The sequence below is a fragment of the Tiliqua scincoides genome, chromosome 1 (assembly GCF_035046505.1).
Source record: "Tiliqua scincoides isolate rTilSci1 chromosome 1, rTilSci1.hap2, whole genome shotgun sequence".
Lineage (NCBI taxonomy): Eukaryota > Metazoa > Chordata > Lepidosauria > Squamata > Scincidae > Tiliqua > Tiliqua scincoides.
In genome coordinates this window covers 17,278,087-17,566,444 of record NC_089821.1, presented here as the reverse complement: position 1 = coordinate 17,566,444, position 288,358 = coordinate 17,278,087, and the positions used below count along the sequence as shown (strand labels likewise).

The window sequence follows — 288,358 nt, the reverse complement described above, 5'->3', positions numbered from 1 at the left end:
ATGGCTGGGTTGTGATCCTGCCACAAATGCACACATTTAAGTCTATGTTTAAGGGGTTATAGCTCCTGTATTCCAACGGCTGGGGGAAAGTATGGTAAAAATTTCAGTTTCATAATATCAAAAGAGTTTTATACCTCTTCATGTCCCCTGGTCATAAGAACCTTGCTGGAGCAGGCTAACTTCCAGGATCTCACAGATGCCTCAGGGAGCATTCAAGACAACAAGATGCCTGTTGCCACTCCTTTGCATCTGGCATTCAGAGATAGGAAATCTGGAGGATGCATAGAGTTATCATGACTTGTAACATATGATGGACTTTTCCTCCTTAAATCTGAATAAACCCCTTTTAGGAGCATCTAGGCCAGGTGCTGTCACAATATCCTGTGGCAAGGAGTGTTCCTACAAATTAGTTACACTCTGGGTAAAGAAATTTCTTTTCCACTGTTCTGATTCTCCCACCAGTCAATCATAGTGAATGTCCTCTGGTTCTGGTATAATGCAAGAGAGGAAAAGAACCTCCTATCTATCTCATGCATCCATTCCATATATCCCTCCCCATATTTGGTGCAGGGAGGGGCGGAGGAGTAGAAGAGATCTCCTTCTGCACTGTTCGCTAGTACAATTTGCCACTTTCAACAATGTTATGCTAACACATTGTAGATTGTGACATGCAGACTGATGTTCTTATGAGGCAACTGATCTTGTCTAATATTTTCAGACATTAAGCAAGTATTGGTCAGCTTTGGGGAACCCGTACATGACTAAACTTTTTGCCCGATTAGCACTCAGGTTTCATGTTCATGTCTGCCAATTTAAGGTACCAGGTGTACCAAGTTTGGCTGTCCTTAATGATACTTATCAAACATGAAGGCTTTGTTGTTCTGGGCACATTACAGAGACAGTCCATGACTCAAACAGATGACTGACAGCCCAATCCTACGCATTTCTGCTCTGAAACAAGTTCTACCAACAGCACAATACTCCTATGTACTGACAATGTATAAGATGGCAGCCTTAGTGTTCATATTTTTCTAGTTTGGGGGTTTTAAAAAATGAAACAGATAAATCCATGTTCTATTTAAATCAATGGGTTATGTCATAATTCACCAAATATGACAAGGTTCTGCAGTTTGTTTTCATGTTAAATCCCTTTTCAAACATTCAACAAGCCTGTGCTTCTGTACAGAGAGAAAAATCTCTTCCCACTCAGATTTAGTGTGCATTACTAAAGGTCACAGTTCTGAGCACTTATCAAGAAGTAAGATGTACTGAACACTAAGAACTACTTCCAACTAAATAGACCCAAATAGCAGTGTGTTCTTTTAAACTGCTTTAAAAGTTACTGTAATCTAGGGCTGGAGCATATGATATGCTGCCCCTAAATTGTGAGAGTATGAGATCTGCTACTACCATAGATCCAGAGAGAAAAATAGGGTGGCCGTTGTCTTTTAATTTTCTGGCCTACTAACAGAGTAGGGGTGTCAAACATCAGCCCACCTCCTCCAACCTCATCTAGCCTGTCTGCATAATTGGGCTTGAGAATTGACAGCTAAGTGATTGCAGAGCATGCAGTTGTAATAGGAGCTGAAAGAAAGAAGTTGTGCCAATTTATCCCTTTTGTCCTCTAATCTCTCTCATGTTGACTGGAGCCAGGCAAGATGTGCAGATCACTGATTGGAAGTGATGCTTCTAAGGAAGACTTGCCAGGGTGTGGTGACTGAGGGAGGCAGCATTATAGGGCGAATGTTGGTAGAGGGAGGATATGGGTGGCGTAGTTCATTATAATTAAGTCAGACTGGCCATTGCCCTTTTTAAGAGGACAATGGTGATGTACTGCTAAGGTTGTTAACTACTATGCACAGTACGGAAAAAATTAGAGAGAACACTACTTTGCAAAGGCAGTGCTGCTGAAAGGGTGTTCTACATGATAAATTAGGCACTCCCATATTATGAAAACAGGACCAAGATTTGCATCTTGATAATATTTTCTGTCATTCGGAGCTAATGAGGTGACAGCCAAGTGCTTATTTCTGGTCATCACCTGCTCAATGACATCACTTCCTACTCAATGACATCACTTCCAGCCCTCAGCAGGCACCACAGATGCTGTCTTTGGCCTGCAGTATGAAACTAGTTTGGCACCTCTGCACTAGAGTCTAATCTAGAGATGTGAAGGCCCAGAAAAAAACTGGAAAAATTCAGAAAAAACTTTCCCCGTTTTTTCTCCTGAAGCCTTGTTGTTTTCCAAAAAATTGAAAAAAAGAAAGAAAAAATGGTTATGGAATGTTTTATTTTAACATGATGAATAAAATATTTTAAGAGAAGGTGTTCAAATATTTTCCAAATCATTTCTAAAAAATATGTATGGTATCAGATTGTTCTAATTTCTGTGCACTGAGGACAAGCAAGTCCTAGCTTACAAACTGAACTCTCCAATGCAAGAACAAGATACATTTCTTCCTTTAGGAGGTGCTTCTATTGTCACAAGAAAAAGGTGTCAATTTTGTTTTTACATGTGGGTGGGTATGTTTGGTTCTGTTCTGTCCTCTTCACTAGGCCTCAAAGCATTGGAAGAAAATACAGAGCAACAAAAAGGACCTGAAAGTATATACTTAATTTACAAAGGTAAGAGTTTACATTTATCTGAATCCAGAAAACTGAATCATTTACCTACATTAGTTTATCTTTATAACCTTTGTGTAAATAATAATTTAATGACTACTAATCTGGTTCTTTACTTCCCCTACCCACAACCATAGATTAGTGTCTTCTTTGTAGAATCCTTGCAAAGAAAACACAAAGCAATCAGTGGGAGATCTGACAATTTCACTTCTGCATGTGAAAGAATCTGGTCTGTGTTTGAAAACACACTAAATCAAGAAATAAACTGACATGTGAAAGGGTAGAGAAGCTTGTTTTATTCAGGGCAAACCTTCAGTTTTTAGAAGTCCATAATAACTGTGATAATGACAGACACAACAGAGTAGCTGCAGAAGCAGAGACTGAAACTGATAATTATAGCTCAGAAAATGATTCTGATTAAATTTCACGCCCATTCACTGAAACTTAGTCCTACACCCTTTGACTTCCCACCCTTCAATTCTTTTTATGAGAATGGGTTTTTTATTTTTATTTAATACTGTGGAGAGGAAATATGAATAATTGTTACTTCTGGATTTTTAAAAATTGTTTTGTGGAGGATTTTTTGTCTGTTCCACATAAACTAGTAAACAGTTCAGGAGACTGTTGCTCCATTTGTTAGAATTACAAAAAAAATTATAAAAAAGTAAATTCTGTTTGTAATAATTGTTTGGATACACTATATTTTTAATATGCTAGTTGTGATAATTTTATGCCAATTCAAATTGTCCACAGTCATAATTTATGTTCCTAAAATAACAAAATGACTTTCAATCTGGAAAAGAAAAAAGTGCTAATGTAGCATTTTTTTAATTTTTCCAAAAATTTCCATTTTCCTAAAATAATTGCTTTTTCCGAGCTTCAAAATTTCCAGAAATTTTACATCTCTAATTCAGTGTATTTGGGGTAAGGAAGGAACTTACCCACAACTGGTGATCTTGGGAGTTTTCACCTTTCCTTGCAATGTATGGTCTGGTTTTTACTTACATACTGTAAGCAACTGTATTAAACATTAAGCTTATTCCTTGCTCTACAGTGCATTTTTGCTTATCCAGTCTCTCTGCCTGTGGTATTATACTTTAGATGAGATTTTAGCTTCAATGTCTGATGTTTCTATACCAGAATGATTGTGGTGAAGATGAATGGACTGAATATTTGGATCTTTTCCACATCCACAATTCAGAAGTTCATGAACAAGTTTTGTGGAGTCTCATTTCTAGTCATTAAGACGAACTGCTGCTCAGTACCAAATATGTCCTTCTGTTGAGACTGGCAGATACAGATACACATTTAATGCTGCAAGCACAGTGTAGCTATTCATTTGTAGTCTAAATGTGAGCTCTTTCCAAGCATACTATTGTACTATGTATTTTCATCTGATAATGTAACCAAGTGAAGTCAGAACCGCTTTTCTTGTTGCTATGAGATATGTAAAAGGCCAAAAGACTTACTTGACAACCTAGAATTTTGGTGGTGAAGCGAAGTGGTTAAGAGATAAAATGGGAAGTCCTTGGTATGAATCATCTTTCTGCCATGACCTCATTTTGTGACTTTAGGCAAGTTATTCCCCCTCTGTTGCCCCCCCATCTGCAATATGGAGATAATATTGAACTACCCAATAGGGTTGTTTTAACAATTACAAGATAGTGTGAATGTGTGTGAGAGACAGATGATTGCAAATTTATTTATTATTTGATTTGTACCTCACCTTTTTCCCTGAAGGGCACCCAAAGCAACTAGCCTTGGGCAGTTAAGAAAAATATTGGTTTCTAAGTAGGTTCAGATGAATGGGTTTTGAATTCACTACCAGGGTATGATAGTCATAACAGGTGAAGGGAGGAAAACATTTTCCCCTCATATGAGATTTGACAGTGAATAGTTACAGGACGCATGAAGTGGAGGAGCTGCCTTCTACTGCAGCAATATCCTGTATAAGCTGGAGGGCTAGGAATAGCAGACTACCATCTCCCATATGAACCTACCTGCTAGTTGAAACTCTGCATTCAAAGGTTGGGCAAGATTCAACTGAGACAGGGTCCTTTCTGTGGTGAGACCACAATTATGGAAGCCCCTCCCAAACACATTTACTAGTTCCATCTTAGTGCCAGTTACTTAGTTACTGGCACTAAGTTCCATCTATTATGTTCCTCCAGGTATTTGATGAAACATAATGCAGAACTGTTCTTACAGAATTGTTCTAGCTGTTTATGAGTTTCATTTTATCTTAGTTTGGTTTTTTGTTCTTGGTCTTTTATTCTTGTATGTACATTTGTATGAGAGATGCCTTGAAGGCACAAGTCATCCAATGGCAAGGGAAAAAAATCATAAAATAAATGAACACTAGCAACAGCAGAACTCTTCCCTTATTGAACTATAATCAGCAGTCTTAGGCACTAAGTACACCATTTGTTTGCTATGACTTATTTTTTTAATCAAGAACATCAAACTGTGCACCCTTTCTATTACAGCCCAATTGGTGCCAAGCTGATACTCTGGGATGATTTTTGAAGGGCAACTTGGGAAACACTCATTCGCCAGTGCTATACCAGGGATGTAACTCCTTATAACGCAAACACAATGAGGCATTAAACTTACTTTTCCAAAGAAGCCTTTGAAGAACTTCCTTTCCTGGAGGAACAGGGGGGACAAGTCGAACGCTATTACTGTAGGTAGCTAAAATGTCCCAAGGTTTCAAACCAACATATACACACAAGAAATGGGGATTGAAAGGAAGGTAAGGAAATGTTTAGAGTTGTCCACAGAGGATGTGAAAGGCAGCTGTGGAAAATCCCATGAAAATGCAAATAAAAGGCATTACATGGGCTTTTATTAGAAGGACAGGCTATAGTTCTGAAATTGGTGGAAAGAGGAAAAGAATAATCAGGCCCAATTTCATGCAAAAATGTTTGCTTCATTTTGTTTCTCCTCTCAGCTTTTAGTAGAGTTACAAAAACTTGGCAGCAGGCAAGGAGACTTTTCCAAACTGGGTGATAAGGGCTTGATATTTACACATTAGGCCCATCTCAAGACATTCCACAAATTGGAGATGTAACGAACATACTCAAACATAAAGCAAATAATTTAGGAATGTATTTTATTCAGTTCTCAAAAACATTTAAGCAAAAGGGTGGTTAAGCTAATATACACACTTCAAGATCACTGATCTTGCAAGTCTATTTTTTAAAGGCAGTTTAGTAGAAAATTTTAGATAATCTTTCCATCAATGTTTCATTTGTTTTAGAACTTAGATTCTTTCACTAAGACAGTGCATGTTAGATTGTGTGAAAGTTCACAAGATATGCTTTCTTAAATTGCCTTTATGCTCCACAAAAACCAATTCAGTAACTGACAAGGAAACAGTCTGCAGCAATTTAAAATTCTCACTATTATCTTGTATAAAGTGTGCAAAGGAAGTCCATATCCATAGTCAAATCTGTACAATGAATACATAGTATATTTGACATGCACAGGTCAACAGGAACTGGGATCATGTTTGTTTCAATGGATATTAAAATGTGGCAGGTTAAAATATTTCATGTAATTTGTTTTTCATTTCAGGAGAAACAGAAATGATTATCCTGACAATCTTCACAAAATACAGGGGCAAAAAACCACTTAAAATTGTTCCTATGATGGCTATCACCATGCAACAAGGCAATCATATGCACTGGCTCACCACATGGAGCGAACCATTTTATTCACATTGTAACAAGACTCTCAAGAACACTATCTTTGAATATTTAGAAGTCACCCATCCATGTGATTTGCTGCACATCAAGAGCATTACTGTATGTTGGCAACCACAGGAGCTTTCACGAACATGGCCTTACATCTGTCACATATCTATGGATTTCTCAATTTAGAATCAACAGTTGGTTTTTACTGTCATTATGCCCCTTTTCTCTGTCGTCTCTCAATTATGTGCAGCATGTAGCATATGTGGTGAAATATCTAAGAAATAAGAATCTGACCAGATATTACACTTAAATATTTAAATCTCCCCTCCAAAGATAGCTTATTCCAGCATCATAATATGGTGGCACTGTACAGCTTGGTAAAAATGATATAAGAATGCATATTTTAGATTGGCAATTTGAAAACAGAATTCTATAATAAATTTGAGAAAGCAAAGCAGCAAATGTGTTTCTAAGATCTGACTATATCTACAGAATATAAACTGGGACAATTAATATTTGCCAAAGACCTAATTAATCACAAGGCTGTTTATGAAGAAAATACTAGCTGCTGCCACTGCCAAGTTAAGCAATAAAATTATGATAATCAGCTTTTAGAAGATTTGCCAAAGCTCAGGAGGTACATAAGAAGCCACCTTGTTTAGGAGACTGTCATTAGTTTTACTTTCAGAAGCTGGTGTTATGTGGGAAAATTTAGATGTTCCAGAAAAAGCATTAATGGTAGAGAGCATGCAAAATGGATTTTAGAGTAGCTATGGGAGTTAATTTTGAGAAACATTAAGTTATTTTAACACAATTAAGTTACGTTTCTTTTACCTGCTAAAACAAGAACACATATTAACAAATGTATCATATTTGCAAATAAAAAATATGACACGTTAAGACACTAACACTGAAGACAATTTAAACCAAATTAGAAAGGAAAGAGACAATACAACAGACAGACAGCTTCCAACATAATTTACCAACTGGCCAGTATGAGACTACCAAGAGGAGAATTGCATTTTAAAAACCTAAAAACTTATGAAATAATGCACCAAAATAGGCATTGCCAACTCCATGAAATTTTAATTCATTTTAAATTTTGGAGGTGATGGCACTTGATCAGAACCCTACAGCATGATCAGGTTTCTCACTGACCAGATGTTGTATGCCTGAGTATTCCAGACACATAAGGGAGTTTCTTCAAACATATTCTGAGCTCAAAACTGGGAACATCTTCCAAAAGGATCTGAACTTGAAAGTTTGATTTTAGTGCCCTGCAACTTTTAACCTGCAGGCAAGCTGTTTAGTTTTATACTTGGCAATGCTGTTACAGTGCCATAGCTGTTTGCTTTCTGTCAGTTAGAAATTCAGAATCTTCTCTTCAATTAGCAGCCTCTCTCCTGCAATTTAAGTTCCTTATTCAGTCTGGGTATGGCTCAAGATATGCCATGATCCTCTAAAGTTAAGTCAATGTTGTTCTTTACACTTGTGACTCTGGCATGCTCTTCATTCCCAAAGATAGTAACATGTACCACAAAAGCTATTATCTGCCCAAGTTTAAGTATTTAAGCACAACACAAGAATTAATGCTGGATGAGTGCCATTTCCAAGCAGGCATGTTTTCTCCCCTTCAGCTGATCAGTATCTTGCAGCTATTCTAAAATGCCAGTTCATGCTATTCAAAGCATCATTAGAAGTAAGACTAACAACAGTTGCTAAATTCAGGCAGTAGGTGGCAACAAATGGGTATATAAACAGTTTCCACCCACTCCTCCTTCAAGGAGCTTAAAAATACATTTGCCTTGATATGGACCTAAATATGGAGTGCCCCCCAAAGGGAAAAAATGCTGATTGTTCTAATTTTTGCAGAATATTTTTGGTGTAATTATTCAAATCTGAAATATGCAGCAGGGTCAAAGATGACACTTAGTAGAAAATGGCACTAGTGAAGAGCTTCTATGGTAGTACAGAAAACACAAGGTTCAGCCATTTAACAGTTTACTATACACAAGATGGTCTGTTTTGACAACTAAATAGATACATTTAAACTCAGCTACTTCTAAGTGACATGGCTTGTTTTGAGAAAATACGTTCTGAGAAAACCCTATCGTACTGTATTGGAGGAGACATAGCTGACCCTACAAAGCTGTTCCTGAGTATTATATTAGGCTAAGAAAGAAAGAAAGACTTTTACAGATTGAGGCAAAACAGCAAACCAATGAATGAACTCCACTGTTAGATGTTTGTGACATCTGAATTCCCTTAGATGAGTGCTCACATTCCAGTCCAAGTGAAGCATAACGCATCAATAAAAATTCCTGAAGAAACTGCCTTGTGTGTCAATATCAATAAGCCTTAGACAGATGACCTGAGGAAAGTCTACATTGTAAAACAGTAGTACAGCTGGAGGTTGTACCAGAGTTTTGTTTGGACTTTAGAGAAAGATTTCAAGTATTTTAGCCATGTTCAGCAGAAAAGGTATCTGAAAACTATCTTGTGCTAAAAGGGACAGAAAAGGGTTTGCAGCTTGGTAATTTCCACACAACCAACATTTAACAAGCTGGGCCAGGTTTGTTTAAAGTGAAACTGTTTTATATTTCTATTGGAAATAGCACCCGTCCATTTTATATTTATGTCATGGATGTAACAAGGGAGTTGAAAAAGTGAAAAGATCTATTCTTATCTCGATTCCAGAAAAATGAAACAGAACGTAGTCTGCTTTATCTCAAACACAGTACATTTATGGGCTTCAGAACAGCAAGCAGCAAACACAGCTTGATGGCCCCATCTTTATACTTTAGTCTAGATGCACAAAACCAAATTTGCAAAGTTATTGGCAAAAGTAATGAAGTACACCAATAATTTGAGGGGGTTCTTGCCATCAAATGCTCCAATTTCCAAGACGACATTGGTGGAGAACAGCTTTTATCTCTTGTAAAACAGTCAAGACAAATCAATAAATTGGAAATGACTTTAATCAGAGCACTAGCTTTTATTCAGAAAATAAAGAGAAGCCCATCTCTAATCCTGTTGTGTGAGAGGAAAGGTTTAAGTTAGAAATCCTTGTGTACATGAAAGGACTGAAAGAAAAGTCTGTAGTCTTTAATAATTTTATGTCACTTGGCTTAAGAGCATTTTGTATTTGCCACTACTGGCACTGAAAAACTCCACCAGAATTACTAGAAATTATAAAAAGCATCTCAGAAGTTAGCTGGTCTATATGGCACACACTTTTTCCCCACTTCAAAAATGAGGAATCTGGTTCTTAAGAATTTTCACGAGTTAATCCCTTTCTTCTTCCCATCCCCATTCAGTAGAGCAGAGCAGAAATCAAGAGCAAAAACTGAAGCACAAGATATTGTCATCTGCAAAGCCAGTATCTGCTAGCAATTAGAAAGCCTCATTGGATCAATACAGAGTGCACAGTCCTAAGTCTATGTTTCATTATGGAAGGATGACAACCCCAAAGGGTAACCTGCTTAAGAAAAAGGCAAGTAATTTGTTTAAGGAGGGATACGTAGCATACTTCAGAGAAAAAAATTCTTATTTGGGCAAAAGTAATAAGCAATTTCAGTACTGTTAAAGCACTTTTTGAAGTTACAGCAGTGTTACCACCAACAGGAGCCACAGCTTCAATTCCTTATCCAACCTACTGTGGCATGCCTCAATAACTATAAACAATGCTTTTCCCCCATAAACACCGTGCTCCATTACAAAATCCCAAACACAAAGCCTGAAACCAGAAATATCTTGATATAACAGTATTTTGAAGAGTATACATACAGCCTTCAGTCTCTTCACAGCATCTTCACATATATGCATTCCTCTTGATTCATCCACTTCTACATGTCCCAGATACTGAGGATGAGTGAAGAAAAAATAAATCAGATTAAGATAAGTGGATGCCACTAACTCTTCTGAACATAGATAATTTTTTCACTGTACATAGCACCTATAAACAGAAGTGACTAACCTATTTGTTCATTGCTTTGGGCTTGAAATAATGATACACTAACCTTCACTAATTTCAAATGATGGTGAAAGGTACCTCTGCATACATTATTCCTGTTGAACAAAAACTGAATGCTCCAGCAGAGGAGGCGTGGGGAGGTAGACATAGCAAGAGACAAAACTCCAATACAAGGGAAGATCACAGAGCACTTTAGGTGCACTTCATATTCATTGTTCAAAAAAAAATTCACTAGAGTTTATCTAACATATCAGTTCTTACTCAACTGCAACCAAGTACGAGTTGCAAACGAGTAACTCCATGTTTGGAATTAAGTTAAACACAACTCACCTTATATTATAAAGGAGAACCAAAATCCAAAGAAGGGGAAAAAAGCACAGGTGGCCTGCAACCATAGCCACTCTGACAGAAAAGCTGCTTTGCAGTTTAAAAAGTTATATCCATTTGGCAACAAGAAGTGATGTAAAGAAATCAAAGGAGACCTTCAGCTGGATGAGCATTTTCTTCTGCACATTCAGATTTCCATTTGTTGAAGACCAACTTGTGTGAATTGAGAACTTCTAGCTGAAGTGTCAGAGTCTCACCCATTTTTATTATTTAGCTAGCATTATCAATAAACTGACAAACAAGAGAACAATCCATGTCCCGAAAGGCTAACAGTCTAAAAATTAAGATGACACCAAGGATGAGGGGGTACGGGGAAGAGTAGAGGCAGGGAAACAGGACAAGAATATGCAATTGTTTCATGCACGTGTACCTAGAGGCTTATCTGCAAGGTAACTATAGGAACTTCATTGTGCCATAGGCTTCATGGGAAAGGTGAGTTTTCAAGAGGGGTATTAAGAAAGCATCATGGCAGGCTCTGGGAGAGAGTTTCACATCATTATACCCAACTACTACATAAAATCTATGTTCAGTACCCATGACAGTACCCTGCCATTCATTAGGTCTCCTAAGAAAATGCAAAAGATTCCTATAATGCAACACAGAACAACGAACCCCCAAAGGATGAAGTTCTGCCTTTTTTATTGCCTAGACCAGTGGTTCTAAAACTTTTAGCACTAGGACCCACTTTTTAGAATGACAATCTGCCCAGGACCCACCAGAAGCTTTGCAATTTCATGGCCGGAAGTGATATAATCAAATAGTTGGCAACCTTCAGTCTCAAAAGACTATGGTATCGCGCTCTGAAAGGTGGTTCTGGAACAGCGTCTAGTGTGGCTGAAAAGGCCGATTCCGGAGTGACAATCCCTTCCACACTGGGAGCAAGTGCAGTCTGTCCCTGGCCTGTCTCCCTGGCTAAGGGCCTTCCTTCTTTGCCTCAGACTGTTGGCCAAGTGTCTCTTCAAACTGGGAAAGGCCATGCTGCACAGCCTGCCTCCAAGCGGGCCGCTCAGAGGCCAGGGTTTCCCACTTGTTGAGGTCTATCCCTAAGGCCTTCAGATCCCTCTTGCAGATGTCCTTGTATCGCAGCTGTGGTCTACCTGTAGGGCGCTTTCCTTGCACGAGTTCTCCATAGAGGAGATCCTTTGGGATCCGGCCATCATCCATTCTCACGACATGACCGAGCCAACGCAGGCGTCTCTGTTTCAGTAGTGCATACATGCTAGGGATTCCAGCACGTTCCAGGACTGTGTTGTTTGGAACTTTGTCCTGCCAGGTGATGCCGAGAATACGTCGGAGGCAGCGCATGTGGAAAGCATTCAGTTACCTCTCCTGTTGTGAGTGAAGAGTCCATGGTCCTAGGGATTCCAGCACGTTCCAGGACTGTGTTGTTTGGAACTTTGTCCTGCCAGGTGATGCCGAGAATACGTCGGAGGCAGCGCATGTGGAAAGCATTCAGTTTCCTCTCCTGTTGTGAGTGAAGAGTCCATGACTCGCTGCAGTACAGAAGTGTACTCAGGACGAAAGCTCTGTAGACCTGGATCTTGGTATGTTCCGTCAGCTTCTTGTTGGACCAGACTCTCTTTGTGAGTCTGGAAAACGTGGTAGCTGCTTTACCGATGCGTTTGTTTAGCTCGGTATCGAGAGAAAGAGTGTCGGAGATCGTTGAGCCAAGGTACACAAAGTCATGGACAACCTCCAGTTCATGCGCAGAGATTGTAATGCAGGGAGGTGAGTCCACATCCTGAACCATGACCTGTGTTTTCTTCAGGCTGATTGTCAGTCCAAAATCTTGGCAGGCCTTGCTAAAACGATCCATGAGCTGCTGGAGATCTTTGGCAGAGTGGGTAGTGATAGCTGCATCGTCGGCAAAGAGGAAGTCACGCAGACATTTCAGCTGGACTTTGAACTTTGCTCTCAGTCTGGAGAGGTTGAAGAGCTTTCCATCTGATCTGGTCCGGAGATAGATGCCTTCTGTTGTAGTTCCAAAGGCCTGCTTCAGCAGGACAGCGAAGAAGATCCCAAACAAGGTTGGTGCAAGAACACAGCCCTGCTTCACGCCGCTTCGGATGTCAAAGGGGTCTGATGTGGAGCCATCGAGGACAACAGTGCCCTTCATGTCCTTGTGGAAGGATCTGATGATGCTGAGGAGCCTGGGTGGACATCCAATCTTGGGGAGAATCTTGAAGAGGCCATCCCTGCTGACCAGGTCGAAAGCCTTCGTGAGATCTATGAAGGCTATAAAGAGTGGCTGTCGTTCCCTGCATTTCTCCTGCAGTTGTCTAAGGGAGAATACCGTATCAGTGGTGGACCTGTTGGCTCGGAATCCACACTGTGATTCTGGATAAACTCTCTCTGCAAGTACCTGGAGCCTCTTTAGTGCAACTCGGGCAAACAACTTTCCTACAACGCTAAGGAGAGAGATGCCACGGTAGTTGTTGCAGTCACCCCTGTCGCCTTTGTTCTTGTACAGCGTGATGATGTTTGCATCCCTCATGTCTTGAGGTACTCCACCTTCTCTCCAGCAGAGACAAAGGATTTCATGCAGCTCAGTGATGATGATCTCTTTGCAGCACTTTAGGACTTCAGCAGGGATGCTGTCTTTTCCAGGTGCCTTGCCTTGCAATTTCATGGCCAGAAGTGATATAATCAAGCAAATTAAAATTATAAAGTAAAACGAGTAAATAAGGGGAAGTCAGTCCTGTTCCACCAAGCGAATTTTCTCTGTAGCCTGCCCGCGATAACCCTCCCCCCACAAAAAATTAAGATTTTCAGCTCTGCCTAGTGTCCAGTTCAATTTAAGTTCTTATAAACCATATCACTATTAGGACCCATCTAGCTTTACAAGTCTAAAAAGAAGAAGTCACCTTACCAGCTCAAGCCTCTGTTTTATTCTTTTTTATTGGGGGGCTGCCTTCTGGAGCATTTGTTGAGTTCCACTTTCATCAGATCGGGACCATTCTGGTGGCCTTGCATTCCTCTGTGCCTGACCTGACCACAAGCCAAGGCATTTGCATACTTGCAAGTGAACACGAATGTGTAGCTTAGTTTCGCTTTCCATAGGGTTCAATACATTTGTCAGCTTGGAAGGAAGGAACTGCTTCTCAGGTGTTTTTTGGGGACTCTGTTCACTGAATTGGGACCATTCTGATGTTGGATTCTTCTCAGAAGGCCCTTTCCAATGGACTAAGGCAAGTTTGCCTACTCACAAGTAAATGCTTGATATGGCTCAGCTTCACTTTCCATAGGGCTCCATGCATTTGCTTTCACAGCGATCAGCTAAAGCTTTGTGATCCATCAACAATCAGGTTTTGATCCACAATTTGAGAAAGCCTGCCCTAAACTTCAAACACTAGCCTTCCAAAACTGTCTTCAGAGACATGGTTGAAGTATATTATTCAACAAGCCATTTTGCAATTTTCCATTAATTGCAATGAAGGCTATCACAATGAAGAATCTTCTCTGCAAGAGTCAAATTCTATTGTTAAATGCAATACTGTTTCTTCTTTAAGCCAATATAATGCCAGCTATTGACAAGCCAATTACCCAACAAGACTCTAAAACCAGTTCCTCCTCCTTCACAGGCTATTGTAGATGAGACAATATCCCATTGCACAGCAATATGATTACTGTGGAATTAAAGCAACACTGACTAGTCTTGTGCTTGTTCTGAAAATTGCAATTCACTGAGCTTATGATAGTTCAAACACTACAAAATAATTATAAATCCCACAAAAAACTAGCATGACACGATTACATAGGTTGATATCTACTTAGCTTGGCAATTTTCCCTTAGAAACAGTCAAGGAGAAAAGCTAAATGGATCATACTTGCTTCACAACCTATTTTGTCTCTTACTATGGTTGAAATCTCAGGTTCTAACCTCTATAGGTTAGACAGCTCAGATAATGCTAGGCATAGGTTTAGGCAGCATGTATGTTTGAACTAGCACTTTTGCACCAATTAATGGTGCAAAATATATGCATGATATGCACCATGATAAAAGTAATGGTTACACAAAGAGAATACAATTCACAAACTCAGTAGACATTAATCAGACTTGAACCACTAGACCACTGCCAATTGTGCACCAACTGGTTCACACACTGAGGAAATATTTTTTTTGGGGGGGACGACTTTGGATTTAAGACAAAGTATTGACAACACTATGCTATTTTGGCTGAATTCACCAGTGAAAATCCAAGAGACTAGAATAACCACAATATACTGTCAGGGTTAGAAAACAACCTGGGGAAATTTGGCCTGGATAAGGTAGGGCCTAAGCTGTATAAAATGCTGAGGCACCAAGAATCAGGTGAAAAGAGAGCTCACTAATTGTAACAGGTGTTGAGATAGCACCAGGAGGAGGAGATACCACTCTTCCTAATTCACGCACAGTTCTTTAAAAGGACTGCAAGAGCCCTCATGTGTGGGAAGGCAGGGGAGGCTGGAGGTCATGTATGTAGCACGTTGTGCTGTCTCTATGTTTCTTTGCTATGCTGCTGTTATTTTCCTTTACCTTGTAAATACAGACTGAAATAATGAAGGATTTATGTCTGAAGTGCTGTTTATCGTGTGGGCTGAGTCTCTGAGGCTGCATTCCGCAGGCAGCAACAGATAAGAAGCTGCTCCTTCCTCGACATATACTCAACAACTTTCTGCAGTACTGATGCCTCAAGTCTCAGGGTTGTTTCAGATTTTCTTCCTACAAGGAATAACCTTGATTTAGAAAAGAGCAAACTGCTCCAACATTTGTTGGAATTTGGATGTAATGCTGCCTATAGGGCTCAGTCACCCAAGACCATATACCTATCCTACATTCTTGCAGGAGATGTGGTGCTTAATATTATCTCCTTCCTCTCTTCCTTCTCACATTTTTTTCCTCTCCAGACACTGAAGGGGAAGAATGTGCTCCGCCAGGGCACCATGCCTGCCAGGCTATCCTCACCAGACATCCACACAAAGGGAACAGCAGCGGGGTTTTCCGCTCCAAAGTAGTACGGCCTCCAAAAACAGAGAATGCATGTATACAGCTATGAACTGTGAGTAAAGTATTTCTTATGAAGCCTTAAACCAGGCTTCTGCTCCTGCATATGCTTTACTGATCACAACTAACATGGGATATCCTTACCATAAGGGGTGCTTTTGCTTATTATTCTGCTATCCTCCCTTCCTTCCAACAAGGTTTAGGCTAAGGTCCTTGGCATTTGCACTGCAAAATAACATCAAACATAGCCAATTACTACAGCTCCATGACCACACTTTACAGAGAACAGTTTTCAGACATCACAGGATTTTTTTTTACTGCTCATTCAAAAAGATCCTTTAGTGAGCTATAGCATTCATAATGATTTGAGACTCTTCGTGTGTATAGCTGCTCCAAAAATGGAGTTGTTAGTCATTACAAAAGTCAGTGTAATTTGTCTGCCTGCCACATTCCATGAACTCTGGATATAATACAATAGTTTGAGACACCCAACAACTAAAATCAGAATGTAAGCTTTCATCCTTCCACTTACCCTCATCAAGTAAAAGTTAGCTTAAATCTATTTATCTGCCTCATACAAACGGGGTGCAAACAAATACACTAAATCCCCATGATACAAACTAGTTCCATTCCATAAGTTTGTCCAGGAGTAGGAACGTATGTACTGCATTTATTCGTGGATAATTTGAGGGCAAGTTTTAAGCCAAAAATCATGGAATTTGATGAGACCACTAGATAAGTCAAAGGTAAAACTTAGGGGTTTATGAAAGTCTTTGATTAGGTATGGTAAATGATTTAACTCAAGGTCAGATTCTAATAAACTAATTACTGGTAATTGTTCTGAAGCAGCTATTCTCCAAAGAGGAAGGTGAAGGAGGTTATGGGAGTCATAGGTTTTGTGTACAGTACACTACAGTCATGCCCCTGTATCTGTGGGGGTTCTATTCCAGAATACATTAATTCACAGACACCAGAAGAATTTTTTTCTTTCTTCTGAGCCCCATGTGTCTGCCTGCAGCCTCTGTGGGATGCAGAATGGCTGTTGAGGTAAAAAAAAAAATCACTTCCGGGTTTTTTTTTTGTAAAACCAGAATTGACATTTTTATGCCTTTAAAAGGTATACAAATGTCACCTCCGATATTTTGTAAAACGATGACATTTTTTAGCCATAACAGTCATACTGAGGCCAGCAGACATTCATGGATGGCCTCTGCGGGGCTCAGAAGACTCTCTGGAAGGTGTGACGGGACCATATCCACCGTTAAGTTAAACTGTGGTTACGGTGGCTCCCCTGTACTTCCATCACAGCAGCCCTCTCAAAGACTATATCTCCCATTAGCTCCTTCACCTTTCTTCCTTTTTAGATACTAGCTCTGTGAATCTACAACTGTGGTGCTTCAGAAAAAGGTAAAATAGCTCCTTTTCCCCCACGTGTCCGGCTACTCAGCCTAATCTCCCATCCCCAATCACAAGGCAGCTATTCTTAGAAGCTAAAGAGGCCTTACAGAATGACCTTATAAGCTGACCTAGATTTTAGGGTCAATTTTAAGGCATAATTTTTGACTTATACCTGAGTATATACAGTAGTTACAAGCAACGCTGTTATAAACAAATGGTCAGAAACTTTAGTAAACCAGCTGAAAGTGAAGAATGATTATGGGGGAACTTATCCAAAAAGTTAGCTTTTGCATCCCTTCTGAATACAGGAGTTTGAAAATTGTGCTGTTCTACTCAGAAGTAAGCCTATTGTTTTCAGTAAGACTTTGGGCCCAAACCTGTCCAACTTTCCAGTGCTGATGCAACTGTGCTAATGGGGCATGTGCTGCATTCTGTGGTAAGGAGCCAGTCATGGAGACCTCCTCAAGGTAAGAGAATACTGGTTTCCTTGGAGCTGAATTGCAGCTGCACAAGCACTGGAATGTTGGATAGGATTGGGCCCTTCAGCTGAAATCCTATCTTACTCACCAGAAAAACTCCTCTACTTATGGAAGTTATAATTTTGTTTGTATCTAACCCCGGTAAGCTTGGCTCATATTAAAACTGTACTAATCAATGCTGGAGGTGTCCAAATGTTAGTGAACATTATGCATATCAAATAATTTTGGCCTAAACATATGTCTTACCATACATACAACAAGATATGCAATTTTGTATGATATGTTGGCAACCTTCAGTCTCAAAAGACTATGGTATCGCGCTCTGAATGGTGGTTCTCAAACAGCGTCTAGTGTGGCTGAAAAGGCCAATTCGGGAGTGACAATCCCTTCCACACTGGGAGCAAGTGCGGTCTGTCCCTGGTCTGTCTCCCTGGCTATGGGCCTTCCTTCTTTGCCTCTTAGCCTCAGTCTGTTGGCCAAGTGTCTCTTCAAACCAGGAAAGGCCGTGCTGCACAGCCTGCCTCCAAGCGGGCCGCTCAGAGGCCAGGGTTTCCCACTTGTTGAGGTCCACTCCTAAGGCCTTCAGATCCCTCTTGCAGATGTCCTTGTATCGCAGCTGTGGTCTACCTGTAGGGCGCTTTCCTTGCACGAGTTCACCATAGAGATCCTTTGGGATCCGGCCATCATCCATTCTCACAACATGACCGAGCCAACGCAGGCATCTCTGTTTCAGCAGTGCATACATGCTAGGGATTTCAGCACGTTCCAGGACTGCGTTGTTTGGAACTTTGTCCTGCCACATGATGCCGAGAATGCGTCGGAGGCAGCACATGTGGAAAGCGTTCAGTTTCCTCTCCATTTGTGAGCGAAGAGTCCATGACTCGCTGCAGTACAGAAGTGTACTCAGGGATCAAGGGGACTCAACATCAACAGAAGTGTACTCAGGGCTCAAGGGTACTCAACATCAAGGGGATGTATGACGGTATCAAGCAGGTCCTAGGTCCAACGCAGAAGAAAATTGCCCCTCTGAAGTCTGCCACAGGTGAGGTCATCCAGGATCGGGCGCAGCAGATGGAACACTGGGTGCAGCACTACTCTGAGCTATATTCCAGAGAAAATGTAGTCACTGAAGAAGCGCTGAACAACATTGAGTGCCTGCCTGTGCTGGAGGAGCCTAACAGTGAACCAACCCTAGAAGAACTTCACATGGCCCTGGACTCCCTTGCCTTTGGCAAGGCACCTGGAAAAGACAGCATCCCTGCTGAAGTCCTAAAGTGCTGCAAAGAGATCATTGTCACTGAGCTGCATGAAATCCTCTGTCTCTGCTGGAGAGAAGGTGGAGTACCTCAAGACATGAGGGATGCAAACATCATCACGCTGTACAAGAACAAAGGCGACGGGTGACTGCAACAACTACCGTGGCATCTCTCTCCTTAGCATTGTAGGAAAGTTGTTTGCCCAAGTTGCACTAAAGAGGCTCCAGGTACTTGCAGAGAACATTTATCCAGAATCACAGTGTGGATTCCGAGCCAACAGGTCCACCACTGATACGGTATTCTCCCTTAGACAACTGCAGGAGAAATGCAGGGAACAACGACAGCCACTCTTTATAGCCTTCATAGATCTCACAAAGGCTTTCAACCTGGTCAGCAGGGACGGCCTCTTCAAGATTCTCCCCAAGATTGGATGTCCACCCAGGCTCCTCAGCATCATCAGATCCTTCCACAAGGACATGAAGGGCACTGTTGTCTTCGATGGCTCCACATCACACCCCTTTGACATCCGAAGCGGCGTGAAGCAGGGCTGTGTTCTTGCACCAACCTTGTTTGGGATCTTCTTCGCTGTCCTGCTGAAGCATGCCTTTGGAACTGCAACAGAAGGCATCTATCTCTGGACCAGATCAGATGGAAAGCTCTTCAACCTCTCCACATTGAGAGCAAAGTCCAAAGTTCAGCTGAAATGTCTGCGTGACTTCACTACCCACTCTGCCAAAGATCTCCAGCAGCTCATGGATCGTTTTAGCAAGGCCTGCCAAGATTTTGGGCTGACAATCAGCCTGAAGAAAACACAGGTCATGGTTCAGGATGTGGACTCATTGCATTACAATCTCTGCGCATGAACTGGAGGTTGTCCATGACTTTGTGTACCTTGGCTCAACGATCTCCGACACTCTTTCTCTCGATACCGAGCTAAACAAGCGCATCGGTAAAGCAGCTACCACGTTTTCTAGACTCACAAAGAGAGACTGGTCCAACAAGAAGCTGACGGAACATACCAAGATCCAGGTCTACAATTTTGTATAATCCAAAGAATAAATTATTTGGGCTTGTTGAGGACTTGGTACTCACAGCTGATAGAGTCAGTCTCTTATTTATTGGTTTTTACTATAATGTATATTTCCATTTGCTGGAGAACATGTCAGACATCTACTTTATTGGACTGGTATAAGCAAATTTGGGACAGGACTGTTAGCAAAGCATATTATGGGCAAGTGAAAGACGTTATGGACACAGACTAATGTTTAAGAACAGAATTTTGTTTGTTAACCAATCCAATAATAATAATAATAATATTATATGGATCAAATAATATTGATCCATATAACTTGTTTATGTATTTGTGCTATAGTATTTCATGAATAGGAAGTATAGGAATAGTATATGAATAGTATGAATAGGAAGTATTATAAATTGGTATTTACAAACTTGATACCAATGCATTTTTTCCCTCTTTACTTTCTTTGCAATGTGTGTTAGTTCAAATAAAAAATACAAATATTTAAATGGTCTTATCACCTCCCTCCCAAGCAGCACAGCACATGAGTTGTATGTTAATAAGAACATTCTAGTGAATGAAGTTTAACCACAAGAAGTAATTTGGGTAGGGTGGGATGGGGTGTGTTTTACAACTAGTGTGAATTATGATTACTCCAATGAAACGGGACACAAAACGCACTGTTACCATATAGAGTTAATCCACAGAACTCAGCAGAACTGGGTGAAAGCAGACCATCTCCTACGTTTATGCTGAAACAATCTATGCGACACAACTAGATTTAGATGGTTTACAGAAAGAATCTGAATAGCTTTTTTAGTGCTCTACACAGAAAATGTGTACTGTTAACACACAAGTAAATATAGTTGTTTTAGCCATCTTCCTACAGCCATGAGAATAACAAATATTTGGCACAAAACAAGAATTGTCTAGATAAGCTTCACTTTTTAAAGGCTGAATAGAAAAAGAAGCTACCTGCAAACAGAATAAAAGGCAACTGTTGAAACACTGATCACAGAATCCAACCAGTGATATGGAATTTTCCTATTTAAAGTAAATAATGAGAATTCAGGACACAACGCTTGAGAACACCTGATGATTTACAGCAACAGAAAGCTATTTTGTTAAACTGAGATAACACAGGATTTGGTTTGTTTAGCTTAGAATGAAGGCACCTAGAAAGGGTTATGACAGCACACTACAAGTATCAGAAAAGTTAAAAATGACAGTGGAATGGTTAACTTTCTCCTCCTCCTCCACCCTAAGTCAAAAGCCCTTTCCAGCTCTGCTACTGAGGTACTCAAACTCTTTCCAGAAACAGCACAAGGCAACCTTCCTGCTGTGAAGCTATGCCCACCTTGTTTACAAGATTTGTCTTTTTTTTTTTTTAAGAAAGGGACATGAGTATTTCATCACTGGAAAAAGGGAGACTAGGTAAACAGGTTTTGCCTACCTTGACACATTCACTCCTCATTACATACACTCTCCACCATTAGCCATTTATACACTTGTTGCACTACATCTGCAAGTCTGGGACTTGCTAGCACTGCACTAAGACTGGGAGAAGATATACCCAGCAGTCCTGGAAAAACAATCTACAGTACATGATTTAAGACAAGCAACTGAATAAAATATAAGCTATTAGCAATTAAGAGTGCCAACTATGGCTATTATGAGTAAGTTATAATTTGCTACTCATAATCTGCATGAGAGAAATAAGGCTATATCTGTTTGAAAGAAGAAAAATTAAGTTCAAAAAATAGGTTGCTTAACCTGACTGAGACTTAATATGGTAGCTGTACCTAGCCAGCTAAGGGGACATTTTAGAGCTCTGGCCAGAAAACTTTTGCTCATATCAGCTATCCTTAAGGAATTCAGTGGACATACCTTAATGGGTGGGGCTTCTTACTCAACTCCTTCACAACCATTGCAAAGGGTATCAGCAAAAAAACTTATGAGGAAATGAGGATTGTGCAACTACGCAGATAACCAAAGAACACTAGATACAGTAAGCAATCTGCTTTTCGTCTACACATTCCCTTTTGAATTAAGAAACAGTGGGCCCTCAGTATCCCTGAGGCGATCGTTCCTAGACCCCTTGCAGATACTGAATTCCACAGATAATTAAATCAAGGGAGGGGCATGCCAACAACTGGAGGTGCCTCTCCAAAGCATCCAGGAGATCAGAATGCCTCATGGATGCTTTGGAGAAACACTTCCAGTTAGTGGTATCTCTCCCCTCCCCTGGTTTTATTGTCTTTAAAATGACTAACAGAAGTTACAGTAAAGAACTTCAGATTATTCCTCAAGATCATGCTGAGAAGTCGCACCATACTGAAAAAATTCAATGGCTACCACCAACCAAGGCAGTGGTGGCAAAGTATTCCTTTGTCATCATTGATGGTACAGAGTGGACTCGAAAAAAGTTCTAGTCCAATTTGGCTGGACTTAGCTTGAGTTTTTCCTGCAGTTACACACCTGTGGTTGTCTTTGCTGTCTCAATGCCATGAGCAACCTGGTATAACAGGCTATACAAACTCAATTCAGCATGACAGAGTGCTTCCAAGTGATAATGTTGACCATTCATTTCTGCAGAGACTAGAAGTCTAAGGGACAGAAGTGGAAGTCCTGTCAATAAATTCCAACAGTTATCAGTAACTTCTAGTTTTCCCCGCCAAGTGGTAAGGTCTTTTGTTAACAGGTCTACTACAGGTTTGAATTCTTGGGTTAACATTGCCCCAATAGCTGGGTATTGGGCTAGCAGTCTGTGCCATCTCTTGGTTGCTTAATGCTTCAAATCTAGAATTGCATGTTGTGGTTGACAGAATCAAATAGTGTAGTCAGTTAGCTGCAGTCACTGTGCCTAATCAAGCCTGGGATGCTGGTTTTCCCCCACAGGTGCCCATCTTGAAACAGGCTGCACCAAACATGATGCTTTGATAGGCCTTGCCCACTCACTAGTGGTCACTTTGAGAAGATGCCCAGGACCCTCAACCTTCATCACTTCAAGTGGTGCCCAGAAAGTACAAACTACAAGCAATTACCAAAACATTCCTAAAATATCTTTCCATTATAAAATTAACACCCAAAACACTTTATCAAAAAATCACTGCAAAGTAATTTTAAAAAGATTGTGAGCAATTTGGGGACAGAGAACCATCTATTGATTTATTTTACTATGTAAACAGCTTTGGGAACTACTCCTGTTGAAAAGTGGTACATAAATAATATAATAAAAATAGAACAGAAATGAGAATAATCCAGCAGCAAATGTGTACAGAATAGATCTCCCCAAGTGGCAACTTAAAACCTTCCCTAGATAAAAATGTCTCACAGTGAAAAGTAAAATGAGCAAAATGGGGGAGCAAAATCAGCCTCTGGGAAGAGAACCACTTTTATAGCAGACGAAATTATCCACCACATTTTCCTGAAAACACAAATCAAGAAAAAAGGAGCAAATCAAAATCAGTTTATCTTTCTTTGAATGTTACATCATTTAATGGCCCTCCTACCTCTGGCGAACTTACTGATTTTGATAGGTTTGAAGCAGGTTTTATTAGTTCCCCTATTTTTAACATTATACTTACAAGCTTGCGCAGGCAGCCTTATTATAGATTTGTGCAAGTTTCTAGTTTCGTCATTTGAGAACTTCCACTACCAGACAACTGTGTATTATTTATGGTTTCCTGAATCTCAATTAAGCCCCGGTGTGTGCATATTTACAAAAGATGTCAGTGTTCCACTGGTGAAAGCCACCAGAAAGACCACTGATACTGTTACAATATAAAACACCACTGTCGCACTAAGTCAGAAGTGCAGTGTTTACTAGTCCTAAACAATGTCATACCTGAACCAACGGTGCTGTAAAAAAACCACCAAGCAACACACTGAAACCAAGCAAGCATTTAAAATAGTATTGAATTTCAGTTCAGTAAACTAGTAGTGAGGATAAGGAAGAAAATCACATCTCTACAAGGGAAGACACCAATAATGGTGGTCTGGAAGACTGACGACAACAGTCTTTGCTATAGAAAAGGGGTTTCCCAAGTACCTATAACATGATGAATAAGCTAACCAGCAGTCAGACAGCCTAAAAAAGAGCATCCCAGTCAGATTCACAGAATTTGCTTGTATAGCACCACTATAGTTAGGGTAGCACATATTCTACACATCTATGCAAGTGCTGCCAAAATTGGTGAAGGCCCTGTCTGCTTTCTGAACTGATTACCTATTGTGTTGAGTTTTCTTTTTACTATTTTACATCATACATCATACCACTTTAGTACAATATGTTGGTTGCTGCTGTGAGTGCCTTCCTAGGAGGAGGAAAAAGGCAGGGTATATTTCAAATAAAATCCCAAAACAACAACTGCACAGTTAAGGAACAGTCTGTGATTGTGTCTTTACTATCGTGTTTTCCAAAATGTCCCAATGTATGCCGATAAAGATTATTGATTTGGATTGGATATCCCATCCTATTAGACTATTTTCTCATGGATAATTGTCCTCTCAGTCAATTAAAATCAGCTTTCCTGAAACTCAAGTTATATATCGAGTTACTCTTAGTTTTCTTTTACCTTGATAAATCAAAAATTCCAAGATAAAAAAATTCCTTTCACCAAAATCGCAGCCACTTTCATTTAACTGATAAACTCATCCTTGTAAGTAAAGTCCAGGATGGTTGACCCCCCTTGCTCCTTCCTCTACTTTCTCAAAATAAATAAGTTGTCAGCAATTCAAGAACTTACTGGATCTCCTACTCTTAGGGCCAATCCTATATAACTTTCAAGCATTGATGCAGCCGAAATGCAGCTCCAGGGTAAGGGAGCAAATTTTCTCTTACTCTTGAGGCAGCCTACCTTTCAGCCACTCCCCAAGACAAGATGCAGCACAGGCACTGTTTTCATGGCTCTAATAGCACTGGAAAGTTGGACAGGATTGGGCACTTTGCCAAGTTAGACTGCCAGCAAACGTCAGAATAGTTGAAATTCCCTAGTGTCATTATGACTTGTCTCTCAGAAAGCTTAGTCACCCACTCTCCTAAGGAGTAACCTTCCGTTCTGTTTCCCTTCCTGGAAAGTTTCTTCCATCTTGCTGGGGAACTCTTCATCTTCTTAAATGAATCATAATGTTAAAAAGGTATGCATCAAGCCCAATGATCATCTTCTTCAACAAAGAAACTATCTTGCACTTGCAACAGATATAATTCATATCCTCTTGAATAGGGAAAAAATATGAGACACACCCTATAGGTCACTTTTACACTTCTGTATGGCCATGTTGCTTGAAGCTACAGACACACCAGCAGCAATTTCTGGACTCCCCCAAATACTTCCTACGCAACTCCCACATCAAACTCAATTATTCCTTTTAACTCTTCTTGTTTGTGAGCTCATTCATCTGCTCACAGTTGTACAGGCATCTCGTAAGAGCAATGGCCCAGAATGAACTCAAGTGAACCCCTCCAAGCTAAGAGAAGTGGCTCCTCCCACAAGCTGATCAGTTATTCATCAAGGACTCCAGCTATTCATCAAGAACTCACTTCCAACAACAGGATCCAGACACTCTGCACCATGTGAGCAGCACCAAGCTGCATTCTGAGTTCACATGCATGCAACCTATGCACATGTAAGCCACCTTCAGCACTAGAGCTATCAACTCTGATAGAAGCTGTTCCTGGAGATATTCTCCCAGAATCCAACATGCTAATGTCCCAAAGTCAAGAAGGTTCTGTTAAATTCCATAATTATTTTTAACAGTCACCTGGAGACTTATTCCTGGAGATTCCAGCCCAATTTTGGTGGGTTGGCAATATTACTTCTTCCTACCAATGCTCCCCAAAAGTCATGGTTTAGAATCAAGAGGAACTGAGTAGCAGCACACGACACAGATCAGACAGTTGAAGGGTTAGTGAGTATGCCCAAAAGTTGCAAAGGGAACTGTTCTGCTAGCACCCAATAGGCTTGGACAACCATTTAAATAGTTACTGTTATTCATTGGTCAAGTGATTCAAGACAGAAAGCAACATGAAAAAATTCAGTTATCCACTAAAGAGACTAACAATAAGCAACCTTAATGCTGTCCCATTTTTGCCTTAGCAATTTTCTGTAACTTTGCACAAAACCTATCCATTTCCGATGAGCATGGAAGAGTTACAGAACTTTTAAATCTGAGTAATGGCACAATTATTTGCGCACACCTTTGCAGAAGCAATGCTTATTCCCCTTCAGCAAGGTTCATTCTTTGACTGGCTGTCCTGTCATATGCCCATTTCCAAAAACTGCATCCTTCTGGATGCTATAGAACAGGGGGTCTCCAAACGTTTTGGTCACAGGGCCACATGAAGTATCTGGCGCAGTGCTGAGGGCCAGAAAAAAATTTAAATATAACATTTAATTAGTTAATTAGTTAATTAATTAATTAATTAAAAATTTAAATATAACATTTTATAATATAATTAAAAAATTTAAATATAACATTTAATTAATTAATTAATTAATTAATTAATTAATGAAAGAAAGAAAGAAAGAAAGAAAGAAAGAAAGAAAGAAAGAAAGAAAGAAAGATGGAACTTAGATGAATGAATAAATGAATGAGTGGGCTTATTCACTTAGCCTCTCCGGCCCTCAGAACACCCTCCAGATGCAATCAGAGCACAGCTCTGGTCATGTTCAGTTGAAAGGACCAGAGGCTTTCAGGGGACAGGAGGCTGGCCGAGGGCCGGAAAGAGGCTTGCTGCGGGCCACATCTGGCCCCCAGGCTGGGGATTGGAGACCCCTGCTCTAGAGATTTGTACACCTTCAACCCTTACGGACAGTGTGATCTGAACCAGATGCTGTCCAGCTTCTGTCAGCTTCCCCAGAGAATTAAAAGATTCTCTGCAAGCTTTTTGACCTTAAGGGCAAGCAGTCTATTTGATTCCAGTGGAGAACATCCCTTTTGTACAGGTTCAGTTTGTCCTAAAATGTTCTTCAATACCTAAGCAATCCAAATTCTTCTGCCTGAGACCACATCTCGTTCAAACATTGAGACCAACAGGTCTGCCTATATAGCTGGCTGTGTGCATGTAAGCGTACAACAGGTAATTTCAAAAAATGTTACTTTAAAGATTAGCCTTCAGTAGTCTACCTAGCAGTCTAAATTTGGCTTCCAGGACAGCTCAACAACAGCTTTCCCAACATTACTGGTGTCAACATGAGCTATAACCACTGCCTAATCCCTAGTATAGTTTACCAGTTCATCTAGGTGTGACATCCACAATCTTCGCAGCAGGTAGGCACCATGTGGTTTAGAGGTCCATCACAAATTCATCTGCCTAGATTCATAAGTAAATTATCCACTACTAAGAGCCTCCTATTTCCAGGGAACAAGTTTTGGCATGAGAGGATATAGGTTCATCATTGAAGGAATGGGTTCCAAAGGGTCATTTCCCTCTTATAATGGCACTCTCTTTCCCCAAGACAGTCGTCATGACGAAGCAGAACTATCAGTCTGGGAGGAGGACACTTCTATCCCTTTTTGAAAGCATTAAGCATGTGCCTCTCCCATTTCCTCAGTTTGACCATGTCAGCTACTTTGACTTCAAGGAGTCAACTTGTTTTATTCATGTGCAAATTCAGGCAGATTTAAACTGTCAAATAAAACTCATAAGTTTAATCAACTAAGATTATATTGACATACCCTTCCCTAGTAATAATTAAATGCCCAAGTACTCCAAGAAACCGGCTGCAAATGAGTATTTTAAACATGACTACACCAAATAAACAATTTTTGTAAATAACTATTTTTAGCATGACCCCAGCTAAAATTCACTGCAGAATTTCATTGGAAATTCACTGTAGATTCTGAAGTGGAAGATGTGCTTACCTTAACCGGGAAGCTGCACTTGCCAGTCCGAACACCTTCTTCATCTGTCTGCCACTGATGTGGCCTACTGGCTTCGGGGACATAGACATCTTTCTTTCTCCTGAAGCTCTGCCGTAATTTATTCATTGCTCAGCTCTCACACCCTGTAAGGAAAACAAATTCTGTTTAAATTTCATTTAACATACTGAAGAACCTGGACAAAATAATGAACCAAGCAACCACAGTCCTTCAATGTAGCAAAAGCCACTTGAATATGGTGGACCCCCCCCTTTCCATAGGTTCACCACCTGTGGATTTGACTTAGTGCAGGTGCTGACCCACAAGCGAGGTCAAGGGCTTCACACAACCTCCCAGATGTGACCAAGGTGTTCTGAGGTGTGGGAAGACCACTCATGACCTCCCTGGGCCTCAGAAAGCCTCCAGGAGGAGTCAGAAAGTGCCTTTCTGGCACCTGCCAGATGCAACCAGAAGGCCAGTACTTTCCATAGACCCCAGTATCTACAGAAGTCAGTAACCATGGGGATCCTGGAACAGAGACCACGATATCTGAAAGTGTATTCCAATTGTTGCACTAGTGCAGCAAGGGCTCTTGTACGTGGTTCCATTTCATGGAGCTTTGCAATGTGGATCTCTCTCATAGAAGTTAGCCCCCTGAACATGGCTGCAGGCCTTCAAACGTTATGGGAACACCACGGGATGAACCCATAAAGGAATACTGCCACACTCCTTTCAATAAGTGTAGTGTGAAGAAAGTGAATAACAGATGAGTGTATCTAAAGCTAGTTTACTAGCTATATACAGGCTCCTCTATTTTTCACTTTCTTCATGCATTGAGGAAAGGAAATTAACGTGAGGGGACAAAAAGAGGGAGAGGGGCTCTAGCCTGACATCTTGCTTCGTGTGTAAAGGGCGTGTTTTTTGAATGGAGGAATATTCAATCATGTGAACCACTGCAGTAAAAAGTGGTACAGTACACGCAAGCTGTCTACTATGTACGGGGGGGGGGGGGGAAGTACCCATATTGTTCCATTCTTCCTGTTCCCCAGCAGGGCTGCTGTGCCTTCTTGGGTACAATTTCAATTATAAAAAAGATAAAAATTATAAGTAGAGATGGGATTTTTTGGTGATAATGAAAATAAAATATCACGTAATGGAGGAAAAATCCATTATGGGGTACAAGCCATGATGTGTATGCGCAACCTCCTGATTTTAGAAATGGGTTATGTCAGAATGCCAGATGCAAGGGAGGGCACCAGGATGCAGGTCTCTTGTTATCTGGTGTGCTCCTTGGGGCATTTGGTGGGCCGCTGTGAGATACATGAAGCTGGACTAGATGGGCCTATGGCCTGATCCAGTGGGGCTGTTCTTATGTTCTTATGTACTGCTTTCTGCACTTCCCAATTCTGTAAACATACAAAAACCAAAATATACAAAATCTGCAAAAAAATAAAACTATTCTCCAACAAAGCAAGATGGAAGGCTGTGACTAAAGAACTGGATTACATGGAATGTACACTCTCCCAATATCTTATAGACTAACATACTGAAACATTTTGACACCTGAATTCCAAGTATCACTTTTTGAGACCCTTCCCCGTGCCACATTCCTCAAGACCCCACTCCAACTTCTGCTCAGCTGTCACTTACTTTGCAATTGCTGGACTTGCAATTTAAAAGTTTAAAAGCATAATTTTTCTACAGTATACTAGAAGCAGTTCAAAATATCTCTCAGCTATTGAAAGATGGAAGGCTGCTCACAGTGTGGTGCCTGACTGTTCATAGCCAAGCATTTACACTAGACGTAATCCAATACCTGTGCCAATGGTTATCCATCTGATACCCAAGATTTAATTCAGAATTTAAAACTTCCCATTTGGGAAACCTCCACAGCTCAGTCAATACAGTACTGTCTTGGCATGCAGAAAGGCACAAATTCAGTCTCTGACAATCCCAGGTACGGCTGTATCTGAACACACCTGGAAAGCGGTTGCTAGTCAAAACCAGAAGGAACAATGGTCTGATTCAGTAGAAAGCAGCTTTCTATGATTTATAAGCCTATCACATTGAATTATTATAGTAATTAAATTAATATTCTGTGTCAGCTCTTGCATTTTATTTTTATTGCTGTAAATTTTAAAATGCATTTGGATATGTTTGCTATACTAAACTATTGTAAGCTGCCTTTGTGGTCCCTTTGATTATTAGTTAATAAGTTCTGCAAACATTGCTTTACAAACTCAACCTGTGAACTCATCTACATATATCTTTTGACTAGCTACACAGAAAAGGTAAATTAAATAAAAGCATAACTGTCTTTCTGGTTTAAGAGCCTAAGATTCTTCTTCAAGGGACTCCAATTCAGGAGTCCACATATATGCAAATTCTTCTGCATGAGAAGTCAAGTTCCAATGATGAATTGCAAACTGATTTTAAAATGACAAATTTTTAAACCCACAGTTGTGATGAAAATAGGCAGTAGTAGCTGCTCAATTGTACCTGAGCAGCCAAATATGTCCTATCACATGTGCATTTTCCCACAGGAGATGAAATAAAATTAGGCTTCTAAACTGTGTCAAATACCACTTCTACTCTGGACACAAAATAGAACAGATATGGAGAAAAGTAGGGAAAGGAAACATGATCTTGGCTTCTTTGATATTACAGCACATTCTTCCATGCAACCACACACGGAGCATGCACTCTGCAATTCTTCTATAAAAAAAGATGAAAGCCTTACTGAAGTTTTCCAAAAGCAATCTGAGAAGGTTTTAAAGAATAAAGATCACAATTATTCTTTCCAATTACATTAGATGTTCAACTGCCTTGGCAGTCATCCATGTACAGCAAGTGTTGGATATCCAATGACTAAGCAGCTTAGACATTCAGAGTGCAGCTTTTGTGAAAGTGAACACAGACCAGGATTAAGCTACATTAAAAGGAGGATGTTTGCTCTACAATTGCTCTAGTTTCTCGTCTTCTGTCTGGCAGTTCCCACTGACAAAGTCTAGGATATGGTACTTCATGTCATAAAACCCTAATGCAGATGTCTTTTCCAGTTACAAATATGATAACTGAGCAAACAGCTCCCCTTTTAACATACTATGGAGCATTACTGAACCAAAAGGAGGAATAGTCATAAACTGGATTATCTGCAAAGTATGTACATTTTATGCCATCAGTTTGCTAGAGACTTGAGCAGTTAATTCATTCAGATTTATATGCTGAGGATTATTCAATTTAAATATCTACAAGATGTGGCACAAAACTCTCCAGCCATCTCCAATCATGTTATTAGCAATTAAACTAAACCATCTTTCCTGCAAACACAATGGCTCATTACCTTTGAATCACCTAAGACAAAAACAGACAATAGTCTTCTTTTATTACAATCTAAGAGCCAAGATGTCTTTTCAATTATCAAAGCCCCTATAGCAGTGTTTCTCAACGTTTGTCCTCCATTTGTACCACTTCACATGATCCAGCTATTCAAAGCACCACCAGAAGTAACTGGCAATGACATAATGGAGTGGACATCATTGCTGGTTACTCCTGGATTGGAAGGCCTCTTTTCAACTAACAAATAAGTACATAATAAAATAATCCAGATTTTAAAATCCTTGAAGTAGTACAAATACTGCAGGAACAGTGTTTTAATAACTTTCAGTCTGGTGCATCCTCTTCCACTCCAGATCCTTATAAAAAACATATGAGTACAGTAGGCCCTCAGCATCTGTAGGCATTCCGTTCCCTGACACCCCCTCCCCCGAACGTCAAATTTGTAGATGGTCAAGTTTGCTTTAAAAACATTCAAGTAAAAAAACTGCATTCCCCACAGAGCAGTCTCTGGCACTCCTCTAAGCCACTTCCAGGTTGTGGCACCCTCCCTTGGCACTAGCCCAGCCAATAATGAATCATGGAAGCATTTCCAAAAACTTCCACTGGGAACACTAGGGGCAAGGGGAGGCCACAGGTCTCAGCATCACCCGGAAATCAACCCCGGGAGCAGCAGAATCTCCCCCGAGACCTGGGGATCTGCAGATGAGGGACCACTGTACTACCCTCACCTCCACAAAGAATATTGCTTAAACAGTATTAGCTTGCTCCCCCATTTTGCCCTATATTTGATCCATCCAAGAATATTTGGGAACAGGGAAGACAGTTACACCCTTTAAAATACTGAATTTATACTATTTATTTATGGCACAGTCTCAACATAAGGCATGACATTTGTGAATAGATAACAAGATTTAACAAGTTTCCAAATACATCTACAACTTACTAATCTCTTTCCAGAATGAAATAATAGGGACTCAACACAGTGCATAGGACTAATTTTAAGTATGCAGCTGGTGAAGTATGAACAAATCCCAAGAGCCAGGTCACCATGATGCCTAGAAATGTCATCAAGGCAGATGATACTTTGCCTAGTGTTTTTAACAATAATTCACTTCTTTTTAGACCCTAAACAATAGAGGCACACAGGCGGGCATTTCAGCCAATTGGACTGAATTGGTTGAGCGCCACAGCAGCCACTGCCATGTGGCCCTCCCACCTGGCTCTGGGTCCGAATGGCCCAAAAGAGGTTCCCCAGAAACAGTTGGCAATGCTGTCATCATGTCACGAGTGCCATACTTTGTGTGGAGTGCCATCAGCCACACACGTCGCTGCATTCGACCTAGTGACTGGGGCGAGGCCCTGCAGAAATGTTTCGTGTTGGGCCCCACAGCTCCTTAGGCCGGCCTGGTTACATACTTTGTTCTCCCCAGCTCATTCACCTTCATATTATACTATCACAATAAATTTTAACTACACTTTTCATGCCTGTTATTTTGAAAATCCTGGTTTAGCAGTGATTGAGTAACTCAACTACTAGTCACTGGGAGCATATCTGACTGCTGAATTCTTTCTTTAGTGACATTTGTGATCACATATATCATGGTGTGGTGGGCATTTGTTTGGGCATGACACAAAGCAACAAGTACAGCACCTGACCCATGTGTTGATTTACAGTGCAAGGAAAAATGAGTGCACAAGAGAGGTACACAAGAGAAAGAAGCAGAGATAGGTGTGTACATGTTTCACATCAGAATCTTACATATGACAAAGTTCTTTCCTACGTTTGTTTATGTAAAACCTAATTTATAACATTAACTGGTGGCAGGTGAAGTTTTTTGCCAATAAAACATAAAACCTTCAAAGTTGAAAAATTCACCCGACTTTTAAATTTTGGATTGGTTCCTATATCAAAGCAAATTTTGTTAAGTCCTGGGTTAAACAGCACTGCTCAGCATATGATCTCTATCAAGACTGAAGCAGTACTGGGAATTTTCAGTATGTATTAGTTATACTATCTGTACAATGTAAATGACTTCTAAGACTTCTACAAAAGACTATTAGAGGACTTCTAGAGAGGCTGTCTTTTCTGTTGACAAAATTTCTCATTGTGTTACTCTTCATACAAGACTTTTTTGCAAAGACTTCTGATTTATAAAAGTAAGCCATATAACTCTGTGATCCAACTCAGCCTATATTCCTTTTTAGCAGTCCCAAATTCTTATTAGAAATAGATGGGGAAGAGCCAGAAGTCTTCAGTCAATGAGTCATTATATAAAATCAACAACCAAGCTGCTATATGTTTTTTAAACTGCTCCAAAGTACATCTTAAAAAGAATACATAGAAATCATCTCTTCACTGATGGTAAGGGATTTAATTGTAGCTCTCCTTCAAAAAAAACTTTATAGCATCAGTGAAATGGTTCCAGAGTAACTGCTGTGAAGCTGGTTGCAATAGACAAGTCTTTCCTTTAGAAGAGGTTTGTTTTTTGTCAATTTATACTGTGTAGTTTTTTGGAGTCACCTTAACCTGAGGTGCTGTAAAATCTAGCAATAGCAGCAGCATACCACATAAAGCTATACAACCAAAGAGAAACCTCTGTGTTAAAGGTCAAAAGGAACATAAATTCAGTTTCAATTAAAGCAACTGCAGTTGGCTCTTTTAAAATCTCATGTTTACCTTCTACCAATACCATAAGTTACCCTCTGATATCCCAGCAATGTCAAGTATTCAAAAGTAGTTAGTCAATATCCTTTGCTAGACTGGCAGTATCCAAGGTGGTTTGCCAAAGCAGGCATTTCCACCCACTTGTGGATTCCCAGGATATAACACATTATTGGATGATAAAGTTAATCACACAGGATATTACTTTGATATCAAACTTTTAGTGATCAGTTAACATTTGAAAAGTTGTCTGAACCCTAGACCCAAGAACCTAACCCCACTTATGAGAAGAGATTGACTAGAACATTACTGGAATCAGTAATCAGGAAAATCAGGAAAATCAGACCATAGCTCTGGTTTTACAGCATTAAGAAACACAACACTGAAAAATAGTACATGATTTAATTATATACTGTATAATTATATACTAACCTATTCAATATACGCTCTCAGACAGCACAATACTACAAATATTTTATTGTGCAATGGCTACAACCTCATTACAAAAGTACTTGTTATGAAGACAGGATATCAATGGCACAGATGTTTGGATCCATTCACTACAGGAAACAGTTTTAAAATAAGCAGGAAGTCTCTCAGAAAGCCTGCAATTTTAGTAGAGGATATTTAACAAATCAAGGTATAAGTAATTCATCTGTTGACATTGGATAAATTAAAGGTGAGCAAACTGAAACAAATTTATCAAACACCACCTTATGAAAGCTGCCAGCACACTGCTTGTTGTGTTGATCACAGAGACCACACTGCCTCAACTGAAAGCTATTAATGTGGTTGCTAAATGGTTCACACTAAAGCCTTCAGAGAAGAAAGACGAAATGGCCTTTTTTCCACTGGTTTCCAATAAATCAGTAGCAGATGCCATATCATTACTTGTTATCTGAGAAGAATGGATACACCATCAGAATACCTGCATTACGAACACCATTCTGTAAGTACAAGTTTGAGTGTCATTTTATCACTATGATGATGGCAAACACACACACTGCCATGGGAAGCGATGGCATAGGCTTCCTCATAAGGAAGCTGCTTGAACAATTCACTATGCCGTATATCCAAACCTAGTCATGATAGGGCAAAACTGGTGCTGTCACAGGGTTGGGCAAGTGACCTTTTCCTTTAAGAGAGATTTCAAGCAGGTTGCTAGGTAGAAGACATGAGGTTATCCAGGCATGATTTGGAGCAGGGGTGTCCAAACATTTTGGCAGGAGGGCCACATCATCTCTCTGACACTGTGTTGGGGGCCAAGGAAAAAAAGAATTAATTTACATTTAAAATTTGAATAAATTTACATAAATGAATTTATTAGAGATGGAACTTATATGAATGAATGAAGGTCTTGCAGTAGCTCAAGGCCTATAAAAGGCCTTGCACAAAGCAAGGCCAGCCTTTCTTTCTCTGCCACTGCTGAATCACAGATGTGAAACAGTAAGTAATGGAGGGAACCCTCGTCCCGCAGCTCAGGTGAGAGGTCGAACAGTTGTCATGCTGAGAGCAGTTGCATCAGGCCAGCATGGGCTCCAGCAAGTTTCTGGAGGGCCAGAGGCTCATTGGAGACTGGGGGCTGCCCAGGGGCCTGATTGGGAGCCCCTGAGGGCTGCAAGTGGCCCCTGGGCTGGGGTTTGGGTACACCTGATTTGGAGTATAAAACCTGAGCATAGCTTTACAGAGAAGAGAGAAAACATAGTTTAGCACTCCTGATGCTGGAGCATGTTAGAAGGCAACTGATGGTCTATTACAGTTTTTCTCAAACTGTGGGTTGGGGCCCACTAGGTGGGTCGCAAGTCAATTTCAGGTGGGTCCCCATTCATTTCAATATTTTATTTTTAATATATTAGACTTGATACTACCATGGTATGTGACTGCATTTGGGGAACTGCTATAGACCTGTACTTTTAACAAGGTACTCTGCATATTCTTTTAACAATGATAGTAAAAGGAACTTACTCCTGGGTACGATTGCAGCCTAGGATAGTTAAAAAAATTTCTGCTTGATGATGTCACTTCTGGTCATGACATCACTTCCGGTGGTTCCTGACAGATTCTCATTCTAAAAAAGTGAGTCCCGGTGCTAAATATGTGAGAACCACTGGTCTACTATGTTGCTGACTGTCCTGCAATGTTGGTAACTCAGTAACCTTACTATCCTGTAGATATGCTAGCTAACTTTTCCTGTTTTGTATGCTACTGTAAATGCATGATACTAATGTTTACGGAGCAACAAGGGCTGCCTTAAGAACTAACCTTTCCTTGTAATAAAGGTCTCTATTTTGAAGCTTAAGTGCAATCCATTTTATTGACCAAGGGAATGTATTTCAAAAGAATCTGGGCGCTTATGGTATTATAAGTGGATCACATTATCCTCAAAGGTTAGGTGGATTAGGCTGGTAAAAGAGGGTGCAGGTTGCATCCTGCCAGGGTTTGGAAGTTTGCCTAATCATTCCCTGACTCTCTGGGTGATAAATGTGACAGGTACCATTTTTCCAATCAGTGCCCCAAATATACCAAGGAGTAAGTTTAACTTTTAAGACAGCAAAATGTGTTGACCTATGTTATGGATCCCTGCTCTACAGAATGATATGCTTTTAAGATATACATCAGACTAAACCAAAGCAGCTTGTATAAATTATACTGAAATGACTACCAGAACATCAGTACCATTACTGCATTATGCACTGCAACAAAAGCTACAGAACATGGGTTTCAACAAGCTTCTCACTTTGGATTATAGTAAATTCATAAATTTTATATCACATTCTCTTAAATATTCCAACACATACTTCAGAGTAGCACATCCTCCTCAAAAGAAACAGCAGGTCTGTTATCTGCTATAAGGTAACAGACCATCATGGAACATACCAAATGGCTACCAGCAAGGTCAAAGTTCTTGCCTACATGAACAAGGAATTAGAAAGCTGTTACACTCCTTCTGGGGTAATTTTTCCCCCAGGAAACTTTGCACTGCTCTAACCGTTACATTTTAGTGAACATCCCTTCTATTACATAATTTCTCTCAGGATAAAAGTAAAAGCTCTGTTTCTGACAAGCTATATTACAGAGAATCCTCCCATGTAACTGCCCTACAATTGTGAAGCAAGATGCAGCTATAACTTCTTCACCCCCACCTTCTGCTGAAGCATAATGAAAGTCCTACTCTCTTCAGAAGACCATGGTAGACAACTAAAAATGGGAAGGAGCAGAACAGGGCAAACTACAGCTACAGAGCTGTTAGAGACAGGAGTTCTCCAAGTTGTGAGCAGGAAGTAATGTTTTACTGACATTCTCCCCGCAATTCAAACTGATTCACTGCTTGAATGTGTAAACAAAAACAGTTTAAATGAATTAGGGAGTTATTCCAGGGCAACAGATGGTTTGTCACAAGTTCCAGATTTTACAAACAAAAAAGCATTAATGAAATTACTTTTCTTGTATTCAAATCATCAGTGTAAACCTAGTCTGATTTCCTTTCCAACTCAAGTTGAGCAACTTAAAACAAATGTGTAGCAACATCATCTCTACATCAAGTTGATTTTCTAAAATACTAAATTTTATGCCAAGCTTATTGGAAGAGCAGCATGTTTATCTCCAATTGACCAGATTCTACTTACATACATTTCTTTAAGTTCTAGAGGCTTAAATAAAATGCCAGATTCAAATTAAGTTTTGATTTTTAAATAAAAGTTGCATTAGTGTCAGTAACATAAGACTGCATATTTTAGAACCACACCCTGAATTTTACACATGCCAAAAACGAACAGCTGCTTATTGTCAAGAACTTAAAAGGAACAGGTATGGAAACTCAATAGTATTTTACCGCTATTTGGAAGAGGCAGTCATTCCTCCTTAGGTTATTAACCTACCATGGATCTGCTGTTAGGAACTCTCAGAAACACTTAATAGAACGATGGCATGCAAGTAAAGCTAATAACCAGGACCCAAATCAAATGTAAGGTTTGGATAGGGGCTTGCCCATCTGCTCACCCACAGGTATTTATATACCATATCTGTTTTTTTAGACAGCATTCAAGATGATTCACATGGCCAGGCTAGTCTAAACCACCATTTTTCAATTGGGTTTTCACAATATGATCTCTGATTATTCAAGATCCTTCAGTCACCAGATGTTGCCTTCACAATGTGGTTCTCTTTTCAGGCTGTGTGCCATTGAGGTTCAGCTGGAATAGTAAACCATAAGCCTGGACACGTCCTCAAGGTTGTTTCTGTTCTTGCTGGCTGGCCATCGCATACTCACTGCAGTAATCAGCTCTTTCTCAACTCTGTCCTGCCCAGGGTGACCAGATGTCCTCTTTTTCCAGAATATGTCTTCTTTTTTAGTCTTTTGTCCTGGAAAAAAACCTAAATGTTCTCCTGTTCCCCGTGAGCAGGCCCCTGCAGGCAGCACATAGCTTTCTTGTAATTAATAAATTATATGTAATATAGTTTTAAATTTGATAAGTAATACAGTGCTTAAATTAACCACATGAAATCAATACACAAGTGTTTTTAGCTTTTATTTTATCATGTCCTACATTTTGGGGTGCCTTGTCCTCTTTTGCAGTTATGACATCTGGTCACCTTGGTCCTGCCACAGCAGGTACAGTAGCTTGTCACAGCCTGGCATTCCATCTCCCATCCAGAAACATGAACATGAATTATCCTACTTAGCCATTCAGGCAGCACTGGCAGCTCAACCATTAGACTATACCTCCAGACCACACCTCTTCTCTCTAAGGAGTCAGGTGCCACAAACCCCCATTCACTTTGTCAGGCACCACATTTTCTATTTGCTCTGTCCCAACACTACTCATGCAAGCTGTTCCCATCAGCTGTCACAGATATATGAAACAATTAGGTTGAAACATTTTCTTAGAATCCCATATTCCCTATAGAACCAAGACAGCCATTACAAAAAGTACCTTGTTGTCATGGCCTTGCTCCCTAGATTAAAGAGTTTCTAGAGCAAATGAGCAATATTAGACAGCATTTAATACATATTAGATAGCACTTAAGCACAAAGTTTCTTCCATACTACTCATACCCCAACTGGCTCATTTGAGTGATGTGTTTTTCTGGTCACCACCCTCCTATCAAGGTGAAATCTCTTCACCTCCCAAGAAGTATTTTCCAAAAAGACTTTGGGCACAATCCTAACCAATTTTCCAGCATTGGCATAGCTGTGCCAGTGGGGCATGTGCTGCATCCTGCAGTTGGGGGGCAATCACAGAGGCCTCCTCAAGGTACAGCAATGTTTATTCCCTTACCTCAAAGTTGCATTGCCCTTATGTCGGAGCTGGAAAGTGGGTTAGGATTGCATCCTTAAACAGATTATGCCAAGTAACTATGTAAGAGAAGCCTAAGGAGGACTCTGCATACTCCAAGATTTTGCACAAGCACAGAAATGCTTAAGTATTTGGAAAGACCTACCCCACCCCAAAATTATTTCTACAAAGTATTTTGAAAAAAGAATATCTGCCATAGCAACAGAGACTGGGTTTTGCTTTATGATTTATTTGTTTAAGGATTTATAGCCTTTTCTATATTCCAAATTCCCAAGCCAGAAATGTATGAGTTGCTTACAAAACTAAAGGTTTAAGGACCTCTATCCCAGCCCTAGCCAAACCATGTGAGTACATATGCTGCTATCATGGCAAGCATAGATTAAGAATAAAGATCTAAAGTTGAAAGCAGCTGGTGCAACAACTAAATAGCAGCATTATTTAAGGAAATTCAGTAAGCCCTCATTAGAGCCTAGTTTACCTAGGAGACAACAACACTGCCTTAGGTAATTGGGTGTGAATCATGGGCTTATTAATTATTTCTGGTCTCCATGGTTACTTTAAACTTTAAAATTGCAATTTCACACACAAATTAAATCTATATTGAGACTTTATACTACATAATAATCCTTTAAACAATATGACTTTGCTATGATACTCTGAACAACATTTTTAAAATGTATCATTGTCACCATACAAGTCTCAAGATTTCACAAATGAATAAAGTTTGAACTAGAAGCAAGAACAGGAATACTCAAAGAGATTAAGAGAAAAGCAAGAGAAAAGACAATGTATTAAGAGAAATTAATGAGAATGTATTAATGAGAAATTAAACGGAAGCAATAAGGTTCCATTTTACAGCACTGCAAAGTTGTGTTCAGTTCTCACAAAATGTTTCTTCTTTATATGTTCATAGTACAAAGGCCAATAATGTTTGACTTGGAAAAAACTGGACCAATTGGTAGTGAAATGTTACCTACCTTGTGCATACATGTTTTAACCTGTTGCAGGTAGCCTGGCAGGTAAATACACAGTTCTTTTGTGGGCTGGTAAAAATTAGCAGCCTACTCGTTCATATGCAACTTATAAACCCAGTGCAACTTGAAAAGTGAATCTGGCAAGTTTCATGCCTGGAAGGATTGCTGAGTGCCTCAGGTGGCTAAATGCAAGACTACTTTAGAATATCCTAAAATGCATATGTATTTATCCCTCAGATATAGCTGCCAAGACTAAGTCTCCCCTTAAACCTGAACACAGGGGATACAGGAACAGTGGAACCTCTCCTCTGAACCTCAAGCCATTCACATATAAATTGAGAGTCTGCAAATAAGAGCCCTGACTTTGAAAGCTATAAATCTTAGAAGCAATCCAGCTACAGAATATATCCATGCCTCAAATAACAGTTCAAGCACAACTAGCTTCATGTTAATCAGCTACTGGGATTCTGGATCTGAACTAGGAGCACATTCCTGTAGGCCTGAGATATTCAATCTGCGCTTAGGGGCTCCCTAGGGAGGCGTGGTTACCCCCAGGGGCGTTGTGAGGCATCTTGGGGAGATTTCCATAGCTGCTCAACTGCACATGCTGCCTCCCTACTTGCTGCTTTTCTGCAGCTGTGAATGAGGTGGGTGGGGCAGTGTGAGGTGAGGAGGGTGTGAAGAGGTGGTGTGAAACATGGTGGGGGGAGGTGGTTGAACCTCCCCGCCAAACCAAGAGAAGGCTGGCTGGGCAGCTGTGGAGGTGCTGCATCTCATCAGCACAGGGCACACTCCTGGCAGGCTTCAAACTGGGAGAAAAGCCTGACCTAGAGAGAGCTCCACCAGTAAGTACAGGCAGTGTAGCACTTTCCTCCGCTTGGGAAGGAGGGAGCCCAGCCTGCTCTTAGTGGGGGGGGGTGTCCAAATGCCACAGCCTGCATTCCTCCATCTTGCATGGGGGGAATAGGTGTGGCAGTTGCATGTTGGGGTGTATGTGTGAAAGCATGCCCCCATCTACTTTGGGGGTGAGTTGTAATCTTGCTCTGGGGGCTGCAATCCTATCCACCTTTCCTGGGAGTAAGCCCCACTGATGCAAATGGGACTTACTTCTGAGTAGACCTACATAGGCTTGGGGTCTGTGTCAGCTTAACCAAGGATCTTCACCTCTCTTTTTCCTCCCCCTTCAAAAAAGAAAAAAAGCTGCTCTTGATCAGTCAAGCTTTGTCTCCAAAAATTAATTTAAAAATACCCATTCCTTTTCAGCCATCCCCCTTTTTCCTCCTGCCTCTTTTGGGGGGCGGGGTACTTCCCACTTTGGCTATTATAAGACAAAAGGTACAATCCTAGTTAGGTCTACTCAGAAGTAAGTCCTATTGTGTTCAATGGGACTTACTTCCAGGAACATGAGGTTAGAATTGCAGCCAAACAGTCTCTGGGTCTCAGTTTCACATCAGTTTGCAATTACCGTATTTTTCGCTCCATAAGACTCACTTTTCCCCCCCAAAAAAGTGGGGTGGGGGAGTGTGTGCGTCTTATGGAGCAAATACTGCAAAAAAAGAGTGCACGTTATGTTATGCTTCATGCCAGTTTATGCTCACATTCACCCTAAGAAGGGGGAGGATCTTCATGCCAGTTTATGATCACATTCACCCTAAGAAGGGGGAGGATCCATGCCAGTTTATGATCACATTCACCCTAAGAAGGGGGGGATCTTCATGCCAGTTTATGCTCACATTCACCCTAAGAAGGGGAGGGGATCTTCATGCCAGGATGGATGGATGAAAATGGAATGAGAATATGGGTTGAAAAGGTGTGGTCCAAACGTCCTGGAGGACTTCTGAAAAAATGGGTGAAAACATCATGGGACTCAGTAAAGGAGGAGATCCTTGTACAGTCATTCAAAAAATGTGGCATTAGCAATGCCTTCGATGGAAGTGAAGATGGTATCTTATATGAAGACAGTGAAGAAAGTGATGTGATTGTGAGCAAATGAGCTTCATAAATTCTGACTCTAGCGATGATGAGTTCTTGGGGTTTCCAGAAAACTAGAGTACTCAAACCTTTAAGTCTCTCCATTTGTTAATGACAGTGACAATGGTTCTTAATGCCACTGTTGACTGCTGTTCTCTTTACATGGTTCAAATGTTATTCTGTTATAGTTTATTAAATAGTTTATTATATATTTTATAAATATTTGGTTCAGAATATTTTTTTCCTGTTTTCCTCCTCTAAAAAATAGGTGCGTCTTATGGTCAGGTACGTCTTATGGAGCAAAAAATACGGTAGATACATACAAAACAAAGTCTTCCCCTCCCCCAGCAAATTTCATCACTTCTGCCTCCCCTTACAAGAAAGAAAAACGTACCTTTCCAAAAACCTCCAGGTGTGCTGCTAACAAACTCAGGGCACAATCCTAACCAGGTCTACTCAGAAGTAAGTCCTATTGTGTTCAATGGTTTACTCTCAGATAAGTGTGGTTAGGATTGCAGCCACAGAGTGCTGGCAGCTCTGCTGAAAATTTGACCTCTTGTTTTTTTGTTTCTCATGTAAATTATAACACCTTCATCCCCATTTTGGGGGTAACTGAAGTGAGGTGATGTAATGGGGAGCCATGGCCAATGACCACTAGGATCAGGGGAGCCGCGGGCTGGAAAAGTTCGAGAACCACTGCTGTAGGCCTAGAAAAGTGGAGGTCAGCACTCTATTCTTATACTTATTTCGGTCAGCACAAATGGAACTAATTCCCACAAGGGTATCTACTTATTATAGAAAAGTGTTCCAGGCAATACATTGGCATCAGCAATTGGTTAATGGCATGCCAAGAAGCTTTATGCTAAAAGCAAAAAGCATTTCAAACATTAGGGTATTAGGAAACTATTCAATCATTTCCTCTTAGGAACAAGGTTAAAACCAATACGTTTATCCAATAGTTGTTCAGCCCAGGTCAGCAGTCAAAGAATAATCCTGTATGTCATCAGGATGAAGGCAGTGTCTACCTGATATGCATCACCAATTCATAGATAAAGAAGTGAAGAAGTAGCCTCGAGTCAATGGTTCTGTGGCTTATATGCAATACAAAATATGGCACTCAGGAGGCAGAATTGCCAATGTTTATAAAGATGTTATCACTCTTCCTACTATAGATAAACACTGCAGAGCTCAACCAATGTGTATATGTAGCATTGTCTACTTGCTGAACACCACACTTCCTGCCAGGCTGACCTGGAGAGTTTTGGAACTGGTACAGAAAAAAATCACCTAGACTGATAGTTTTGGTGCACCTCAACATTCCTACCAGTTACCTCCTTGGTGAAATGAACTCTACGTGGGACTGTTTGAGAAAAGCACTCAACTGGGGCAAAATACAGTAGCCAAATTGTGATATTAGCTGGGACTGTTTGGTGGAATCACTCCAATTCTTTATGAACTGCACTGGTTACCATTTGTTTTTGGGCTCAATAAAAGGTGCTAACTACAATATTTAAACCTGTTTTCCAGTGGCTCCCAAACTGGTGGGTCATGACACCACCAGCCAGAGAAGCACTTATTACTGCCCCTTTAAGGGATGGGAGGGGGGAGGCAGCAACACAATCCCCAGGATCACACTGCTGCTGGGGAAAAAAGGGTGCTTTTTTTAACTTGCCTCCAACCAGCACTGGAATCCTGGGAGGTCCGGAGAGCCCTTTACAGGGCTCCCCAAGTCTCTATAATTGTGAAAAAAAGAAAAAACTGGCATTTCCAGGTTGTTGCGATACCAGAAGTGCCTGCTTTTCTTTTTTTCCACCATTACAGAGGCTTGGGGAGCCCTGCAGACCCCCGCGGACTTCCCAGAACTCCAGCACTAGCTGGAGGTAAGTAAGAAGAACTCTCCTGTCTCCAGCAGCAACATGATCCTGGGGGTCGCATTGCTGCAATCCCCTCATCCCAGCAAATACAGGATTCCCTCCTCCCAAGGAGGACTTTGGGAACCACCACCCTAAACAGTACAAAAACTCAATACATTAAGGCAGTCCCATACTTACTGTGGTCACGCTGCCCTTTCACACAGCCTCTTCCCAGCTCCCCTGGATGCCACCATCTTCGTTTGTGTAAGATGATGGTGCCCAGGAGAGCCAGGACAATGGGTGTTCTAATATTTGCTCAGACCATCTTATTTAAATTATGTATTTGTTCACAATCTTGCAGCTGGACCAAATGTACAAAATAACTGCATTTTATTAAAATCAGTTCATCTGATCTACCAGATGTACCAAAGTTACATTACCAGTAGCATGACTAATAGCAGTAGCTACGCTGCCTCAAAGGCCAAGACCTCCAGCAAGTAAGGCAGCAACTTTCTCACCTCCAGAGCAGTAAGGGGCATGCAGCAGTGATAGCAAGGAGCAAGTGATAGCAAGGGAAAGATGCAAATGCATAACTCTTAACTAGCTGGGCCAGTCCCAGCTGGATAAATAATCACCTAGGCAAGCTTAGACAATCTTTGTGGGAAATGATTATCATATAAACCCCTGCAAACTAGGTAAGAGGCACTTTTTCAAGTGGGTGCTCCTCTTTTATTTAGCAGGGAGAGACAGTAACTGGCCCACCTCACCCCAGCACTGTCTTTTCTAGTGAGTGTCTGCTGGAGTTCTGCATCTTTTTAGGTTGTGAGCCCTTTTGAGACAGGGAGCCATTAGTTATTTGATTTTCTCTGTAAACCGCTTTGTGAACTTTTTGCTGAAAAGCAGTATATAAATACTGTTAATAATAATAATAATAACATTTTAATCACGCACTGTTTAAGTTTGTAGGCCTTGGAAAGTGGGAAGCTGTATGTACTACTTGCAAGATTTTGACTCATACAAACTCTCTTTTAAAGCAAAGATATATTTCCAATAATCTATACCCCGACAATAGTTACCATTCAGATGGTCCCAATTTTCTTTGTTTCAATAGAATACCTTCACAAGCAGAAATTCTAGAATAGATTTTCCTTACTCAAGTACAGAGAAGAGAAACTATCCAATGTGGAAGATGAGGAATAGTTAGAGACATTCATATATAGTTTGATTCTCTGCGAGCAGACACAGGCAACAATGTTTGGAAATCACTGCTCTAGATAAACATATTAAATAAATTGCATGGTGACATTTCCTGTCCACTAAATGAGCAATTACCTTCAGAAGACCAACTCTCCTGCCAGTTACCACAGAACCATTACATGTAAAATTTGCTTCACAGACTGCAGACTTTAAAGGAGAAAAATGTTTTTCCCAAAAATGATTTGCAAAGCAACATGGAAATACTTTCAGTTGGTATATAAGACCGAGTGAGTATATCCACCTTTGCTGTAACAAGACTCAGCAAGTCTCTATCACCTTCCTCTTTCTAGGTTTTAACAAAATTAGTAGGGTGAAGCTCCTCACAAGCAATAAACACTAGGGTAGACTATTTTGTACCTTATTTGCACCACTACAGAGCTGAATTTTGGACTGACTTTTGGACTGACGATTTTGATTTTGGACTGACGATTTCGGACTGACGATCAGCCTGAAGAAAACTGATGGTTCAGGATGTGGTTCAGGTCATGGTTCAGGATGTGGACTCACCTCCCTGCATTACAATCTCTGCGCATGAACTGGAGGTTGTCCATGACTTTGTGTACCTTGGCTCAACGATCTCCGACACTCTTTCTCTCGATACCGAACTAAACAAACGCATCGGTAAAGCAGCTACCACGTTTTCCAGACTCACAAAGAGAGTCTGGTCCAACAAGAAGCTGACGGAACATACCAAGATCCAGGTCTACAGAGCTTGCGTCCTGAGTACACTTCTGTACTGCAGCGAGTCATGGACTCTTCGCTCACAACAGGAGAGGAAACTGAACACTTTCCACATGCGCTGCCTCCGACGCATTCTCGGCATCACCTGGCAGGACAAAGTTCCAAACAACACAGTCCTGGAACGTGCTGGAATCCCTAGCATGTATGCACTGCTGAAACAGACGCCTGCGTTGGCTCGGTCATGTCGTGAGAATGGATGATGGCTGGATCCCAAAGGATCTCCTCTATGGAGAACTCGTGCAAGGAAAGCGCCCTAAAGGTAGACCACAGCTACGATACAAGGACATCTGCAAAAGGGATCTGAAGGCCTTAGGAGTGGACCTCAACAAGTGGGAAACCCTGGCCTCTGAGCGGCCCGCTTGGAGGCAGGCTGTGCAGCATGGCCTTTCCCAGTTTGAAGAGACACTTGGCCAACAGTCTGAGGCTAAGAGGCAAAGAAGGAAGGCCCATAGCCAGGGAGACAGACCAGGGACAGACTGCACTTGCTCCCGGTGTGGAAGGGATTGTCACTCCCGAATTGGCCTTTTCAGCCACACTAGACGATAACAACACCACAACAACTTTATTTCTACCCCGCCTTTCTCCCCGAAGGGACTCAAGGCGGCTTACAACATATTAAAAACAATTTAAAAACAAATAAAAACATATTAACACATACTAAAAACAGCAGTCAGAGTAAAAAAAAATAGGTAAAAAGAGCATAAAGCAGCAGCAAGTCATAAAAGAATCAGGCCTTTAAAAAATATTAAAAGATGTTAAAAAGATGTTAAAAGGCCAAGAACTCAGAAGGCCTGTTTAAACAGAAGGGTCTTCAGGCCTTGCCGAAAGGTCTCAAGAGAGGGAGCCATTCTTAAGTCAAGGGGAAGGGAGTTCCATAGCGTTCCAAAACCACCTTTCAGAGCGCGATACCATAGTCTCTTGAGACTGAAGGTTGCCAACAAGTTACAGAGCTGAATCAGAAACCCTAGACAGGCCAGGAAGCATCCATAGGGCAGTACCCCTCTGGCATCACAGCCTAGTTAGTATCCTGGTAACTATAGGCTGTCCCTTCCTCAATCAGCAGCAGAGCAGAATTGGAGCAAGTCAGCCAAAGCCAAGAGAAAGAAGAGTCTGACGAGCAGCCATTGCCAAGGTCACAAACACTCCAAATTTGAAGCACCTACACACAGTAGAGAAGCATGGCAGTAATCTGAATTCCTGTCTTTCCTGCTGGTACCTTTCTGCCCCAAGACAGGAAGAGATACACCTCCTTCACACTATACTGGGATCAATCAATCAAGCAGCATGACTCAATTAGCGATTTTCAGAAATGGTTTTTAAATACTCCATTTCAAGGCTATAAGTTACTTTACAGCCTGATATAAGCTTACCCCTTTTGAAAATTCAATATTTGCATTAACTTACAGCTCCTTTGAGCTGTAACAAGCTCAAGTCTTTGAGAAGACTGGCCAGAACAAGTTTCAGTTCATCCTTCCAGGAGACAACTATAGCTCAGTTAGATTGTGTCAGAGGATTGCTGCTTCCATTTGGTAACTCCCCTCATCACTTTTCCTACAGAATATTCTTCCATTGCTCCATCCTTCTACAATCACCCACATACCCTCTATTTGCTGGGCTTCCATGCCAAGCAAAACCTAACCGCTATCAAGAAGCTAGAAGCTGCAGCTGCCGCCAAGAATAAAGGATAGGCTCCTCACCCTTAACACCATCTTATCATAAGATCATAAGAACAGCCCCACTGGATCAGGCCATAGGCCCATCTAGTCCAGCTTCCTGTATCTCACAGTGGCCCACCAAATGCCCCAGGGAGCACACCAGATAACAAGAGACCTCATCCTGGTGCCCTCCCTTGCATCTGGCATTCTGACATAACCCATTTCTAAAATCAGGAGGTTGCGCATACTCTTCATGGCTTGTACCCTATAATGGATTTTTCCTCCAGAAACTTGTCCAATCCCCTTTTAAAGGCGTCTAGGCTAGACGCCAGCACCACCTCCTGTGGCAAGGAGTTCCACAGACCGACCACACGCTGAGTAAAGAAATATTTTCTTTTGTCTGTCCTAACCCGTCCAACACTCAATTTTAGTGGATGTCCCCTGGTTCTGGTATTATGTGAGAGTGTAAAGAGCATCTCCCTATCCACTCTGTCCATCCCCTGCATAATTTTGTATGTCTCAATCATGTCCCCCCCAGGCGTCTCTTTTCTAGGCTGAAGAGGCCCAAACGCCGTAGCCTTTCCTCATAAGGAAGGTGCCCCAGCCCCGTAATCATCTTAGTCGCTCTCTTTTGCACCTTTTCCATTTCCGCTATGTCTTTTTTGAGATGCGGCGACCAGAACTGGACACAATACTCCAGGTGTGGCCTTACTATAGATTTGTACAACGGCATTACAATACTAGCCGTTTTGTTCTCAATACCCTTCCTAATGATCCCAAGCATAGAATTGGCCTTCTTCACTGCCGCCGCACATTGGGTCGACACTTTCATCGATCTGTCCACCACCACCCCAAGATCTCTCTCCTGATCTGTCACAGACAGCTCAGAACCCATCAGCCTATATCTAAAGTTTTGATTTTTTGCCCCAATGTGCATGACTTTACACTTACTGACATTGAAGCGCATCTGCCATTTTGCTGCCCATTCTGCCAGTCTGGAGAGATCCTTCTGGAGCTCCTCACAATCACTTCTAGTCTTCACCACTCTGAAAAGTTTGGTGTCATCTGCAAACTTAGCCACTTCACTGCTCAACCCTGTCTCCAGTATCCTGTATCCCTGTATCCAATCTGTAGCCTTCAATTCAACAGATGAAGGAAGTCTGTTCCACAGGACTTCAAACATAGGGAGACAAACACACTCTCCCCATAATATGAAACATAATACATAATACAGGTATTTATATACCGCCTTTCTTGGTCATCAGATTTCTCCTCAGACTTTAATTCAAGGTGGTTTACATAGGCAGGCTATACTAAATCCCAATAGGAATTTTTACAATTGAAGAAGGTTCTATCTTTCAAGAACCACAACATTTCAGATGGATCTTCTATGATCTGGTATCACATTCTGGCCTCCATTTTCCTCCCACACAGGCTGATAGCGGCCAAAGAGCAGGTGGAATAACTCGGCATAACTGGCTAGGCTTGTCAGCTGCTTCAAGGTCTCACTGTTCACGGTGCCGGTGGCCTCAAACTGGCGACCTTCGGATGTTATCTTCAGGGTATAAACATGATATAATCCCTGTTAACTCTGTTGGACCTCTCAGTAGTTTTCAATATTATTGATCACAGAATCTTTATCAATCATCTGGCAAGAACAGGGGTGTGTACAACTGATTTGCAATGGCTCCAATCCTACTTGGAGGCAGGGCCTCAGAACAATTTTATGAGGGGTACAAAGTTTCTTTGGGGCCCTTTCCGGGGGGGGGGGGCGGGGAGGTGTGGCAAAATGAGGGCAAAACAAACAGGAGGAAAGTGGCAACAGTCGGAATAGTCTTTGGAGTCCAGGTCTACCCATCTTCCCAATGCACAGCTCAGGTCTACCTGCCTGGCGCTGGTAGCTACAGAAAACCAAACACTCCTAAGTCTCTCTAAAATCTTTCAGATATAGAAAATCATTGCAAGAGATTAGCATCGTTGTATTTAGGCTCACACTAGAATTGAAAGTGTCCTGTGTATACCAGAACAGACTCCTGCAACAGTTGCAGTCCCACAGCTGTGTCCCTGAGTTCCTCTATGCTCCTTCATGGTTAGCAGATCCACAAGCCAAAGAACTACTATAGCAGGTCAGTTTCCTCCCAGATGTGACATGGTTAAGGAATGTATGTATTCCTGGTGTGTATGGCTTGTGGCAGTAGTTGCTGTCATGCCCTCAGCATCCCTCATGGACAGTAAATCTGGGTGAGACTGGAAAATGTAAGATCCCAGGAAATTTTTGGGCCCCCTTCTTTGGCTCCTGGGCCCCCTTTCTGACCCTGGGCCCAGGTACAAATTACCCCCTTTACCCCCCCCCCAGGCCCTGTTTGGAGGATGTCCCAAATGTGGTGCTGGGGAGTGGATGGTCAATAATTTGATCCCTTGGCTATTTACATAGTTTCTATCTTATACACATGTTTAACATCTACATGAAATCACTGAGAAGTTGTCCACGGTTGAAGTCCCGTGTCAACAATATGCTGGTAACACCCTACTCCATCTTTCTGCCATCCAATTGTGGGGGATGATGGTGTTGAATTCTGAACAGATTTCTGGGTTAAATGATTATTTGGATATTTACAATTTTATACCGCCCTTCCTCCAAGGAGCTCAGGGCAATGTACACAGCTGCTCCCTTCCTTCTGTCCTCACAACAACCCTGTGAGGTAGGTGAGGCTAAGAGAAAGTGACTGGCCCAAGGTCACCCAGGAAGCTTCATGGCTGAGATGGGATTCGAACCTGGATCTTCCAGGTCTAAGTTCACCTCCCAAACCACTATACCACCCTGGCTATCAAGCTGAAGTTTAATCCAGACAAGACAGAGATGCTGCTGATCAGCAGGAAAGCAAAGTCAGGAGAAAAACCTATACTGAAGGAGATTGTGCTCACCAATTATACAGCTTGAGTGTTTATCAAGGCTTTGCATTTCACTAGCCAAGTGTCAGCTATGGCCACTAATGTCTTTGCATGCTTTAACTGGCGTGCCATCTGTTCCCTTTCCAGGAAAACACAGATCTGGCTACTGTCAGACATTCCTTGGTCACAGCTAAGTTAGACTACAGCAATACAACATAACCAAGGTTGCTTATATAGTGTTTGTGAATGTCAGCAATACAAAATGTAACAGCAACGGTTCTGGTTGGGGCTCATACTTTGGAGACTGCAACTCTAATTTTGTTCAGTCTTCATTGGCTTTTAATTTATTTCCGGAAACTATTCAAGTTGCTAGTTACTATCAATTCCAAATGGTCTGAAATTTGATATCTGAAGGTTTTCCCTACATTAACCCATGTATTACAGTCATTACAGGAGGCCCTGTTCCATGTTTCACCACCAAGAATCCCTATCTCTGATACTTAAATAGAGCACCTTGTATTTTTACCATTTTGGGGTTGATTTGATGTTTTCTTTCACTTCCTTCTCTGTAAATCTATGATTTTTGGCTGCTGCCTTTTTAACAGTAATACAACTGGTGGTTGTGTTTTAACTGATGCTTAAAACAATACTTTAATAAATGCAAGTCTCCCACTTTCATTCCAAGTTAGTAACCCAGTCAGACACCCAGCATCTCGAGATTGATGGAGATTTAAGTTTATAACTGCCCAGACTACAAATTCAAGTGTCATATGGTCATAAACACAAATCATTCATGCACTCTATTACAAGTACAATTTTCAAGTTTTCCTTAAAGTTTATTTCCAAACCTAAAATTTCACAGAATTGTACTGGCACTTGCAAATACGTACTGTGTCAACAGTTAAATGGAACAGTTTTCTGCTTCAGAAGGCATTTTGTCATTTGTCAAGCTACTATAATGCCTAAATACAGTACTCCCTTCGTCTGGATACCCTTTTTTCCTATCCTTTAGATTATATCCTATTTTATCAGGACACTTCTCCATTGTGATCAATACTGTAACTGACACAAGACACTTATCAGGAGTATGCTTATTTTGTAAAAGCTGCATAGCTATGACTGAACGCTAGATCCAGTGGAGTCCTCTAAAAGCTACATTGATTACTTTCAATAGTGACATATAACAGCTGTTTTTAGTACATTTGTGTCAAAGACATTAGTTTTTCTTACTTCAAGAACAATCCTACTTGCACATCTTCGTGCAGTTTTGACAGCTATTTAGATGTTAACTATTTTAATTAATTTGCAAAGAGACCTTGAAATGCAATTAAAAATTTAACTGAAGAATGACTCATTCACAAAATGAAAGCTACAGGCTGAATAAAAATAGGATTAGCACCTCAAATGTGAGAGTTTGCACTTAGAAAAATATTTCCCTCAAACTAAAATCATTTTCAAGTTGCAGCATGACTCAATTAGCAATTTTCAGAAATGGTTTTTAAATACTCCATTTCAAGGCTATAAGTCACTTTACAGCCTGATATAAGCTTACCCCTTTTGAAAATTCAATATTTGCATTAACTTACTGCTCCTTTGCACATAATTTTCTGTTCACATGGAGAGGCACTTTGTAGGACAGGCATGTTTTACAATTCAAAAAATCAAGATCACTTTCATGTTAGGAAGTTGCACAAGTGATTTTGACAAAACCAAAGACCCTTTCAGATAGCAGTAAGTCTTCTCACTTCCCAAACCAAAGAAAGTTACATGTAACAAAATGAGATGTAGGTCTTATGCATAAAGAAGCCCTTCTCACCACATGTAAATAGACAATTGCCCAGTTCAAGCACTGTATTCTATAGAGTGAGGTGACACAAACCCTAGACCTGTGCTCTATTCAATTATGAGAAAGTATGGTCCATAGAGGGCCTAAGAGTCATTTCATGTGTTAGTGCAAGGGAATTAATGTATGAAAATCCTGTATTATAGATGAAATACTCATTTAGTATTAGTGGTGTGTATCAGGAAGTTGAATAGGGAGCAGTGGTGAGGCAAACGGGATGCAGGGGGAGGGGCACTAGAGGGGTTTGTGTGTATCAGGAAGTTGAACAGGGAGCAGTGGTGAGGCAAACGGGATGCAAGGGGGAGGGGCACGAGAGGGGTTTGTGTGTATCAGGAAGTTGAAAAGGGAGCAGTGGTGAGGCAGACGGGATGCAGGGGGAGGGGCACGAGAGGGGTTTGTGTGTATCAGGAAGTTGAATAGGGAGCAGTGGTGAGGGGCATGAGAGGGGTTTGTGGCTATCAGGAAGTTGAATAGGGAGACATCTAAGAGAAGGAAAACTCTGATTCCAAACCTCCACTGCCTTGTGGCTACATCCAGTTGTGGAAAAGGCTTCAGGAGTCAACCTCGAGGCAAAATCAGGAGCCGGAGTCCCTCAGGCAGTTCGTGGCTGCACACAGTCACGTTCTGGCAACTCCTGCGACGCCGCTGGAACCAACCGTATTGGTTTCTGCCTTTCCATTGGATCATTCCAGCGACGTGGAGAGGGGGGATTTGCTGCATGGGTAACAGCCTATCCTCCATACCTTCTTTACCCAGGCTTCGCGCACTGGAGAGGACACTCCAACTTCGCCATACGGCGTCGGCACAACACGGGAAGCAGCAGTTACCGGTTATAAGTCTTTGCTCAATTGGCGTAAGGTCGAGTACCTCAAGACATGAGGGATGCAAACATCATCACGCTGTACAAGAACAAAGGCGACAGGGGTGACTGCAACAATTACCGTGGCATCTCTCTCCTTAGCGTTGTAGGAAAGTTGTTTGCCCGAGTTGCACTAAAGAGGCTCCAGGTACTTGCAGAGAGAGTTTATCCAGAATCACAGTGTGGATTCCGAGCCAACAGGTCCACCACTGATACGGTATTCTCCCTTAGACAACTGCAGGAGAAATGCAGGGAACAACGACAGCCACTCTTTATAGCCTTCATAGATCTCACGAAGGCTTTCGACCTGGTCAGCAGGGATGGCCTCTTCAAGATTCTCCCCAAGATTGGATGTCCACCCAGGCTCCTCAGCATCATCAGATCCTTCCACAAGGACATGAAGGGCACTGTTGTCTTCGATGGCTCCACATCAGACCCCTTTGACATCCGAAGCGGCGTGAAGCAGGGCTGTGTTCTTGCACCAACCTTGTTTGGGATCTTCTTCGCTGTCCTGCTGAAGCAGGCCTTTGGAACTACAACAGAAGGCATCTATCTCCGGACCAGATCAGATGGAAAGCTCTTCAACCTCTCCAGACTGAGAGCAAAGTCCAAAGTCCAGCTGAAATGTCTGCGTGACTTCCTCTTTGCCGACGATGCAGCTATCACTACCCACTCTGCCAAAGATCTCCAGCAGCTCATGGATCGTTTTAGCAAGGCCTGCCAAGATTTTGGACTGACAATCAGCCTGAAGAAAACACAGGTCATGGTTCAGGATGTGGACTCACCTCCCTGCATTACAATCTCTGCGCATGAACTGGAGGTTGTCCATGACTTTGTGTACCTTGGCTCAACGATCTCCGACACTCTTTCTCTCGATACCGAGTTAAACAAACGCATCGGTAAAGCAGCTACCACGTTTTCCAGACTCACAAAGAGAGTCTGGTCCAACAAGAAGCTGATGGAACATACCAAGATCAAGGTCTACAGAGCTTGCGTCCTGAGTACACTTCTGTACTGCAGCGAGTCATGGACTCTTCACTCACAACAGGAGAGGAAACTGAATGCTTTCCACATGCGCTGCCTCCAACGTATTCTCGGCATCACCTGGCAGGACAAAGTTCCAAACAACACAGTCCTGGAACGTGCTGGAATCCCTAGCATGTATGCACTGCTGAAACAGAGACGCCTGCGTTGGCTCGGTCATGTCGTGAGAATGGATGATGGCCGGATCCCAAAGGATCTCCTCTATGGAGAACTCGTGCAAGGAAAGCGCGCTACAGTTAGACCACAGCTGCGATACAAGGACATCTGCAAGAGGGATCTGAAGGCCTTAGGAGTGGACCTCAACAAGTAGGAAACCCTGGCCTCTGAGCGGCCCGCTTGGAGGCAGGCTGTGCAACATGGCCTTTCCCAGTTTGAAGAGACACTTGGCCAACAGTCTGAGGCTAAGAGGCAAAGAAGGAAGGCCCTTAGCCAGGGAGACAGGCCAGGGACAGACTGCACTTGCTCCCAGTGTGGAAGGGATTGTCACTCCGGAATCGGCCTTTTCAGCCACACTAGACGCTGTTTAGGAATGGGTTAAGTCAGAATGCCAGATGTAGGGGAGAGCACCAGGATGAGGTCTCTTGTTATCTGGTGTGCTCCCTGGGGCATTTGGTGGGCCGCTGTGAGATATAGGAAGCTGGACTAGATGGGCCTATGGCCTGATCCAGTGGGGCTGTTCTTATGTTCCAGAACCACCTTTCAGAGCGCGATACCATAGTCTTTTGAGACTGAAGGTTGCCAACTATTTGATTATATCACTTCCGGCCATGAAATTGCAAAGCTTCTGGTGGGTCCTGGGCAGATTGTCATTCTAAAAAGTGGGTCCTAGTGCTAAAAGTTTTAGAACCACTGGTCTAGGGCAATAAAAAAGGCAGAACTTCATCCTTTGGGGGTTCGTTGTTCTGTGTTGCATTATAGGAATCTTTTGCATTTTCTTAGGAGACCTAATGAATGGCAGGGTACTGTCATGGGTACTGAACATAGATTTTATGTAGTAGTTGGGTATAATGATGTGAAACTCTCTCCCAGAGCCTGCCATGATGCTTTCTTAATACCCCTCTTGAAAACTCACCTTTCCCATGAAGCCTATGGCACAATGAAGTTCCTATAGTTACCTTGCAGATAAGCCTCTAGGTACACGTGCATGAAACAATTGCATATTCTTGTCCTGTTTCCCTGCCTCTACTCTTCCCCGTACCCCCTCATCCTTGGTGTCATCTTAATTTTTAGACTGTTAGCCTTTCGGGACATGGATTGTTCTCTTGTTTGTCAGTTTATTGATAATGCTAGCTAAATAATAAAAATGGGTGAGACTCTGACACTTCAGCAAGAAGTTCTCAATTCACACAAGTTGGTCTTCAACAAATGGAAATCTGAATGTGCAGAAGAAAATGCTCATCCAGCTGAAGGTCTCCTTTGATTTCTTTACATCACTTCTTGTTGCCAAATGGATATAACTTTTTAAACTGCAAAGCAGCTTTTCTGTCAGAGTGGCTATGGTTGCAGGCCACCTGTGCTTTTTTCCCCTTCTTTGGATTTTGGTTCTCCTTTATAATATAAGGTGAGTTGTGTTTAACTTAATTCCAAACATGGAGTTACTCGTTTGCAACTCGTACTTGGTTGCAGTTGAGTAAGAACTGATATGTTAGATAAACTCTAGTGAATTTTTTTTTGAACAATGAATATGAAGTGCACCTAAAGTGCTCTGTGATCTTCCCTTGTATTGGAGTTTTGTCTCTTGCTATGTCTACCTCCCCACGCCTCCTCTGCTGGAGCATTCAGTTTTTGTTCAACAGGAATAATGTATGCAGAGGTACCTTTCACCATCATTTGAAATTAGTGAAGGTTAGTGTATCATTATTTCAAGCCCAAAGCAATGAACAAATAGGTTAGTCACTTCTGTTTATAGGTGCTATGTACAGTGAAAAAATTATCTATGTTCAGAAGAGTTAGTGGCATCCACTTATCTTAATCTGATTTATTTTTTCTTCACTCATCCTCAGTATCTGGGACATGTAGAAGTGGATGAATCAAGAGGAATGCATATATGTGAAGATGCTGTGAAGAGACTGAAGGCTGTATGTATACTCTTCAAAATACTGTTATATCAAGATATTTCTGGTTTCAGGCTTTGTGTTTGGGATTTTGTAATGGAGCACGGTGTTTATGGGGGAAAAGCATTGTTTATAGTTATTGAGGCATGCCACAGTAGGTTGGATAAGGAATTGAAGCTGTGGCTCCTGTTGGTGGTAACACTGCTGTAACTTCAAAAAGTGCTTTAACAGTACTGAAATTGCTTATTACTTTTGCCCAAATAAGAATTTTTTTCTCTGAAGTATGCTACGTATCCCTCCTTAAACAAATTACTTGCCTTTTTCTTAAGCAGGTTACCCTTTGGGGTTGTCATCCTTCCATAATGAAACATAGACTTAGGACTGTGCACTCTGTATTGATCCAATGAGGCTTCAAAATACTGTTATATCAAGATATTTCTGGTTTCAGGCTTTGTGTTTGGGATTTTGTAATGGAGCACGGTGTTTATGGGGGAAAAAGCATTGTTTATAGTTATTGAGGCATGCCACAGTGAACATAATAGAAGAACTACTCTGTTGGTTCAGTCCAAAGGCCTATCTAGTCCAGCTTCCTGCATCTCACTGCAGCCCACCAAGTGCTTCAGGGAGCACACAAGACAACAAGACACAACCCGTGTCCCGGTACTGTTACCAAAAAGGGCTGTTATGTTTTAAGGGGAATTATTATATTACCCTTTTGGAAACCTCAGGATCGCAGGCTAGAAAACAAAACAGCGTAATGCAGAGATAATTCCTTGTAGCTTAAAGAGGAGACTGGGAGAAAGATAACTTTCAATTGAACAGGAGAAATAGGTAGGATAGAAGGGAAAAGATTCCAGACGCAAGATATAGTTACCTGTCCTGGGAAGCAGTTGGGGGAGGGGGGGTGGAAGAGTCCTATGGAGGACCTGTGCCTTGGGGGGCAGCCAGAGAGAGAGCCCATGTGGCCGGAGCTTTCTCTTAAAAAGGGTTGTTACTGACCTGGATGCTGACCTAAAATGACCCGGATGTGGTCTCCTGGATGCACATGCTCACTATACACAGTGGGACAGGTGGAGCATGCAAGAAAAGGATGGCTGAGTATCAGCCATGATTGGCCTCCTGGGGGAGGAAGGCAGTTTGCATAAGGTGCTTAAGAGTGATAAAGCTACAACAATAGAACAATAGACTTCTTCCTCTGGAGGTGCATGCTTGTTTTGCATAACAGTGATTGGATCAGGAGGCATCCCTGCATTGCTAGAGGTTGTGCAAACTTGTGACTTCTACTAGGGCCTTGGAAAAGTGTACTGGGGGAAGGGTGTCCTGTATTCTGAGGTTCGACCTGCATGAGTTTTAGTCCATAATACATACAAAATCACAACTTGGAAGAGAAAAGGAGATTTTCACATAACAGTACACTCCCCTGCATCTGGCATTCTGAGGTAACCTACTTCTAAAAATCAGGAGGTTGCACACACCTATCATGACTTGTAATCCATGGTGGACATTTCCTCCAGGAATTTGTCCAATCATTCTTAAAGGCATCTAGGCAAGATGCCATCACCACATCCTGTGGCAAGGAGTTCCACAGACTAACTACGCAATAGGTAAGAAATATTTTCTTTGTCCTAACTCTCCCAACACTCCATTTGAGTGGATGTTCCCTGTATCTGGTGTTGCGTGAGGGAAAAGAGCATCCACTCTATCCATCCCCTGCATAATTTTGTATGTCTCAATCATGCTCCCCTCAGGTGCCTCTTTTCTAGACCGAATGGCCCCAGATACTGTAGCCTTTCCTCATAAGGGAAATGCCCCAGCCCAGTGATCACTTTGGTCACTCTTCTGCGCTTTTTCCATTTCTACTATATCCTTTTTGAGATGTGGTGTACAGTTTTGGACGCAATACTCCAAGTGTGGACTTACCATTGATTTGTACAACGGCATTATAATACTAGCCATCTTATTCATAATACTTTTTCTAATGATCCCCCAGCATGGAATTAGCCTTCTTCACCGCTGTCACCCATTGGATCAATACTTTCATTGAGTAGTCCACTGATGAAAGTATCAACCCAATGTGCGACAGTGGTGAAGAAGACCAATTCCATGCTGGGGATCAATTTTGGTGGTTCCTGAACTTTTTCATGTTGAGACCCACTTTTTAAAACGACATGATCAGGACCCACCTAGCTTTATGAGACTTAAAAGTTTCACTTTATCAACTGTTTAAGCCCTTTTTATTATAGTGGGGGGATGCACATTCTGGAGCATTTATTGAGCTCCACATACATCAGATTGGGACAGTTATGTGGTGTGGTGTTCCCTTTCACCTGGTTTTTTATAATAGCTGAAGAACACTTGCCGATGCAAAAGTAAACTTTCTATAGGGCTTAAAACATTTTCAGCTACCAGCTTGTCAGTTTCATGACCCATCAAAAATCATGTTCATAACTCACTGGTGGGTTCCAGTCTACAGTTTGGGAACCAAAAGCAATGGATTTGCCACAGTCCCAGAAGTTCAACACATTTGATTGGAGAATGAAAACAGCAGGCAAAAATCCTCCTTTTCCATTCACTAAAGACTGCAACACAAGCAAGAAGAAACTTCAACTTTCTTCCAAACCCTCTGTGCTTCTCAGAGGTTTCAGGGAGAGAAGAGGAATATCATCTTGCTTACGTGAAGATTTGATCTATAGCGATAACTTCTCTTCTTGCTTCTCTAAACCTCTGCAATTGTCAAAAAGCTTGGGAGATGGGGAAGAATTTCTTCTCACATGGCAATTTAAAGAGGCTTGCCATTTCATACGTAATTTGCCACACCACAATACAAAACAGAAAACTCCAAATTGCTGCACATGCCACAGATCCGGAAGGAATGGGGTGCCACAGTGGGAACAAATAAGGCCTGAATAGTAAGCCACGTTGGTATCTGTGGGCCCTGGATGAGTTGGATATATTAGGCACATGCAATCCACAGGCGTTTAGTTTTTCATGGAGCTGCGGCTATACAATTAAACACCGCACATGAAGCACAGAAAGAAGTTTAATTCAAATATCCACCTAGGACTAATTCCAACATGCACAGCATATTTTTGCCAGTCAGCCATGTTATGTTACAGAGCTGCTTTGCCAGTCAGCCTGTAACAGAGCTGCTTCATAATTGAAAGGCAGAAAAATATTTAGCCTGCCCCAACATCTGAAATGGAGTTACATATCTAATCCTGAATATGCATGCAAGAATCATAAACCAATTGCTGTCTCCCAAGAGGTCCATCACATTTAGAGATACATTATGACTATTTAATTTTACACCATGGGTTCCCAATCTGTGATCCGGGAACCACAGGTGGTTCACAGGACCCTGCCATGAGGTATCCTGAAGAAAGGGGTCAAAAAACCTCTCAATGCATCCCAGGAGGGGGAAAAACTTTGCAGCCCTGGCCACCTATCACAGCCTTCTTGCGGCACCTCCTTCCTCCTCACTGCTCTGCATCAGCTCCCAGAGATGTTCAGAACAGGGTCTGTTCCAGGCAACAGGTGCTGCATTTGAGGAGAAGAAAGAAAACAGGCTACTTGGCTGGAGGAGATGTGCCTCCTGTCCTGCCTGGGAGTTGTAGGATCCAGACTTGGATCTTTTGAAAGGAGTCCTTCCTCGAAGCTGGCAGGCACTCTGAGGGTTAAAAAAAGAAACTCCAGATTCTTAGAGGGGTGAATGGGGGAGGATGGAAAGGGGTGAGTGGGAGAGCCGCTTCTCAGTGGCGTTCCTGGGGGGTCCCTGCGCCCGAGGCAACCCTGTTTTCCGCCCTTCACCCCCCATTTTTGCCCCCCACACCCTCTTCTCCTCCTCCCCTGCCACAGAGCCAAAGTAACTGCAGTGACATCGTCACCACAATTACTTCCACGCAGCTACCTCCTCCATTCCCCCTTTGAAAACAAGGGGGGAACGAAAAAGGCAATCGAAGCCTCCACAGAGCCTTCCGCGGTCTGCATGGCAGCAGTCTGGGGTTGCCTCCAGCGGCCCCAAACCGCTCCAGTGGAGACCTCTGCGCCGCTTAGAAGCAACGTGGAAAGCTCTATGGAGGCCTGGGAAGCGGCACCCATCTCCTCCGAAATCAGAAGGGGCGGGCAGTGTTCCTTCTCTGCCTCTGAGGGATGCTGTCAGAAGTGGAGGAGGGGCACCCCGGCAGAGCGTTCCACGTCGCTTGTAAGCGGCATGGAGGACTCCTCTGGAGCAGTCTGGGGCTGCTGGAAGCAGCGCCCCAGACAGGCGGATTTCCAGCAGCCACAGACTGCTGCAAAGGAGATCTTCACACCGCTTACAAGCAGCATGGAAGGCTCCACTGAAGCCCAGGAAGCAGCATGCATCTCCTCCAAAATCAGAGGCGGCGCACGCTGCTTCGCCTTCGCCTCTGAGGGACACCCTCAGAGGCAGAGCAGGAACGCCCAGGAGCACTCCTGGGAGGCAGCAGGAAGCTGCCTCTCAGGTGCTGCCGACTGGCCTGCCCCCCCTCCCCTCCTCCTTTATAGAATAGGAGATGGGTGCCCTAGAGTGTCAGTGCCTCTCTATGATGCCCGGCTCCTATTGTCCTATAAAGGAGGGGGAGGGGCGGTTCAGTTGGTGCTGAGGCGCTGCTCCTCCAGTGGGGGGGGTGAGGCTCGGGGCAGCGCCCCTGGAAGGTCAGCACTTGGGGCATTTGCCCCGTTTGTACACCTCTAGGTCTGCCAGTGCCACTTCTTGCTCCACCCGCTCCTTTGTCTCTGGCACCCACTTATGTTGGGTCTCCAGCCTCTCTGTTGAGTGCAAAGCCTATTGGGGGCGGGTGAAGGTGCAGAGGGTAGAAAAGAATTCATAGGTGTGGGAAAGGAGCTCCCAGGTGGTGAGGGAAGACCAGGCTCACAGCCCAGCCAGTGAAGTGGGCAGAGAAGGTGAACTGTGACTGTCCCTCCCCCTTTCCATACTAAACCAGTGTGGCTGCTGCTTGTCTCCTGGAAAGACTATTAAAGGGCCAGTAGCCAAGGCAGTAGCCACAGAAGGCAAGCAAAGCAACTTCCTACTTGCTCAACCAGAGAGAACTGAAGCTGTGCAGACTGATCAGCCCCAGCAACATCCAAATTCCTCCCCATACCCCTCCTGGCAGCCAATAGGCTGTTTTGTTGCTGCTGCCACCATCACTTCTGCTCTTAAGAACGTAAGAGCCCCACTGGATCAGGCCAAAGGTCCATCTAGTCCAACATCCTGTATCTCACAGTGGCCCAACAGATGCCTCAGGGAGCACTCAAGACAACACTCCCTTGCACATGGCATTCTGAGGTAACCTGCTTTTAAAATCAGGAGGTTGATCATACCCATCACAGCTTGTAACCAATGATGGACTTTTCCTCCAGAAATTTGTTCAACCCCCTTTTAAAGGTATTTGGCCAGAAGCCATCACCACATCCTGTGGCAATGGGTTCCACAGACTAATGGCAGAGGGGAGAGAGGGCAGCTTGGAATGGGTTGGACACTAGTGACGACGTGTGCATAACTTTGAGCAGCAGTATAAACCCAAGAATTTCACAGCTAGTGAAGCAAATGCAAGCACAACCATCACATTAATTCTAAATAATCTTCTCCATGCGTTATGAATTTAATTGAAATTTTGTGTGCGGGAGTAGTGGGTTGCATGTGTTCTTCAACATCTACAAGTTTTGCTTTAGTGGTCCCTGAGCTCCTAAAGGTTGGGAACCACTGATTTACAACAAGTCCCCAACATACATACAGATTCCATTCTGGAGGTCTGAATGTACATAGCATGGAATAGCCAGCTCCTGCTGGTCCAGCTATTGCACCCACACAAAAGCACCATGACTGATGAACCAAGCCTGTGCAAAAGCACTGACACAATCACTCATAATTTAGATGTCTGTTAACTTGGGGAACCAGTATATTACATTGTTCCACTTCAAACACAACAAGTCATGTTTGTGCTCATTAAGATCTCACCAACACAAACACAGATGGAGTCAAATTGAAATAAAACACACACAAACCTAGCAACATTTGTTTACTAACAAATGGCATTTCTCCACTCCATCCTGTATATTCAATACTGCTGCATCAGCACATGAGTGGAGACCAATTTTAATTCAATGTTCATCACAATTCACTGTGTAATCAAGACCCTCAACATTGTAAGCAAAGTATTACTATAAACTGGTTGCAGCAAACTAGTTTTGAGAATCACAGAACTAGTTTAAAGCAAAATGTATATGGGAATTTGTATGAAGAAAACAAAACTAGGAATCACGTTTAAACAGACAATTCAACGATTACAAAAGAACCTGCAGTCTGCTGGCAAGTGATACTAATAGTGTTAATGAAATTGCTTAGAACAGTCATTCAAGCAATGTTATCTAGAAGACTAGAATTAACTTGCATCCCAACTTACCAGGAAGTCTTTCTAAAATGTTCAAGAGGCTCTCTCACATAAGCTGTTGATTTTAATAACAGTGAAACATTTTAAAATGCTTTTTAAAAAAAACTACTGATGCTTATCAGTTCAAGAGTACAGTAACTTGATTCTCTACTTTCAGCACTTTTGAAGTGCAGGATCACTACAGGAACTGAAATGAAATTAACCAGCCTCAGTAGTGCAGATTTTCTGGTACTGGACTCTGGTATGAGAAAACTGACAATAAAAATAACTTGTCATTTGTTTTGCAGTCTTTGGTATTTTTTTAAGCTTTGAATTGCTGATTGTATAAGTGGTTTTAGTTATGTAAGCTACCCTGAGATTTTTTTCCCCTCTTTTGGAACAGGAATAGAATAAAAATAAATGGGGAAAAAAGCACAATGCTGTTATAATCCCCCAAATCTGAGCGCATAAAAGCATTTTGGTGGATCCAGTAGCAGTTTCTCTCTTGTAGTGACTGGTAAATATATTTTGCTAGTTTAAGTGTTAACCCTGAGTACTGGTGGGTCTGAAGTCCAAAGTTGTAAGAGTTGGCAATATATTACTTAAGATCATTTTTGGTCTTGGAGACCACTGGTCACAATAAACCCCTCAATCTATTCCTTGTAAGTCAGCTAACAGACACAATAATTGGTTAAAATATCATAGCTAGCCTGAAAGGTCTGAGTATCGCAGAACTGTTATTAGAAACAAGATATCTCCAAAAAGGCAAGAAGTTTCCAGAACTGATCAGTCAAAAAGAATCAGCCTGGTCACTGACTTCTCCCTTTTTGGCTAACAATAACATCACTGTGTGTCTGTGTAAAGAACCCTGCATTTATTTAATGTAATCCCTATGACAATTTAGTAAGTATTAATTATGAGGACAACAAATCTATGGATTTGAATAAGTTCAGCATCTTGATGCCATTATATTTTTATATACCAAACTGATCTAAAGACAAACAGCCTTCGAACATCTTACTCCTGTTTAGGTGACAGGCATAGCCATAAGAAAAAACCCTTAAATTATTCATTCTAATATTTATATCACACATTTCTCACAAGTGATTCAAGGTAGTCAAAAACGAAACAATGCCATTTCAATACAACTATAAACTAGGTTTGAGAGGTTTAAGGCACTATAACTATATAATGCTGTAATTGTAAAAACGGAACCACTGTAACATTACTATTTCCTATAACACTTGGGTATCATTGAATAGTCACATGAACTGAAGCTTCCCTGTGGCTTGTCTTGTTACCCAAGCAACAAGGGAATTGATCCCACTGTGCCAAACTAATATAGGAAATGACCCTTTGGAAAATAGTTTTCATAAATATAAACATCTTTTCAAGATAGTTACAGGTTAAAACTTAACACAACGATTAATAAACAGCAGAATAAATGGACAAACCTACAGCAAGCCTGATAGTTAATGAGCTCTGCCATGCCATGTTTGAGATTCTGGGCAGCTTTATACTTCCTTCACTATACTTTCTTAATACAAATGTATCACATGGTAAACAAGTTAAACATATGCCTGGCAACATGTAGGAATACTTGGCAGGTATGTTCCAGGAAGCCATGACTGACCACTGGTTCAAACACCCAACAGCGCTCTTTCCCCCTCACTCCATTTTCAGGTTGTAACAGAGTGAAGAAGCTTACATTTAATTTATAGGTCTTTCAAATCGTCACCCAGGACAGAAAACATAAGAAATGTGGCACATCAAGAGCAAACTGAATACAATGCTTGAAGTTTTTTTGCACAAGAATCACTGAAATAGATTAAGTTTACAGAAGAAATTTACAGGTGGGGCCTCTGTATCCACAGATTCTGTATCCGCAGATCTGGTTCAACACAGGTCCCTGGGACCCACGTTGAGCCAGACTTGGCCCAACCCAAGCCCTCCTGAAGTGACTACAGTTTCAAAATGGCCCCAGGGTGCAAGAAAAACCACTTCTGGTTTCCCAACTTGTGGAAACCAAAGTGATGTTTTTTGCCCTTTTTAAGGCACTCTGAGGCCAGAATGCAAAGGTCAGGCAAAGGGGAATGTGAGGCCACCAGAATGGTCCCAATCTGATGCATTTAACGCAGTCCCAAAAAACACCTGAGAAGGAAGTCCCCCCCCCCAAGCTGAAGAGTGTATTGAATTTTATGGAAAGATAAACTAAGCATTTATTCGTGAGTAGGTGTTTACTCGCAAGTAAGCAAATGTGCCTTGGCTCTGGTCAGGTCAGGCAAAGGGGAATGTGAGGCCACCAGAATGGTCCCAATCTGATGGAACTGGAACTCAACAAATGCTCTAGAAGGCAGCTTCCCCCCCCCCCCAAAAAAAGGATAAAAACAGAGGCTTTAGCTGGTAAGGTTGAACTTTTTTCTTTTCAGAAATTCAGAGTAGTGACTTGTGGCTAATAGTACATTCCATGGGACAGTATACTTGAAACATGTTGCACTGTAATCCACCATGTCCCAAAGTAATGTATGATGGTATTCCGTACAGCTTATTCAAATCCTTGAAAGATTTACTTACCATTTCTTCAGTGAGAGATGCTGGGATAAGAGTGCAATATACCCAAAATGAGGCAGACTTGCAGCTGGAAACTGACAGTGGATCCTGTTCAGACTTGCAGAACCAGCTAGATCCTGACAGTTTTATGGTTTAAACATAAGAACTTAAATTGAACTGGGCACTGGTAGAACTGAAAATCTGTTTTTTTGGGGGGGGGTGGGAGGGGGTATTGCAGGCAGGCTACAGAGAAAATTCACATGGTGGAACAGGGCTAACTTCCCCTTTTTATTTGTTTTACTTTAATTATTTATAATTTTAATTTGCTTAATCCTTCTCAGCCTGCCCTTCCAACAGCAAGTAGGCAAAGTCATGCAAGTAAACACGCAACAGGGCTAGGTTTCACTTTCCATAGGGCTTCATGCATTTGTTTTCTGGTTTTTTGGCGATAACTTTTGATAGAAAGGAGATAATTTTAAAAAAAAAGCTAGAGTGAAGTAACAGTATTTATATACCTCTTTTCAACTAAAAGTTCACAAAGCGGTTTACAGAGAAAAATCAAATAACTAATGGCTCCCTGTCCCAAAAGGGCTCACAATCTAAAAGATGCAAAAAGAACACCAGCAGACAGCCACTAGAAAAGACAGTGCTGGGGTGAGGCAGGCCAATTACTCTCCCCCTGCTAAAAAGAGGAGCACCCACTTGAAAAAGTGCCTCTTACCCAATTAGCAGGGGTTTTTCATTGCATTCTACTGTAAATTCCGCATCCAACAGTATGTGGCATGATGGTGTTATTTCTAAAAACTGCAATTTTACCACGTGACATCCCCCCGTGTGCATCACCCCCAGTGCAGCCCACACCCCCTACACCCTCCTAGTAACGCAACTGCCTGTAACCTAGAAGACCTTGTACCCCTTATTGTCAATACACTGAGATTTGCCACAATTATTCAATACTGAAGAGCATGTCGCTGGACACTGCTTTCAAGCTGTCCTGAGGTGCATAAAAGAGTCTAATAGTGAATAAAGGATGCTTAACTTGAACTTGGAAAACAGTTCCCAAACTGACTCACTCTGAATTCTGGCTCCAATTATGCTTGCACTTCGACAAAGAAAAGGAAAAGTCCTGTGTGGTTCTAATTGCAACCACACTATGCAGGGTGAAGCAGAGTGCGATTTCCTTTGTTAATAAAATTATGTTCCTGACTCAAGCATTGCCAAAACTACAGGATGTCATGTGATGCAACAGCAAGACATGCCCATGTTGCAAGTAAATGGGGACTCTATAGGTTGATGTTGCTTCAAGTATGTTGCTAGAACTTATTACTTTGGGACATGGTGGATTACAGTGCAACATGTTTCAAGTATACTGTCCCATGAAGTGTACTATTAGCCACAAGCCACTACTCAGATTTTCATAGCAGCCTAGCAAATGCTAAAGGAATGGCAAAATCCCACAAGTTAAAGATTGTTGAGAAGCTATAGAAATCAAGTAGGAAAAACAAATGCAAACTGATGTAGTTGTTCTAGTGGTAACATGAACAGTATTTAAAATAAACAAATTTCACAGTCTTAAGCTCATTTGCATAGTTCTAATTAAGTACACAATCTTGATAACTACATGAAGTATTAATTTGCTCTATTAGCTTAAGTCATGGTATATTACATGCAAAAGTACAGTACTAGTTTACACATTCCCAATGTCTGCACAAAATCAAATCAAGTGCCAAATTTGGAAATGAAGTATTCTGAGCAACAAGCACGTTTTCCCATTGGGGGTGATCTCATCAGCCCAGTTCAGATGCAGTAGAAATTCAATGTTTGTGTAACCAAAACCAGGTCTCAGAGAGGTATAAGCAAGTGTGTAAGATAGGATACACATACACAAGAAGAAAAAACTTTACTTTAAGTTCTAACTAAACCACAGTTGCTTGCTGACCCAGGAAACTATTTAACTCAACAGTTTGAGAACAAACAAGAATCTGAAATCATAAACCTGTCCATTTTACCAGCGAACACAGAAGGGGGTTCCAACTGCTTCCCCCCCCCCCAGTTTCTGAGGCTTGGGGAGCTCTGCAAAGGCTTCTGCAGGCTCCCACCCCCACCCCACCCAGATGTTGGAGCTGCTTGTAGGAGGCAAGGAAGTCCCCCTTCTGTTTCCAGTAGCAGCACGAACCTGGGGATTGCATCGGCTGCCTTAGCCCCACACCTGCTTAAGTGGTTCCCTTGCAGGAATTTGGGAACCACTGATTTAGACAATCAGTTTGGTGAATTGTGGAGAAACAGATGCACAATAAGCTGAGACATCATTAAGGATACAGACCTAAGAGGTCTGAAAAGCATGTAAGTAGCAGGCCAATAGTACCACAGAGAAGTACCAACTCTTGTTGGCATCCTTCAGTCTCGGAAGACTATGGTATCGCGCTCTGAATAGTGGTTCTGGAGCAGAGTGTCCTCTCCAGTGCGCAAAGCCTGCGTAAAATAGATATGGAGGACAGACCCCATATCTGATATGGAGGACAGCAAATCCCCCCTTTCCACGTCCAATGGAAAGGCAGAGGCCAATACGGTTGGTTCCAGCGGCGTCGCAGGAGTTGCCAGAAAGTGACAGTGTTCAGCCATGAACTGCCTCAAGGTCTCCTGCTCCGGATTTTGCCTCGAGGTTGACTCCTGAAGCCTTTTCCATAACTGGATGTAGCCACGAGGCAGTGGAGGTTTGGGATCAAAGTTTTCCTTCGCTCAGATGAGCTGCCTTCTAGAAGTACCAACTAAGCTACAGCATAACACACTTCATAAACGTGGGTGCCAAAACATAAGTCCAACAGAAGGGAGCATAGTTTGAACTTTATGTTGGCTCCTACAAATAAATCTCTGTAAGTTAAACACTTTTTCCTCTGTAAATCACAACACATGTGTTACTGTCTAGTCCAGTGGTTCTAAAACTTTTAGCACCAAGACCCACTTTTTAGAATGAGAATCTATCAGGACGCACCAAAGTGACATCATGATCAGAAGTGACATCAAGCAGGAAAATTAACAATCCCAGGCTGCAATCTTACCCACACTTACCCAGGAGTAATTCCCATTGACTGCCATTGTTAAAAGCATATTCATCTAAAGTTCCTTCTTGTCCTTCAAATTCTTTTTATTTACAATGGCAACAGTTCTTTCATTATTTTTCTTCCCCCTTAACATTTTATTCACAATTGGTTTACACAACACTGGTGAAGCCTCGGAAATAAAATGCTTACCCAGTGGTTCTCAAACTTTTAGCACCAGGACCCATTTATTAGAATGAGAACTTGTCAGGACCCACCAGAAGTGACATCATGACTGGAAGTAACATCAAGCAGGAAAATTTTTAACAATCCTAGGTTGCAATCCTACTTGTGCTTACCCAGAAATAAGTCCCATTTACTATCAATGTTAAAAGCATATACATTGTAGCCTGTTAAAAAGTACAGATCTGCAACATTTCCCCAAGTGCAGTCACATACCATGGTAGCAACAAGTCTAATATACTGAAAATAAAATATTGAAATGAATGGGAACCCACTTGAAAATGGCTCACAACCCACCTGGTGGGTCCCAACTCAGTTTGAGAAACACTGGTCTAGTCTCACATAGGTCAAATATACACTGCCATCCTTCTCCCTAATGAGGAAACCAGCCTAACCACTATTTCATTTAGAGTTATCACAGTTCATTCTCTTACCACAGGACTTTACAATGAACAGAATTGGGTATTCAAACTTAAAAGGTCACAAGAAGTTTTACAGCAGGGGATTTTTGCCCTTATCCAAGGTGCTTGATTTGGCATGGTGCTCTACTGTTTGTATGAACCACCAAGAGCTTTCCTATTAACAAACTTCAGGTGTTAGTGTTTTATAATCTGGACTGTATAGGCTAGGGATCCTGTCTTGGGTCATTACCCAAGATTCTCACAGATGCTCGGAGTTGCTTTGGGCTCCATTAGGATATTGCTCCATATGCTTCATTTAGATATTGGAGTATTCCTGTACTCTTTGGGAGATGAAAATAAATTTTCAGATTACAATTCCAATGGACAAGAGATTGCCTTCCAACTAAAGCAATCTGCTTTTTACAAGGAACATCACAAAACAGCAATTTTGCTTTTGCACCAGGAAGCAATTATATTGTAGCTAGGATCACAAGAATACTGCGCCCAACCTTGTCAAGAACTCAGGGCAAAAATGACAACTTAAAACTGAGACATGCTATGCTCACTTCCTACAGGAAGCACAGTTGCAATAATTTGCTGTTGCATAATTTCATATGCTACCATAGCCTTGCTTTCTTCATACCATTCCCTCAGCTTCAAGTGAACTTTGGAAGCCAAGGGTAAGCCAAACAAGAACAAACAATCTAAAAGATAAAGGTTCAAAGGTTGAAGAACCAGAGATCAATTACTACTGATGGGGGTGAAGTACAGGGTTATGATCCACCTGTATCAAGAAGAAAGCTAATGAATTCCATCCTTAAAGAAGCATATTAGTATAACTAAAATTCCAGGAACTGCAAATATCCTACAAATCTGAGCTGAATGGCTTATTCTTACTCAGTTATAATTAGCTGTTCTACACCTTTCTATAGCTCATTTTCCACTTTCCATCTCCCCTCACACAAACAGGATTTAATTTAACTAAACAAAAGACATGTACAGAACTGAGGGGGAAAAGTTTAAAACTAACCAAATCAAGGATAAAAAGCCTCACTGATAAAAGTCAAATAGCTCTAGATAACTTTCTGCAAGGGAGTGTCATCCTCTCTCTCTCTCTCTCTCTTTCTCTCTCTCTCTCTCTCTCTCTAGCAGCATTTTCTTATCTTTCCCTCAAAAAATGTACTTGTGCAACTGGCATTGCAAACTTACTCAGGATAATCTTATAGATAGTGCAGAATTCTTTTCTGTGTGTGAGGGAACAAGTTCAATGCCAGAAAAAGCAAGATTTGGAACTACAGGAATCAAACATATTCCTAGATCTTGGCTTCACAATACACCAATCTGTGGGCCCCACACTCTGCCCCCTTAAGGGACGGGGGCAGGCAGCGACACGATACCCAGGATCACATTGCTAAGAGGTGCAGGGACTGGCATGCACTTACCAGTCCCTGCTGCATCCTCCCAGGGATGCGGGGAGCCATGTGCAACACTCCACAGGGCTCCCCATGTCTTAGAAGGTGAAAGCAGAGCAATTGCGCTCCACTTTCGGTTTGCGATTGCAAACCAGAGGCGGAGCACAATCACTCTGCTTTCACTTTCTGAAGGTTGGAGAGCCCTGCGGAGCATTGTGCAGGGTTCCTCACACCCCCGGGAGGCATGCCAGTCCCTGCACCTCTTAGCAATGCAATCCTGGGGAGTTTGTTGCTGCCTTCCCCACTCCCAGTGACTTACTGCAGTCCTCAAACTTTCTGCGACTTTGAGAACCACTGTTCTAGATACTTGACTATTTTCCATAACCAATTCTACTTCAACTTGTTATATCAAAGCACAAAGACATGCCAGGCAGTGAAGGAACCACACTCCCAGAAATCCTCTTCTACTTCCCTCCAAGTTTTCACCAGGCACTGTCTACATATGTTTAAGCTCTCCCTCTTGCAGGTTAACACTCTTGCTTTTACCTTTTCAAAATTTTAAAAAGTCCTCAAAATGACAACTGCTAAGTGTATTACCATATCACAATGTGATCAAAGAAGCAGTGTACACAGAGCCCAAGAGTAGACAATATTTTTACCCAATTAAAGACCTGGAATAAGTGAGCAAGGCATCTAAAGTGGAGGTCTTGAAACATGGTGTCATGTCAATAAAAGATACTTGTTTTCACATTAGAAAGCCCATCTTAAGTTCCCTTTTATCTTGGTACATTGTGATACAATGCTATTACCCGTAATGGCAATTATTTGGTGGCTATAACATTAAACAACTTCCACCAAATCCAATTTATTACATTCAGTAGGCATTTAGTTGGTATAATTGTGCACAAGTCAACCCAATGAACTCTGAACAGGAAAGGATATTTTCCAAGCAGCATAGAGAAAGTTAATGTGCAAGGAAGTTCACAATACATGACAACTCTTACTCTAAATAAGTATTTGTACAAGGCTTAATACACTTGACGCACAGGGCTTAATCCACAGACTGTGGTGGTATATCAACACAAGTTTTCACATCTTCCAAAGCATGATTTGGAGCACTGAAAATGAGCCTTGTGCTACACTCTCAACTTAGTCAATACCTTCCTGGTTTTATCATATTTCAACCATGAAGTTACTCATTAATAGCAAGCACAAGATTCATTCCCAATCCTAAATCATATTTGGAGTATTCAACATATATTTCGGAATGCAGCCATTGTCTCTTACCTTTCCAGAATTGGATAGGTACATTAATAAAAAATGGCTAACTTTACATGAAAATACATTAGAATTCTAAACACATTCACAATTATTTCAATATTATAGTAATCAAACATTAAGTATTCTACCCTCTTCATAGAGAATGCATTACATAAAGACTGTTCATACCATTAATATATACACATTCAAGCACACACAGCATTCATTCATTACCTAAACACAATACGAAGAAGGGAGGTCCACAGCCTGAAATGTTATTCTTTATATTGTACTTGAATAACTTCATATTTTACTTGAACTACACTGCCATAGAGATGCTAAGGTACAATCAAAATCCTACTGTAGCATTGGTTACTCATTCAACAACCAACATCCTACTCAAAAAAAATGTACGCTTTGTGGACACGACAAGGATATTGAATATACATATAAAGGGATGGAAGCAAATCATTATGTTTCTCAAACTGCCATACCATACATTCTTATTCTTTAAAAATCAAATTTAAGCACAACACAAGAATAAAATAAGGAAATACCAGTAAATTAGAAAATACAACCAATATTGTTTAGCAATATTGCTTCCAAGTAAACATGCACTGAACTACACTACAAATTCCCTGACATTTCAAAAAGCTAATCAACTAAAGCAAATTCATCACTACCCCAATTTGCTTGAACATCTCAGAACCAATTGGTAGAAACTGAGGAAGAAATCCTTCTGAAGATAGTTTTTTTAAAAATGGGCTACTGGTGAGAAAATTCATTGTGGGGTTGAAAGAAAAGTTCAAGCGGGGGGAGAAACAGATCTAAAAATACATCTGTATTTCAACAGATCTAAAAATACATCAGTAAGTACAATTTACTGAAGAGAAAAATGAAAACATCCCTTGGAATAAGGAAATGTAGGACAAAACTAGGGAGAAGATTAGAAAAACAGGAAATTGCATAGAAATCCTTACTGGATATACAATTTCTTCATTGGATATACAGGTCCAATTTTGTTAAACAAGGGACATGAATGGCCAGTGCAAATGAGAAGGAATGTGCTGATCCCTGGAGAAGGGGAAAATGCATCTCTTTAAAATCAGTTTTAAAAACTGCTTTTCTTACTGTTGTAGAGAGACAGTCATGCAAGTGATCATTCCATGCTTTAGCTGAACCAGGCAAAGGCAAGGGGTCCTTTGCATTTCTAATTGCTGACTTCCACTCTACAACAGTAAGAAAACAGCAGTTGTAAAGGGGGTACACATTTAAATTTTTTTTCTAAATTGCCTTTATTTAACACATTTTATGGTATCAGCAGGGAGTTCCAGAATCAAACCCCTGTGTCAAGACACAACCTTATTAGGAACAATGGAGGGCCAAGAAACCTGGAAATGGGTCTTTCAATCTATTTTTCCACTTTTTTCATCCACAGATTTTTTTTATCCAGCAGAGGTTCTGGAATGGAACCCCAGCAGATAATGAGACACAACCTGTACAATTTTATACCCCCTATTAAAATTTCACATTCCATTTACTGAATGGGATCCCTACTAGACATTTTTAGATTTGAACTTTCATAAAACAGAAATATGATTGGTCACTGTACATTTGTGTTGACCCACTGCAGCTCAAAGGACATCTTAGATGTTACCTGTCTTTAACGAGCTCCCTTTTGTTTGATATGCTATCTGGCTTTTTTCCAGATGCCCAATAACTGCATTATTCAGCCTGATGTTTTGAAATATCAGAAGGAAACCTCCAGTTGTTTACACCTGTGCACATACACACACAAAATACAGGTGCTGCCTATAGGACACATGGGCAGATAATGGGTAAATCGAAATAGTTACCACTAAGCTATTTGTGCCATCTCAATCAATTAAGCATGCAAGCATATTTGTTCAGATGTCAGCATTCTCATAGTTAAGAAAAAATACTGGACCATTATCCCCAAGTGCACCTCCAGTTCATTCGCCTGTCGGGCAAATAAGCTCTGAAATCCCAAGTGAATATACCTACCTTTTTTCCATGTCCAGATCAGCACAATGACTAAGGGACTGAACTAGTACTTCGTAACTTTTGGGTCACTCTCCTTTGCTATGATAGGAACTTACTGGCTTTAAATTTGTTCAAATGTGAGGAACGAAGGAATTGAAAGATTTGGATTTTCCAAGTTCATTTTTCCAGTAACATAAGTCATCTCATACAATGAAAGACTGTCACAAGTTAATATTGGACCATAGTGTGCTTGTACCAACTCTTGTTTATTTTCCATTCAGGTATCCCAAGATGGGATACCTGTTGGGAATAACCAACAGTAAAGCTATAGTACGAACCTTGCATGGTAAGATAAGTTCAAGATCCACTACAATGCAATAGCAATTCATACTAAACAATGTTTAGATAGAACACATTTGCAGAATTTATCACACTGAAGAGTTGATAACAGTACCCAGAACTTATATCAGTGTACAACACTGAAATTTATTTTCAATGCTTTTCCTAATAATTTTTGACAAGTGTCTTTTCGCCACAAGAACAAATCAAGTAGATATTTTCCAGTAAGCTTTTTCACCATGACCCCAATATCTTCCTCTTAAAAGCTATACTCCTCCACATCTCAAATTGTCAGCAATGAAAATCAGTACAAACTTTCAGGTTTTCAGCTTTTTTAACTGTACTATGAGGCAGTATATTTCTAAAGAAATACAGGGTTCTACCTCCCCCCTCCCCAATGCATTTAAAAATCAACATAAAACTGTCAAGGAAGTTTTGGAGCTAAATATCAATATGCCAAAGGCAGCTTTCAACAGATTAAGAATACTCCATCTTCCAAGCAAACTGTCATTGTAATGAACTAGGGTTTGGAGCTGGTCAATGAGGGCAAGCAAATTGAAATTTTATCCAGATGTGACAGAGTTGCTCCTGGTCAGCAGAATTGTGACTAGGAAAGGTGGGGGTTTTTGTCTTTGCTGGATAGCTGTTGCCAATACTTCAATTGTCCAACTTATATGAGATTTTATTGTTTTTAATTCTGTTGTAAGTGGCCTTTGGCATTAATTTATGGTAGAAAGACTGGAGGGAAATGTCTCAATAAAAGAGGTCTTAATTTAAGGCACTGGAAAAGTTTCCATAAAATCCACATCACTGTTCTTGCAGGACCTTCCCATATACAAGAACAATGCTATATCAGACAGCAGCCAACAGAAGCCCACCATATCTTTCTTCTGCTGAAGACAGAGCCAGCCTCCTTACCTGCACCACTTCCCATAAAGGTTGATTAATTAAAGCAGGAAATATGGAACATGCTGGGATCGCACTGAGCATACTCTGCATTTCCTGCTTCATTTAAAAATCTGTGATGAAGGAGGAATGAAATGTCTGTGTTCCCATCCTCAGAGCACAGTGATTTATGTCCCTCACCTTGCACTGACTCTCTACCCAGTTCTTTCATACCACAGCACGTTGTTTAAAGGAAGAAGGAACAAGGTAAGAAGGCAGGGACCCAAATCACTGTGCTTGAAGGACTGAAATACAGCAATACTGCCGTTACTGGCTCCTGAATTAACAGCTGTTCAGCCAAAACAGGAAAATGCAAGGAGCACTGGGATTGTTCCCATTAAATGAAGCAGGAAATGTGGAACACACTAGGAGTGATCCTAGAGTGTTCCACATGTCCGAATTTGATTAAAAAGCTGTAGAGAAAGGAGTCAGGTGAGGGATGCATGGGGAGGGCCACAAACAGAGCCAAGGATGCAATTTTTGGGCTGTCTCAGGCTGCCCAACAACTTCAGCTGGCATTGGTTCCTTAGATAATTTATCTTTCTTTAGCTTGCTTGTTCAGGGTCACAACACAGGACTGAGCATAGCTAAACAGATTAAAAGGCTAGACAAGAAGAGACTGCAAGAAAATGTTGCATCTCTGCAGCCCTAATGCCCAATTAGCTCACACAGATCCTCTCCGCAACCCCTAAATTCTGCTTGCTGTTTTTTCCTCCAACTGACATCTCAACATTACATGGCTCCTGGGGGCCACTGAGAATACTTAGCTGGCACCACTATGGGGCTTTTTACCTTTACATATTTTCTGCACTTCTGCATACCTAAGCTGTCCCAAGTATGTAAAAAAACCTATCTTGTTCATGAAATGCCATTTTACAAACAAATTGACAGTGAACTAAACCACCTGAGTTCACTATTAGTTATGAACAATAGCAGACCTACAAAATTACATTGTAATATAGTATACATAGCCTGTGATTAAGGGCCCAATTCTATTCAACTTTCCAGCACTGGTGCAATCATACCTACATGGTATGCACTACATGCTGTGGTGGGGGGCAGTCACAGAGGCCTCCTCAAGGTAAGAGAACATTTGTTCTCTCTGCATCGGCACTGGAAAGCTGGATAGGATTAGGTCCCAAGTCACACTAGACTCAATAGGTTTTACTGAATTATGTCAGGCTGTCAGGACTGGGTTGGACAGCATTACCCTTCTGTCTGCTCTCCTCTCCATTTCATATGTTTTCAGCATTTCCCCATCTTTCTAACCTGTGCCTCTTTTTCTCCACACTGTACCTTAATGTTCAGATCAACTGAAATGCTGAAGCTGAAAGTTTTTCCTGCCCTCCGAATAGGAAGAACCAGATGCCTTTCCAGGAAACTCAATTCTATCTCTCTAACTCCCCAGGATGCAAATTTGAAGGGTGGGGCTGTGCATTTTGTTTTTGAAAGTTCTGAATTTCTATACACCTATGTAATACCTAGAAACCTCCATCATCTTTATCAGTAGTCTCAGCATGATTATCATCCTCTCAGCATAGGAATAAGGAATTTAAAGACATAGGAAGGGCAGTTTATTTCTGCACTTTCTTCAGTTAAAAGTTCCCTTCTACACTAAGGTCACACTCCTGAGCAAATGTCCTTGATTTTAAATCCCAACAAACATACAACTTTACTTTTAAGCAAACATATTACACTGCCCCCCATCCATGAGTCAAGATCCACCAGTGGGTTGTGACCTGATCACTAAGGGGTTCTGAAACTGACAAAATGATAGCTTACAAGGAAAATGTATTGAGCTCTATGAAAAGTGAAACTGAGCCACAAATGCATGTTTACTCACAAGTAGAAAACTGTGCCTGGGTTCTTAGCAAAGGCCAGTCAAAGGGGAAAAGCAAGGAAACCAGAATGGTCCCAATCCAATGAATATGGAGCTTAAACCTCCAGAAGGACATACAAAATTATGCATGGAAAGGATAAAGTGGATAGAGAGATGCTCTTTACACTCTCACATAACACCAGAACCAGGGGACATCCACTAAAATTGAGTGTTGGGAGAGTTAGGACAGACAAAAGAAAATATTTCTTTACTCAGCATGTGGTCGATCTGTGGAACTCCCTGCCGCAGGATGTGGTGATGGCATCTGGTCTGGATGCCTTTAAAAGGGGATTGGACACGTTTTTGGCAGAAAGACCCATTATGGGTTACAAGCCATGACATGTATGTGCAACCTCCTGATTTTAAAACTGGGCTATGTCAGAATGCCATTGCAAGGGAGGGCACCAGGATGCAGGTCTCTTGTTATCTGGTGTGCTCCCTGGGGCATTTGGTGGGCCGCTGTGAGATACAGGAAGCTGGACTAGATGGGCCTATGGCCTGATCCAGTGGGGCTGTTCTTATGTTCTTAAGGAGCTCCCCACACCTTAGTAAAAAGGATAGAAACAGAAGCTTGAGCAATTGGTAAGGTGAAACTCTTTAGTCTTGTAAAGCTAGGTAGGTCCCAATAGAGAGTCATTTTAAGAAGTGGGTCCTGATGCTAAAAGGTTTCAGAACCACTGATATAACAGATAAGGCTGTAAGCCTAACTACTCTCCATACAAGCCATCAATACAAAATTTCTAGTAGCAAAGCAGCCGAAGGCAGACAACCCCTAAAAATACATTTTTTTAGATATTCAACTGTCCATCAAACTTTCAAACAATTAAATTGTTCTAATTAAACTGTTCCAGACAGTTCTAATTAAGCTACACAAAACCAGCTAAACTGTGCCCAGAACAAATATCTTCCAAGATGATGCAGTCTGCAGACACAGAATTACACCAAGTCAGTATAAGTCAAAAGCATACCAACCATGCTTGCATGAGTAAAAAGAATCAATTGATTTAGTGATTTTCCCAGAACATAGTCCACTCTTACCAACAAAAGAGGTGCAGCAAGAAGCCAAGCCAGCAAAGGTTTCTCAGACATTTTTAGCTGGTAAGTTATCTAGATTGCCCACCCCCCAGTCTAAAGACAGTTTCAAGTCAAAAAATTAATCATGAATGACACTTTTTGAACATCCTCCACCCACAAAATATAGCTGCTACAGAAACATGATTGTTCAAACTTTTATGAAAGGCAATGCAACAACTGATTTTCCTACCAATGAAAAGCCAAAGAACTTCAGAAGCTACTGCTCAATTTCTGCTGGAATCTTAACTTTAGTTTATGCACAGAAAGACAAATTCAAATATTCTCCAAACACACTGTTATTGTCTCTTAAAATTGTCTGTTGAGCTTGTTCATTTTTTTTATTATTAAATATTTTTGTTTTTACACAGATACCTTTGTGAGATGTATGATTGCTTTTAAGCCATTTCTGCCCAACTTTGCATATACACAACATGGACCAAACATGTACACCTGGGGGCCAGGCAAAAAATGATTAAGCAGTACTTGTTAGTCGCCTTGTTCTTTGCAAAGAAAGGGTACACTTTTCTAAAAATACAGTTACTGCTAAATAGTTACACAACCATAGATACACCAACACTGCTGTGGGCCAAACCAACATTAGATTCTTGTTCCCACCTCCATCTTGAAATGCACACAGCTTTACAACAAGTAGCTGGGAAAGTAGTACAAAGCACCATCCATTTCACCAGTTAAGCCATGGCTTAACTAAATGAACATTAAAGGATTATACAGATGGCCAAACTTCACATTAAACAGAATTTTACTCTTAGTACAGCGATTCCTAAACTATTGGGACCTGCAACTCTCCTGCACACTGCATTAGTACCTAATGGCTCCTGGAACTGATCAGGGACAACACTGCCAGTTACTTTTAGGTTTGGAGGCCTGGAACACCTCCACAATCATCAGAAAGAGGGCCAGGGTGGGAGCGCTTTCCCCAGCATGCAAAAACCACATGCTGGAACTCTTCCTGTCACACCAAGCCTCCAATCGCTGTTTTGAGAAGCACAGCACGGTAGCCCTGCTGGGGCAGCAGGAGACACGTAACACTGCAGCAAGTGCCTCACAACACCCTAGGGCAAAGGTTCTCAAACTGTGGGTCACAACCCACCTGGTGGGTTGCAACCCAATTTTGGGTGGGTCACAAAAAGCTGGGCAACGCCATCTTGGATACTGGCAAAATGAGTTGGGCGGTGCCATTTTGGAAACTGGCAAAATGAACTGGGTGGCGCCATCTTGGATATTGGCAAAATGAGCTGGGTGATGCCGTCTTGAAATGTGGCAGTGGGCACCACCATTTTCCAAGTCTGCATTAGTCCTGCAGAGAGGGAAGCTTCTCTCCTCTGGATCTAAAAGAGCAGCACGCGTAGGCGCAAAACAGCAAGGCAGCACCTGTTCCATTTCTCCAGTGACCGTAGTTGTACTGGCAGAGCAGAGCCTGCCTCTTGAATTTCAGGTGGGAGTCTGAAGCTGCCCCTTCCCCCTCCCCACCTCGGATGGGCTCCTTTGAAAAGCTTCTTGTACAAAATTTGGGAGGGAGGATTCAGGGTTCAGAAAAGGATCTTACCTCCCACAATGAAGGATTCACTTGGTGAAAGCTGTGATGTGCAGCGAATACAGAAACTAAAGCACTGAGACAACCAGGAGAGGGAGAGGTGGGGGAACTGGGGTGAGTAGGCTGAGCATGTGTGTGACCTGAGGGCTAGGAGAGAAGTGGGGTGGGGGAACTGGGTTGAGTGGACTGAGCATGTGGGTGATCTGTAGGGCTAGGAGAGATGGAAGACTCCCGCCTTATAGGTGTGCAGACAAGTCTGGTTTTGCTGGATCTGTCGGAGGCTTCAGGGTAGTTAGTTTGCACGGTGCCATGAACACTGATAGGCATATTCAAAATATATCAATGCCATGCTCAACACTAGCCGGAAGCAAGCACACCCTTCACACACACACTTTGTTACAAGAAGTATATTGAATTTTACAGATTGAATGCTTGGTAGCACTAGTAGCATGGGACAAGAGAATTGGGAAGAGCTTCTGTGCTGGAATGTTTACTCTTGTCATTTGAGGTTTATGAGTTCCTAGGTGAGAACGTGGAAGTGATGTCACTTCCTGCTTAATGATATCACTTCCAGCATTGGCATCACAGTGATGTCACTTCCTACTTGATGATGTCACTTCCTGGCATGACATCACTTTTGGATTAAAGACATCACTTCTGGTGGGTCTCAGACAGATTGTCATAAAGAAAAGTGGGTCCCGGTCTAAAACACCCGAGAACCACTGCCCTAGGGCACTGCTACTCACAGTTGGGAAACTGCTGCTCCAGCAGTTTGTGAGGCTACTGGTGCTTCATCATCATAACTAAAAACCGCCTGAGGCTGCAATTTGGAGCAAGCATTGCCAACTAACTTTTCTTGTGGTTCATTTTTCCGAAATTGTTTTCCAGGCTGCTTTTCCACTCATACAGGATGACAAAAGAAACTGCTCAGGAGGCAAATGTTGAGAGTAGATAGGTTCAAGCAGCCCCACAACACCAGTTTTCTGCTCCCAACTGAAAGGTTACTTTTCAATACAAAAGCCCAAACCATCAGGTGAAAAACATACAAACATTGTGTCACATGGTGTCACATGAAGTTTACTCCCAAATTAATCCAATTAACTGGAATTTTGATATCAATGCAGACAGAACTATACCTTTATTTCACAGATGTGCCCATAGCAATGCCATCAACAAAGTTGCAAATAACTATGTACCTGTTCACTATTTAACTTATACACAGCATAAGCAACTTACCCCCCCCCATCTTGCTTCAGTCTGAGCAGCCCTTCTTATGTCCTCTTGTTTGAACAGACTGAACAAGATGAATGGGACAGTTCAGCACCATACTACAGAAGCAGATAGACTTCTACATCTTTTATACACAAATGCCCAGCTAAGCCAACATTCTTGAATAACCAGTAGAAAGGACAGCCACACTTGCTGAGCCAACTCTGGACTGAAAAACTCCCAACTTCCAGTTGTGCTGGACTTTGAACAGGCTAAAAAATCTCTCTACCAGCCTTGCAAGCCAGATGCCATCCAAGACACGAAAGAGAAAAGGTAGTTCCCTGCAGACTTCTGTTATGCCTAGGACTATGAATACACAATAATGGACACACTCTGGATGAAAGTTAACTATGCAAGTGGGTGTGGACAGATACCGACATTTAAAGAATTTTGAGACACCCTCCCAAATAATCACCAAAAGACTAAATGTGGGAGAGATTTCCAGACAAAAATCAAAATTACTTTTCCAAGAAAACATGTTATCCAGAAATAAAATGATTCAATCGAAATGCAAAATCACTTTGCCAACAGATGTTTGAATTGCTGGATTCCATTTCATTAGTCAGGAAATTACAATAATCTATTTTGGATTATCTAATCTAGACCCAAAACATTTTTCCAAGGAAACTTTGAATTTAAAGTCTACGAGAAGATACCTACAGCCATGAGATAAAATCTGCTCAACTTTGCACCTTCAATAAGATAGAATTTATGTGTAGCATTTCTAATTTATTATTCAGTGTACCAACTCATTGGCACAACAAGACCCGCTTCCTCAGTCATGCTGCTTTAACAAAGCAGCAGAAGAATGAATGAGCATGAGTCACATCACCCAACAGACAATTTGAAGGCATGGGAACTCTTAAGTGCCCACATGCTTAGATACAGTTACCAAGTACTCCACTCACTGCCAACCATAACTCATGCTTTCTCGGACCAAGTCAGGCTTGTTAACAGCCACTAGACTGGTTCTCTGTGGTAAGAATTATTTCCAGCCAACTAGGAAGGAAATCTTTTCAAAACCTGGTGATGATTCTTTTTGACATCAATTCTCACAGCTGTGTATGGATGGAAAGGTTACTAAAGATTTTTGAGACATCTTTGAACATATTTGCAAAACTGGACTAAGCAGTAACTAGGTCTTAAAATGTTTAGCAAAAGCCTTAACTGTATTAGAACTTGAATTCTATTAATTCTAATTTAATTCTATTAAATAAATTGTTACATATCTGCATAAGATGCCTATGATGTCTGCAACTCAATTATATATCATGGCACACTTTCTAGATCGTATTCTTATTCTAAAAAAGATAGACAGATGTATTGCAACATAATAGGACAAACTTTTCCTATCACTATTATCTGTTAAGAGGGTGCAAATGTTTGATGCCAGGAGCTCTTGTTTCAAAAGCAAAGTGCTCACTATGCTGTTTATGGAAATTTTGTTATTGTTTGTACAAAAACTGGTATAGTACAGCTACAGCTCTACAACCACACACTGTATAGCTTTCATAGCAGATTAACAGTTTGTTTAACAGACAAAAGAAAGTTTAAAAACTGATAAATAGAGAAGGATGGCTGACTTCCTCTTCAATTCATGACTGTTTTGGCTATGATTGTGAAGTCACTGGTTTAGTGTTTCCATAAAGAATGGCCAAAAAATGAAGGAATGGAAAACATGCAGTTTTAACAATTCAGTGGAAAACTGGTACAGATCACTGCTGTTTTTCTGTGTCAAACATTAAATAGCAGATGGCCTTAGGAGACCCATTTTGATTTTAACTACATAACAAGTCAAGGACTCGCAAGCCTCAAATGTGCTTAACATGCACACTTTTGAGAAACAGACAGTAACCAGAACCAAATGCCGCTGTGGCTCAATTGTGCAAAACCCCACTTCCTCAACAATCTTCTGCATGGAAGACGTCATATACGTGGTTTGGGAACCACAACACGTTCACAACAAACAGCTTATTTCAATCAGATAGCAAATCTTTTGCAAGCTCATCATTATATTAGAGAGGGTTGAATTAAAGATGGGGAGGACACAGGAAAGACTCTGAAGGCAGGACAACCACACAAATAATTCTACCAGAGGCTCTTTTACAGCTTTACAAAACATTAATGAGCAGGTTACATAAATCTTGTGGATTAAGGAGTTTTGGATGAGAGCTGGTGCAAAACATCATAAGCAAAGACGACACGTCCTTTCACAATGAGTAATCACAAAAATGATAAAATGTAAAATCACTGAACCTCTCTGTGACAGATGATGCTTTCACTCTTTTTTAGTAGCTGTCTGAAGAGTCACTTATACTGTCTGTGATTTCTGGTTGTAGTAACACTACACACAGAACATATTAGTACTGTATACATCAGTATCTACTACAACTTGCCTTAACAAGCAAAGGTCATAAATTTCCCTAGCAAAAAACTCTTCATTTCTTTAATGTCCACATCCCTGCATAGGAAAGTCACAAAACAGAGTGATACTACCAGAAACATCACCTTCCTCGTGGAAAACCTTGTTGATTGAAATCACACAGCCAAACTGTTTTTTGCCCATAAGCAAAGGTATAGTTCAGGGGTGGTCCCTGTGCCATACCTTTACTTATGGGCCAAAAGCTTGCAAGCTACATACAACTCTTTGACACATAATGCACGGCTCTTGGAGATATATTGGCTGATACTCCTTTTTGCATCACAATTAATATAAAGGTAAATAGACATTTAAGTTTTATCATTTATCAGGTATAAACCTAGAGTCTGCTGAATTCCAGCATTATGGTGACTAAACATATTTAAGAATTTAAATGCTTCTTAAATATTGCACTTCACAAACATCTAAAGTTCACTGTATGCGGCTCTGATGTTAAGCAGGTTTGGCCATGCCGGTACAGCCCCTTCCCTCAACTCCCCTTGAAGTCAGTGTTCAGTGAGAAGATTCATTCACACAAACAAATGAGGCAGTACTGAAATAGCACAAGATATAGGGCAGCTCCAAGGAGGGCGAGCCAGCTGGCTGGCAGCCTCTTTTCATCTACCTAGTTGGACAAGGGACTGAGCCAGGGCCTAGGAGGAAGAGTGGCCGGTCCCAGGCTGACACGTGCACCAGTAAGAGGCTCAGGATTTATGGGAGTGTGAAAAAGCGTGTTTTGAGTTCTGCCCACCAAGTCTTCTACCACCGTTTGTTGTGTCATGTTTCTGGTCTCACTGCTGGGCAGTAAGTACCACCAGAAAGCACCAGTAAGTACCAGGATCCAGAAAGTACCACCAGAAACCACCTCAAGTACCACTGGAGGTGCCCATACTACTGGTTGAGAAACACTGATATACCTAGCTGGATGAGGGACTGGGAATGGGGGGGGGGAAGAGGCTGGCCCCAAGCTGGCATCTGTGCAGTAGAGTGGTGGTGGCACAAGTACAAGGCTCAGGGTGGGCATGAGGCTTTTTCTAGCACGGAAAAGTATGCTTTGGAGCTCTGCCCACTGAGCCAAGCCTCCTACTCCTATTTGTTGTGTTGTGTTCCTGGTCCCGCTACCAGGTGGTAGATGTACAGGGGTCCAGTGAGCACCACCAGGCACCACCTCAAGTCTCACTGGGGTACTCCTACCACTGGTTGAGAAACACTCATCTACCAGGCTGGACAAGGAGCTGAGCTAGGGTCTTGAAGGAGGAGACAGAGAGCCAACTGAGCCAAGCTGCCTACCGCTGTTGTGTTGTATGATATGTGATGGTCTCACTGCAGGGCGGCAGGTGCCCAGTGAGTCCCACCAGGGATACCTGTACCATTGGCTCAGAAACACTGATCTACCTGGGTGGACGAGGGGCTGAGCCAAAGCTTAGGAGAGGGAGAGAGCCAAAGCTTCTACCACTGTTCGTCGTATCACATTCACAGTATCAGTGTCCAGTGAGCACCACCAGGCACCACATCAAGTCCCACTGGTGGAGAAACACTGAGCTACCAGGCTGGAGGAGGGGCTGAGCCAGGGGGAGGGGGGAGAGAGCCAAGGCTCCTGTCGTGTTCCTGGTCTCGCTACAGGGATCCCACCAAGCACCACCTCGAGTCCCACTGGGGGAGAAACACCGACCCACCTGGCTGGACGAGGGCTGAGCCGGGCCTGGGAGGGAGGGCGGCAGTGCCGGACTGGTGCCAGCACAGCTCTTGGGGTGGGTGCGGGCAGCGCTCCCCACTAAGGCCCCCCGCTGCTGCAGGGGATGCCCGCCACGGTCCTCCGACCCACCTAGCTGGAGGAGGAACCGAGTCAGGGAGGGAGGGGGAGGCCGGTGCAGGCGGACACCCACGCAGCCCTGGGGGGGCAGAGCACCCACCGACGCCCCCCTGCTCCAGCGATGCCTCTTACTCCTCCCCGCCCGCACTCCCGCCCCCTCACACTCCTGCTCGCCCGGGGCCCTCCTGGACGCGGCCCCCCGCGCTGCTTCCGAGGGGCGCGAGAGGCCGGCCGCTCCTCAGCTTCAGCACCGGCCGCGAGCCCCTCGACGTGCCCCGCCCGTCCCTCGGGACTCACCCCGCAGGCTCCTGAGGCGAGGAGGCGAGCCGAGGCGCCCCCCTCCCCACAGGTCAACCCGCCGCCCCACCTGAGGGGCGAAGGCGGGAGCGTCGCCTCAGCGCTGCCTTCAGGCCCTTCGCCCAGCCGAGCCAGCCCCACCCCGGCCGGTTTCCCGGGCCCGGCCGCTCTCCGGCTCTCACCTGCCACCCGCAGCCTCCTCCCTTCAGCTCCTCCTCAGCTAGCGAGCAAGCCAGCCGCGCTGCCGCCTCCCCCTCCCTGACAACAACGCCCGCCTTCCTCCCTATCTGAGCTCTGCAAGCTCATTGGCCACTCAGGCAGCAAGGGCGCGTGATTATTGGTGGAAACAGACGTCCGTCAAGACGCAGCTCCGCCTCGCGGGTTTTTTCAGAGCATTTTTGATTCACACAGCTTTGCCGCCCCCGCCCCGCCCCCGCCCCCCACTTCTTTCCTTGTCGTTTCCGATTGGTTCAAACGGTCGGAGCAGACGGATTACGATAGGGCCGAAGGGATGCCAGCAGTGCAGATGTTCCCGCCTTCCCGTTACTTATCAAGAGTGTCTGGCTCTGCTTGGTTTGGTTGCACAGTAGGGTGGGACGCAGTTCAAAGAGCAGGGAAGAAGCGCGCGCCTGACCTGCCTTTTGCTCTTTGCTGCTGGAAGCTGTGCTTGTGCCTGCATGGAAGCGAGTGGATGCACGCCCTGCATGTGCTTCTGGTGTTCTTCACTGAGAGGCTGCAAGCCTGTGCACAGATTCCTGGGAGTAAACTGCATTGAACACAATGGGACTTGCTTCTGAGTAATGTCTAGGGTTGGGCTGTAAGGCTGCAGTCCTATACACACTTAACTGGGAGTAGGCACCACTGACTGCAGTGGGACTTCCTTATGAGTAGACATGCATAGGATTGGGCTGTGCATCTCATCAATGGAAGTGGGTTGCATATCTTTAAAATAGGCTACAGCTTAGCCCTGTTTTTCTTAGACTCTCAGAATTCTCACCTCAGCGTCTAACACACACCTCCTGCTTAGTGATGAGAAATGCATGCCCTTCACCACTTCTACCTATGGGGGAATTGAAGTGCCTAGCATGAATGAATTGCCCTTTTAACTAGGGTGACCAGATGCTAAGTGGGACAGAGTGCCTCTACCTTTACAGGTGTAGCTCAACCATTTTGCAGGTGCAGCTCAACATGGAAGGGTTTAAACATGGAAGGGTTTGTACCTACTAAAATCCCCTCTTCTATACCATGGTTAAAGATGCAGGCATTCTGTCCCACTTTGTATCTGGTCACTCTACATTTACGGGAACATAGTTTGACACTAAATATGCCATTTTCCAAGTTTTTGGTACAAAATGAAAGCAGTTGGGGTTAATCTTATAAATAACTTTCTATTTGGGAGGTTGTATTTTTATTCAGTTTATGACACTTAACAATTAAGAATTGGGGAACTTGGTTCCAGAATCAGGTTCATGGGGCCATGATTGTTGTTGTTGGCAACCTTCAGTCGAGAGACTATGGTATCGCGTGCTGAAAGGTGGTTTTGGAACATCGTCTAGTATGGCTGAAAAGGCCAATTCGGGAGTGACAATCCCTTCCACACTGGGAGCAAGTGCAGTCTGTCCATGGTCTGTCTCCCTGGCTATGGGCCTTCCTTCTTTGCCTCTTTGCCTCAGGCTGTTGGCCAAGTGTCTCTTCAAACTGGGAAAGGCCATGCTGCACAGCCTGCCTCCAAGCGGGCCGCTCAGAGGCCAGGGTTTCCTACTTGTTGAGGTCCACTCCTAAGGCCATGATTAAGACTACAAAATTATGCAGGGGATGGATAGAGGGATTTTTTTCACCTCTCACACAACACCAGAATCAGGGGACATCCACTCAAATGGAGTATTAGGACAGTATTAGTGTCAAGTGGAGTGTTAGGACTCTCAAATGAGAGTTAGGACAGACAAAAGAAAATATTTCTTTACTGGAGATAGAAGGATTGATGGATTGTCAGCCAGCTGCCCCCCCCCCTCTCTCATTAAAGAGGCTATTGTTAAAGGACTGTTCAGTTTTTAAAACTGATTTTAAAGGGATGTATTTTCCCCTTCTCCAGGGACCAGCACATTCTTTCTCATTTGCAGTGGCCATTTGTGTTGAGTCAAATCCGTTTATAAAAAATCTGTGTATAAATAGGCTGAACCTTACTTCCACAAGTCCCTGGTTGAAAACTTCTTGTTGAAATCCTGCATATGCATAATTACGTGGCTCCAAGTTAGGCATGAATTACAAACCTTAGAACATTCCTTCAATACAGTGTTTGACATGAAGACAGTGGCATGTTGTGAGCTTTCCTTCCAAAGATGTTCACAGGCACAGGAACATCTAAATATTGTGTAAGCCATTGTTTCTCAGATTGTGAGTTGGGACCCACCAGGTGGGTTGTGAGCCATTTTCAGGTGGGTCCCCATTCATTTCAATATTTTATTTTTAATATCTTAGACTTGATGCTCCCAAGGCATGTGACTGCATTTGGGGAAATGTTACAGATCTGTACTTTTAACAGGCTACTGTGTATATGCTTTTAACAGTGATAGTAAATGGGACTTACTCCTGGGTAAGTGTGAGTAGGATTGCAGCCTAGGATTGTTAAACATTTCCCTGGTTGATGATGTTACTGCTGGTCATGACATCACTTCTGGTGGGTCCTGACAGATTCTCATTCAAAAAAATGGGTCCCAGTGCTAAAAGTCTGAGAACCACTCCTGTAAGCATTTTATTTCCAGAGGTATCACCAAGTGCTGTGCAAATCAATTGTGAATAAAATGTTAAGGGGGAAGAAAAACAATGAAACTGCTGTCATAGTAAATAAAAAGAATCTGAAGGACAAGAAGGAACTTTAGATAAATTGAGGTATATTTTTTGTCCTAAACGGCTTTTATATAGAACAGCAATTTTCAACCACTGTGCTGTGGCACACTGGTGTGCCACCAGAATTTGAGGCACAGAGGTTGAACTGCTATAACATAAAGTACAATCTTCACAGCCTCTGCCTGCTGTGGGCATGGCAGGAGGATGACAGAATAATTAACACAATTATAATGCAGTTCAAATACATATAATTCTGCTGTCATTTCCACAGTTCCCTCAGCACTTCTCTCTGAAGGCAGACGTGTTGCAACCAGAACCACATGTATGCAAAGACTTTCAGCTCTTTTCCACTGGGATGGTGAAATTAGGGGGCGTAAGTAACTCAACCCCATCTCTTAACTTGGTTCTGTTGCTTGTCTCACATAATTGCATCACAGATGGGTGGCTATAAAAACTCACCTACAGGGAGAGGTACTTCCTTTTAAATCAATCAGTACCTTGCAAGATGGTGGTGGTGCGTTTCCAAGAGCAGATGCTGTTGCCCGGTGCATGCATTGTACTGGGCTGCCTCAAACTGAAAACATCCCTTGAACAGGGTGCCAGAGTTTTCTGTTCACAACCTTTGTCCTGGCCACCATCAATCTTATGTGACTATTTGCTGATGAGTTTTACTATATAGGAAACTAATTTGCCAAGATTTCTGGGTACATGTGTTTGTGATGAAGCTGAAATGTGTCCCCTACATTTTAGTTATTGAACTTTCAACACAATCTTCTCATTTTTTAAAATTATAAAATATTTTATTTAAAAACTTATGGTGTGCCTTGACAATTTTTGCACTTTGTGAGTGTGCTGTGAGATGAAAGAGGTTGAAAACTGCTTTTAGATCAACAGCAGGAATGGGAAGGGAACCTCTTTTTTCCAAGAGATTAACTGCAATATTATCTCTGAAGTATTCAGACTGAACAGGGAAGTAAACAGTGGGAAAGTATAGTGAGTTCATCTTTTACAAGCGCTGTGTCCTTTTTCACTTTGAACTCACACAATTATGGGGACGATATAGCACATACAGTAATCTGCATGCAGAAGATCGTAGATTTAGTCAGCGGCATCTCCAGTTAAAAAAGGATCAGGTAGCAGTTGAGAACAAAGACCTGGGAGCTTGAAGAGGTTGTCCCAGTCAGAGTAGGCAATACTGGGTTATATGGACCAATAGTCTGACTCAATATAATGTAGCTTCATGTTTGCCTCAATACAAAAACCCATTGAAATTCAGAGATATGACTGTGGCTGTATTATCCTGTGGTTTTTATGGTAGCCTGATTGCAATTCCATGTGGATATTTTCATCCTGGGGTTCCTTTTTTCATGCAGTTGACAGGTTCCTTCCCACCCCACCACCAGCTGTGCTTACAGTCTTTTCTACCTGGTTCTAATATTTTATAGGGATTCCACATGGTACTTTTACATTGCATATGTTCAGAACAAGACCGGAATAGCTCCATAAAATGATGGACACAGTAGAAACGGGCCTTGTCGGATAGTTGAACAAACCATGTTTCCTGAAAGTTTGGGTGCATTTTTATACGAAACCCACCACAGAACAAATCCCAAGTTCAAATAATTAAAACAGCAGGCTGGGTTTTTCTTGATAGCCTTTAGCTGAGTTCAGCTCCATCATATGTATTGCAAGAAGACCGTGATCTCATTATTGCTGACAAGCGAACTTCAGATAGGGCACTGAGCTTTAAACCCTCATTCCAACAGAATAGACATTATCATTATGTCATGGAGCGCCCTCATTTTTCATAGGTGCTGTAAGTGTTAGTTGGAAAGATAATTGCAAATGAAAGTAATTGCTATATAAAATTAAAGTCCATTCATAAAGACTGCAAAAATTTTCAATTAAAAACATGTTTTCTTTTTATATTTGCATCAAGTCACTTTTAATCATTACTAATTCCCTTTGTCCACATTTTCCTGCTGTAATTTACTTTCAGTTAAAAACTGTGGAGAAAAATGATATAGTATGCCTGATGGTGGAGGAAAAGGCAGATAACCTGAATTAAACTTTCAAATTTTGTGATGGTCATCAATTATTAAGAAAGCATAGCTCAGAGGATGTTTACCTTTTTTAAAAAAAGCCAAGGACTTATGGTAAAAACAATATTCTTTAACACTGGAAGAAATTATGGTTCAGTGGCTTCTCATTAGGTTTGTGTCCTAGGCCGATATCATACAGAGAGGTGCCTAAATTTAGGGAGGTGCCACTGCTCTGTGGCAGAGCACATGTTTTGCGTGCATAAGAACCTACGTTTAACCCAGAAGCCTCGGCAAATTAGTTTCCTATATAGCAAAACTCATCAGCAAATAGACACATGAGTTTGATGGTGGCCAGGGTGAGAGTTGCAAACACAAGACTCTGGCACCCCGATCAAAGGGTGTTGCCTGTCTAACCCATTTGATCCCTGTTGTGTATATGCAACAATGGACAGAAATGTTTATTATTATTATTATCATTATTATTATTATTATTATTATTATTATTATTAACAGTATTTAATCTTTAGCATTTTAATTTAACAGGATATCTGATAATAAGTGTGAGACTGAGTTCTACAAGGTCATGCCATGAACCAGCTCCTTCCTGCAGCAAGTTGGAAGGGGATGGTAAACTGATAAGAGGTGCCCCACACCCACGTCTGCCCACTCTGGCCTATAGCACACACAGGCACTTCAGTTTGCACTCTGATCCTTGCTCAATGAGAGTGAGCAAGAGAAGGGTTAGCAGTGACAGTAGCATAGCCAGGGTGGTGGCGTGGTAAGTATTGGAAGTGCTGTGTCGTGCTGTGTAAGTGGCCCCTCCCACTTGCCATTGGAGCCACTGGGGCAGTGATGGCAAAATGCAGGAATGGTGAGCACCTGCATGTTGTCATCACTGCCCCAATGGCTCTGAAGGCGAGTGGGAGGAGCTGCTTACATGGCACATCGCAGCACCTGCAATCCCATGCTGCGCCACCCTCCCTCTGTCTACACTACTGAGCCAGTGGCAACCCACCTCTTCCTCCAGTGCCACTCCTGTGTTTGCGGCAGCAGTCCTGCAGGCAGAAGCAGCACTGCAATTCCATTCTGATCACTCTCTTCAGCATGCAATCAAAACAGGATCATTGTGCCACCTTCCTCTTGCAGGCACAGCAAGAAGGCCTGACAGGCAAGAAGGAGAGGGAGGTAGAGCATCTTCTCCTCCTGGTTACCTTTACATGCCTCCTCTTGCTTGTCCCCACCAGCCACTTTGAAACAGAGAATATGCTCCGCCCAGTCTGTTTTAACATGGCCATGTGGGAACAAGCAGATGGCAAGACAGGAGCAGGGGCAGTGGGGTGGGTGCCGCAAGATCCCTACCCTGTGCTCTCATCTCCTTGCTTCCTTAAGCAGCTGGGCAGGCAAGGAGGACGACATTGGCAGCACCAGCAGCAGCAGTGGTGGGGCCAAAAAAAGAGGGAAGTATTGGAAGATGCACACTGTCAAGGGTAGCAGATCTGTGCAAATTCTGGCAGCAGAACCGCTTGAACCACCCCTGCTTTCTACCTAAGACTGAGAACCATTGTCCATCAAGGTAGACGCTAATGGCCACTGAGGCCAACTTGGTAAAAAAACTGCTTCATGTGTTCACATAGCAATAGCATCTGTTCTTTAGAGATAACAGCATAGTGGACAAAGAGGTTTGGCAGTGACTAGAAAAGCTAGAGCTGCCAAAACTCTCATTGCCAGGATGAAGTTATGAGAGACACAGGAACACCCTGCAGGGCCACCCTGTTGAGCCCTGAGTATTGTCAGGGGCATGATTTGTGCACATTCAGCCCCCATAACTCTTGTTCCCAGCACAGGCAGCTCCACTACACACTGTCTCTGTTGTGCTAGCACATGGTAATTCTATAGTCCAATGACTTCATCTGGTTTCTCTCCTTGTTCACTTTATTCTGAATTTTCCCCTTACACAGGCTTCCCCCTCTCCCTCCCTTGACAGGCAAGACACTTGGAGTCTCTGAGTCTGAAGCTTTGTGTTTAGTCACCAGCTATAGAGACACAGCAGATACCATCTTTTCAATATCACCAAGTGAGCAATCTTTGGACCTCATATTTTGTAAGCACTAAATGACCTTTAATAAATCTATCAGTAAGTTTAAAAAAAACAAACAAAAAAACAGCCACAGGAAGCCCCTGTGAATGAGAAGTGACAGCTTAGCTGGGGATCATATAATTTTTTTGCATGTAAGTGTGACTGGAGTCTTAACTTCCAGTCTTTTATGTATCTGTGGAGAAAAAGCCTTTTTGAGCTTCTTTCTCATTCAGTTTCACTGCATCTCACAGTGGCTCTAGCTGGTTTTTTTTAAGCATACTGATTTTATTAATCTATTTCAATTAGACTGGCCAAATTTAGATAAAGCTCATTTTCTCAGTGGAACCCTGTGTACATGATAACCGGGATTAAGGATCACAAACTGAGAATGGGAAAATCCTGGGGGGGGGGGGGGAGGGAGAGAGAGAGAGCATGAGCTGCAGCTGGAGGTAAGCCAAGATCTCAGATAAGAGATGCCTCATTGATTGAGTGAATGCATTCATCCTTGGGGGAGGAAGGGGGGGAGGAAGGGTAGCAGGGAGCTCTTGAGAAACAGCCTTTTGAACAAACCAGTAACAGTCTTGCTAGCTAGTGGTGGACATTACAGCAACCACAATGGGGAGTTGATTTCACAATCCTGTCCTGTGTCCTTACATTGCTAGTATGCTGGACGCCATTGGGCTGAATGGAAATGCTTGTCAGGGCCTCCTTTTTGTGGGAGTCTACAAGAACAAGCTTGGAAATGTTCTTCTTCCAAAATAGGCTGTTGCTTTTGGCAGCACAGCAAAAGTGGCAACACAGGACTCAAGCTGTTAATAAAGTGGGGGGAAAAGCAACAAAAAGGAGTGATAAAGCTGGATTGGATTGAGGCAGAGCTGAACTAGCAAAAAGGTCTCTATCCACCTCACACACACATACACACACAGGGCAATGATGTTCAGGAAACAGCCATTGTATTAGACACTTTATTCAATCCGTACTAATTTTGAAGTCCCTGAAGACCAAAAATTGAAAAATCAGACTATTTTGGGCTCAGCTTCATGTCTCATTTTAAGAACATAAGAACAGCCCCACTGGATCAGGCCATAGGCCCATCTAATCCAGCTTCCTGTATCTCACAGCGGCCCACCAAATGCCCCAGGGAGCACACCAGATAACAAGAGACCTCATCCTGGTGCCCTCCCTTGCATCTGGCATTCTGACATAACCCATTTCTAAAATCAGGAGGTTGCGCATACACATCATGGCTTGTACCCCATAATGGATTTTTCCTCCAGAAACTTGTCCAATCCCCTTTTAAAGGTGTCTAGGCTAGACGCCAGCACCACATCCTGCGGCAAGGAGTTCCACAGACCGACCACACGCTGAGTAAAGAAATTCTGAGTAAAGAATGCAGATTTCAAACTTTTTTTTGGTCTCAGTAACTGATCTGTATAAGTTTACTATAGACATTAACTGTATAGTCCAGGTCTCCCAGTATCAGCATATTCCTCATTCAGCCACTAGAGGCGCTGAACGTAATGCAATGCAATGGAATAATTTTCTCACTCTATACCAGCCATTTTCAACTGGTGTGCCGCGAGTGGTCCAGAGGTGTGCCAGTGGAATTTGGGGGAAGGTCATTTATTAGTAGGGCTAATGGGGATGTGAGCCCCCCACTGGCAGCTTAGTGTGCCTTGTCAATTGTAAAAAAACCTGATGGTGTGCCTTGAAAATTTTAGTGGCCTTGTCAGTGTGCCATGAGATGAAAAAGGTTCAAAATCGCTGCTCTATACCAAGGGCTCTGTTCCTTCTAATAGACTATCTCCAGTAAGTGGATTTGTTTGAGTGGTAGAAAATATTTATAAACGATGAACAGCTTCGCTAGTATAATGTGGATTACTGAAATTCTGAAAAGGCCCAGTATTTGAGAACTGGATTGTATATTATGACACTGTACAGTCTTGTGGTTTTGGAATGCACACAGAGGCATTTTCTAGATGCTACAGAAATGCACAATTGAATATCTTTAGTGAGGTATCAGGAATGCTGCCATAGAAGTTGCTATTTGCCACTTGCTTACACCCTTGCAATGGCAAGCATTTACTCAGGGCTGGCCTACTGAGGCTGTCCCCCACCTCCATCCACCCACATGCTTCTGATGCTTCTCCTTCTGCTCTCTGGATTGGAAAAAGAGCAAGAAAAGAAGCATGCAGGAGGGGACAGTGGTGGGCTGCTAGAGCGTTCTAGCCCACCATTGTCTTCGTTACACTTCCTCTTCTGCTCCTTTTCCATTTCCAATTCAGAAAGTGGAAGGTGCAGAGGCTGGCACATCACCCGGGAAGGTATAGCATGTGGCAAGCTACCTCAGGAGCCAGGAAGCCTTGGGGCAGCCCTGCATTCACTCTCTTACATTATACAGCATAAGTGTACCTAACAGGCAGCCCAATCCTATCTAAAGCCCCCCTCCCAGCTGATGCAGCCTCGCCACCAGAGTGTGCATTGCATTGAGTGGGAGGGGGTAGTTCCAGAGGTCTCCTCTGGGTAAGGGAACATTTGTTCCCTTGCCCAGGGATAGGCGTCTGCTGCCCAATGGGTCTGTTCAAATCTGCTCCATTGATTTTGATGGCACAACTCTGAACGGATCCAAGAAGGCGGATCAAGGCCAGGAAGGGGGTAGGACATCAGTGGTGCCCCAGCCACTGTCCCCTCCCCACCATCATCACCACCCCATTCCTTCACCTTTCTTTCCCATTCTGCCCAACCTGCCTCCTGCCCAGTTCCAGGCTGACTTATCGACACCAGAACTTATCCTCTTCCACTTGTGGCTGTGGCACAGCTACAATCTATGGCATGTCGCCTTCCATAATAACAGGTATAGAGCATGCTGAACCACTGGATCACAAGTTCCAGTGGTGCAACTGGCCCGCAACTGGCCCATAGGATTGGGCCCTTAATTTGACAGAAGTATGTACACTTTGGGAAAGAGCTGGAGAGCTATTACACCCAACTTCCTTTGCCTCTTGAAGGAGCAAACCTAATTAAAGCTGAAACTATATTCAGTTCAGTTTCATCTTTTGAGTTAAGAATTGAGCAATACTGAAGAAGAAAAAACCCACCTAAACAGGTTTCGAAACATAATTTATTTCACTTTTCAGACATGACTTGTGACTCTTTGAGAAGCACCTAAAAGCTCAGCATGCCTTTATAACTTCTCTCATGAAATGTGCGTGGCTTTCGGCAATGTTGCTGACATACTCATAAGTTCTGAGCAATATTGCACTTAAATCTAATTAGAGTCTTTAATTGAATCTCTAGTTACTGACAAAGGCAACCAACACACACAAAAATCCCCCACCAAAAATATTTTGCTGAAATTCTATATTTTTTCTTCTTTCTTAGTTATTAAATTAATAACTAAGTTATTAAATTAATAGAAGAAGAAAAAAGCCAAGGAAAGGTTCCTTCTGAATACTAACTAGCCCTCAGAGTCTCTCCCTTTTTATTTTACACTCCCACACCCTTCTGCCAAAGCAAATTGCAACCTTTGGGTTTCTAAGCAGGCAGTCGCCCTTGATGGAGTAGGAATGGAATCTTACGATGATAATACTCCACCGTTATGATATGTAGCAGCTGCCAAAACTATGTAGTAAAAGTTCGTTCCCTCCAAGGTGTTGCAGATTCAGCCCAGTCTTTATTGCAGAACTCGGTTCTGTGCCACAGAATGGGCATGAGTACTAACATGGCCTCCATCATTCCATGAGCAACCGTTACATATTCAGTCCACTAAAAAATATAAAAAAGCTACAGGGCCAAGGCACTTCCAACCTGCAAAAAATCCCAGAGAATGGGAAGGGCTGTAGTACATGCTTTGTAAGGAAAAGGTTGCAGGTTCAATACACAGCATCTCCAGGTAGAGCAAAGAAAAAAATCCTCTCTTGAGCCCCTGCTAATCAGCATTGACAATACTGAGCTATATGGACTCAGTAGAAGGCAGCTTTGTATATACTGTAGTAGAACAGTGGTTCTCACACATTTAGCACTGGGACCCACTTTTTAGAATGTGAATCTGTCAGGACCCACTGGAAGTGATGTCATGACCAGAAGTGACATCATCAAGCAGGAAAATTTTTAACTAACCTAGGCTGCAATCCTACCCACACTTACCCAGGAGTAAGTCCTATTTACTATCACTGTTAAAAGAATATACATAGCAGCTTGTTAAAAGTACAGGTCTGTCACATTTCCCCAAATGCAGTCACATCCCATGGGAGCATCAAGTCTAAGATATTAAAAATAAAATATTGAAATGAATGGGAATCCACCTGAAATTGGCTCGTGACCCACCTAGTGGGTCCCAACCCATAGTTTGAGAAACACTGCTGTAGAATGTTCTCTCTGTTCTCAGAGAATGCTGGAGAGTCTCTCATTGCTGGGTATAAAAAACTGTGCAGTGAGACTAAGGGTGCAATCCTATCCACACTTACCTGGAAGTAAGCCCTATTGACTCTAATGTGACTTACTTCTGAGTAGACATGCATAGGATTGGGTTCTAACTTGTCTCATTGATTTCAAGTTGGTGCTTAGTCATGATTAAATTTCTTGGGATACAACCCCACATTTTTTTCCACTACAGGACAAATGTGCTTCACTAAACTCTCACAATTTCTGGATGAGGTTTCCAAAGGCAACAGTGAGAGACTGATTGACCAGCAGCATTCCAGAACGAAATAATAGAGCTCTTCCTGCCTTGGCAGGCTTGGCAGGCTACTGGGCAGGGCTGCGGAGAGTATTTGTGTCTGCTGCCAAGGACACATAGGGAGGGGATATCAGGACCAGTTCCAAATGCTACGCCCAACTAGATTGCTGGTCCTGGAAATAAAACAAGTACAGCAGTATCAGATAGACACAAATGCCATAATCAGCAGGGGATGACGCAACTGCCATTGCAGTTACTCACCAATACATTTTCACAAAGCTGCTGTTAGAAACTAGATGCAAACTGCAGCTGTATTGAGTGCTTAACCCTCTTCTCTCTGCAGTAGTGACTTCTGCAGAGCAGGCAAATGCTACAGGTCACATTGTCCTATGAGACAGATGCAAAGCAGCAGCAGCAGGAACAAGTATATGTATGTGCCTTTAACCAAAAGGCTGTTTTATTGCACAATCCTATGCATGTCTACTCTAAAGTAATTTCTATTGAGTTCAGGGGGGCTTACTCTCAGGTAAGTATGCTTAGGATTGCAGCCTGATTCTGCTACTTTAAGCAACTTGCCCCAAGTTCCAAATTACTACAGATATAGTCTTGGGAAAAGACTCAAATATAGCTAGCAAATTTCATGGAAGGAAAAGCACCAGACTACCTCATTTCTTTTTGCAATGTAGCCAAACTCAGTCATTTTTGTTCTGTTTCTAATGAACAGTTTTTAATGCTCTGTGCAGTGGGCAAATAAAATATACTGTATACATTTTCTGCATTCTTTCCTATTTCTTTTCTGTTTGTTTGTTTGCTCCTTCCCTTCAATGTTAAGCTTAGCAACCTTCTTTGTGTCTTGTTGTAGGGAACCAAAGACAGAGAGAGAGAGAAAGAGAGAGAGAGATTTCAAAATTCAGACTCTGAAGCTGACTTTCACCTGAGAAAAGGTGTGGGACTTTTTCTGGGCTTGTATTGGTTCTGATAGAGTGCTTAGATTTATCAGATGAAAATGATGAGTAGGACAATGATACTACCATTCTTCAGTACATCCCCTCCCTGTACAAACAGATTGCTTTTGCCTTCCTAGTTCATGCAAAATATCCAGTCCCTCATGAAATGGCCTGAAGTTTGGAAAACGAAAGCAAGACAAAAAATATTATTCTAAATCACACTACCACCTAGTGGTGAGCCATTTTTCTACAGATGCCTTGCACACTGCTGTAAGCAATGAATGTCTGCAATCCTATGTACACTCACCTGGGAGTAAGCCTCATTGGATGCAGTGGGACTTACTTCTGAACAAACATCCATACATTGAGCTTTAAGGGACTTGACTGCTTATAGCCCCAGCACTCATCTTGCTGGTCAGCTTTATATTGTCCTTGGCATTATAGTAGCTGTGATGCCACTGCATGGAATTCCTGTTCCTGCTTGGTCACCTCCAACCTGTTACTTAGCAACGACAATATCTCCAGGAAAGTGACCCAACAACAAATACTATGGCTACACGAGGCACAAATTGGGTAAGCAGAAGTACCTAGATGGAAGCCAATGTGCAGTCTGATCCTATGCAGAGTTAGATGCATCCAAGCCCACTGAAATCAATGGGTTTGAGCCCTTCTAACTCTGCATAGTATAGGAGAGCATGTCTTGAGCTGCTTTCACCCTATCTTCAAAGGTTTGCAAAGCAGAATCAAACAACCAAAGTTTCTTGATATGAAGGAGTGATATCAGGGCATAAACATAGTTTTGCTTCCGCCTGCCACTAGACCAGCAATTTTTGACTTTTTCCATTGCATGGCACACTGACAAAGTGCTAAAATTGTCAAGGTGAGAGGGGGTTGGCATCATTTTTTTTAACAATTTACAAGGCACACTAAGCTGCCAATGGCCCTACTAATAAAGGACCCTCCCCACATTTCTATGGCACGCCTGCGGAACACCCATAGCACACTAATGTGCTACAGCACAGTGGCTGCAAATCACTGCTCGAGACTAAGCATTTAGCACTACTCATCTTTCATACCATCATCATCCTTGTATAATTTATGCTGACTCAAGATTCTTGTTGGATCAGTCCTGCAAATTACTTGCATCTTCTGGCTGCAGACCATGGCATTTCAATTATTTTATTTCAACATTGTTTAAACCACTTTTCCACATAAAGCTCCCTAAACTTTATTTATGTAATTTTTATTCCCTATGCTATTTTACTGTCTTTTGATTAAAGGCAGAGGAACAAATAATTAAAATTTAAAAAAATAAAGAAAAAATAAAAAGAGGTGAACAATTCAAAAAAATACTTCACTCAGCTGGACTGTTACATGTTCACCTGATCGTTCCTCATTAACACACTGCTTATACAGATTATTCCTTTAAGAAGGAAAGTAACAAAAATGGCAAAGTCTGAGAATTGTAGTAGGGTAAAGATATTTGCTTTGGTTTTATGTCTGCCCTATTAGGTTTCATTGAAAAAAATACTACTGAACAAGTGTAATAAATCAAAGTTTGTAAATGGAGATATGTGTAAATGCATAGGAAAATTACTGTTACAAGAAAATATTTGATTTAACTTCATCTAGCCATCTCTCATATCCATCAAATGTTTCTCAAAAAGTATGCTTCAGACTGGGATTCCTTGGTATTGATTAGCTTTTCAGTATGAGAGAGGTGTATCATCATTTCCCTTTTGCACCTGGAGACAAAATAATCACAGTGTGATTTTTTTAAAGATACAGTACATGTTATGAGCAAAACCATATGGAGATTTCTAGAGGCTAGGGCCAAACATATTTGTTGGAAGTTAAAGAATGTAAAATAGTACTAGAATCTCAGACACAATTATCATGTCTACAGAACTTTGTGTGTATACAGCCAGTTTTTCCACGGAGCAATTAGAATGGCTTACAGCACAATCCTAAGCATGTTAACTCAGAAAGAAGCCTCACTGAGTTCAGTAGAACTTAGTGTTGTTAGAATTGCAAGCTTAGTAGCTCTGATCTGCCATTAAAAGCTCAAAAACTATGTAAATATAAATGGATGCACTCAGAAACCTAGTGAGGGTAGGAAGCCTGTTTGCTCTAGTTTACTAATTAAAAATGCTTGTCCTAGCCCTGTACAAATGAATGGAACAATAAAATTGACTTAGAACATAAGAACATAAGAACAGCCCCACTGGATCAGGCCATAGGCCCATCTAGTCCAGCTTCCTGTATCTCACAGCGGCCCACCAAATGCCCCAGGGAGCACACCAGATAACAAGAGACCTCATCCTGGTGCTCTCCCTTGCATCTGGCATACTGACATAACCCATTTCTAAAATCAGGAGGTTGCGCATACACATCATGGCTTGTACCCCGTAATGGATTTTTCCTCCAGAAACTTGTCCAATCCCCTTTTAAAGGCATCTAGGCTAGACGCCAGCACCATCCTGTGGCAAGGAGTTCCACAGACCGACCACACGCTGAGTAAAGAAATATTTTCTTTTGTCTGTCCTAACCCGTCCAACACTCAATTTTAGCAGATGTCCCCTGGTTCTGGTATTATGTGAGAGCGTAAAGAGCATCTCCCTATCCACTCTGTCCATCCCCTGCATAATTTTGTATGTCTCAATCATGTCCCCCCTCAGGCGTCTCTTTTCTAGGCTGAAGAGGCCCAAACGCCGTAGCCTTTCCTCATAAGGAAAGTGCCCCAGCCCCATAATCATCTTAGTCGCTCTCTTTTGCACCTTTTCCATTTCCAATATGTCTTTTTTGAGATGTGGCGACCAGAACTGGACACAATACTCCAGGTGTGGCCTTACCATAGATTTGTACAACGGCATTATAATATTAGCCGTTTTGTTCTCAATACCCTTCCTAATGATCCCAAGCATAGAATTGGCCTTCTTCACAGCCACCGCACATTGGGTCGACACTTTCATCGACCTGTCCACCACCACCCCAAGATCTCTCTCCTGATCTGTCACAGACAGCTCAGAACCCATCAGCCTATATCTAAAGTTTTGATTTTTTGCCCCAATGTGCATGACTTTACACTTACTGACATTGAAGCGCATCTGCCATTTTGCTGCCCATTCTGCCAGTCTGGAGAGATCTTTCTGGAGCTCCTCACAATCACTTCTGGTCTTCACCACTCAGAAAAGTTTGGTGTCATCTGCAAACTTAGCCACTTCACTGCTCAACCCTGTCTCCAGGTCATTTATGAAGAGGTTGAAAAGCACCGGTCCCAGGACAGATCCTTGGGGCACACCGCTTTTCACCTCTCTCCATTGTGAAAATTGCCCATTGACACCCACTTTCTGCTTCCTGGCCTCCAACCAGTTCTCAATCCATGAGAGGACCTGTCCTCTAATTCCCTGACTGTGGAGTTTTTTCAGTAGCCTTTGGTGAGGGACCGTGTCGAACGCCTTCTGAAAGTCCAGATATATAATGTCCACGGGTTCTCCCACATCCACATGCCTGTTGACCTTTTCAAAGAATTCTATAAGGTTGGTGAGGCAAGACTTACCCTTACAGAAGCCATGCTGACTCTCCCTCAGCAAGGCCTGTTCGTCTATGTGTTTTGAGATCCTATCTTTGATGAGGCATTCCACCATCTTACCCGGTATGGATGTTAGGCTGACCAGCCTATAGTTTCCCGGGTCCCCCCTCTTTCCCTTTTTAAAGATAGGTGTGACATTTGCTATCCTCCAATCTTCTGGCACCGTGGCCGTTTTGAGGGACAAGTTGCATACCTTAGTCAAGAGATCTGCAACTTCATTCTTCAATTCCTTAATAACTCTTGGGTGGATGCCATCAGGGCCCGGTGACTTATTGATCTTTAATTTATCAATGAGGTCTGAAACATCTTCTCTTTTAACCTCTATCTGACTTAACTCCTCGGTTAGGAGGGGCCGTTCGGGCATCGGTATCTGCCCGAGGTCTTCTGCCGTGAAGACAGATGCAAAGAACTCATTTAATTTCTCTGCCATCTCTAAGTCTCCTTTTATCTCCCCTTTCCCTCCCTCAACATCCAGAGGGCCAACCGCTTCTCTGGCGGGTTCCCTGCTTCTAACATATTTGAAGAAGCTTTTATTATTCCCCTTAATGTTGCTGTCCATGCGTTCCTCATAGTCTCGCTTGGCCTCCCGTATCACCTTCTTACATTTCTTTTGCCATAGTTTATGTTCCTTTTTATTTTCCTCATTAGGGCAAGACTTCCATTTACGGAAGGAAGCTTCCTTGCCCTTCACAGCCTCTCTAACTTGGCTGGTTAGCCATGCGGGCACCCTCCTGGATTTAGTGGAACCCTTCTTTCTTTGCGGTATACACCTCTGCTGGGCCTCTATTACTGTTGTTTTAAGCAGCCTCCATGCACTCTGGAGAGATTGGACTCTTTTTACCCTCCCTTTCAACCTCCTTCTAACCAGCCTCCTCATTTGAGGGAAGTCCGTCCGTCGGAAGTCAAGGGTTTTTGTTAGAGATTTGCCTGGTATTCTTCCCCCAATGTGCATGTCAAAACGGATCGCAGCATGATCACTGTTCCCCAATGGCTCAGTAACATTTACATCTCTAACCAGGTCCTGTGTACTGCACAATATTATATCCAGAGTCACCTGTCCTCTGGTGGGCTCTGTGACTAGCTGCTCTAAGCCACAGTCATTTAGCACGTCAAGAAATCCGGTTTCCTTATCGTGACCAGAACACAAATTGACCCAGTCAATATGAGGATAATTGAAGTCCCCCATGATTACAACCCTGTCCCTCCTTGTCACCTCCCTGATCTGTTTCCTCATTTCAAGGTCCCCATCCGATTTCTGGTCTGGAGGACGATAGCACGCCCCCAGTATTACATCGCTGCACAAGCCTGGTAATTTAACCCACAGAGATTCTACGGTGGAGTCGGACCCACCTTCAATCTCTACTTTGCTGGATTCTATCCCTTCCTTAACATAAACGGCCACCCCACCTCCAACACGCCCCTGCCTGTCCCTCCTGTAGAGTTTATAGCCCGGGATTGCGGTATCCCACTGATTCTCCGCATTCCACCAAGTTTCCATTATGCCCACTATGTCAATGTTTTCCCTTGTCACCAGACATTCCAGTTCTCCCACCTTTGCTCGTAGACTTCGGGCATTCGCATAAAAGCATTTGTACACGGAATGCCCCAGGATGGGCTGCTTATTTGCTCCTTTGTCCCCGCATCCTCTCATTGTGCCAAACCGTCTATCACATCCCATCAAGCTACCTTTCCCAATTTCTTCTCCTACTCTGCCTTTGTCTTGTTGTTCTCTAACCTCCCCATCCTCATCCCATAGGGATGAGGAGTCCCGAACCGGATGCCCCTCGGCTCCTGTCGGCCTTCCCCCAGGGATCAGTTTAAAAGCTGCTCTGCCACCTTTTTAATGTTATGCGCCAGCAGTCTGGTTCCATTCTGGTTCAAGTGGAGCCCATCCCTCTTGTATAGGCCCCGCTTGTCCCAAAACGTTCCTCAGTGCCTAACGAATCTAAACCCCTCCTCCCTTCACCACCGTCTCATCCACGCATTGAGACCCCTGATCTCCGCCTGCCTAGCTGGCCCTGCGCGTGGAACAGGTAGCACTTCAGAGAACGCTACCTTTGAGGTCCTGGCTTTCAGCTTCCTGCCTAAAAGCCTAAATTTGGCCTCCAGGACCTCCCAGCTACACTTGCCCACTTCGTTGGTGCCGACATGCACCACAACCGCTACCTCTCCCCCAGCACTGTCTACCAGCCTGTCTAGACAAGAAGTCATGTCCACAACCTTCGCACCAGGCAGGAAAGTCACCATGCAGTCCTCACATCCTTGCAGCCCAATCCTGAACTGCTTGGCACCCAGAGAAGCAGTGGCACCAAAATGGCTACCACTGCATCCTGAACACACTGGGCAGCCGGCAGCAGCTCCTCAGGGGAAGAAGACATTCGTCCCCTACCCCCAAGTAGGTCCCACAATGGAGCTACTCAAGTCTGCACTGGTTATTTAGCTGCCACAGAGTTGAGAGGTCCCATGTCAGGCCAGGAGGCCTGACATGGAGTTCTGGATCCCTCCCACCCTGCTTCTTCTCCTCGCCCCACCTTCTCCTGTCCTGGGAAGCTTGTCCTTTGCTCTGGGCTGCACAAGGTGAGCCTCCAGCCGGTGCTGGCTCAGCACAGACTGGCGATGACCAGACACTGGCACTGAGTCTCACAGGCATGCCTTAGGGCATGTTTACAACACTCAGCACCAGCGGAGGGCCAGCACTGGGCCTTCTGGATCAGGCTGTTGATCAGCTTGTAAGCAACTGCTCTTATCTCTGGAAAAAAGGAAACTGTGGCATTGACAGTAGGGACAATTTTCACTATCATTCTTTGTGAGACTACATGAGCACACCACATAAAATATCATACTAGACCTTATGGATCTAATTTTGGCTTTCCCAGGATACAACATGAAGCCTGGCCATTCAAAATGCCAAGTGGAAATGCACACATGGTGGAATTGCACACATTAACATGTGTACTATGGGCAGCTATGGCTCTATAAATCTGCCTCCAAGGGCCCAATCCTATCCAACTTTCCAGGGCTGATGCAGCTGTGCCAACAGGGTGTGTGCTGCATCCTGCAGTGAAGAGGGGTAGTCATAGAGACCTCCTCAAGGTAAGAGAATGTTTGTTCCCTTACCTTGGTGCTGAATCAGCAATGGAAAGTTGGATAGTATTGGGCCACAAGTCTCTCAAGAACTGTTGCTGTACACAACTATAGAAGAATATTTGTACCTTCTTTTGCATAATAAAAGGGTCAGCTTAGTAACTGACTGGTCACTGCTCAGCACCGACAACCAGCAGTGTTTCTTCGCTGTTGTTGACTATCTCGGATCCTTTTTGCTTCTCAGCGAGACTTTTCAGTTTCTTGGCATGGGCCTCCTTCTCGGCGTAGTGTGCTTTCAGCGCTTCTGAGAAGGCTTTTTGCGTCCAAGGGCTTGGTGAGATTCCCAGCCTAGGCTGAAATGCAAGTATTAAAGCAAGGTTTGATCTTAGACAGATGTGAAAACACACATAGACACCCCACCCCATTATCTGATTGCAAATAATCCTTGAAGAAATTGTGTCTTTTCCTAATTTGTTCAGTATTGGTTCTCATTTTCTATATAGGTTATTAATAATATTGAATCTTGGTGAGTTTTGTGAACTACTTTTGTTGAAAACTGGTATATGAATATTCTTAATAAAGCAACTACTGTTTACATCATGTTTACTGTTTACATCATCAGGCAAGCAAGTGCACATGATATAGTAAACCAATTCCAGACTGCTTTCTCTTCATTATTAAATGCAAAAGCCTGTACAACAGTGATTCCCAAACTGGTGGGTCAAGACCTGATTTCTGGGAGGTTGCCAGAGGGTGATGGAAAGATCAGATAACCAATTACCTCAAGCCCTGAGGCTATTCAAAAATCAGATACTGTAACTGCTAATTACCCTGTAACAAGCTCAGCTCCTGTAGTATGCAAACATGTGTAACTATAGGGAGATAAATGTCTGAGGGTCTTTTTTTCTGGTTATTATTACTAATAAATAAATAAATAAATAAATAAATAATTTCTTTCTAGATCTCCTTTTTTAAAAGTCTGGTAAACCTAGGTGGGTCCTGTAATGGAATCAGAAGATCACCAGGCAGAAGATGTGGTGTTGATAGTGATTCCCATGCTTTCACAGCTGTGTCAAAAGTGTGTCCCAGTGCTAAAATGTTTGGGAAACATTTATACAGTATAATCTTGGGCATGTTTTCTCAGAAGAACATCTCACCTACTTCCATGTGGCTTACTTTATAGTCAGCATACTTTGGATTTTGGTTTGAATAGCAGCAGCCACAAATGTTGTGAACTGATGTACTTGCATTTGAATAGTATTATACACACTTACTTGGGAATGTCTAACTGAACTCACTGGGGCTTATTTTTGAGTAGATACACATAGTATTGCACTGTGAGGCATACATCACATGAATTGGCTTAGCACAGTAGTTACTGTGCTCAGTAGTTACTCAGTAGTTACTCAGTTAGGAAGTATCACCTCAATCTTGTTTAGAGTCTGTCAGCCTTGCATCCAGCTCTAGTTATGTGAGCAAGAGCAGAGGGGTGGTGCAGAGAGCCAAACACCACAGTGCTCAGTGATGACACCACTACTGGGCACCTGCTGGATGTACAGCAGAGGGGGCTGGGAGACCCAGGGAGGCATCAGCTCCCAGCACTCCAGATGATGGTTGTGGTGTTGTGCAAGAGGGGAAAAAACATCCCTCTATCCATTCTCTGTATCAGGGAACACAAGTTAACAAAAGACCTGCATCCTGGTGCCCTCCCCTGCAGCTGGCATTCTGAGGTAGCCTTTTTCAAAAACCAGGTTGTACATACCCATCAGGGCTTGTAACCAAGGATGGACGTTTCCTCCAGAAATATGTCCAATCCCCTTATACATCCGGTGGCAAGGAGTTCCACAGATTAATTATACCCACTAGGAAAATAAATACTTTCTTTTGTCTGTTCTGAGCCTGACTCTCCCAACTCTCAATTTTAGTGGGTGTCCCCTGGTTGTGGTGTTGTGCGAGAGGGAAAAGAATATCCCTCTCCCCATGACCACTACCGCATTCTGTGGCAAGGAGTTCCACAGACCAATCATACGCTGGGTAAAGAAATATTTGTTCCAGCTCTTCCAACACACCATTTTAGTGGCTGTTCCCTGGTTGTGGTGTTGTGTGAGAGAGAAAACACACACAATGAAAGAGAGCCTGGCAAAACAGAAAACCTCTATTGCCTATTTCCCACTAAGGGCTTCCAGGGGTGACGCTCTATCTCCTCACATCTCTATGCTGATCGACTCCCAGCCCTTCGCAGTTTTGAAAGCCCCTCTCTATGGTCGCCGGAAGAGGCGGGTCTTGCAACCCAGACCGGAAGTCTGCGGACACTGGGCGGTTCGGAAGCCGCTGCTGCGCATGCGAACTCATCTCAGCTGAGGCATGGAGGTGCTGGGTGGCCGCGTGTCCGCGCTGTCGGCTTATCGCGCTGCTGGCTGCGCCTCCGGACGGCGGCAGCAGGAGCAGCCGCCGCCGCCGCCGCCGCCGCCTCGGCTAGGGCTGACCGTCTCCCCAACGAGCAGGAGGTGCAAGAAGGGGGCCCTGAAGAGGGCAGCACCCGGGGCTCCGGCGAGACTCGTTAACGGCGAGCAGTCGCCGCCGCCGCCGCCGCCCCTCGCAGCCTCCCCTCCTGCCCCCGGCGCCTCAGCAGCAGAGGCGAGGCTGGCGAAGAAGCGAAGCAGGGGGAGGCCCAGAGCCAGGCGGGGGAAGCCTCAGCGGGGTCTGGCAGGTGCCAGCCCCCCAGCAGCCATGGCAGCAGGTGGGGCGCCCTCTGCGCTGCCCTTCTCTGCCAGCGCCGTCCGCTGCCCTCCTTCAGCAGGCTCCTCGCTCCAGGGCCTCCTGCAGGAGCTGGGGAGGGTCCGGCACAGCCGCCAGCGGGCCGCCCAGCTCTTTGAGTGGCTCATCGCCCCCATCCCCCCTCAGCAGTTCTTCAGGCACTACTGGGAGAAGAAGCCCCTCCTGGTGCACAGGAGCAGCCCTGGCTACTACGGGGGTCTCTTCTCCACCGCCGAGTTCGACGCTGTTCTGCGTGACCATCACGTCCAGTTTGGGGTCCACTTGGACGTGACCAGCTACGAAGGCGGGGTAAGGGAGACGCACAACCCGGCCGGCCGTGCCGTGCCGGCCGTGGTGTGGGACTTCTACAAGAACGGCTGTTCTCTCCGGATGCTGAACCCGCAGGCCTTCTCTTCCACTGTCTGGCACTTCCTCTCCATCCTCCAGGAGCAGTTTGGTAGCATGGTGGGGGCCAACACTTACTTGACCCCTGCTGGGACACAGGGCTTTGCTCCGCATTATGATGACATCGAAGCCTTCGTGGTCCAGCTGGAAGGAAAGAAGCACTGGCGGGTGTACAACCCCAGGAAAGAGGCTGAGGCGCTGCCTCAGTTCTCCAGCAATAACTTCGACCAGGAGGAGATTGGAGAGCCCATTCTGGAAACCATATTAGAAGCTGGAGACCTGCTCTATTTTCCACGGGGGTTTATCCATCAAGGGGATTGCCTCCCAGATGCACATTCACTCCACATAACAGTTTCGACCTATCAGAGGAACTCCTGGGGAGATCTGCTGGAAAAGCTGCTACCTGCAGCATTGCACATGGCTATGGAAGAGGATGTGGCGTATCGCCAAGGTTTACCTGTGGACTATTTAGAATATATGGGTGGCGTACACTCTGATGTAGTTGATGATCCTCGCCGGACTGCCTTTATGCAAAAGGTCAGGACTTTGATAACTAAACTCATGGATTATGCACCAGTAGATGCTGCAGTTGATCAGAAAGCCAAGGATTTTCTTCACGACTGCCTCCCCCCAGTACTGACAGAGAATGAAAAGTCACTGAGTGTGTATGGACTTCCAGCACGGTGGGAGGATGGGCATGTCAAAGATCTTGATGTCCCAATCAAGAAAAAGACGCAGGTACGGTTGCTCCGCTATGGAATTGTCAGATTGTGCAGTGAAGGAGACAGTGTGTTGCTGTATTACAACACAGAAAACTCAAGGGTATACCACAAGGAGGAGCCCAAGTATTGTGAAATAGAGCCCGAGTACACAAATGGAATTGAGTTCCTGCTTGCTTCATATCCAGAATATGTCAGTGTGGAAGCTCTTCCTTGTACTACCTTGGATGACAAGATTGCTTTAGTCACTGTTTTGTTTGAGAAGGGATTGTTGATAACCAAGAATCCTCTGTCTGTGTAACACATTGGATGCAGTTAAAAAAATACATTGAATAAGAATACTCTTTTGTTGTACTTACTAATAAACTTATGATTTCTTTCCAGAGCTTTGAGAACTTTCTGCTGGGACAGCGTGTTTGATCTGAATAGACAAATTGGTATAAAGTTAGTTTTTCAGCTTGCCATAATATCAAGCTACAAACAAAGTAAAGTGTTATAATCTGCATATTAAAATGCTATAGAGATAGTTGAGGCTTTAAACAGAACTGTTTACGTAATATTTACCCTGTAAGCCTGAAAACCAGTTTTTCTGTCTATGGTCAAGATAAAGGTGTTACTGCACTTTATTTGGCTAAAGCTTAGAGCACTGGTACTCATACTTCTTGGGAGTAAATCTCCCAAGAAGTCTTAACAGGGGAGGATGGGAAGACAGTAATGCAATTCCCCAGGATTGTGCCACTGTAGGAGAATGGGGGCTATTTTTAACTGAGATGCTGTCAGAGTCTGGGGGGGGAGGGTGTGGGGGGCCCTGCAGAGTGCTCTGCATGGCTCCCCACAGCTTGTAAAAGTGAAAGTTGTGATAGCGACAAAACTGGAAGTGAAAAACCTTCACTTTTTACAGGCCATGGGGATCCCGCAGTTCTGCACAGGGCTCCCCACACACACACCCAGACCCTGGCAGCACCTAAGTTAAACTTAAAAAGAGCCCCCTTTCCCCTGCAGTGGCATGTGGAAAGTTGCTGCTTTCCCCCTGCTCCTTCAAGGGAAAGAAGCAGTGTTACATAGGCTGGTGGGTCACAATCCACCAGTTTGAGGGCCATTGGCTTAGAGTAAGCAGAAGTGCTAGATTTTTCAAGGTGGGTGCCTTCATCCTTGGCAAAAAAGAGTAGAAAATTCAGTGCATAAGTGTACTATAAATGTGGACATGTGGATGAGGAATGGAAGGATATTATTAGACTCAATGTGGTGTATATCTAATACAGCTGCCATAGATCCATAGGTAGAGAGAGATTACTACAGTTTCCCTTTGCATCTCTTATGCTTCCATTGGAATTGAAGGTGGTGGATCTCTTACAGGAGCAGGCTCTAACAGCACAATCTGCTGCATGTTTACTTGGAAATAAGTTCCGCTGAGTTTGAGGGAACTTACTCCAGGTAAGTGTGCACAGGACTGCAGCCTTAAACTACTGAAATGCGGTACGTTTATAAAAGTACCTGTTCGGTGTGATATGTATGCTTTTTGTTACATTGCACATAAGGATGGGAATATACAACTTATGAAATTATCACCTAAGGTCAGTACTTTATCATAAGAATTTTCGTCAGTACTGTATGGCTTTTTAAAACCAAGCAAATTTCCTTTGCAGAACCAATGTATATCTCTTGTACTAAGGATGCTTATTTGGAAATATATATTTCCTTCATTTCAGTCAGACCCCCTCTTAAAGCCACATTTTATATTCTGTAACATTAAGTAGTCTGTATTTTTGGCTGCCTTGAAAGTCTTTTCCAGAAAAGACCGTAGTAAAAATTGAAAACATTGAAACTATCATTTCACCAAATCCCTTCTTTCTTCTCCCCCGCAAATCCCAAATTACCAGTAAAAGTGGCCTTAACAACGTCAAGGAAGATTTCCAGTATCTCTCTGTATGCAAAGATGTCTCCCTCCTCACGATAGATGCGGTGCGCTTCATGCCATGTTCTCTCTATGATCTCTTGAAGTTTCAGCAGTTTCTCAATTATCAAGTCCTTTGTGCTTAATGCAATAATCTGGATCAGATACAGAGTGTGTTTTTATATAATGGTCACAGTTACACCCTGACCTTAAGGGCTCTACTTATCTAATTTTAATTCTGCTTGACCAGACCAGTTATTTTCTTATGGAAAGACAGGGACAGGGTGAAAGTTGCTTGAGGAACAGGCTGTTAAATGGTTAGCTCTTTGAGAACTGTGAACCCGATGGCTGCTTTCCATAATACCTTTGGTTTCTAAATGAAAATATGCATTACACTGTGTAGCAATACCACAGTTTATTTTTCAGGTACTTGTTGAAGCATGTAATGAAATGTTGGTAGAAACAGCAGTGTTTCTGTTTTCTTTATTCTTAAAGTAGGAAAGCCTAGATTTGAAACTAATCAATGAGGGTTCTTGGAATGGTGACAGACAGACAGAAATAGGCAGCCACATCAGCTAGTTGTTCCAGCTCTACCAACTGATCTATGCACAGGAGGCATGTGGTCTAATTCTTATGGGACCATGCCACCTCTAAATGCACAGGAGGCTTTTATTGGAAAGCAAGTCCAAAAGTCAAAAGCATCCTAAATGTATCACAGAGAAGAAATCAAGCTTAATAATAATCTCCCTGATAGACTAGGTTTACACATGCAGGAAAATATTGATGAGTATATACAAACATGTGGTTTCTCCTATAGTGGCTAATCAGCACTGCACTGACGTTGCATAGATGCCTGAATAATGTATGTCATATCCTAAACATGTCCAGGCAATGCCTTGCCAGTGTGGTCCTCCCAGTAATGCAGGTGTAGCCCTTCCCAGCAATGCTGATGGCATCTATGGGAAACACGACACAGCCCATGCTGAGCAGCATCCTAACATCAGTCTATTATCAGCATGAGGTTGGTGTGATGTTCAAGAAGCTAATCACCATATCCATGTAGCTTCAAGGCTAAGGTCCAGAGGAGAGCTGCTAGGATGAATGGACAAGGGGGTAGGGGCACATGGCTAATGAGCAGCCAGTGCTGGAAGGATATTGCACTGCTGGCCACTTAGAATGAGCAACATAGCAACAGGCACCTTTGCTAATCCTGGGAATGTGCCCCAAAGACAAGTGGGCAGGTAGGCAAACATGCATGCACATGACACAAGATGCCACACTACCCTCAGTTCAGCATCAGCAAAGGGGCTTTGAGATACTTCTCAGGAACTGCTGCGCCCAGAGTCATAAATCCCCTTACCCCACCCACACAGATATGCATATCCAAAGGATAGCTTTCTGACCACAGCAGAAGATGAAAGAAAGGTAGCTCTCTTAGAAAAGCAGCCATGTACAACAGACACACAAGTCTCTCCATGGCAATGGTTTGGGTTCCTGTGGGGGCATTCACACCCTGGAATGAACCAAGCCCTTTTGCCAGGAGAGAGATTAGGACAGGTCACAAGGCAGCGATGTAGTTGCCAGGGCACACCTTTCACAGCCACCCCAGCATCCCCTCTGAACGCAACCAGAGTGTTCCAGGAGTTCCCTAGGCCTCAGAAGGCCTTCTAAGGCCTGAAAACACCACTTCTGGATTCAGCCTCTAGGCCTCTTACTGCAGGTTTGAATAGCCTTATATACACTGAATAATAAGTACAACAGCCACCCAAATAGGAAAATGGAAAGGAAATCTCCCTTTTTCCCTCAGCTATTTCTTACCTCATTCCAATGCTTCTTAGTTATATTCAAGGATATAGCTAAAGCCTTCACTTAACATTTGAGATTATGCTCCTATTCTGTCTGTATACAGTTGTTCCTATATAAAGTGAGCCCTCATTTAAGAGACCTCAATTCAGTGGTCTTTGGAAAGGACAATTTCTGATGTCTGCAGGACTTTGTTTAGGAGAGTTCCTTAGGAAGTGAATTCCAGTAAGTTCTGCTTCCTGAAGAACTGTCCATTCCTAGAATGCCTGCTCAAAGGCAGAAAGGAAAGCACCAGCACCAAAGGAGTCCCGGAAGGTAGGAAAGCCTGCCCCCCCAAGTCCCTTCCCACACTTTCCTGCCTTAGAGAGCTCTGTTGGTGCTACCAATCCTCTCTCCACCAGGACACTCTTGGAATGGGGACATTTAGGAATGGTGGACAGCAGAGCAGCTATGCTAAGAGAGCTTTCTTAGGTAGGGAGTTAACAAACAAATAGGAAGGATCTGTGTTTAATGGACTTTTGGCATTAACAGACATCCCTTTCCCCTACTAGTCCATTCAGCTGAGGGTTCACTGTAATTCCATGACCAAAATTACCTTCCCATGCACAAAAGAAATATATAACCTTTATATAAGATACAGTAATTCCGTATTGCTTTACATCATCAGAAATTATTATAGGTGGGGTAGGGGAAAAACACAAAGGAAAATTGCTTTTAAAGTGTCTTAGGGTGCAATCCTAACCCCTTATGTCAGTGCTTTCCAGCACTGACATAAGGGCAATGCAGCTCTGAGATAAGGGAACAAACATTCCCTTGCTTTGAGGAGGCCTCTGTGAGTGACACCCAAATGCAGGATGCAGCACATGTCCCATTGGCACTGTTATGCCAGTGCTGGAAAGCACTGACATAAGGGGTTAGGATTGCGCTCTTAATCACGCCAACAGAAAAGCTTGTCTTCCCCTTAAGATAATGTTCATTTAAAAAAAAAGAAAGAGGTATCCTGCATTTTTTCACCTTGTCCTTGATCTTTTGAATCATTTCGTGTTCCTCTTCCTGTTCAAAATGGAAAACTGTCACAGCACGATTCACCTCCCTAAATTGGAAGTAACAGAAAACTTATTGGTTCTGCACTGCAGAGATCTCAAAGGAAAGCCTAAGAAAGTTGATAGCTATCTTTCCATTCTGCTGTTAAGGGTGCGTATCTGGCACCCCTATCAGCTAGTCTGAGGTAGTTGTAATGGTGCAATCTTGTGCATCGTAGCATCCTACATTTTGCTCCCTTTTCATCAAGGAAAAGATTCTCACTAGATGTTTATTTGAAGCTGGCTCATACTTGCACTCATCTCCCTCACTTTGATTCCTTGAAATACCAAGGACAGGAGTGTGTAGTTTCCTTAAACCCAATGGTATCTTCTTTTAGGAGACTTACTCTTTGACCAACTTACTCTTTGACCAATTCATTTGGTTCCAGTATCATTCTCTCCAGTAAAGTAGCTCGAACGGTTTCATCTTGCATCTTGAGGGTGATGATACTGCGGCAAGCTTCCCTTCGTACGCCAGGATCATCTTCGTAATGAAGGGCCCAGAGAAGAAGTTCTTTAAGGCGGGGACTTGCCTGGCCTATCAGACCCAGAGCTGTCAGAAAAGAAAACAGTGTTTGTTTTGACTGATTTTGCCAGGAAGGTGATGTGCATGAACTCAGTGACCTAGTATTTGCCAGATTTATGAGCAGGAAGCTGCACACTTATAGTTCCATTCTGAAACTAAACTGTACCTGGCACTGAAGAAGAAAGGGACAAAAGTGCTTTATCAAAGGAGAGATGAAATCCAGATCCCCAAATAATTTACAAGATGGGTAAACAGTTGAGTAGGAATGTCAGAGTTTTAGCCTGTGAGTACCTCTAATGGCTAGAGCCTTGATTTTCCAGAGGGGGTCAGTCTGCATTATCTTAAAAAGACATTTCAGCACCTAGGAAGCAAAAGTACAGGTGTTAGGACACAAAACCTTATTCATACATTGTGTTAAACAGAATAACTTCAACAAATTCCCAAGATGACTGCTTTTTATGCTTTTTGGCAGCAACCAAACTGTTTGGCAGCCAGTGACTGACCCCTGCTGAGGGGCTGACGGGGTCAGGAGTCTGCTCCTGTGCTGGGATCACTCCTGGACAATATGTAGCCAGCATTTTCATGCTGAACAATTAGATGCCAGACTTTTGGAGTTTTCCTGTACACTGAAATATACAATGCATTTTAATATACATTGAAATACGTTTGAAGTTCCTATGCTTGAGAAGGGCTCTGTGAAGGGAGAAGATGGCCAAGGTCACTTGGGGTGGGGTGCCAGGTTAGGGTTAGAATACTGATCAGTTGCATTCCAGCCCTGTCAGTCGAGACATTCTTTTTTGTGACACCCTGTTCAAATGCTTTGTATTAAGAAAAATGCAAGCGAGTTTGGAACAGCGGTACACAAATAGCATGCCCCACTAATACTATTCAACAAAATAATCAACTATAGATTTAGCTGGTTTTTTCCCTAGCTGCTTATTTTTACTTTGAAACTTATTGTACAGTACTTCATTTAAAATATCTATCTCATTTCATCTCCAACTCTTGGAGTGGGTTGGAACAGTTTTGAAACAAATGTACAAACACTGAAACATGAAATGTAAATATTCTAGATCAATATAAAAGATAGAGTGCTTGTCTCAACATGTTTACTCAGTAAGTAGGTTCAAATGTGTTCAGTAGGACTCACAGCCAGGTACATTTGCATATGATTGTAACTTTAATGTAATATGCACGACATATTTTCTCAGGCAGCTCATAGAAAAGACAATGGCCTAGACCAGGGGTGTCCAAACCTTTTGGCAGGAGGGCCACATCATCTCCCTGATACAGTGTTGGGGGGCCAGGGAAAAAAAGAATTATTTTACATTTAAAATTTGAATAAATTTACCTAAGTTTACATACATGAATATATTAAAGATGAACTTGTATGAACGAATGAAGGTCTTGCAATAGCTCAAGGCCTATAAAAGGCCTTGCACAAAGCAAGGTTGGCCTTTCCTTTGCTGCTGCTGCAGCATCACATATGTGAAACAGCAAGCAGTGGAGGAAGCCATTGTCCCACAGCTCATGCGAGAAGTCAAACAGTTGCCCTCACATTGAGAGCAGTTGCGTTGGGCCAGTGCAGGCTCCAACAAATCCCTGGAGGGCCAGAGGTTCATTGGAGACTGGGGGCTCCCTGAGGGCCGCATTGAGAGGCCTTGAGGGCTGCATGTGGCCCCAGGGCCAGGGTTTGGGCACCCCTGGCCTAGACCTTTCAGGGGTTCTGGACCTTTAACAGTTGTGTAGAGGAGGGAATTTCAGCAGGTGCAGCTTGTCATCTCTCAGCTGCACCTGCTGAAATTCTTGCCTCTACATAATTGCTAAAGGTCTAAGAGCCCCAAAGTTAAAAGGTTGGTCAACCTTGGCGAAGACATTAACACGTCTGTGGGTAATTTTCTGTTTGCTTCCTTCTGAGCCTTCACAGTTCTTCAAACAGAACTGAGAAAGCAACAGTAGCACCTAAGCACTCCTGCTGATGACATAACTGTTTCAACTGTAGAAGTCCCAGAGTTCCGTTCCCTCCCTTCTCACTCCCCCTTGACTACATTCCTGCTCCCAAGAATACAGAGGTTGGCAATTCATCTATTAAATAATGGAATTTATCCTTACCTCCATAATCAGGACCTTCTCAGGCATTTTGACAACTTACTGTTTCATCTTTAATCTTAAGTGCTCCAGCTGCCCAGCAGGCTTCCTTTCGAACTGCAACAAAGTCATCTGAGAAACACTGAAGAAAGTCTGGGAGTAATTTGGCAGTCATGAGTTTCAGCCAGCCAATGTACGAAAGAGCATCCACCCTCATCTGGCAGTCTCCTCTTTTTAGTCTTTCCCTAAAATGCAAGTGTGTCCTTATATAAATATTATTAATAAATAAATAGTAAACGAACACTTTTCTACAAAAAGTAGTTCACAAATCAGCTGACCTATCTGAAGTTAAATGTCATCATTACTTATAATGGGATTGTCATGCTAGAACCAGCAACAGTATGATGGATTCTCTTGTCATATTTTGCACAAGGTTATATAAGTATACCTACCTCAGTAAAATTTCTGAGTGATTCCCATGTTTTTTGCATTTAAAATGATTTGAGCTATTGTTATCTTTATCATGTACTGTATTTAACAATACAAAGAGCTTAATAAATGAAGATAGTAGATACAAGGTTTCTGGCATTCATAGGGATCTTGTTGTGCCTTGTCATTTAATTTGCAAAATGTTTTTGAAACAGTCTGTTGCCAACGCCATGGCTATCTGCATTTCAGAATCTGAATTTTCTATAGAATCAGATTTAGATGGTGTTGCACAGGTCTTACCTAAGCTGGTTATGGACTTCTTTCCCAAGCTGCAAATGGCCCAAAGCCTTGGCAGCTGCCTGCCGAACATCAAACTTCCAATCTGTCCACATCAGCTGGACAATTTTGTTCTTGACATCCTACTTAGAACATCATAAAAGAAACTTCAGGTAGCACAGATATATTAACAACCTTGATTGAAAAGCTGCAGTGTTAGAATAATCCAAATCTCCCCTCCCCAGGGAAAGAGGACCCACAAAGACCCATACAAAAAAAATCCCTGCTATATGTCTAAAGGCATGTACAGAAACAAAGGGGACTGACCCACTCGAGTAGCATTATGTCCAGCCTTGACTTTGTTTTAAAACCCATTTCTGCCCAGCCCTTAGGTTTACACATTTGATCCCTGTTGCATATATGCAACATTGGGCAGAAATGGCTTAACCTGAGTCTGACCATTGGCTGATCTTGCTTGACATTCTTTGTATTCTAAGTATTCAGTAACTTTCTAAGTATTCTAAGTATTCAGTAACAAGTATTCAGTAACTAAGTATTCAGTAACACATGACTGGCAGTGATTCACGAGGAAACACCAGTATTTCTTGTTCCTAACAGGAGATGCCAGGAATTGAACATGGATCTTTCTGCCTGCAACTCATCAGCTCTACCACTGAGCTACAGCCCTATAGCCCCTGGAGGAGTCCCAGGGCAGATGCTAATGTGCATATTCTAAAAACAGCAGTTTTCTAGTCAGGAGGGGCTGGATGGTAAATGAATATTTTGGGGCAAGCCTAGAGAAGTTTGCTATCAGGAAAAACCTTAGACTGCACATACCAATTCCACTCTGTCCAGTGTGCTACAGGATACAGATGGGCTGAGTTTTGCTTGCAGAATGGGGCTTTCCCACCTCCTCCCCTCCCCACTGCAGCCCTGTGTCCCCAAATATTCACTCCTGAGGGCTATAATTTGAATGATGTGAGATGAGCCGCAGAGAGCTTCAACCAGAGGGAGAAGCCTTTCATTAGAAGAAGTACACTTTCATTCATGCAACCTACATCTGAGTACAAGAGGTACTGAGATAAATTTTTCTATCCATATAATAATAATAATAATAATAATAATAATAAACTTTATTTTTATCCCGCCCTTCTCCCCAAAGGGACCCAGGGACCCAAAGGGACCCATATTGCCTATGTATATTCTAACCATTATATCGCATAAGTGCCAATCAGTTGTGTGTCAAATTAATGAGACTTAAAAAAATTACTAAGCCTAAGGTAATAACACAGAACCCTAAATAATCTTATTGAAAATCAGCATGTTGATAAATGGGAAAATATTTTTTTTCTATTTGCACAGACCAAAACAACACATTTTTAATTTATTGTTTTAAAGCAGTTTTCTTTGTTACCTAATAACAATGGGACTAAACTTCAGCACAAACCATGAAATAAGTCAACAGGGGATGGTGGGGACAGGGAAACTCCCAATCAGAGAGGTAGCATAGCCCAGTTAACAATATGTCCATCATGCTTGTACTGCACAAGTTTCCAAGAAAGCACCCCATGTGCAAAGAACAGACTTCTCTCCTGAACAGAGTCCACTTCAAATGGCAAGGTCTTCATGCACCACCCTTTCTGGCCAGCTGGAATTGTGTCTGGAATGTGACTACTATTGAGAGCATTCTAGTGAACCTCTCACCCTGCCACCATCTTGGCCAGAAGTCAGACTAAAACAACATCTGGATCAATCTGCATTGTAGATTGGAATCCTCATCGCCACAAATATGCTTTCCAAGTTAGTATGTGCGAAATTAATATTTTTGATGCATTGTATAGGACAAGAATTCTTCAAAAAGAGATGATTTTTTTCATTCTAAGCTGCCTAAGGGACAAATCCTATCCAAATCTCCAGTGCTGGTGCAGCTGTGTCAATGGGGTGTGTGCTCCATCCTGCAGTAGGGAGGCAGTCACAGAGGCTTCCTCAAGGTATAACGTTGGCATCCTTCAGTCTCGGAAGACTATGGTGTCACGCTCTGAATGGTGGTTCTGGAACAGAGTGTCCTCTCCAGTGCACGAAGCCTGGGTAAAGTAAGTATGGAGGATAGGCTGTTACCCATGCAGCAAATCCCCCCTCTCCACGTCACTGAAATGGTCCAACGGAAAGGCAGAAGCCAATACAGTTGGTTCCAGCGGCGTCGCAGGAGTTGCCAGAACGTGACTGTGTTCAGCCATGAACTGCCTCAGGGACTCCGGCTCCGGATTTTGCCTTGAGGTTGACTCCTGAAGCCTTTTCCATAACTGGATGTAGCCACAAGGCAGTGGAGGTTTGGGATTTGTTCCCTTACCTCGGAGTTGCATTGAAGCTACATCAGTGCTGGAAAGTTGGATAGGATTGGGCCCTAGGACTGCAGTCCTTTGCACACTTCCCTGAGAATAATCCCCTCTGAAATCAGTGAAACCTCCTGACAAGTGAACATGCATGAGATTGCACTACATGAATAGAATCTCATTTAACCTTCCATCACATTGGTTGGAACTCACACACTCTACCAGGAATGATGGTACATTCTAGTACTGTATCTAGGAAGATGACACTTCCAATATTTCCTTACATATTGGGTTCATGAAGTGAAACGTACCTTGCTGACACTCCCAGGTATACGAGAAAAAACTTTACAGGCCAAAACTCGATTTTTCCATTGGTAGCTGTTTAATTCAGATGCCAATAAACACTGAACCAAAGCCTGGAAAGATTATGCCAACAGTAAGTGGAAAGCCAGAAAAGCACCTTAGATAGTTTAGAAGTTAGTGCAGAGGACATGGGATTTATATATTATTATACCAGAGGTGGTATCATTACTCAGAAGGGTATGTGTCTTCCCACTGGTTTGGCCATAACCAAAAATGAGAGATGGAATGCAGGGAATGATTATTGTACCAGAAATGCTATCCTGATTAGCTGAGGACATGTCTACCATCTTTTAAGTGGAATGCTTTATAATAATCAAGAATGATAGGTTATTTCCTCATAGGAAAATATCTGAATATCAGAAAATACCAGAAATATCACTGGCACAGGTCCAAGTTGATCTGTAATGGATCTGTTCCAGGAAGGAAGATAGGATACGGAGTGCGTTGGCACCGCCAATCCTGCCACCTTCTTGGCCCCAGTCTGCCTTCCCCTGTCCCTGTCACCACCCTCCCCACAGCCTATTCCACCCCTCCCTGTATTCCCCCTCCCCTGCACCAAATTTACCTTGTCCAGTGAGCATCCCTGGGAGCACCAGCAGGAAGGCTCTGGCTTTCCCACCAGTGCTCCTGGCTTCATGCTGCTGCAAAGTGTTTGACTGCACTTTTGCAATAGTTTGCATAGGTGGAGCATGTGCTCCGCTGGTGCTACTGGGGGATAGGATTGGGCCACTAGTTATTTCTTTGCAGACAGAAACAAAAATGCTTTTCATGTGAATGTCCAGCTTGGGATTTTGTGCCAGGAGAATTTGCCCCTCCTCGACCCCACCAGAGTGGCACAATGGATCCCACAATTTTTTTCTGCCACATGTATGCACAGAAGGTGCTATGAACCTTCATCAGTGTCTGTATTAAACAGCGATCAATTTCATCGAATCCTGACTCACAAAGTACCAGTGGGCCATGACCATGATGGACATCCATTTCTTCTTCATCCTGAATCTTGTTACTTACTGTCTGTTTGCTAAGCTGAGATAATAGAAGGCAAGCCTGTTCTTCTCTGGCATCATCCTTTTGGTCAAAAATCTGTGACAAGATTGTTTTCACCACTTGGAAACTGGCAATGCCCTCCATTCCCAAGGCCTGAGCTGCTGCCCAGTTGTCTGCAGCATTGCCTATTGGATGACAAAGAGAGAATTACTGGACAGCATGACATGCTAAATATGTTTATTATGAAGCCCATTCTGGCTTGGTCTACATTCAATAACAAATAGAGGGGATTTCTGTAGGGGATCCAGGGCCCCCTGTGGTTAAGGCAACCATGTATATGGACGAACCCTATCTCTGCTGCCCCTGCAGCCTCCCCACACCCATTACCATTGTTTAAGTGCTTACCACAAAGAAAACGTTTCTTCTTTTTACAGGTTGCTTTTACAGGGGGCTCCAGCACTACTTTTATAGTGCAAATCTATATGTGTCTACTCAGAAGTAAGACCAACCGAATTCAGTGGAAGTAAGTAAGTGTTTATAGAATTTCAACCTCACAGCCCAATCCTATACATATCTACTCAGAAGTAAGTCCCATTATGTTCAATGAGGCTTATTCTCAGGAAAGTGTGGATAGGACTGCAGTCTTAGTCTGGCACTGTTCTTTTCATTAGATTCATAGAGCCATAGAATCAAAGAACCGGATGCTTCCCTTTTGCCCCCACCCCCCAGAATGGCTCTGAAGGGGAGAGGGAGAGTTCGTTGGCACAGCACATTCAGGCACCTGCAAAACTCAGTGCTTTGCGCCCCCTCTAGCTACAGTACTGCCTTCTACACAGTAGAAAGACAGTAGAAAGATAAAAGTTACTATATTAACTATAGTTACTAAGTTACTAAGTTATTATCATTACTAAGTTACTAAGTTACTATATTAACCATTTATCAGAGCATGTTTCATGATGGCTTGCGCTACTTCATTCTGCTTCCCTATAGCGTAGTAGCACACAGCCGCCGCCATTCTGACATGAGAATCCTTATCAGACAAAGTATTTCGAAGTAAAGGATCTATTTTCTCCGGTATATCCTGGATTTCCAAACGTCTTGCATCAGCTTCTAGTCCTATTACTGAGAAAATCAGAACACAGAAAATCAGATACATTTTTAAGCCTGTCAGTGCCAAAACTTCACCTAGTTGTTTTTTTTTTTTTTTTGGGGGGGGGGGGGAGGGCGGGAGAAGACGTTATGTTGTTTATTTTACAGATTAATCATTCACTTTATAAATATGCTTTGTAAATGTCACACCATTCAGGTCTGGCTCATCCATTGAGATAGTTGCCTCAGGTGGAAGACTGTCAGGGGAGTGCCCACCTCTACCTCTACCTGCTCACTTGCCTTTATTGCTCCTCCTCCTTCCCTGGAGTGGAAAAGGAAGAGGGGGTGGAAAAGAAGAGGATGTGTGAAGGAAAGGAGAGTCATGGGTTTGTGTTTCTCAAAGTGTGCTCCTCAGAGGCCTGGGGATTCCTGTGACCCCTTCAGGGGCTCCACAGTCACCTGGCCACTATCTGCCCCCTGCCCAATTTGCTTATCCATCCCTCCCACCTCCTCTGTTTGTAGCTCTCCTTCCTCATTTTTCTCCCATTCTGGCTCTTCACCAGTATTTGTCATTGGGCTCAGCGCTGTGCCATGCAGCACATGTGCCAGAGCTCTAGGGCTCCCTGAAACTCCACACATGCGGCAGCAGGGCTCCCTAAGACTCCTTTTAGGAGTGTAAAGAACTTCAAAGACCAAAAAGTTGAAGAAATGCTGAGCATTGGATACACTCCAGTCCTGGCTTTGGGTTTTACAAAGTGGGAGTACATATGAAAAGAAGCTAATAGCTTTTCATTATGTAGTCACTACTTTGCAAGAATGTTGTTTTAAAATAATGAGCCATTGATAAGTACTTCCACATGGGCAGCCCAACCCTGAATGCCACCGCACCCAGGGCTGCAGCAGTGCCAAAATGGTGACACCTGCATCCTGGGGGCACTGAGCTCACCACGGGGTCTCCTTGGGGTAAAGCAGCACTTACTCCCTTACCTCAAGTAACACTGCGACAGTGTCAATGGGTCTCCTTGGTTCTGCACTGGCTTGGGAGGAGAGTTAGGATGCTGCAGCAGAGGATTCTGCCCCCCCACTGGGCCTGATCCTCCCCTACTTCTGCCTTCTCTCTGCCCTGATCCACCCACTCCCTGCTTCTCCTCCTGCCCCATAAGTCTTATCACCAGCTAGTGCTGGAGGAGCATTGGCCAGCCATCCGCAGGGCGCTGAGGCCCAGCATCGACTGGCACTGACCCAGCACTGGCAACCCCTCCTCTCTGGGTGCCACAGACGTACCTTACAGCATGTTTGTGACATTCAGTACTGGCGCTAGGCCGTTTAGGATTAGGCCCCAAGTGGTATTAAGGGCTGTGGAGTCAAAGTGTCATTGGCTATGGTCCTCATCCCAGCCTTGGTGATGGGATTCCAGACTTAGCTCCTGGTATCTCTTGTTAGATATCAAGTAGCAAAGTATGGGAAAGAAACCTGCTGCTGCTTAGTACTAGATCTATGCTAGGGGTCAGCAACCTACAGTCTGTGGGCTAGATCCAGCCTATCTGCAGAAGTCTGGTCCACGCAGAGCTCCACTTGCAAAGCAAAGCCTTCCACCCAAATCGCTGCCAGATGAGGAATGGTGGAGCTGCAAGCCCAGGAGGGGAGTTCTGTCAATTCCTGTCTGGGGTGCAGCAAACTGGGTAGGAGGCTTTGCCACTTCTGGGTGCTTGGCAACCCAGAAGTTCAGTGGTGAGTCTGGTGACATGATGATGATACTGCCAAATGTCTGGCTCCTTAAAGAAAAAGGTTGCCAACACCTCATCTAGGCAGACCGTTGTTCTGACTCAATATAAGACAGCTCCCTTCACCATACTGTTGAACAACAGCATCCGATATATCCAGAGACCTTGTCATTTAGAGACATTGTTTCCATATAATTACATATAGGTTAAAACCCTAACAGTTCTAGCTATAAACCAAAGTACTTGGATTTATGACAGTTTACCTGCCAGTCACTTGTACCTTCCTACCTGTCTGCGGTTCCAGAGAAACAGAACTGAAATCACAGCAGTTTCCAATCAAAGCTTCTCTTACCTGAATCCTCACTGCTTTCTTTGACCGGATCAGGTCGCTCAAGCACAGCAGATGCACATATCACTACAGCTTTAAGCCGATTCTGAACTTGAATGTCAGTCAGGTCTCTCATTAGTCCTTCGATAGTTGCTGCCTGCCACCGAGGCGCTGAGAATTGAGGGGGTAAAGATCACAAAGAGAAAACTGGCATGAGTATTACAAATGGGAGACCAGCCTGAGACTGCTAGCTCATTTCAGAAGACCCTCCACAAACAAGCTAGTGATGTCCTTTAGGCAATACAGACAATAGCAGTGGACATTTATAACAAAACAACCATTGATGTGAATGGAACAAGCTGGGCTACACTCAATGAAAGCGGGACCCAAGTACTCACCCAATTTCCAAGCAGTCTTCCACTGCTCCAACATTGTCTTGCGGATACGTAGATCCAGGGATAAATCTTTTTCAGACATTTGGAATGAGACCCTTTTTCTTCTCTGTGGTATAACGACATCTGCTTTAGTCAGCTGGGCAAAATTTTCAATAATAGTGGGAAGGGCAATCCAGGGGATGGCTCCCTTCTGCACCTTCTGAGGTGATCCAACTGCATTGTGACAGAAACAGGTTGGTAGCAATCCATATTAGACCTTGTCCCCAAAATGATTACCAGTAGCTGTCTGAACCACATCCATTGTTTAGAAGGCTGATAAAATTCAATGGTGTTTACTTTTATTTCATGTGTTTAGAACTGGGATGTAAGGTTGTGACGCTGAGGGCACAATCCTAACCCACTTCCCAGCACCAACAAAAGGGCAATGCAGCTCCGAGGTAAGGGAACAAACTTTCCCTTACTTTGAGGAGGGATTCGTGAGTGCCACTCAACTGCAGGATGCAGCACACTTCCCATTGGCGCAGCTATGCGAGTGCTGGAATGTTGGTTAGGATTTGGGCCTAAGTGCAGTATTGTCACTAGGGGGCTGTGGGGGGTGAGGGATGTACTGGGTGACACCACTACTGGCCAGAATTTTTGGAGGGTGACACCACTACTGGCCAAAATTTTTAATAACTTGGTATTTTTGAATAATACCATCATGTTATTTATCAATAGATACGTAATTTCATGCAGAATGCAATGAAACAAACTGCATTGAAATATCTCTATTCTATCAAAAGATATGGCCAAAAAAAACCCAGCAGGGTGGGGCAATGGTACACACCCGGGACATTGCCCTGCCCACTGCATGGGAGGAGGTCCATTATAGGGGTGACACTCTGTCCTCTTGCGCCAGATGACAAAAACCCTAGTGGCGCCACTGGCTAAGTACACTCACTAAGCCTAAATGCACATTATCAAGGAAATATATTTACAGTTGGGATGTATGCACTTATGTCAGTCATATAGCTATCTTTTCGAAGTAGATATGTGACCCCATGTGGTATAGAAGGAGTTCAAATTAGCATAAGAGCACAAGGGCTACGTGCCCATGAATTGGAGCTGTGATTCCATCTGTTCTATTTTTTCTTTACGTTATTGCAATCTTGAACGTCACGATCACGTGCTATATTTTCCACAATGTCTCACCATGTAGAAATTTGCCTGCAAGTAGGAAAAATGCTGAAATTGTTTGTAATTGCCCTACTCTACTTATAAAAGGCCACATGATTTAAAACAGTTCTCCTGTACCAGAAAATATTGAAGGGTTCATACAACTCCAGCTAGCAGTCTTATTTGTTAAACAAATGCCTATGTACATGTTAGTTTACAAACTTTTTGTTTTCTTTGGGAAGTCCACTTGGAAATGGCCATGGTCTTTCACTGGAACAACTGTTAGGTAACAATGTTTGATTTGTAAACTCAGTGACAAAACTACCTGTTCTTTGATCCAGTGCAGTGACTCTTACCTTACTTTACCTTACCTTACTGAAAGCACAGGTACAGCAGTAATTGGCAGTGATGTGATGATGCCACCACATCACCACCATTTACCTCTGGTTTGCAAACTGCTGACTTGGAACAGATCAAAGAAGTGACTTGGTTGAGTTCAGAGCAGCAGCTTCTCCATTCCACTCCAAGTTCTGCAGCAGTTAAGCTCTGAGCAGCCAAAGGATGACACCCTTCGGCCTCTCTGAGCCTGGCCACTGCAGAACTGAAAGCAGAGCAGAGCAAAGAAGTGGCCGCTCCAAGCGTGGTTGAGTCACTTCAACGCTTGTGAGAACAGGAAGCAGCCCGGACAGGCCAAAGTCAGCTGAGGCAGAGCAAGGGTAACATCCCCTTGGGATGTCATCCAAACTGGGCCTTGGCTACTCCAAGCCTGTTGACTTGGCTGAGGCACTTCTCTTTAAAACTCCAGAGCGCACACATGTGCATTAAAACACGTGCGCTTATCTTTAAAACTCCAGAGTGCATTGCCGCCACATGACACCCGCTTCTGGTGTGGTACCTGGAATGGGCCACCACCCCTACCTGTTATTCCACTGAACCAGAGCACTCTTGCTTAAAAGAAAGTAATGGTACTTACTTCCCAATAAAATAGTTCAGAATCAGGGAGTTATCAATGTTATTACTTATTGAAGAACACTGTTCTGCTTCTTTCATTTCCCCCCTGTTATTATACAGTCTTCTCTTACTTGTCCTTTTTTGTGGCCTGAAGCTCCAGGTCTCTGGAGGTCTTGGGTAATGCTGACATAGGTGTTTACGATACTCATCATGGTTATCCATAACAATGTGGTTCTTCTTGGATTTTTGATGCACAATCTTGGCAGTCCCTAAACACAGTCAAGAAAAAACAACAGCCAGGAGATAGTACTGCTGATCTAGTTCCTGTTGCCTAAACTTTTCAATGTCATATGAGAATCAGTGTGTAGTGGTTAGAGTGGAAATTTAGGGCCCAATCCTATCCAACTTTCCAGAACTGATGCAACTGCAATGCAGCCCTGGGGTAAGGAGACAAGTGTTTCCTTATGGAGGCTTCTGTGACTGTCCCCTCTCCAGCAGGATGCAGTGCATGCCCCTTTGCATGGCTTTATCAGTGTTGGAAAGTTGAATAGGATTGGGCCCTTAGACTAGGGAGTGGTCTTGATCCCAAATTCCTATCACATAAAGCATGCTGGGTAGCCTTGGGCTGATCAGTGTCTCCAGTCTGGGCAATAGGTTGTGAGAAGCCTTGGTGTATAACCTTGCACTCCTCCAATACTTGCTCTACTCTGTCCAAACCAGGCAAGGCTAAATCCAGAGGAAACATCATAGGATGCAGGGCAGGCAATGGTCTGGAGTGGGGAGCAACGGGAATAAACCAACAGGATGGGACTGAGGATTCATGCCAACATACCAAAAGAGGCCAGTAGTTAAGGGTATAAGAGCTTCTGAATCTTGGACAGGTTCCCAAGAGAAGACAACTTATTCCAAAAAAGGTCTGGTCCTTGTTTATGAGTCCTTTTATATGCCTGCAGTAGTTGCCTTGGGGGACTTTAGTATAGGGGTCTCTGGCTTGAGGTCTCTGGCTTGGGATATCTTTGATTGCTGGGCTTAGGATCGGTGTCCTTTGCTTCTTCCCATTTCACTTCTGGACCTTCTGACCTAGCTGGTTCTTCTGCTGAGTCAGTGGCTAGATTCCTACTGAAGGCCTAGCTCATGGCACTATCACCTTTCCACCTGTAATTGGGAACATCCCCTAGAAATCTTGCATTTGTAAATGGAGTGCCAGTTGTAGCAGTGGTAGAAGTCTAAACTAGACCCAGATTCTTCTAGACCCAGATATAGATGCTGCTTAAAAAGTGCCACATAGAGCAGTCCAGGGTAGGATGGCAGAAAATTCACAATGCACGCACAAGCTACCAAGTGTATCCAGCCACACATTCAGATGAAATTTTATCAAGACCTTTTCAAAGATAAACCATGCTTTTCAATATGCAGTATTTGATCCAGAATAGGTGAGGTATATATCGCACCAACAGAGTGGGGAGAAAGGCAAGATATAGAGGCAAGATATAGAGGAAAGAAAGAAAGAAAGAAAGAAAGAAAGAAAGAAAGAAAGAAAGAAAGAAAGAAAGAAAGAAAGAAAGAAAGAATCTTGAACAATACTTGAATCACACATTCCTATATAAGACTATGCAAAAAGATTCATAGATATTCTAGGTCTACTTACCAAAATAGAGCTCTTGTTCAAAGACATTGCTGGTGGTATATGAGTATTTCCCGACCCGGGAGTTCAGCCGTTCCCGACGTTTAATAGGAGATGCCAGTCTGAAAGTCTTTTCTGATATTTGATCTGCTGTAGTGTTGTTACATACTGGGTCATCTATGCACTGCACTATTGTATGGAAAGATGGTACTCTGTGTAACGAGAAACATGCTTCCATTAATGGTTGGCAGTGGACAAAAAACAACCCACCAGCCATATATGGCAAGACACCAGACATGGCAGCCAATTCATTCTGGAACTAGGCAAGGTCTGGGGGCAGAGTCCAGGGTAGGTCAGGAAGTGGAACTGGGGAGAGGCTTTAGGTTTTACGCAGGTCTAAGGGTGTTTCTTAACCCAGATGTTTCCAGGGAACAGCACAGTGCAAAAGCTGTTGAAAAGTTAAGGTATGAAAACTTTTTTTTACAAAAAGGCAAGAAGCAGTAGTGAAATGACTGTGTGCCCTGCCTTTTTGGTAACTAGCTACAAGCAAAAACAGTTAGCCAGACAGCAGGCCAGCTTCCCACCATGGTCTCAATAAACTTCAGGTTTCTGCTGTCTATAAAGAAAATAATCAGTGGCATTATTGGTAATATTATAACTCTTTCTCATAGACTGTGTTACAGAGGAGCAAAGTTGAGTAAATGCATCTGTGAAAAATTACTCTTTACTCAACTCTGTTTCAGCAAAACACAATTTCCCTAAGATCTTTTGCATACAGGGCAGAACTTACCGTGTTATGGCCTACCTACAGCACAATCTTACACATGTCTACTTAGAAGTAAGTAGCATTGTGTTCAATCGAACTTACTCCTAGAAAAGTATGTATTGCCACCTTAGCCTTTTCTTTGTTTCCAAAACTATTTTGTACGGATGCTGATTTTTTCCATCCTAAATCCACCTTTCCTTGATAATGCCTTGGATCACTGTCAAGATAACTGTGGTCAAATGGGTCATTCTGCGTTATTTAAAAAAAACAACACGGATACAGGAATAACATGTACTTTCATCTGGTTAGCGACCAGAACATGAATGAAAGTCAAAAATGGATGAATCCATAGCCTCATTTAGCTTACAAATTTATTTGGGCTGGAGAAAAACATAAATAATGAACTACTGTATAATTATGCATATACTGCATGCAAATGCATGCAAACCTAAATAAACATAAATAAAAAATAAACAAAAACCTTGATGAACGTCCTGGAAGGTTGGATGAAATTAGACAAAAGAGGAAAGCATGTGGACAATTTATGGAAATTTCAAAATTTGAAATGTGGTTAAGTGTGAGAAACGGCTGAAAGAGCAAAGCGATGGAAGTCAACATAGGAGATCTGTTCTCGGACCCTCTGCGGATGCCGAAATTTGCAGATAATCAAATCTGCAATTGGCCTCTTAAGCCCTCTGAAGGGGACCCTCCTGTCCCCTCTGGAGTGTCAGGTCTATGTTCTGGGTAAGACAGAAACACAGCCAACAAGGTGGTTCAGGAACAGGTGCAGATTGCTGGAGTCAGCAGGATCAGCACACACCTGTGACTGCCACACCCTGGGTGTGGCATAGCCTACACCGATAGGCCACTCCAACTACTTAATGTTTGGTCTGTTGAGCCTCCAGTGCAGCAGTAGGAGTGTAGTAGGAGACTATGGAACTGCTGCCAGTAACGTGGGAGGCTGGATGTGAGTACGTACATGTTGTTCCTGACCATGGAAAACTTTGACTGTGTATCTTGGAAAGCTGATTTGGATTTGTTGTTTATGGACTGACTGCTCATCGTGCTGACTAGGAACGTTTACTGATTATTCTACTTGTGATAACCCTTGCTCTGAAATATAACCACTGCATTCAAAGAACTCTGCTGGTGTATGCAGTTTTGTGTGCCTGCTCACCCAAGGTTCCATACATCTCTTTACCAGCTAAAGGGTTACAGCTTTATCATGGAGGGCTTTCTGAAGCCTGTCAGGAAACAAGAAGTCATGTTCTTTTGGCCCTATGAGCCATTCTGAAGCCTGCAGAGGCAGCTGGCCGACGCACACTGCCTCTGCAAGCTTCAGAAAGCCCTCCAGAGGGAACTGGAGCACACCCCCAGTCCCTTTCAGAGGGTTCCAGGGGACCCGCTTTGAGCCAGATCCGCAGATGTAAAATCCACAGATAAATAGGATCCACCTGTATTGCTGTGTTGTGAAAGCAAGTAGAATTTATTGAGTCTGTTTCCAGAGAGATGTGACTTTTTAATGTAATCTCACTGGCAATGTTGAGCCCTGTGCCTAAACAACTAATGGAAAAGTGGTCATGATAGCACCAGTCAGCAATAGTAGAAAAAAGCTAAAACTGCGTTGTCTGACTTATTTACCATAGTTGTCTTCCTAGAATATCCGTGCTTTGTCCCTCAGTCTCTTAACTGAGGAGCATATGAAATAGGTGGGAACATATCAAATGTAAATGTAAAACTAAAATATGTGTGTTACTAATAGCCCAATCCTAAGTGTGTGGAGTGCCACCATAGTGGCTGCTGCGCTGATGCTGGGTGTCACAAATGTTTCATAAAGCAAATTTGTGGCACTGCACAAATGGTAGCAATCAGCAGCACTGATGCACACCAAATCCTATCTCCCCTCCTGGGTCTGAAAGCCAGACACAGGGCTTCTTGGACTTGTGCCTGCAAAACTGAGTAGCTCTATTAGATAGGTTGGGGCCCTATTAGATAGGATGGGTAAGGGAACAACTGTTCCCTTACCCTGAGGAGGCCTCCAGCCTGCTCAAATCCAGCACTGGATATAGCATGGGCCATGCAGCCCCGTTGCGCCAGCGCTAGATAGGATTGGGCTGTAATCTGATGTCAGCGGTCTCATGCATCCTTATATGGAAGAACATTCAATTTAATTTCATTGTATTTAATGTAATGGGACTTATTTTCCAAGCCTGACCCTGCTTAGTTTCCGAGATCAGACAAGATCAGGCATCTGCAGGGTAACAGTTGCTGCAATCCTGTTTCTTACCTATAGTAAGAAGGTAGGAGTGTCTCTGTTTCATTGTCTTCATAAATTCTGGGTGCTGTCACTTCCTCTGCCAGAATTTTGTCCAGAAGTTCCACATCAGAATCAACAGGGAGCACATACCTGATTCTATTCCAGTCATATTTTTGCTTCTTAAAACCTTTTGGTTTTGCCTGAACCCATCCTCCCCAGGTGGCCTGATTATTCACAATCCACTGAGCTGTAGCCTTACTTAACTTCAGCAACATAATTTCTTCCCATCTTGGGTCCTTACGCTCTGACTCAGGGATTTCAGTGCTCTGGGATTTTCTTTTGGACCCACTTTTTGGGGTCATCAAGTCTCCTAACATGAAGTCAGGAAGCTGAGTCAAGAATGTCTGTGAATGAGGAGGATCACAAGGAGGAGGGGGAGGAACAGGTACAAGCAGAGATGGCTCTGCCAATGTACTTTCCATCTTGGCTTTCCAGATACACTCTTCCAAGCAGAAAGGAACATTTGTAGGGGTTTGCTTGGCAGGAGCAACATCTGATTTCATGGGCTGTATCTTCAGTGGCTTAAGCTTACGTGGTCTCTTTTCCCTTTTCACAATAACTTGTTCATGCTTTTGTCTATGAATGACACTGGAAAAATCATATAGGCCTGTCTGATCATAATCCTTAAAAGACAGAGTTGATGGTCCTCTATGCCTGACGACGTCTTTGGAAAAATGCAGGTCTTTGGCCATGTTCTTGAGGCATTTTTTCTGGTAGAGAGCATAGTAATTGCTGGAGTGGCAGACATCTCTCTGGTATGTTAAAGGCATTTCTGCCGTCATTGCAGACTTCACAGCATTGCAAGATGGCAAGTTCTTTCTGTCAGCTGTAATCTTCAGACTACTCTCAAGAGGGAAGGGATTTTTACTCTTGAAATAAACAGGGATTTCCATCCTTTCAAGACTGGAAAAACTTCGTAATAATGTTTTAAACCTTAAAAATAAAACCGAAGGCCTGTGAAATGAAAACTGACGTGTCAGTGTCCTCCTTTAGCATTTCCTAAACAACAATGAAAGAAAAGGAAGAACTGTATCAAATTCAAAGTCAGCCACCCAAAGATTTATGAAAAACTACTGTGCTACTTCCTCTCACACAGAATGTTGTTATAACTGGAGTTCCATGGTGTCCCATTCATCTGTGAGGGAGGTATATGGACAAGATGCTTATAATTTGTGAAACTAGAGCAAGAAAGAGAGCAAGATGCCTTCATGCACAATGGTGCCCATCTATTGCTTTTCAACTTTGGCTCTTCATAAGAGGTAAGACCATGATGTGAAAGTCTTCCACATGGTAGCCCCATCTCTTTGCCTGTTTAGTGTTGTCGCTTGTCATTCATGCATGCTCCAGAAGGACTGAGGATTTTATTTTTCCAGTTGGAAATAGAGGCAAGCTGAAAGGGCTTTGGGTCCTAGAATAGCAGCTTCTCAGTACCTCATTACTAAATAGAATCACTTACAAATATTCTTGGCTCTGTTCTCTTGGAACTGTGGTCCTATAGTGTACTTGCGTGGAAGTAAGGGCCACTGAAATAACTTTGAGGTAAGCATAATAAAAAGTGCTATAAACCTCTGATAATAAGTCAAGAATAAGGAGCAAGGGAACAGAGTAAAAGATAGTGGTGTCTTTTTCCCATTTCCACCTAAGTAATTTTCAACCAGTGTGCCACAGCACATTGGTGTGCCACAAATGGTCCATAGGCATGCTGAGGGGGGAGAGTCATTTATGAGCAGTGCCATTGGGGGATGTGAGCCCCCCACCATTAGCATGGTGTGCCTTGGCAATTTTAGCACCTTGTCAGCGTGCTGTGAGATGAAAATGGTTGAAAAACACTGACGACACTTTTCTTGCTTTAAATACTAACAAACCTCTGTTGAACAAAACATTATAGTCATGTATCCTTGCAACTCCCTGTTCTTTTCTGTTAATCCTACCTGTGAAAGCTTCTTCCTTTTAGAAGAAGACTCAAAAGATCGCCATAAAGCTAGCCTTGTGTGGTACTGTAAGATTCTTTGGGCACACTCCTAACCAGGTCTATTCAGAAGTAAATCCTATTTTGTTCAATGGGGCTTACTCTCAGGAAAGTGTGGTTAGGATTGCAGCCTTTGTTGTCTTCTCTAAAGTGAGAGATGACTTCCAGTTTATATATCTTAGGGCACAATCCTAACCCCTTACGTCAGTGCTTTCCAGCACTGACATAAGGGCAATGCAGCTCTGAGGTAAGGGAACAAACATTCCCTTACTTTGAGGAGGCCTCCGTGAGTGACACCCAACTGCAGGATGCAGCACATGTCCCATTGGCACCTCTATGCCAGTGCTGGAAAGTACTGACATAAGGGGTTAGGTTTGCGCCCTTACAGTCTAATCCTATTGTTTACAGTCTGCCAGTAGAACATGCCAGGATCCAGGTGGAAGGGCCTGGATTTCGCACACTTTGTACAACATTTCCATGCTCACTGACACTTCTAGTGTCAGGTCACCAGATAGTTGCTGGTGGTCATGCATTGTTCATCAGCAGTGAAGGCACCATCCACCAATGCTAGGTAAGGCAGCAGTGAGGTTGGACAGGGCAAGGAGGGAGTGGAGGAATAAGGGAGTTTCTGAACAGGGAGGGAAAGGAACCGGGGTGGGGAACAGGGATGGAGTGGGAGGGGTGAATCCAGTGGCAATGGCACACATCGGATCTTATCCCCTCTTCCGTAAACCTCCTCACCGCTTTTCCCTCCTCAGACATACACCATCAAAATCTGTGGCATATGTCCAAAGAGACTCATAGATGGCCCCAGGGCTTACACGGAGGTTAGTAAAAATAATTTCCTTCCATTTACCTTCATACAGGGTGACCAAATGTTATAACCACAAAAGAGGACAAGGCACCCCAAAAGGTAGGACACACAAGAAAAATGTAGGACATGAGAAAATAAAAACTGAAAACACTCGTATATTGATTTCATGTGGTTAATTTAAATACTGTATTACTTATTATTAAATTGAAAACTGTATTACAAATAATTTATTACATATAATTTATTACCGCAGATACTTGCCTATAGTAGGTGAAATTTCTGCCAGGTAATCAAGCTCCAATTATCACTTCGCCTTATCTCCGGGTCAATAAGAGCACAAAGCCTTTAAACTCTGAACAGTTTCCTTTCTCAAGGGCAGGCAGTGCCAAGTTTCTCAAGCAGCAGGCAGGCACAGCTCCTTAGAAGCAATGTGTTAACCTTTTATTCTGCTGCAGCCTGGTTCTGCTTTGCAAATGCTTGCAAATGCTTGCAAAGCAGGTCTGTTTTTTGAAACACCAGGATGGGAATCCTCCTTTCCATCTGAAGCAGGCTACAATTCAAGGCACCCTTACTTAAGAATAACACTCATGGAAAGCAGTGGGTCTACTTCTGAGTAAAAAGGGTTGCAAATATATGCAGCTGCATCTCTCTGCTGTGAATTGAATTGCACACTCCCAGTTATGTGTTATGGGTTGTATGTTGTACGAAGAGCTTCTGGTTTAACACACCAGACACCTTAAAGGTGGATTTGATTAATGGTTCTCCTGCAGTGGTTCCCAACTTTTTTCACTTGCATATCCCTTGGCAGCCCATTTCCATAAATTGTACCCTTCATATTAGCAAAATGTTTGTAATTAATAATACAAGCCCTCATCTCCTCTATATGAAAGCCCAGACTTCATGTATTTATCACAGTGTTTTCTCTTTTTATGTGTTTGAAGAACAGAAGACTCTGCCTTTGCACTGTTTTGCACCAGAAGTGTGCTGAGAAAATCTGGGTGATTGATCACTTTCCATATTATGTTTCAGCTTTTTTACTGTGCTGGTTTTCAATCACTGGTTCATACATGAATTGATGACCAAAAACTAGCTATTGGTGGGGCTTTCACAGCCAACGAGTTACCTCCCTTCCTGCCTTGCTGGCCCTTCAAGGTATTCTGGAGCACTGCCATTATTCCATTCTTTTTCAAGTACCCCTAAAGGTCCTGTTGAGTGTCCCTGGAAGTACATGAACCCCAGGTTGGGAACCACTGTTTTACTGTATGTTGTTTACAGTGCACTTACTCTGATAGTGCTTACAAAAAGGTGATATAGACCAGAATTTAAAAAGAATAAAGATGTATCTTATGATCTTTTACTCATGTTGGCAACCTTCAGTCTCGAAAGACTATGGTATCGCGCTCTGAATGGTGGTTCTGGAACAGCATCTAGTGTGGCTGAAAAGGCCGATTCGGGAGTGACAATCCCTTCCACACCGGGAGCAAGTGTAGTCTGTCCCTGGTCTGTCTCCCTGGCTATGGGCCTTCCTTCTTTCCTCTTTGCCTCAGTCTGTTGGCCAAGTGTCTCTTCAAACTGGGAAAGGCCATCCTGCTTCACTCATCTTTTACTATGTTTTTAATAAATTAGAGACTACAGTTCTTAAGTAACAATTAGTGGTGGGTTATTTTTCAGGATCTGGCCTTGAGTAAAATCAGACAAAACTATAGTCAGACACCCCCCTAAGTTTAAACCCCAACTTATTCGAGGGTCATAGAAGATTTCATGATTTTTGGTTCAAAACCAACAGTTTGGCTGTACTTGTCGTAAGAGGCGACTGAACAGCCACTGGGTAGATGAGACTCCTTAGCCTGGGAAGGCAGCTCATCTGAGAGAAGGAAAACTCTGATCCCAAACCTCCACTGCCTTGTGGCTACATCCAGTTATGGAAAAGGCTTCAGGAGTCAACCTTGAGGCAAAATCCGGAGCCGGAGTCCCTGAGGCAGTTCATAGCTGAACACAGTCACGTTCTGGCAACTCCTGCGACATCGCTGGAACCAATCGTATTGGCTTCTGCCTTTCCATTGGACCATTTCAGCGACGTGGAGAGGGGGGGATTTGCTGCATGGGTAACAGTCTATCCTCCATATTTACTTTACCCAGGCTTCACGCACTGGAGAGGACACTCTGTTCCAGAACACTATTCAGAGTGCGATACCATAGTCTTCCGAGACTGAAGGATGCCAACAAGTGGTTCAAAACCTGTCCTCAACTTATCTGTGGGATCGGCTTATGGGCAAGTATCTGCGGTAATTACAAGAAGGCTATGTGCTGCCTGCAGGGGCTCACTCATAGGAAAAAGGAAGACATTTAAGTTCTTTCCCAGGACATGAGGCTACAGAAAGAGGTAATGTCCTGGAAAAAAACATGTGGTCACTCTGCCTTCACATTGCCCTCTCCCACTATGGGACGCAGCATGTGCTTTCTTGGTGCACCTACATTGGTGCTGGTGGTGGGGGCAGGACTGGGCTGTTAGTATTCTTGTCAGTCATCTTTAACCATTTGGATTACTCAAATTCTGTGCTTTTTCTGTGTTGTGTATGAAGGTAAGAAAGTTTGCTATTTACCTTTCAGAATGGTTCTCTTACAGATCTGAACATGTATGGACTTGAGCAACAGATTCTCAGCTGCCTTCTGAGCTTCTAGGCACTTCAAAGGACTCTCAACTGTTTACAGCTGTTGCCTAGCTACAGATGATGTACATCTATTCTGTCAAATTTGATTAGTCAGTTTTGCAGGTTGTTTCTTTTTAAACAGAGCTCTGGCTAACTTGCCCTGGTAGTTCCTCAAGTTCTATAGCTCTATATTTAAAGCAGGGGAGGTAACCGTAATAACATTTGCAGTTGAATCCTAAACAACTTTCCAGTGCCAATGCAGCTGCAATACCGCACCAAAGTATGGGAACAAATGTTCCCTTTCCTTGACAAGGCTGCTGTGACTGCCTCCCCACCACTGCAGGATGCAGCCTACACCTTGTTGATACCCTATCAGAGTTGCAATTTTAGTAGGATTGGGCTGTCATTGTATTAACTCATGTTGTATTGTCGCTTGTTGTATTGAATGTGTGGGTGAGTGTGCGGAATGTGACTGATGTGAGTGATTGTTGTATATAGTTTCTTTATGTCCGTATTTAAATAGTGCATTGAATTTTGTTGTGCTTTAAGTACAATGACAATAAAGTAATCTGATCTAATCTACTGGTGAGAGAGCCCAAATTTGCATTCAATTTAGGTGAAATCTCCAGACTAATTCCAGTTGTATGTCTGTCCCCACAAAAAAACCTTTTTGTTCTTGTTCTTGTTTGCTGAGTTCTGGTGGCATGGCTGGGTATTTAAAAAAGGCATGACCTCCTTCAATCATTTCTACATTCCACTGGGAAAAAAGTTCTGTGAAAGCCCTGAGTGGTTGCTTCTCATGCCAGTATGGGGTCGTGTGGTGGCTTTATGGAGAAACCTCCACCTCTTCTTTAGTCTCTGCTGATGCCTGGGGACCTTAGCATTCACTGAAAGGGAGTGAACCCTCATAAGAACATAAGAACAGCCCCACTGGATCAGGCCATAGGCCCATCTAGTCCAGCTTCCTGTATCTCACAGCGGCCCACCAAATGCCCCAGGGAGCACACCAGATGACAAGAGACCTCATCCTGGAGCCCTCCCTTGCATCTGGCATTCTGATACATAGCCCATTTCTAAAATCAGGAGGTTGCACATACACATCATGGCTTGTAGCCCATAATGGATTTCTCCTCCAGAAACTTGTCCAATCCCCTTTTAAAGGCATCCAGGCCAGATGCTGTCACCACATCCTGTGGCAAGGAGTTCCACAGACCAACCACATACTGAATGAAGAAATATTTTCTGTTGTTTGTCCTAACCCTCCCAACACTCAATTTTAGTGGATGTCCCCTGGTTTTGGTGTTATGTGAGAGTGTAAAGAGCATCTCTCTATCCACTTTATCCTTCCCATGCATAATTTTGCATGTCTCAATCATGTCTTCCCTCAGGCGTCTCTTTTCTAGGCTGAAGAGGCCCAAATGCCATAGCCTTTCCTCATAAGGAAGGTGCCCCAGCCCAGTAATCATCTTAGTTGCTCTCTTTTGCATCTTTTCCATTTCCATTATGTCCTTTTTGAGATGTGGCGACCAGAACTGGACACAATACTCCAGGTGTGGCCTTACCATCGATTTGTACAACAGCATTATAATATTAGCCGTTTTGTTCTCAATACCTTTTCTAATGATCCCAAGCATAGAATTGGCCTTCTTTACCGCCGCTGCACATTGGGTTGACACTTTCATTGACCTGTCTACCACCACCCCAAGATCTCTCTCCTGATCTGTCACAGACAGCTCAGAACTCATTAGCCTATATGTGAAGTTTTGATTTTTTGCCCCAATATGCATGACTTTACACTTATTTACATTGAAACGCATCTGCCGTTTTGCTGCCCATTCTGCCAGTTTGGAGAGATCCTCCCTGCTCTTAGCTGTTGCAAAAGGAGGATTAGGCAACACAGTTGATAGCAGAGATACATGTCATAATTCTGAATACAGGGGTTTGTGTACTGTGACTGGCTGCCAACTGTACTGTGTACCCTATGCTCCACTGTAGGAAAGTGGGCAGGGTAGGAGTTTGTGGAAAATGAGATTTTCTGGTGTTTTTCCTTACCCATTGTTCTCCATGGGGTTATCTCTCCCTAGTCTGCTCTCACATTGGAGTAGCATTTTTCTACCATTGGGTGGGGGAAGCATCTGTCATCTGAAGCATGCTTGGGATATGTCATATGTTAACCATTCTTCGTCCTTCCCACGTGACATCCCAATCTCCTCTCCCTTTTGGCCTTTCCACAGGCAAGTTACACCAATGTCTATGCTATGTCAGCACAGCTGGTGGTCCGTGTGAAAGCAGGCCTTGTGCTCCCTGAGAACGAGCATTCTCATGGCCCTTTGAGGCTGTAAGATGTTCTGACAAAAACAGCCATGTGCCAGTTATAATGAGTCTTGCATTACTTCAGAATTGTACAACTGGAGTACCTGATCATTATCTGAGATCAGAGTAGGCTCAACATCTGATGATCGATACCAGCTAGAACAATTCTAGTGCCTCTTTTAATTACCAATAAGGGATTATTCCCTACCCAAGCATGGTTTATGGCAGTGTTTCTCAAACAGTGGGTTGCATTTCAGGTGGGTTCCCATTCATTTCAATATTTTATTTTTAATATATTAGATTTGATGCTACCATAGTATGTGACTGCATTTGGGGAAGTATTATAGATCTGTACTTTTAACAAGCTGCTATACTCCCGGGTAAGTCTGGGTAGGTTTGCAGCTTAGGATTGTAAAAATTTTCCTGCTTGATGATGTCACTTCTGGTCATGACATCACTTCCAGTGGGTCCTGGCAGATTCTCATTCTAAAAAGTGTGTCCCGGTGCTAAATGTGCAAGAACCACTGGTTTATGGTATATTTTTCATGCCCCCTTGGATGACACCTGACCCCACTTTCTGCCTTTCAAATCATGAAATCTGTGAAGAAAATGATACCATTTTCAAACTCCCCTAGGGCCCATCCTATCATAAGAACATAAGAAGAGCTCTGCTGGATCATGACAAAGGATCATGCCCATCCAGTCCAGCTTCCTGTATCCAACAGTGGCCCACCAGATGCCTCAGGGAGCACCCAAGATAACCAGAGACCTGCATCCTGCTGCCCTCTCTTGCACCTGGCATTCTGAGGTAGCCTACTTCTAAAATCAGGAGGAAGACATTTAGTTATTTGATTTTCTTGGTAAACCACATTGTGAAATTTTAGCTGAAAAGTGGTATATAAATACTGTTAACAATATACCCATCACAGCTTGTAAACTGTGATGGACTTTTCCTCCAGAAATCTGTCCAAGCCTCTTTTAAAGGGATCCAGGCCATCACCAAATTCTTTGGCAAGGAGTTCCACAGACTAATTATACGCTGAGTAAATAAATATTTTATTTTCTTTCCTATCCAATTTTTCCATCCTGGTGCAGCTGTGCCAAAGGTGTGTGTGTGTGCTACATGCCATGGTGGTGGCCAGTTACAGAAGCCTCCTCAAGATAAGGGAACATTTGTTCCCTGGCTGCACCAGTACTGGTAAGTGGAATAGTCAATGGGACTTACTCCCATTAGGTGTGGATAGTGCATGTCTACTCCCTTACCTTGACGAGGTTCCCTTACATTGAGGACTGCCCACCACCACCAGATGCAGCGCACACCTCATTAGTCAATGGGCTTACTCCCAGGTAAGTGTGGACAGGCCTGGGCCCTCAGAGCCCCCTCCTGTGCACGTGCCCTCAGGAGAGAGTCCCACTGGAGTCCATGGGCTTACTCCCAGGTAAGTGTGGACAGGCCTGGGCCCTCAGAGCCCCCTCCTGTGCACGTGCCCTCAGGAGAGAGTCCCACTGGAGTCCATGGGCTTACTCCCAGGTAAGTGTGGACAGGCCTGGGCCCTCAGAGCCCCCTCCTGTGCACGTGCCCTCAGGAGAGAGTCCCACTGGAGTCCATGGGCTTACTCCCAGGTAAGTGTGGACAGGCCTGGGCCCTCAGAGCCCCCTCCTGTGCACGTGCCCTCAGGAGAGAGTCCCACTGGAGTGAGGCCGGGGTGCTCCCTGCGCCTCCTCTCCCCCACCCCCCAAGTTCGGGTCCCGCGAGGCGTCAGCGGCGAGGGCTGCGCCCGCTTGGCGGAGGCGGGCCGGCGGCGGAGCGGGTGGTGCGCGCTCCCGGCCATGGCTCTGCTCCTGGGCCGCCTCCTGAGAGCCGGCCTGCGCCGCCCCCCCGCGACTCTCTCCTCCCGCTGCGTCGCAGGCATGGAGGGCGCCCGGCTCCGCTTCTCGCCCGACGGCCGCAGCCTGTTCGACGCGCCGCTGGCCGTGTCGGTGGAGGGGCTGCGGCCCGGGCAGGAGGTGACCCTGCGGGCGCGGCTGGAGGACGAGACCGGGGACGCCTTCGAGGCCCGCGCCCACTACCGGGCGGACGGCGCCGGGCGGCTGGAGCTGAGCCGCTCGCCGGCGCTGGAGGGCGGCAGCTTCTCGGGCCTGGAGCCGATGGGGCTGCTGTGGGCGCTGGAGCCGCTGCGGCCCTTCCGGCGCCTGGTGAAGCGCGACGTGCAGCGCCCCTTCGCCCTGCAGGTGGACGTGCTGGACGGACACGGCCCCCGCGGCCGCCTCCTGGCCTCCGGCGCCCACGAGCGCGCCTTCCTGCGCGACGGCACCCGCAGGATCCCCGTGCGCGACGGCAGGCTCCGCGCCACGCTCTTCCTGCCCCCCGGTGAGTGGAGGGCTGCTCTTCCCCTGCCGGCGCACTGCTGGACGGGGCTGCTCCTGGACGTCTTCCCGGGAGGAGCCCCACTGGCTCCAATGGGCCTTACTTCTGAGTAGACAGGCACAGATGGGGCTCTCAGGCTGCCATCCCATCCACGCTTTCTTGGGAGTAAGCCTATTGGGCCTTACTTCTGAGGAGACAGGCATAGATTGGGTTCTCAGGCTGCAATCCTATCCACAATTTCCTGGGAGTAAACCCCATTGGCTCTAATAGGACTTACTTCTGAGTAGTCATGCATAGGATTGGGCTGTAAGAGGAGCCCTGCCCTAAAAGTTCATTTTCCAGATTAGCAGGGTGAATTTCAGATTAAAACCCATTTCTTGCTGGCCCGCAGGTGAGCACTTTTGGTCCCTGTTGCATAGATGCAACATTGGGCAGAAATGGCTTGACACTTCCATTAACACTTCCATTGATAGTTCTGATTCCATCTTAAATGGAAGAATAACACATTCATGGTGGCATGAGCTATCACATTTGTCGTGTCCGACTCTTCATGACCCCATGGACCACAGCATGACAGGCCCCGCTGTCTGAAGTTTGTCCAAATTCAGGTTTACTGCCTCTATAACTCTATCTAACCATCACATCCTCTGCCTACCCCTTCTCCTTTTGCCTTCAATTTTTCCCATCATCAGGGTCTTTTCTAAAGAGTCCTCCCTTCTCATGAGATGACCAAAGTATCTCAGCTTCAGCTTCAGCATCTATCCTTCCAATGAACAGTCAGGGTTGATTTCCTGTAGGATTGACTGATTTGATCTCTTTGCAGTCCAGGGAATTCTCAAAAGGCTTCTCCAACAAAGCTATCATATGCCAGGGTGTAATTAACTTCCTAATAATTGGGCTGGCCTTATTCTTGGTGGTGGTGGTGGGGGAGCTTCTTCCTTTGTAATTTACTGCAAGGCTTGCTTGGTTAAAGCAATCCAGGTGCCTTAGGGTCCAATCATAACCATAACCATAACAATCAGGGCCCAGTGCCAACACTGGGTGTAGCATTTCAGTGCTACTTGAGGAGCAGCCTGAGTTAGCTGCTTGGTGTGGCAGAGAAGCCATGGCAAGAATTAGACAACAGAGACAGGTTTCAGAGAGGTTGAAAGTGCTGGAAGCAGGAGCAGGAATGAAATCAAGGGAGAAGTGAAGTGTCTCCCAGCTCCTGACCCAGCTTTTTATTAAGTCTCAAAACACATGATATAAGGCTACATAATAGGGAATTTTACAAAAGGATACTGATTCATACTGGCTATAACCAGCCGGCTCTAAAGCTTAACCACAACACATTCCATAGATATGGATATCCATAGATATGGATATGATTCCATAGATATGATTTCTCCGTAACATCTTCAAGGCTAGCTCTTTCTATAACTTTCTACACTGAGCACTGGCTTTTCAACACTTTCTACACTGAGCACTGGCTTTTCAACGCTCAACATAGATAACAAAGCGTTTGTGCAGTCGCAGGTGTGCCTGCCAGATTGCCAAATATGCAAAGACATATCAAAGCTCAGCGCCTGTACATTGCTACAACTGGGTGCTGTAAATGTGCTATAAAGCATGTTTACAGCACCTGGAGAATAGGGAACACTGGCACTGGGCCCAGTGCTGGCAGGAGAAGGATGTGCCAACACCAGAGGTAAGTGAGATGGCCAGGTGGCAGTGCGGCCTCTGGGGGGTGGGAGAAGGTGGGACAGGGGAGAAACTGGGGCAGGACGGGGTGGGACCAGCAGAGTCCTGCTCTGCCAGATCCTGAACGTGTTGGGCCAGAAGGCCCAACATGGAGGCTCTTGCATCTGTGCCGGCAAAATAGCCAGCACAGACGTGAGGAGACCCATTGCTAGGGCCAGGGCTTTCCTCTGGAAGGGGACAAAAGTTCCTTTTTCCCAAGGAGTCTCTTGGCAGCTACCTGTTGCCTGCTGGATACAGCAGTAGCCACTTTGGTGCCACTGCTTCAGCAGGTGCGGGGAAGCATAGGATTGGGCTGCCTGACTGCAATCCTTTATGTGTTTATCTTGGTGTAATTCCCATTAAGTTCAATGGGGCTTATATGGAGTGTATATATACATGAGATTGCACTGCCAATCAGAAATCAAGGAGGCACCTTTAAAACACCTTAAATCAAGGAGGCACCAGAAATCAAGGCACCTTAATATGTCAAACTAACATATTTTAATTTTGTGCTCCCTCCACTTTACACTATAATTTTAATAGGCTGGGTGTGTTTATTATGAAGAATACTACTTTACTGTCAGTCATCTGACTAAGTGATGGTAACTGAGGGTGCAGTCCTAACCAACTTTCCAGCACTGGCATAGCTGTGCCAGTGGGGCATGTGCTGCATCCTGCAGTTAGGGGGTAGTCGTGGAGGCCTCCTCAAGATAAGGCAATGTTCATTCCCTTAGCTTGGAGTTGCATTGCCCTTATGTCAGTGCTGGAAAGTTGGCTAGGATTGTGGCCTGAGTTTCTTCTCACCTTACACTTTTGTGACAATACAGTTTTTGACTATAAAGTGAATTTTCAATGCCTTGATATTTGGAGTCTTAATAAAGGCAATACCGTACCTCCTGTCTCCTATAGGTGATGGTCCCTTTCCTGGAATCATTGATGTTTCTGGAACTGGAGGAGGGCTTCCTGAGCATCGAGCTTGTCTGATGGCCAATTACGGCTTTGCCATGTTAGCATTGGCCTACTATGGTTATGAGGATCTCCCTAAGTCTATGAAGGAATTCCATCTGGAGTACTTTGAAGAAGCTGTAAATTACATGTTGAAGCATCCAAAGGTAGGGTCCACACTGAAGGCCTTTGCAAAATAGCAAGTTATTTCATAAGGCTGCTACATTTAAGAACGTAAGAACAGCCCCACTGGATCAGGCCATAGGCCCATCTAGTCCAGCTTCCTGTATCCCACAGCGGCCCACCAAATGACCCAGGGAGCACACCAGATAACAAGAGACCTGCATCCTGGTGCCCTCCCTTGCATCTGACGTAGCCCATTTCTAAAATCAGGAGGTTGCACATACACATCATGGCTTGTAACCCGTAATGAATTTTTCCTCCAGAAACTTGTCCAATCCCCTTTTAAAGGTGTCCAGGCCGGATGCTGTCACCACATCCTGTGGCAAGGAGTTCCACAGACCAACTGCATACTGAGTAAAGAAATATTTTCTTTTGTTTGTCTTAACTCTCCCAACACTCAATTTTAGTGGATGTCCCCTGGTTCTGGTGTTATGTGAGAGTGTAAAGAGCATCTCTCTATCCACTTGATCCTTCCCATGCATAATTTTGTATGTCTCAATCATGTCCCCCATCAGGCGTCTCTTTTCTAGGCTGAAGAGGCCCGAACATAAGAACAGCCCCACTGGATCAGGCCATAGGCCCATCTAGTCCAGCTTCCTGTATCTCACAGTGGCCCACCAAATGCCCCAGGGAGCACACCAGATAACAAGAGACCTCATCCTGGTGCCCTCCCTTGCATCTGGCATTCTGACATAACCCATTTCTAAAATCAGGAGGTTGCGCATACACATCATGGCTTGTAGCCCATAATGGATTTTTCCTCCAGAAACTTGTCCAATCCCCTTTTAAAGGCGTCTAGGCTAGACGCCAGCACCACATCCTGTGGCAAGGAGTTCCACAGACCAACCACACGCTGAGTAAAGAAAAATTTTCTTTTGTCTGTCCTAACCCGCCCAACACTCAATTTTAGTGGATGTCCCCTGGTTCTGGTATTATGTGAGAGCGTAAAGAGCATCTCCCTATCCACTCTGTCCATCCCCTGCATAATTTTGTATGTCTCAATCATGTCCCCCCTCAGGCGTCTCTTTTCTAGGCTGAAGAGGCCCAAACGCCGTAGCCTTTCCTCATAAGGAAGGTGCCCCAGCCCCGTAATCATCTTAGTTGCTCTCTTTTGCATCTTTTCCATTTCCACTATGTCCTTTTTGAGATGTGGCGACCAGAACTGGACACAATACTCCAGGTGTGGCCTTACCATCGATTTGTACAACAGCATTATAATATTAGCCGTTTTGTTCTCAATACCTTTTCTAATGATCCCAAGCATAGAATTGGCCTTCTTTACCGCCGCTGCACATTGGGTTGACACTTTCATTGACCTGTCTACCACCACCCCAAGATCCCTCTCCTGATCTTTCACAGACAGCTCAGAACCCATCAGCCTATATGTGAAGTTTTGATTTTTTTGCCCCAATGTACATGACTTTACACTTACTTACATTGAAATGCATCTGCCATTTTGCTGCCCATTCTGCCAGTTTGGAGAGATCCTTTTGGAGCTCCTCACAAGCACTTCTGGTCTTCACTACTCGGAAAAGTTTGGTGTGATCTGCAAACTTAGCCACCTCACTGCTCAACCCTGTCTCCAGGTCATTTATGAAGAGGTTGAAGAGCACCAGTCCCAGGACAGATGCTTGGGGCAAACCGCTTTTCACCTCTCTCCATTGTTACCAAAAAGGGCTCTTTTGTATAGGGGAATAATTACACCGCCCTTATTGAAAACTTCAGGACCATAGGCTGGATAACAAGACGGCGTAATGCAGAGAAATTCCCTTTTAGCTTAAGGAGGAAACTGAAAGAAAGATAACTTTTAATAAAAGATTATATTTTTATTACAAAAACACACAGGTAAACATAATGCACATGAAAAATGGTAAGTATATGTTTCTTGGTTCCTAGTACTTGCATCTAGGGTACCTAGCTTTATGGTGGTTGCATGTGAAAAGTATTTGGTGCATCCGAGGAAATTAGAAAGGGAATGGTTGTAGGGAAGGATTTTAGGGGTCCCTGGTCTGCCAAACCCAGTTGCTAACAAAGATGGGGAGAGAAGGGAAGAAAAAAGGGGGGGAAGAAAGAGAGAGTTTAACCGCCAGATGGTTACCTGTCTTGTAGAGCAGTTGGATGGGGGGGAGGGAGGGAGAGTCCTGTGGAGGACCCTCTGACACGGAGGGAGAGCCAGAGAGAGAGAGCATGTGGGCAGAAGCCCTCTCTTAAAAAGGGTTTTTGCTGACCTGGAGCTGACTTGGATAACCTGGATGTGATGTAGAGCTGACCTGGATGTGCTTGCTTACTACATACAGTTGGGTACTTGGAATATGTAAAACATTGAAAGGATTATCAGCAAAATTCAATATGGTCAAATGACTGTCTTCCTAGCTGGGGGAACTTACACAATAAGTAACCCAGGAAAGCAGTTCAAATCTGCATAGAGTACTTAAGCAGTGATTGAGTTAAAACAATACAATGAATAGGAGACACTTAAACAATGATTTACTATGCAAGACTTCCTCCTAGAGAGGTGGATGTTGTAACCATGAGCTTGTGGCTTGACCTGATTGTGACCTGTGTGTTGAGGTTTAATGCGTTTGCATAAACAGTGATTGGATTAGGAGACACTTTTGCATAAACAGTGCAGACATTTTTGCATAAACAGAGACTCCCACTCTCTGTTTCCTGGTCTTCAACCAGGTCTCAGTCCAGGAGAGGACCCACCCTCTAATTCCCTGACTGTGGAGTTTTTTCAGTAGCCTTTGGTGAGGGACTGTGTCGAACGCCTTCTGAAAGTCTAGATATATAATGTCCACAGGTTCTTCTGCATCCACATGCCTGTTGACCTTTTCAAAGAATTCTAAAAGATTTGTGAGGCGAGACTTACTCTTACAGAAGCCATGCTGATTCTCCCTCAGCAAGGCTTGTTCATCTATGTGTTTTGAGATTCTATCTTTGGTGAGGCATTCCACCATCTTGCCCATTATAGATGTTAGGCTGACAGGCCTATAGTTCCCCAGGTCCCCATTCTTTCCCTGTTTAAAAATCAGTGTGACATTTGCTATCCTCTAATCCTCTGGCACAGTGGTCATTTTGAGGGACAAGTTACATTTTTACATTTGAGAAAGTCTTGTGTAAGTTGATTCTGTGCACGTTATTTACCTAGAAATAAGTTCTGGGGGTCTAAACTTTGTGGAGCTCAATAGAAGCATTGCATTGAATTGCATCTTGAGGCTGAAATGTTATTTATTTTACACAGAAGTAAGTCCATTGTGTTCAGTTATATATTTTAATATTTGAAATAATAAAGTATTATTGGCTCAGGATTCTTTATCTCTAATTTTTAGTAGCTTAACTAAAGGTAGGTAGCATGGACTCTTATTCCAGTATAGGTGCGCATATGGCCTGTCACATCACTGCTGATTTCTGCTCTCTCTTTTTTTTTCCATCCTATTCAGGTTAAAGGCCCAGGAATTGGACTGCTTGGTCATTCCAAAGGGGGTGACCTCTGTGTCTCCATGGCCTCTTTCTTAAAGGGTATCCTTGCAATAGTCACAATTAATGGCTCTATAGCCAATGTAGGCGCCGTACTCCGCTACAAGGATATTACCATTCCACCTCTTGGCTCTGAAAGAAAGCGGATCAAAATTGACAAAGATGGAATTGCTGACATTTTGGATGCCCTGGACAACCCACTTGAGAGCCCTGGCTGCCAAAGCCTTATTCCAGTGGAGAAGGCTGAGGGACGCTTCCTTTTCATTGTAGGAAAGGATGATCGTAACTGGAAGAGTGAATTCTACGCTGCCGAAGCCTCCAAGCGTTTGCAGGCCCATGGGAAGGAAAAACCCAAGATAATTTGTTATCCTGGAGCAGGGCATTACATTGAGCCCCCATATATGCCAATGTGTCCGGTTTCAATGCATCTCTTGGTGGGCTGCAATGTGAAGTGGGGAGGAGAACCCAAAGCTCATGCTGCAGCACAAGTAGATGCCTGGCAGCAGATCCAAACTTTCTTCCACAAACACCTAAGTGATCAAAAAGTTGAAAGCAAAATGTGAGAGCTTTGGCTCTGAGATGCGTTTCTCCAAGTCTTGGTGTGTGGCTTGGGTTTCTTAAGCGAAACTTTGAAATTTTGGTTGCTGTTTCATTGGTCACAGATATGTTCTCTCAAAGGAAGATTCTCAAGAGATGGGGCCATTGTTTTCTTCAAACATTCTGCCTCAGCTCCTGGTTCTCTGTTACTTACTTATAGATTGGGAACTGGACAAAGGTGATAGGTGTGGTGCTTTGCCCTGAGAATGTAAACATGTTGGGAAATTGTAGGGACTGCAGTTTAATCTTCTCTATCAAGTGCCTTAGTTTACAGAAGATATCTCAGACTTATTTTGGACAACTGAAGATATTACAGAGTTTGATATATGATATCTTGATACTATCAAGTAAATAGAAATGTACCATCTTTTCTCTCAAGGTTTTTTTTCCTGAAAAAAATAAAAGGAACAAGTTATCCTGTTTTTTCTTACTAGGAACAGTCTGCTGCTTCTTTTTTGTCAGTGTGTACCTGCAAAAGGCAGTTGCAGAATTACTTGTAAGTTCCCCAGCCTGCTGTGTGAGGCAGGGATTGAAGTACTTCCTCATTAATAAATTTTGGTAGGGAGGTTTTTAACCTATCCATTGAAATAGAACTCTTCCTAGTTGACAGATCCTGCAGCCCTTTCATTGGAGCAGATCTGTTAACTGGAAGGATCTTGGTTTCAAGCAGCAGGCTACCAGGTTCAGGCATCTCTTCCCTACCAAGAGATGATCTCATGAGTTAGCACCTGTGCTGCTGCTTCACATTTTAAACTGGGGCAATTATCTGTGAGCAGACTTGGTGGTTGTCATGATATTCATTCAGACAGTGCAGACAGAAGTGACTTTGCTTGGGTTGTTGTATAAATTGTACCAGATTTTCACTGGATATATCGCATGGAAAAAGCTGGCACTAACATATTCCAGACTGCACTGTGTATTCCACTATTAAAATGATGCTCTGATTTTCCATGCACCATGCCATGTGGTAGATCAATCTACCTTAAGTGTTCCTTGTACTGATGTTGTATTATAAGGTTGGGGCAACCTGTTCACCTTAAGCCTCATGTCCTTATCAAAATTGTTGTAGTTGAGGTAACAGGCAATATGTTGCTCTCAGACTATAAAGTTGGTTTTAGAAGTTCTTGAATTTCAGTATGTAATTCAGAAGGGTTGGCAAATCTAAATTAAAATGAATTGTACTGATTTCATTTTGTATTCTGTTGATCTAAAAAGTATGAACTGACAAGAATTACAAGTATGTTATTCACGGTACATACTTGCTGCTGTTTTGCTTTATGTAGATTTATGTAATGACAAGCAACATAATATTACTTGATCCACCCCACTCTGGGCAGCCTAATCCTATGGGCACAATTCTAGTCGGCCTCTGCCAGGGCAGATCCAAGGGGGGAGCATGGGTGTGTGACCCCCCAAACTGTCTACCAGCAGGGAAGGGTGCCCACCAGGCTGGAGAGCAAAATCAGGAAGGGGGAACTGCTTCCCCACTGGTTGGGGTGCAGTGAGATTGTCTGGAATGGGAGCCCAGGTCTACCCAGCTGGGCAGTGAGATGCAAGTATCTTATGGTCTTGTGTGTGCTCCCTGAGGCATCTGGTGGGTGACTATGAGATACAGGAAGCTGGACTAGATGGGTCCTGGGCCTGATCCAGCAGGGCTGTTCTTATGTTCTTATGTGCATAACTGCAAAAGAGGATAAGGCACCCCAAAATGTAGGACATCAAAAAAATTGTAGAACATGACAAAATAAAAGCTACAAACACTAGTATCCTGATTTCATGTGGTTAATTCAAACACTATATTATTAAATTTAAAACTATATTACATATAATTTGTAATATAACAAGTAAATAACAAGAAGGGTCTGCACTGCCTGCTCTCAGGGCAAAGGAGGACATTTAAGTTCTTTTCCAGGACACAAGGCTAAAAAAAGAGGACATGACCTGGAAAAAGAGGATGTCTAATCCAGGGTGACCAGATGCAATTGAGGACAGAGTGCCTATATAAGAATTGCATAGAAGAGGGAATTTTGGCAGGAGCAGCTCCACATGGAAGGGTTAAAGGACAAGCCTTCTGAGTACCTGGCCTTTTCAACATCTTTTAACACCTTTTTAACATCTGGTTACAGGCCTGGGTCCTTTTTATAAACTGCTGCTGTTTTGTTACACTTTTTATCTGATTGCTGTTTTTAAGATATCTGTTTATTAATATGTTTTATCTTGTTATTTTAAATTGTTTTAATTTGTGTTTTTAATGATTGTTGTAAGCCGCCTTGGGTCCCTTTGGGGAGTAAGGTGAGGAATAATAATAATAATAATTTTTAAAAGCTGCAGCTGCCAAAATTCCCTCTTCTGTGCACTCTGTCCTCCATTGTATTTGGTCACCCTGGTCTGGTCACCCTGCATGTAGGTCCCAAAGCCAAGGACAGCCCAAGCCTATGCATGTCCACTCTGAAGTAAGTCCCTTCAGAGTCAATGAGGCTTACTCCCAGGAAAGTGTGGCTAGGATTGGGCTATCAGGGTGCAATCCTATGCACACTTTCTTGGGAGTACGCCCCATTGACTAGAATGGGACTTACTTCTCAGTAGACATGCACAGGCTTGGGCTGTGAGGCTGTGCACCCTTTCCCTGGAGTCAGTCCCATTGGAGACAGCGGGCTGAGCAAGTACGCCTAGGATTGTGCTGGGGATCGGGCTCTCCGGCATCCATTGGTGCTGCCTTGGGCTGAATCGGGCTCTCGGACGTCCATTGACGCTGCCTTTCGCTCCCACGTGGACCTGCAGGCGGTTTGCGCCCGCTGCTTCCGGGTTCTGCTCCCGTGGCCGGAGGCGCGCCCGGCATGTGGCGGCGGGCGGTGCTGCGGGCCTCCTGCGGGAGTGCGGGCAGGCGCACGGCTGTGAGCGTGTCGGTGAGCCCGGCGGCGGGCTTGGCGGACCGGCCGGCCAGCACCGTGGTGTCGGGCCTGGCGCCGCGGCAGGAGGTGACGCTGCGGGCGCTGGCGGAGAACGAGCAGGGCAGCCTCTTCGCCTCCTGCGCGCACTACCGGGCGGACGGCCGGGGCCTGCTGGACCTGGGCGCGGAGCCCTCGCGGGGAGGGGACTACGCCGGGCTGGAGCCCATGGGGCTCTTCTGGAGCCTCTCCCCCGCCGGCATGGAGCGGCCCCACCAGCGGCTGTGGCCCAGCAGGGTGAGGGCGCCCCTGCGGGTGCAGGTGTCCGTGCACCGGGGCCACAGCCCGCCTGGCGCCCTCCCCGGCCCGCTGCTGGCCCAGGCCCGCGTGGAGAGGTGGTTCGTCCTCCCCGAAGTGCGGAGGATCCGGCTGAAGGAAGGGCTGGTCAGGGGCAGCCTCTTCCTCCCCCCAGGTGAGTGGGGAAGGTGCTTAGCTGTGGTGCTTCTTGGTTGCCCTCCCACACGGTGGCGTAGCTAGAGGGGGCGGAGCGCACAGTGCCCCGCCCCCTCCAGCTACGCTACTGCAGCCACAGACCTGGTTCTTCCCAGCCCGCTTGGTCCTCAGGGCCCCGTGCAAACACAAAGCCTTGGGGTGGCAACACTTTCCTGGCAGACTTGGTTTGCCACTGCCTTCCCCACTCATGTTACTTTTCCCCATCAAGCTGGGTGAAGATAAGGCCTATCTTTAAAAAAAAGTTTATTGACATGCCATTTTCCCCCCTGTGCCCTACTTAGAGCCATCTTTCAAGGCCCTCTTCCATATCTGCCCTAGAAATGCAAAAAGCAACTGCCAGCCATCATCTCTGCTGTATGGGTAAAGCTGCCAAAGCAAACTGCTCCCTCTTACTCACAGAGACATGCACACTTCAGAGAAACAGACAGCGTGTCAGAGACACAGGGCCCAATCCTATCCAGCCCTCCAGCACTAGTGCAGCCACAATGCAACCTGGAGGAACAAATGTTCCTTTACCTTGAGGAAGCCTCTACGACTTAATTCCCCACTAAAGGATGCAACACAGCTGCACTGGCCCTGGAAAATTGGATAGGATTGGGCCCACACTGTCTTGTGTGAGACAGTGGTTCTCAAACTTTTAGCACCGGAACCCACTTTTTAGAATGAGAATCTGTCAGGACCCATTGGAAGTGATGTCATCAAGCAGGAAAAATTTTAACAAACCTAGGCTGCAATCCTACCCATACTTACCTAGGAGTAAGTCCCAGTTACTATCACTGTTAAAATAATATACACAGTAGCTTGTTAAAAGTACAGATCTGTAACATTTCCCCAAATGCAGTCACATGCCATGGTAGCATCAAGTCTAAAGTATTAAAAATAAATTGAAATGATTGGGGACCTACCTGAAATTGGCTTGCCACCCACCTAGTGATTCCAACACATACTTTGAGAAACACTGGTGTGAGAGACAGACTCTGCAGGCAAAGTGGCAGCTGTGGGAAAAAGAAAAAAGTTCTTGCATCCTCTAAATCAGTGTTTCTCAACCAGTGGTACAGGTAACACCTGTGGTACTTGAGGTGGTGTTTGGTGGTACTCACTGGACCCCTGCTGCTTGGTAGGGAGACCAGGAACGTGGCACAACAAACAGTGATAGAGGCTCAGCTCAGTGCGCAGAGTGTCAAAGCATGCTTTCCTGCACTCAAAAAAAGCCGTCCACCCTGAGCCTCTTACTGGTGTTTGTTGCATCATATCTGGCCTCCTAACCCAGAAGTAACTGGTGATGATGTCATCACCAGTTACCGTGTTTCCCTGAAAATAAGACACTGTCTTTATTTAAAATAAGACACGTTTTTTTTTTGGCTCAAAAAAACACACTAGGTCTTATTTTGGGGGTAGGTCTTATTTTTTTAAAATGTACAACAATCCACAGTTATTCATCTACAAAAATATACCATACAAAAATATCCCCTCAGCACCCAGGAGGATGCCTGCCTGCCTGCCTGTCTAGTCAGAAGTCAGTCCCTTTATAGTTAATGGGACTTACTCCCTGGAACTTGTGGAGAGCCTCAGAGCCTGGTAGGCAGGGTTGCCTCGCTTGCTGCTTCCTGCCTCAGCTCCTCCTCAGCGTCCTCTGCCCAAGGCAGCACAGCAGGCCCTTTCTAGGTGGTGTGCAGGAGTGCAGCGTTCCCAGACATGTTGTCCACCCGCCACACCCAAGGACCCCACCCACGTCCTGGCCCTAATCACAACTAGGTCTTATTTTTGGGGTTGGTCTTATTTTCGGGGAAACACGGTACTTCCAATGGTACTTTGAATAGGTGGACCATTTGAAATGGTAGAGCAGAGAACAAACGCTGAGAAACACTGCTCTAAATTGAGTATCTGTCTCTCTCACTGTGTGTATGTGTAAAGTTTTAAAATAAATAAATAAATGTAGTTTTATTTAAATAAACAAGTCTGTAGCTTGAGTTCAGCGACCTTGAATCTGAAGAAAGCTGATTCTCAGTTGACTGAATATGGTGGTTTTGAATAAATCTTGATAGACAATGAACTTTGTCCAAAGGGGTAAGAAGGCTTGGCTTGGATGACTTGCCCTGGCTTGTAACAGGGCAAAATTGCTAATTTAACAGCCCTTGTATGTGGTGGTTGTTTTGTGCCAGATTTGGGTTTGGTGTGGTTTTTCTTTGTAACATTTTGTTTGTACAGTTACAGACACAAGTACTCCACAGTCACTGCAGACAGGACATTAAAAAAAAACAACCACCTACTGTATTATTATTATTATACTTTATTTTTATCCTGTCTTTCTCCCCGAAGGGACTCAAGGCGGCTTTACTCTGTATAGCTTTCTCCTCCTGCCCCTCTTCTGCCTGGGAATCACATGTACTGTATTTAAAAACCCATTTTTGCCCGGCCCACAGGTGTACACATTTGGTCCCTGTTGCATATATGCAATGTTGGGCAGAAATGGCTTAATGATGGTTCTGGAACCTTGAGGTCATTCTTGTTAAAAAGAAAATTATAAACATTGTTTGAATGAAAATAAATTTTTTAAATGGCCTGCACTCACCACAGTTAGGCACAAGAAGAAGATAACCTTGTTAGAAGAAAGCTGCCATCCATTAGGGAGAAACATGGAGACACATTTGTAGAACTTGCTAGTCAGGTTAACATAACTTTAAGACAGCAGTCAAGTTAAATCAGTGGTTCCCAGCCTTTAGCAGCCTGTGGACCACTGAGGAAAAAATTGGAATTGTTGTGGACCATATGCAACCACCACTCTGCACACAGAAATCAATTAAATTTATAATGTTTAGATAAGTTTTATTATAGATTTATTAATTATTTACAGAGAAGATTTGTGGGTTGCTGCTTTTGTTGCCAGCTGCAGCCAGTCTGTTCTCTGCCCTCTCTGGTGGTCCGTGGGGGAAGCGCTTGCTTAGTGAGGCTCTGAGAGTGATCAAAGGTGATTTTATCCCTAAAACTTTACAGAACTTCTCAGGTCTCATGGATCTGCAGTGGTCTGCAGACCACAGGTTGGGAACCAATGAGTTTAAATAGCGGAACTTGTCAAGGGGCTTCATGAGACAGATCTCCCACTGATTCCTTTCTGTTTTCCTCTTTGCAAGGATTCTACGAAACTGACTTGTTGTTCCCATGCCCTGGGATCTTTAGAGGCTGTATTCTCATTGTGCCATATGTTGGAGTGCACATTTAATATGTTTATTTTACAGGGGTTCAAACAAATGATGGATAGAATGTGGCCAGAGAGGCACACTTTCATCTGCAGTGGGGTTGTAGTAAAATACATGCCTTCCGGAAATTTGTTTTGAATAGAATTAATACTGTGAATTATTAATTCTATTCCAGAAGACCTTATGTGGTAACCCTTGTACACAGTGTTGAGAATGTTCCCTTTGCTGCAGGTGATGGAGATCTTGCTATATTTTTCCTAATTGCAGCAAAGGCAGTTCTGGCTAGTGGGGTGTGCCGAGGAACTCCTTTTCATCCATTCAATTGCTATCTGAGGTATGGGATATATTTTTTTATGGAAAAGCTAACTTGCCAAACTTATGGGTAAGAGGATTTCTTTCCGATCTGTCACTTATGCTGATGATACAGATTCACAAGTTGTCATGCTGACTTTTTTTTTTGCCTTTACTTTTAAAATGTGCACTACATTTTGTCTGTAAGAGCCAGAGTCCTCCTTCCTACATGTATGTTCTTGGTCTGGAAATCAGGTCCTATGAGGAATGGTTATAAGAGTTTGGTATGTTTTTCATGGAGAAGATTAAGGGGAGTTACAATAGCTATCTTGATGGTTTGATTTTGGCAGTTCCTGAGAGCAGGGCTAGAATCAATGGGTTGAAACTACAGAGAAACCGATTTAGACTAGACATGAAGAAGAATTTCATAGTTGGCACTGCAACAGTTTGCCTCACGTGGTTATAGGCTCTCCCTCATTGAGGGTTTTCAAGCAGGGGCTGAATGGCCTGTCAGGGATGTTGAAGTCACCTGTGTTGAGCAGGGAGTTGAACTAGATTACCTTCAAGTCCTTCCAACTCTAATATTCGGTGATTCTGTGAGTATTAATATTTGTTTAATTCTGAGATTTCCTTTTTACTGAACATCAGGACTCAAGAGTCACTATAAACAATTGTAGCCATTGTTTTTTCTGTTCTGTGGCATTTGTGTGGCATTGTGTGTTCTGTTCTGTGCATTTAATGCACTCTATTATATTTCATAACTTGTGTTTTTAATAATTTTTTAAAATAAAGTTTAGAAAAAATGAGAGGCATGAAGAACAGCAGCAACATGGTATTAACTACCTTTCACTATCTCTTGTGAGCAAATGAAATATCAATATTGTTGCTGGATTAGGGACTGTGGGTCCAATCCTATTCAACTTTCCAGCACCAGTGCAGTCGCAATGCAACCCCAAGGTAAGAGAACAAATGTTCCCATACCTTGAAGAGGTCTCTGTGACTGCCTCCCACCCCAGGATGTAGCACACGCCCCACTGGCACAGCTGCACCGGCACTGGAAAACTGGATAGGATTTGACCCTGTGAGAGTAACCTCCAAAAATAAAATACAGTAATCCGTAATCTGAAAAAGTTCACAAAGATTTTTTTTAAAAAGATACTCTTTATTAGACTTAATTCTGTGAGCAAATTAATATGCAGGTTTTTGTCTTGGTTCCTACACTGGAGCTGTTGGAAAGGTTGTTTAATCTCAGTAGCTAAACCAGTGAAAGATGCCACTTTGCATAGTGTGATTTTGTCAATTCAAAAATGGATGTTATGAATACTGTAGAAATATAAAAATATGGGCACATAAAGCCGTGCTTCTTCTATATTTTTACAGCTATGTGATAAACATAATTTAGCCTCTCAGAACAATAACAACAGAAGATATTTTATATACGCACATTGCATTTTTAGATTTAACTGTTTGCTATGTTTTCTGTCCATTTCCTTATCACACAACATTGTCCTTTGTTTTCATTAGGAACTGGCCCCTTTCCAGGAGTGATAGATATGTTTGGTGATGAAGGTGGGTTAACCGAATACCGATCAGGTCTTCTGGCTACCCATGGCTTTGCTGCTCTTGCCTTACCTTATTTTAATTTTGAGGATCTCCCCAAGGTCATGGGAGATTTCCATCTTGAATACTTTAAGGAGGCAGTCTGCTTTCTGCTGCGTCATCCAAAGGTGAGTGTTGTCAGGAAAATACACTCACACACTTGATATTCTGGCATATTCTAATTCTTGTTAACAAATTACAGTTTCCTGAGTTTATACATAATGCAGTATTGTGGCTTGTTCTTAAAATGAAAACAGAAGCTTTCACTCTTCTTTTCTCATGTGAGCCCATGGCTTCTGTAGGCTCTTTCCCATAACACTGATGGGTTTAAACTGGGCCATATGTCTAAACTGGGCCATTGGCTCCTTTGTCCCATAGGGAAAACTAGGTTTCACATCTTAAATTCATGTGTGAAGGAAATAGTAGGATTTCTCTCTTGAACACTAATTGTGACATTCTAGGAGAAACTTGGTTTTATAAGTTATTACTGAAATATGCTTTGGGACAAGAAATGCATGCAAGAGGAAATTGATTGTGTCTTTATTTTTTTAAACCAATATTTAGTACATTTAGGGCCCAATCCTATCGAACTTTATCGCACCAATGCAGCCCCAAAGTAAGGGAACAAATGTTCCTTGACCTTGAGGAGGTCACTGTGACTACCCCACCACCCCAAGATGCAGCAAATGCTGTACCATTGTACCGGTTGTACCATTGGTACAACTGCACCGGCGTTGGAAAGTGGGATAAGATTGCAAGCTGCAATCCTGTGCCCACTTTCCTGGGAATAAGTTTCATTACACTCAGTGGGACTTACTTCCAAGTAGACATGCATAGGATTGTGCTGTAAATCACTTCAATGTAAACATATTCAGCTACTCTTGTTAATATTTTTACAAGTTTGCCAAATAAAATTAAGTTTTAAAATGAATAAAATGTTTGGAATTAGAATTTTGATATCCATTGTTAGATTTAATGTGTCTTAAACTGCAGTCCTTACACCCTTATACAATCCTATATACCAGCAGTACTCAAACTCTTTGGGAGTTTGAGCCCCTCTGTAAGTTCTTGTGGGGAGGGAACAGCAACACGATCACCAGACTCACATCGCTGTCGAGGGGCCCAGGGGCTTGCTTAAACTTACCAGAGGCTGGAGAAAGCTGCTGGGGGTGTGGGGAGCCATGCGCCAGCCTCTCTTGGCCCCCTGAAGCATTCAGACATTCAAAATAACTATTGCGACCCACTTCAGGTTTTCAGTTGCAAAATCAGAAGTGGGTTGCAGTCGTTATTTTGACAGTTTGCATGTTTCAGGGGGCCTTAGAGAGGCTGGTGCGTGGCTCCCCACACCCCCAGGAACCTGCTCCATTCTCTGGCAAGTCTAAACAAGCCCCTGCGCCCCTCAACAGTGACATGATTCTGGCTATCATGTTGCTGCCTGCCCTCCTCCCCACCCCTTAAGGGTGCAGAGGCCAGGGCTCTCTGGTTGGGGTGTCATGACTCCCCAGTTTGAGAACCACTGCTATATGCCCTGAAGGTAAGATCAATGAACACAGTGGAACTTACTTCCTAGTAAATATGTGTAGGATTGTACTGTTAATAATTTGGCTGTTATTTGTAGCTAAATCTATACCAGAGATGAATCTGTACTAGGAACATACTAATATATGCTCTTCTCTTCCCCTTTATAATTTCCACCCTCCCTTTTCATTTCTGAAGGTTAAAGGACCAGGAATTGGTGTTGTTGGAAATGGGAAAGGAGCAGAATTTGCTTCTTCAATGATGACTTTCCTTCCAGAAGTGGTGGCTGCTGTCTGCATTTCTGGCTGCAGTTCCATCACAGCCAGTGCTCTCCATTATGACAAACTGACTTTGCCTGGACTTTGCTTCAACATGAGCAGAGTTAGTATTTCTGAGAGTGGTGTGTTTGATATTTATGAAGCCTTGGATGATCCATTGGACCCTGCTAATTCAAGCTGCCGTATCCCCATAGAAAAAGCTGAAGGCCACTTCCTTTTTGTGGTAGGGGAGGATGACCGCATATGGAAGAGCTCTTTGTATGCTCAGATAGCCACTGAGTGCCTACGCCAGCATGGAAAGGACAACTTTAAACTCTTGAGTTATGCTGGAGCAGGCCATCAAATTAATCCACCGTTTTCCCCAGTTTGTCTAGTATCTTTAGATCGTGTTCTAGGGGTGCCTATTCTGGGTGGCGGAGAGAAAAGAGCTCATGCCCATGCCCAAGAACATTCTTGGGAGAAGATTCTGGAGTTTCTGCATTTCCACTTGAGATAAATACCCACATATCTGAATACCAAGAGAAGTTGGGTAAAGGTGCAAGACAACAACAACTACAACAACAACTACAACAACTACAACTACAACTACTACAACTACAACTACAACAACAACTACTACAACTACTACAACAACTACAACAACAACTACTTTATTTTTACCCCGCCTTTCTCCCCGAAGGGACTCAAGGCGGCTCACAACAGATTAAAAACATAATTTAAAACAGATAAAAACATATTAACACATATCATAAAAAACAGCAGTCAGAATAAAAAAAATAGGTAAAAAGAGCATAGAGCAGCAGCAAGTCATAAAAGAATCAGGCCTGTAAAAAATATTAAAAGATGTTAAAAAGGCCGAGAACTCAGAAGGCTTGTTTAAACAGAAGGGTCTTCAGGCCTCGCCGAAAGGTCTCAAGAGAGGGAGCCATTCTTAAGTCAAGGGGAAGGGAGTTCCATAGCGTTGGTGCCACTACTGAGAAGGCCCTATTTCTTGCCGCCGCCCTACGTACCTCCCTAGGCGGCGGCACTTGTAAAAAGGCCATCTCTGATGACCTAAGAGGACGAGCCGGATTGTATGGGAGTAGGCTAATACCCTGGCCCAGAGCAGTATAGGGCTTTAAAAGTCAAAACTAGCACCTTGAATTGGGCCCGGAAACAAATGGGCAGCCAATGCAGCTGCTGGAGAAGCGGACCAACAGGGTCGAACCACCTACCTCCAGTAACCACACGGGCCGCGGCATTCTGCACTAGTTGCAGTTTCCAAACCTTCTTCAAGGGCAGCCCCACATAGAGCGCGTTACAGTAATCTAACCTCGATGTCACCGAGGCATGGATCACCATGGCCAGGTCTGCACGATCCAAGTACGGCTGCAGCTGGCGCACCAGCCGAAGCTGAGCGAAGGCCCCCCTAGCCACAGCCGCCACCTCGGAATCCAGGAGCAGCTGCAAGTCTAGGTGGACCCCCAAGCTGTGGAGGGGGAGTGCAACCCTTCAGGGGTTGTGCAACCCCATTCAGCGCAAGCCGATAGTCCAGCACCTGCATCGAGGATTTCTGAACCAGGAGAGCTTCTGCCTTATCCGGATTTAATTTCAGCTTGTTAGCCCCCATCCAGATCCTCACTGCCTCCAGACAGCGCTCCAGGCCCTCAACCACCAGTCTGGAGAAAAGGAGAGATAGAGCTGGGTGTCATTGGCATATTGATGGCACCCCACTCCAAACCCCCGGATGACTTCTCCCAGCGGTTTCATGTAGATGTTAAATAGCATGGGGGCCAGAATTGAGCCCTGTGGCACTCCGCACCTCAAAGGCCAGGGTGTCGAACAGGCATCCCCCAGCACCACCATCTGGGACCGACCCTCCAAGTAGGAGTGGAACCACTGCAAAATAGTGCCTCCAGCTCCCAACTCGGCCAATCGGCCCAGAAGGATACCATGGTCAATGGTATTGAAAGCCGCTGAGAGGTCCAGCAGGACCAACAGGGACGCACTCCCCCTGTCCAGTCCCTGGCATAGGTCATCCACCAAGGCGGTTTCTGTTCCAAAGCCCGGCCTGAAGCCAGATTGAAAAGGATCCAGATAATCCGCTTCATCCAAGACCCTCTGGAGTTGGGACACCACCACCCGCTCAATTACCTTGCCCAGAAACAGGATGTTGGAGACTGGCCGGTAGTTATCTAACACAGTGGAATCCAGGGAGGGCTTCTTCAGGAGGGAGCGAACCACTGCCCGTTTCAAAGCGAGTGGTAACGTCCCCTCCATCAAGGAAGAGTTGACCACCCTCCCTGTCCACTCAGCCAGTCCACCCCGGGCAGCTCTTATCAGCCAAGCTGGGCAAGGGTCAAGCAGGCAGGCAGATGGCCTCACACTCCAAAGGAGTCTGTCCACATCCTCAGGCTGTACAAGCTGAAAAGAATCCCACAACACAGGACAAGCAGTTGCCAAGGGGACATCGTCAGACATTGTCAATGTGGCATCCAAGTTGTGATGAATACGATCGATTTTATCTGCAAAATATTGCGCAAACACGTCACAGCGGCTGACCGTGTATTCCTCCCGGTCTACTGGGGAGGCCTGATGGAGGAGGCCCTGCACCACACGGAACAGCTCTGCCGGACGGTTGTCAGCAGACGCAATGGTAGCAGAGAAGAACGATCTCTTCGCTGCTACCACCGCCACAGAATAGGCTCTGTAATGAGCTCTACTCCGTGTCCGATCGGATTCATCCCGAGTTTTCTGCCACCGTCGCTCTAGATGCCTGCCCTGCCGCTTCATCATTCGCAGCTCCTCAGTGAACCAAGGAGCTGCTCCGAGATGCAACAAAAGGTGACTCAGGGACTGATTTAGAAGACTGGAAAGAACTGAGATATGTTATTTATCGGCTTGGTTAAATTACCTTCGAAATGGGATGGCAAGATAAGACTGGACTAATTCAGGACAGTGGTTCTAGGTGTGTTTAAAGAAATGTTATAGTACTGTAATAAAGGGTGTGGGGGGTGCATGATTGGGGATAGAGAACAATAGACCTCATTTAGGTGCTGTTTATGTTTGCCCATCTCCTCAAAGATTAAAGGTGGAGCACGACAACAAACTATACCTGCAAAATGGAAAACAATCAGCTGGCTATGTCTCTGTCCTCTTCAGATTATGTATCCAGAATGTGACTGGACAGAAAGTTATCTCTAGCAAACGCTCCCTGTTACTAAGAAGCTTTCTTAAACCATGGAGACAAAAAAGAACAGAGGTATGGCTAATCTAAACTTCTGGCTTTAAATTGAAAACTGTCAAGGGCCGTAATTCTCTGTGGATGCAGAATTGCAATTCCCTAGCCCTAGTAACTGTTGGAAATTAAAGTAGCAACCAATTTAATACCAGGATTGCCAACAAGGACTGCAGTGGGCCTGTACACCCCTATGTTTTAAGCATTACAGTATTCCACCTAATGGAGACGGGACACGATTGCCATTCATTTAACGTTTATGCAAAAGAGGGATTCATTTAGATTTGTTACTCTGCTGTCCCTTGGGTTGAGAAGAAATTTGCCTAGTATTTCTCCTTACAGAGGATGGTATATTTCAATATTATATTATTATAATTTCAGAGCGCGATACCATAGTCTTTCGAGACTGAAGGTTGCCAACTAGAATTATTATAACCATTGGTAATATTGTGTAGTCGTAACCGAACAGACTGAAGAACAGACATGTTCATCTTCAGTCTTGTTCTTCAGTCTTTTAATTATTTGTTTTAAATGAAAATTTAAACTGGGTGTTGCTAGAATTTTCAGAATTATACTTTCCTTCTTCCCTGCTGTTCTCTCTGAACTATGGTCCTGGTCTCCTGACCAGGTTCCAATAATACAGGCAATCTTAGCATCAGACTCCACTTTTTATTGCTTTTTATTGAGAGGAAAAAGAAAGAAATCAAAGGAAGTTTGAACTAGATTCATCAGTTGAGAGTATGGCTGGGAACCATGATAAATTTAACTCACACTACTGATGGCTGAAGCATTAAAGAGTGACCCAGCAGTCACTTGTAGCAATGTAACTGAAATATCTTCAGTTATACTTTTGATGCCTGTACTGTAGATGAACTAAAGGTACAAATAAGGCAGGCAGTCTTTTTGAATGTGACATATTTCCCCTCTGCATACTAATGCAGCCACACTGATGGCTGCTGTTCCCTAGAACAGTGCTACTCAAACTGTAGCTGTAGACTGGCCCTGGTCCGTGAGCCATTTACTACTCATTCAGAGCGTAACTCCTTTGGCTTCCGGCTTCTCCCAAGGCTTGCCATGGGACATGCACCAACCCTCATGAGAGGCTAGAGCAGCAGGAAAAGATGAAGGAAGTTAGAGAGATGAGGTAAGAGCTGAGAGCTGATGTGCTACAGGTCTATATAGCACCAGGCCATGGAGTATTGGGTAAAAGAAATTGCTGGTCAACAATGACAGGTACTGTGAGAAGCAGTGCCCTGGAAAATTGAAAAATGACAGGGTTAGTTAAGATACAAACCCATAATGCCAAGTGGTTTGTCATTGTGAAATTATGGTCTTTAAGAAATACAGTACCAGGATTTCTTTTATTTATGCTGTATGTAATAATAATTCCAAGGTTCTCTCTCCATGACTAAGTCAAAAAGCTAAAGATACAAAAGAATTGTGCAACAGTTGCTAACGAGTGTTCATATTCTTATATATCTTTAGTGGTTTTCCTTTTCTTCTGATCGTATTACCTTAATGAGCTTGAGAACACAACCCCTTTTAAAATGAATTAAATATTCAGTGCATGTCTTTTTCCAGATTTTGCTTAAGATAAAACATTATTTTTGTAAACCTCCTTTTTTACACTCCTGTCAGTGTGCTGATTCGTGCTGTTGAGAAGATCACAAGTGTGTTAACTGTTTCATATTCTGTATAGAAATGAACATTTCAAGATATGTAAAGTAACCTACGTATTTGATTTCTTAGTATATTATATTTGTGGCTTTTTACTTATTTCAGTTTGTATGCGTACAATTAAAATCTTTTAAGAGTGGGTTTATTAATGACAAATTTGCTAAATGTGATGCAACTTGGCTTATTTATTAACACAAAGTTTGGGCAAAAGGAGTAATTTAGCCATGTTTTGCCTAATATGATATGAAAATAGTGCATGGTTAAACTGTTAACCATGTTGGAACAGATTACATCCATATTTCTCAGAGATTTGCTTTTCTCTATATCCTGAGTGAGTTCTTAGTAATACATGTCCCCTGGTTTCTGGTGTTATTTGAGGTCTCCTTCCATCTCTTTTTGAATGTTAAAAATGCAATGTATCTGCATGCAAGTGTTTGGAGCAGGATTGTGATGGGGTGACTTGAGTGGGGAAATATGTCTTTCTCCGCTGTTTCTGGGCTTCCTGGAGGCAGTTGGTGATGGGCCTTTGGCCTGGTCTAGCAGGGCTTTTCTTATGCCAAAAGTCACTCTGCCTCAGTTCCTCCCCCTTCGTCTAATATGAACATAACCCTGGAGTACAGTACAGTGTTGTAAGCTATTCTCAGCATCAGCTGCACAGCAATAATGGCATATTTCAGTCTCACACACTCTCGCCTGCAATGTGAGGATAATAATCAACTATTTATTTCTTATGTATTCCTGTTTGACTAGGACACATTTACAGGGTAAATACTGCAAATGTTCACATATTTCCCTATACAAAATGCCCTAAATGTGAAATAGTATCTTGGCATTTATTTTGGGGGGACAGTGGGAAACCCAGTGTTGCAGACCACTATAAACAACAGTCTTGGATTTCTATATTATCTCCTAAGGGCAGTTGCTACTGTTATAGCTTTAATGAAAATTAGCCAAAGCTTAAGAAACAACCAATCTAAAAACAAGGTTTATGTCTCCCTTCTTCTGTAGATTTTGTTTTGTAGCTACTTTCACTTAATTTTTTTTTCACCAAAACCCATTTAACTTTCTTTTGTCTCTAGAGAAAGTAAAATTGCCTATTCTGTAGTGTAGTGCAGTGATTTTTTAGGTTACACTCCTCTGTCTACTTGCCTGTGAACACACTGAGGGCTCAATCCTACCCAACTTTCCAGTTCCAATGCAGCCCTGAGGTAAAGGAACAAACGTTCCCTGACCTTGAGGAGGCCTTGGTGACTGCCTCACCATCACTGGATGCAGCACGTACTGTGTTGGCATGGCTGCATTAGTGCGAGAAAGTTGTGTAGGATTGGACTCTGGGCCAAACGAAGAGGAATTATCATTAAGAAATAAGCTTAAACAGGCTTTTTTGACCCCTCAAAAATAAACAAAATAGGCAAATCTCTAACAAAAACCCTTGACTTCCGACGGGCGGACTTCCCTCAAATGAGGAAGCTGGTTAGAAGGAGGTTGAAAGGGAGGGTAAAAAGAGTCCAATCTCTCCAGAGTGCATGGAGGCTGCTTAAAACAACAGTAATAGAGGCCCAGCAGAGGTGTATACCGCAAAGAAAGAAGGGTTCCACTAAATCCAGGAGGGTGCCCGCATGGCTAACCAGCCAAGTTAGAGAGGCTGTGAAGGGCAAGGAAGCTTCCTTCCGTAAATGGAAGTCTTGCCCTAATGAGGAGAATAAAAAGGAACATAAACTGTGGCAAAAGAAATGTAAGAAGGTGATACTGGAGGCCAAGCGAGACTATGAGGAACGCATGGACAGCAACATTAAGGGGAATAATAAAAGCTTCTTCAAATATGTTAGAAGCAGGAAACCCGCCAGAGAAGCGGTTGGCCCTCTGGATGTTGAGGGAGGGAAAGGGGAGATAAAAGGAGACTTAGAGATGGCAGAGAAATTAAATGAGTTCTTTGCATCTGTCTTCACGGCAGAAGACCTCGGGCAGATACCGCTGCCCGAACGGCCCCTCCTAACCGAGGAGTTAAGTCAGATAGAGGTTAAAAGAGAAGATGTTTCAGACCTCATTGATAAATTAAAGATCAATAAGTCACCGGGCCCTGATGGCATCCACCCAAGGGTTATTAAGGAATTGAAGAATGAAGTTGCAGATCTCTTGACTAAGGTATGCAACTTGTCCCTCAAAACGGCCATGGTGCCAGAAGATTGGAGGATAGCAAATGTCATGCCTATTTTTAAAAAGGGAAAGAGGGGGAACTCGGGAAACTATAGGCCGGTCAGCCTAACATCCATACTGGGTAAGATGGTGGAATGCCTCATCAAAGATAGGATCTCAAAACACATAGACGAACAGGCCTTGTTGAGGGAGAGTCAGCATGGCTTCTGTAAGGGTAAGTCTTGCCTCACGAACCTTATAGAATTCTTTGAAAAGGTCAACAGGCATGTGGATGCAGGAGAACCCGTGGACATTATATATCTGGACTTTCAGAAGGCGTTTGACACGGTCCCTCACCAAAGGCTACTGAAAAAACTCCACAGTCAGGGAATTAGAGGACAGGTCCTCTCGTGGATTGAGAACTGGTTGGAGGCCAGGAAGCAGAGAGTGGGTGTCAATGGGCAATTTTCACAATGGAGAGAGGTGAAAAGTGGTGTGCCCCAAGGATCTGTCCTGGGACCGGTGCTGTTCAACCTCTTCATAAATGACCTAGAGACAGGGTTGAGCAGTGAAGTGGCTAAGTTTGCAGACGACACCAAACTTTTCCGAGTGGTGAAGACCAGAAGTGATTGTGAGGAGCTCCAGAAGGATCTCTCCAGACTGGCAGAATGGGCAGCAAAATGGCAGATGCGCTTCAATGTCAGTAAGTGTAAAGTCATGCACATTGGGGCAAAAAATCAAAACTTTAGATATAGGCTGATGGGTTCTGAGCTGTCTGTGACAGATCAGGAGAGGGATCTTGGGGTGGTGGTGGACAGGTCGATGAAAGTGTCGACCCAATGTGCGGCGGCAGTGAAGAAGGCCAATTCTATGCTTGGGATCATTAGGAAGGGTATTGAGAACAAAACGGCTAGTATTATAATGCCGTTGTACAAATCGATGGTAAGGCCACACCTGGAGTATTGTGTCCAGTTCTGGTCGCCGCATCTCAAAAAAGACAGTGGAAATGGAAAAGGTGCAAAAGAGAGCGACTAAGATGATTACGGGGCTGGGACACCTTCCTTATGAGGAAAGGCTACGGCGTTTGGGCCTCTTCAGCCTAGAAAAGAGACGCTTGAGGGGGGACATGATTGAGACATACAAAATTATGCAGGGAATGGACAGAGTGGATAGGGAGATGCTCTTTACACTCTCACATAATACCAGAACCAGGGGACATCCACTAAAATTGAGTGTTGGGCGGGTTAGGACAGACAGAAGAAAATATTTCTTTACTCAGCGTGTGGTCGGTCTGTGGAACTCCTTGCCACAGGATGTGGTGCTGGCGTCTAGCCTAGACGCCTTTAAAAAGGGATTGGACAAGTTTCTGGAGGAAAAATCCATTATGGGGTACAAGCCATGATGTGTATGCGGAACCTCCTGATTTTAGAAATGGGTTATGTCAGAATGCCAGATGCAGGGGAGGGCACCAGGATGAGGTCTCTTGTTATCTGGTGTGCTCCCTGGGGCATTTGGTGGGCCGCTGTGAGATACAGGAAGCTGGACTAGATGGACCTATGGCCTGATCCAGTGGGGCTGTTCTTATAAACATTGGGGGTGGGCCATAGTGCAGTCCAGGGGGATAACAACAAATATATTTCCTGTTACAGAAAATAACATATATAGCACACTATATATATGTTAATATGTATATTATAAATATATAACAATATATATAACAGAAATATATATTTTCCTGCCAACTCCCCCCAGCTGCTATTTGTCAGACGTGTATTTTCAAGTAAACATGGACAGAATTAGGCTACATTCCTATGCATGTTTGCTTGTGAGAAGCACACATTGAGTATCATAGGCTGCCAGCAACTATGCCCAGGGTCTGATTGGTGCAACTGTTTTTGCATACCCCGTCACCTCCAACTTGTATATGCATCGAAATAGGTTATTCCTAATGCATTCCCCGATAACTCTCCTTCTTTGAGAAAGTGGCTGTGGAGCAGGGACATGCAGCTGGTGGCTCTGCCTCCCGTCTGGAGTCCTTTGAAAAGGGCCACTGCTGCGTGAGGCAGGCAAGCACCACCCACATGCAGCACAAGGATGTGGGTGGGGAAGGTAGGTGAGGCAGAGCCTCCCCACCAGAGTCCTCTGAAAAGTGCCACTGCTGTGTGAGGTGGACAAGTGCTCGCCACCCATATGCAACATGGGTGGGTGGGGAGGCAGGTGAGGTAGAGGTTCCCCACTGAAGTTCTTTAAAAAGTATCACAGCTTCTTGAGGCGGGCAAGCACTCACTGCCAACACGCAGTATGAGGACATAGGTGGGTGGGGAAGCAGGTGAGGCAGAGCCTCTTGCCAGAGTCCTTTGAAATTCACTGTGTGAGGCAGGTTAGGCAGAGCCTCCCCACTGGAGTCCTTCAAAAAGTGCCACTGCTGTGTGAGGTGGACAAGCACTCACCACCCATACGCAGCACGAGGACATGGGTGGGTGGGGAGGCAGGTGAGGCAGAGCCTCAGGCAGATGAGGCAGAGCCTCCCCACTGGAGTCCTTCGAAAAGCCCCACCACCATGTGAGGTGGACAACCACACAAAACCCACATGCGCAGCTTGGTGGGCTTGCAGGCAGTGGGCTTTTTGAAGGACTGCGGTGGGGAGGCTCTGCCTCACCTGCCTCCCCACCCACCACACGCCCCCGCGTGGAGAGATTTCCACCTGTCCCAGTGTCACGACTGAGCCCCACACAGGCCCTTGTGAGCAGCACCAGCTCGTGCCCCGAGGGGAACAGGGTGTTCTCCAGGTGCGGGCTGCTGCGTGTGAGTGGAGTCTGCCCACCCTCTGAACCCCCGAGGCGGCGGGGCGAGGAGACCCTGTGGGGCAGCGAGTGCGCCGCGGCCTCAGGCCCGCCTCGTGTTGTGGGCGCGGTGCCCGCAGGGCGCAGGCCTCGCCGACTCCACAGCGGCCCTCGCGCCTCCCAGCGCCTTGGCCGGGCTGAGGGGTCGGCGGGCTCCCGCGGTGGGGCTCCGTCTGCGCCCGCGCCCACTGCCAGGGCGGGTGGGCGGTTCTCAAAGGGCTCCCTGCTGAGGGACATGTGAGGTGATTAAAGGGCGGGAGTGAAGGGGCTGCCGTTCCTCTCTCGAGGAGCAATGTTTACACGGTATATATACAGCTGAGAAAGTGTGTGTGTACACACACACCCTCTGTGAGAGACACACACACAGAGTACACTTCCCCTCTCTGTGAGAGACACACACACGGAGTACACTACCCCTCTCTCGCAGAGGGTGTGTGCGTGTACACACAAAGTATACTTCCCCTCTCAGAGTGCGTGTGTGTATATGTATGAGGGCGTGTGTGTGTGTGTGTGTGTGTCACACACAGTCTGTGAGAGAGGGGAAGTATACTCTGTGTGTATATACTTCCCCTCTCTCACAGAGTGTGTACATACACACCTCTGTGAGAGAGGGGAAGTATACTGTGTGGACACACACACACATATATACACATGGTATATTTCCCCCTCTCCACACACACACACACATTGTGTATACTGTGTGTATACACATACACTGAGAGAGGGAAGTATACTATATATATACACACACTCTGTATATACTACACACACACACACACACACACACACACAGTGAGAGAGGGAAAGTATACTCTGTGTGTGTATACATCTTGTTGGCATCCTTCAGTCTCGGAAGACTATGGTGTCACGCTCTGAATGGTGGTTCTAGAACAGAGTGTCCTCTCCAGTGCGTGAAGCCTGGGTAAAGTAGGTATGGAGGATAGGCTGTTACCCATGCAGCAAATCCCCCCTCTCCACGTCACTGAAATGGTCCAATGGAAAGGCAGAGGCCAGTACGGTTGGTTCCAGCGGCGTCGCAGGAGTTGCCAGAACGTGATTGTGTTCAGCCACGAACTGCCTCAGGGACAGGCAGTCCCTGTGTATGTATGTGTATGTGTACATACTCACATACTGTGAGGCAAGGGAAAGTATACTGTATGGGAACACACATTCCCTCTCTAAAGCTCCCTGCACAGTATATATAAAGGTGCACTGTGCATTTTTCTCCAGTTTATCGCTCAAGTGAGCCCTGTGGGGGATACAGGGATTTGTTTCTTTTGCTTGGAATCACCATCAAGAGGTAGAATTTTAGTGCACTGTGTGAGGGGATTTTAGTACTTTTAGGGCAAAAAATTGGTGGCAGTGGAAATACTTAAGAACATTTGTCCCTTTTTCTTGTAAATCTGTAGGGGAAAGCTTACTTTGTCACACAGTGAACAACCTCCTTTAAAATTTGGCAAAATACTTTTTTATTCCCTCCTAGCCTGTCTAACAGTGTGGCATGGTTTTATGCTTGGGTGATGAGGCTCAGGATTCACAGCAGTTGTCAAAACCTTCTCTTGGGTATGTTCAGAAGTAAGGCCCATTGTAACCAGAGGGGCTAACTCCCAGGAAAGTCTCATAGGATTGTAGCCCAAGTTGCCAAACAACAGTGTACTGTTTTTGAAGGTCATTTGTAGTGGTTACTTTCTTACAACCCACAAAAACTAGAAATACAGAGACTCCTGCATAATCATTGTGTTGTCTATTTTTTTAAAAAAGGGACAAAAGAATGGTATCCATCCCATTTACTAGAAAATATCAAAGGCATACGTTAAGGATTGTATTGGGAATGTACTGGACGAGCATCCAGAACCCCAGTATTGTATAGTTAGTGAAGAAGGAAGCAAATTGAATAGCAAAAAAAGCAAAGGTGCTTTATTCCTGGTATATTTTGTGATACATCTTTATCACAGGATATGGTCTGTACAGTTAAAGTATCTGCTCATCCTTTCAGTATCATTGACTGGTATCGTGAAGTGAAGATGGTCAAAGTCCTGTTCAAAATCGCAAAACAATAATTAATATATGCAGAATATATGCATATACGCAACAGGGTTCAAATGTGTATACCTGTGGGCTGGGCAGAAATGGGTTAACTGCTTTGGTCTTTTCTTCACAGCTTTTTGTTTCTTGTTTTTAGTCTTACTTCATTTTTTAAATTAAATATGTTCTACTTAGTGGAGGTTTCTGGAAAATAAAACTAGATCTGTAATGGTGCCACCCACACAATAGAATAATCTTTGCTGCCATAGAGGGATGGCTAATCATGTTTTCATGCATTCAGTTTGTCCTTTGTAAGTTATTATTGTCACCTTCCTCTCAAATCTTCTGCCTTACTCTTTGAGGACCAGCCTATTATTTTGCAGTTAATGTTTTTTGTATGCTTATATTTTGCAGTGTCACAACCAAAGCCCAGTTTCTCCAATGTGACATAGTGCTTTTTCTCAAATAACAATGGCAAGCAATTCAGTAAAGTCTGAGGAAAATAAAAGTAAACGTAAGAAGGAGCTGGAGGTGAGCATTTTTCCACTGGCTAGTGTTGGTTTTCAAAATGTCAATTATTGTGGTTTTTATTTTTTTACAATTCAGAGGCATATGCAGATACAAATATTCTTGAGGAACAGAAGTGTTTGTGTGCATGCACATATAGTTCTGAAGACCTAAAAGATTGTTCCAACTTTAATCTGTTTCTATTTTCTGCTAATAGAACGAAGTGTCAGAAAATCCACATTTGTCATACTTTCCGAAAACAGATTTGCCTTTTTTGGAGAGCTCCCAGTCACTTCACGAAACTAAAAGCCTGGAACAAGTTTTAGATGGTAATGTATTTTAAAAAAATTTAATCATACATATGTGTCACTTTCCATTTATGTTTATATTCACTTTTGAATTAAAATAGATATTTATTTTAACAGATGCAAACAGAGAAATCAATGACCTGTTATCAAAATATGCCCATATTTTAAGGCAAGTACACTAAACTGTTGGCACATTGTATTTATATTAATTGTATTTATATTTAATTAATTAATTGTATTTATATCATGCTTTCCAATGAAAAAGTAAAAGAGAGAAACTTCTGGTTTCTCAGTCACAAAAACATCAGCAACTGCCATAGTTGAGATTTATGATAGGTGGCAGCATAGCTTCAGAAAATAATTTATTTGATTTGGTAAATTCTAATTCTAGCTTGATGTATCATCATCCTAACTCCTATTACTGTTACTGATTCATTGATTACATAATTATTTTGAAATTGAAATGCACACTGCCTTTATTACATGCAGTAAATGTTTAGAATAAAAATCAAACTCCATTTTTATGTTCCAGTCTGCCTTCACATTGGTGTTACAGTGATTACCAAACTGATTTCTATCACAACTGAAGTACATTTCAAATATAACATCACACTTTAAAAATGGGGGAATATAGTATTTCATATGCTTAAAAAAATCTCACTACATTATTGAAAAAACTCTGCAAATTGAATAGCTATTGCAGAAATCAGTAAAAATTAAGACTATGTATCCATTTTAACTTTAGGTTTGGTTGTTGTTGTTTTTGTTTTAAATAAAGTGAGAGAGCAGCAATGGATGCGTCCTATGTAACAGAACTTGAAGGAATCTTGAAAGAAGCTAGTTCCATTGAAAATCACTTGAAGTCAAAAAGGGGAAATCTGAGGCACCGGTTTGCAGCGATTACAGGCTCTCTACAAAATGAAAACAATTTAGCAGACAAGTGACCTGAAATCTAAAGGCACAAACTGCATGGTTAGAATTGTACATCACTTGCACACTAATAGAGAATGAAACTAGATGTTGCTTTTTAAATATATTTTGATTTGTATTATTCTTACCAATTTAAGAAATGTCCCAACTCTTATTAAAATAAAAACAAGAGCAATCCTACTCATGTTTATTTGGGAGTAAGCCCCATTAAACGCAGGGAGGACCTCTCAAAACTACTGTAAAATGTTCTCTGAATGGCAAAAATATACATTATAGAAAACTAGGCTGTGAGGTTCACCAATAATTTATTGGAACAGAATGTGGGCTTCAGATATGGACACTTCCTCTGCATAGTAGGCAAATATTCAACACATGCAGCCTTCCACATTGTCATATCTCAATCTGGGGGGGGGGGGGGCTGTGTCTGTTGAAGTTATGGAAGCCAAGCAAAAGCTATGGGGCAGGGAGGTGGAGGCAGGTCAAGTCTCAAAACTATTTTCAAAGAATACATTTAGCAATATAATTTACCCAATGTGTTTTGGTGTATCACTTTCAGAGGCAAGAAAATCTTGAAGTTCTCAAAACCGGGGTGTCATGATACCCCAGCCCAAGAAGCCCTGCCTCTGGCCCCTTAAGGGGTGCGGGAAGGCAGCGACACAATCCCCAGGATTACACTGCTGCTGAGGCTGATTTTAATTTACCAGTCACTGTGCCAGCCTCTGGGTGGTATGGGAGCCCAGGGGAGCCCTCCACAGTCTGTATGATTTAAAAAAGCAATCAAAAACCACCTCTGTTTTCACAATCCTTTTTGACAAGAAGTTTGGGAACTGCTATCTTATTCCGCTGATTGTAGCAGTTAACTTAGAGCGTGTTGGAGACATGACACCCATTTCTTTTGGAACATTTCCCTTTTGGGACCTGTTGAAGAAATTTCTTCCTTCACATAATCTTTAAAGGCCCAGGAGCCCTGCCCCTCCACATTTTTTCCCACCAAAGCATGTGAAGTTTGTTTGCTACTTTTTTGAGTAATGTTCAAGATGTTTTCATTTTGCTGCAATAAAAGGGAGCCTATATGCTGTGCTCCTGCACCTGTAAAATCTAATCAGTGGATGGAAATTCAATGTTTATGTATTTACAATATTTATACCTGTATACATCTTTTTAAAAAAAGTTTTCCAAGCAGTTTATATATCAAAGGAATAAGACAGTTCCCAGAGGAACTCACAATCTAACAATAGTCACAACAGGAACTCTCTCATTGCTGAGTCTTTGTTGCTTAAATGGCTTCTGGTCATCATAAGGCATTTCAAAGCACTAGGGGCCAATCATTAGGGGGGAAAAACAAACTGGCTGCATTCCTATGCACACTTTCCTAGGAGTGAGACCCATTGTACACAGAGGAACTTACTTCTAAGTGAACATGCATAGGATTGTGGTGTTTGTCCATCTTTTGATCTTTTTTGGGTACTGGCCATGATTATTTCAAAGCATTGCAATAAAAGAAAACCTCTAACTTTGTGCTTTGAGTTTTTACATCAGTTCCTAAGTATTTCCACTGTTTTTGTCCTGTATATGCAGGGTTATGCCTACTGCAGTGAGGTACCATAAATGTTACAAAAAAACCTTAAAGAACATAGCCTTTTCTGCAGTCATGATCAGAAATGTAAAAAAAATAATCTGACAGGATTTCCTCATTGCCTTTAACCCCTTAACAAGGTCAAGAGATGAATTATAACTATGATTCCACATGACACTTAACCATAATGCTGCATTTCTCATTACAATTCCACAGTGTTCATTCCCATAGCAAAGGCAAAAATTAACAGCACTTTATTTTTTATTTAGTTATTTAAAGAATTTACTGCACTATCCTAGCACTAATCTCCAGCAAATGTTTGAAACTTGCTCATTGATTTATATTATGTTGTTGGCAACCTTCAGTCTCGAAAGACTATGGTATCGCGCTCTGAATGGTGGTTCTGGAACAGCGTCTAGTGTGGCTGAAAAGGCCGATTCGGGAGTGACAATCCCTTCCACAACGGGAGCAAGTGCAGTCTGTCCCTGGTCTGTCTCCCTGGCTATGGGCCTTCCTTCTTTGCCTCTTTGCCTCAGACTGTTGGCCAAGTGTCTCTTCAAACTGGGAAAGGCCATGCTGCACAGCCTGCTTCCAAGTGGGCCACTCAGAGGCCAGGGTTTCCCACCTGTTGAGGTCCACTCCTAAGGCCTTCAGATCCCTCTTGCAGATGTCCTTGTTTCGCAGCTGTGGTCTACCTGTAGGGCGCTTTCCTTGCACGAGTTCTCCATAGAGGAGATCCTTTGGGATCCGGCCATCATTCATTCTCACAACATGACCGAGCCAACGCAGGTGTCTCTGTTTCAGCAGTGCATACATGCTAGGGATTCCAGCTTGTTCCAGGACTGTGTTGTTTGGAACTTTGTCCTGCCAGGTGATGCCAAGGATGCATCGGAGGCAGCGCATGTGGAAAGCGCTCAGTTTCCTCTCCTGTTGTGAGCGGAGAGTCCATGACTCGCTGCAGTACAGAAGTGTACTCAGGACGCAAGCTCTGTAGACTTGGATCTTGGTATGTTCCGTCAGCTTCTTGTTGGACCAGACTCTCTTTGTGAGTCTGGAAAACGTGGTAGCTGCTTTACCGATGCGCTTGTTTAGCTCGGTATCGAGAGAAAGAGTGTCGGAGATCGTTGAGCCAAGGTACACAAAGTCATGGACAACCTCCAGTTCATGCGCAGAGATTGTAATGCAATGAGTCCACATCCTGAACCATGACCTGTGTTTTCTTCAGGCTGATTGTCAGTCCAAAATCTTGGCAGGCCTTGCTAAAACCATCCATGAGCTGCTGGAGATCTTTGGCAGAGTGGGTAGTGACAGCTGCATTGTTGGCAAAGAGGAAGTCACGCAGAAATTTCAGCTGGACTTTGGACTTTGCTCTCAGTCTGGAGAGGTTTATATTATATATTATTTGTTATTAGCATATCTGTTTGTGCAAACATGAAATGAAATGGGGCTGCCTCTGGTACTCTGCTGTTTCCCAAATTGCTGATTTGCAAAACATAAACATTTTTTTAAAGGTCCTGGATGTTGGACCAGTAATTATGGCAACATAACCAGGAAATGCAAAAAGGTGAGTCTTCACTAACCATGATGAATATCATCACCTGGCTTATGAACCACTCCTTTGCACTAGAAGAGTCAGCAACACTATTGCTAGCCCACATATAAAAGCCTGGGCTGACACATAGTCACAAACCAGCTTTTTAAGAAGATGGAGGGCATTAGGCGAAAAACACTGGAATGCAACTCATTTGGCTTGCATTCCAGTGTTTCCCCCCTAATGCCCTTCATCTTCTTAAAAAGCTGGCTTGTTACTTTGTCTGGAAAACCTGAGCATACTTATATTTAAAAAAAAATTATTCTAAGAAACTAGTCTGCAAGACCTTCTTATAATAGAAAGGGAAAAAAACAGTTCAGTACGGGGGGGGAGGAGGAGATGAGGTTGGGTGGCTTTCAGAACTCTGCAACATAATACAGAATTAGTGGGGAGGGTGGGATAGTCACAAACTGAAGTGAGAGAGAACAACAACTGAACAACAAACCTGTAATGTAGGCCACTGTTAAGTATCCCCATATTGCAGATAAGAGTAGAGGTTACAATAACCCCGTATTATGCTTTCTATATTTCTGATGAGTGGCAATAGGTTGATTGTGACTTAAAACTCATCTCAAATACTTGCTTTACGACGCAATCCTAACCAGGTCTACTCAGAAGTAAGTCCTATTTTGTTCAGTAGGGCTTACTCTCAGGAAAGTGTGGTTAGGATTGCAGCCTTAAATCTTGATCTCCAGTAGTGAAATATCACAAAACAGGTCTCTGTGCAATACATACCACATTATTAAGATACAGAGAGACAGCACAACAATTATAATGCATTATCATATATGTTATTAAGTAAAGTTTCAGTGACCATGTTCCAATTCACTTGACATCATTAAGCATGAAAACAGCACAACAGTTGTGTGGAGCACACAGATACTTCAAATTAACTCATTCTAAAGGGTCAAAAGGATAAGACAAAAATATAACTACCAGTTATATTGAACAATTGCAAGATTGTATATCAACCTAGCCAACACAAATTTTCTCAATAGCAAACAGCAGAAAAGATGGTGACATAGCCAGAATGGTGTAATAGGGCAGTGATTTTCAACTTTTTTCATCTCATGGCACACTGGGCAAGGCACTAAAATGGTCAAGGCACACCATTGGTTTTTTGACAATTGACAAGGCACACTGTTCTGCCAATGGGGGGAGGCTCATATCCTCCAATGGCTGTACCAATAAATGACCCTCTCCCAAATTCCCACAGCACACCTGGGGACCATCTGCCATGTGTGCCATGGCAGAGTGGTTGAAAATGGCTAGGTTAGGGAGTTGGACTTAAAACCTGGAAGATACATGTTCAAATCCTTCCTTGGCTATGAAGCTTTCTGGGTGACTTACTCTCAGCCTTGCCGAACTCAGAGGGTTGTTGTGAGGACAAAAGGAGGGGAGGAACTATATACACTACTCTGAACTCCTTGCAGAAAGGGTGGCATAAAAATGTGGAAAATAAAATAAAAATAAATAGGAAAAGACAAAGCCTTGCAATGCACAGGATAACCTGGTGGTTGAATGATAGTTTAAGAAGAATAAGCAAGACAACACAATGCAGATTAATGAGGGAGATTAATACACTTTCCCTATCTTTTCATGGAGATATGTTACATGGTGGTTTTAAAATGCTACAGGGTGGTGCTACTTTAAAATGCTGCTCTCCTTCCCCTTGGTCTCTGTCTGCACTGACTACAGTTTTGGGCTGCCAGCAAAGACATCCTATGCAAACATTCTGGGGTTTGCAACACAGCTGCACCTAGTGAAATAGCCATCTCCAGTGCTCAGCAAAGAGCCATTCTAACTCAAACGGAAGTGCAGGGGGTGGGGGAGTCACTCTGGTCTTTCCATCTCTATGGTCACACAGGAAGGCTTCCGGAATAGAAGCCCATCTATTTTCAGGTGAGCCTCTATGATCGGAGTGTTCCCTTCACTCGCCCGCCCTCCCCGTCCTTCCTGCAGGTGAGCATGCGCAGGGGCTGAGCGTGCCGTAGCAACCAGAGCAGTAGACAGTAGCAACCAGGATCATAATAATGGTGAGTGCGCTCTGGGGCTGGGGGGAGGCCTGAAGATGAGCAGGGCGGTTGGGCTGGCCCTGGTTGGGGCAGGGAAGACCTGATGGGACTGGCAAACTGGGAAGCAACAGGACCTGGTTGTGGCTGGCTTGGGTTGGTGGGCTGCAAAGTGGGGGTGAAGGGGCTTCAGCTGCTGGGGCAGGGGGTGGAGAGAGTAGACAGAAGGATATTCTTTTCCCTCCCACACAGCACCAGACCAGGGGACAGCCTCTATCCTTGAGTGTCTGTGGAACACCTTGCCACAAGATGTGGTGATGGACTATGCAGGGGGTGGAGAGAGTAGACAGAAGGATGTTCTTTTTCCTCCCACACAACACCAGAACCAGGGGACAGCCACTAAAATTGAGTGTTGGGAGAGTTAGGACAGACAAAATAAAATATTTCTTTGCTCAACGTGTAGTTGGTGTGTGGAACTCCTTGCCACAGGATGTGGTAATGGATACAGTGGATAGAGGGATGTTCTTTGCCCTCTCTCACAACACTAGAACCAAGGGACACCCACTAAAATTGAGTGTTGGGAGGGTTTGGAAGACAAATGGAAACATTTCTATACCCAGTGCGTAGTTAGTCTGTGGAACTCCTTGCCACAGGATGCCATGATGGCGGCTGTCCCATATGCCTTTTAAAGGGGATCGGACAAATTTCTGGAGGAAAAGTCCATCACAGGTTACAAGCCATAATGGGTATGTTCAACCTCCTGGACTTAGAAGTAGGCTATCTCAAATGCCAGATGCAAGGGAGGGTACCAGGATGCGTGTCTCTTGTTGTCTTGTGTGCTACCTGAGTCATCTGGTGAACCACTGTAAGATACAGGAGGCTGGACTAGATGGGCTTTTGGCCTGATCCAACTGGGCTTTTCTTAGGGGCGTTCCTTAAGGAGATTGAGGAACCTTCTTTTTGCTTAGAGACAGAAGGCTTGCTTGGGGTACTGGGGAGAAGAAAGAATCCACATTCCCACCCACTTGGGGAAGAGGAGAGCAAGAGGGCGCCTGTGTGAAACATGAATGTGCAGTGGGTGGGGAGGCAGGTGAGGCAGAGTCTCCCCACTGGAGTCCTTTGAAAAGTGCTGTTGCTGTGTGAGACGCCCAAGCACCCACAACTCGCGCACAGACTGCATTGGTTGTGGGTGCTTGGGCACCTAACGCAGCAGCGCTTTTCAAAGGACTCTGGTGGGGAGGCTCTGCCTCACCTGCTTCCCTTGCCTCCCCACCCACTGCATGTCCCTGGTGTGAAACTGGCTCCCAGAGTCCAATGGGCTGTGACCATGGAAGACTGACTTGGGGATGAGTTCCTAGCAAAACTTGGGGAAAGTGGGAATGTTGATGGATCGCAGCAGGGAGAGCCAGAGAGAGAGGATCTGTCCTCCACTGTCATCGCCTCCTAGATGTGCACTTTGTGGCCACAAGAGAGATCAAGGTGCACAGTTGTCTCGCTGTAATCGAGGCGCCAAACCTTCTGTGAACTTCTTGGTCTGCACCCAGAATGTTAATAATAGGTAGCTTGATTTGGCTGTGTTTCTTGTTGATAAGTAGTGGAGAGTCAGTAGTTTGGGGAACTGATTTTTGCTGAAAGTTGGCCTCTCCTTATGTCCCTAGAGCTGTGGCAAGATTCCACATTTATTCGGATGGCTGAGAGATGGTGTGTTTATTGTTTCAGCACCGCCCCCCCCCCCACAGCATGGAGTTATTTTATTTTCACATTTTTATATCACCCTTCTTTCAAGGAGTTCAGGGTGGTGTACTAGTTCCTTCCCCGCTTTTGTGCTAACAACAGTCCTGTGAGGTAGCTGAGGCTGAATGATAGCAACTGACCCAAGGTCACTTGGGAAGCTTCTTGGCTGAACAGGGATTTGAAGCTGGATCATCCAACTTCTGAATCACTACACCATCCTGGCTAGTAGTAGTGGTCTGCCTCAGGCTAGCAAATATATTGTAGTGTAAGATTTTGTGAGCTGGAGCCCACTTTGTCAGATGTAAAGTGATCACTAACAGAGTGGAAGTACATACAGTAAGTTCAGTATAGACTAGAACAGTGGTTCCCACACGTTTAGCACTGGGACCCACTTTATAGAATGAGAATCTTTCAGGACCCACCGGAAGTGATGTTATGACTGGAAGTGACATCATCAAGCAGGAACGTTTTTAGCAATCTTAGGCTGCAGTTCTACCCACACTTACCCAGGAGTAAGTCCCATTTACTATCATTGTTAAAAGCATGTACATAGCAGCCTGTTCAAAGTACAGATCTGTAACATTTCCCCAAATGTAGTCACATCCCATGGTAGCAACAAGTCTAATATATTAAAAATAAAATATTGAAATGAATGGGGACCCACCTGAAATTGGCTCACGACCCATCTGGTGGGTCCCGACCCACAGTTTGAGAAACGCTGGACTAGAAAGAAGAAAGGAAAATATTTTCTTTTCTTTTTTTGTTTGTTTCCAAAGTAGGGTCATAAGGCCAAGCAGTGCAAGAGATGGCCACAGGGATGTCACAGTAATATGCAGGAAACAAATGAATACAAGAGCAAGTTGGGGTTGAAGTGCGATGTTATATTTCACATATACATATTCTGAATATTTGAAAGTGATGCATAAATACTATATTATATATGGATGATAAGGCAACACAGAATATTTTCCACTGTCTTGAATTTGAAGATATGTCTTAGGATGGTTAAAACCTGATAGCCTAACACTTTATTGTTTCATAGGAAGGGCATTCATTTGATGGCAGATCTAAATAGTTCGTGCATATTATTCATCATACAGGATTGTCTGCGTGTCAAGAGTTACCTTCGGTATAATGGTAAGTCAGTACTTTATCTTCAATACAAAATTTGCACTAAGGAGCTTCCTTGCAGTTGCTGTTCATTAACTTCAAGTGTATCAAAATTATAAAGTCAATGACATGGTTTCTTTGTGGGTTATGCTTTGTGGGTTATTTTCTGTTCTGTGCTCTGCAGAGTTTTTTTATTGAGTGATGGACCCCCTTTGACCATTCATTCTTTTAGACCAGGGTCTTCAAACATTTTGGCCAGAGGGCCGCATCGAATAGCTGACATGGTGTTGAGGGCTGGAAAAAAAATTAAATATAAAATTTATATAAATAAATTAGAGATGGAACTTAGATGAGTGAATGAATGAATGGGCTCATTCATTCAACCTCTCTGGCCCTTAGAACACTGTTGCGAGCTGCGTTGTGCCCACGCCGCTCTGGAACCGCTCCGGTCTGCTGCTGGAGCTCCGCTGACGGCTTGGCACGGCAGACAGCTGCACAGCTGTTGTTGTTTCTGTACCTCAAGGCCGAAGCACTATCACCCCCGGACGACAAGGAAGACTCAGAGGCAGAAGTTCTCCACCACACTCCTCCTTTACTTATGTACAGATATTTACAAAGTCCAAGTAGTACAAACGGTACACGATCCACTCTCCAACCAACGTAGCCTCCGGCTCACAATGCTCTGCTTCTCCCACACGCTTGCTTGCCTCTGCTGGACATTTATACTTCCTGCAGCCAATCAGTGCGTAGGAAATACTGCACAGTCATGCTGACTGTGCAGTTGCTGCCACACACACACACACTCACATGAAGTCACCTGATGCAATATCACCAGATATTGCATCAGCATGAGGCTCCCAGGATGCTGTGCAGTCCTGGTTTGGCCAAGGCTTCAGGCCTGTTACTGTGCAGCCAGCAAATTACCTGTCAGGACTGGGGATCAACCCGTGACAAACACCCTCCAGACACAAGCAGAGCATAGTTCCTGTCACATTTGGCCAAGTGGGCCAGAGGCTTTCAGGGGACAAGAGGATGGCTGCAGGCCAGACAGAGGCTTGCTGCGGGCCGCATGTGGTCCCCGGGCCGGGGTTTGGAGACCTCTGTTTTAGACCAAAAGTGCTTAAAATAAAGCTTTTTTATTTTAAGCATCCCAAATCTATCCAGGGTTTGAACAGAAGCAACTCATCTTTAAAACTGCATCCAAAGCAAGGCAGAAGCATAGAGCCGTCCCCATTTTGCCTTTTAAAAGCCCCTTAAGTCTGTTTAATGCATTGGTTTTCAGTCACCAATGTGCAGCAGTGCAATAGAGTAAGGCTACTCTCGCAGGGTGGGCCACTGTGAGATACAGGAAGCTGAACTAGACGGACCTTTGGCCTGATCCAGCAGGGCTTTTCTTATGTCCTTATTGCTGTTAGGAACCATGGGAATCTTAGATTTCCACCGTGCTGCTGTGCAGCAAAGCATCTCATCAAGTTGTAAAGCATAAGCTAAGGGGATATGATTTGTAAGACTATTTTCTCTCTGTGCAAGAGTATCTGATCTAATTCAGTGAGCCTCATGACTTTGTAAGGCTTTGAAACCAACATCTTCCACATATGAATGCAGCACAATCATTTGCAGTGCATAATCTCATTTACTTTTAATTTTGATCATCAGTGTAAATCATAAAACAGACAAGTTGTGGTTTAAAGCCAACTTGATTCTATGCTTAGGATCATTAGAAAAGGTACTTGAGAACAAAACAGCTAATATTATAATGCCCTTGTACAAATCTATGGTAAGGCCACACCTAGAGTATTGTGTCCAGTTCTGGTCGCCACATCTCAAAAAGGATATAGTGGAAATGAAAAAGGTGCAAAAGAGAGCAACTAAGATGAATGCTGGGCTGGGGCACCTCCCTTATGAGGAAAGGCTACGGCGTTTGGGCATCTTCAGCCTAGAAAAGAGACGCCTGAGGGGAGACATGATTGAGACATACAAAATTATGCATGGGAAGGATAAAGTGGATAGAGAGATGCTCTTTGCACTCTCACATAACACCAGAACCAGGGGACATCCACTAAAATTGAGTGTTGGGAGAGTTAGAACAGACAAAAGAAAATATTTCTTTACTCAGCGTGTGGTGGGTGTGTGGAACTCCTTGCCGCAGGATGTGGTGACGGCATCTGGTCTAGATGCCTTTAAAAGGGGTTTGGACAAGTTTCTGGAGGAAAAGTCCATTACAAGCCATGATGGGTTACAAGCCATGATGTGTATGTGCAACCTCCTGATTTTAGAAATGGGCTATGTCAGATGCAAGGGAGGGCACCAGGATGCAGGTCTCTTGTTATCAGGTGTGCTCCCTGGGGCATTTGGTGGGGCTGCTGTGAGATACAGGATTAGATGGGCCTATGGCCTGATCCAGTGGGGATGTTCTTATGTTCTTATGCTCAAAAGTAAAAACAGCAGTTGCCAGATTGCTCAGTTCTAATGTTTCAGCTTTATGGAGACATCAGCTGCTTTTGAATCTGTTAATCGTGGACTGATGCTTAAAAGATGTACTAAAGGAATATATGAAGCTCTGTTCTCTGCCAAAAATGACACCTTTGCCATTGTATGTGGCACAACTTGTTCAATATATTAAATAAATTCCATAGTATTTGTGATTGAAGTATAATTTTCATTTATGTAATAGTATAGATAGCCTTGTGTAGATGCTGGTAGGAGCATAACCAGGCACTGGAGTTAATCTAGGGTGCAGGGTCACCCCTCCCATGTATGTTCATCCATTGATGGCCCTAATAAAAAGACTGTGAGCATATACTTGTGTCTGAACGGATATGTCTGTGAACTTCTTGGTGGAGTTTCCGCACCAAGAGGAAATTATCTCACATTTCAGTAGAGCACAATCTTCCTTAACAAAGGCATTTTTGTTTTGCAGTGTGAACATTTAAATATAATTGATCAATTTGTTTCAAGCAAGAAAACTATCTTCTTCACAGTGTATATTAATCCAGTACAACTTCTTTTTACATCTTGTTAGGCAAAAGCAACAACTATTAAGGAAGCTCTAGCCAAATGGGTAAGTAGAAAGGAGTTGTGCTTATACATTTGTTTGTGAATAACAAGCTTCCATCACTTTCTTGCTATTTTGTAGATGTAGCTATTTGCGAGGGGTGTGTGACTGAAAAAAAAATTCAACACAAATTTCTTGTATCTCACTGAAGTTTTGTTCTTGAACAGCAGTATGCTACTATTGGTAGGATGCGTTCATATCTATATAACGCTGCCAGTGTCCTAAACACTATTCTGAACATAGTCTCTGCTCAGTTGCTGAGAAACAGAGTTGACAGGCAAGATACAGAAGTGATCGGAATCAAGGTTTTGCAATGAATAGAAGTAATGTTTAAGGAAGAATGGGACTGCTAAGATGACACTGTGTAGATTTGGGGAAAGTTTGATAAAATAAGTTGATATAGAAAGAGAAGATGGGAGCTGCTTAACGAATACAGAGCAGGATACGGATGATTATGTGTATCCAGGCATAAGGCACAACATGGCCTTGGAAACAGTGGTAGTGAAGGAGACTGTAGGATAAGGATAAGCAATCTATGGTGCATGGCTCTGTATTCAGCTTGCCACCCAAAATCATCTGGCCTGTAGTCCTGAAAATATATATCTACCTGGCCTGTGGTGGTCCTAAAAAAGAGTTCAACTTTTTTATTCTATTTCTGCAAGGCTTCCAATACTATAAGCAGATCAAGGGTAGAAGATTGAGCATCATTCCCTATTTGGGCATGCATCTCTCTGTGCTGTGGCCATCCAGTTTTTTCTTATCTCTGTGGCCTAATTTAGAGGATCTCACATGCGTTTCAAATGCTCATGCATTCTTACTATTGGCAGACCTGATGTCTGGCCCCTATGTGGAAGAAGGTTGCCACCCCCTGCAATAGGAGACAGTGGCATCACTAGGATTTGCGTCACCCGGTGCGGGAGGCCTGCATGTCACCCCATGCAGACTAAGGCAACACTCCAGATGGTGGGCATGGTGATGTACCATTGCCCCGCCCACACTGGTTTTTTGGCAGTACCTTTTGTTAGAACACAGATATTTCAATGTGGTTTGTTTCATTGCATTCTGCATGAAATTACGCATTGATTGATATATAACATGATGGTATTATTCCTCCAAATTCTGATTTTAGTGATTTTGAAAACTTGTGGAGTCACACATACACACACCTCCGTATCAACTTACTAACACCTTATTGCAGCAGTTCTCATACTTTTAGCACTGGGACCCACTTTTTAGAATGACAATCTGTCCAGGACCCATTGGAAGTGATGTCATGGCCAGACGTGACATCATCAAGCAAATTAAAATAAATAATTATAGTTAAATTAAAATAAAAGAAATAATTAAATAAGGGGGAGCCAGTCCTGTTCCACCAAGTGAGTTTTCTCTGTAGTCTGCCTGCAATAACACCCCCCCCCCAAATGAATCGGTGAGATCTTCAGCCCTCCCCAGTTCCCAGTTTAAAGTAAGTCCCATTAGAGTCAGTTGGGCTTACTCCCAGGAAAGTGGGGATAGGAGTCCAGCCTCAGAGCCCAAGCCTATGCATGTCTACTCAGAAGTAAGTCCCATTAGAGTCAGTTGGGCTTACCCCCAGGAACGTGGGGCTAGGATTGCGCTGTGAGGGAAACTTTGCAAGTGCAAAATAGAAAACTTTCCCCTTACCTTTTCAAGCCTTTGTTGGTCCTTTCTAGTGGGGGGCAGGGAGGCTGCCTTCTGGGGCTTTTGTTGCACTCCAGTCACATCGAATCGGGACCATTCTGGTGTCTTCACATTCTTTGCCTGGCCTGACCACCAGCCAAGGCATGTCTGCCTACTCGCGAGTAAATGCTACGTGAGGCTGCTTCGCTTCCCATAGGGCTCCATACACTCGCAGCTGGGGGGGGAGGACCTCCTCCTCAGGTGTTTTTGGGGCTGCATTCATTGGATCAGGACCATTCTGATGTCCTTGGAGTTCTCTCAGCCTGCCCTTTCCGACGGACTAAGGCAAGTGCGCCTACTCGCGAGTAAATGCGCGATACGGCTCACTTTCACTTTCCATAGGGCTTCATGCATTTTTCCTTCTGGTTTTTTGGCCATAACTTTTGAACGAAAGGTGCTAACTCAATGGCGTTTTCTGCATTGTGTTCCGCTGGTCATTCCGCATCCAATGGTGTATGGCATGACGCAGTAGCTCCTAACCCCGTGATGTTAGCGCATCACCCCCAGGGTGCGTCACCCCCTCAGGGCGTGTAACCCGGTGCAGCCTGCACCCCCTGCACCCTCCTAGCGACGCCACTGATAGGAGATTATCTTGAGTAGAATAGTGGGGAGAGGAGGAGGGAAAGGCAACATAAGGGATTAGCTGGAGCAGAGAAGTGGAGGGCTTCTAAAGCAGGGATTAGAAGCTTGTGGTAGATGGTGAGAATGATAAGGAGCCAGTGTCAAGGTTGATGTAATTGGGAAGAATGTTTCCTTCAGTCTACCACCTAGGTATTGGAGACTGTTTGTTGGGTAGATCTTCTGCCAGCTGTCCTGCCTTTCTCATATAATTAAGCTTTTGTGACCTAATCACCAGGAGGTAAATCCTTTTTCATGAAGGCAAAAACAGTTGCCATCAGCCAACATAATTTTGAAAAAGTTGTAGTTGCACAGAAAGTTTAAATGACTCGTGCCAGTGCCTTCCCTTATTTCTTTCATGTTCAACCAATCAAAGTATTTTTTTATACTTTCAGTAGCTATTCCTACTAGCTCAACTTAGCTTATTCAGTGTAAGAGAGTACATGCCTGCCTTGTACAAAAGGTGCTAACAAGTATAATGATCCAAAAACTGCTAAATATACTAATGTGCTATATTAATATCCAGGCGTGTCCCCTTATCCGCAGGAGTTTTGTTCTGGAACCCCCCTACAGATACCTGAAACCACAGATATGGGTGCGCCTGTCCCCGCAGTCTGAGGACCACCCAGCCCCTCCAGAGGCAAGAGGAGCTCTGCGAAGGGAGTTTGAGCTCAGCACAGGCCAAGGATGTCCATCCCCAGCCTCTGCCAAGCTTAGACTGAGCTCTGAGGCTCAAAACACATGACTTCCAGTTTCACAGAGAAACCTGAAATTATGTTTTTAATACCTTACAAGGCATTGGGAGGCCTGGGGAAGCCCTCCAGGGGCTGTGTGAACAAACTGCGTTCCAGACTAAAAAATGAATTTTGCTACATACCCTATAGCACTGGTTCTCAAAGTTAAGTGGGGAATGTCGTACACTTGTCTTACACTCCCAGGGTTTTGGGTGCTCAGAGTTCCTGATTCCTGAACCCTAGAGCCTCAAGAACCCCTGTTCGGTAGAACTGCCACTACCCTGTATGTGCCAGTGCCTCAGTCCAGAAACACTGAGACCCTCTAGGCTTAACTATATCCCTTGTAGGCACTGAGCACTTTCTTTACTTAAAGTCTCAGTCCTCAAGTTACTAGTCCACAATGAGGATTTGGTAGCTGGCTGAACGGCTAGGCAGGATTCTGAACCTTTGTCCCCAACAGACAATGAACAACTTAGTAAAGGGATTTTTGCTTTATTAAGTACATAGGGTTACAAAAAGTAGCAAATGCTAGAGGCATAAAAACTTCTAGGAAACATATCGGCATAAAACAACAAAGCTAACTGGCTAACTCTATTATTCTCTAACTCTCAACTGGGTCAGCTTCTTTTGTAGATCCTCAGGCCAGTTACCTATAAGGCCACATAGTCCTGGTAGGGCAGGATGTGCACCCACCACCTATCTCAAAGACCAAAAGACCCTGTCCTAGGGAAGTGGGGCTGGATGCTAGCCCTCTCAGCTCTTCCCTCCCCCCTGGAGATCTACAGCTGCATTCCATCCTTGATGGGCGTCTTTCTGGCTGCCTAGGTGCTACATTATCACCTTCCATTGAGTTGTAAATTCCTAGCAGCTAGGAACTGCAAGCCACTTCTGTGTTACTGTTTTAGCTTGGTTCAAGGGAACCCTTTAAGTCTTCACATGGTGGGGGGGGGGGAAGGCAGCAACATGATTGCTACAATCGTACTGCTGTTGGGCAGGGAGGGGTTTTTTCACTTACATGGGGGTCACTATGGCTCTCTGGAGCTCTCTCTTTAGGGAGCCTGCAATCCCCTCTGCAGCCCTCCCCAAGACTTCAAAATGTTGAAAAAAGGGGGAAAACCCACTTCCTGTTTCAGAATGAGAACCATAAGTAGGTTTTTCCTCCCTTCTTCAACATTTTGAAGCCTCAGGGAGGGCTCCAGAAGGGGTCGCAGTCTCCCCAGACCCTCTTGGAGAGCCATGGCGACCCCCAGGTAAGTGGAAAAAAAAAAACCTCCCTGCCTGGCAGCAGATCATGTTGCTGCCAATTTCTGAGCCATTTTCCTTAAAGGGGAATGGCCTTTTCCAGTTTACCTGATGGGTCGCAGCCCACCAGTTTTGAGCCCACTTCCCTTATAGTAATATGAACTAGTCTTCCACCAGCTTTAGCTGAAGCTGATGGACAAGTTAATTTGCAGCTGAGTATCCTTGACATAATATTTTAAAAGGCCTCATTCTTTCTTTTAAATGGAATATTTAGAATTCAGCAGCAGACCTAGCACTGGGTGAATGGGGCAGATGCCCCAGGCCCTGAGTCAGTGCACCTCTAGGAGTGCGTGGGAAGCTTCCCTGAGGCTCCCAACACAGTCAGCAACTGCACTTCCAATTTTCTGGAAGTGCAGTTTAAGACTGCGGGGGAGCCTCACAGGGTTTCCCCAGTCAGCTCTAAAGTTGCACAAGGCTCTGTTGTGCTTCAGAGGTAGGGGGGGCAGCATCTTTTGTGGGGGGGGCAACTTTGCGGACCTTTGCCCCGGGAGCAGGAGGGGGGTAAATCCGCCATTGCCATAACTCAAAACTGAAGGTGGTATTTTCTTTTTCTTAAGGAAGAAAAAAATGGTCAGAAACCCTCGGAAGCCAAGGAAGTAAAACTCTACGCCCAGATTCCACCTATAGAGAAGATGGATGCCTCACTCTCCACTCTTGTTAATTGCGAGTAGGTTCTGTATGTCAAAAATGGAGAACAAAAAACCATCTTGGCATAGAAATTATCTGTCTGTGCCTCTACTTATTTTTTTCCTATGTAGAGTTCCTTTCTTATCTTTCTTGAATTCCTGTAAGCAGGTCCTTATTCCAACACCCTGCTTCTTCATAAACTGCTTTTTAAAAGCTGCATAGTTGCTCATGTTCACATAAGCTCAATTTGGACATCATGTTAAAGTAAACCATGGTTTGCACTAATCACAGTTTGGAACCCAAACCATGATTTCAGCTTCCAAGTGTACAAGCAAACATGGTTTAGAGATGCTTGTCATTTCCCATCTCTCAGCACTCCAATCTCTAGGGACAGCAGCCTCTGGATGCAGAACAACTGTTGCTGTAACTGTTTACTTCAGACAGCATGCCAAACCATGGTTTCTTTTGTTCCTCTGTTTTAGCCTGTCATTCCTCAGGGCTAGCATTCATGATTGTCCCCCAACTTTATTTTCGAAAGAACATTATGGGGTAGGTAAGTCTGAGGAAAGGTTACTGGCCCAAGGTGATCTATTTTCATGGCTGAGGGAATTTCTGAATCTATTTTGTTAGCCAGTTTCAAACCATGGAGTGGCATTCTGAGTAGCACTTCCACCATTAGGGGCTCCTTCCACAATCAGAAGTTTCCGTCTTGAATGGAAGTAGCATTCCATTAGTTCAAGGACTCCTTCTGCTTTTGCAGTGACCCCTTGGGTGCAGTGGAATTCTCTTTCCACTCACAGAGGAAGCTTCTGATGTTGGAAGCACAAAGTTGACACCCATCGTACTAAAGCACCTTCACCATAGATTGGGATAATACCACTGAGCAATGGTAGTGTTCTTTCTGTATGCACTGTATTCTTGCCAAGAAACAGAAGAAGATAAACACATTCTACGTGTTAGGTACAAGCCAGCACAAATGAATAAGGGGTGATGTTGATGAGCCTGCAGGTCCATGTGAATGTTGAGTTGGACAATTGTCAGGCAAGGGTATTTGACTGACTTTCTGCAAATGCAGCTCTCCAGTAAGCCTATGTTGTAACATGTCTTTCTATACCCATTTCATTCTGGACTTACGAGAGTTCTCAGTACAGCAGTCAGATGATGCTGTTGTGACAAACATTGGAAGATTACCGAAAATCTAAATCACTGTGGATTTGGAATCATGTAGGGGTCGTATGATCTGAGATGTACTTAAAGTGATGAAAGATGTAGTATCCTGAAAAAAATGTTATTTATAAAAACCATTTATTGCTTCAGGAATTTACATGTTGCTATTAACAACCAGTTCTCTCCTTTCCATTTGAAGAAAGCTGTCCTTATCTACAAACTGCATTGAAAAAATTGCCAACTTGAATGCACTGAGTAAGTGATATATGAATGAACAGTGTGTGTGTTTAGCTACTTTTTAGTATCACTGATTCACACTTTGAGCTTGTTCAGAACACTACCTCTCCACCCATCTCTCAAGTCATTATGATTAGATTTGTGTGCATCCATCCTACCCTCCTTCACCAGTATTACCTTTTTTCTGCCTGTCGAGAGTAGCAGCCACACCAGCGGTTCCCACAGATTCTGTATTAAAAGACCAGGGAGACCCTGTTTTTCAGAGTAACATGTTTAAGTGATTAATGCCAAAAAACCCTCATTTTTAAGGTAACAATGGTTAAAATTAGGATCAGTCAATACCATTTATTTTGCATATTAAGAATGAGTTAATTTATATACTGTCTCTAAGACAAAAACCAAATAAGACTACTGGAAAACTATGGACTACAGAGCAATAGAGTTTAGGAAGGCTTTTGAGTGATTACACCTAGCTGTTAACTGGATGACTGACAAAACAGTTCTTACTTGTCTGGGACTGCTCCGTTCCTACTTGCTGAGCCCTATTGCAGATGTACACACCCGGTGGCATGGGAGCTGCTTCTCTGTGGTATATTCCCATGCCATTGAGGAGTGTGTGTTTGTGTGTGAGAATGTTTCAACTGTGTTAAGGGGTAAGATTGCATGGCTCTCATCTGATAGGTGCCCACTCTTCCACTGCAGAAAGCAGATCCCATGCCACAGTGAGTGAAGGAGGATCCATTTTACATATGTAGTTACAAGTGTCCGTTATTTAATTTTTAAATTTAAACAATTGTATATTGAAGAAAAGAGTTGATTGAATGAACGAGCTGCTTTAGGACTAAATTCCAAAGCCTCTGTGTTCATATAGTAAACTTTTAAACGAGAATTATTTTAGCATTGCTCACTGCTTTTGATTAAAGAAGCACTTATGCTTTCTTATATTCCACTTCTTGGCAATTGGCATAGACCAGCGTTTTTCAACTGCTGTGCCGCGTCACACTAGTGTGTCGCGAGGCTGCCTCAGGTGTGCCTTGAGATCAGAGCAGACAGGCAGCAGCCACGCATGTGGGGGAAGTGGCTGCTTTGAGCCGTATGTGCAGCAGAAGGAAAAGGAGCAGGCAGCCAGCCAGCGAGAGGGCTGGTCATGACTGCTTTGCTCCTGAGCGAGAGGAAGGCTGCAACCCGATCCTGATTTACCTGGGAATAAGCCACATTGACTATTATGAGGCTTACTTTTGAGTAGACACACCTAGGATTGGGTATTAAGTCCTTGCCTCCTCAGCGTGCTGATTGGGCAACCAGAGTGAGAACGAGGGAGTCAGGAGCAGGCAAGCAGGTATGAAGCAAGTGAGTCTGCTAAGGCCACCAGCCTAAGAACTGGGTGGCTCAAAGGGTCCTGGATAGTCCCTTTTCCTTGCCACAGTTTGCCTGCAACTCCCCAAAGCGACCCTCCCTGCATTGCCTTTTGCCTTTTAGGGGAAGGGCATTGGGCCCCAGTCCTCTCCATACTTACCTGGGAGTAAGCCCCATTGACTATAATGGGGCTTACTTCTGAGTAGACATGCCTAGGATTGGGCTTTTGGTCACACTTTTTTTCCCCTTAAATACAGGAGCAGGCAATTGGCACTTCTCCCCACCCCACTCCCTCCCACAGGCACTTGCCCCCAAATCTCATAATTGCAGTCAGCACCTCTCTTACTGTCCCTCCCTTCACTCCTCCGCACCTTCCAAAGGTTCAGAATCACTTGCTTCAAGTTCTCTCTTCCCCCCAATCCAGCTGAATCCTGTAGTTGTTTCACTCCTGTCTCTTCATTGCCCCTCACCCCACAGCTCTCCTATGTGCTCAATCTGACCTCTCTTTGCCAGCACTTCCTCGCATAACACTTTAATAACATTTTTCAGCCTTTTCACAATCACATATCCTTTCCTCTCTAAGCTTCTTGTGAGTTTCTTTGTCATGTAATAATATAATTGTAGTAATTATATTATTACATGACAAATTGTAATTAATTGTATTAATTGTAATTAATTGTAATTAATATTACATTGTAATTAATTGTATTAATTATATTAACAATTAATTGTAATGTAGTGATTTAATGTAAGTAAAAAACTGGTAGTGTGCCTTGACAATTTTAGTGCCTTGTCAGTGTGCAGTGAGCTGAAAAAGGTTGAAAATGGCTGGCATAGATGGTAAGGCTAATTCTAATTCTATGTCCAGTCTTCAGCTTTGATTATAGTTATTGAAAGTGTTGAGAATTGTTTTAGCATACCATAAGCAAATGTATATAGTGAATGACATTTTCATCAAGTTAACTAAAGACTGAACGTTTGTGCTGAGATTATAAAATCTGTCAGCTACCTGTGAGATAATTGAGATGTAAACAAACAACTGGTAGCTCTGCTCTGACCTGAGTGCTCCTTTCTTCAACTTTGGCCAGTCCTTCTTTCTATGAGTCCTCACCCTTGCTAAGAAGAGCACTGGAGAATTTTGTGATTTATTGGCCAGTTTAGTAAAGCAGTTTTTTTTTTTCAAATTCCTATCATGTACGTAGGTTGCATTTTTTGAGTCCGATAAGCTAAATGCATTATCTTTGTAGTATCCATTAGTATCTGACTACATAGCACTGACTGAGACAATAATTTGATTGGCAATATTACTTTGATGATTTAATATTTTGTTGGTTTGTTAACTATCTTCTGTACTGTTTGGTTGGAAAGGTGGGATATAAATATGTCTAACAAATAAAAACTGTGAAAAGGAGATTCAGGCTTAAATTATTAATTTTCAAGCTATTCCTCCAGCTCATTTATTGTCACAGTGGAAGAGGATTTGGTACTATGTGGTTGCTTGGGAGAATCCCCCCACATTGTGCTTCTCATCATATGGGAGGCTGGTCATCTAAGAACGTAAGAACATGAGAGCCCTGCTGGATCAGGCCAAAGGCCCATCTAGTCCAGCTTTTAGTATCTCACAGTGGCCTACCAGATGCCTCCGGGAGCACACAAGACGACAACAAACCTGCATCTTGCTTCCCTTCCTTTCTGAGATAGCCTACTTCTAAAATCCAGAGGTTGCACAGAGACATCATGGCTTGTAGCCCATGATGGACTTTTCCTCCGTAAATTTGTCCAGTCCCCTTTTAAAGGCATCAGATGCCATCACCACATCCTGAGGCAAGGAGTTCCACAGACTATCACCTGTGGATTCTAACCCAGAATCATCTGTAGATTCTAGCCCAGTGGTTCCCAAACTGTGAGCCGTTCTCCCTGGGGAGCCACAGAAACCAGCCAGAGGAGCCACATTATCCTCACAGAAAACCTGCCACCCTATACAATGAATATGATTGTAGCCCTAATGGAGAGCCGCAGCCAAATGCCCTGTTAAGTCAAGGAAGCCGCCAGTAAAAAAGGTTTGGGAATCACTGCTGTAGCCCTATGTTGATCTGACTGCTGTATACTTCTGATACTCCACAGAAGTAGGTGAGGGGTGTAGCAGTACTTGTATTGCTGCATGGCCATAGATCACTGGCTCATTGTATGCTTAGAGCTGCTACATAGGGCAGTTTTAAGCAGCATCCACTCAGTGGGGCCATCTGTTTCCCCGTTACACAACTGAATCAGTATAAGTTGCTCCAGGGATGGTGGTAGTGTGTGAATTTATGTCAGATTACCACATTACTTAAATGACCTGCTTTACAGCTAGATAACGGTTTTGGGTTTTTTTGCAGAAAACTTGCGGATTTTGTCACTGGGGAGAAACAATATAAAGAATCTTAATGGGCTGGTAGGTAATCCTGCTAAGATGGCTGTTGTCAATATGTTTTTTTCAGGTCTGTATATAAAGTAATTTCAGAATGTTGCATAGAACGTTACAGTTTAGAATTGGTATCAACACACAAAGGACTTCATAATAAATATGTTCACAACTGTAGTCTATGTTGGGCACCAAATTTTTTCTTGAAATATAATTTGACATTGCTCCTTAATGCAGCTGTGTCTGTTCAAAGCCTTTATCTGGTCTTAAGTGGGCAGTCCATTTGTCTAAGTTAGGTAAATCCCAGCATGTTTAAAACCATTATGAGTTAGTAGGTGGATTTCAATTTTTCCAGTTTCTAGCTAATGTTCACTGCTATGAATAAATATAATACTGGTTCTTGACAAATAGGTGACAAAGGTCACTGCTTATAGCATGGTTAGCAAGCTAGTTAGCATCATCTCTGTACTCAGTAGCAACTTATACCAAATACAGGAACATTATCAACATTAACTATGCAAGTTACTCATCAATCTTTACATTATCCAGAAAACTCCCCTACTCATCACACAGACAAAGCACCAATCAGTGATACAAGTTTCTGGCAACACTCCAACCATCCTTTTCCCCCACTCCCTGTTCATGGTTTCAGGGGTGGGGAGGGTGGAAAGGCACAGTGCAGTAGCAGAGCTTGTGCCAGTCCCTTTCACCAAAATGCAAACCTCCTTAAATTACTAAGAAACTAGTAATCTAATATATAGGCTTCTACAGATTGCTCTGTATCTTTTTTTGTGTATGTCCATATACCTGGAATGCAATTCTCCTCTGCTTAGATGGTTAGGTATCTCCTGGACTGGAATTATATATCATAAGAACAGCCCCACTGGATCAGGCCATAGGCCCATCCAGTCCAGCTTCCTGTATCTCACAGCGGCCCACCAAATGCCCCAGGGAGCACACCAGATAACAAGAGACCTCATTCTGGTGCCCTCCCTTGCATCTGGCATTCTGACATAACCCATTTCTAAAATCAGGAGGTTGTACATGCACATCATGGCTTGTAACCTATAATGGATTTTTCCTCCAGAAACTTCTCCAATCCCCTTTTAAAGGCGTCCAGGCCAGACGCCATCACCACATCCTGTGGCAAGGAGTTCCACAGACCAACCACACACTGAGTAAAGAAATATTTTCTTTTGTCTGTTCTAACTCTCCTAACACTCAATTTTAGTGGATGTCCCCTGGTTCTGGTGTTATGTGAGAGTGTAAAGAGCATCTCTCTATCCACTCTGTCCACCCCCTGCATAATTTTGTATGTCTCAATCATGTCCCCCCTCAGGTGCCTCTTTTCTAGGCTGAAGAGGCCCAAATGCCGTAGCCTTTCCTCATAAGGAAGGTGCCCCAGCCCCTTTTTTTATCATATCATTTATCATATCATTTTTTTTGGAACTGAGCCATCTTCCTGCTTCTGTAGGTTCCCTCTTCACTGCTTGCAACCTGCTACCAGGGAAGCATGGACTCTAAAGGAATGTGTTTGTTTCTTCAATGGATTTTTTAGGGAAGTCAATGTATTATACATAATAATAGGAACATATATAACACAGTGTTCTGAAAAGCAGTATTGCCTTTCAGGAAGCGGTTGGAGATACTTTAGAGGAGTTGTGGATCTCATACAACCTGATTGAAAAACTGAAAGGGCTTCATGTGATGAAGAAGCTGAAGATCCTCTATATGTCCAATAATCTAGTGAAAGACTGGGGTAAGCCAAAGCCGTTTTCTCTCTTCTGAAACATCCTGGTGATGATGATATTATTTTTTGCTTTTCAACAAAAAAGTTCACAAAGTGATTTATATAATAATGTGAATGAGAAGTTGGTTCACAAGCTAAAAAGAAAGACAAGGGAGGCACTAACAGCAACCATTGGGAAAAATGCTTTGCTGGACTGTTATATTTACAAGAAGGAAAGAGAACCTCCACTTTAAAGGTGACTCTTTGCCCAGATAGCAGGAGTTATAATATAATTGCGCTGGATGGCTTACATTGGTTCCTGACCTTAAAAGATTTAGTCTTAGCAGTGAATCTTCATTGCATAATAACTGTTTACATAACTGATTAACAGCCCAATCCTAATTAACTTCCCAGTACCCATGCAACCCTGCCACTGGATGCTCGCCGCATCCTGTGGCTGGGGGACCAGTCACGGAGGCCTCCTCAGTATAAGGAAATATTTGTTCCTTTACCTTGAGGCTGCATTGGCAATGGAAAGTTGATTAGCATTAAGCTTAAGACATTTCTCAAATTTATAAAAGAAGTTAACTTTTGAATTGTGAGGAAAGAGATGTATAGATGTTTGAACCTCTAGTGCAGTGATGGCTAACCTTTTAGAGACCGAGTGCCCAAACTGCAACCCAAAACCCACTTTTTTATCACAAAGTGCCAACATGGCAATTTAACCTGAATATTGAGGTTTTAGTTTAGGAAAAAAAAACTCATACATTAACATCTTTTACCCACTATTACTTGTAACCCTTAATGAACTTTTCCTCTAGAAATTTGTCCAATCCCTTCTTAAAGGCATCTAGGCAAGTTGTCATCACTGCTTCCTGTGGCAAAGAGTTCCACAGACTAATTGTTATTGGCATCCTTCAGTCTCGGAAGACTATGGTATTGCTCTCTGAATGGTGGTTCTGGAACAGAGTGTCCTCTCCAGTGCGCGAAGCCTGGGTAAAGTAGATATGGAGGATAGACTGTTTCCCATGCAGCAAATCCCCCCTCTCCACATTGCTGAAATGGTCCAATGGAAGGCAGAAGCCAATACGGTTGGTTCCAGCGACGTCGCAGGAGTTGCCAGAACGTGACTGTGTTCAGCCACGAACTGCCTCAGGGACTCCGGCTCCGGATTTTGCCTCGAGGTTGACTCCTGAAGACTTTTCCATAACTGGATGTAGCCACAAGGCAGTTGTGGCAAGTCCCACCCAGTAGATGGGACTCATTAGCCTGGGAAGGCAGCTCATCTGAGAGAAGGAAAACTCTGATCCCAAACCTCCACTGCCTTGTGGCTTGTGACAGACTAATTACATGCTGGGTAAAGAACTATTGTCAGGGAGGGGGTGGCTGCAAGACCATGCCACTGCTCATTTTCTCAAACAAGAAAATATATTTTTTTAAAAGCCCCACCCACAGAAGTGGACTCTAAGGCTGCAATCCCAGCCACTCTTTCCTAGGAGTAAGCCTCATCAACTCTACTGGGGCTTACTTCTGAGTAGACACGCACAGGAGCAGACTCCAATCCAAGCTTGCAGAATGGGCAAAATTGAAAATGGAAACAGTTGTGGGGCAGGTGGGGGTGAAGGGAGAGGAGGGCAGTGAGCGCAGGGGGCGGAGGGAAGCAGCCCGCCCTCCCAAGACATGGGGGCTCAGAAAAAGCCTCGGTTTCCTTTAAAGGGACACACAGCTTCAGCGCCCCTCCCCAGGCTGCCTGGCTCAGCGCTGCATGCCCTGTCTGGCACGCGTGCCATAGGTTCGCCACCACTGCTCTAGTGTATGCTTTTTAGCCTTATGATAGTAAAATATTGTACAGTAAACATGCTTCATTCACTGTCTGCTAGCTGCCTTTGCAGGTCTTGCTGCCCTTGCAGCTACTTGCCAGATGCAGGGAAGGGCACCAGGATGTAGGTTGTGTCTGTTGTCTGGTGTGTTCCCTGAAGCATTTGGTGGGCCACTGTGAGATACAGGAAGCTGGACTAGATGGGCCTTTGGTCTGATCCTGTGGGGCTCTTCTTAAGTCTTGAAGTCAAGCCTTTAGATTGTGAGCCCTTTTGAGATGGGGAACCATGGGGAACAATTTATTTCAACATTTATTTCAATGTTTTTGTTGAAAATTGGTACAGAAATAAATATTCTACATATTACTATTCCTAATAATACTGCTCTTGTTCTTGTGTTCACAACACCCAGCTCTATTTGTGACTGTATCTTCTTTGTGCTTGCAGCAGAGTTTGTGAGGTTGGCAGACTTGCCATTACTGGAGGATCTGGTGTTTGTAGGTAATCCATTGGAAGAGAAATACTCTGCTGATTCGCAAAGTGCTTGGGTTGAAGAAGCAACCAAGCGAGTGCCCAAACTGAAGAAACTTGATGGTGAGAACTGGCTAGCATTTAGTAGGTGAAACAGGCAGACTTTAAATCATTGGTTTCCCTTAACAATTTGCTTGGAGTTGTGAAGCACAGCTGACCATAGCACCCTGCCATGCTTCAAGAGAGCCACTGCCAATCAGCTGGGGGTTGGAGCAATGGCAGATGACATCACTGACTATTGCCCATTCGCAGCTGCCAGCCTTGCAGCCAGCTCAGCTGGGGCACAAAAATGGGACTGATACCACTCCATAAAAGCTACCAAGAGAGATCATCTGAAGCAGGAAGGAACAAGGTGAGAGGCAAAGGAGAGAGTGGGGGGGGGGAGGAAGGGAAAGAAAGGAAAGATCAATAAGTGAAGATCAATAAGAGAAAGCAAGCAATAAGTATGGAGGTAAGGGGAAAGAGAAACAGAGAGGAGGCAGAAAAAAAGGAAGGGACAGAAGCGGGGGGAAGTTGGCTGAGGAGAGAAGGAAGCATGCCACGGGAAATCAAGGGGCCTCATGAAGTTAGCCTATCAGTCCCTCTGTTGAATGTCCTCAAAGGAACGTGATGCCTCCTGAGACCTTGGACCCTGGAGAAGTTTTCAAAAGGACGTAGCATGGAGGATGCGGTACCTGCAAAGCCCATATTCACGGCTAACCCTAGTGCGTAGAGCCCCCACCTGATCCCCAGGCAGAGACAGAAAGAGCAGGAAAGTCAGTGACTCTGAGGAGCTACAGTGATGTAACCTGAGGGAAGGTGAAGGGGAGTTCTCCTGATCTTTTGGTAATCTTTAAAAAGACATTAAACATCCCTGAGTTTGAATGGCATGGCTGCCTCAGCTGGTTCTTGTCTGCAACTGCCTTCCAGAATTCCCTGGACTGCCATGCCCGCTGGAGAAGGAAGGGCCAGTGACAAGAGTCTTGATTAGCATTCATCTCTCTGTTCAGAGATTCACTAGCTATGTGTTATGGTGTATTAATTTTTAAACTGTAGAGCCAGACTCCTACATGATTATTTCCTCAATTAATGCTTTAAGATATGTTTTCTGCTGTGCCTTCCAAAGCATTCAGTGAAAACCTTCAGTAGAAAACATTCTGTCAGTTTTCTGAATATCAATCACAATTAAGACATTGTTGTGAAAGATCAGATTGTCCTCATATTTCCTGATCAGATATTTGCTTTTTAGATACAGTATATTGATACAAATACCAGCCAGCATTCTGTAATCTAATCCTAGGTTGACTATGGCCTAATACTATTACCCAGCTTTGTTGTTCAAGTCATGGGAAGACCATTGGAAAAGGCTTTTTTCAGGCTACTGAATCAATATGCAGATCAGCATGAAAAAAGGAGGATGTTTACAGCCCAATCCTGAACTGCCCAGGGCGCCTAGCTGGTGCTGCCACCAGATCCTGCATGCCTCGGGCTACCACAGGTAGCACCTTGGGAGAAGGGAATTTTCATCCCCTTCTCCCAAGTAAGGGAAGCAGCCCCGCAATGGGGTTACTCACTTTACTGCCGACCTTTTAGGCGTTTGTGTAGTGCGCCGAGCCCCACACGAATGCCTTGGATCCAGTGGAGCAGAGCTCCCCACTCCCTCTCCCCGGCACGCCTCCCCCTGCCCTCACTCCGCCCCTTGCCGGCCTCCCCCTCCCCACCCCCGCTTACTGTGCCGCGGCTCAGCAGTCCGTGAGACCACTGAGTGGTGGTGGCTGGGTGCCCGCCCCGCGCTAGCCCAACACTGGCTGGCACTGGGCTAACACGGGTGGTAGCCCAGCGATGAGCACAAAGTCACAGCGCCAAGCCCAGGATTGGGCTCTTAGTTGGGTGTGCTGGAATTTTAATATGTAACAGCCAGAAGGCAGCAATGGCAGAAGTCTGGTTTTCTCATGAGACTCCTCTCTTGTGCTTGTGCACCTTGATCCTAAAGTTCTGTGCTTTCTTAATAACATGTGATGTTCAGCCAATGTATTAATCAGTCCACATTCCTGAGTACTTAATTGCTAGCACAGTGTAAGGCAGAATTGTGCATTGTGTATCACATTTCTTATTTGTTTTGAAACAAATTGCCAAAGGTCTTACTGATTACAGAATGCATTGCTGATTTGTTGGTCATGTGGAGTGCGTTCTGTTTGGGGGGAGATTTAGAATACTCTCATTCCTGGAAAACGGTTACTAGAGGGCAAAACGTCCCCCCTTAAGGGATTCTTGACAAGAGGGCTCCCTCTGGGGGCTGGGCTTTTGTCCTCAGACATTTTCCAGGAAGCAAGGAGTTCAAATTCCTCATAACTTTGCTCTGTTGGGGAATAGAAGTTACAAAAATAAATGAAATGATAACACAGGCCTACACATATCTTAAAAGTTAGACCTATTATTGGATATATTTGTGGAACTGATTCAAAAAATGGCATCAGCATCTACAGAATAACCTAAATTTGTTCAAACGTCCTTGGCAACTTAAAAAAAAAAGTTTTTTTTGTAGGCCTGTGTAATAAATGAGTAATCAAATTAATTAAATTTTCCTGAATAAGTTAACAAATGAAGTTCTTGCTGTTGAGAACGGATAGAAAATCAAAGAAGATTTTGCACATCCTATTATTAAGTCAGCACTGGACTACTGATTGGTTTGTTTTCCTTAGTACTGTCTTTCTCTGAAGTTTTAGTGATTTTTTTTTTCTAAACTTCTCTCTGCTTCAATTTTTAGGTATTCCAGTTATTAAACAGGAAGAAGGGGAAGAAGGGGAAAACTAGCAAAACATTTTTCATTAAATTATTGATACATCTCCAGCACTATACAGTACGTGACGCTTTTGTATAGATATTGTCTTTGAAGAAAATCTTGGGCAGTGTTTTTGACTGGCTTCTCTCCATGTTTTTTTTGTTTTTTTTAACCCAAAGAATTATTTACCAAAACTGGGAATGCCGACTACGTGAATTGCCTGTCCGTCTTAATTTTATTATTATGGGATGTTGACTGTTTGTTTAACTTAATAAGTGGTTCTTGCAGGTATATATTGATTTTTTTTTTAAAAAAAGGTTCTTCTGAATTATGAGCACAATTCCTTAATACATGTGTGCAGCAGATCTTTTTTAATCATTTGAAAAGTAGGTGGGAAAAATAGCATTTTGGATTAGACTCTGAATATCATGTTGCACCCCCCTACCAAGAAAATAACCGAAACCCATTATGTTTTAGATGTTTGTCTCAGTGTCTCACCTTTTTCCTCCCACTAGCTATGCTTGTAGCTGTACACTGCTTTTTCCTATTACTAAAGATGGTGTGGATCAAAGGCAAAATATGTAATTAACATAGTGCTCAGAACTCATCACAGTGAACTGCAATGGAACCTTGGACTTAAACATTCAGGAAACCATTTACTATTTTTATAGGTAGTATTAGATGAAAGAGTGAAAGCAATATTTTTGTTCTAGATTAAGCATTCCTTTCCTAAATGGCAGTTTTTAGGAACAGGAGACTCGAGAGCTGAGCAAAAGCTTATGCTGTTGGTGTGAATGTTACTGGATGGCAAAATCCTTCATCACTCTGGAATCTGATAGTAATCTAAGGAGGGGCAGCAGCTGTTTAAAGAGGCCTCAGCCTTGCAGCTTATTTGAAAATAAGTTTAGTTTAATGGTCCAGCAACTGGTACATTGGAAAATCACAGTTGAAGAAATTGCAGGATAGAGAGAAGGGAAATAAAGTGAAGCTCCATCTACTTGCATTCAGCATATTCTTTGATTAAATGAAAAGTCCCTGAACTCCATTCTTCCAACCTCTACCAGTAGATCTTCTATTTGTACCACTAAACTTAGTGAAAAGCAATCCTAAAAGGTGAAATGGAGAGAAAATAGGGGTTGTTTGTTGTAGGCAGCCATAATGATGACTGGCAGCAATTAGTTTTCCCCTACTCCAGTTTTTCCTACAAAATGATTTGGGCTCTGACAATCAGTTTGTTAACTTGATGTAGAAGCATAAATGCAAAATGATTACATGTACTTTGTTTTACATAGCTGTTCTCCCCACACTCTAAACCCCTGTGCAAGAATATTTGACCTTTAGCTTTTGGATGTCATCACAGACTTTAAAATATAGCAGTTGTCCAGCCTTGGTTACTTATATGGTACTTGACCACTTCCCCCCCTTTTTTTTTTTAAATTAGGCTTAGCCGATGATTTTTCTTCTCTGATTGATCAGATAAGATTTCTGCAATTCACCATCCGTTAAAAAAGAGTTTTCCTCCAGTTTTGGACGTTTTCATTCAACTAGGTAATCCCTTTTGGGTTCTTTGTTTAGAATTTGATGATAGTTCTGCCCTGGAATGATATTTTTAACTGTGTTAAGACACTTAAACAAGGCTGACTTTTAAAATAACTTGAAGGATTAATTTTTTGTCCTTATACTAGTGTGTATGTGCCACTTGCTTGATTTTTCCAAGAAACAGAAAAATTATACTTTCATAGTGTATATTTATGCCATTCTAATTATTCTATAAATTAATCCTTGTAAGCAAATGCTATTTTTAAAAAAATATATATTTACCAATCAAGCTTGATAATTGGCATTTTTTTTGCTAGGGATGCCCTTGTTTTAGCACTTTGTCTATATGTCAGTTTACATGGTATATAAGGCCAGTGGCTGATAAACCTGTTAGTCTCCTCTGATGGATGAGGTGGGCAGCTCCTGAGCCAGAATTGATTGCGTTATCTGCGTGGGGGTGGTGAATCAGTGTGTGGGAATGGTGTTTCCTGCCTTGCTGCTGTTGCAAGCAGGACTGCAGTCCTACTGTTCTACAGGCAACAGAAGATGGCAGTAAATAGGTGTCACAGCGCAATAGTGATGGAGATTGTTTCTGTATAGCATCTCACTCCTGAAGCAATGGCACTCTCTCAGGATAGAGGTACAGCAATCCTATTGATAAGTTACCAGTTTAAAAGTTGTCCTCCAGGCTTGTAAATAATCACTTACCTGGTTCTCTGTGGTAAGAATCTCCTCAAGGCAAAGAGGCAGAAATGGTTTTGAAAATTATTAGAGTTTTCCTTTTGGGTTGTTGTTGAGCCCCAAATAGCTGACATAGGTTTGTGAGCAGGGAAGCTACTTAAAAAGAAAAAACAACCCCAAAACTTGAATAGTAACCTTTGTGAATGTGTCTACAAATCTAGGCTTCTGTGACATTTTGGTACAACATTATGGCTTGTGTAATATCAGCCATGTGGGAAAGTGGGCTATTTTAGTAGCCAAACCAAAGCAAAACTTCCTAAGATATAAAATACTGTATATAATAAGCATTCCTCTTGGCTATAAAATTCTGCTATTTCACAGCCATATTCCCATTTGTGAACTTTTTAGTTATTGCTGACCCAGGAATTTGGGATAACGAGTAGGTTCTAATCTGCATTGTTTCTAAATCAGAAGGCAACCACAGTGGGCTGCGCTGTCCTCATGAAGATATGATTGTTCAGTTTCCTTTAATTTTTTCCAGTAAATGCTATTAGAAACAAAATATTCAAGAAATAATAGCCTTTTTGAAAAACCTGTACATACGCTCTTATGGAGTTGCTGTGGAGAATATCAGATATTCGAGTATGAGCAATATAGTTGAGTGACAAATTGATTAATTCAGCAGTTCCCAAACTGGGCTGCAACCTGATTTTTGGTTGGATGCAGGCTGGCACCAGCAGTGCCACTGCAAGGCATTCTGGGGCGCTTCACCCATTCACCAAAGGCATTCACCCAACTGCAATGGTCAATAAAGTGGATTGTAGTGGTAAAAAGATTGGGAAGCACTGGATTAAGTGTTTAATTAGCAAAATGTATTTATGTCTTGGTGCTAAGCTTTCTTAAAGCAACATATTCTTAAACTCCTACTGACATCTGGTGCTTCTTGCTGGAGATTAGCTGTAAATTGCAGAATTCTCAGTCCAGCATCTTATTGTTGCTCAGTCTCAAGCTGCAAATGTGTATAGAAAAGATGCCTATTTTGTCACTCAGGTTAAAACTTCAAATTGATATTTGTGAAATGTAAGCTTATTTCTGGTGTATCTAAAGAAAAATGTGGTTGGGTAAGAAGAGGGCTAGTGTGTCCAGAACAGCAGTCTTGTCCCATTTCATTTAATCTCAGTGTTATCCTTCACTGTCCCAAGGCTAATGGATTTTTTATATGTTCTTCCTCAGATTTTTTTGTTTTTAAATTATGCTGAATTTGCATAATTGCACTCATGTGCACTCAGGTGCTCATCAGTCTGTGCAATGTGTTGGTAAAGGATGGGGGGGGGGAAGGAACTGAGGGTTATGCCAGCTTTTGCTACTGCTAAAAAATGCAGTAGATGCCTGGTGAATTGGTGTGCATGTAGCACATAGTGAAAGGCTGTGACAGTGTAGGAAGGTGGCAGATAAGTATGAGATTTTTGTGCTGATCAGGAATGTTTGTAAAGAGGTAGATACTTTTTGTGGGAGGAAAAAAAGGCAGAAAGTAGGGTATGAAACAGTGACAGATTGCTATGCATGAATGTTCATTGCAGCACTCCCGGTTAAAACAAGTATTGATAATAGGTCACATGAGAAACTGTCATAGGCATACTCTGACCTACAGGTCACAGTAAAATTGCAGCTTGTTGACGTTCATGTTGATGTTGAAATATCTTGTGTACTGTACAAGTGTTATGACAGTGATTCAATCACTGTCAAATTGTACAGTGACTGTACACCTGCCTTTAGAAGAAAAGGGAAAAGAGCAGTTAAGGCAGGGGTTGAATTATCCCCATTGAAAGATTTGACTGCAAGAATTTATCAAGCATGCTTTAAAAATCCTTTATAAGAACACTGGTTGTTAGGAGTGTACAGAGTAGGGAAAAAAGTCATCTAGCATCTCTGCAGATACTCAGTACAGATTTTTCATGTGTTTCCTGACTTCCTTAGGGCTTATCCGCACATTGCAGGAAAAGATGAAATGTGGTGTTTCCACAGCATGTCAACTGTGTCATCTTCAGTGTTTGAAGATGTACATACGCGAACATGCAGAGAACCTTAAACCATGTTTGTATAGACCTATCTTACATTTAAACTTTATAGAAACAACATGTGGTGGAAATGAGGCGTGGGACCCATCTCTTGTATAGTGGCTGCTCTTTGTATAATGAATAAAGGTGTTTGAAAACTGTAATTTGTTTTACTCAGAAGTAAGCCCATTGTGTTCAGTAAGACTTAGCCTGTCAGTAAGACTTCCAGTCTTACTCATTGGAAACAAGCATCTCTAACAATGAGGAATGAGGTTTGCAAACTCATGGAGGCATTGCAGCATTAAAGGAATGTCTTAACAGCACAAGATGTGACAGTGGTGTTTTGTGGGTGGAATGAATTCATTTTAAAATCCTTTTTAACTAGGCATGAACTGAGTATCACATTGATTTGGCATTATGGTCAAATGATTCCAAAGGAATGAGTATATAATAAGAAACTTTATTGGTCAGAAGTGGTTTTTTGTTGGTAAAAACTGGCACTAAAAGAACTTCTGTCTTGCCTTGTTGAATGGATTATGTTTACTATTATGGAACAAATCAGAAGTCCAATTGCCAAAAAATAAGCAGTTTTTGTTTTAAATATTTGCACTTTAAAATTATGCACTGGATGTTGGTGGAAAGTAAAGCAAATGGATAGTTTTTGTCATGTGGTAGCATTATAGTGCCACACCTGCAAAGAGTTCAGCGAACAGGGCTGCATGGTGGAACAAGCAGTCAAAAGGGTTTTTGTTCTTCATTGTCCTGAACTTGAACTGTTCTGTGCTGTCACATCCCTTATGATGATTTAGCATATGTTATTGATCATGGATGAAAAGAGAATCCATGTAAAACTGCTCCTCAAGCCATGTTGAAACCTGCTGTCCCCGGTGGAAAAGGAATGGCTTATTTCATAGAAGTTTATTACATTTAAAACACAGTGGCAGCAAACGGAGAGGCCTTTGCTTGCTTTTCAGCCTATTATTAGGCTGCAAGATGCTACTGTATATAATAAACTATACCAAGATGTCAAAGGGCATTTCAAGTAGGCAGCTTTCATTTGTGGACCAGTCTGGCTCCACTAGAAGACTATGCTTCTAAAATAAGCTCCAAGGTGGAGAGCAATTTTTAAACATGTAGTGTGGTGGTAACCATTGGGTTTTTTGTTTTTTTAAAAGTAGTTTTTAGCATGGCCATATGGTTTGATTTTGCTGTCAGGATATTTAGATTTGTTTCTAAACTTTACATTGTGAGTTGTTTAAAACAGTAATAAATGTTTTATACAAAGAAGTATTTTTTGCTCATTTCCTTGTGAATTTCTCAATAATAACCCTGTTGTCACAGTTGCAGTGTAAAAAGGGCACCCCCTAAATCTGTTAGTGACTCTTGTGAAATATACTGTGTTAAGGTATTGAAACTTTTCAAAGAAACTTTCCATTTTAACTTCTCTCATAGAAAGAAATTCTAGTGCAACACACTGCTTCATACACCATGCTGGCTCTTAACTGTATTCCTTGTTGAATTTGCACAATTGCACTGTAGTATAGGTATGGATCTACTTGAAAATCATCTTGCTACTGCAACTAAAAACAGCTTGTTTTCTCTGAAACGCAAATAAACAACCGGGCATGCTCATTTTCCATTTTAAAAAGCTATAGACCAGGGGTGCTCACACTTTTTTGCCTCGAGAGCTACTTTGAAACCCAGCAAGGCCCGGAGATCTACCAGTTTTTTTTACAATGTTCATGCCATCATAACATATAACATTTATGTGTACAGTGTATGTTGGTGTACCTTGAGCCCCACTGAGTATAACAGGACTTACTCCTGAGTAGACATGCCTAGGATTAGGCTGTGAGGCTGCAATCCTAGCCACACTTACCTGGGAGTAAGCCCCATTGAGTGCAATGGGCCTTACTCCCTGCGTTTCCTCCCAGAGGCACCTGAAGGGGGGGGGTCGGCACTCCGCGATCTACTCATTTTGCCTCGCGATCTACCGGTAGATCACGATCCACCTATTGAGCACCCCTACTATAGACATTCTCCAGTTCAAGTACAGGTTGTGCCTTGTTATCCACTGGGGTTCTTTTCCAGAACCCCTAGTGGATAAAAAGTCAGTGGACACCAGATCAGTGGAAAAATAGATTTAAAGACCCACTTCCTAGTGTCTTGCACTCCTCTGTTGTCCCAGAATATATTGGGATAGATGCTATACCGCATTCAGGTACTAAATGGGTGAATAATGGAATGAAATTATAGTTTAACAGCACGAAAGGAAATTGTGCCGTATTAGGAAATCGGATTTTGGTGTTTTTCCCTTGTTACAAGGCATTCAACTTGTGGTGAGTCAAATCAGTGGATGCCAAATCAGTAGCTACTGAAGTCCCACCTGTAATTGCAAGTAGCAGGTTGGGGAAAGATTTCACCATAGGCCCTGTTCACAGTGGCTAGCAGAGGCTCTTCCAGAAACATTCTATATCAGTTCATCTAATCCAGAATTGTCTCTGCCTCTGTCTCTCTTATGAAAATCTCACTTTGTCTTTCTACCAATGATCCGCCTTGTACCATTTGGGTGAACTTGGCAACCTGGACATTCAGTGTAATGCATAAGTGGGTACAGCTCAGTGGTTAAGTACCACTTGAGCTATGTCACTTTCAGTTACATGTTAATTTGAATAAATACCCATTCCAAAGTGCCTCTACTATACCTTCTACCATCACAAAAAATGCCAAGAAGTTTGGATATTAGCCATGAGTTGCAGGCACATGCTGATGTGCACAAATAGCAATAAACCATGGTGTGAATTGGTTATTAAAAAGAAAGCAGCTGCCCAGTTTCCCCTTACCCACCACGCGACTGCCAGTTTTAATAATCTCCTACTAGCAGGAGTTACTGTTAGTTTCCAAACTGACAATTTGTAAATTTGGAAGCAGACAGTAGATGAACATTCATGACTCTGCCCACATGTACAATGAACCACCGTTGAAGATTACGCGAGTGTATGGAAGGGAACAATTCCCTTACTTGCCAAATAGTCACAATTACACAGTGTGCACTGCATGCAGGATTTCAGATAGCTAAACTGATTCACTAGCTAAAATAGCTAAACTGATTCACCACTGGCAAGAGTATTATGTAACATTAAGACAACAGATGGAGTATGTTTGAATTTGTAAGCCTTTCTACCCTGGGAAAACAGCTGCATTTGCTGCAGATCTGAGAGAGCCTTTCTTTGGAGGATGATCATTTCAATACTCTAATAATGTATTTGGTTATGATAAACTACTGTATTATACTGCTAAGATTTCTTACTACAGAATTCTGGCAACTTAAGAATGGGATGACTGCAGGTTTCAACACACCCCACCACATCTTTTTCCTGACCTGCAATTTTATTATTAACAGTATTTATATACCGCTTTTCAACTAAAAGTTCAGTTGACTAAAATTTTAGTCATGGATGGAAAGAGGCAACAATCTTGTGGTAGGTGACTGTCAATCAAGACACATTAACTCACTTTAATCTCCCATCACCACACTATGGCAGGTACATTTTCAATCAACGGACTTCATACATAGGATTGGATACCGGAGACCAAATACTACATTGTTATTCACTGGCCAGAGGCACAATCTAGCAGATGTTAGTCACACCTAAATACAGTTTAAATAAATGGGACTTAAATGAAACAATGCCACAATTGCAGACTTGGAAGTTAGCCCTAGTAAAACTTCTATGTATATTCCATTCCAGTCAATAGCTGCACAACCTGAGCCTACACACTTTACTCAGAAACAAGTCCCATAGGGCTAAATGGGGCTTGCTCCCATGACCAACTTTCCTCCAAGGAGCACACACTACACAGGCCAACACATGTTTTGCTGCCTTACAACTTAGACCTATTTCTGCTAGTATTTGTGGTGCCATTTCTAAAAATGGCATCCATTTTGCTCTATCATGCCTAGTTTCAGAGATACAGCATAGCCTCATTAGTGAATGGTTCAAGCAATTTCCTCATGAGGAAGCCTACACCTTGGCTTCCTTACAAGGAAGCTGCCTGAACCATTCACTGAGCCTATGCTGTATCTCTGAAATTGATGCCATTTTTGGAATCAGCACCCCAAATTCATATAAAACCACCATAAATTTAAAAAGGTTTTCCTGAGCCTCAATTTCTCTGGCCTGTGTTTTAAAGAAAACCACCATGTTTGTTCTTGAAGTCTGAATGACCCTCACATGTAGATGCACAAGGGACTGCAGAAGGTGGGGAGGCAAAAATTCCTTCTTGTGCAAACACAGCTCCTGTGCACCAAAGAATTGTTGAGCATACAACCCAAGGACTTCATACAACCCAGAGCCAGGCATGGAGAGGGAATTAGCAGACATGGGGAGAACTGCCAGTTGCAGCTGTTCCCCATCTTCACATTATCTCAGTAACCATAATGTTGTGAATATGCCTCTGTCAAGGTAACATGCTGACCCACCCTCTCCGCTTCAAAAAGCAACTGTACTAAAGATTTATCTGCATCAAAGCTGGAAAGCAGCCACTAATTCCTTTGTAGCTACCCGGCAATCCACCCTGCTCATCCTACCATAGTGAACAGTTGACTTTATTAACAGCGCCTTAGCTACAGAGGACCATTATTAAAGTTAAACACTGTTCAGGCCTGGTTATTATTCTCTCAGTAACCCTGAGGTAGTACAGCACTCACTCCCCCTTGGTGACTTGTTGATTTTAAACAAAAGCAAGCATCCTATAATCAAAATGCAGCCAAAAGAGACTATTGGACTGGAAACCACAGGAAGGCAGCTTTTAATAGAAAGCAAGGCTAAAAATTAGCCATGGCTCCCTGAGGAGCTGTGCAGTTCAATTCTAGTCAACAGATCTTAAACATAATTTCTAGCAACAGCAGCATGTGACTTCACAGTGTTAAGGATGCACACAGAATGCCATTTAACATAATTTTTAACAAAATGTTCAGCATTTCTATGCTTGTTCATGTTGATCTAGGAAGGCAGAATGAGTATCTTTTTACAGACCCCTATGTAGAGTTCAGTGCACACTCCAAACACACCCCAAGGGCTCTTGGGCAAGCAGGCATTTCCATTAATTCACCTACAAGAGCCACACATCCCTTAAGATGTAAAAGGTGTCCCATCCTTCGTTGAGACTTGCAAGAAATCTCCTTTTTCTGGGCACTGCCCAGAGGAAACCCTACCCTCTATCAGCTAATTTCCCATCTCTGTTAGGGCTGCTTCACAAGCATTTTGAGTAAAAGGAAATTTCAGGACAACCTAAAAAACATCTGTGGGTGGAGGGAGGTGGAGCTAATTTACAAAGGAAGTGCCTGGAAGAGGCCCTGATCCACAGAACACCATTAACTACACACATGTAGTCAGAACAGATGGTTGGGGCAGTTGGCTTTGACAGGACAGATTACGTAGTTAGAGAGAAGTGATCAGTACTGGCAAAGCCAACTGGGCCATCTGATTGACAGGTGCACATGTGGAGCAGATTCAGCACGGATTACTGCACAGAAGTAATCTGGATACTGGATATAGATTTTTCCAAAAAGAGTACTAGTTATCGATTTTTCACCCTGCCTTGCACCTTTCCATGCACAGTGTCCAATCTGGTGGCTGCACATTAAGAATATTTATAAACTGCTTTTCAACTAAAGAGTTCACAAAGCCGTTTACAGAGAAAAGCAAACTACTAAATGGATCCCTGTGCCAAAAGGACTTACAATCTAAATTCAGACCACCACCAGCAAACAGGCACTAGAAAAGATGCTATACTATGGTGACAAGGTACAGAGTAGCCAGCTTAAATGCAAAAGTCATCTTTACTGGATCACTGTGCCGTTATTTGAAGCCAAGATAATACTACACAGCTAGCACAAAAGCAACACACACACTTTGCAGCGCACAGATCATATTTAATCATGCAAAAGAAAAAAGCAGCATAGATGAGAAAACTTTTCACCCTCTTATGTCAAAAAAATTTAATTAAAAAAACTGGTTACAAAAGTTGCCTTTAAACCTTATTTAATAAAAAGGTTTAAAAAGATACAATGAACATCCAGAAGTAAATAAGTTACATGAGTACATTAAATCACATCAGCAAGACTTAGTGTATTAATATTTTGTAAAAAAGCACAAAAATAAATTGTCTGGTCTATCACATTTGTACACAAGAGGTATATAATATTTCTGTATGTACAATCAATATGTAACAGTCGTTTTAAAAGGTGCCGTAAATACACAAAAGGCAGTTCCTGCTCATTTGTTAAAATAAAAGCTCTATACTTTAATAAAGCATTTGTACAATAATTACAGAGGCAGACTTTTTCTGTACAGTACGCCAAAAAGCTCCAACATTACAAAATTAAACATACACCCAAGAAAAAGCCAGTTTGTACCAAATCTGAGCTTCAAGAGAACCACCATAAAACACTGAAGAAATAAAGGGGTTTGTTTTTTTTAAAAAAGGTCAAAAACTCAGTACAATTACATTTTACAAATATATATCTATATTCACCTCTTTCTGAACATAAGCAACTGGGAAGCTTTATAGTCTCAGCTGTTGATATAAATCCTATGTTCCAGAAAAGGGGGGGGAAAGAAATCTAAGCAGCTGGAGATTAGGACCACAGCCTGTCGGCCACTACAGCTGGCCGCACACCCATCATTCATTTCCATACAGCTGGGGCTGGAATCCCAAACAGGCGCTCAAGATAAGTGATACTTGCACAGTCCTGGTGCCTGCAGGATTTCAGCCCTTGCACAGTAGCAAAATACATGGGATAAAAGAGAAACAGCTGAAGCCAAAAAAAGTTATCGGACAGTCCAAAACAGAGCGAAGGGAGTAGAAGTGTTTGTGCTGTTCCCATTTCCTCCAAGACACTGAAAACCTCCTATTAAAGTGCACACTGGATAATCATTTGAGTAAGCCTGCGTGAGAGGAAAGGAGTGCATATTATCAGACAAATGTTTTTGATACCAGCAGAAAGCTCGAAACTTTCCCAAGACTCACAAGACCACAACATTGTTCTCTCAAGATCTTTTCCTAACAGAAAAAAACTGGAAGCCAATCAGGATATATAAATATGGATTAAGCCACCTCCTCCCCATCCCATCTCTTCTTTAAAAAGCAAGAGCTGTTTGAACTACAACCCTTTCCACCAATAATGCAGTTGGTTATAAAGATTTAATAAAGGAACAAAGGGATATGGCAAGAACAATAATCTTAATGAAACCAGCAAAAGGAAAGCCACTTGAAGGAGCACTCATTTTCTAGCTTTCACCAACTTATGCTAAACTGAATGTGCAGTGCAATCCCTAAGCAAGCCTACTCAGAAGTAAGTCCTACTGAGTTCAGTAGAATCTAGTAAGCATGCTTAAAATGGCAGCTTTAGTGTATTTATTATCAATAAAAAATATTCACTGGTTAAAGTTATATTCAGCATTTGGAGTTCATTTAGGGAACAGGTGGGTTAGCTTATAAGTGTGCCATGTTGCAGGACATTTCACCCAAGGATGGACAGTCATCAGAAACTGAAGTCTATGCTACAGCTTTCCGCTCTTGTTTTTAGTTTCACTAAACCATGCTGCAATAGAGGAAAGTATAACTGCACTGTACTTGAAACTGTAGCATGCGGCTCAGCCGAAATCTATTAGGAAACTACAGCATCTCCTATATAGAGCATCTTCACAAATGAAGATTTCAACATGAAGTACAAAGGATGCTATGATATACCCCATAGAAAGGCATAGAGTGGGGCAGACTCCTGGATTGTCCATAACCCTATCAACTCAAAGAGTAGATGAGTGCTTCTTAAAATTGAGCCATGCATTTCAAATACCACACCCTTTATCTGAATTTCAGCAGGAAAAAGACTCAGCTTATGCCTATTTACCTGTAATAAAGAAGAATTCTAATCTGGGCCTGTACACAGCCCCTCACTGAGTTGCCTGTGGTGAGTTAAAATAACTTCCAGAGGACAACACAGAGAAGCATTTGTAAACAGTGGGTCGCCCCCCCCCCTTTCAGGCCAAAAATGTGTCAAACAACAAAAATAAATATTTCTGGGCAGATTGGTTGGTAACTGCAAATTATCAGATACTTGCATAATTAGGAATTTCTGGATAGATTAATACAAATAGTGAAGAATCCTACAGACCTATTTCTTAGGCATCCATAATTTCCTGCCTAGCTAGTAAGAATCTCTTAGCCATTACCCAAATATTTAAAATGCCAAGAAGCAATCAACAGATATTATCACTAATGTTCACAGTTCAGCTGTTCCATATTTATCAAGCATCCTCTATGTTCCTCTTATAAACCTGTCCTCTATGTTTCTCCTCTGCCCTCACAGTAAGGTTAAAAGCTGGCTGAACTCAAGCCACTTTCTTATTTGCAGTGACATGAAAGCAATTCTCCACATACAAAGTAAGAAGCATTGTAGTTTATGAAATATGTACATATTTAGAGTACTAATGCATTCTTGAGTACTAATGCATTGAGAAGTTCAGCACTGTCTGCAGCAGATTTAGATCTATTTTTCATGGCACATTGGATGTCCTTGTTTGGGGAACTCTAGGATCTACCCAATGCTAGTAGTGAGCATTTAGAACAAAGTCTCTGTTAGCACATGATAGCCCAGCAGTACAAGTCCAGATTTTTGTCTTAAAAATACATCATTCTTAATTCAATCAAGTTTTCTGATGGGCTTTTTTTTTTTTTTTTAGGGAAGAAATGCTACATTTAAATTTTAATGTTTTGTGGGTGTGTATTCATTGGTGGGGTGTTAAAAAAGCCCATGGATAAGAGGAGAAAGAAGACTAAAGAACACCATATACCTTACCTGTTTGGGATACAGAACATACGATGGTGAAACCCAAAGGCACCTTCTCTAACATTTTTGGACATACGGACAACAGCAGCTTTACTATATGAACATACCTGAAGTTTCCTCACACAAAGTCAGACAACTGGTCCACCTAAACCACTACAGAGACTGACGGTAGCTCTCCAAAGTGAAGAAGAGCTGTAATAACAGAGCACGTACTGTGCAAGTAAGAAGGCCTCCCAGTTCAATGCTTCAGTATCTTCAGGTAGAGCAGACAAAGATATCTGTCTCAAATCCTGGAGAGCTACTGCCAGTAGGTGTCAACAATACTGAGCTTGATGGACCAATAGTCTGACTCAGTATACAGCAGCTCTGTATGTTCGTACAATCTCAGTATTGGGACAAACTACTGCCTTTTACCCCTAGATCCTTTCAAGTGAAAACGTCCGAGATGGAACCCAGGTCTTTGCGCTAGCAAAATACATACCCTACCATTGAGCTACAGACTTTTCCAGTACTTCAGGGTCCCAACAACATCACTCAGCCTCTTCCAGACTGGATTGGTAATAGTTATGCTGATCATGTGTTTGAAAAAACTAGTCTTTCAAACGTGTCAAACTATTTTCATATAATGGGCAAAATAGCTTTCTTGGAGCCTGTTAATTAAGCAGGAAGTGATATTATTAAGCAGATGATGGTTAGAAATGAGCACTTTGTTCTCACATAGAAACTCATTAGCTGTAAATGACAGAAGAGAAAATGAGCAAACCTTGATCATATTTTCAAGGTGTGAGAGAGCCAATTATCATGCAGGCATCCTATTCAGCAGCATCACTTCGCAGCTCAGTAGTGCTCTGAGAAGTGATGCCTCAGCAGAAAGGGTGGCACTGGGACCACTCAAATACCATGGGGAGGGTGGATAAAGAGCTTCCAGGGGCCAAATCCAGCCCATGGGCCTTATGTTTGACACTTATGCTTTCAGAAGATTTGTTCTTTCCAGTCATCCTAAAAAGACAGGCTTGTCCTATACCAGACTTTTCTTTGACACTGACCTGATCTGGAAATAAAATTCTTATATGATAGGATGGAGGAAGTAAAATATACAGACAGCACTATCCCTAACTAGATGGACTGATGGACTTCAGTGAGCAACAGACTGAAGACAGGAAAAAAATAAGGAGAACAATATGGATTCAATAGGAAAATTCTCAAGATTCACTCATGACAACATCTAGATGCTTCAAGCACTATTTTAACCGTAGTAGATTTTTGTCTCTCTCTCAGATGCGGATTCCAGGTCTGAGGCTCATGGCTACAATTCCTGGCAACAAAGAAAGCTGGCTTGAACCGAAAGCAACTCCATTTCCACTCCGTAATAAATTTGTTCAATTAGGTACTGTTGATAGTCATTTATAAATAAAAATAATTCATAAAATTTTGGTTCTCTTTAAAAAATAGACATTTCAAGGTCACATTTTCATTTTAAATCCAGCAGTTCAACTCAGTCTGTGTTAGCAAGGCAAGGAGGAAGAAACAAGAGAGCGGCAATCTGTCTCAATGGGAAGCTGCACCGGGACGGGTGTAAAGGGATCAGGAAGGTGGAGGACTCTGGCTTGGCTGTGCTCTCTGTCTCCTGAGGTCCTTTGCTAAACTTCTCCATCGTCATCAGAGCTGCTGCTACTACTGCTGCTGCTCCCACTGCTACTTCCACTACCACTGCTTTCCTCACGCTGGGCCTGATGGTGAGCCACTGCTGCCGCTGCCGCCTCAGCCTCCTCCTTCTCCCGTTGTTTCTGAGCTGCCGCCTTCTTCTCCTGCTCAGCATGACTCTTCATGTGAGCGCTGCGGCTCTTCACTTTGTAGAAGACTCTGCAGGAACACAAGCACAGAGCAACTGTTTATTCCACCCCACTTCATCCCTAACTCCCCCCCCCCCCATATTCAGGAGAATCACCTTTTCCCATTTAAAAAGCTGAGCCTTGCAACTTATCAGAGAAAGGACACCAAGAGAACAGTAGAAACTGAGACTATGTTCAAAGTCATATTCCAAAAGTTCAAACACACCTGTCTGAAAAGACCAGACACTCTTTAAAACTGGCACAACTGATGTGTCAATTTCACTAGTTCCATGATTTTCGGAACTCTTAAGTAGCCAACATACTCCTGGCTGGTATCTCCAGGCTTGTGCCTTGATAAGCGACCTTAATTCCTACAGAAGTTTTCAACATTGTAAGCAACCCAAATAGCGACACATTGAACTGGGTCCTTTAAACACAACAGTGTGACAACAGGGAAGGAATCACAAGTTATATTCTAAACCAGTGTTTCTCAAACAGTGGGTCACAAGCCAATTTCAGGTGGGACCCCATTCATTTCAATATTTGATTTTAACATATCATACTTGATGCTACCATGGGATGTGACTGCATTTGGGGAAATGTTACAAACCTGTACTTTTAACAAGCTACTATGTATATTCTTTGAACAACGATAGTCACTGGGATTTAGTCCTGGGTAAGTGTGGGTAGGATTGCAGCCTCAGATTGTTAAAATTTTTTCCTGCTTGATGATGTCACTTCCGGTCATGACATCACTCCTAGTAGGTCCTGAAAGATTCTCATTCAAAAGCGGGTCCCGGTGCTAAATGTGCTAGAATCACTGTTCTAAACTATGTATGAACTGAACTGAGGCTGTTTTATGTTCAATAACTCTGCTTGTTTAGTCTAGTGGAAGTGTGCTGCTATACCACAAGAATGACCAATGTTCCTACTGAAGCCTGTCCTCTAGGAATTCCCATCTCTACCAGAATCACTCCATTTGCACCAGCAAAAATGAAGTCAGCTGCTGAAGCTTCTTTCCAACAAGCTGCACATGGACAAGAAGGAATAGCCATGTGCAACTACAGGAAGAAATTAAGAGCATGATGAATCCATGCAAGAGCATGAAGAACAGCTGAATAATTTCAACTATTAATATAGTTGATATCATACTTGATGCTACCATTAAATAGCATTTCTTTTTATTTCAGAAAAAGTACAGGCTACCACCTCTTTAATTCCACATTCATTTCTTTCCGTTGTAAAAGAAATGCCAGATCCTTTCACTTCTTTCCACTCTTACCTGCCACATTTTTTGCATGGAAATTCCTCTTCCTGGTTCTGAGCTTTGGCGGGGACATCTTGTTTGGGCTTTGGCTTCCGTCTTCTTTTCTGTGCAGGTGGAGAAGTCCTCCGATATTTAGCAGGTGTTTCCTTTACCCTCCTTGAAGCTCTGCCTCTGGATTCCGTTCCTCGTGGAGCGCTAGGTTCCTGGCATCTCTCTGGGAGGAAACTGCCATCCTTCACAAGAGACAATTACAATAAGTTGGAGCTACAAGAATTCCTAGCTAATGGATGTTGGACAACAGCCAAGAATTTTAATTTACCAACAACAAAAGTCTAATGACAAAAGACTTATGGAAGAGTTTCCACTCACCAAAGCATGATAATATAAAGATGAAAAGGCATGTTAATCCGTATTAATAAATTATGATGAGAATTTCCAAATCTCGCATGTAAATGTATTGTTACTTATACCAATAATCACATCAAATAGGCAGGATCATTTTTGTTTGGAAAATTAATTCAGGTCCCCACTCCCGGAAATTTCCCAGTTGTTCTCTTAACTTTATCATTCATCTCATGAATGTACGGCTCTTGTAACCTCTGGTCTAGACAACTATAAAGCAATCACTATCTAGAATGTCCCTTGAAAACTATCTAGAAAAGAGTAGTGCAACTTTTATCAACAAGGGGGCCATACAACCCTGGCGTCAACTCCAGAGTGTGCAGATGTGGAAGAAATGGGTGGTGACATTGATGTGTTGCCACTGCTGCTCTAGCGGCGATTGGGCTGCTTACATGGTATATTGTGGCGCCTGAAATACTTACAGCAACCCCCCCCCAGCTGTAGCTACGCTATTGAAAAGAGAATCACAGACCACAGGTCATTCAATGAACACTTACCTGATCCTCACAGTGTAGAGTCTGGGTGACTTTGAGAGGTGTGCCACTGCTGTGCTGGTCTTGCAATGCCTCTTCTACGGGCTCCTCTTTTATGACCAATTGTTTCTCAACCTCCTCTTCGTCATCTTCATCTTCAGTATTTTCATAATCTTCATTGTACGTTCTGGGAGGAAGAGTACGTGTAAGCCTATGGGAACTCTTCATAAGGGGAAAAAGTGGAACACATGTTAGAATATCCTGTTAACATTCACTGCAATGCAAAAGACAGAACATTAGGAGAAGCGGATAAAACCACTTGAGCCCACTAAATACCATTTCAACCACTCCTGCTGGTGGAATTTGATAAGAAACTCTCCTATTCACCAGTTATTTAGTTGTTAATTTAAGAAAAATGGACACTGTGTTTATTGCCACCTGTACAATTTTACACATATCCAGCAAATGCTGAATTCCAAAATCAACACTGAGCAACATAAAAGGATCTAGCAAGTTACCTTAATATCTACTTCGGTTTCATCTTTAACAGCTTTTTCAGTGGTTACATCAACATCCCCAAAAATTAAGGTCCCGTTCCGGCCAATTTTAACTTGCTTTTTGTACGTATAATAGAACTCCACACACTGGGCCACAGTCTTGGTTTTTATCTAGGGTATAGCGAGGGGAGTAAGGGAGGAGACAAAGGGAGGGAATAGTCAATTAAAACACATACCACTTTGCTGATACTAACAATCTGCTTCAAAAATACAGCACATGACCTTGAGAGCTCCCTTAAGATGTTTTTTAAAAACTATATAGTCTTTCAGACACATTAAGGGTCAACATATACCAAACAGGACCCAATTTTTTCCTGTCAACTGCAGCCACTCCCCACTCCAATACACTACTTTTGAATCTTTCCAAGTTTCAAAAGTTGTTCAACTTAAGGGAACAGGAATAGGGAAGGACTGTTGTAAAAGGGAGAAGAGAAGGAAACTCATAAGCTCCTCTGGGCACACCCCACCATTGAATTTTCTGGGACTGTGGCCAGTGCTGTGGCTACACCACTGACTGTGGCTACAGTCTAGCGCTTTGCTAGATCAAGAGCAGACACAGGAAGAGTGATAAAAGCACACACAAATTTATTTATATTTTTTCCTACCCTATTCTAGTGGCTCAGGAAGCTAAGAAAAATGACAACTTGAGGGGGAAAAAGCTATGATTTCCTCAAATTTTTTTGTAAGAAAGAACTCATAAGTAATCCCAGCAAAACCATCAGATATTAACCCTCCCTGTCTCTAGTCCTTCAAGTCCCAAAAAACACCTTGAGAATGACAAGATACAAGAGAGAAATTGCAAATGTTCCAATGTTTTTGTTCTTCATTTCTGCCTCTAAATTTAAAATGCACATCTACACATTGGTGTGATTCATTTTCTGTTCATGACAGCTACACTTCAGAATGCTGTTCCTTATGAAATTTCTTCCTCCCTAGATATAATTTCCATGTACAGGAAAAGCAGTAACATCATCACATATAAAGTATGGTGCAACTTTATTTTGTCATTACGTCGATTGGGCAAAATAAACTTCTCATGCAGAGCTTCCTAAGAAAAGCCTGCATGTTTGGAGATTATCTGCATGTAGGAAAATGTAACCAATGACATGACACCCAGATTACTAACATTTCCATTTCGTTACATAACACTACTATATTACAACGCTCTGCTGAACACTGAAGAAAAATAAGGTCAATGAATTAAGGTCAATGTGTGTGTTCTGCAGATCCACTCTTCTGCAGATCTACTCTTTTGATATTAAGGAAATAACCAAAAAAAACTCACCAGTTTCTGAACCAGGAAAAAATCTTTCTTGTAGATAGCTAAGCCCTTATTGAAGAGCTTTTTCTCAAGTACACTCCACCTATCAGATCCTGCAAAGAGGTGGGTAGAAAACAGATATTTTAAATTCTGCTCAGATATTTAAATGATGTAGTGGACACATGTGAAAGATTTCTACTACCCTATCTGAATTGTATCTGAACTCATCACTCCTGTAAGACATTGGGTTTTCCAGATGATACTTAGGATTTTTGTACATTACATTTGTTTTAGGTAAATGCTACTTTAAGTGCCTTATATTTCTTTAAATTATATTTTTAACATCCCAGTATTTTATTTTAGCACTGTTTCTAAAAAGCAGTCTCTTTTGAAGTAAGGCACACGTGAAGTAAGGTAATAGATATTCAGAATCAGGGAGAAAGCACCTTTGTGTTTCAATAATTTCTCTGTAGAAACAAAGAAGTAACTGATGAGTAGTTACTTGCTAGTGCAGAGGTTCTCAAACACTGAGGGAGCTTTACTCCCTCAGTAAATCTTTGTGGGGGAGGGGCTAGGGCAGCAACATGATCCCCAGGATCACGCTGCTAAGGGGGGTGAGGGGGGGTGTTTGTGACTTACTTTCAGAAGGCAGGGCTGCAGCAGGAGGTGTGGGGAGCCCTGCGCAGCGCTCCCCGAGGCTTGGAACTTTCACTGAAAGCGGGTGCAAAGCGCATCCTGCAAAACAGAAGCGCTGTGCAGGGCTGCGCAGCTGCAGCCCTGCCTTCTGAAAGTAAGTCGTGAGCACCCCGCCTTGCCCCCCCAACGGACAGGATCCGGAGGATCGCTTCCCTACCTCTTCCCTTCCCCTGCCACTTAAAGGGACAGGAGAACCTTTACACAAACTGGTGGGTCACAACCCACCAGTTTGAGAACCACTGTGCTAGTGGTTAATCAGCCACTAATTAATCAGCACTAATCAGCATTAATATCTTGGACAGTGAAGTACATAAATAGTTTCTCAAATACCAGGGTCTGATTTGATGTGGATGCTCCCTCCTGTCTAAACGCACTAAGAGGTTGTTAAAAATGTTCCAGGTGCTATGTATTGTGTTGGGGGATGCAGGCACAGAGGGGATAAATAGCTCAAACTGGCTGGAGGCACGGGCATTGCTCCCCAGGAGATTCTGTTGATTGAGGTGGGGAATACACACAGTGGGAAAGTCCCCTTGTGCAAGTGCAACCTTCCTTATATCTAATTCCACCTTTAAACTGACTGTACAATCTCCCCAATCCTAGATACTGAACAGGCTGCTTGATGGATTTAATATCAAGGAGAAAAGGAAAGCCCACATTCAAACATAAGCAGTGGACAGTGTAAAACAAGGCTTGTGGAACTCCTTGCCACAGCATGTGGTGATGACATCTGACCTAGATGCCTTTAAAAGGGGATTGGACAAGTTTCTGGACAAGTTTCTGGAGGAAAAATCCATTACGGGTTACAAGCCATGATGTGTATGTGCAACCTCCTGTTTTTAGAAATGGGCTATGTCAGAAGGCCAGATGCAAGGGAGGGCACCAGGATGAGGTCTCTTGTTATCTGGTGTGCTCCCTGGGGCATTTGGTGGGCCGCTGTGAGATACAGGAAGCTGGACTAGATGGGCCTATGGCCTCATCCAGCAGGGCTCTTCGTATGTTCTTAAGGCTGGGGCTTGCTGCAATCTCACCATGTGCAGAGGCAAAGGTGGGAACTGGTGAAGAAATGGTTCAGCAGCTCTTGCAAGAGGCCAGTATTTTGGGTGTAGATCCACCACCCAGATCTAACTGTAAGTCTTCACACTATCAGAACAGTGACTTCTAAAGTTCTCTTGTGCTAAATAGCGTCAGAGCAAAAAGGACAGAATAGGTACGACACAGTCCACTACCGTGTGTGGACTGCATACCTGTGCAACATACACAGCATACCTGTGTAGTGATAGTTTGCCAGGGGGTGATTAGGAGGTCGCACAGCCTTCTTCAGCAGCAGTTTGGTCAGAACAGCCTGAGGAGAAACCACAAACAAACTCGGTTTGTGACAGAACACTAAAAGCTTACCAAAATGATATTTTTAGAGCCCCCCCCCTCGTATTAAGGGCTCAGAATAGATCTCTCTTGTTTACTTATAGTAAACACTCTGGGGTAAGTGGCAGAGGGGTTATGTTTGTTGAGACAAACACAGCACCCTCTGTGAGGCACCCTAAAGGCTAACAATTACATTGGGTCAAAGTCTACTTCAGGGGTGGGCAAACATTTTGGCAAGAGGGCCACATTATCTCTCTGACACTGTCAGAGGCGGGGGGGGGAAGAATTTTCATTTCAAATTTGAATAAATTTACATGAATACATTAGAGGTGGAAATTATAAGAATGAATGAATTTTACTGAGGTTATTTATAATACGTATGGGAACATGTAGAGGCATGTAGAACCACATGAGAACTATGAACTGTTTGCCACACACCTTTTGCACAGTGAAAACATATAGACCAAGCCAGAAATACATGGAGACAAAAGTTGTTCAGAGGCAATTGAGGGGTTAAAATAGTGCCCACTGTAAAGCAGAAAATATATGGAGACTATAAAAGACTCTAACTAGGCCCAAAGCTTGCGTCTGGCAGTTGTGACCGGCAATTGCAGGCCAGTGTGGGCTCCAACAGTCTCCAAAAGGCCAGAGGCTCGTCGGAGACTGGGGACTCCCTGCAGGCCAGACTGGGGGTCCCCAAGGGCCACAAATGGCCCCTGGGTCAGCATTTGCCCATCCCTGGTCTACTTCAGCAAATGTATCCTCTGAAGAAAAACTATTACTGCCCCCTTTCCAGAGATAAAGAACTGAGGTGGATACCAATTTGCACAAAGCTCACTTATGTCCAGCATTCCATCCACCATATTATACTGGAAACAACACTGAGTAAGAATTTCAGCACAAAAGCCTTCCATTTACACTCTGTGCAATAAGTCTCTCACTAATATTTCAGTTCTTGTTCTTTATTTGAGGGGAGGAAATCTAAGATTTATATATTGACTATAAAATGATGTATAGTCTTTCCCACTTAAAAATTTGCACGAGAACGTCAACAACAAAACAAAATACCACTCTCAAATCATCCTCTCAAGCGGAACTTCAGTATTTCACATTAACCCAAAGGGAAATGACTTGCCAAAAAGCACCTATAAGTAAAAATGGCTGAGCCAAGACCCAGATCAAATTCTTATCTGGTGGATAATATTTATTCTCAATTCTTCTCTCACTCTGGGTTGCGTATGGTATGCTGCACCTGCCTGTGAAGGTATTTGAGATATAATTAATTTTCTTTTCCCACACGGGAGGTATCATCACGCTTCATAATGGTCCCTGCCAGCATGTGCCCAATTAGTGAAGGACTCCTACCCAGGGATTCTACCTTAACTGGATCTGCAAAGAGCCCTTAATTAACGCCCATGTTTAATCAAGTTTAGTCAAGTAAACAGTTTTCCAAAGCAAGCAGAGAAGCGGAGGCCAAAACCACAGCAGACTCTCCAAGACAGGGGACAGCAAACTTTTTAGCCCATGAGTTACTTTGAGGAATGGACATGGCACAGAGGGCTTTAAAATGCCCGTGTTATATTAACCATCATAAGCTTGATTCCAGCTCTGAAAGAAAATATTTTACATTCCATTCTTTTAGATCTTGAGACATTCACCAGCTACATTTTTCTTTTTGTGCAGAACTCCTGTTTGCATTTGCAGGGATTGAAGGGAAGAAAATGGAAAGTTTCTTTTTTGTGCACAAGCTCTCTCTCCCTCTCTTGTTTACAGAGAGTTTTTAGAGTAGCTGGCTCATGCTCCATCTATCCAGGACTGGTCAGCCACAGCATATTCCTGCACCTTTCTTTCCATGCCTGCACACATCAGTGCTGCATCTGCAATAAGACTGCTTCATCTGGAAGTGGGGAAAGTGTCAGCTTCTATCTGCATGCCCAGGAGAAGAAGCCAAGGCAGCAGTGCGAAGGCAAGACTAGAAGCTCTCATGGGCATGCTCCCTAATTGGCCTTTTCAGCCACACTAGACTGTTTCAGAACCACTTTTCAGAGTGCAATACCATAGCCTTCCGAGACTGAAGGATGCCAATGATGGGCTGCATCCAGACTCCGGCTCTTACTTTGCCCAGCTCTACTCTAGAATTACTGCTGCCACAATGGCTTAAGGCAGTGGATCTCAAATTTTTTGGGAGTTTTACTCCTGAAGTAAGTCTTTGCGGGGGAGGGAGGAGAGCAGTAATGCAATCCCAGGACCACATTGGTAAGGGCAGGGCAAGAGGGGGTGTTTTCACTTACGGAAGGCTGTTGCAAGGTCCAAGAGATGTGGGGAGCCCTGTGAAGCCCTCACAGGGTTCCCCAAGGCCTGAAATCTTGAAGAAAAGCAAACGCAAACTATTTTGTGCCTGCGATGCGAAGCCAGAAGTGGTTGAAGCTCACTTTTTCTGAAGGTTCTAAGCCTTGGGGAGCCCTGAGGAGGGCTGTGCAGGGCTCCCCACAACTCCTGGTCTTTGTGCCAGCCCTCAGTAAGTAAAAGCACCCCCTCGCCCCCCCTTAGCTATGTAATCCTGAGGATCACATTGCCGCCTCTCCCCTGCCCCTTAAAGGGGCAGGAGAACCTTTACATGTGGGTTGAGACACACCAGTTTGAGTACCACTGGCTTAAGGCAATGAACCTTAACCACAGGCTATTGACCAAACCACTGGAAATTGACCTTAAATTGGGCTTCTAGAAAAACATCCTTATTTGAGAAAAATCTACCAAGGACATTCAAGTATGCACTTCACTTTGGTATTATTCTTGAAGAAGTTTTGTTACAAAGATATGGGGAGGCAATTTAAAATTAAGTTTCCCCAAGATCATAGGAGTCAATGAGTTATAACATACTTAAAAATGAAAATGAAAAACCTCAATTTACACTATAAATCAATAAAGGCGCAGCTCTCTTTCAGCTGATGTGACAAAGGTAAGCCTGACTCCCTGGTTCCTTTACTTCTGTACTTTTCCTCTGGACTGGCTTAGAAAAAGAAATCAGCTTTCTGACAAAACCCAACATTACCAGGACTCAGCAAGAGACAGATGCACCATCAACATTAAAAGATGGGTCAGGAAGGACAGGGTGGAATGGGAACAGAGCCAAAGGAAAATTCCAAACAAAGTAGGTCTTAGACCTAGAGGACACCATCACGCCAGGAGATGTTAAAAATACAAAAACGTAAAAGTACGTTAAATTTCAGCAGTACCATTCTTTCCCTCAGTCAATACCAACAGCCCTTCTCCCAAGTCCAATTAGATGCATCATGGATTGCTGGAGGCTTACCAGAATGTTTCCTTTGGCTTCATGTAAGCAGTGAAATGTCAACTCTTGATTGGTACCACCTCCAGGAAATATACTTGAGCACGCAGCGGTTAATAGGTTTTCCACTGTTAATTTGCAAAACAAACACACATCCAAAACAATGGGTGAAAGGACCAAACACATCTATTTATACATCTATTTGTCAATTTCTTTCTTAATTTTGCTCATGCATACCCACCACTTCCATTACTACTTCCTAGTGAACAAACTATAACCATCCCTTGATGGCTCCCAACCAGGACTAGTTAAAGCCCCTTGAGTCCTACAGGGACATTGTCTTCATCTGTCCCATCTACACCACAAGCATGAGAAAACACAGTCTCCAATCAGCATGGATCCATGGAGTTCTCACTTCAGAAGAACACTGCGTTTTGAAGACAATTTTAGCAGACACACATTTTGTTTACTTTTTAGTGGATACAGGGAGGAAGGGAATTCAAGAATCCTGTTTAGCACTGCCTTCCACGTATCCACAAAAAAAGCACTCTGCTGCAGAACGGAGAGGTGGGCGGGCAGCGGAGGGCTCAGGAACATCACTTATATCACTAACTTTTTCTGCATTCACAGAAGGTCCTGATTCAACACTCTGTGTATGAAACAGGTTAAGACTGGCCAAGCAGAATCTTTTCTGTGATTGCACCTCCCCAAAGAGGTCCAAATACTATCATAGTTTTAGCAAACACTGCCAGGCCTGGTGCTGCAGCAGTCTGTTCACGATTTAATTGAAAACAAAATCCAAATAAAATAGTTAGTTGCATTGTCCTGGAATCACGTATATTGATTTTTGTTTGTTTTATTATGCAGGTTAATGGCTTTTACAGTTTGGAAATGGGTTGTTTCTGTGGTCGGTGAACCTGCTCTATGACAAAAAGCAGGTGAATGTATTAAAGTGAATAATTTCGGGGAAAAGAGACTTCCAAGACTTTCGCTTTCACTGCAATACTCTACCTCAGACACGGGCAATCTAGGGCCTACAGGCTGGATTTGATGCCTCGCAAGGGCACCAAATCTGGTCCTCTGACTTGCTGCGCTGTGGCCCTACTCTTGGGGTGCCTGCATGCGTGTGCTGTTGTCAGCAGCTGTACACAGATCCTTTAAATCAGTTGAGTAGCATCAGCAAGGAGAAGAGCATGTAAACTTCCACTTGCTGCTGGTGGCTACTGCCCTTGAATAGTACTGGCCTGGGGCAGTAAAGTATTAAAGTATTAATACTTCAATGCTTAAAGTATTGCTTCTTCAACAATCCTGGTCCTGCTTCTCTGAATTTCCTCTGGCACCTAAGTCTCTGGTCAGTTGCTCTGCCATTCTGACCCTCACCTCCTCCTGTCAAGAGCTCCTGGACAGTGGTGGGTGTAAACCTTCTCTGAGAAAGAGGCAGTGTTGGCTGCCAGGGTGTTTCTGTTCATTCTTGTGCTTAAACCTGATCTGTGAGAAGACAATGGATCATAGATTACAAAGGGGGGGGCAACCCTTGTGAATCTGGTAAGGGGTACAGGTATACATACACAAACACGTATGTGCGATTTACTGAGTGGATCATGTGGGTTATCACTTTTTTTTATTAACCGCTTTAGCACCTCCTTTCTCAGGGAAAGAAAGGCAATTTGTAAATATTTTCATGAATACATACACATCTTTGGCCCTCTGTACAATTTCTAGAGCTCAGTGTCTCCCTTGGACCCAAATGTTTGCCTACCCCTGCTTTAACGAGACTTCTTCCATATTTGGTGAACCTTCAGTCAACAGCATGGTTGAACTTCAACAATCTTTAAAAGAAATGCACCTATAAAAAGGGTAAAGGGCGTTTCCACTAATCATTCCCTCTACTTTTCATTATAGTTCAGTAGTCAAGCTCCTTACCGTTTTCTTGAACAGACGTGTCCGTTTCTAGTTCCTTCCATGGCTGCCATACCAGCTCTGCCTTAGGGTGGTCAGAGTCTGCCAGAGACCGATCTCTAAGAGGTGGGATTTCTGCTTGAAATCGGGAACCCACATTGATTCGTCTGTAAAAGAAATACACATTAAGAAAGTGATCCAACCTGGGAGCTGCCCTTTGACCTAGGCCAGGGCCATGTACACCCAGGCCCAAGGGCCGGATCCGGCGTTTGCACGGAACTGTCTGCCTGGTGATCCAACCTTTCGGTTCTGCTTGGGCGCTGCATAACATCCTCCTCTTTCAGAGGACAGGGACGCTCTGGGCATCTGCCTAGACGTCCTGTTGCGCGGCCTTCTGGGATGATGACGTGACTCCCCAGAGCATCCCAGTTCTCCAAAAGAGGAGGACATCAGGCGGTACCCGAGCGGAACGCTCAGGTGCAGTCCGGATGCGAACCACATTCTGGGCACACAGTGGGTACACGTTTGAACGCCGCTGATCTAGTCTAGCAGCAACTGTTACCCTGCAGATGCCCGATCTTGTCTGATCTTGGAAGCTAAGCAGGGTCAGGCCTGGTTAGTACGTGGATGGGAGACCGCCTGGGAATACCAGGTGCTGTAGGCTTATACCATAGTCTTTCAAGACTGAAGGTTGCCAACCAATGATCTAGTCCAGGGGTGCCCAAACCCCGGCCCTAGGGCCACTTGCGGCCCTTGAGGCCTCTCAATGTGGCCCTCAGGGAGCCCCCAGTCTCCAATGAGCCTCTGGCCCTCTGGAGATTTGTTGGAGCCCACACTGGCCCAACACAACTGCTCTCAGTGTGAGGGTAACTGTTTGACATCTCACATGAGCTGTGGATGAGGGTTCCCTCCACTGCTTGTTGTTTCACATCTGTGATGCAGTAGCAGCAGCAAAGGAAAGACCAGCCTTGCTTTGTGCAAGGCCTTTTATAGGCCTTGAGCTACAGCAAGACTTTCATTCATTCATATAAGTTCCATCTTTAATATATTCAATTATGTAAACTTATGTAAATTTATTCAAATTTTAAATGTAAATTAGTTCTTTCCCCCCCCCCCGGCCCCCGACACAGTGTCAGAGAGATCATGTGGCCCTCCTGCCAAAAACTTTGGACACCCCTGATCTAGTCTAACAAACTTCTGCTTCGATTGAATAGCTGACACACCCTAACTGGTAATGTCGACAGAAGTGGATCATACCCTTTTTTCCCACCCCATAAATTATAGAGTCCTTCTTCCAGGAAGCTCAGGATGGTGGACATTGTTCCTCACCTCCTTCTGACTTCACAACCACCCTATGAGGTAGATTAGGCTGAGATAGCATAAGAACATAAGAACAGCCCCACTGGATCAGACCATAGGCCCATCTAGTCCAGCTTCCTGTATCTCACAGCGGCCCACCAAATGCCCCAGGGAGCACACCAGATAACAAGAGACCTCATCCTGGTGCCCTCCCTTGCATCTGGCATTCTGACATAACCCATTTCTAAAATCAGGAGGTTGCGCATACACATCATGGCTTGTACCCCATAATGGATTTTTCCTCCAGAAACTTGTCCAATCCCCTTTTAAAGGCATCTAGGCTAGACGCCAGCACCACATCCTGTGGCAAGGAATTCCACAGACCGACCACACGCTGAGTAAATAAATATTTTCTTTTGTCTGTCCTAACCCGCCCAACACTCAATTTTAGTGGATGTCCAACCGGCCCAAGGTTACCCAAGAAGCTTCATAACCGAGCAGGGATTTGAACCTGGATCTCCCACGTTTAAATTCAACACCAGAGCCACCACACCATCCTGGCTCATTTCTATGGCTGCAGTACTTCATTGTTTTAGTAACTATCACTAAACTTCTGTTTCAGACCCCCAAGTTTTTATTTTTGTTTTCTTGGCCATCTACCACATCATATGCTACTAGGAAAAGGGATTCTAAAAATGGAAGTGCAACATTCAAGAGCTACCCAGAAGGAACACAATCACAGCATTAAAGCAAAATATGAGAATGTTCTTTGCATATTCTTTTCCCATTTCATATTTGTCCCCAGGTGAAAGCTGAAAGAAGTTGCACTGCTAGGTCTGGATGTGGGAATCTGAGGTACAAATCCCAACCTGGACAAATCTCAGCTTAACCTTTTACTTCACAGGGTGAGCATGAGGATTACCACTACTTCGCCACTCCTGGAAGAAAGGAGGAAGACAAAAGGTAATAAATACATGGCAGAGCTCTAAAGCAAATTGCCCAAGGCTTTTATCTGTTTTTAAATTACGTTTTTAATCTGTTTTAACCTGTTGTAAGCCGCCTTGAGTCCCTTCGGAGAGAAAGGCGGGGTAAAAATAAAGTTATTATTATTATTAATATTATACAAAATATTTTGTTAAGAAAAAAAAGATTTCTAGCTGCTGAGGTCTATCTGTAGACACCATACTAAAGAAAATTCTGTTTTATAAGGAATGCTCCAAGTTGCCAGTTATGTTTTATTTTAAGTATCAGATGAATAACCTGTTAATTTGAAGACTGGCCAAGGCCCAAACAAGACACTTGCAAAAACATACTGTTAAAGACTCACTTCCAACTGGAACTTCCAACACATACGAAAGTGTGACGGGGGGGGGGGGGCAACCCTGACTGGGCCTGCACTGAAAACCATCTGTTCCTCCCCCAATACTGCAGTTCACATAAGAACAGCCCCACTGGATCAGGCCATAGGCCCATCCAGTCCAGCTTCCTATATCTCACAGTGGCCCACCAAATGCCCAAGGGAGCACACCAGATAACAAGAGACCTCATCCTGGTGCCCTCCCTTGCATCTGGCATTCTGACATAGCCCATTTCTAATCAGGAGGTTGCACATACACATCATGGCTTGTACCCCGTAATGGATTTTTCCTCCAGAAACTTGTCCAATCCCCTTTTAAAGGCATCCAGGCCAGATGCTGTCACCACATCCTGTGGCAAGGAGTTCCACAGACCAACCACACGCTGAGTAAAGAAATATTTTCTTTTGTCTGTCCTAACCCTCCCAACACTCAATTTTAGTGGCTGTCCCCTGGTTCTAGTGTTATGTGAGAGTGCAAAGAGCATCTTTCTACCCACTTTATCCTTCCCATGCATAATTTTGTATGTCTCAATCATGTCCCCCCTCAGGCATCTCTTTTCTAGGCTGAAGAGGCCCAAACGCTGTAGCCTTTCCTCATAAGGAAGGTGCCCCAGCCCAGTAATCATCTTAGTCGCTCTCTTTTGCACCTTCCATTTCCCCTAAATCCTTTTTGAGATGTGGCGACCAGAACTGGACGCAATACTCCAGGTGTGGCCTTACCATCGATTTGTACAACGGCATTATAGTATTAGCCGTTTTGTTCTCAATACCTTTTCTAATGATCCCAAGCATAGAATTGGCCTTCTTCACTGCCGCCGCACATTGGGTCAACACTTTCATCGACCTGTCCACCACCACCACCCCAAGATCTTTCTCCTGATCTGTCAGACAGCTCTGAACCCATCAGCCTATATGCGAAGTTTTGATTTTTTGCCCCAATGTGCATGACTTTACACTTACTTACACTGAAACGCACCTGCCATTTTGCTGCCCATTCTGCCAGTTTGGAGAGATCCTTCTGGAGCTCCTCACAATCACTTCTGGTCTTCACCACTCGGAAAAGTTTGGTGTCGTCTGCAAACTTTGCCACCTCACTGCTCACCCCGTCTAAAGGTCATTTATGAAGAGGTTGAAGAGCACCAGTCCCAGGACAGATCCTTGGGGCACACCGCTTTTCACCTCCCTCCACTGTGAAAATTGTCTATTAACACCCACTCTCTGTTTCCTGGTCTTCAACCAGGTCTCAATCCAGGAGAGGACCTGCCCTCTAATTCCTTGACTGTGGAGATTTTTCAGTAGCCTTTGCTTCACCCTGAAGCAGCTGTTGGCAGATTTCAAGGCTTGAAGGATCACATCCAAGCTCCACTATCCCTGCTGCACTGCCAATCTTGGGGGGAGGGGGGAAGGTGTTACCTACCACCCACAGCCCTCTCAGTCCCACAGTGGGAGACATGCACACAGACTCCCTTTCCAGAGCGAGATCAACTGCACAGGCAGAAGTACATCTGCCATGCAATGCACATTTGCACTGCTTCTTCATTCATATTGCAATGAAACGGAAAGAATGTCCACTGATCAACAGTTTACCAATTTCTGGAGAAGTATCAGCAGCACCAATGCAAATTTCCTAAACTTTCTCAAGATGTGTTAGGTTCTTATTAAATTCACCTGTCTATTTAGAACACATCAGCTCCAATTTAGAACGCCGTCTAGAACAGTGATCAACTTGCACATTATGACACACCGTTTTGAGACCAGGGACGAAGAAGAAGGGGCTGTGCTGAAGATTCCAAAGTAATTCTAAACTCTTACTCCCTACATGCAGAGATTCCCAAACTGGGATATCGCAATCCCCCCACTAAGGAACCTGGTCTCTACTCCCTTAAGGGACATGGTGATGTCTTGGCAGCAGCACCTCCAGGATCTCATCTTTGCCACTGAAAAAAAGTAGTTTTTACTTACTAAAGATAGTGCCAGCCCTCTGGAGAGTGCAGCGGCCTGTAGCCCTCTCTGCGGGCCTTCCCACGCCTCAAAACAGCTCCCAAATGCAACCAAAAACTGCAAGTGGGTTGTGATCAGTTAGGGAGACTTTTGAGACAGGGAGGCCTGCAAAGGGGCCCATGCCCCCTGCACCCTAAAGAAGGGATGGCACTACTCCCACTAAGTTTTTTAAGAACTCTTTTTCATAGTGGTGCTACATTCTGGAGGTGCCGTTACTGCCCCACCCTCAGCACCAACTTACAAAGGTTCCAACTCTCCTGGAGAGTTTGGGAACCTCTGTCCTCCTGCCTGCCATGTTGCTCTGGGATGTGTGTTCTCTGTGCTCAGCAACCATCAGTGGGAAAAGATTTAGAACACCACCTTTGACTTGTTCTTTGGGTATTGCAGTAGCATTAATGCTTTCCCTTGGTGAACCAGGCAGTACGCACTAGAATCTACAACAGCTCAGAAGCTGCCTTGAAAGCCACAACCAACAGCTTCTCTTTGTCTCATAACAACACTTCTCAGTAAACAGGTTATTGGAATACAAGAACATTGTGATGTTCAGGAACTAACCACTACCATGAAAAATCACACCAAGAAATAGAAACTTGCACTGTATCAAGTGTAGCTTTACAGATGCCAACTTCTGGTCTTCAGAGGTGTACTGCCTCTGTGCGCAGAGATTCCTTTTCATTCCTTGGCTCCAAATAATGCAAGAACCTTCACTGTGTGTTCTCATTAAAATGTATATGTAATTGTCAGCTAATTAAACATTTGTGAGGCCAGATGGTGCAAACCAAAAGTTTTTGTAAAGCTTCTGCTCTGCCATCATTTGAATCTAGCAACTGCTGCCAGGGGGAACACAGCCAGCAGTGAATGGCTGGCAGGCCTTGGTGGTTCTTGTACAAAAGAAAAAGTAGTTCATGAACACCTGATGCCCGACAACTTTGCACTACACAGTTCAGACTGAACTGCGTATTTCCATTCATAGCGCAAAGCGGTAAGAATGCATTGTAGCAACTACCGTCTAGAACAGGGTTATCAAACGTAAGACCTGCATGCTGGATGTGGCCCTTGGGAGCTCTTTATCTGACCCTCAGGCTCTTCCAGCTACTCTCAGCTTCTGAGCTGTGCTGAGATGTCACTGCTGAAAGGGCAGCCCACATATTTGGGCGGCATTTGGGGCTTAAATTCATAAAGGCAAGGTAGAGAGGAAAACAAGTGCTGGTACCAGGGAAAGAGCAGCCGGAAGGACACAGCTCCCCCACACCCAAGAAACAGGAACACATGTTTAAAGGTTGCTTCACTCCCACTTTCTGCCCATTAGAGGGGGAAGGCCTCTGTATGGGATGCTCTGTAGATTTAGATGGTTGTAGTGGTCATCTTTTTTAACTGCACACTTACGGTTCAATACTGACAGGTGTAGCCTCTCCCATTACTGTAAGGACAGGAGGGGTAACTTCTGCACTATCTGAAAATCAAAACATCAATTAATACCTCTATTTTCTGCTCAGAATGTATATCACCATTACAACCAATATGGATTTAATTTAAACATGAATTTAAAGGAGAGTTGTACACTCAAGTCTCTCTACCATACCACCATCTTTTGCCAAATGATATCTTGGTAGAAGCAGGGAAAGTCTTAAGACCACCACTTTATCGTGTAACATTTTGGTATGGCATCCTGTCAAATGCAACTATGATACACTGTATTCTGTTTCAACAACGTTGGAAGTTACTATGGTATAACCAGAATGCATGCACCCCAACTTTACTAAATAAGTATATCCTGAATAAGGCAGGATTGGAATTAGCCATGCCAGAACAGTCCACAATTTAGGAACGCAATCCTCAAATGGCAACCATGGTTTTCTGTAGCCCTGATGATCTTCCCATTCCACCCCCAAAAGACAAAAAACACAGAAACTTACTGGATCGGAGCAGAGTTCGGTGCGAACTTTTAGGAGTGATGGGAGGTGGAACTGCATTACTGTTAGCAGAAAGGATAGCGTTGAAATACAGTCCTGAACCTTCGCGCACAGGGCTGAGGATAGGTGGGGGAGTATAAGGAGGGAGCTCAAAGTTCCTATCAGAAGGATGATCTGCCAGGCGGACAGGTGAGCGCAAGTGGCTCTGGTAGGGCGTGATGTTGGAATACACTGGGGGAGCAATGAAGGTGCCAGCTTTCGGGGGTATGAAGAGGGGCTCTGGTCTGGGCCGCTGCTTTGCCTTCCGGGAAAAACCTTCCACTTCTTCTTTTGGAGCAGCACCTTCATGCTACAAAAAGGAAACAAATTCCATATCATAAATTTCATGAGCTTCAGTTACTTATTTTTCCCCCCAAACATGAATCATAAGGTAAATAAAGCCCTCAATATGCACATTTTGAGATATTACATGGGCAATAATAAACAGCACCATCAACTTATGCAGTACTTTAGCACTAAAGAGGTTAAGAACTGTATCCTTAGGGTGCAATCCTAACCCACTTTCCAGTACTGACATAAGGGCAATGTAGGTCCTAGGTAAGGAAATAAACATTCCCTTACTTTGAGGAGACCTCCGTGAGTGCCACCCAACTGCAGGATGCAGCACATGCCCCATCGGCACAGCTATGTCAGTGCTGGAAAGTTGGTTAGGATTTGGACCTATGCCATTTATCTAGCTAACATAATCATAGTGTTCTATGAAGGCCTAAGTGAAACAATCGGAGCAAGGCTGACTGTGGTTTCCCAGGGTATACTCAGTGTAGAAAAGCACCGTGCAAAGAATTCTGCATATCACAAAATGTAATTTTGCAAGGAGAAACCATTAAACACAGCCACAGGCTGTCACTTGTGCAAATGACAACCTATATCTATTTTTCAAGGTTTCTTCCAACACAGAATAGCCTTCCCTGTTTGAAAGTGTAGCATCTGACATGGCCCTGTGTTCCTGCAAAAAAGCATGGATACACAATTTAAAAAATAATTCACCTATCCATGGCATAAAAAAATCTCAGCGAAAAGGACTCCTTTTGAAATGAAAGTTATTCAACATCAAACTTCTAATACTGGGGCGCTTTCCTTTGACCTGCTACAGAAGGGGTGTCAAACTCGTTTCATACAGAGGGCTGAACAGCATTCATCATGCCTGCTGATGGCAGGAGGTGATGTTATTAGGCAGAAAGTGATGCCATTAAACAGGACATACTAAAAAATAGGCACTTTTTCTCACTTAAGAACTCATTAGCTACAAATGACAGAAGAGAAAATACACAAATCTTGATCATATTTCAAAATATGGAAGAGCCCAATTTTCACGTGGGCTGCCCTTTCAGCAGTAACATAAGAAGCTCATAAGAACATAAGAAACTCAGCACTGCTCAGTAGCTGAGAGCCAATGGGTAGGATAAAAAGCTTCCATGGGCCACAACCGGCCCCCAGGTCTTATATTTGACACCCCTGTGCTACAGAGTCACTGCTTTACCACTCTTAACTCCAGATACAGACAGAAGCCCTACAGTTTAGCCATCGGAGCTGAAAAGAAGCTAGATCAAGTAGCTCTGATCATATTTAAAACCAGGATTGCAATCTTCTTTCAAGGCTGGAACTAAAGTGAATATCATGGCTGATCTCAAAAACAGTCCCAACCCTGTATAGAATCAGCATGATGAACCCTAAGAAAGAACCCAGCATACACTACCACAGAGACTAGGTAACTTATAAGCTGCCTGCCACCTGCGGTTAAACCTCACTTTAAAATAGATTTCAATGTAACACAGCCTTGCATTGTATTCTGGGCAGAAAAGAAGGATGACCTGAATAAACAAAACTTAACCTGCTCTGCAAAGAAAGTGCACAAAGAAGGAAGGGACAGGAAGACCCAGCTAGCTCCCAGGCTTCCACCCTCCCAAGTATTCTAAACACCGACCCACCTGAGCTGACATGTCTGTGTTGAAGTTGCGATTGGACCTCCTCCGGGTGACTATTACCGAAGGCTTGCTTTCAGAAGGGCCATGGTCGTTCACTATGAACCGCTGCAGCTTTCCTTCCTCACCCTTCTCTCTTCCAACATCTTGGGGGTCCAGTCGCCTCACTGGCACAGACACAGGAATGATGAGAGGTACAAGGCTGCTATCCTCCCGCGCTCTCTTTGGGGCTGGAGAAGAACCAGCGAATTCAACAATGCTTCTGGGTGCTGTTGCCTCCACCTCACTCTTGTTCATTTCTTCTGAAGTCTCTGGTTCCTTTGAATAAAATAACCATGTGCACATCAAGTCTCTGAAGCACCAAGAAGTACATTCAAAATCTGGAAAGGTCTAAGGAGCTGATAGGTTAAAAAAACTGCTGCTGTCTTCTACTAGCAAGTACCAAATAAGATAAAAGGACTATCCTTCTTCCTTTCAATATTTAAAAGACGTTAAAATTTGCTGACGGATAACATGGTACAAGACGAGAGAAAATGACAGAATTTGCAGGCACTAGTTGTCTAAAGAGGTATTGTATACCGGCAGGGGCGTGCAAACTTTTCGGCAGGAGGGCCACATCATCTCTCTGACACTGTGTCAGAGGCAGGGGAAAAAGAATTCATTTACATTTCAAATTTGAATAAATTCACATAAATGAATACATTAGAGATGGAACTTATATGAATGAATGAATTTTACGGAGCCTATTTGTAATACGCATGAGAACTATAATACAGGCATGTAGAACCACATCAGAACTATGAACTGTTTGCTACACACCTCTTGCATAGTGAAAACATACAGACCAAGCCAGAAACACATGGAGAAGTAAGTTGTTCAGAGGCAACAGGCCCACAGCTCGCATCTGGTGGTCATAACCAGCAGTTGTGGGCCAGCGTGGGTTCCAACAGCCTCTGAAGGGTCAAAGGCACATTGGAGACTGGGGGCTTCCTGCGGACAGAATTGGGGGACCCCCAATGGCCACAAATGGCCCCCAGGCCAGGGTTTGTTCACCCCTGGTATACCATATCAGCAGGAATAAAGTACAGATTAGTGCAACACACACCGGATGTTGAAGACGCTTATGAGATAGAACAGTGTTTCTCAAACTATGGGTGGGGACCCATTAGGTGGATTGCGACCCAATTTCTGGTGGGTTTCCATTCCTTACAATGTGTATTTTATTTTTAATCTATTAGACTTGATTCTACCATGGCATGTGACTGCATCTGAGGAAATGTGACAGCTCTGTACTTTTAACAGGCTACTATGTATATGCTTTTAACAATGATTGTCAATGAGGTTTACTCCTGGGTGAGTGTGGCTAGGATTGCAGCCTTAGAGAAGTTTGGGGAATTTTTTTTGAGAACCGCTGTACTAGGGGTTTCACAAGATAGCCAATTGCCCCACCCCCCCTTAAATTGTCTCCCCCCCCTAAAAAAAATTCTCCAATGTTGAGAACAGATCTTGTTCAGCTGGTGTGTGGTGTCTGCAGTATCATCTCAGAAGATACTGATTATTCAGTATTTGCTGATCTTCTGTTTCATTTCCATTGTGTTTTATGGTTGTTTTAAGATTGTTTTATGAACTTGTAGCATAAAGTGTAATAGGTTTTTAATTGTTATTTTATTATCTTTTGCATTTGTTTTTTGTAAGCCACCTTGGGCCCCCCCTTGGGAAGAAAGGAAAGGTGAGAGTGCTGTAAATAAGTAAATAAACAAATCATTCTGCTTGCTCAAGCATGGGTTTTTTTCTTAGACTGTATCAACTTCTGCCTGATCTAGCTTTCCCACTGACATCCTGAGAGTCATACCTTTTGCACTGTTCATACGGGCTGGAAAAGTCTACCCCCACGTAGCTCTCATCTTGAAATGGAGCTTATCAGAGCGTAAGATTGTCTGGTTACATTTGAGTTCAACTAGTCTTGAAAAAATAATTAATTCCAGTTATGGTACCACAGACGGCCAATCTAGATTAATGTTTCAGATTCATAATTAATCCATACTGTACAACCAAACCTATTTTTAAAGGGCAATATCAGTGGGAACACCATCATAAAGGGAAAGTTAAAATGTAGATCACAAAATAGTGAAAGTTCTAACCAGTGTTTCTCAACCAGTGGTACAAGTACTACCAGTAGTATTTGTGGTGGTATTTGTGGTGGTATTTGTGGTGGTATTTGCAGGATCCTTGGACACCTTTCACACCACGGGAACATGATGCAACAAACAGTGGAAGGAGACTCCACTTGGTGGGCAGAGCTCTAAAGCATGCTTTTCTGCTATCAAAAAAGTCCTCCCATTCTCATTCACTCTTACTGGTGCTTGTCACATTGCATTTGACCTTCTAACACAGAAGTGACTGGTGATATCACCAATTACTTCTGGTGGTACTTCAAATAGGTGGACCATATAACACTTCACATGGAGGCGGAGGACAAACCTTGAGAAACACTGTTCTAAACATTTTTTTTTTTTTTGTAAAAGGAAAAATGGCGATCCAGACACTCCACTACTTGCAAAATACAAATTTTCTCAAAAATTGAGAACAGGTTGGCCGTGCTTCCCAGGCATATAGAAATATAATTACAGCTACTATAAGTTAATGCTAATACTTTTAAAAAACATTTTCTTCATCAGTTAAGGGTTGTTAAACCATTGGGAACCATTTTTTAAGAGGAAACTTTAGAGTGAAGCAATTCCCACTTCCTGTTCAGGCAATAAAACAGTCTTGTAACAGCACCACCATGTGGCTAAACAGTAAGTTATTTTCTAGAACAGGTGTGCTTTCCAGCATTTTTTCAGGATGCAATCAGCTTGCAACTTAAGAGTTACGTTTGGCTTTTTAAATATATAGCTTGCATTTTAAAAGAACCAGAATTCCTACTATATGGACATCTTACAACATGCAATGCAAATACTAGAACATTCTGTGCATGTCCCACCACGCAAGCGTAATGTAACAAAGCCACATGACCTATCATGTCTTTTAGCTCCCAAACTGCACCCTGCTCCTATGCACTGATTCTCTCCTTCCTTGTTCCTTGTCCCAATGGCCTTGCATATTATTCTCCAATCCTCCCTCTCAGTTATTGTTAAAGTTTACATTCCATCTTTCTACTGCTGGCATACATAGAGTTATTCCAGGTTATCCTCAGAAGAAGGCTAAGGGATGGTAATTTCTCCAAGACCACCTAGTGAGCTTCATAGCTAAGCCATGACTTGAAATGTAGAACTCTTCAGTACAAGTACAATACACTAACCATTGTACTAAACTGCTGAGTATTCTTCAAGCCCTTGACTAATCTATAGGACAAAAAACACAATAACTCTTTTATTTTCAGACATTACTTAAGTAGGATGAAGTGCACAAGGTCAGGGGAGGGGGCAGTGACAGCCTGCCAGGAAATCCCATCCTTATTCCTTAAATCCCAGGAAATCCCATCCTACACCCCCCAGACCCACCTTCCTGCCAATCATGAGTACTGCACTTGTCTGCAGTGACAATGCAGTACTAGAGGAAGAAAGCCTCCTTGTGATCAATAGTGGATGTCCAATGGATCTCTCCCTACTTACAGTGTTTGTTGCTGCAAAACACTGTACTCGTGGTCAATGCAGCTCCACAACATGTTGCTATGCTGGCCAGGCTTGCCAGCATACTCTCGCTACTTCTCCCTCCTCTGAGCACATGTTCTTCTCTCTACTCTTAGTAACTCCTGCAAAAGGCCAATTAGTCTGAAGGATGTAGATTACTGAACAAGCCACAAATCCACACTCAAAAGCCAACTAGTTGTCCTCTGACTGCTAAAAAATCCCAGTCAAAACTATTCTGGTTGCTCAAGCACTTGTTGAAATTGCCAGTACATTTAGAGCTGCCCCTTCTGCAGCTATAGGCTAGCTTTCTTTCCCTTTTAACAAGTAAAACAGAGCAATCCTAAACACTGTGGCTTTAAAAAAGGCTTAGAGAAGTGGTTCTCAAACTTTTTGGGCTAGGACCCACTTATTAGAATGATAATCTGTTAAAACCCACCAGAAGCGATGTCATGGCTGGAAGCAGGAACATTTTTTTAACAATCTCAGGCTGCAATCCTATCCACACTAACCCAAGACTAAGCCCCATTGACTATCATTGTTAAAAGCATATACACTGTAGCCTGTTAAAAGTACAGATCTTCCCAAATGCAGTCACATACCATGTTGGCATCAAGTCTAATATACTAAAAATAAAACATTGAAATGAATGGGGACCCACCTGAAATTGGCTCATGTCCTACAGTTTGAGAAACAATGGGTTAGAGGTTAAAAAGAAGGCTGAGGGAGATCATCATCCTCTCACTTGGCACAGTTGAAGCAATTGATAGCCTAAGCCCATTCCATGGAACAGAGTGATAGAGCTAGCCCAGCTGTTGTGAGGAATGGTTGGCTGTTCTTTTTTCCCCTTCAATTGCCAGAGATGTGTTCTGAAAGCGATGGACAAACACTCCTCTGGAAATTAGAGGGAAAACAGAAAGGCTGTGCAAAAAAAAAAAATTTCCCCATGTGGTTCAGCTGAGTATGGGAAGGTCTTGCAAGGTATTTGGCTATGATGTCAGAGTCACGATCCGCATGACGTTACCTTCGTCAGTGGTTCTCAAACTTTTTAGAGGCCCTAGAGGCTGCTGCCTGGTTTACAAATGCCAAGGGGTGTGGCTACAATGGTAATTAGGCAGCAGTTCTCCCCCCCAAGTAGCAGCTTGTTTAACTCTTAACACACACAGCCTAATCTGCCCTGTCGGTTTTGCGAACCACCCGAAATCGGGTCATGATCCAGTGGTGGGTCCTGGACCCACAGTTTGAGAACAGCTGATCTATGTCACTATACCTAGAGTAAACCGCAACGATAGCTGTGACTTCTGGAACAAGAGATCACTTCTTTCCCAGAAACTGCATACAGCACTCACTTGATAACTGCTCCTTACCAACTACAACAACCTTTGGACAGGAAGGCGATGTCACCTCAAGTGGATTCTGAGGGATCATCAATGGCTGCCAACATTGAAAGGTTGCAATCAGTAAGGAGTGGCAATGCATTGCAACATGGTAGTGGAGACACACCACCTACCTTGACATGCTGAAGAGAAGCCAGCTCCACTGCCTTCTGAGCCAAAGTTAGCAAGTTAGATTCTTGAGAAACATGTCGTCGCCTGCGGGTGCTCTGGATCACACCACCTCTGACCCCACCAAAGTCAGTAGTTCGTTGGATTAGCCCATCTGTTACAACTGCCTGCTTGTCTCCCTCTCTGGCAGTCTCATAGACACCCACTTTTTCCATTTCAGGCTGGTTGGACTGACTTCCAGCTGGCATCCCCCCATGTTCTGGCTTTGCTCTGTTCAGCTGTGAAAAACTCTCCTTGTTGTGACTGAAGATTTCAGAAGGATGTCGAAACTGGACTTCTGGGTGCTGCTGAGCTTGCCAGTGGTGTGGCAACACATTCCCAGGGTATTCTTCAGCTGGTTTGGACACCAATGCGTCTTCTGCAGAAGATGCTGGTGGGACCCCTTCCTTAGAGAGTCTCCGTGACCTCCTTGGAAGGAGGATCTGGGCCTGAGGTAGTACAGTTTGTGGGTTGTGTTCCGTTAAGGCCTTCAGCAGTTCCTGGTTCCGTTCGGGAACAGGGTGGAACTGATGGGAGACCATGTGATGCTGAGAGGGCTGGGGTGGGGCAGCTACATGAGGCTGTGCAACTGAGGCAGGCTGCTGAATGCCAAAGGCTTGCACTGCAGCCTGCCGGTGAAGGTGCTGCGGATGCTGCTGCTGTGGATAAAAGTTTTCAAAAAGCTGCATCTGTGGAAGAGGCTGTTGTTTCTGCTGGACGGCAAAAGCTGGGCTGGAAGAAGCAGGCGCCTGCTGGAACACATGCAACAGCTCAGGGAGCCCCTGCTTCTGGCCCTGGTGGCCAAATGCCAGCTGGAAAGGCTGCAAAGGCAGCGTCTGGTTCTGCTGTGGTTGTTGCTGCTGCTGCTGCTGCTGTTGCTGTTGCTGCTGCTGCTGAAAAGAATTCAACTGTGCTTGCTGCATAGCCAACGCCTGCTGTTCCATCTGAGCTTTCTGAGTCATCATCTGCTGGAGATCGTCAGCACACAGCTCCAGCTGGGACATCACCCCATCTTTCTCCCGATTTCTTTTCAGGGCATCCGGGTGACCGTAGAAACCAGGGACGCAAGCATTGGGGTGCCCCATTTTCTGGTTGCCGCCGTAAGACATCCCATGATTCCATCCTCCATGCTGAGGCTGCCAACCGGCTTCACTCCGCTCGGGCATCCGGCTCCCAAGCGGGAAGTTCTGCCACTTGGTAGCAGCCAAATGCTGGGGGTTCATCCTCGCCTCACCCCTTTGAGCATAGATAGAGTTCAACAAAGCAGCACTGCTAGGGACTCCACTGAAGACGTCTGATTTGGAAAGCTCCATAGCCTGGGACGAGGGCACGTTCCCCACATGGCCATAAAACTGGCCTTTCAGCTGTTGCTGTTGGGCTTCTTTAAGCGAGACACCTTGTTCGCTATAAACTGCAATCCTCTTCCCAGCCCGCTTGCCTGAAGTCTTTGGCTGAGCCTGCAAACTCATGGCTCAGTCTGTCCTCCCAGGGATTAAAAAAATAAAATAAATCAGATTAACCACCAACCCATTGCTGGTCCTAGGGCCAGCAAAAGGCTTTCTTCACTCTTCAATATAGTCCATGCCAAGATGAAAGACACTTCCGTTTCAGTCGCTTAGATGGCCTTCTTTATCCTCTGCAAGTTCAAAAGGGATTCTGGAGGTCCACTTAGGTACAGCACCTGAAAAACAAATAAGCAGATAGTTTAAACTTCCGCATGTGCGCTCATGCATGTTTCGTGTGCCCAAAATCACACTTTTCTTTTGTTAGATCTGTTATTAAAAATATTTTGAAATCATCTTTTCCAGGATCTCCTTTTTTACTTAAAACATTCTTTACTGAAAGAGAACAGTTTTTCATACAGAAAAGGAACAGACAACAATCACTAGCCATTTGAAATTAACCAAACAAGGTCAATAATCTGCTGGATGTGACTAGAGGGCACCAGGGATGAAGATAAAGCACAGTGATCTTTGGGGCTGTCAGAAGCTTCTGCCCTCTCCTAAGCTCAGTGCAACATGAGCTCTCATCCTGCCTCTCCAGAGTCATCCACATATGCCAAAGAATCTTGAGGAACCGACAGGGAGATCTCATGTCACACTGTACACTGAAGAAGACAGAAACAACATAAGCTTCTCACACTTTGAATATTCCAAAATGCTTTCCGCACAACACGGAATTCCATCTCTCCTCAGAGCTCCCTTACGTGTCACAGGACAGACGGAAGAGTTGCAGCAATAACAGTGTAACTGCTTGTCACCGAGTTGAGCCAAGTCAAATATTTGTGGACCCCAGGACCCACCCTCAAATTTCTGCCAGTGTAATGCATCAGATTGTTTTAAATTCATTGGCTGGAGAGACTGCTATGCACCTTTTAAATTAAAAAAGAAAAAATACCTGGAACATAAAATGAATGCTCAGAAATTCATCAAGCAGGGCTATCTTCACCCTTATAAAAACTTGATAACAGAATCAAATTGAAGCATGGACCTCTAACAAAACCTTAAACAATGGTTTCAAAAGGTTTGCTGCTGCAACAACCCTAAAATTGCACATTGGTCACTATTGTCAATCGCACCTCAAACTGAGCTACCAATACGGGAGAAGAGCATGTTTAATTTTTGATAAGATGAAGAGACTGGAAACTAATACTGACCAATTTAATATTTTTGGCTGTAGAAATGTGGGTAAGTAAAAGTAAGGTCCATTCAAATGTGGGTAAGTAAAGGTAAGGACCATTCAGATTGCAAGATGCAGGGCAATCTGGATAACATGATGGGCAGGTCATATTTCAAGAAACTCACATTTGGATAGTTTCTATGCAAGATCACACATAAACAGAGCTAACATAAAATCATCTTATTACAGTTTGCCCTTTTTATTCATGGGGGATCAGTTCTAGGACCCCCCACGGATATGCAAACCCACAGCCACTTCTGGTTTGACAAGCAAACCGGAAGTGGCTTCTTCTTGTATCCATGGCATCTGAAGTGAATCACATCTGTGGATGGCAGATCCATGGATACCCAGGGCGTACACTGTAGTTTAGTTTTCGTTATTGACAAAAGAAGTGCCTACATTTTCAGTGCATTTTCTACCTCGACATTCATCATCATCGAGTTTTCCTCCAACATATTAGAAGCAAGTGTGCAAAACCCCCCTCCATTTTTTTTTAATGCTCCAAGGAATTGTGCAGCCCCTGCACTAGTCCACAGGGAAAAGAAATCTTTGTTCAATTTAGCAACTTGATATATTATAGAAGTCCTGAATTCAGTCTTTAAGTTATGGAGATGGAAGCGTGAGCATTTCATCTCCCTAAACTCAGGGGCTTTGGCTTTTGTCTATAATGGCAAGAAAGCAACAGACATTGCCAGCTGGTCATATGTACTGTAAGCCATTAGTCTACTGCCCAGAGAAAATGAGCCTGTCTGAAACAAGAGACAACTCTTTGCGTTAAAGAAGTCCTGTGTATATGTGCCCTGCCCCTGCTGCAAGCAGAATGTTCTCTTCATCAGTGACTCATCAGGATGCATTGTTTCGTTAGAAGGAGCCCAATGAAACTTGCCATCTGCTTATTATTAGCCATGATCCTTTTTATTTTCCCACCCTTACTTAACAACGTGGTTCAGTTTGCCAAGGTACAAGGTCTAATTCTATTTAGGTTCAGTTTGCCAAGGTCTAAAGTCCAATTCTAGTTTTCATACTGGAATGCACAATGCAGCTTTAAACAAACTGACCAGAAAACCAAAGGACAAGCCTTACAGAAGCAACTGAGGCTAGATGGAAGTTTGATTGGAGCATAATTCACCCTGCACACAGAAGCACTATTTAAATGATATATAACAAGAAAAGCATTATTAGGTCATTTCACAGGGCAGCCTTTCCCAGGTTCTATAACAGCTGTGATTTTCAATCACTATTGCATCTGGTTCTAGTCCAAAATGTAGAGAGTTTTCAGCTCCCCATCTCACAATAAATCCCACCACACACCTACTGATAATTCTTTTTACTCCATGCTGAGCTTTAAGAGGAAGAAGAGCTACTCTCGCCATCGAAAAAGGAGGAGCTCAATCACTAAAACAGCAGCAAGATAGTCAGGACATTCTGAATGGTGCTATCATAATCTCTTTTACACCTGCTCAGATAGTACATCTCAGTGGTTCTTTCATTTCTCAATATCCACATCCTCAAATGGAAGACTTTAATTTAGAGCGAGAAGAGATCGTGCCAGAACTATCTGAAGAAGCTGGCCAAATTAGACTTCCCCCAAGAGCAGAGGTCCTTAAAAAGCAGGACCTGATCAGTTCAGAGGTTTTCATAATAATTAAAAGCTATCATCCCTGTTCAGGAATTTCCCAGTGAAAGGCAAGCCTTTCTTCTATGAAAACTGCTTAAGAAGCACTCTGTAAGCACCAAAGCAGACCTCTGGCATCGAGTAAGGTACAGCAGACAAAGAGAGGAAGGTGAAGGAAAGTACCTAAACATTTCACAGCATGCAGCCAAGGAATCCAAGAAAGCTCAAAAGCTCCCCATATCCAGAAATGACACTTGTATCTGAAGCAGCCACCATCCACCACACTCAAAACCACAATTCCAACTCAAGTATGCAACTGTGAAATTTCAGACATTACACAAGGATACCATTAAGTAATTCTCAAACCTTAGAAGTAAAAAGAATTATAGCAACAATTGCAGCTAAAACGAACCAATGTGAATTAAGAACATAAGAACATAAGAACAGCCCCACTGGATCAGGCCATAGGCCCATCTAGTCCAGCTTCCTGTATCTCACAGCGGCCCACCAAATGCCCCAGGGAGCACACCAGATAACAAGAGACCTCATCCTGGTGCTCTCCCCTACATCTGGCATTCTGACTTAACCCATTCCTAAAATCAGGAGGTTGCGCATACACATCATGGCTTGTACCCCATAATGGATTTTTCCTCCAGAAACTCGTCCAATCCCCTTTTAAAGGCGTCTAGGCTAGACGCCAGCACCACATCCTGTGGCAAGGAGTTCCACAGACCGACCACGCGCTGAGTAAAGAAATATTTTCTTTTGTCTGTCCTAACCCGCCCAACACTCAATTTTAGTGGATGTCCCCTGGTTCTGGTATTATGTGAGAGTGTAAAGAGCATCTCCCTATCCACTCTGTCCATCCCCTGCATAATTTTGTATGTCTCAATCATGTCCCCCCTCAAGCGTCTCTTTTCTAGGCTGAAGAGGCCCAAACGCCGTAGCCTTTCCTCATAAGGAAGGTGCCCCAGCCCCGTAATCATCTTAGTCGCTCTCTTTTGCACCTTTTCCATTTCCACTATGTCTTTTTTGAGATGCGGCGACCAGAACTGGACACAATACTCCAGGTGTGGCCTTACCATAGATTTGTACAACGGCATTATAATACTAACCGTTTTGTTCTCAATACCCTTCCTAATGATCCCAAGCATAGAATTGGCCTTCTTCACTGCTGCCGCACATTGGGTCGACACTTTCATCGACCTGTCCACCACCACCCCAAGATCTCTCTCCTGATCTGTCACAGACAGCTCAGAACCCATCAGCCTATATCTAAAGTTTTGATTTTTTGCCCCAATGTGCATGACTTTACACTTACCGACATTGAAGCGCATCTGCCATTTTGCTGCCCATTCTGCCAGTCTGGAGAGATCCTTCTGGAGCTCCTCACAATCACTTCTGGTCTTTACCACTCGGAAAAGTTTGGTGTCATCTGCAAACTTAGCCACTTCACTGCTCAACCCTGTCTCCAGGTCATTTATGAAGAGGTTGAAAAGCACCGGTTCCAGGACAGATCCTTGGGGCACACCGCTTTTCACCTCTCTCCATTGTGAAAATTGCCCATTGACACCCACTCTCTGCTTCCTGGCCTCCAACCAGTTCTCAATCCACGAGAGGACCTGTCCTCTAATTCCCTGACTGTGGAGTTTTTTCAGTAGCCTTTGGTGAGGGACCGTGTCAAACGCCTTCTGAAAGTCCAGATATATAATGTCCACGGGTTCTCCCGCATCCACATGCCTGTTGACCTTTTCAAAGAATTCTATAAGGTTTGTGAGGCAAGACTTACCCTTACAGAAGCCATGCTGACTCTCCCTCAGCAAGGCCTGTTCGTCTATGTGTTTTGAGATCCTATCTTTGATGAGGCATTCCACCATCTTACCCGGTATAGATGTTAGGCTGACCGGCCTATAGTTTCCCGGGTCCCCCCTCTTTCCCTTTTTAAAAATAGGCGTGACATTTGCTATCCTCCAATCTTCAATTGAACCAATGACATCAAAAGCATGTGATAAATGCTACCAATGTTGCTACTGTTTAGATATTAATAACATCAGATACCCTTGCTACAATCTATACAGGCACACAACTTACTATATAAAGAATGGACAAATCAGTCTGGACTTCATGATCAATGATAATTGGGGGGGGGGAATAAACTCTTACATCAGGTGGGTCTTATTTCCAAAGATGAATGACACAGAAGGAAGACAATGGGTTATTTTCTGCCTTCCCATTGTCTGTGCTCTAAATTGTTGTAATTGACACTTAGCCAGATGCTCTGCACACATATTAAGGTTAATTAAGAGTAATGACAACTATTGTCACCAATGACCTGCCAAAACAACCCAGGATTCGGCTTCCTTTCCAACACATCAAGTACCACATGAAGAGATACATCATCCAAGCATCCTCTTCTGCAATCCTAGAGAATGCATGTGGAACTTGACTTAAAAAGCAAACAAAAAATAAAGGGGGGGAAAATAGAGTAGACTTCTCAGTGCAACCCAATAAAGCTCTCTGAAAAGTTCAGCTCAGCTTTGACAGTGGAATCATCTCAGAAGATGCTGATGATTCAGACTCTTGCCTCTCCCATGTCCGAGCTCCAACATTAATAAAAAGCATATTCCTCCAATACATTCTGAAGAGTTAGTCTGATGTGGAATCTACAGGGGCAGGGCACCACTGCAAAAGTAATACATGATATCAAAATACATAAAATAGTTGTGCTTTGACTGGTGAACAAATTTCATATGTAGATAGGTGTCTGACTTTCATTCAGCCACCCTTGCAAATGCCCAAAGAAGTTACTAGCCTGTAAATAATTTTATTTGCACACCTCTCCTCACACACCTGTGCTAGTAATCTGCAACACATCAATGGCTTGAAAGGCAGGAACCATCAACGATTGTACATTTCCCTGCCTAGTTGCAATTCTTACTCATCGTAGGTGACCAAGTGAGTGCTAAATGGGTTGGTTACAAGTCTGCATTCAACTCCACTTAAGGAAAACACCGTTATTGATAGGACAGACAAAAGAAATTTCTTTACCCAGCGTGTAATTAGTCTGTGAAACTCCTTGCCACAGGAAGTGGTGATGGCATCTTGCCTAGATGCCTTTAAGAGGGATTAGACAAATTTCTGTAGGAACAGTCCATCGTGGGTTACAAGTCGTGACAGGTATGTGCAAGCTCCTGATTTCAGAAGTAGGCTATCTCAGAATGCCAGATGCAGTGGAAGGCACCAGAATGCAGATTGTGTCTTGTTGCCTTGTCTGCTCCCTGAAGCATTTGGTGGGCCACTGTGAGATACAGGAAGCTGGACTAGAAGGGTCTTTGGCCTGATCCAGCCGGCTCTTATGTTCTTATTGCACTTTACTACAAACTCCAACACCAAACCCCTCCCTATTTAAAGATATGTTTTTCTGCTCCAGCTCCTGTTAGCAGTGTCTTCTCAAATCTCAGATGGCTTAAAAGGTCAACATAACAAAGAGAAATGGAGGAGAGGAAGGGGCAGGCCCATAAGGTCTTTTGCAACTTCCACCTTACAGGCAAACTTTACTTCCTTGCAAGTGGTTCATGGGCCTGCCATTTCACTGACTCACTTCCTCATCCATTTACACTCGCTGTTCTCTCTCCCTGCCTCTCCATACTGGCTGCCAACAGTGGAATCCTGTAATCCGGCATCACAGAGCCGGGGCATGCCAGCATAAAATGCTCTCAGCTAACTTTTCTACACCCTTCTGTGGACAGCACAAAAATACCTCCAGGAGAGAAACAAGAGATGGAAAAGTTCTGCTTTAAAAATGCAACTGATACATAATCCACTCAAGCAAACATATTTGTGAAACTCTAGCAGGAGAAAGCACCACAGCAGGACCATTCATATCTATAGTGCAATCTCCAACTGGTCCCAACTCGATTGGCTTGAAGAACCTTCTTTCTGTACACCCCTTATTTAATACTTGTGGCATTAGTAAGAACAGGAAACATTGCCAAATGTGACCATGGGATGCAAAGCAATATCTAACAGTACCTTAAGATGCTGCACCTGTCTTGCAACATTAAACAGCTCCCCCGCCCCTGAGACAGAAGAGATCGGTGAAAAGCCAATTCCTCAATATAGTTTTTCCCACAGTAGATGCAGAAGGGGCCCATAAACAATCGCCTGTCAATTTGTGCACTTGAAACCATTACTTCCTCCTTTCTTCACCTCAAGAGTACAGACTTCTTACTATAAACTCCATTCTCACATTCTTTCACCTGGAGATTGGTGTACAAAATTCTTCCTCTTGGCATTGACCTGAACGTTTTTCTCAGCAATGAAATCTACTTTAGCGTCACATAGTTTTTCTACCACATCCCTTAAGGGATGTGGGCTTTTTGGCTACAGAATGCAATTTCAAAGACTGCTTTGGCTAAAACAGAGCCTTGCAGTAAATCAGTATTATGGCATTTAATTCAGGCCTCCTAGAAGTCAGTCTTTCATTTTTATTTTTCCAGTTTTCACCACTGACCAGGTTACTCAGTGGAATACCCTTCCTCAAGTCTGGGGAAATCTTAAGCTCACTGCCACTGTATCTAGCTACCCATGTATTTAAACCTATAGCACAAGACATTCATCCTGCAGTTATTATTATTATTATTAACAGTATTTATATACCGCTTTTCAACTAAAAGTTCACAAAGCAGTTTACAGAGAAAAATCAAATAACTAAATGGCTCCCTGTCCCAAAAGGGCTCACAATCTAAAAAGATGCAAAAGAATACCAGCAGACAGCCACTAGAATAGACACTGCTGGGGTGAGGTGGGCCAGTTACTCTCCCCCTGCTAAAAAAAGGAGCACCCACTTGAAAAAGTGCCTCTTACAGTTGAAAAAGTAAGAGAGCTGAGGTTAGCAAGGTTCATCATAAAAAAGCTGAAACTGCTTCTCCTTTGCATATTGTGCATATGATATAAAGTGAGTATTTGCATTCTGGGTGGCAACAACAAATGTTTCATTTCTGTGTACACAACAGCAATCACAGCCAACAGAACAGTCTATATTTTATAGCATACAGAAAAATAAAATTATAAAGGAGACTAGTTCCCCACCAAGTAGCCAGGCTTACTGCTTTTGAAAGACAGACACCCAACACATAATATTGTTGGCAGTCAATTTACCTGTCAGGATGCCCCCCTCTCTGTATAAGTTTCATTTCAGCACAGAGCAGTGTTTCTCAAACTGTAGGTTGGGACCCACTCAGTGTGTCACAAACCAATTTCAGGTGGGTCCCCATTCATTTCAATATTTTATTTTTAATATATTAGACAATGCTATCATGGTACGTAGCTGCATTTGGGGAAGTGTTACAGATCTATACTTTTAACGATGATAGTAAATGGGACTTACTCCTGGGTAAGTGTGGGCAGGATTGCAGCCTGGGATTGTTAAAAATTTTCCAGCTTGATGATGTCATGTCTGGTCATGACAATACTTCCAGTGGGTCCAAACAGATTCTCATTCTTAAAAGTGCGTCCCAGTGCTGAAAGTGTGAGAACCACTGGCACAGAGGATTGATTGAACCAGTCTCTGATGACTGTTTTATATTGATTTTTCATCTGTAGGTTGCAATTCCTGCTGGGTGCTCACTGGGTGGTCTGGTGTTAGACAAGGTGCTCTCTCTCAATTCCCCAGCTATAAAATGGGAATTCAAGATATCTGCCTTCCTCACCAGGGTGTTGGTCCTTCTTGTACCAAAATAACTTTACAGGAGTGTTTGCAGAAGTTGCCTTGTTTTGTGCAAAAGCAAGTTCTGGCACATCTCCAAGGCAGTGCCCAGAGCAATGGAAAGCTGGCAGCCAAGTTTTAAGAGCACAGAGCAAACAGTTCTTTCTACAAGATACTTTTAAAAATGCAGCAAAATTAAAAAAGTAACCTGATGTTACTAATCACCAGATGTTTTAAGAAAGCTATTGTATATCATAGCTGCACTGCATATCATAGTGCACTGCACTGACAACCAGTGCAGTGCACTACGTAGAAGTGTTGGATTTAATGGAGGAATGCAGAAGACCTTCGTTCAAACAGTAGAGAAACCATGTACATCACCTAACTTGCTGGAGGAAGGGAAGGATTATAATAAATAAAAGAATGAGCTGTGAGACAGGGTGTTCCTAATACTCTTAACCATATACAGACAGGGTGGTTTTAGACAAGTCACTGTCACTCAATCTTAGTCCTCCACATGAGAAAGATGTTGATGCTCTTTACACTGGGTTGCTGTGAGGATTTACTGAGACAATGTAGAACAGTGATTTTCAATCTTTTTCATCTCATGGCACACTGACAAGGCATTAAAATTGTCAAGGCACACTATCTTTTTTTTACTATTGACAAGGCACACTATGCTGCTGGTATGGTGCTCTAATCCCCTAACTGCCCTACAAAGTCCCGCAGCACACCTTCAGACCATCAGTGGTACACCAGTGTGCCATGGCACAGTGGTTGAAAATCGCTGATGTAGAAGTTCCAAGAGTAGCAGTTCATAAAAATGTGCATAACACAGTACTCACAATAGGACTGACTCACAAAGATTGCATCACAACTAGATTTAGCTGATGTAGAATGCTGCAGCCTAACTCAGAAGTTCTCAAACCTTTTAGCACCGGGTCTCACTTTTTAGAATGACAATCTTCTAGGAACCACCAGAAGTGAGGTCACTAACCTGGAAGTGATGTCATGGCTGGAAGTGACATCACCAAGCAGTAAAATTTTTACAACCCCTGATATGACAAAATCAAATCACTTAAGTCGGTATATTAAAAGTTTGAAAAAAGTTTAAAAATTTATTTAAAATAAATAAGAAGCCTCCTAACCCTCCCAAGCAGTGACTGATCTGTTAAAAAAAAAATCCTCAAACATCCTAAAGGCTGCAACCCTACCCACACCTGCCCAGGAGTAAGCCCCATTGACTACTGTTAAAAGCATATACATAGTAGCCTGTTAAAAGTACAGATCTGTAACATTTCCCCAAAGGCAATCATACGCCATGGTTGCATCAAGTCTAATAAATCAAAATAAAATACACATTGAAATGAATGGGGACCCACCTGAAATTGACTCAAAGTGGGTCCTGACCCGCAGTTTGAGAAACATTGGCCTAACTATTAATAGGAGATAAGTGCAGAAGCATATCACTCCTATCTTGACACATTTGCACAGGCTACATATTAGTTTCCAGGTTCAATTCAAAGTGCTGGGATGACACTTTAAAGCACTGTAAGAGACTTATTCCTATCGAAGGTGCATCTTTGTTTCCTCTGGGCAGGCATTGCAACTTGTTCCATCCCTTTCTGGAGTAAGATTTTTTAAGGCACTAATGCTGCAATCTTATCCACACTTACCAGGGAGTAAGCCCCACTGACAATGGAACTTACTTCTGAGTAGATATGCATAGGATTGGGCTCTAAGAAGAATTTTTGTAATAGCCTCCTCAAGTAGTCCACCAGTTACAGTCACTTCTAAAGCCATTTCTGCCCAACGCTGCATACATGCAACAGGGATCAAATGTGTACCCCTGTGGGCTAGGCACAAATGGATTAAGTTCTGCCATTTAGTTCACCCAAACTTTCTGAGGTTGAACTCCTATATATTTTTTATGACCTGGGAGTAAGTCTTATTAAACTCAATGGGACTAACTTCTGAGAAGACAAGCACAGGATTTCACTGCTAACTGATTATGAGCCCAAGCCTATGCATGTCTACTCAGAAGTAAATAATATTATTATTATTATTATTATTATTATTATTATTATTATTATTATTATTAATAAACTTTATTTGTATTCTGCCCTTCTCCCTAAAAGGGACCCATTATAAATCCCATTATAGCAGGAGGTCTGGCTCAGTTGGTAGAGCTGCCGCCTTGGATGCCTGAAGATCTGAGGCTGCCAGTTCGAAACAACCGCAAGTACCCGAGAACTGATGACATGCTGATATACTGATGAGCTGATCCTCAGTGGCAGAGAGGAATTGCCGTCAAGTGCAGCGTGGGAGGCAAAGGGCCAGAGAGAGGCCAGACCGGGAAGGAATCCAGCTGGAATGAGGAGTTCTATGAAAGACTAGAACTATTCAATTGTAAAAATCCCTGCGGGGGTTTAGAACAGCCTGCCTATGTAAACCGCCTAGGATTAAAGTCTGAGGAGAAATCTGATGACCAAAGAAAGGCGGTATATAAATATCTGTATAAATAAATGTATAAATATAGTCAATGGGGCTACAATCCTCAACACACTTCCCTAGGAGTAAATCCTACCACATGTAATGGGCTTACTTCTGGACACGTATATGATAGCACTCGAAATCAGTTCTTTCCCTTTTGCCTAGATGTCATTTCATACAGGTTTCTTCTGTTATGGATGAATTTGAATTTTCTTGATATTTATATTGCAGACATTAGGGTTTATTGTTCTCCACCTTTGACAACTTGCCAAAAGGGTAGAATTATAAACAACGTGAAGGAATAAACTGCATGCAAACCACTTCAGTGTCTTCTAAAGAGTTTTCTATTCCAGTATTTCCTTTACACTAGTTGTTCCATATCTACAGAAATCTTTAGGGGAAAAAAAGACTAATCTGAAAGACATCTACTGCTCAATCTTCTTCCTCTCAAAAATTTTCTACTTAGCCTGTACAGTACATATCTGTTCTATTTCAAAAGTCAAGTTCATGACCTCACATCTAGTAATATTAAACTCCATTTGCCAATCCATCTGTTGAGGCCCTCCTGCAGTTCTCCTCAGTTTCATCTGTTATTCCACTTATATTTGGCATCATAAGTAAGCACAAAAGTTACATAAACCTTTAATGCCATATACAGCACAGTTTCTATGTAAACTTACTTGAAAGAAAGTAAATTCCAGCAAGTACAGCAAGACTGGCTACATTTGTCTCCAAGAAAGTGTACACAGACTTGCAGTCTTAGAGCCCAATCCTATCCAACCTTCCAGCAAGGGTGCAGCCGCAATGCAAACGTGCCCATATCCTAAGGATGACTCTGGGACTGCCTCCCCACCACAAGATGCAGTGCACACCCCACTGGCGAAGCTGCACCAGCACTGGAAAATTGGATAGGATAGGGCCCTTGGCTGCAATCCTATAGATATTAACCTAGGAGTAAGCTCTAGTAAACCCAATAGGGCTTACTTCTGAGTAGGCATGCTCTGCATACTGGTTTCTATACAGCTAGTTCAAATACAGGATTTCTCCCTTTATAAACATTTCACCAGAAGCACTGGGCAGAACACAAAAGTAGCAGTACTAGTTAAGCCTTTTTTAAAACATTATTCTATTCACTCTCTCTAAAGAGTATTACGGGAAAATATGCCAGTTTTCAAAGCACTGGATTTTCACATTTTCCTTCCCAAAGAGAGCTTGGTGCAGTTCAAAGCACCTTGGGACAAACTTATAAGACCTAGTACAGCACTTCCCAGAGAGTGGGTCACGACCCACTGATCAAATTCTCATCGCCTGGATCGTGCTGGAGAGTTTATCTTCTACTTCATTACTGTACCAAACATTCCTGATTTTGCAGTATAAAAAGTGATCTGCCCATCCGCTGTGCAATCCAAATTTGGTACGTGACATTAAGGGAACAGCCTTTGGAAAGGTCAGAACTGAGCAGTTAGCTGTTCTTGTCTTACTAAGGTTTGTCCACATCACAAAACTGCCATCTATTGTGACAGATACTACTGAGAGCTGCGAAAGTGAATTCAGGGCAAGAACCTTGGCTGAATTCTCTGCACTTCCACTTGTCTACACCGACCAAGCCCTGCCTCCAACCACATGGTCACATCAATCCAATTAATGAAATACAACCATTTCAAGTCTTGTGAATAGTTTGCATGATTAAAATTCCTGCAAGCTGCCTGCAACCAGCCTTTTTCCTCCCACACATCGCCCACTGCTCCCTGAAGTAGGAAACGACAGCAGCATAGCCTTCCTACACACTGCAGTTTTAACTGAAGGGGGAAAAAAACCATCTTCTGTAATAATATCCTGCATTTTATGCACAAAAGGTGCAGGGTAGCCAAACAGGGGAATGCTGTGGGGAGGGGTGAAGCAGGAAATATCCACAATCCAGATGCGGGGAGGCACAACAATCACTGGTTAAGGTTATTCCACTATCATGAATACAGTTGTCTGTAGGCTAAGGGCATTTATAAAATCCAGACAGGAAAGGGGGGAAAAAAATCTTCCTTAGCAGAATGGGAGCAATTTTTCTGGAAAATGTGCAACAAGTAAGAGACTGTGCCACTCCGGTACAAGCCAAAGGACATGGATACACACCCCTTCCCATGCTTTGGTCTGGGTTTGCCTGTAGTTTACTGTGTAAATTATCCAGCAGTGCTAGAAACAGGCACAGAATGTAAGGGCTTACACTGTGTGATAACCAGGCCCATAGGTTCTTTTTCTCCTAGCCCAGGAGTGTCACAAATCCATCCAGCCTGTGTCAGATTCTGACAAATGGAGATGCTTTGACACCAAAGTCAAATATTTATGGACTACCAGGACAACTGCCCCTTACCTTCACAGTCACCTGAAGCATGCTTAACACGAATGTGCTTGGTTTTTTGTTTAACAAACCCAAAGTAAACAGTTCACAGATCAGCACCTCCACAGGTCAAGATGACAGTATGGAAGTAAGGAAGCCTTTAACACTTATTCCCTCCATGCTCTGATACAGGTCCTTCCCCCAGCTACCGTTAACCCTAAGGGGAAAGAAATTCCTCACAGTTACTAGGAATAACTAGTATTCCAAGCACACTGGAGGTAAGTGAGTGCATGTGTGTGAGATCCTGATCACAGCAGGTGAAAAGAGACAGATCCCCTCCAACTATGCCACAGTCTCAATCTAAGGAGGTCCAATTTGGATTTGACCCAAATTAGTTAAAAGAAAAATGAAGGTGTTAATGTTAAATAGGCGCTTAGCAAGTCTGAACCTCAGAAACGCAACTAAATCTTTGTGCAGAGTTTGTATAGGCCTATGGCTGTCACCAAGCCTGCTGGGATAATCCCAGGCCTTCAAGTTATAACTATTGAATGGACAGATGTATAGGAGGGACAGGTGGGGAGGCAAGTAAGGCAGAGCCTCCCTACCTGAGTCCTTCAAAAAGCACTGCCACTGTGTGAGGTGCCTAAGCACCCACAACCTATGCTTCATGTGGGCAGTGGTGCTTTTTGATGGACTCAGGTGGGGAGGCTCTGCCTCACCTGCCTCCCCACCCAACACACGTCCCTGACGTACAGACAGTTCACTTCTTACATGCCACTGTTCCCACACAAATTGTGCTATTGGATGTGGATTAGAGTACACCCTTTCCTATTTCCCTCACCACAGATCAAAGTGAACAACGAAACCAAGAAGATTCCACACTGTTTTATTTGCCTCCCAGTAAACCTTATGGCCAAATGGGAATTTGAAACTAGGTTTCCTTATAAACCAGAAGCCCACTAAACCATGCTGAATTGCAGAAGCACTTCCCCTTTTTCACTTCACAGCTGCCACTGCAATGCTTGTTTTTGCAAAAAAGGGACAACTGAAGAATTTCAAAACATGAAATGTGGTTCAGATAGTTCACTTGCTAAATAGTCTCAGTTTTAAAAACGGAAACACCAGCCTCACTCCAACAACTTTCTGTAGAGGCCATGTACGGTGTTAGTCTTATTCCATTTCTACACAGGACTGTTGTCATTTCTTCAACAGGCTCTAGCGACTGGCCTGTCAAAAAGAAACACACCAAGGTGGCATTAGAGGGTCAAAGTAGCAACAAACGTGACTCAGAGGGTGGCTTCCAGCCAAGCAACTCTCCCAGAAAGGCTCTGTGCTCTTCAAGCGACATGTCAATGTAACCTACTGTTTTCTCCCCCACCCTCTTTTTCTAGTAACTACTTACAAACTTTAGTGCAAAAGTTGATGGTGGGGAGGGAATAGTTTGGGGCTCCTTGGCACTTCTTCCAGCAGAAACTCACAACTGAGTTCTATAACAGGTCAGCATAGCAGACCCTGCACTTGGGAACAAACACCCATAGGAAAAAAGAATGTTGCCAAATTGGTAAAAACTTCCCATTGCAGGAAGAATAAAAACCAGAATTTTAGAGGGTGGGTGCCATTTTGGGGGGGCCAGAAGGCATTTTGAGAACACCTTTTCATCAGGCTCCAGTTCATAACCACAGCAAACCTCAGTGATGCTGCAGGAACAGGGGAAAAAAACAAAGAAAATGAAAAAAACAGCTCTTCAAATCAGGTGCTGCAAGGAGATTTCATTTTAAGACGTGCATACAGGAAGAGAAAGCAGCACAATGGGAAAAGCAGGCGGGGAGGTCCAACCTTTCACAGAAAGGGAGAGCAGAACAGCCTCTTTCATTTCAGCACAACCAGATTTGTGGGATTTGTTGTGTCTAACTGGCTGATGTTTTAGAAATCACTCTGACAAATGAGATATGCTTAAGTGAGCCGCAAGTGCTGCGGACGCTTATGAGAAATATTCGTAATGTGAGCAGCCTCCTGCGCCCAGATAAGTGGCACCAGGGAAAGGTAATCTATACAATGCTGACACAAAACGTGCATGTCCTATTTCCTTTTAGAAACCAGTTAACTGCTAACACTAAGCAGAGCTGCGAACAAGGCTATTTTGGGCTCTCCTCTTTGGAGCTGCCAGAAAAGGAGTTGCTAGCAACAAAAAGTTATGTTTATGCCAGCCATGCAGAAACTGCAAGCAGGCCCTGCAAGAAGCTGAAACAGTTTTCCTTGCATAGGAATTGACACAGACCCCACAATCATTCTGCTTTCAACAAAAGCAAAATAAAACCACCATAAACAAGCTAAGTGCTGGGAACTGGAGACTCCTCCCAGATCTTCTCTTTTCCTTTTTGTACAGGAAATGCAGGCTTTAGGAACGGGGTGGAGTATTGACACAGCAAAGGTAATCTTTGCTCCCTCTTGGACTTTCCACTCCAGTACAACTCAGGATCTGGGCCAAAGGTGAGAAACAAGGCAGGCGTAAACTTGCACGCACTATGGTGAATTAGAATTTGAAGGCTAAGCAGATTCACTAACGGTACAGTGTCCCCTGTCCTGTCCCCACACTAGTAACAAAACCATACTGAGAGGTGAAAAGGGAATGCAAAGATGATGATGATTGATATTCCCATTTTCAACAAAGGATCTGCTTTTCACTGATGCCAAGAATCCCAGTAAATGAAATACAGGATTCTTATCATCCTACTCATACCTCAGACATTTGTAAATGGTTTTTTAAAAATTAAAAATAGAAACAGATCAATTCCTCCAGAAAGACAAAGCACAACAACAACAAAAATGGCTGTTAAGATAATACCGTTAAGGTGGATTCACCCAATCGCTCCTGCATACCAGCAACTAACCCTGTAACTCGTATTCATGACTACCTATTAAATCGACAGAGGAACTGAAACTGAAACGCGGTTTTTGCAATAGAAGCCTAGGACTTATTCTCCCAGGTGACACACACACACACACACACACACACACACGTTCCACTTCCTCCAAAAAGGTGCAGAAGGCTGGCACCATCACTTGGCCAATGATGGCCTCTGGTCAACAACTGCACTGGCCCATTTCTGGCCTTCCAAAAAACATTTTCTGGAACACTATCCTGGAAATTCTGTATCATCAGCTTCTGCCACCTGAACTCAAACATATAGACAAAAGTAATACATCCTCTGCACAGTTACCTGACTATGCAAGCTCCTTGCAGCTAACAGGGGATGGAAGGAAACAGAGAAGGGCATACAAGATTTCAGGAAGTGACATCTATTTACAACTATAACCAGAGAAGAAGATCATGTGCCTGGGATTTTTCCCCCCCTTAATGCTCTCAAAACACCTCCAAGGACAGGGAAATCACACGTGAGTTTGATTTGTCTACAGATGGTGGTGGCTCAGAGAAACCTTGAAAATTTCACAAGAATGATCGGTGTTTGAAGTATCAGTCATATCACAGATGGAAAATCTGTCCAGCCACAGCTGTCACAAGGGAATCTAGAGTAGCCCATTGGCAACCTTCAGTCTCGAAAGACTATGGTATCGCGCTCTGAAAGGTTCTGGCACAGCGTCTAGTGTGGCTGAAAAGGCCAATCCGGGAGTGACAATCCCTTCCACAACGGGAGCAAGTGCAGTCTGTCCCTGGTCTGTCTCCCTGGCTATGGGCCTTCCTTCTTTGCCTCTTAGCCTCAGACTGTTGGCCAAGTGTCTCTTCAAACTGGGAAAGGCCATGCTGCACAGCCTGCCTCCAAGCGGGCCGCTCAGAGGCCAGGGTTTCCCACTTGTTGAGGTCCATCCCTAAGGCCTTCAGATCCCTCTTGCAGATGTCCTTGTATCGCAGCTATGGTCTACCTGTAGGGCGCTTTCCTTGCACGAGACTTTATTAGCAAAGGAGACATTCTTTAGTAGCAAAAGCATACACATCTCACAAACACAGGATCAAGAACGTAATCTGGTTACATCTAGTTGTCCTATTATCCTAATTTCTTTGGAGGATGCAGCCATACTTGTCTTCAAAGAACAGGTTTAACAGAATCCAAGATGTTCTTCATAGTAATGAACCAGTCTCCTCACACTAACTCCTCACACCTTTATAGCTAACTGAACAAATACTTTATTCATGTTAACCACCTTGAAGTCCCACTGTCTCCAATGGGTGACAGAAAATGCACATGCTTATATTAATGTTTTCCATACCCATGGAGATACACTGTTTCACTCAGCAATTACCACTCTTGCTTCTACAAGGCTCAAGGACACATGGACCCAAGTTCTCACACCAACTCAATACCATATTATGGCCCTCATCTTAACATACTTCTCTGCATGTATTCAGAGACCCGAAGAGATATCCTTAGTTTCAGAAGTGTTGCTCTGTTTCAAAGCAGATAAGACTGCGTAGTGCACAAGACATGTGGGCTGAGGAACCAGAGGCCGTGGGTTATGCTACTAAGGAGCACAAAGGCTATATTGATTTGTAAACCATTGTGGGGTTTCCCCACTGTTAGCATGCACTCTTGTTCAGGAAATGCATGAATTACAAAATTAGTAACCTGATTCAAGTTAGCATTTCTCTCTTGGTGACCTAAGGCGCTTCAATTTAATTCAATCCACCCTTGATAAGCACACAATGGACTGAAAGTGCAGAAAGGCAAAGCTTTCCCAAGTACCTGACCTGCTCGCTTTATAATGGGGTAGTGACGTATAGGATTCCTCACAGAAAGTAGGGAGAAACGGGCAAGGACAGGGTTTCTCAAACTGTGGGTCACGACCCAGTGTCTGGTGGGCCCTGTGACAGGCCCTTCCCACTATCCCTTGCATTGGCTCCAAATTAGAGCCCTCCAGTTGCAAACTAGAGGCTGCAGTGGACCTCCGCAGGCCTCCAGAAGCAGCCAGAAGAATCACTTCTAGTTTACTTCTGAGTTCATGGAAATGACTTCTAGTTGCTTCCCATTATGGAGGCCCAGCACCGAGAAAGAAGTGGGTCACAGTGACCTCTGCTCTAGAACATGTAAACCATGGGGGGGGGGGTTTAAAAAACCCTGGGCTAGGAAATCCTGTCACTCCATAGCCTTTATGTAGCACTTGGAATTAAAGCGCCTATATATTCCAAATAGTGATAGCCTGCCTTTCCTCCCATAAAATAAACAAGCGCCCAAGCACATCCTGGGAGGGGATACTACAAATCAGAGGACTACAGAAGCACAAAAAAGTATGGGAAACTCCACTGTAGCCCACCAGGGTTAGATGCCAAGTTTTGAGGGTAACTTTGATGACATTTTGCTTTATGCTTCTTCATCAGAGTTGCTATCATGGCTCAGCATCTAACCCTACAGGGTTATAAGTGCTACAGGGAAGTTCCCCAGTAGAAGACACAATGCAAAGGTACACAGCTGAACTGAATCCTTCATGCCTCTTACCAACACACCCATTTAAACTGTCATCAAGTTCATTCATTAGTAAGCAGAGGTCTGAAGCTTGAGGAATTTGCATATAATTTCAGCAGAGAAGAGATATAATGGGGAGTCACTTCAATCAAGCCTACAGAGGCATAGAAATTTTTCTCTTCCTCATTCCAAATGTGACTAGAGAGAACCAGCACCAAAATGAGAGAGGTCACAAATTAGGTCACCAATTCACAAACCAAGTGGACATTCATCCAACTTTTTCTCAACCCAGGACCAATTAATTAACATATATGTGTTAAAATGTAAAATCAGGATATCGTTTTAAAAAAACCAATACCGAAGGTATAGCACATTTGAGAGATTTCTGCACTAGATCAGGTTGTATGTCCCATCCTAAATTTCAGCAATGCAGTTAATTTTATTTGATCAAGTTTTTACAAACATAATGTACCTTTCTAGATCATAAACTCAAGAGCTTCCATCCTTTCTTCTGGCTAAATCAATTTTTCCATTTATGGAAAGAGAGTGTTACCATACTTCATCAGTGTAGTGTTTTTCCAAACTTTTACCTTCACTGCACACTTTCCACACCTTTTTACCTAAAACTCCCCTACAGGTCCAACACAAGTCATGCATCGACTGTTAGCCAGACCTCTTTAGCCTCATTATCACTATGTGCAAACTTTAGAGTGTGCCCAAGAACATACCCAACCCTCATCAGAGGCAGCACACTGCAAGGGGAAAAAAAAAATCAGCAGCTATAATAGACAAGTTATTTCCTAGAATCTTGGCCGCCACACTGATAAACTTCTGAGGAATGTGCTCCCAGTAAGTTTGAAAAACACTGGAGAATGTGAGCAGTTAAGCAAAATGAGAAAAAGATTGCATTTTGTTTGGGTTGTGTTTGGCTAGCAAAACATGGCATCAGACAATAGAAATAATTAGGGAGGAAGCAGGCCTTTTGCACAAGCACTCTAGCTCACAACAATGCTAAATATTTCCTCCATACATTACCAAGGAAGTCATTTACAGAAAGCAATCTGTATTTATCTTCCCCCACCTTGTCCTGTGATTTACAGCAGTCTAGAAACAAGATCTGCAACTCCAGAGATAACTTCTGCATCTGTATAATGCTACCCTCACTCCTGCACTGAAGAAAACATGCACAGGAATCAGCAGCACAAAATCAAACCAATGCACAAAATCCAGAAAAGGTTTGGAAATTAAATGTTTCTTTCAGCAAGTCAGTCGTACTGATTTAGAACAGCATACAATAACCTCCTGTTCTTGAAATCAGGAGGACTCATCCTTTTATCTGCAAAACAGCAGCAGAAGTAACTCTCAGGCCATAAAGACACAGATATTTTGGCTGCATCATGGAAAAAACTTTCAGCATGTATGCATTCACTTGCAGGGAAGTTCAAGGACCAGTTGTGCTCTCCTAGTTAATAGCCAGGCTTCTCATTGATTTCCACAGAAACTAGAGCAGACCTGATGATGTCACTCACCAGCAACAACTATGGCCATACGCCCCAGCAAGTCACTGTGATGACTGCAATTACACACAGCTTTCAACATTACTGCCACTTCTGCAATCCACCAGCCACTGGGTCAAGATGAGATCAAGATCCTTCCGTCCAGAAATCACCTGAGCTTGAAGCAACACCTATTGCCTCTTTTCATACCCTCTGAAGGTGTCTAAGCGCAAGTGAATCGAGGCACTAGAAACAGGGATGCACTCCACAGGTTTGCTGCAGCAATCAGTTAAGATATTACCATGCACAGGTCTCCCAAAAGGAACATCCTGTCCCACAATCCAATTTCCTGCACACGACATGTGAAACCTGGAGTCACGAGGGTGGCAAGTGTGCACACCACACACACACCCTGCTTGATGCACAGGAGTTACAGGTTACAGGAGTTACAGAAGACCAAAATAAGTCTTCTTTTGGTGGGCCACATCTAAACAGAACCTGCATCCCTCAGGGGTGAGGGAGGGGGACTGGGGAAAAAGGACACACATGGATGGTTTTTAGAGTAGAAAAGGTTTACTTGGGGGGGGGGGAGAAGAATCGTTGCCCCAGATTAAAACCCATTTCTGCCCAGCCCACAGGTGTACACATTTGATCCCTGCTGTGTGTACGCAACATTGAGCAGAAATAGCCTAAGATAACCTGGTAACCAGGAGTAGGAGCAGTGGCGTAGCTAGAGGGGGTGCAAAGCACTAAGTTTTGCAGGGAGCCTCACTGTAGTGTGCAAGTGGGCTCCCCCTTTTGAGACATTCCAGGCAGGGGAAGCAAAATGGAGGTGTAGGCCCAGAATGGCTTAAGGGGGGGGCACTTGCATGCCACAGTGAGGATTCCTGCAAAACTTAGTGCCTTGCACCCCCTCTAGCTACACCACTGAGTTAAAAAAAAAAAAGCCAACCAGTGGGGAAGGCAGCAAGAGGGAAGGAAATTTTGCCCAGAGAGGAAATCAGCTGTGCCTTTCAGACACAAAGCAAGGCTTACACTCTCTCCCCCCCCTGGTATTTTTCATTAATCAGATCAGACCGAAGAGCCACGAGATTAAAGTGCACTGCATATGCGGGGGGGGGGGGAAAGCTGGTGAGTGGAAGGAAGCAGAGAGATGGGTTGCAATGGGCACGCATTGGGGAATAAGATGCCATCTGGTGCCAAGAGGCCAGGCGATCTGGAGCCGCCTTTTCCCCCATCAGCAGCTTCGATGTGGGCCAGGACACTCCGTCTCTCCTTCCCCGGTCCTGGAGGGAGGAGACCTGCTTCCCCCCCCACCCCCGGGCGCCCATCAGCCCTGCCGAACTGCGTAGCTGCACAAACAAGAGCCTCGCCACGCACGTCTGATGCAGGCTGGGGTGGGGGGGAGGCTCCAGCAAAGCCAACCAAAAGTTCCCTCGACCCCCCCCCCTTCCTTCCCACACCACCTCCACTTTGCAAGCCTCCCAGGACTGCACACGCACGCAAGGCAAGCGCTACTGTGACTTCCAGAACTGGGCAGAAGAGGTAGTTTTGCTTGCAGTGGCGTAGCTAGAGGGGGGCAAAGCGCTACGTTTTGCAGGGAGCCTCCCCAAGGCGTGCAAGCGGAGCCTCCCCCCTCCCTTTGGAGCCATTCCGGGGGGGGGAGCAAAACGGAGGCGTAAAGGCTCCAAAGGGGAGGCTCCCTGCACAACTTAGCGCTTTGCACTCTGCGGGGAGGCTCCCTGCAAAACTTAGTGCTTTGCCCCCTCTCTAGCTACGCCACTGCAACGTTGCAAGGAAATCCAACAAAGGCCCCTGCCCCGCGGACCCTGCAGAGCGCCCTGGACTACCCCCCTGGTTCAGACTTACCCCCCTCCACTGGTTCTCACGTGCGAGATCCAAGCCCCGCCGTCCCCATGGGGCTGGTCTTCGTTTGGGGTTCTCCTGCGAGAGGAGGAGGAGGCGGCGGCGGCGGCAGCCCGGAGCCGCCCTGCGAAGGCCACCCAGAAAGCAAGCAGGAAGTTTCCCGGCCAGGCGGAGGACGAGGTCCCGTGCAGAGCCGCCTGCCAGCCGGGCTGGGCTTGCGCCCTGCGCGCACACAGGGCACCCTGCGCTGGAAGGTCCCTGCCGGGATCGGGAGCTCTGGGGCTGGCTGGCTGGCTGGCTGAGTCCCTCTCCCGCCACCGACCGCGCGTTGCAGTGTCAGGATTGCAAGTCTCTGAGTCACCGGCTTGAGATCACCCAGCCCGGGCAGCAGGAGGGGGGAGCAGCCTGGCACGGCAGCAGGCGCTTGGCTCGCCTCCTGTGCAAACCCACAGATTGCACAACTCCCCGGGCAGGCGCAGCTCCCGCAAAACACGCACCGGGCTGTGCTGCTGCTGCTGCAAGAGGCGCCCGACCAGCCCTTCCACTTCATCAGCACAACCGCCCCCACCCTGCAGCAGCAGCAACAGCAGCAGGCCCAAGGCACGCCCATTTCCTGTGGCCATATTAGGCCAAGAAGAAAGTTTACTCTTCCCCCCCTTTAAAGCCGCCCTGTGCAACTCAACGCTGCCTCTCCAAATATTTGGCTGGCAGGAGAGCCCCTTGGCTGGCGCCCGCAAAGCAGGCACCCCTCTCTCCAGCCAGCCACAAGGTAAGGGGAGAGCCCAGTGGCATAGCTAGAAGGGGGGCAAAGCACTCAGTTTTGCAGGGAGCCCCACTGCAGCGTGCAAGCTGCCCCTCCCGCCTTCAGAGCCATTCCAAAGATACTTTGTCATTGTACAAAAGTACAACGAAATTTCAATGCGCTCCAAGACACGGACATAAAACATCATATAACGATCATGCAACACATCTAAATCCACCCCACATTCAATACCACATATAGCTGCGGGGAGCGAGGCAGAAGCACTAAGTTTTGCAGGGAGCCTCGCCACCCATTTCCTGTGCAAGTAGCCCCTTCCCTGCGGAGCCATTCCAGGCAGGGGGGAGCAAAACAGAGGTATACACTTCTGTTTTGCTTCCCCCACCCAGAATGGCTCAAAGGGGAGGGACAGGGACAGCTTGCATGCCCCAGTGAGGCTCTCTGCAAAACTTAGTGCTTTGCCCCCCCTGGCTACGCCACTGGAAGAGCCTGATGATCACGTTACTGGAAATGCCACTTTGCCAGGAATGGGGCTGACTTTCTTTCAGAGAGACACTGACTTTGGCCTCCGCTTTTATGGGCTGTGCTGTTTGTCAGACGAATTGAGCCCAAAGAGCAGAAACAAAAGCTCATTAAAACACCCACAACTCATTCTGGGAAGCAGGAAATCAGATGGGCGAGGGGGGTGTAAGAGTGTTCCAGGGACCGTCGCTCTGCACTGCATGCCCACAAGATGGTGGTGTCCTAGTTTGCAGCAGCAGAGTCCTTGGTTGCATGGGAATTGTGCAACCTGACCCCCTCCCTCTTCAAATCAAATCTTTATTGTGGTCACAGACCAGCATTAAATCAATACCAATACAAGACCAAAACAAACAACTTAAAAAACCTAAATAAATTGAATAAATACATTGAATACTTTGTACAGAGCTTATTCCATGCTAGGTGTACAAAGGATTGCAGTCTCAGCCTTGCACAAAATTATGCAAGCAAACGCCATTAGAGCAACTCTAATGGCAGGCAGAGGGGGTGGAGAGAAATTCTCTCATGCACACCAAAAATGTAAGAGGCAAGGTGGGCCAGTGGGTAGAGCGAAAGAGGGTGCTCACATGGAGTATCAGGCCTCCAGGAGCTGGCTGGCCATGACTCATCACTTGTTCTTGTGCAACAGCTTCAGCTCCTTTCTGGACATGAAAGGCAGCTATTGAGAACTTACTGCATTAGAGGGCTTTCAGTTTTGTATTGGAAAGCTGTTTCCCACCAAGTAATCTGCATTTCTCCACCCCCACCCTCCCATGTTCAGCTTGTATTTGCATCTTGCACAGCACACTAGAGATCCCTGCAACAATCTCTGACTAAGAGTGTGAAACCTGCACTGCACAACAAGTGCAAAGGGAAGAACTGGTGCTATAGCAAAACTCAGAAGAAGGAATTGACTCTTCTTCTTCAGGAACCAGTGTGCTGGTTCCTGAAGAAGCAAAAAAAGGCAGCCTCATAGCAGTGCTCGCTCACTTGCTCTCTCATGTACAATCTTGTAGCTGCATTCACCACATTCCTCCTGCCAGAAAGTGCCAAACGCCCAGCACTGAAGCTTGTACTCAGAAGGTTTGGAAATCTACTTGCAAGAAATTATGCAATTGAACAATTCAAGTTTACAGCTACATTGAATTATTGCAGCAAAATCAGGCTAGTTTAGTGAGCTGTGCACCTGCAATGACCATGGTCAAAATGCATCCTGCATTTAGATAGAAGCAGCTGCTTTACAGTGACTTTGAGAATCATCTATCCCAGGGGTGGCAAAACACATTTCATCCAGTGGGCTGAACAGCATTCATGATGCCTACTGAGGGTTGGGAGTGATGTCATCAAGCAGGAAGTGATGTCATCAAGCAGGTCACGACCAGAAATAAGCAGTTGCTTCTCACTTAGGAACTCATTAGCTACAAATGACAGGAAAAAAATGCAAATCTTGATCATATTTTCAAAATATGTAAGAGCCCAATTATCACGCAGGCTACCATTTTAGCAGTGACACCTCAGCACAGCTCAGCAGCTAAGAGCAGCTAGTGTTGGTAGAGTCCAAGGGCCAGATAAGAAGCTTCTGTGGGCTGCATCCAGCCCCAGGGCCTGATGTTTGACACACCTGGTCTACCACAAGGGTGGGCAAAAGATAGACCACAATTCATCAATGAAGCACTGGCCAGTTTCTGGGGCAAAGGGGCAAATTAGTGCCTGTTGATTGCTATGATTCTTGAAAAAAAATTCTTATGAACTTAAGCAGGAATAAGCACTAAGAGATTGCTTGGTGCACATTACATATGCCTAAATTCTTTTGAGATGCTAAGCACACTTGGTAAGTTTAACACACCTCAGGTTTTCTCATTTAAACAATACACATCAGCCCACTACCTGTCATCTAACCCATTACAGTCTGCTCTAGCAGTTGCTTTCCAGGCTGAGGAGTTTCCCAGCCCTGTAACCAGAGATCATCCAACTGGAGATACCAGAGATTGAACACGATGTGAGTCATTGCAGATGCAAAGCATGCACTACAACCTATGGTGCATTTCTTGTGAAATACAGCCCCTGAGTACACTGAACCAGAGTACATGACTCCTGCACAGCCAGTCACAGCCTCAGTTGCTGTAGCTGTCAGTTTCACTCAGTATGATGTCGATTTTACTCCTACTGTTGCCAGATTCATTGGAAATGCTCTCAGTGTAGTCAATTTCAGTCAGGATGCTGTCAGACCCATTATGGAAAGTGCACTCCAATTTGCAAGCTTTCAGACTTTGGGGGGGGGGGGGCAATCCAGGAACAGTATTCCTGCATACTTGGGGCATTTCTGTACATTTTATATCTTTATACCATAAATTTTATGAAAAAACAAGGCAGCCTACAAATTCATAATAAGCATGAAGTAGCATGCAATTCAAAATACATTTTAAAAAATAATCACTAGCTAAAAAGTTTTCCATTAGTTTAACAAATTCTTCATTAACTTTGCACTCTCTTGATTCACATAAAGCAGACAACTTTCAGATTGTAGGGTCAAGCGCTTGAATGCACACCTTCAATGAATGAGAGCCACTATTTACAACCTTCCAGTACAATCACAAATGATAGAAATTTTCTTGGAAGCCACCTAGTCCAACCCCCTAGTGACTAGTCAGTGCAGGTAACAACATATTCTTGGACAGGTGGCCATCCAGCATCTCCTTAAAAACGCCAATGAGGAAGAACTCACAACTGCATGAAGCAAATTGTTTTGGTGCTGGACAGCTCTTACAGTAGAAAATTCTTCCTGGGACCCAGGGTACTTGAAGGCTGTTGGAAATGGTTGTTCAATCAGTTTTGAATGCACCTACCAGTAGTACCATCTTCTAGCCCATGTTTTCATTTTATCCACAAGAATATCATGGGAAGCTTTGTCAAATGTTTTGCTGAAACCTAGGGACTATGTCTATAGCTTTCCCATGGTCTAGATCAGGGGTCTTCAAACCAGATGTGGCCCGCGGTGAGCCTCTATTCAGCCCACAGCAAACCTATGGTCCCCTCCAAGTTTCTGGGCTGGTCATCCAAATGTGACTGGAGCTCTGTTCCAGTCATGTCTGGAGGGTGTTCTGACGGCTGGGGAGGCCACATGCCTCCCCTCCGAATACCTTCTAAAGGCCTAAAAGCATCACATTCTTGTTTTCCTGAAAAACAAAAAGTGACATTTTGGGGCCTTAGGCTTTCTAATGTTTTCTAATGTATTTATTTAAATTTTATATTTAAAAGTTATTTGTCCAGCCCTCAACACCAGGCCAGATATTTGATGTGGTCCTCTGGCCAAAAAGTTTAGAGACCCCTAACTTTTTACTCTGGCATGCTTTGCTCCTGAAAAATCAGTGATGGCTTCTAGAAACCACCCCATTATTTTTAAAGTGCACACAGAAATTCTGCTTAATAACCTGATCCAGGAGCTTTCCGGACATAAGTTCGACCAGTCTATAGTTCCTGGATCTCTCATTTCTAAAGATGCCAATAAGACATTTGCTTATCTCCTAGTTTTGGGCAATTCACCCATTTGGCAGAAAGATTAGACAGAAGTTCCGAGATCACATCTGGATGCTCCTTCAGTACCCCTCCCCACTTGCAGTCCATCTGTTCCAAGAAGTTCAATTTACTGAAAGTAACTAAGTATTTCCTTACCCATCTCTTTCCCTAGCTTGAAGTGTGATGCCCTCACTTCTTCATTAGTGCAACTGTTTGAATACGACTGAAATCCCAAGCATAATTTCCTGTGAGTAAGAACCACTGAACACAAAGGACTTAATTCTGTGTAGACATGCATAGGATTGTTCTGTGGGCCACTTTCCCCTGAAGGCAGATGCAAAACCACAATTGAGCAGCTCTGCTTTATCTCCATCATCTGTTACCACTTCTCCATCTTCATGCAAAAGACCTTCCATTTTCTTAACCTTCCATTCAGACATAAAGAACCCCTTCTGTTGTTTTTGGCATCTATTGTTCACCTCAGTCTGTGCTTTACCCTTCCTGAGATGATCATCTCTGCATGTGCAGGTTATACTTCATATATAGTGCTGTTCCTTCCTTAGCTCTTCCCTCCTTCCATTTGTGCAGGTTGCTCTTGCTTCTCAGAAGAGCTCTTTGAATAGCCACACTGATTTTCTAAGATGACCCCCCCCTTTTCTCCATATGGGACATCTCTGCAATAGTGCCTTCAGGATCTCACTTTTCAAAAAACCCCTATTCCTCTTGGACTATTTCCTCCTTTACCAGTTCTAGTCATGGACTACAGCTCAATTGTCCTCCAAGCCCATTAAAATCAGCTATCTAGAAAGCCAGAGTACGTATCCAATTAGCTTTCTTTTCCCTCAATATCAAGAATTCCAAGATAATGTGGCTGCTTTCATTCAGAGTCCTTGTCACTTTCAATTCCTCAACCAATTTTTCCCTGTTGGCAGACCTTCTTGTTCCTTCCTCCACTTTCTGAAATATAAAAGGGTCTGCAAGGCAAGGAGAGGCAAGAAAGTATTATACTTAGCTGAGTTAAGGCCCAATACTATCTGCGAGATCCACCAGTGTATCTCCATGTATGCTGGTGCAACGACAGCTCCACCAGAGTAGAAGTCTGCCCCGCTGATGGATGCACCATAGACACTGGTGCAACATCAGAAAAATGCCTTGTGAGTCTAGCTTGGATGTAACTTGCAATTCTGTTGGTGGAAAGGCCAAAATAGAAAGGAGATTGTGGCTCAACTCTCAGCATGGAAAGACTTGTGTGTTTGTTTCACATGGTTGCCCTCTTCAAGGGATCTATTTTTCTGCCCCACCCCTGTGGTGGTCAAAAACATTCAGTGTGTGTGACTGTATAGGACAAGGAGACATATCAAAGGGGGTCCCAGCAGGTATTGCCTTTTGTCCCTTCTTTTCTGATGCCACTGTAGTTCCCACAGAAGGTGGAAATGGTCTGACATTCTTGTGTGTGTGGGGAGGGTGTCCTTGGGGCACCTTCACAGAGTTAGCAGAAGCGCCTGTTCCTGTTCTGCTCATTCCCAGTTGCTGGTAGAAGAGAGCACTGGCTATTCATTGGCCCTGCACCTACCCCTGCCCATTGCTCCATTCTGCCTGGTGGCATTTTCTCTGGCTGCTGGCACTGGAGTTGGGTGGATGTGGTGATTGTCTCCTAGGACATAATGACAAGCAGATGTCATACGGACATTATGCTGATCTCAGGATGCTGCTCAGTGGGTGATGGGTTGTGTCAGGGTTTCCACGGATGCTGTCAGCATTGCTGAGCAGGGCTTCGCTTGTATTACTGGGATTGCAACTTGCTTCTGGTTTTGCGATTGCAACCCGGAAGTGAGTTGTGATTGCATTTTTTAAATGTTTTGAGGTGTGGGGAGCCTGCAGCTTCTGCAGGGCTTCCTGCACGCACGCACCAGGAGGCTTCTGCAGACAGGGGTAAATTTTAAAAAGCCCTGTGTCCCATGCCAGTGGCATGATTGTTCGGATCGCATTGTCACCATCCCCTACCCCCAACCCTTAAGGGGAGAGAGGCGGGACTTCTCGGGCTGGTGGGTTGCAACCCCTGGTATATAGATTTTGGAGACCACAGGTAGCACCTCCTAGTAGCCTCCTTCAGGACATTTCTTGTCCCCTCACTAGACTGATTCTTCCTTTGTCTCTTGCCTTCTTGTCCCCAGGGCCTGTCTATATATTTATATGTCACCATCATGTCCTAGTGTGTTCCAGGAAGACAACACACTTCTTGAAAAAGACATGTCTGATCTGAACATGGCTGCCTCTTTCCTCTCAGTAGGAAGTCCCCTATTAACATCAGCACACGTCATCTCCTCGTGGAATGGAGTTTAGGTTCCTCCCGTTCCTGGTAACTGACAATCTTCCTCCCTAGCCTGTGGAGCTTGGGGTGGCAATTTTGTCCAGACAGGCATGAATCATCCTTCAAAGTGAGAGCCTGGTATCAGTTGCTAACCTCCAGTAGCACAGAACTTCTCTGGATTCTCCTGTTCCTTTGCATTACGTGCTTCCATGCACCCACACAATCCACTAGCAGGGATTTCCTCTTCTTTGGCAGACATCCCCCATTCCATCTCCCTTCCTGGAGAGTTCCTTCTGTCTAGTCCAGGAACTTCTTATTCACTCTAATGAGTCTCAGTGTGGACAGGCACACCAAGTCCCATCTTCTCTAGCAGGGAAACTAGCTTGCATTTGCAACAGGGGTAATTCATATTCTCTTCAGGGAAGAAAACAGACATGGCACATTCCCTGCAGGTGACCACTATGCTTCTGTAATTTGTTGCTCATGTGGCTTGGAGCTACAGACACACCAGCAGCAATGTCTGGATTCCCTCACACTCAGCCCTGCTCACACTCCCTTGTATTCTGTTAGCAATCCCTATTTGCAAACTCACAGCTGTGGGTGTGACTCCTGAGATGGCCCAGAGTGAGCTAAAGTGAGCTCCTCCTACCTGTGGAATGTGGCTCCTCCCCCAAGCTGATCACTGTGTCATCAAGGACTCACTTCCGCAGCAACTTCCACCCACCTGGCATTACGTGATCAGTACAAGGAGGCTCAGTACAAAGGATCAGTACAAAAAGCCAGAAGCAGCCCAATCTCACCCCACAAGCCCCCCACAACAACACAGTTAATTCTCACATGCTCACCCCCCCCCCCCCATTTCCACGTGAAACTCCTTGGTTTTCTGTTAGGTCAGCCAGTTCACAAGTTCCATATGTGAGATCATAACTGTGGGTACAACTCCTAAGAGTGCTGGCTCGGAGTCCAGTGCAATGAAACACACATTCCAAGTCAACCCAAAACCCCTGAATAGTTCCTGGATAGGATGCTAAATGCTTGCAGTCCTAGTATACCAAGACCAAGTGCTCAGTGGCAAATGAAAGTATAAGATCCCATATTCCAACTTAAAAGGTTTCAAAGTGTGGAAAACAGCATGCATGCCTTCAGAGAAAACAAAAGCAAGCAACATCGTCAAATTTTTCTGTTCTATTATAATTCATACTATCATTTCTAAAAGTGATATTCTAAAAGAGCCTGCGGGTATAAATTTGTTGGTGTTTTTTTCTCCTTTTTCATTCATATAAGAGTAAAGTCTGAACATATGCAAATAGAGTCTATGGAAAAAGGCTCTTTCAGGAGTTAATCTTTTGAGTAATTACAAGTCCTTTATCACAGAGAAACTCACACTCTCAAAATATATTTTCCTCCTGGTTGTTACATGCACTTGAGTGCAATGTGTGGCTTTTAAAAAAAAAAAAGTGATCTCCATGCACCTGCACAGAGCCAGTTCTGGGAACATTCTAGCACAGGAGTATCAAACAGAAGGCCCTTGGGCCAGATACGGGTCCTGAAAACAATTTCTCCAGCCCCTGTTAGAATTGGGCTCTCCCAGTGTGGTAACTGGGCTCTCTCATTTCTTGAAATTACGAACAAGATTTGCACATTTCTGTCATTTGCAACTAATGAGTTTCTGTGTGAGAAACCAGAAGTGCTTACTTTTAGCCATCATTTGTTTAATGATGTCACTTCATGCTTAATGGTGTCACTTCCAGTCCTTAGCAGCTGCCATGAATGCTATTCAGCCCACTATAAGAAATTAGTTTGACATCCCTGTTCTAGCACTTTACCCAGAGATCTCTGGGGCACTCTCTGTAAGAGAGGAGTTTTGAAAAGGTTGGCATCTTCCTCCTCCAGGTTTTGGGCCACTATGATAGCTGGCAGCTGAGGACAGACAACAGAAAACTGCTTGTAGTAATGTAATATCAAGGTGATTCTGCACTTGCAGATTTCTAGAGAGTGATTAACATGTCTCTTCTCTCTTGATTTGTCAGTCAATTAGGGTAGTGATAGTCCCATGTAGCAACCCATCACCTGCAGAGTTTATTAGTGAGGAAGGGAAAGCAAGAATCAGTTCTGCAACATTTTGCCTTCATTACTATCACTTTCAATTATGCAGTTTTAAAGTTTGATTTAAAAAGCAGAGTACAAAGCACATAGCAGTGGTGTAGCTAGAGGGGGTGCAAAGCACTAAGTTTTGCAGGGAGCTTCAACACAGTGTGCAAGCAGCCCCTCATCCTCCCCCTCCCCTTTGGAGCCATTCTAGGTACACCTGGCGACAAAGGAGAGGAGCCCCTTGCACACTACAGTGAGGCTCCCTGCAAAAATTAGTGCTTTGCGCCCCCTCTAGCTATGCCACTGGCATATAGGCCCTGGTCTGAACAACATTAGTGTTATGGAGATTTGTGCTTTTTGCACATTAACAATCTTTTCCAGGGAAAAGCCCTGGACCTCACAATTAAGCCTGTGAGGTCCCAAGCCCTGGACCTCACCTTACATCACTGGCAGAAGCCTGCAGTCAAAGAACTGGCTAGTGAGTTCAAGTTCATGAACTGTTCTACCTCACTGCCTCTTGACCTTAAAAGCTGCCAGCTAACAATGCTACAGTAAAAGGAGAAATCATAACTGGATAAATCCTTCCATGCCACCCTGAAAGGTTCAGAAGCCATTTCCTGTCAATTCAGACACACCCTATATATGTTACACCACACATCAACCTGAGGTCAAGAAAAACCTGGCATAAGTAGCAAAAACACTAAAGATCTGGAGTTCAGTTAAAAGCCTAACTTTGGCTGCTAGAGTCATCAGGCCATCTTGATATCATTGAAATATCTACAATGAAAAGTCACTACACTTTTCTCTTTGGAGTAGATCACTGTGTCAGTTCCCCAAAATAGACATGTTGAGTAACTAATAATGTCACTAGGCATTAACATCCCTTCTATGTAAGCAACAACATATGACTGGAAAGTAACTCCAATACTACTACTACTTCATCATCATCATTATGTCTCAATAGCAAAGTATTGTTTAAACAAATTCTTTTCAGAAAGGCAACCACCTTTAAGGGGCCACCAGATTTCATTGCTTTCGTCATTTCATGCCAGTGAAATGGCCCTTTATACACTTAGTGGACTACAATCCACTTCATCAGCATTGTTCATACTTTATGCACCTGATGGTTTGTAGTCCATGCAGTTTACGCTACAATAAATGTCTTACTGCCCATTCATATCCCCCACCATTGGTGCTGATGCAGACCATACACTACAGACTGCTAGACCATACACTACATCCAATGGTGGGGGGGGGGGCTGGCAATCAGGGGACCTGCCAGAGGTAAGTAATATTTTTACTTACCTCTGTGTAGGCTTCCTGATGGCCTATAGATCTCATCAGATCCACACCAGCTATATGGCAGGTGTTGTCCAAGGAAAGAAAGGGGGTAGGCCAAAAAATGGTGGATAAGATCCAGCATGTGTTGCCATCAAGATACTCCCCCTCCAGTCCACTCCCAGGCCCCTGCCCTCTCCCCTCCACACCTTGGAATGTCCCCAAACCTTCCCCTCCCCACCAACGACACATAAGCACCTGCAGACCCTTCTCCACACATGCCACACCTCTCTCCATTTGCAGTGGCATCCCAGCAGCACACAGCAGCTCAGATTTCGTGCTACTGTAAAGGATGCCATGCTGCCAGAATACCAGTTCTGGCAGTGCAAGGTCCTAATAGGGTTGAGACCCAAGTCTTTAAGAAGCCACCATGATTTTTATGTCATGTCAAATAATGTTCACATTGTACCTATAGAAGCACTTGACCATTCAAATAGTAATGCAGCCAGAGCAACTGTTGTCCCTACTCATGCCAGCATAGGGTCCCTTTTATCTTTATTTGTTAAACACTGCAAGTCCCTTTAGGACAGGAAACTCTCTTCTCATTTTTTTGCTATGCAACTGCTTTTTCCAACTTGTTGAAAAATGATATATACGCGTAAATATTTCAAAATTTAAAAAAATGGTTTCCTTCCTGAGCTTTCCTTCCTGAGCTAATTTAAAGCTCAGAATACATGATATTGCAATTAATTAACTGGCATTGGCAACTGGGGCCTAGAGAACAGATCGAAGGCAGGTGATCCTGTGATAGCTAAGTAGAGCAGAGACTGAATGATAGAATGTCTGCAAAATCCACATAAGCTGCTCAGAGCCTGCTTCAGATGTTGCTGACAACAGCTGCCAGTACAGTCAATTATTAGGGACTAACTATACATTACATGCATATGCTTATATAGGATCCCCAATGCTTTTTTTAAATAAGAAAAAAAGTGCTTCAGAGGGGAATTTAAGCTCCCCCAGGGTGGTTTTTCCACTCTAGCCATTTTCCTGCTTCCATTTCTTTGCTCCAAATAACACAAGCATAGCAGATCTCCCACTCCTCAAGGTTCCATCTACATCCATCCTTCTGCCCCATAAGGGAAACAGACATGTGGGCAAGGACTAGAATCTGCAGCACAAAGATGGCAGGCAGGGAATGGATCAAGCACCCCCTTCACACACACACACCCAGAAGGGACCTCATTTTAAAACACTGGAGTACTTGCATGCATTTACAACTAACATGCAGTGAAGCCCTTTGTTGGCAGCTCTTGCTTGTAAAGTCCAAACAGGCTGTTGATATGCAACGTTTTTATGCAAGATCCTTTTGGGGCATTATCATCAATCACCACCACAGAAAGAGGCTGCCCAAGCAGCTGGCAACCTTCATTTTCAATGTCCAAGCTGCATGGATAATTAAGAAAAAAATTTAAGAGGCTTTTACATTCAGCAAATATTATGCCTTGCAACCAAAGCAGTTATTGCACTTGGAATCTTCCATGCCCTCTGCTCCCTATTGCAGTTCCAAAACCCCACCCCAAGCCACTAGTGGGGGTTGGAAATGGCACCAGATGGGGTAAGGGGAGCTACAGAGGAAGGGGGAATCTCTGGAAACTAGGCAGAGATACCTTCTAGGAGCAAGCTCCACCTGCAGAAGTTGGGCTCCCCAACAGTTAAGAGGTGGTCTTCAGAAGGCTCAGATGACAGGGAAGAACCATTGCCAGTCAAGATATATGTGCAAAATGCCCAGTCAAAATATAATTGTTATACATAGATTGTCAGAGCAGGTCTCCTATGGCCTTTATGTGGTGATAATATTTGTATCTCATCCAGCTTTTGGCTAGTGCAATTAATACAATTACTGATGTGTCGCAAGGGTTTTTGGTTGTTTTTAAATCATTCAGATTTTGCAGGATGATTTAAATTCTATTTGGGATATCTTATGTGAAGCATATAAAAACTCCTTAGGGCAGGAAAGTAGAATTTACATTGAATAAATGCTGTACCAAAAGTGATGGAATGACTTGGAAAAGGAGGCGAGAACACTTCTTGCTTTTTCAATTGTTTGCTTTTTTTAATTACTTGAAAACCACAGCACAGCGGAACTCTCAAATGAGATTATGTCATGTTATAATCCAATGCATGTTAATGTTATAAGGCAATGTTATAATGACAGCAACTGTTACCCTGCACATGCTCGATCTCTTCTGATCTCGGAAGCTAAGCAGGGTCAGGCCTGGTTAGTACTTGGATGGGAGACTGCCTGGGAATACCGGGTGCTGTCCATAGTCTTTCGAGACTGAAGGTTGCCAACCAATGTTATAATGCAATGTTAATAATCCACTAACAACTGGACTTTGAAATTCATACAGGTTGGTAATAAACTGACTTCATTCACCTCCTATCTGAAGGAGGCCACAGATTTTCAAACTGGTTCAAAGCACAATACTGATACAGGCAGCCAGCCCCACTTGTTGCACAAGTGGAATTCTTTGAGAATCAAAGATCTGAAAAATCTCAGTCTGCAAGTCCAACAAGGCAGGCAATAATACAGTCGGGTGCATTTCATGCTATGCTTCTAAAATTGTCCTGTGGCATCCAGTCCTAAAACCATCCAGTTCTCAGAACAAAAACACACACCAATATATCACTGTTGCTCAAGTCCTGCAGTTTAGTTACACATCAGCACATGGGAGATGTTCAGCCAATCTGCTGCATAGCCTGAATCACATGGGTCACTTGCAGGTCAGGTCTTACAGCCACCTGCAGAAGAGTGCCAGTGCAAATATGCAGCTGTACATTCTGAACTGGAACTCATTTAGGGTGCATTCACACCTCCCTTTCCAAACATTATTAACTTCAGCACACTAACCTCTCATCAGGTTCTTTTTCATCTGCTCTCATGCAAAGAAGAAAACTAGTGGTTATTCCACACACATTACAACTAAAATAAGAGAAATTACATGTGTATGTAACACATACCTGTGTTATATATGTGTTATATATAAATGAGTCCCATGCATGCAACAATCCCTGCCCTTTTCAAAACTGAAAAGCACTCTTGAGAGATTGTAGTTTTTAACAGAGGCATGGCAGGAAGAGAGATGTACATTTACCCTAATGAATATCCATCTGGAATTCTACAGCAAGAGAAGCTGCTGGATGGAACATTGACAATGCCATCCTAAGCACTGGCTCCACTGGTGCAGCAGCCACTGCACTGGCCTAGAGTGTCGCAAATGTGCTGTAAAACATGTTTGTGACTATTCAGGAGTCAGCAGTGTAAGTGGGAAAGCTCGAGTTGGCCCGCTGGCATTGTATTCAGACCCATGGCTAGCAGTGGAGGTAAGAAAAGCACCAAGTGGCACAGGGGCTTGGGGCAGAGGCAGGGAGGGGGCATTTCAGGGCAAGGGTGAACAGAGTGGGGGCAAATTAGGTCCGAGAGGGGAGAAGAATTGGCAGAGAAGGCCTCCACCATATCCCATCTCCCCCCTGAACCCAAATGACCTATATGAGGCCGTTCAGATTTGCGCCAGCAACTTAGCTGGTGCAGATCTGAGTCACCCCATTGGGCAGGCTGGCATATTACTCTGGGTAAGGGGAAAAATATCCCCTTACCCCAAGGTGACCTCCAGACTGCTCCTTACCTGCATGGGATAGAGCAGTGATTTTCAACCTTTTTCGTCTCACGGCACACTGACAAGGTACTAAAATTGTCAAGGCACACCATCGGTTTTTTGACAATTGACAAGGCACACCAGGTTGTTGGTGGGGAGCTCATGTCCCCATTGGCCCTATTAACAAACGACCCTCCCCCAAACTCTCATGGCACACCTGCAGACCGTTCGCGGCACACCAGTGTGCCATGGCACAGTGGCTGAAAATGGCTGGGATAGAGTGTAGGCTGTGTGGCCTGTCTGCGCCAGCACAGGTTATGATTGGGCTGCCCATGAAAGAACTTGCGCAGAAAGGGTTAAGCCGCGTGCATGAGCCCATACACCCCACCCTTCTGTTCAAAATCAGTCTTCCAAGGCTGATTTTCATTAAAAATATAAGTCAGAGTTTTGTTATATACATTTGATCTTGCGTGATGAGAGAACGCTATCAAGGAAATAGTGGTGTTCAATCCAGAAACGTCCAGATAGTTTCTACCATGTGTCCAAGGGAAAATAGGGTACTAAGGGTAAACTACTTCTGGATCTTATAGAATTATTTTAACTACTGCAAGTTTCATGCCAATTCAACAGAAGCATATCAACAAAAAGGCACAACAAACAGTGGCTCCGTCTATACACAATGGGTGCAATTGCAGCATACATCCATAAATTGCAGCAATACATTACTTAATTCAAGATAAAATAGTTAGTTCCCTTCCCGCATGCAGAAGGCTAGTTCCACATGTTTCAAACCCCTAGCAGGATTGGGGCCAAGATATAATTACTTCTAAAGTAATGAAATGAATCAGGGCCCAATCCTATCCAAACTTCCAGTGCAATTTCAATGCAGCCCTAAAGTAAGGCAACAAATGTTCCCATACCTTGTGGAGACCTCTGTGGCTGCCTCCCCACCACACGATGCAGTGCATGCCCCATTGGCACGGCTGCAATGGCACTAGAAAATTGGATAGGATTGGGCCCTTAATGAGCTATAAATGAAGCATCCATAGTCAATATCCAAAATTACTTCTTTTTTCAATCTGTATTGCAATTTATTTTAATACAATTCTAACTCAAGGCTCAGAAACACTGATTAGAAATGAAGTTACACACTATCTTAGGGAAATGCACATTTTACAAGCATTACAATTAGCCATTTAGCCGCTCAGTAAGAGAAAATATGGGGTTTGAACAAATAAATTGCCAAACTCCATTCACTCAAGCTACCCACAAGCAGGCAGAAAACTGAAAGCATCGTTTTTGTGGACTGATAAATTCCTGCAATAAAATTCCGAAGCACTTGTACTGAAAAAATTCAGGGAAAGCCCAATAAGGACCCAATCCAAACGGGCCACAGTACCAGCGCCAGCTCTGGGTGTAACAAACATGCTGTAAAGCATGTTTCCAGCCTCCAACAAGTAAGGAGCGCCAGTTGGCACTGGGCCCAGCGCCGCACAGATGCCACCCAGAGCAAGGAAAGAGCTCTGGTGGCAATAAGGGGTGGGGGGAGAGGTTTTCCAGGGCAGCGGAAGGAACTGGCTCAGGATGGGGGGGGTGGAGACTGTGGCCGGTTTTGCTGCCATATCCTATCCTCCCTCCTGACCCAGGCAGCCCGAAACAGGTCTCCCCAGCTCTGCACCTGCTCAAACACAGGGGAAGAGCCAAGGAGACCCATTGCCAGTGGCTGCCATCTACCCATGGTAAGGAAACAAACACTCCCTTCCTCTGAGGAGACCTCCGGTATTGTCCTAGCACCCAAAGATAGTTGCCATTTTGGCACCACTGGATCCATGGCACTGGGGACCATAGGATTGGGCTGCCCAATAGCTGCAGTGCAAAAAATAATATTCAAATTTCACTTCTTAACTTTTCTTCGGAATATTTATTCAATCTGAAACAAGTTTAATTTAGCTATTTATGCAAGTATAATTTACAGTGACTTATGAAGCATATACTGGTCTATACAAGAACTGCACAGAGGGAGGGTAATGGAACTCATGGAGGTGGACAGGTACCCATCTAGTCACTGAGCAGACCTGGCATAGCTTCAGCAAGGTGACTGTATCATATGCTGTCATTCCATGCTCTGCATACATTTTGTATAAATAGGTAATAGATTCCCCCCCCCCTTTTTAACCCATTTCTGTAGTCATTTAGTTGGTACTGAAAGACTGAAAAACTGCTTAAACCTAAACCTGGTTTTATTGCATTTGCAAGTCAAATTGGAGTTTTTTCCCTTTTACTCACAGTGTAGTACAGTACATTAAACTGAGAGAAAGTGACTGCCCTAAGTTTACTAGGTTCTTTAAATCAAAAGAAAAGAAAAATAATTGCTATAATTCCAGCTCTTCAAAAGGGAAAAAAATGTCTCAACTCACCAGAAACAATATTCTCATGAGTCTGGGTAGAATTCAGTATCAATTCATGCAGTTTTGCTAGGTGAGAGGGTCTTTATACTACCCACTCTTTGAATTAGGACTTCAAACATATGGATAGATTCCCAGGCCAAATACACGGACAGCTTTAAAGGTTCGTTTAAGATGCATTCTCCGGATAGGCCCCAATATTAGCTCACCTTGACAACAGGCATTTTAAAAGACATCACAGTACACTGACATACCCCTCCCCCCTTTTTAACCAGCAAGCATAAATGGGTCATCGTGTACTGATGTTGACAGGTATTTGGGTCAGTGCCCTCAGCTTCAACTGCACCTGCTTAGTGATACACTCAGGCAGTGGCAACGTGTAAAGCAATTCCCAAACTCACTTGTAGCAACAACAACAACAACAACAACAACAAATGAACAGCTATATAGTGTGGCTGAATGAGAAGTTTAAAACTTGCACTTACTAGAACAGAAAACCATTAGCCTTCTTTTATTAAGAATGGATTCAGTTTCTGGTCTGATCTCAAGTCTGCAATATTTTTTCATGGCAAGAGTGCTAATGTCTCACAGCCTGTCAGAGCCTGCCCATCCATGAAGGAAATGATGTGGCTTACACCAAGGGGAGCAGCCGATTTGAGGTACCCTTCACAAGTCTGCCACTGCTTTCCTCCAGCCTACCATTGATGGAACCACTTTGATCCACATCCCACTCACATAATCCACTTCCTTACCTTGCTTCTTCCTTGTATGGTTCTTTTTCCAACAACAGGAAGTACCATGTAAAGGCAGTGCTGGAGCCCAGGTCTACCCACCTGGGCTCTGGAGTTAAGGCAGTGTTCATGCCCCCTTCCCCCCCCCCCCCCCGGAAAAACACAAACACAGGATCCACTCCTGGCATCAAATCCAGGTGGGCCTTCCCCACAGCCTTATGCACACGACTGTGAATACAATTTTGCCAGAGACAGTTGAATTGCTTTACATGCCGGAGAGACAATAATGAGGTAGAAGTGAACTGAAAACAAGTCCACCACTCCAGCAAGGTGAGAGGTTCAAAACTCAGCATTTTTATCCTCAAATATATCACCATGCACGCAGCAGCAGGTTTGCTGTGTTTAGAAACTGTAAAGCCGTAACACACACAACCAATACTAGTAGGCCAGCTCTGTCCTTTACACCGTCACCAGCTGGCCCACCGTTGTTCTCCTTACCTAGAGACATCCTTACAGCTAGAATCAGCAAGCAGTGAAGAGAGACAGAAAGAAAGCCTGCCCAGGCTTTCATGAGACAGATTGAAAGCCACATCCAAAGCAGTGAACTGAGATCACAGTTGAGGGGCATCAAATTTGGGTATGTTTTGTCCAAAGCACACTTTCTCCTGTACCACAATGCCTCCATCACGTCAGCCATATGCTCTCTCACAGCACAATCCTATACCTGCCTTCCACCAGCGCAGCAGCTGCTGCGCTAACCTAGAGTGTCACAAGCATGCCAAAAAGCAAACAGCAAAAACGCCAGTGGAAAGGCTTGCGCTGGCCTGGTGGTGCTGCATCCCCACCAAAGGCCAGTGGCAGAGGCAAGTACTTCACTGAGGGGCAGGAGAGGGTGGTGGAACAGAGGCAAGCAGGGGTGTTTTGGGGTGGGGGGAGGACAGTTCAGGCCTGGGAGGGGGCAGGGATGACAGAGCACACCTCCAACATACGGAGGCCTTTCTGCACTAGACGGGCACGGAAGCACTAGACAGGGACGCTTGGATTTGCACCAGCAATTTAGCTGGTGCAGATCCGAGTAGCCCCATAGGGCAGGCTGGAGCATTACATGGGGTAAGTGGAAAACTATCCCCATTACTTAGAGTACACCTCCATCCTGCTCCTGGATACAGTGGAGGCCACTTGGCCCAGCTGCACAAGCGCTAAATAGGATTGGGCTGTCCAACAGTAGATTCAAGGAGGTGCCTTCTACTACTGGTATCTGCATGCAGGAGGAAGGGGGTAGCAGGTTTCCCTAATTCCCATATGCATTTCCTGCAGTTAAGAACTTACTCCTGAAGGAGAGGCTCCACCCTTATGGAGAACTCTGAACCTCAACTAGCTATGACTGTACCAGTAGCAGCAAGAAGTGGAAGGGGAGGAGCCTGGCCTCTGGCTGTGCACTAGACAGGCTACTCAGCTTCTTCCTACTGCCCTCTGCCACAGAGAAAACAGTCACCTGTGAATGACCCAGGAAAGTCAGCAAAAAGGATGTGGCCAAAAGTTCCAGAATAACAACCTTTTAAAATTTGAGCAAGCCCCAAAATATATCCTCACCCAGGTTATTATCCCATTTAACCACAATGTACCTGTCTTTTAAGGGAAGGCTATGAAGGCAAGAAGCACTGACGAGGCAATCTGATCTTCAAACCACTACACTGGTGCAAGGATGCAATATTGAGCAAGTTATTTATAGAACTAAAATCAATCAGAGTTTGGTATTTGGCTCTTCTTGTTTATGCCTCCAACATAAATTTAAGCCTCCATATATGCTAACATGTCTTCGTAAAGGTATACAAGATTGTCCAAGAAACTTTCTTTAAAGAAAGTTGACCTTATACAAACTGGACCTTACACAAACTGACTGAAAAGTGAGTGATCCTGAATTTCACTTGAAATTCCTTTCCTTTTTTTTAAAATGAAGACAGTATTTAAGGTAAACATCATAAATACCCAGTCTTGCCCCACTTCACTGACTTAAAACACACACATTTGTTCATCTTCATGCATGTGGAACCAGAGGACATATCTAAAATATGCAGGCTCTCATAAATATCTCCGCAATGCAACAACTGTGGCTGTATCTAACTGTTGGGTGGGGAGAGGGCACTCCCACAGCTATAGTGCATTACTCAGCAAACACCGTTCTCCCAGCCTAGTTTTAAAAGCCTGCCAAAAATTTGCAGGAGTAGGAAGATGTTGCTAAAGCAGTGGTTAAGTTCTGTAAGAAAAAGAAAAGACTGGGGCTTAAGCCTGCCTGGAAATGACAATCTCTGACTCTGAGGATCTGCCCCATAACCCCAAATATGAGGGATCTGGCAGTACTTACTCAGCAGTGATGAAAAGCAACTCTGCATATGCAACAGCAAACAAAAACCTTTAGATTATTTGTTAACTGGGATAAACATTTTAGTCCTTTCTCAATATGCAATATGCTATATGGCCTATGGAATGAATCAGCAGAGTGCCATTCAAATAGCTGGCGTGTTCCTAGGCCCCTTCCCCAGAGCCAGTACAAGGCAACAGGTGGTTCAGGCAGCTACCCAGGTATCTGAACTCATGCTGGACTGCACTGGAAAATTCTGAAGTCATGAGCACAACACTTCTGAGAAGCTTGGGATAACACCGCGAAAGAAAGGACAGCACTAGTATGTGTGCTTCCCATGCCACAATTTTCCCCACTGCATCTTCTCTCAGTCCATTCATGAATGGAAGAGACAAAACTTTTGAGGAAGGGGCACAATTCTCCTCCTCTCCAGCAAAATGCAAGATACAGAACGAGGGCATCAGAATTAATAAGTAAGAATGAAAGCCAACAATATAACTGGAGCCTGCCCTGTCTCTCAAAACCTTCATTCATTTCCTTCATTCCACGGCCCCCAAAGCTCTTTGCTTGCCTGTAAAGAAGTGCCACTGATATGGGGGAGACGTACCCACAGATCCTATATCCTGATACACTTATTCACCATGGAACAGGTCTGTGGGGCCCTGCTCTTGCCTCTGGAGGGTCCTCTGAGGTCAGCAGAGGCCACGGACATCTATCTGCAGCCTCTGCCAGGCTCAAACTAGGCCTTAAGGTAAAAACAAAACAAAACACTCAAGGCTTCCCTGAGCCCCCTAATGCCTTATAAGGCTTTAAAAACATCACTTCCAGTTTCTCCGTGTAACCAGAAGTTGTGTTTTTTTACCTTAACTCCTTTCTGCCCACCCCACAGGTGTACACATTTGATTCCTGTTGCATATATGCAACATTGTGCAGAAATGGCTTAAGGCTCAGTCTGAGCCCAGCAGAGAACCCTCCAGAGGAGAGGGGAGCAGAGCTCTGGAGGTTGGGAGGCTCCGGAGAGTGGTGGGGGGAAGGTATTCAATCATATTTGCAGTTCTGGAACAGAACCCCTGTGGATATGGGGCCATGCTGGTACAGTAGATACCTAGCTGCATTTGTTTCTGGTAGGTAAGAGGGTGTAAACCTATAAGTCTTACTGCACACAACTGGCTTACTTCTGAGTAAGGTAAATAACATCATTTTCAAACACCTCTATAGATACCTCACTTCACTCCAGGTGCATACAGGCCAATTGCTGCTGTGTGGCAGTTTCTGCATAGTAAGGTCTCCAGCATTTTTGAGCTGGCCCTCTTTAGCTGCTCCCTTAACAGTAGTGCAGTTTGTCCCATTTTATAGTTTTATCTGTATTTTATAGTTTATGTATTATCTTTTATGTACTTTTATTGTCATTATCCATCTTGGGTGCCCTCCAGGGAGAAGGGCAGGACACAAATCAAATGAATAAAAAAAGCTATGCATAATAATGAATGAATGAAAAAAATGCATAAATAAATAAATTAATTAATTTAGCAAGTGATAAGGTTTGGCTCCATGCTTGCTGATTTCTGTTAAAGATGTAAAGAAAGCTGGGCAGGATTTTTTTTTTTCTCCTAGTCACTTGGCAACCCTTCTGCACAGGCTGGTTTGTCATGCTTGGTAAATGTACTAAGCTAAACAGAAATGCCTAGAAGAATTGCCACACTTCTACCAACCCACTCCCAAGTGCGACAGTGGCACACTGACCACAGGCTTCTGTACATAGCAAGCTGCTCCCCTCATAAACCACTTGGCATACAGAGGAAGCTGCTTTCCAGGGCAATTGAAAGCAGCATTCTACCGCAAAGGGGATTGGTGGCTTGGGTTTTCATCCACCTTTAGGACATCTTTCACCCATTAGGACAGCAGCATACATCCAAAGTGTATGTACTGCCAAAAATAATATCAATTAAAATTGTATTTATAGTACGTTTCAAAGTTTCAGAACAATTCACATTCATTATTTTAAGAGCACAGTTCTTCGCATATCTACTCAGAAGTAATTCCCATTAAGTTCAATGGAACTTACTCCCAGGTAAGTGTACATAGGATTGCAGCCTTAATAACTTTCACAACAGCCCTGCAGTAGTATAACTTTTTTTTTTTACAAACAGCCCTTTAGGGTAGGCCTGTGTTAGTCCCATACCTTTAGCACAGATAGGAGCGGAAACAGCTGAATATAACATACCTCCATGTGTGAACATGTGAAGTTGCTCTTATACCTTGTTGTTGTTGTTGGCAACCTTCAGTCTCGAAAGACTATGGTATCGCGCTCTGAAAGGTGGTTCTGGAACAGCGTCTAGTGTGGCTGAAAAGGCCGAATATATACCAAGTCCATATATTAGTCCATTTATGTCAGTATCATCCTACCCTGACTGGCAGTGGCTCTCAAAGATTCAGGGTGGGATTTTACCCAGACATACCTCAAGATTTAGGACCATCTCCACTCAAAGCATGTGCTCTGCCACTACCAGGCTCCATCCCACAATATCATATTCTTCCTTGTTTACACAGGCAAACAAAACTAAGACCACAGTACAAAAGGCATGTTATTGACTTACAGTCCTGCCCCTTTCTACCTCACTCCCACACCTTGTCTTGCCCTTCCTATTTTATTCCTGAAGGCTATGCAGGCTCCATTAAAAACACTTACATCCACAACACAAGCCTATACATGCTCTCTCCAAAGAGAAGTCCTACTGAGGGAGCAGTCCTAACCCCTTTATGTCAGTGCTTTCCAGCACTGACATAAGGGCAATGCAGCTCTGAGGTAAGGGAACAAATATTCCCTTGCTTTGAGGAGGACTCTGTGAGTGACACCCAACTGCAGGATGCAGCATACGTCCCATTGGCACTGACATAAGGGGTTAGGATTGCACCCTGACTTTAATAGGCCTTTTCTCCAAGAACATGCAGACAGGGTTCCAGCCTCAGTTTTTCATTTACGCAAATGTTTTTATGTGCTCTACTATGAAGGCCATCTGCAATTTCAAAGTGTTTCTGATTTTAGTGAGCTTTTCTAAGTATATCACTTTCTTGCAATGTCCTTTTTCATCACCGTTTACAACCTCAAAATCATGTCCTCCTCCACTTTATTTTTTTAATTCAAACTTATCTGGGAAGATTCCAAAAGGAGGATCGTACACTTGAGATCAAGTGGGAAACTCGGTCACTTCACTTGGAGCAAATTCTCCATTTGGTATGTGCGCTGCAAAACTGTGTTTTCCTTTTCCAGCCAAGAGTGGCTTGTGTGCAATCCCCTGTGCATTCAAAGTCATCCTGGGCAATCATCCCATATCAAAAAGGACAAAAATACAGTACAGTATATGCATGGATTTTGCAAGCTCCTAATGCTTTTCACATGCTGCAAACCAAGGGAGCAACAATCTTTACTCAAATCCCAGCTCAGACCCAGCTGAAGTTTGTGACCAAGTTACAAAGTGTGAAGTTTGTGACCAAGTTAAGGCATTAAGAGGCTTTCAAAGGGAAGTTCACATGCTCTTACAGTATTTTTCCACATGTAAGGTTTATTTACAGCTTCACTTGGCCTATAATGTGAATGAAAAAAAGGCCCTTGTGAAAATATCCATTCGATTTCTGTACATTCCATTCACATTAACATAATTGTGCATGGCTCACATTGTGCAAGCCATATGATGAAGAAGCTGTTCAAATGGGTTCAGACATCAGAATGTTGCATTCCAATCAGTGGCATAGCTAGAGGGGGTGCAAAGCACTAAGTTTTGCAGGTACCTGAACATGCCTTGCAAGTAGCCCCTGCATCTCAGAGCCATTCCAGGTGGTGGGAGCAAAACGGAGGAGTATGAATGGCTCCAAAGGGGAGGGGGAGGGGCTGCATGCACAACACATTCAGGCACCTGTAAAACTTAGTGCTCTGCACCCCCTCTAGCTACACCACTGATTCCAATTGAGTTTTCCTTTTTGCTGGGTAACAATTTTTAAAGAGAAACAGCATAAGAACATAAAAGCCCAGCTGGATCAGGTCAAAGGCCCATCCAGTTCCCTGTGTCTCACAGTGGCCTACCAGACACCTCAGGGAGCACACAAGACCACAAGAGACCTGCATCTTGGTGCCACTCCCTGTACCTGGCATTCTGAGGTGGCCTACTTCTTAAAATCGGGAGCTTGCACATACCCATCACGGCTAGTAACCTGTGATGGACTTTTCCTCCAGAAATTTGTCCAATCCCCACTTAAAGGCATCCAGGCCAGATGCCATCACCACATCCTGTGGCAAGGAGTTCCACAGACTAATTACACGCTGGGAAAAGAAATATTTTCTTTTGTCAGTCCTAACTCTAGCAACAAGCAAGGATTCAGTACCAAAAAAAGACACAAAAACAACAGATCTGTCACGCATGCGTAGCTTACAAAGGTTTAATAAAAAAGAAAAAAGGCTTCACCCAGTCGGATCAGAAGATCTGCGAGTGTTATGTAAGGCACATTCACATATGTACGTGGGTGTTTGGACAGCTTTATCCATAAACCACCAAAGAACCCGGTCTTCTACAGCCCAGAACATCTGCCTGGAGCCATGTCACAAGTTTTTGTCCAAAGCATTTTTTTTGGTGGCGAAGCTTGGGGGAAGCCCATTTATTTAGGCTGCAGTCCTATCCACACTTACCTGGGAGTAAGCCCCATCGACTATAATGGGACTGACTTTTCAGTAGATATGCACAGGATGACGCTCTAAAATCCCAAAAGGGGTCTCTGATCTTTACAAACCGAGGAGGCGGCAAGGCAAGGCCCCTCCTTCCTAGGAGTGCGTCGTCCCACAGTTGCAAGAGAGTCCCCGTGACTCCCCCACTCCCCCGGTCAACAAAGCAACGAGTAGCAAAGGATCTCGTCTTCAGAATACATTTTAACCACTGGAGGGGGGAGGAGGAAGCAGCGAAGGCGGGCGATCCCAGACCAAATGCACCCTAAGCCCAAGAGGGGCGCCTGCAGTTCTAAGCAACAAGACTGGAGGGGGAGCAGGAGACCCCCCAGCTGGCGGCGCTGTTTTTCCATAAGGCTGAGCTAGTGGCGTCGCTGGAGGGGGAAGTACTAAGTTTTGCAGGGAGCCTCCCCGCAGCGTGCAAGCGGCCCCTTTCCCTCCCTTTCGGAGCCATTCTGGGCGGCGGGAACAAAACGGAGGCGTGCGCTCCGAAAGAGAGGGGAAGGGGTCGCTTGCAGGCTGCGGGGAGGCTCCCTACAAAACTTAGTGCTTTGCCCCCCCTCTAGCTACGCCACTGCGCTGAACTTCACCGCCCTTCCCAAGTGCGCAGCCGGCTGCTGCTGCTGTCACTTCTTCTCCCCCCTGCCCCGAGCCCCCTGCCCGCCCATCGGAGCGCTTCCAGCCCAGCAGCTGCTGAGCTCCCTCCTCGCCCGCGACCCGTCCGCGGACCGCCCCGCTCGGCCAACTTGCAAGAGGGGAATCCCCCGGCTGGACGCGGCGCCCACGCGAGCCTCCCACCCCGCGCGGCTCACCCGCAGCCCGGAGCAGCCCCGCTCAGGCGCCCGCGAGGAAGAAGAGGGCAAACCCGCCGCCCCGGGCTCCACTCGGAGGCTGGTGCTGGGATTGTGGGATAGGCGTCACTTCCTAGCAGGGTGCACAGCAGCAGGGAGAGGGCTGGAGTCGAGCCCTCGCCAACTCGGCTCCTCCTCCTCTTCCTCCTGGTTGTTTCTGCTCCTGATTCAGCAGCAGCCTGGGGAACTCCCATCCACTCTCTCCTACTCCCATTTCCTGCCTGCGGTGTGAGCGATGGAGAACGGGCTCTCTCTGACCTTCCTCTGGACTAGCAACTTGGTTTCCAACCCAAGATTTCAAAAAAGGCAGAGAGCTTTTTGAGAGCCCAATCCTAAGCATGTCTACTCAGAAG

At 43.6% G+C, this 288,358-nt stretch overlaps 8 protein-coding genes and 2 pseudogenes across 19 annotated transcripts in view; 7 read left to right on the top strand and 3 right to left on the bottom strand.

Annotated features, from left to right (window-relative positions):
- Positions 1-85,240, bottom strand: part of NUMB (NUMB endocytic adaptor protein) — a 98,116-nt gene extending 12,876 nt beyond the window's left edge. For 2 of the 4 annotated variants that reach the window (XM_066631475.1, XM_066631472.1), the window contains exons 1-4: positions 85,189-85,240; positions 27,679-27,821; positions 10,104-10,178; positions 5,236-5,268 (exon numbers count right to left, since the gene is read on the bottom strand). In XM_066631475.1, coding sequence (XP_066487572.1) covers positions 5,236-5,268; positions 10,104-10,178; positions 27,679-27,804 — 234 coding nt within the window. In that variant the 5' untranslated portion in view covers positions 27,805-27,821; positions 85,189-85,240. Of the gene's footprint in view, positions 1-5,235; positions 5,269-10,103; positions 10,179-27,678; positions 27,822-85,006; positions 85,083-85,188 lie in introns of those variants that run through there. The other 2 variants (XM_066631473.1, XM_066631474.1) reach the window with 2 other exon arrangements.
- A 19,203-nt stretch (positions 85,241-104,443) lies between these two features.
- On the bottom strand, positions 104,444-131,177 carry HEATR4 (HEAT repeat containing 4). The gene is made up of 16 exons (XM_066622864.1): positions 130,255-131,177; positions 127,226-127,413; positions 125,709-125,846; positions 123,475-123,684; positions 123,101-123,247; positions 120,869-121,057; positions 119,960-120,120; positions 118,897-119,001; positions 116,277-116,395; positions 115,612-115,792; positions 113,751-113,820; positions 113,297-113,486; positions 112,866-112,944; positions 110,032-110,203; positions 108,514-108,575; positions 104,444-104,626 (listed from the first exon to the last, which is right to left on the bottom strand). The coding sequence occupies exons 1-16, from the start codon at positions 131,175-131,177 to the stop codon at positions 104,444-104,446; spliced, it is 3,117 nt and encodes a 1,038-aa protein (XP_066478961.1).
- On the top strand, positions 106,641-108,543 carry RIOX1 (ribosomal oxygenase 1). The gene has a single exon (XM_066632381.1). The coding sequence runs from the start codon at positions 107,004-107,006 to the stop codon at positions 108,453-108,455; it is 1,452 nt and encodes a 483-aa protein (XP_066488478.1). The 5' UTR covers positions 106,641-107,003; the 3' UTR covers positions 108,456-108,543.
- Positions 131,178-139,829: 8,652 nt separating the features above from the next.
- On the top strand, positions 139,830-149,089 carry LOC136662549 (acyl-coenzyme A thioesterase 1-like). Its single transcript, XM_066639814.1, has 3 exons — positions 139,830-140,402; positions 143,028-143,230; positions 146,690-149,089. Exons 1-3 carry the CDS (start codon positions 139,862-139,864, stop codon positions 147,287-147,289), a joined length of 1,344 nt encoding a protein of 447 aa, XP_066495911.1. The 5' UTR covers positions 139,830-139,861; the 3' UTR covers positions 147,290-149,089.
- A 1,017-nt stretch (positions 149,090-150,106) lies between these two features.
- On the top strand, positions 150,107-162,873 carry LOC136659447 (acyl-coenzyme A thioesterase 1-like). Its single transcript, XM_066636657.1, has 3 exons — positions 150,107-150,683; positions 155,737-155,939; positions 157,528-162,873. Exons 1-3 carry the CDS (start codon positions 150,161-150,163, stop codon positions 158,101-158,103), a joined length of 1,302 nt encoding a protein of 433 aa, XP_066492754.1. The 5' UTR covers positions 150,107-150,160; the 3' UTR covers positions 158,104-162,873.
- Positions 162,874-169,976: 7,103 nt separating this feature from the next.
- On the top strand, positions 169,977-171,264 carry TEX12 (testis expressed 12). The gene is made up of 4 exons (XM_066622689.1): positions 169,977-170,036; positions 170,230-170,341; positions 170,438-170,489; positions 171,099-171,264. Exons 1-4 carry the CDS (start codon positions 169,977-169,979, stop codon positions 171,262-171,264), a joined length of 390 nt encoding a protein of 129 aa, XP_066478786.1.
- A 5,076-nt stretch (positions 171,265-176,340) lies between these two features.
- Positions 176,341-215,916, top strand: DNAL1 (dynein axonemal light chain 1). 8 transcript variants are annotated; one of them, XM_066631466.1, is made up of 10 exons: positions 176,378-176,453; positions 179,206-179,300; positions 182,296-182,334; positions 187,238-187,347; positions 188,674-188,729; positions 192,446-192,501; positions 194,104-194,230; positions 196,465-196,611; positions 199,295-199,387; positions 215,160-215,916. In XM_066631466.1, the coding sequence occupies exons 2-9, from the start codon at positions 179,298-179,300 to the stop codon at positions 199,339-199,341; spliced, it is 585 nt and encodes a 194-aa protein (XP_066487563.1). In that variant the 5' UTR covers positions 176,378-176,453; positions 179,206-179,297; the 3' UTR covers positions 199,342-199,387; positions 215,160-215,916. The 8 variants fall into 8 exon arrangements, with proteins under 8 accessions (XP_066487559.1, XP_066487563.1, XP_066487562.1 ...); XM_066631465.1 differs by lacking the exon at positions 215,160-215,916 and adding an exon at positions 212,337-213,804; XM_066631463.1 differs by lacking the exon at positions 215,160-215,916 and adding an exon at positions 200,751-204,843.
- MIDEAS (mitotic deacetylase associated SANT domain protein) lies at positions 209,610-288,050 on the bottom strand. 2 transcript variants are annotated; one of them, XM_066631459.1, is made up of 13 exons: positions 287,967-288,050; positions 239,173-240,887; positions 234,040-234,351; positions 232,055-232,400; positions 231,525-231,591; positions 225,506-225,648; positions 223,607-223,710; positions 220,198-220,273; positions 218,260-218,348; positions 216,936-217,085; positions 216,442-216,639; positions 215,558-215,775; positions 209,610-214,306 (listed from the first exon to the last, which is right to left on the bottom strand). In XM_066631459.1, the coding sequence occupies exons 2-13, from the start codon at positions 240,673-240,675 to the stop codon at positions 214,084-214,086; spliced, it is 3,429 nt and encodes a 1,142-aa protein (XP_066487556.1). In that variant the 5' UTR covers positions 240,676-240,887; positions 287,967-288,050; the 3' UTR covers positions 209,610-214,083. The 2 variants fall into 2 exon arrangements, with proteins under 2 accessions (XP_066487556.1, XP_066487557.1); XM_066631460.1 differs by lacking the exon at positions 287,967-288,050 and adding an exon at positions 262,815-263,138.
- On the top strand, positions 226,026-226,145 carry LOC136637686 (5S ribosomal RNA; annotated as a pseudogene).
- On the top strand, positions 275,494-275,613 carry LOC136638259 (5S ribosomal RNA; annotated as a pseudogene).
- Positions 288,051-288,358: the final 308 nt, after the last annotated feature.

Bases quoted from the DNA above. Each gene is read 5' to 3' on its own strand.
- RIOX1 (XM_066632381.1), top strand. From the start codon at position 107,004: ATGGCAGCAGGTGGGGCGCCCTCTGCGCTGCCCTTCTCTGCCAGCGCC.
- HEATR4 (XM_066622864.1), bottom strand. From the start codon at position 131,177: ATGGAAATCCCTGTTTATTTCAAGAGTAAAAATCCCTTCCCTCTTGAG. The intron at 123,248-123,474 runs GTGAGTACTTGG...CTCAATTCTCAG, and splicing joins GAAGACTGCTTGGAAATTGG to CGCCTCGGTGGCAGGCAGCA. The intron at 112,945-113,296 runs GTAAGTTGGTCA...CTTCCAATTTAG, and splicing joins CCAAATGAATTGGTCAAAGA to GGAGGTGAATCGTGCTGTGA.
- LOC136662549 (XM_066639814.1), top strand. From the start codon at position 139,862: ATGGCTCTGCTCCTGGGCCGCCTCCTGAGAGCCGGCCTGCGCCGCCCC. The intron at 140,403-143,027 runs GTGAGTGGAGGG...TGTCTCCTATAG, and splicing joins CACGCTCTTCCTGCCCCCCG to GTGATGGTCCCTTTCCTGGA. The intron at 143,231-146,689 runs GTAGGGTCCACA...CATCCTATTCAG, and splicing joins ACATGTTGAAGCATCCAAAG to GTTAAAGGCCCAGGAATTGG.
- LOC136659447 (XM_066636657.1), top strand. From the start codon at position 150,161: ATGTGGCGGCGGGCGGTGCTGCGGGCCTCCTGCGGGAGTGCGGGCAGG. The intron at 150,684-155,736 runs GTGAGTGGGGAA...TGTTTTCATTAG, and splicing joins CAGCCTCTTCCTCCCCCCAG to GAACTGGCCCCTTTCCAGGA. The intron at 155,940-157,527 runs GTGAGTGTTGTC...TCATTTCTGAAG, and splicing joins TTCTGCTGCGTCATCCAAAG to GTTAAAGGACCAGGAATTGG.
- TEX12 (XM_066622689.1), top strand. From the start codon at position 169,977: ATGGCAAGCAATTCAGTAAAGTCTGAGGAAAATAAAAGTAAACGTAAG. The intron at 170,342-170,437 runs GTAATGTATTTT...TTATTTTAACAG, and splicing joins CCTGGAACAAGTTTTAGATG to ATGCAAACAGAGAAATCAAT. The intron at 170,490-171,098 runs GCAAGTACACTA...TTTTAAATAAAG, and splicing joins AAATATGCCCATATTTTAAG to TGAGAGAGCAGCAATGGATG.
- DNAL1 (XM_066631466.1), top strand. The intron at 182,335-187,237 runs GTAAGTAGAAAG...CTTTTTCTTAAG, and splicing joins AGGAAGCTCTAGCCAAATGG to GAAGAAAAAAATGGTCAGAA. The intron at 196,612-199,294 runs GTGAGAACTGGC...TTCAATTTTTAG, and splicing joins CAAACTGAAGAAACTTGATG to GTATTCCAGTTATTAAACAG.
- MIDEAS (XM_066631459.1), bottom strand. From the start codon at position 240,675: ATGAGTTTGCAGGCTCAGCCAAAGACTTCAGGCAAGCGGGCTGGGAAG. The intron at 217,086-218,259 runs GTGAGTTTTTTT...GCTATACCCTAG, and splicing joins TTTTCCTGGTTCAGAAACTG to ATAAAAACCAAGACTGTGGC. The intron at 214,307-215,557 runs GTAAGAGTGGAA...GTGTTCCTGCAG, and splicing joins CCATGCAAAAAATGTGGCAG to AGTCTTCTACAAAGTGAAGA.